Raw genomic sequence first — 262,097 nt, 5'->3', positions numbered from 1 at the left:
TAATTAATTGTATGTGTCAACCTGGCTAGGTTATAGTTACTCAATCAAACACTAATTGAGGTGTTGCCATGAAGGTATTTTATAGATGTGGTTAGCAGTTGTCTGTGACTGTAAGTCTACAGTTGCCTTTCAGTGAAGGAGATTATTCTTGATAATGTTGGTGAGCCTTATCCAATCAACTGGAAGGCCTTCAAAGCAAAACTGAGGTTTCCCTGAGAAAGAAGAAATTCTGCCTCAAGACTGCAGTGTCAGCTCCTGCCTGAGAGTTTCCAGCCTGCAGGCCTGTCCTGGAGATTTCAGACTTGCAGCCTTCACAACTGCCTGAACCAATTCCTTGAAATAAATCTCTTTCTATTCTCATTATTCCTTGTGTTCTGCCTAGAAGGGGCTGAAAGAACCAGGGGAGGCCAGCCTGGCCGAGAACACCATTTATGTCCCTGCACCACCCTGGAGTCCTGCATGCCTCACCTGGCTCCACTCTCGTCTGGAGCCGCGCCTGGCTGGAGCAGAAGATGCCAGTACCCTTCCTTCTTCCCCAATCTTTTTTTTTTTTTTTTTTTTTTTGAGACAGAGTCTTGCCCTGTTGCCCAGGCTGGAGTGCAGTGACATAATCTTGGCTCACTGCAACCTCCTCCTCCCAAGTTCAAGCGATTCTTGCCTCCCCAGTTCAAGTGATTCTCCTGCCTCAGTCTCCTGAGTAGCTGGGATTACAGGTGCCTGCCATTATGCCTGGCTAATTTTTGTATTTTTATTAGAGACAGGATTTTGCCATGTTGGCCAGGGTGCTCTCAGACTCCTGACCTCAGGTGATCTGCCTCCCTCGGCCTCCTAAAGGCTGGGATTACAGGTGTGAGCCACCATGCCCAGCTCCTCACCTGATCTGACCTGGCTTCTAAGCCTTCCTGCTCACTCTTCAGCCTCCCATCCTCTCCCTTCCAGACTCCCAAAGCCTTCTTTGCCTGCGGTTCTGACCCTGCTTCTGGGTGTTCCTCCCTGTAACTGTGCTGTTCTCCCTCCAGGGTTGGTGGCTGAATGGTGTTCCTCTTTCTTGGGAGAGAGATAAGACTCCTTTCAGTGGACCCCCTGGATGCCCCCAGCCCCACGCTTGCTCTCCAGATGTCCATCTCTTGCTAGGATCTGGGCTCTGTTTATCACTGTGGGTGTCAAGGACTTTAGCCTGCCAGAAGAGAGGGGACTGAGGCCATTGACGCCAGGGGACAGCCTCACACCGTACAATACAGGCTGGGTCCCCTCTTCTCTTCCCTCTGCACCACCTGAGAAAATCCCTTATGAGAAAACTGTGGTAATTGCTATGGGGACAAAGGACTGGTCTATGTTGCTCTCCCAGTGTCTCAGAATCTTCTCTTGAGGCCCTGCTATGTGCAAGACACTGGAATTACAAAGGCAAATAAAGTATAGTTCTTTACCCCAAGGAATGTCTAATCAAATGAAATGCTGAATTTCTTACAAAACTGAGGAGGCAGGAGGGCAAGAGTAGAGTAGGAAAAATAATCCCAGTTTTTCTTTTTTTCTTTTTTTTTTGAGATGGAGTATTGCTGCTCTGTTGCCTAGGCTGGAGTGCAGTGGTGTGATCTTGGCTTACTGGCAACCTCTGCTTCCTGGATTCAAGTGATTCTTGTGCCTCAGGCTCCCAAGTAGCTGGGACTACAGGGGTGCGCCACCGTCACGCCTGGGTAATTCTTGCACTTTTTGTAGAGATGGAGTTTCGCTATGTTGGCCATGCTGGTCTTGAGCTCCTGGCCTCAAGTGATCCACCTGCCCCAGCTTCCCAAAGTATTGGGATTACAGGCATGAGCCACTGTGCCTGGCCCCTACTATTATTAATACCTATTATGTACTGGGCAAGATACCATCTTCTAATTGGATCACAACACCTCATATGAGAGGCACTGTTGTCCCCATTAGATAGATGTGGAAACTGAAGCAAACAAGGTGAAATAACTTGCCTAAGGTTATTCAGGTATTAAGGGACAAAGTCAGGATTTGAACCCAGGTCTTTAGACTCCAAATCCAGTGATTTCTGTAGGAGTCTGATGGTTATATCACTCAGCTGTCTTCACCAGATTGAGCCAAGGGAAGAATGAGGGCCTGGCTTCTTGTCCTGCCCTTGCTGCCAGCAGCTGTGTGTCACTAGATGGTCTCATCCCCTCTCTGGGTGGTTTTCTTACATATAAAGTGAAGGAGGTAGGTAGGTCATATTAAAGATCCTTTGCTGGGCGCAGTGGCTCAGCTCATGCCTGTAATCCCAGCACTTCGGGAGGCCGAGGCAGGTGGATCACCTGAGGTCAGGAGTTTGAGACCAGCCTGACTAACATGGTGAAACCCCGTCTCTACTAAATAGAAAAAATTAGCCGGGCCTGGTGGCGCATGCCTGTAATCCCAGCTATTCAGGAGGCTGAGGAAGGAGAATCGCTTGAACCTGGGAGGGGGAGGTTGCGGTGAGCTGAGATTGCGCCATTGCACTCCAGCCTGGGCAACAAGAGCAAAATTCCATCTCAAAACAAAACAAAAACCCACAAAATAAAATAATAAAATAAAATAAAAGATCATTTTCACTTCTCTGACTTTTAAATTTCCATTTCCTTTTCCCAATGAGGTATAAAAGCATTTTGCTTCCATCTTATAAAAGAGGGGTCACTGGAGCTGGGGGTGGGGGTTATGCAGACTATTTCCTGCCAAGCTGGAGCTGGAAACCACGGTCCAGGAGCCTGGTATGTTGTCCATCAGTCGGGACTGGACGTATGCAATGGGACTTCCTAGTAGGGCCACCTTGGGTCTCGGTGGCAGGATTCTAGGAGCAACAGCTGTACCCCTGCAGGAGCCACAGAGGGAAGTCACTCAGTTCACGGAGTCAGGCCACATGGGAGGAGAAGGCAGCCTAGAACTAGTCATGGTGAAGCCTTCCCAGGCAGTTCATGCTTTTGCAAATGGCCCTGAGAGAGATGCTATCAGGAGGCGTACTTAATGGGTTTTGGAAATTGGCTAATTTTGTCGCAACCGTCTGAGTGTTATCCGATGCATGCTAAGCATCTGCGGCCAGCATGCCCAAGGCCTTCCAAGAGATTTGACAGCCGGGAAGGCTGGGCAAAGTAGCTAGTGGTTTCTAGCACTTAAGGGACCCCGGGTGACCTCAGAAAACCAGGTCAGGTTCTGGGTCGATAACCTCTCCTGCTCCACAAAGAATCACCCCACCTGCCTCCTCTATCCCTCTTCCTCCCTCACATTGGTCCTTGCTCCCAGGCCTCCTTTCCTACAGCGCCTGCCTCCCCATTCCCCCAGCCAGCCGTGGGCTGAGCTCCTTCTCCCCTAGCAGCTGCCCTCTCCCATGCTTTGGGTCAATAAGTCATCAATATCCTGCACCGAGGAGAAACAACAGCCTCTTGCACGCCTGATTCACCAAGAACCACTCTCCCGCCCCACTTCCCTGGGCCTCCCGCACCCTCCCTCCATCCTCCGGGGCCACGTTTCCGCCTCCAGAGACGCTGCCATCCATCAGCTCTCTGCCTCGCTGGTCACATTTACTTTTTCTGGCTGTCTTCAGCTTGGTTGTTTATTTTCTTCCTCTCTCTGCTTCCTACTCCCTTTTTCTCCACTTGTTCCTGGATGCAGGATTTCTGTAGGTTGCTTCTCAGGATTGTCCTACAGAAGGGTGGCAGCAAAGAGGCCCGAAGCCATACGCTCCATTTCCCCTTCCCAGGGGACTCTTGCCTCTCTCCAAAGCTTATTAGGATCATTGAAAAGGGGTCCCTGTTTCCCACAGAGGCAGGTGATGCAATTTAAAGGGCTTGAGATTTGGAATTAGAAGCCTTCAGTTTTGGAGCTGCAGTGGTGCAGTCACAACTCACTGCAGCCTCAATCTTCTGAGCTCAAGTGATCCTCCCACCCCAGCCTCCTGAGTAGCTGGGACTACAGCCATACGCCACCATGCCTAGCTAATTTTTAAATTTTTTAATTTTTTTTTTGTAGAGATGAAGTCTCACTATGTTACCCAGGTTGCTCTCGAACTCCTGGGCTCAAGTGATCCTCCCGCCTCAACCTCCCAAAGTGCTGGGATTACAGGAGAGCCACTGCTCCCGGCTTGGAACAATTTCTGAGAGAAACTTGGGTAAGTCTATTAACCCTTTTAAACCTCAGTTTTTTCATTTATAAAATGGAGCTGTGAGGACTGAGTGAGAAAATAATAACTCATTTACTGAGTGTAGTGGGTACATCAGGCTCTATGCTAGGCCCTTTCAAATATGATTGCCCCTAAGCAAGTTTGTGAATGTGCTTTGCAGGTTAGAAAGTGCTGTGCAGGGCAGGCGCTGTGGCTCACACCTATAATCCCAACACTTTGGCCTGTAATCTCAGCACTCTGGGAGGCCGAGGCGGGTAGATCACCTGAGCTCAGGAGTTCAAAACCAGCCTGGCCAACATGGTGGAAACCCTGTCTCTACTGCAAAAATACAAAAATTAGCCAGGCATGGTGGCAGGTGCCTGTAATCCCAGCTACTCGGGAGGCTGAGGCAGGAGAATCACTTGAACCCAGGAGGCAGAGCTTGCAGTGAGCTCACACCACTGCACTCCAGCCTGGGCGACAGAGCGAGACTCCATCTCAAAAAAAAAAAAAAAAAAAAAAAAAAAAAAAAAAAAAAGGTGCTGTGCAAATGCTAGTTATTACAGACAAGTCCAGAGAGCTATTATAGCATCGCCCAGAAAATAGTTTTTTGTACCTAGAAAATAATTAAATGGGCACTTTTGAACAGTTTTGTCAGCAAACATTTTATACACACCTTGACAGGACTGCTGTGAAGGAGTCAGGCAGATGTGATTAACCCCATTCTGTGGGGAAGGAGACCAAGCCCTGGGTCTGCAGAACTCTGTCTGCTGTCTCCACTTTTCCCTGCACCCTCTGGAACTCCCTGCCATCCACCGTCTGCAGTGGACAGGGAAGTGTGCTGTTTCGTGTGATGGTGTTGGGGGCGTGGGCAATGTGTATGAGAGCCTGTGGACCCGTGCAGGATTTTGGAGGTTGGGATGAGACGCCGCGTGGAGAAGTTATCTAGAGCAGGCAGCTTGGAGCTCTGAGAGCAGCAGCATGCACCCAGCAGGCCAGAGGGAGCAAGCAGCACTGTCTCTGTCTCTGGAGGAGAGAGGGCATGGTGGGGAAAGTCCACGGGTCATTGTGTTGGCAAGCTGGCTGTGCCTCAAAAACCAGCAGGAAACGGGGATGCATAACAACAGGTGGCTGGGCGTGGTGGCTCACACCTGTAATCCCAGCACTCTGGGAGGCCAAGGCAGGTGGATTGCTTGGGCCCAGGACTTCGAGTAAAGTGGCAAAATCCCGTCTCTATAAAAAATACAAGATACTAGCTGAACGTGGTGGGGCAAGCCTGCAGTCCCAGCTACTCGGGAGTCTGAGGTGGGAGGATCCCTTGAGATTGGGAGGCGGGGGTTGCAGTGAGCCCAGATTATGCCACTGCACTCCAGCCTGGGCGACAGTGTGAGACCCTGTCTCAAAACAAAATAGAACAGGTCTCGGGAATCATGTGACTGAGGTTCTGAGGACTTGTTCTTACTTGCTGCTAAGCTCAGGCCAAACAGATCACTTTCCAAACCATGCTTGATACCCTGCATCTTCAGGACACAGGGCCAGACTCTGGTCCAGGAGCCTGTGGGGGAATATGCAGCCCCTTCCAGGGCTGTAACATCCAGGCCCTGGCTACCTCTACATCAGTTGGCCAAAGTCCCCCATTACCGCCACCAGCCACCAGAGGCCACTGCTAATTCAAACCCAGGCTGAGTCATGGCACCAGCCTGTGCACGTGGTCCAGGGCTGTTGCTGACTCCTTCAGAGAGGCCCCAATAACTCACTGCCGAGATGGATTTCTTTAAAAATTGCAGCCAGCCAAATCTACTGTCCTCAGGAAATAGTCCCTTCTGCTAGCCAGGCTTCTGTTCTCCTCCCAGATGCTTCTAGGATTCCTTCCCTCCTTCCATGGCTCCCCGTCCATTCAAAATTGCCCCTGGACCTCCGGGGACCCCCAGCTCTTCTTCCCCCTCATCTCTGTGGTCTGATGGCCTGGTTCTCCCCTAAGGACATGGCTTCCCTTTGTGCCTTCTCAAGTGGAAGCTGCCCTTTCCTCTCAGGCTTTAAGCTCAGGAAGCAGATGGCAGCCTCCGGATCAGCAAGCCATTAAGCCCTGCCCTGTCTCACTGTCTCAGCCCTGTTCCAGTGGGGCTGCTGCCACCTACTCTACACTCTGTTCTTCTCGGTGCTGCCACGGATCCGTCTTGTTCACAGAAGACCTCGCTCTCCCTTTTAACAGCTGCAAACATAAATGTCATCATCATCTGGGATGATGTCACATCCCCAGGGACCCCACCCTCCCAATAGCTTGATTGCACGCTCTATTGTAGGCCCCTATTCCACAGCCACCCCCTGAACCTGCTCATTTCGAGCTGCCCCACCTCTGGAATGTTAGATCCAAATTTCCTGCGGGCAGGCTACAACCCCACGCGCTTCCTGCTCTCCCCAGCCTTTCAAACTACAACTGCCTTGTGACAGCGCTGGTCCACTGAGAAACCATTGGCTTTTTCTTTTCTCTTCGTATTGGCCCTTCCTGTTTTCCCTTCCATCCTGGGTCAGCCTGAGTCCGTGTTCCATTTCTTCTAATCACTCTTGCTTTGTCGCCCAGGCTGGAGTGCAGTGGTGTGGTCTTGGCTCACTGCAACCTCTGCCTCCTGGGTTCAAGTGATTCTCCCACCTCAGCCTCCCGTGTATTAATAGCTATAGCTGGGATTACAGGTGCCAGCCAACAATGCCCAGCTAATTTTTGTATTTTTATTAGAGATGGGGTTTTACCATGTTGGCCAGGCTGGTCTTGAACTCCTGAGATCAAAGTGATCTGCCCGCCTCGGTGTCCCAAAGTGCTGGGATTACAGGAGTGAGCCACTGTGACTGACCTTTTTTAATCTCTCTTTTACGAACAGCTTCATCTCCGTGGCCCCCTTGTCTTTTCATGACTCCCCTTTGGCATAAAGGTAATTCAATTATTTGCCTTTTCTGCACACGTATCTAGCATTCTGGGCACCACTGGAGAGAGATCACACAGCTGCAGAGACCGAGGGGACTAGACAATTATGGTCTCTATCACACCAAGTTTTCTTTTCTTTTCTTTTCTTTTTTTTTTGAGACGGAGTCTCGCTCTGTCGCCCAGGTTGGAGTGCAGTGGCGTGATCTCGGCTCACTACAAGCTCCGCCTCCCAGGTTCACGCCATTCTCCTGCCTCAGCCTGAGTAGCTGGGACTACAGGCGCCTGCCACCATGCCCGGCTAACTTTTTGTATTTTTAGTAGAGACAGGGTTTCACCGTGTTAGCCAGGATGGTCTCAATCTCCTGACCTTGTGATCCACCTGCCTCGGCCTCCCTAAGTGCTGGGATTACAGGCATGACCACCGCGCCCGGCCCACACTAAGTTTTCACCATGGCCCAGAATTTTCTCTTTCCTTAGCTCTCTCTCTAGAGCTCACCATTAGCTCTTTCGGACTTCTCCACTTTTTTCAATACAGCACCTTCCCCAACATCTTCCTCCATATTTTCAGTGGATAACATCACGAAAAAATAAGACATTGGGCAGAAATTCCATCAATATCCTGCCGCCAAACAGATTTTGTCCTTTCCTCCTTTGATCTCTGGTCACAATGGGAGAGGATCCAGGTGTCCTTCCTAGAAACTTAGGCTAACGCCTTCAAATACATTAGGCCCTCTCTCTTTCCACCTGCCCGAAAACCTCATTCAATTGATTTTCCATGCCCTTCTCTCTAATTTTCCACTTTCCCCTGTCTACTGACTTCTTCTCATTAGCATTTAAACATGTTTGAGATTCACTCTTTAAAAACAAAACAAAAATCCTTTCCCTTGTCCTCATATCCTCATCTCAGTCCCCCTGCCTTCATTCTCTTTGCTTGTGTAACATATTACCCCAAAATTTAACAGCTTAAAACAACAAACATAAAACAATAAACAAGGCCGGGTGCAGTGGCTCATGTCTGTAATCCCAGCACTTTGGGAGGCTGAAGTGGGCAAGATTGCTTGAGGTCAGGAGTTCGAGGCCAGCCTGGGCACCATGTCGAAACCTTATCTCAACAAAAAATACAAAAAAATTTAGCTGGTCTTGGTGGCACAAGCCTGTAGTCCTAGCTACTTGGAAGACTGAGGCAGGAGGATTGCTTGAGCCTGGAAGATCAAGGCTGCAGTGAGCCATGGTCACACCACTGCACTCCAACCTGGGTGACAGAGTGAGACCATGTCTCAAAAGAAAAAAAAAAATTCTGAGGGTCAGGCATCAGGAAGTAGCTAGGCAAGGTGGCTCAGGTCTCTTTAATGAGGCTGCAGTCGAGAGGGAGCTGCAGTTTCCTGAAGGTTTGACTGGGGCTGGAAGATCTGTTTCCAACATGGTTCACTCATGTGGCTATTGGCAAGAAGCCTCAATTCCTCGCCATGTGGGCCTTATCACATGCAGCAAGCTTCCTGCAGGGGGACTGATCAGACAGAAAGAGGCTAAAATGGAAGCTACAATGTATTTTATACAGATGATCCCTGACTTACAATGGTTCCACTTAAGATTTTCAACTTTACAATGGTGCAAAAATAATATACATTAAGTAGAAACCATACTTCGAATTTTGAATTTTGATCTTTTCCTAGGCTGGCAGTATTCAGTGTGATACTCTTTTGTGATGCTGGATAGTAGTAGTAAGTGCTAGGTCCTAGTCAGCCATGCAATCAAGGGTATACAGCCAATACTTGACCAGACGCAGTGGCTCACACCTGTAATCCCTGAACTTTGGGAGGCCGAGGTGGGTGGATCACTTGAGGCCAGAAGTTTGAGAACAGCCTGAGCAGCATGGAGAACCCTGTCTCTACTAAAAATACAAAAAGCAGCCAGGCATGGTGGCACATGCCTGTAATCCCAGCTGCTCGGGTGGCTGAGGTACTAGAATTGCTTGAACCTGGGGAGGCAGAGGTTGCAGTAAGCCGAGTTCATACTGCTGTATTCCAGCCTGGGTGACAGAGTGAGACTGTATCTCAAAAACAAAACAAAACAAAAAACAATCAATACTCTGTGGTGTGCTGTGTTGCACGATGACTTTGCCTAACTCTAGGTTAACATAAGTGTTCTGAGCACGCTTAATGTAGGCTAGGTTGGCCAGGCGTGATGGCTCACTCCTGTAATCCCGGCACTTTGGGAGGCTGAGGTGGGCAGATCACCTGAGGTCAGGAGTTTGAGACCAGCCTAGCCAACATAGTGAAATGCTGTCTCTACTAAAAATACAAAAATTAGCCAGGCGTGGTGGTGCACGCCTGTAGTCCCAGCTACTTGGGAGGCTGAGGCAGGAGAATCACTTGAACCCGGGAGGTGAAGTTTGCAGTGAGTTGTGATCACACCACTGCACTCCAGCCTGAATGACAGAATGAGACTCCATCTCAAAAAAGAAAAAAAAAAAAAATAGGCTAGGCTAAGCTATGAGTTTAGTAGGTTAGGTGTATTAAATGCCCAGGCTGGAGTGCAGTGGCATGATCATGGCTCACTGCAGCCCTGAACTCCTGGGTTCCAGTGATCTTCCTGCCTCAGCTTCCCAAGTAGATGGGACTATAGGTGTGTGCCACCATGCCTGGCTAATTTTTGTATTTTTTATAGAGACAGGGTTTTACTATGTTGCCCAGACTGGTCTCAAACTCCTGAACTCAAGCAGTCCTCCCACCTCAGCCTCCCAAAGTGCTGGGATTACAGGTATGAGCCATTATTCCTAGCCTAAATGCATTTTTGACTTATGATATTTTCCACTTATGATGGGTTTATTGGAATGTAATTCCCTCATGAGTCAAGGAGCAACAGTACTTGAATCTTGGAAGTGACAGTCCATCCCTTCTGCTGTTTTCTGTTGGGTACGCAGACCAACTCCAATACAATGTGTGAGGGAATTAACAAGGCTGAGGATACCTAGATGTCGGATCACAGGGGGCATTTGGAGGCTGGCAACTACGCTTTCCTTCAAAGCCAGACTTCCTGAGAGAGTCGTGCACGTTGCCTGCCTCCACATTTTGCTGTCTTCATTCAGACTACTCTTTCTGGGTCTCCAGTAACTTCCTTGTTTTGAAATCCAGTGGCCACTTCTCAGTCCTTATTGTATGTGGCTTCCCTGCAACACTCCACATTGGGCACTTCCTCCTTAGCTAAACACTTCTTCCTTGGCTTGTGTGCCCTCACAGGCTCCGGAGTTCCTTTGCCTTTTGCCCCTCCGTGGCTGTAGTCACAAGCTTCTCTTTACTATCTGTCTATCCCTGAAGGGTTGGAGCAGCTCAGGGTTCTGCAGTGTCCCTTCTTTGCCCATGGTGGATGAAGCTGGCATGATCTGGCCTCCGTTAACCTTGTCTTCTGCCACTCCTGCACACCAAACTCTCCATGCCAACCCCATAGACTGTCCCATGGTTCCTGCCCTCTTCCCACTATCATCAGTTCAGATCGGCACTTTGAGGCTACTCTTTGTCCAGTCTTGGATTCCTCAGCTAAAAGACGAGGGGAGGGGTCTTAAGAGGAAGTAAGGATACAGCTGTAATTAATGAAGAGAGCAACTGAGATCCATCAACCTCAGATGGAGAAGGCTAAGGGGCGATTTGATTATGTTTTTCAAGCCTAAGGGGGCCCTTTGCCTTAAGAAATATTAATCTGTCTCCTTTAAAGACAAAATAGAAAAAGGTTAAGTTTTAGTCATGACAGAAATGACAGATCCAGGTTAGGGAAGAGAAGCATTAAATGCCAGGAATTAGCTAGAGCAACGTGCAATCTGATCAGCCTGCCTTAAAAAGTAGGCTAGGTTTCTGCACATCTGAGATGATTGCTGGGTAGACTGAACTAAGGGTAGGCTGGTGAACTGGGCAACTCACCAAGCCTCGGGATGTACACTGCTGCATAAGCAACAAGTTTGAGGTAGAGCTGGGCTCAGAGACCAATTCTTTGTCCATTTCCAGCAGTGGGGTCTGACCGTGGCAACCCTTGGGCTGCAGAATGGGTTTGTTCTGGTCTGTAGGGTCAAAGCAGTCTAGCTACTCCTGCTTGGTTATACCTGCCCTGAAAGAGGCCAGAGGGTAGGGTTGTGGGTAGGGAATGAAAAAGGGTGTAGGTTGGTATTTAGAAGAGTGGCACAATCAGGGGGAATAACCTTGGCTCAGGAGCTGGTTGGTACATCACCTCCTTCAGGAAGCCCTCCCTGATGCGCCCATGCTGGCTTAGGGCCCCTCCTCTGTGCTCCCACACCCCTGTGCTACCTTGGTTCCTAAAGGAATCCTATGGTATTGAGATAATCTAAGGATTTCAGTCTCTCCTCACCAAACCGTGAGCTCTTTGATGGCAAGAACTATGTTTCGTTGATGGCACAGGGTATAGGTTGTGGAAGTGCTGGGTAAATGGGTCTTAACTAATTGACCTAGGGAACAAATGCATTGCTGCATTGCCCTGCGAGACTGTACTACATTGTCCCCAGAGGCAGCTTCAGAATAACCCAGCAGAAAGCTCCGGCTCTCTAGAACCACACATTTCAATGGGACAACCGAAGAGATGACCCCCGGAAATCTGGGCTCCGGTCCCTACTCAGCCACTTATTAGCAGTATGGCCTGGTTAGCACGTAACAATCCCCTCCCTGTGCCTCGGTTTCCTCCTCTACCAAATGGGGGCTGTGGTCCCACAGATTCACAGGATTGTCTTGAAAATGGAATGAGATCATGGGTGTGCAGGCAGTGAAAACATCTTGAAAAAGGTCTTTAAGACTTATACAGAGGTAAGGAGTTATTAATAGCCTCATTATTATTCTTACCCAGAATGCCCATGGCAAAGCAGCATGTGGCAGCCCCAGCCCCCGCACCCCACCCTTCTATACTATTTCTGTACCTGGAAAGCAGGTTCTTGGAGGGATCGTCCCCACATGGGGAAGAGGGTGAATGCCGGGCAGACCTGCTCTCTAGCCTGCTCCTCCCTGGGCACTCTCCCCAAACCCTGTGATTCAGGAAGCATGACTGACTCTGGCCCACCACCCATCTGGAGGGCTTTGGGTAGCGTCTGTCTCTGTCACTTCATTTGGTGGAGTAGTGGTGCTGGTGAGGTGCAGAGGGGAGCCCCTAGAGTGGTCAGGACAAGTCTCATCCCTTGGGTTAAATCCTGGGGCAAGCTGTCTTCCTGGCGACCTCTGATCCACCTTCTTCAGACCCACTTGATTCGGAGTTCACTTAGGCCCAGGCACAAAAGGAAGCAGCTTTAATGCCTATTGCGCATTTCTAAGTAAGCAGCTCAAGTCAGCTCATCCTACCTCTCCTCCCTCTTTTCTTCCAATGACCTCACCATTGCCTGGAGAGTGGAGAGTGTGGGGCAGGAGTAGGGACAGATCCAGGTGTTTCTCCTCTCACTTCCTTGCCATTCGAGTGTGATGCTTGTGAACATCAGTTGGCACACCCCAGGGAGCAGCAGCGAGATAGAAGTATCCCAGAGAAAGGAGGAGAAAATCAGATAGGTGGGTGGGTGATGGGTGACCCCATCTTCCATAAAGTCCTGGATGCAACATCCAGGTTCCGACAGCCAGCAGAATCCCCCAGGGTATAAGCCCCAGGACTCCCAGTGGAGGGCCTGACCTCCCCAACCCTGGGCCTCACCTTTCAGTTCCCCCTGGCCCTCACCCTAACCTGTGAACATCAGCATGAGGGCCGAACAGATTCGTAGAAGTGGGGTCTTCACTGGCTTTGGGAATAATCAAAGCCCTAGGGTCAGCAGAGCAGTGGGTACAGAAGGGAAAAAGCCAGCAGAATCTTAAAAAGCCAGCAGAATCTATCTGCAGGTCAGGGAAGGCTGGTGCCTGGAGTGAGATGTCAGACCAAAGCTCCACCAGCCCGGTCCAAGGATCTCTCCACAGGAGGAAGGCCAGCAGCAGCTACTGCCAGTTTCTTTTTTTTTTTTTTTTTTTTTTGAGACGGAGTCTCGCTGTGTCGCCCAGGCTGGAGTGCAGTGGCCGGATCTCAGCTCATTGCAAGCTCCGCCTCCCGGGTTTTTACGCCATTCTCCTGCCTCAGCCTCCCGAGTAGCTGGGACTACAGGCGCCCACCACCTCGCCTGGCTAGTTTTTTGTATTTTTTAGTAGAGACGGGGTTTCACCGTGTTAGCCAGGATGGTCTCGAACTCCTGACCTCATGATCCGCCCGTCTCGGCCTCCCAAAGTGCTGGGATTACAGGCTTGAGCCACCGCGCCTGGCCTGCCAGTTTCATAGGAATGGTCCATTATCAGAGAAACACAGCCTGACTGCTTTGAGGAAGTCTCCTAACTCGTCTTAGTTCCCGCTTCCCATTTGGCCAGCCAGGTCCGTGCGCTGCTGACTTAAAACGCTGCCCTCAATTCTATCTTTAGCTCTGGCTGCTGGGAGCCTGAGTGACAGGCAGGGTGGGGGCTTGTGCTGGGGGTGGGAACAATTTGCAGCTACCAGGTTTGCTGAGAAGGTGGCATTTATTGCAAGGAGCAGGGCCCATGTCATAATCACAGAATCATCTGTGGTCAGTGCAGTGGAAAGCACAGAACTCCACGGATACTGGTTGGGTGGGTGAATGGATGGATGGATAAATGGATGCAGCCATGCATAGATGGAGCAGAGGCCCCAGGGAAAGGATGAGAATGGGGCCAATTGGTCCATTGACCAAGGCATGGACCCTGAAGGAACTCTGCATATTAGGCAAATGACTTCCCCTCTTGGCCTCAGTTTCTTCATTTGTAAGAGGGGACGAGAGAAGTGGTTTTCAGGCTGCCTCCATGGGCCATCACCACTGCCTCCACCACCACATCTCCTCCCCACCCTCCCCCTTCATGAACAAGGGGCTGCTGCTGGGCTTGAGCTGGGAGGACGGGAAGTGATGGCTCTACAGGGCTCTCCTCCCACTTCCAACACGGCTGCTCGTTGGTATCAATCCTGAACACTGAGCTTCCTGGAAAAAATTCTGTTAGACAAAAGGGCCAGTGGCTAAAGAGTGTGATAATCACTGGGTTAAACAACCTTAAAGGTTTCTTCTGACGTCTGGAGCCCCTTGGAAGCCATTGCTCAATCACACATTGGAAATGTTTGGGTTGCTATGGATGGCTCCAGGGGGACACCAGAATTAACACAAGTTTTCCTGGAGACAGGAATAATGAAGACCCCCGGATTTTACCCCTCTTTCCTCTCCCTCAGAAATCCCTCACACTTCATAAGGGGGAATTCCTGGGGCCATGTTGACTGCAGAATGTTTCCAGGTTACTGGCTTTGGGTGGAGAGGTGGAATTCTGTGTAAATACAGTTTTCTCACACTTTTCTCATTAATGGGTCACCCTGTTGCTTCCTTAAAAAATTTTTTTTTTAATTTAAATTTTTAATAGAGACGGGGTCTTGCCATATTGCCCAGGCTGGTCTTAAACTCCTTGGCTCAAGTGATCCTCCTACCTTGGCCTCCCAAAGTGCTGGGATTACAGGTGTGATCCACTGCGCCCAGCCTGTTATTTCCTTTCAGAAGCTTGAGTGTCGCCCACCCTGTCCTCTCCAGTATAAGGGTCCTGGTTGGGGGTGGAGTGAGGAGTCACGTCCTCAAATGAGGGCTGAGAAGGGGCAATGTCCAAGTCAGCTGTGCTCCCACCTACCTTAGGCAGAAGCTCAGTACATTTTCAGCCCCAGGAGAGGGGGCAGGGGGCTCAGAGTATGAAGTTGTTAATTCCCCTCCACCCCCAGAGCAGCTCAGTTTCCCAAGTGCATTCAGACTTGGTCAAATGAAATTGCCTTTTGCAGGAGGTGGCAAGACTAGTCCATCAATTGCTTCTCATCAGGACTGATACCAAAATCCCTTATCTGAACAATAAAACACTGGCAAACTCCCATCCAGCCAAATAATTTTTCCAAGAAGAGAAAGTGAAGTGCCCAAGAAAGGATGAGGAGGGACTGGGAGGAAGCCCTGGCAGGGCACTAGGAGCATGGATTGAAAGGAGCTGATGGGGGGTGTGACCCAAACGCCCAGCCTGGCCCGGGGGAGAAGTGAGTGGAACTGACGTTGAGCTGGAGAGGAGACTCCGGGCAGACACAGTTCAGAGAAAGGTGCCAGGAGAGGGAACTAGAGTCAGATTCATCCATCCCCTGTCCATCCTAAGGTGGCAAGACCCCACAGCACAGCAGGCCTCTGAGGTTCCAAGGTTGAGGGGGATCTAGTGGCCTAGCATCCTGCAGATCTGGATGCAGCTTAGAGTGCAGATCCATGGAGCCCAGGGAAAGAGGCCATTGGCAAGGCAGGAAGGCACCCTGTGGAGAGGGAAGCTGGGCCCACCAAACTCCTCGTTCTTTCTCTTGGCCTGACCTGTGAAAGGAATGGAGTGTGACTGGACCTTGGGCAAGTTACTTTAGCCCCCTGTGCCTCCATTTCCTCCCTTGTTAGATGGAGACTCTGCCTCCATCACAAAGAGCCAACCCTTGACTTTGCCTCCAACACAAAGATGTTCTATTCCAATCTGATGACAGACGTGAAGGTTTTTCTTTTGAAATAGAACTGCTTCACAGGCATTACTCGTGGCCAGAAGGCTGGGGTCTAGTGGCCAGCTCTCTGCTACTTTTGGGCTCTCTTCTTCCTGCTCTTACGGATTTGCACCTGGGAAGGCCAGGGCCTCTGTCTCTCCCTCATTTGACCTTCCCTTTACCTTCCTACCTTCTATCTCAGGGACATTCTCCTCCCATTCCTTTTTTTCCTCAATCTTTATCCCAGCCACCCTCTGGCAATGAACTCCCAATAAGGCATATGTTCCTGCGTGAACCCTGTGCTCCATCTTAGGCCCAGCTCTTCCCCTACACACACTGCAGTGGGATCACGATCCCCCTGCTTGGAAACCTGCTGCTGTGTGCTCAGGTGTGCATCCCACATTGTGCCTGAGTTACTCATTGAGGACTTGCGTGGGCCCACTCACCTCCCACTGACCCAACCACCCCACGCACCAGCCTTATAGGACATGCCTTTCTGTAGATAGTCAGCTTTCTACCTCCTCCTGCTTCCAAACCATTGCCTCTCCCACCACCCTCAATGTCCTACCCTTTATCTCTGCTCAATCAAGTAAATAGCCTTTGAGAAATTGTCTATCTCCTCCCCTCCAGGAAACCTTCCCCAAATAACCTCACTGTATCTTGTCTTCCCTTCACTTGGACACCTTCTAGCCTATGACAGGATTGGTATCTCTACAGTGTGAAGTGTGTGTCTGTGCATCCTGTCAAGGCCCTTGGGGGTCATCCTTTCCAAAGGGGCCATACCCACTGGCTCCCCATGGTGAGGCTATATGGGCTGCAGACTGACTGCAGCCTCATTGTGTAGGAAGAGGACCAGGTCAGGTTTGGTGTCTAGAAGATGGCAGGACAGTCCCCAGTGCAGAGGCTGTAGTAACCTTTATGACAGTGACACATCCCAGAGCCTTTTCATGTCCTTTGTAGGGACATAGATGAAGCTGGAAACCATAATTCTAAGCAAACTATTGCAAGGACAGAAAACCAAACACCACATGTTCTCACTCATAGGTGGGAACTGAACAATGAGATCACTTGGACACAGGACGGGGAACATCACACACCGGGGCCTGTCGTGGGGTAGGAGGAGCGGGGAGGGATAGCATTAGGAGATATACCTAATGTAAATGATGAGTTAATGGGTGCAGCACACCAACATGGCACATGTATACATATGTAACAAAACGTGCACATTGCGCACATGTACCCTAGAACTCAAAGTATAATAATAAAAAAAAAAAAAAGAAAATGTGGCCGCATGACTTTCTCCTCTAACCCTAGACTGCAGCACGCATCACCTGAAATTGTAGATGAGGTACAGACATCGTCACCTGTCGCCCGAAAGGTGGTTTGGATTGTTTGTGTTCCCTGCTCATTGCTAAGGGATAAAGGCTCAGGGGCTACTTATGCTGTCAGACTGGGCTCAGCACACAGTCCTGACCTATTTCGTGGCTTCAAATTCAGAGATGCCAAGAACACTGTGTTTTTGCTGCTAAGTCTGGCAATTTAACCCACAGTAACCTTTAGGTGCTTTCCAACCCTGGAATTTCTTTGCTTATTGTTCTGGGTGGAAAATGAAAACCCTCTCTGCCAGCAATTAATTTACAGAAATAAACAGGATTTCTGCTTTTCGTGACAAAGACAGTTCCGGAATGCCAATCTTAGGGCTGCCAGATTGCAATTTCAAGTGGGTGCAGCCAACATGGTTACAACCTGCAGGTGATTTATCGAGAAAGTTATGAGAAAAGGAGAAAACGCAGTCAGGAGGAAATGGAGAAAGGCATTGTCTAGGAGTTCTTGCACTCATCTGTAACTTCTCTGGCAACAAGTTTCTGTGCCCTTGGCCTTCTACCTTCCCTGTTTTTTTTTTTTTTTTCTTTAATTGCCAGTGATTCTTGTTTTTTCACCCTGTTCTGTTTGACTTATTTCCAGCCCTTTCCTGACATGGGTGCAGCCTGGCCCCTGCTTCTAAGCCACATCCCTGCCTGATGGCATCTCAAAAGCATTTGTCACCCAGAACACTTGGCTTGCTACATTTTGCCTGTGGGTCTGGTCCCTTCATCTAAGAGCTGCTTCTGGGGTGGTTGACTGGATACACTCTAGAAACAACATCCAAACTGCAGAAGCAGCCTCACTCCTTCTCCTTCCCTGGATGCTGAATGAATAGGGACACGATGCATTGGAAATGAAGGGGGTAGGCATAGAGCTGAGACACAGACTTGCTGAGAACCTGGAAGGATTTGCTCAGGTAGGAAGAGTGGCACAGGTTTGGGGGTGGAGGCTCTGAGTGGCACCAGTCAGGGACCATTAGAGATTATGTTGGGGGAGTTAAAAGCAGTGATTAAGTCTGAGAACATTGTCTCCTCCATCTCAGCCCCTGCTGAAAATCAATCCTTGTAATCACTACTCCTATCACCACTGCTGCTCTTCAAGGCTCAGTGCAATAGCTTGTTAGGTAGATTAGGAGAGAAGAGAAAGGACCCACTAGTCTTCCTCAGACGCCTGCTTTTCCAACATCCTGCTTCTACTGCCTGCCTCTGAGAACTTCACTGTTTAGGGCTTTGCAATTTGGATACTTATCTTTCCCAAGACTTTATCTGCTCTGATCTCAGGGGTTCCCTGGGCCGGACAGTGAGCAAGTATTTGTTGTGCATGGTTTCAAGGTGCCTAGTGTTAAAAACATACACAGCCCCATCTTCAAGGAGCTCACAGTTGCTCCTGGAGTCAAGATAAACACAGATAACAATGGAAACCTGCAGAGAAACTAGATAATAATTTCCTTTACGCAATCACTGGAAGCTAAATGTTCTTGTACTTTCTGCTTTCATCTTACTCTTGGTACCTCCCCATCGCCTCCCTCACGATTCCATCCTGGAGTAGTTTAGACACAACACCCTGCAGTGCTTGATCTTCTTGATCCTCTACAGAGAGACACGGGAGTAACTCCAGCTCTCTCTGGAGGAGTGGCTGGCAGAGGAATCTTGATAATAAAGTCTAATTAACAGGCCAGGCATGGTGGCTCATACCTGTAATCCAACACTTTGGGAGGCTGAAGTGGGTGGATCACTTGAGCCCAGAAGTGCGAGATCAGCCTGAGCAACATAGCAAAACTCCGTTTCTACAAAAAAATACAAAAATTAGCCAGGTGTGGTGGTGCACGCCTGAAGTCTCAGCTACTTGGGGGACTGAGGCTGGAGGATCGCTTGAGCCTGGGAGGTTGAGGCTGCAGTGAGCTGTGTTCGCACCACTGCACTCCAGCCTGAGTGACAACGTGAGACCCTATCTCACGAAAACAAAAACAAAACAAAACAACCCTCACAATTTGCAGACCAAACTAAGCGTGAGTTGTTTGCTATAGATTCAATTTAACATTTAATGTGCAACCATGGTGCACCCAGAACATTGTGCTAAGTCTTAGCAGGAGTGGTGGGTTGCACAAAAATGAGCAAGAGAAGTTCTGTCTCTAAAGAGTGTGTCCTCCATGCATTTCCAATATTATTTGATTTCCAGAACTTTAATTCATACAGGATCCTTTGGAGGTACTCATGGTTCTCTGACTCTCTTCCTGAACTACCACTGAAGTCAGAGCATTAACATCTTTAAAATCTCAGATGGATTTTTGTAATAATATGGAATTTATTATCTACTCTATATTGGTATTGGTTTTGATATAAAATGATCCTCCTTTTCCCCAACCTCATACTCCTCAAGTTCTACTCATAACACTGAAGCAGCAGGAAAATGGACTAATTGTATCCCATCTCTTGTGTCCCTGGCATACTATCTTATACCCAAGGCACACAAGTACCCCTGAGAATCAGAGTTATAGATACTCAATACCTATTTATTGATTTCAAAACCCAGAGAGGTGTAAGACACCAGGGCGCTGGAATTCTCCCTCTCTCCCTCTTCATATTTCCTACCCTTACCCTCTGCTCCTTTAAGCCTTCTTGTCTGGGACACCCCTCCCCTGGCTTACCTTCTTTCTCTACATTTCTTTTTTTTTTTTTTTGAGACGGAGTCTCGCTCTGTCACCCAGGCTGGAGTGCAGTGGCGCAATCTTGGCTCACTGCAAGCTCCGCCTCCTGGGTTCATGCCATTCTCCTGCCTCAGTCTCCCAAGTAGCTGGGACTACAGGTGCCCGCCACCATACCAGGCTAACTTTTTGTATTTTTAGTAGAGACGGGGTTTCACCGTGTTGGCCAGGATGGTCTCGATCTCCTGACCTCGTGATCCGCCCACCTTGGTCTCCCAAAGTGCTGGGATTACAGGCATGAGCCACCGCGCCTGACTCTTTCTGCACGTTTCTCAGAGGGGCTCCCTGTTTGGTTCTGGTCCTTGTTTTTGCATTTGGCATCGTTTTAGTTTGAACACAGAACCATTTAGGCCCAAGGCAAATGGTGACCCAAAAAAGATAATTAATCATTCCATTAATTAATTCTCTCACAAACCACATATAGGTCATCTGCTCCTTGGACTAATAGCTGTGCTGGACAGTGGGAGTACAGTGATGAGCAAAATAGAAATGTTGTCTATCCCAATGAGGCCTTCAAGGGACTGGGAAAGCCAGACATTGATCAAATAATTATACCAGTATATAGTGTTGAATTGTGCCATGAAGAGAAAGAACAGAGTGCTATGAAAATGTATAGCAAAGTGTTTGATCTGATCTGGGGGAGGTGGTCAGGGAAGGCTTCCTGGAGGAAGAGGCATTGCAGGAGAAATGAGGATGAGTAGGAGTTAACTAAATGAAAAGGGGTTATGGGGCAGCATTTCAGGCAACGGAGCAGCATGCATAAGAGTCCTGTGGCTGGAGGAAGGAAGTACAGTCAATTTGAGGAATTGAAAGGAGACTGACGTGGCTAGAGCACAGACAGAGAAAGAAGTGCTGTAACGTGGGTTGGAGAGTCAGAGGAGGGGGGCGGAATTCTAAAATCCAAATAGAACATGATAGCTGGCTATACACTAGGGTCAGGACATCACCAAGTATGCTTACTCAGTTCCAGAGTAAATTAAGTAGGAGGAACTTTAAATAAAACCAAATTAACCAAGACCAGTAATTCAGGAGGAGGTAAATTCACCATAAAAAATACTCCAGGCTGGGCGTGGTGGCTCATGCTTGTAATCTCAGCACTTTGGGAACCCAAAATGGGTGGATCACTTGAGGTCAGGAGTTGGAGACTAGCCTGGCCAATATAGTGATACCCCCGTCTCTACTGAAATGCAAAAATTAGCTGGGCATGGTGGTAGGCGCCTGTAATCCTAGCTACGAGTAAGGCTAAGGCAGGAGAATCACTTGAACTCGGAAGGCTGAGGTTGCAGTGAGCTGAGATCATGCCACTGCACTCTAGCCTGGGCGACAGAGTGAGACTCCGTCTCAAAAATAAATAAACAAATAAATAAATTCTCCAAAAAAATCTCAGAAGATATGTTGGCTGAATGAATGATGGATAAATAAAGACCTAGTACATGATTATGTGTCTCCATTTCCAGCCACCTTCCTAAGTAGAAGCCTGACCTGTCTCTGCCTCTTCTAGAGCAAATCACCTCAGTACTCTCCCTTTTTGTTGCCATGGCACATTTCTGTACATGTGACTGTCATGGCTTTGTCCCACTGGATTGCAGTGATGGTTTGCTGCTAGCTTCTCTCATTAGACTCTAAGCTCCTTGAAGGCAAGGACCATGGCTTACTCATTTTTTCATTCTCAGTGCCCAGCACAGTGCCTGGCACATAATAGGTGCTCAGTAAGCATTGGTTGAAGGAATGCATACTGTCCTGTCTGTATAAATTCCACTAGACTTCATGATGATCAGGATGATAAAAGTGTTCAGCTGCCTAGGCCTCCTATACCCTCAGAACTAGCAGCCAACATTTCAGGAGAGCCAACTGCATTACAGGCCTGTTTTGTAGTCAAAGAAAGGCATTCACTAGGTCAGTCTCAACCTTGTTCTTCTGGTGACCAAATCAGGGACCTTGCTTTCCTTGTGAGGTTTTCTGTGGGTGTGCCCAGACAGCTCATCAAGCCAATGGGATCTAAGTAGGAAAATCCAATGGATTAACTGCTAGTCCTTTGCACTAGCCTATGATGTTAATACTCCCAGTATGAATAGCCTTTGTATTTCCAAGCTACACATGCACATCCATTGTTTCCTTTTGTCTATATAACACCTCTACGAGGTATTTAGCTGAAAGAGGTTAAATGGTTGATCCATGGTCCCATGGCAAGTCAATCAGACCTGGAGGCTTTTTCTCCTACATTCCCCTGCCTTACTCCCTACCCCAGAACTTTCTGTGTTACCCACCTTGAAAGGAGATGGTTCTCAGAGGCCACGGTCTGGGAGATGCTCTGTGTGGCTCTTTGGGCTTGTTCCTGCCGAGCCAGGCCTTGGCACGCTCTGGTGGGAAGCTGAGGGGGTCGGCCAGGGACTGCAGAGATTCAGTGTAGGGGAGAGAGAGTTGCATAAGCCGGGTCTGCTTTCTCTCTTTCTCCCAGAGGCAACCTGATGCAACTTGCAGCTACAGAGCCATCTTCATGGCTTCTTGCTTCGGCCAGAGCAATCAGGAGGGAGAGGCAGGCTGAACTGAAGACAGACAGCAGCCAGGAGGGGAGGAGGAGCCATTTCCGCCTGAGCCCAGGGCCAGGGAGCCTTCAGGCTGGAGACAAGCTGGTGTCAATGAGTCCTAGAGACAGATGACAGCTGGCTTCTAGAAGATGTGAGCCCTGGCCCTGCTCTGGAGCTGCCCACTCAGGATGGGGCAATGCCGTTCCATTCTTCAGGAGAATGAAGCCTAGCCCACTGTTACTCTTTTCTCCGCTTTGGAGACAAGGCTGCTATAGGGTTAAATGGCCTGATCCAAAACCTACAGTAAAAAGACATTCTTCCCTATTAAAAAAAATTCATTAAACAATTGCTGAGTTCTAGGCATTTATTGAAAGATGAAAGGGTAGTCTCTATTCTCAAGATGTTTACAGTCTAGTAGGAAGGTAAGCGGACACACAAAAATCATACATGAAAAAGAATGTGGTTAAGTGTTTTAAAAAGAGAGGGTTAGAATCTGGCTTAATGAAGGCAAACCAGAGGGTGGCATCAGAGAGGCCACCAGTCTTGAAAGGCACCTGGAATTAAATTTGGAAGACAAATGCATGGCAAATGCCTATGATTCTAGGCCACTGAGCAGTTTCCATGGCTGCAACCTTCCTTTTTTTATCTAGGATGATAATAATAATACTAACGACCTTTCTCAGGTACTTATTATGCATCAAGTACCGCACTGAGCACTTTGCATCCCCCACCTCATGTCATCATTAGAACCACCCGAGGTGGGTATATTCTTATCATGCTATTTTACAGCTGAGGAAATTAAGGCCCTAAGAGGTTAAGGAACTCATCCAAAGTCAAGCAGCTGGAAAAAGTTGGAGGTGAGCTATAAACCCAGCTTGTATTTAAAATTTTAAATGTTATAGAAATCTATAAACAACTACTGCTTCCAAAAGTGAAAACCTCCCCACAGATTCTGGGGAAGTGCTCAATTGTCCTGTGGAGCAGTCCAAGTTCTGGTGGCATCTTTCTCTCTCTCTCTCTTTCTCTGGTGCCAGGCTCTTAGACTCTGAGGTTCCTGGGGGTGTCTGAGACTAACAACTCCAGGCAGGAAAAGGGCAAGATTAGGAGAAAAACACAAAATCAGCATCACACATCTCAGAATTCTGGAGAACCAAGTGAAAGTCTCCTGGGCCAAACATATCTGAAATGGTCTCTAAAGTAAAAGTCTTGGCCTTAGTCTCCATCCTAAGACCCTCTGGAGTTCAGAGACCTTCCCCGCCCTCACAATATGAGTAACTAGAAAGCGATTAGTCTGTGTCCATTTGCCAGTGGTTCTTTAACTTCCTTCCAGTGTCTCAATGCATCATAAGCTGTTAGCCCTGACAGAAGCTTTAGCGATTAGTCCAATCCCTTCAATTTGTACATTACACATTAACAGTGGTTAATGGAAGAGCTTCTGGGATGCTTTCTCTTTGTTTTAGTAAAAAAATCATCTTACCACTAATGTGAGAGTTACTTTGATTGCAAAACAGAAAAGAATCTTACAACCATTTTGTGTGTACACTGAGAATCTCCATCAAACCTCATCTTTCCTATGTTGATCCATTTGCAGTACCCCCCTTTGTGGCAGAGGTATATGGGTGGTTGAGGGTCTAGTGAGCAGAGCAATGCATTTCTCCAGCACTGAGAACAGTCTGCTGCTGCTGGCCTGCTCTCTGCTTTTTGATCTGGCACACCCAGCGGCTCTGCCATGTTCAAGGCCAGCAGCCATCCATTTGTCTGCCAGGCTCCTTCTTGGCCTTACCCACTGGCAGTCAGAGTTAAGCTGATCTTTCTGCCTGCTGGCTGCTTATCTGGGACATATGATTTGTGGAGGAGGGCCTGCCAGAAGGGAGCTGTCCTTCTCCAAGCCCCTGCAGGTGAGGGGACTCGCACTGACATGCCACGTCTGCTCCAGAATCTCAGGCTCTTAGTCTCCATTTGGAACTGCAAACACCTGTGCTCTGTGGCTAGCATTGGGCAGCGAGCAGAGAACAGGCAAGGGAACACCTGCAGAAAGTAGAAGAGGTCACTGTTCTTCTGCCCCAGTCGAGAGGAGCTGGCTGGATCCACCACCCATATTGCCACCCTCTTCCAGGACCCTCGAGCCACCTATGCAGGCCATCTCCTGGGCTCCACTCTCCCCTCCACTCCTTTTTAGGAACCAAACCCCTGGTTTGGAGAGCCTGGTAGGTTCCCATAGCAATGGGCCTTTTAGCTGTTTCCATGGCAACCAACACCCAGACCATTTAGTTGCTAGTCAACTGACAGCTGTAAGTGAATCGGATTCAGTTTAGAATCTAGGGATAGGCTGAGGAATTCTCTTCAGAGAAAAAGACACAACCACCCAAAATGACTCAAATCCCTCAAAGACTTTCAGGCAACATCTGTGGAGATCCAGAGCCACTTTCTACTTTGGGTCACTCAACCCTGTCTCCCCACAACCCCATTCCCAACACACACACACCCTCACCTGAGTGTCCCAGGCCTTTAAATAAGGCATACGCCAACCTCTGTTTCCTGTTCTGTCTCTTCCTTGGGAAAAACACTTGTTTAATGTGACTCTCACCTTGGCCACTTTCTTACACAACTCCTTTTTCTGTGCTAATGCTTTTCTTATGTACTGTGACCCTGTCCTTGTACCAACCTATTTAACCATTGCTTTTTGGATTATCTGAAGTGAATGGCTGATCGCAGATCATTTTCTCTTAGTTGACCTCACCTATTTCAAGCCACTCTTCCTATGTCTGGAGGGTGTTCTCAGAGAACAAGCTGTTTTTATCAACCTTTCCAAAGCATAATCAAGATCACTCTGTTTCTTTTCTGAAAGTTTTTGTGTTAAAAAAAAAAAAAAAAAATCACTCTGTTCCTTTTAAAAAAAGTCAACTAAGATTTAAAAACCAAACATGCAGGATTTAAAATTACTCCATGCTTGTTGCTTTTTATTAGTATGAAGATTTGAATACCAGTCTTCACATTTAACCTTCTCCCAAACTGCAGATATGAGGTGTTGGGTTCCCTTTATTCTATAAGCAGGGGTGCCCCTCATTATTATAACAATTAGAATCTGGGATTTATCTGTCCTGGAATTCATGTAAGAGCTGGGTCTGAGCCTCCAAGGCCTGCTCCGTGAACTAGAAAAGCATGAAACTGTCATTGGAAAGAGGATGACCTTTTTGATATACCGCAGATTCAGTGCTTCTCAATGTTTTAATGACTCAGGGGGGCGTCTGTGAACTGTCTGTAGAAGACGACCTTTCAAACTAATCCCCCCACGGGAGCCTTACCTAGCTCACGGCTGCAGGCTTCATGTAGCCTTGCGATGGCTGGCAAACAGTCACAAGCTGTTGTATTCCCCTTTTGCTCTGATGGAAGGGTATAAACTAGCCAAAATACTTTTTAATTTTGATTTCCGAAATATCTACTTATACTCTTTGTCTTTAGTGCTTCCCCACCCTTTTCATTATCACTCCTTACAGGAGCTTTAGTGGACCTTTTAATCCTAATTGAACACCTCATCAAATTTTAATACCACAGATTATAATATGTATCTGTTTATGTATTATCTCTCTATTCCTGCTTTACACATAAAAAGAATAAGATTTTTTTTTTGTCCCTAAGAACAAATTTTCACAAAGAATGCAAGGTATAAACAATGAAAGATATACAGTATTAAAACATTGTTTCAAATTTGAAGAATAAGTGGAGGAAAGAAAAAAATATTTTAGGACTTAGATATGTAAATTATTTCCAAAATAGTTTAACACTCAACTAGTCAGCTGTATCAAAATCAATTCTCCCTGAAGTAGGCACTGTTCCTAGCTAGAGGCAAGTACTCATTTTGCACGCTATTGTGAGTCCTGTCTTCTTTTAACACAAGGGCAGAGGAGTATGCAGGGCAGGTAGTTGTTAGCTTCAAAGGAGCTAAATGGCATAAGAAATCTTCCGGGAATAGGGAGACAGTGGACACATGAGAATTGAGCTTTGCCTCGTCCTTCTGAGGAGACATCATCACATCTCAGACTGAACCTGATTCTCCTGCTATTTCTAGACAAAGAACAAAGTCTGTTTCCTAGAGTGACAGTTAACATTTAGAGAGTATATACTATAGCCAGGGTCACTCTAAGTGTTTTACATGCCTCATCTCATTTAGTCTTCACAGCCCTGTTATTATTAGTCCTATTTAACAAATAAGGAAACTGATACACAGAGTGATGAAGTGATTTCAAGATCACACTGGTAGTCCTGTTAATTGGTGGTACCAGGATTCAACCATAGGCAGTCTGAAGCCAGAGACCCGCACAACAGTTAATGGCCTCAGGAATTCACACAATTCTGATACATCTAGAGTCTGGTATGGGAGACAGGGTGGACTGTTGCTCTAGACTCAATGTGACAGGATACACAAAAGATCTTAGGTAAAAAGTACACTGGTTGACAGGCTCCTGGCATTAACTAGGAAAGCTTGGCTGTTGATAACTGTATTCCTGATCCATCACTGTCCCCTGGTGGTTTTCCTGGGAAACTCACAGGCCAAAGAAATCCAAGGGTCTAGTGAAATTAGTGGGATGAAAAGAACTGGATCAAATCAATTACTTGCCCACAAGCACTTGGTATGAATGTTCCCTCCTTTTGCCCTAACAATGGATGACCTGAGGTCCATGTTACTCAACTCAACTGTGAATGGGGTTGTAATCCCTGTGCCACCTGAGAGCTGACTGCTAGTATACTGACTCAAAATAGGTGGCAGGTGGCAAAATATATGCCCATGATTATACTTGTACTTTAAGAGTAGGAAACTCCAAGATTTAATTAATTTCGCCACTACTTGCTACAACTTCACATTTCATTTTTAAGTTTCTAGGCTTTCTTCACGGCAGAGGGTTCCCAAAAGATCACCATGCCTCATCCTAACCTGTAATCCCTAACCCCTACCTGCCCTCCCCACCAAATTCAGTTCCTTCAACCTTTCAGGCATTATTATTCAACTAGGTGATTTCTACTTTCACTGCTTCTTTCAAGCATGCTTGGTGGTATAAGATTGTGTCAAACAAAGCAAAACAAAGGCATTTTATATAAAATAGATATGGTCTTACTGGACAAAAAGGAGGAAAAAGAGTTTCTGAAAAAGTCATGTCTTCAGCGCACTCTGGGACCATGGAACTGGAGGTCTGCCTGCCATGGTTTTAGCAGAATGTACTCTGAAAGGAGCAGGAGGAGACCACAGCCCACATGCAGAAGACAAGACAAACGAGTTTTTATTTATTCAAGGGTACATTTCCAGGTGTAGAAAGAGGCCACAAGTTAATATTGCTAAAAAAAAATTAAACCTCTGCTAACCAAGTCTGCATTTAATGAAAACCACCTAAGAAAGAAAAAGAGACATGAGACAACCACTGAGAACCAGCCACCCGGAGCTGAGTTTCTGCCACAGAGCACCTCCTCTTCAACGAATCACTGGATACCATTGGAGAGCAAGTCACTGTTGTTGAAGCAGCAGAGCTGGAGGCGCTGTCAAGAGTCAGCAGACTCGTTGGCCAGATGCACCGAACTCAATGAGGCACTTAGAGATGAGAAACCTGTGGATGTAATGTCCCAGCTCAGTGGAAGTGGTTTGGAACCTTTCGTCCACTGTGAGGGCAATAACCCTAGGGCAAGTTATCAGACATTCCTAAGCAACCTCCTTCAGGTCCTGTCTGGCTGGACCTTCCTTATTCCAACAGAAAAAAAAACCAATGAAGACAGTTAAATCAGTCCCTACAGTCTCACTCTCTCTCCTTTCCTTCGACCTTTTTTTTACAAAGGATATTACAAAGGCAACAGTTCTGAGTTCTCAGGAAATAGGTCCTTAGATGCTTTTAGAGGTTGAGAGGCATAAAACAGCAGTCTTGAAATTCCTTTTATCTTATGGCACTGATTTAGTTTCAGTCTGATTTCTCCTCCACTTCTTTCTTCCCTCCACCCATGCCCTCTCACCCCCAAACAGACTTACGATCTGTACTGGGATTTCCCAGCAGAAGAGACTTTGGTTTTTGTCATCTTGAAGTTGCCACTCCACCACCAATTTTATCTGGAGAAAGAGAAAAATAACTGAGAAAAACGAAATAGGACCTGACCTCTATCCATAATTGGCTTAACTATGAATCCTGGAGGTACAGTAGCAAACTTCCTAACTCCTCATACTTTTTTCTTTTTTTTCTTCTTTTATTATACTTTAAGTTCTAGGGTACATGTGCACAACATGCAGGTTTGTTACATATGTATACATGTGCCATGTTGGTGTGCTGCACCCATTAACTCGTCATTTACATTAGGTATATCTCTAATGCTATCCCTCCCCCCGCCCCCTCCCCACAATAGGACCCAGTGTGTGATGCTCCCCTTCTTGTGTCCAAGTGATCTCATTGTTCAATTCCCACCTATGAGTGAGAACATGAGGTATTTGGTTTCCTGTTCTTGCGATAGTTTGCTGAGAATGATGGTTTCCAGCTGCATCCATGTCCCTACAAAGGACTCGAACTCATCCTTTTTTACTTTTTTTCTTAAATCACGAGGGCTGCTTAGCATGTGGGCACAGTTTATGGCCTTAAGAGAGTGAACTAAGTTATACTTGTGATTTGATGCTAGCAGCACCACATACTAACTTGGTTAATTTATCAAATGTAATTTCTAAAGCATTCTTTTCTCTCTTAGATCAATGGCACATAAATGAAGTGATATGGTTTGGTTATTTGTCCCTTTGAAATTTCATGTTGAAATGTGACCTCCAATGTTGGAGGTGGGCCTAGCAGAGGTATTAGATCATGGAGAAAGATCCCTCATGAATGGCTTAGCACCATGCCCTTGGTGATGAGTGAGTTCTCACTGATTTCACACGAGATCTGGCTGTTTAACAGAGTCTGGGACCTCCCCCTTCTCTTTCTTGCTCCTGTGCTGGCCATGTGACACGCTGGCTCCCCTTTGCCTTCTGTCATAACAGTAAGCTTCCTGAAGCCTCATCAGAAGCAGGTGCTGGCACTATGCTTCATGTACAGCTTGCCGAACCGTGAGCTGATCAAACCTCTTTTCAAGTTACCCAGTCTTAGGTATTCCTTTATAACAATGCAAATGGACTAACACATGAAGGCTTACATGAATAATTTCACATTTAAGCAATTTCTCATGTATTTGGCAATCTGATCCAGCTTTTTCTCAATGTAACCATGAAGAGCAGAGAGTAAAAAAAAAATTAGATTCTTAAGTATAAGGAAACATTCTTGTTAGCTAGAAATGGAAATGTCAAAGTGCAAAGGATGGCCCAGAGAAGTCTGTAGCTGTATGAATAATTTCAAGGATGACAACCTTTTGTAGCAATATACTTTCAGTTAACGCCCTTAATCTGCTTTCTAATAATGTACTTCATCAGAAATCCCTGCCTTGACTTGTTACACTCATATCATGTGAGCAGTCCCTTCCAATTCTTAATAACTCACTCACACTTTGCAGGTCCTTTCTTATATGGACATTGGCTTACTTGTCACTTGTTACTACCTCTCTTTTGTACTCTAATGTTTCTTTGCAATGGAACATGTGAGTGGAAATGATATTTAGGTTCTTGAAACTTGCTTTGTGAGTTTTTCCAGACTAGTATACATTAACTACTGCTTCATTTAGTGCTTAAACAGTTTGAGCTATTTTTCAAATTAAATGTAACTCATTTAACAGACAATAACTACCATATATTAAGTACCTACTATGTATCAGGCTCTGACTAGTCACTGCATACGTAACTGAGGTTCAAACATGCCCATGGTTATATGGATACTCTGCAAATTCATCTACTAATCTGTCCCTGACCTCTAGGGTCTCCAATAGCCCTTAAGCACAGACACCCTATATTTGAGTCTCTTTAGAATGTTCTTTAATTACTTACCTTTCCTAGAAAATAAATGGCCAGATATTGCTCCTGAGTTCTACTTGATTTCCTTTCAAGAAATGCGGCTCTTTTTCTTCATGGAAAAAGGCCATCCCTCCATTTCCTCCATTCTTATCAAGATACAGATCTTTAATGCAAGTCCACTGCAGCAGGATCTACCTTACGAGTGCTTGGTAGAAAAAGAGGTAGGTGCAGCAGGGATGGGTCGGAGGTGAAGGGGGGGATTGGAGGGGAGAAAGGAGAGTGGAAAAAGCTACCTCTCTGCTATGAAGCTAACAAACTACTACTCTCTTGTTTTGTTAAGAGATTAATGGATAAAGCAGGATTTTCTCATGACAATGTTAAGACAACTTGGATCTTTAACTATTTGGTACTTGGCTAAAATCTTTTAATATTGCACAGGCTTTGGAGTTATAAGACCCAGCTAGAAACCTGGGCTGTACTACTTCTTAGTGGAGTGAACTCTGTTCATATTGCATAACTTCAGAGGCTCAAATTTCTTCAGCTGTAAAATAGAGATAAGACCACCTCTACATAGGATGGTCATGAGAACCAAGTGAAATATTGTATATAAAAATGGCATCAGCCATTGCCATGTGGAGCTGAAGCAGGAGCCACAGCTGGGAGGAGGGAGGAGGGAGGAGGGAGGAGGGAGGACAAGGTGCTGGACTAGGGGAGTCGTCAGTATTTAAACAGATCACATCATGGGTGAGTACAAGTTAGTGGTCCTTGGTTCAGGAGGTGTTGGGAGGTCTGCTCTGATGGTTCAGTTTGTTCAGGGAATTTTTATTGAAAAATATGACCCAATGATAGAAGATTCCTACAGAAAGCAAGTTGAAGTTGATTGCCAACAGTGTATGCTTAAAATCCTAGATACTGCAGGGATAGGGCAATTTACAGCAATGAGGGATTTGTATATGAAGAATGGCCAAGGTTTTGCACTAGTATATTCAGTCCACGTTTGACTTACAGGACCTGAGGGAACAGATTTTACTGGTTAAGGACACAGAAGATGTTCCAATGATTTTGGTTGGCAATAAATGTGATCTGGAAGATGAGTGAGTAGTTGGCAAAGAACAGGGACAGAATTGAGCATGACAGTGATGGAACTGTGCCATTTTAGAATATTCTGCAAAGTCAAAGGTCAATGTTAATGAAATACTTTATGACCTGGTCAGACAGATAAATAGAAAAACACCATTGGAAAAGAAAAGGCCTAAAAAGAAATCATGCCTGCTACTCTAGGCCCATAGTCAGCAGCAGCTCTTAGCTAGGTTACAAGAATGAAGAACTATTGCCTAATTGGAAAGTGCCAGCATTCCAGACTTCAAAAAATAAATCTGAAGAGGCTTCTCCTGTTTTATACATTATGTGAAGAATTTAGATCTTATATTGGTTTGCACAAGTTCCCTGGAGAAAAAAATTGCTCTGTGTATATCTCTTGGAAAATAAGACATAACAGATGTGAAAATATACTTGACTCCAATATGATTATACAAAAGACCATGGATGCATTTCAAATGTTAGATATTGCTACTATAATCAAATGATTTCATATTGACCTTTTTATCATGATTCCTCCCTATGAAGCACTAAAAAGTTGAACCATCATACTTTGTAATGATATTGATTATGAAATGTCCCATTTACCTCATTGCAGTAGATAACTTTTTGAGTCATTGACTTCATTTTGTATTTTAAAAATTATTGAATATCCTCTGTCATTATATTCTAATTAAAATTGTACATAATGCTTTGGAAAAAAATGGGTCTTTTATAGGAAAAACACTGGGATAACTGATTTCTATGGCTTTCAAAGCTAAAATATACAATGTACTAAACCAACTTTAATATTGCTTCTTGTGTTTTACTGTCAGATTAAATTACAGCTTTTATGTATGATTAAATTTTAGTACATTAAAAAACAAATGGCATCATTAGGTCCAGACTAACCATCAGGTCATAGTGAAAGAATGAAGAGACACAGAGAAAAAGATTTGCCCTACCTCCTGATGCCTAACACTCCCACCTATCTCCTTTCCCTCAGGCTTCCGCTTCTTCATCATAGAGATAAAGGGCCCTTTACCCGCGTCTCTGCTTCTTGCCCGCTGCCCTCAGAACTCTAATCCAGTCTCAAGGCCTCCCATGTCCTCAATAATGGTATCACTTACAGAGGGATATTCGCTTTTCACTGGTAGTTTATTCAGGTAGCTATAGGTCTTGTCTTTTTGGATGGGACAGTTAATTCCACTTTTACAACCATCAGGCTCAGGAATGGGAAAGGGAACTGGGACGCCCATCAGGATGCCATGCACCACGGCCTTGCTGCTTTTAGACTGAATATCTAAGAGGAAAAAAGAGAATCAGATGGTGAAGAAAACAACCTATTTTCAAACTCTAAATCAAAAATTCAGAAATAATCCCAAGTAACAGCATTCCTAGGGTCTATTTCTCTTGGCAGTGGTGCTTGGTACTAGCACGGTGCAAGCATTCACTCCAAACATAATTATGCAAAACAAAAGCAATCAGCAGAAGTTTTCTTTGCTCTTAACCTCGCTCTTCATGGCCCTTCATAGTTTCTTAGGAGAATCAGAGATACCTAGATAAATAACCTTATCTAACGAGGCAACTGATTTTTGGCAGTAAACTTTCTGTTTGCATTTATATCAGCTTCTGTCCAAGTATATTGTGTGTCTTAAATGTCATGGTCTGTAACAACAGTGAAAGAGGTAACCCTTTAGTGGGGTAAGATTAGGCTGGATCACGGTAGCTCACACCTGTAATCCCAGCACTTTGGGAGGCTGAGGCAGGTGGATCATCTGAGGTCAGGAGTTTGAGACCAGCCTGGCCAACATGGAGAAACCCTGTCTCTACTAAAAATACAAAAATTAGCCGGGCGTGGTGGCGCACACCTGTCCTCCCAGCTACTCAGGAGGCTGAGGCAGGAGAATCGCTTGAGCCCAGGAGGCGGAGGTTGCAGTGCGCCAAGATCGCACCACTGCACTCCAGCCTGGGTGACAGAGCAAGACTCTGTCTAAAAAAAAAAAAAGGGAAAGAAATTGGGTAAGATTAGAAAGACATGCATTTTTGATAAACTTTACCCTCCACATCACAAGCTAGCCAGGAGGAATAAAGTTATTACAAAATTAGGGCAATCAGACTTATGAGTTATTACGGTATTTTAGAGACCCAGAAAATTGGTTCTGTTTCTTTCTGTCTGGGTTGGGGACGACTTGTTCAGAAGGCTTTTTTTTTTTAGGTTTGGAGCAATAGAGAGGCCAGGGTATAGTCCAGAGAGGAGACAGGGAGCTAGTACTTAGAGCTGTCTTCAGGCTTATGAACAAAAGATGACAGGAACTTTGAGGTTACTTATTAGACTGTCTAGTCTAGCTTCACAGGATAGAAAATGAGGAAGGGATTCAAGGAACATACCCTGCTTAGCAATAAAAGATTTTAATTTGTCTAGATTCTTAAAAATCTCAATGTGATGTGGTATAAGAAAGCAACAAGTTCCAATGACATTTCTGGAATATTATTGGAGAAGAAAGCTCAGATTTCTTGGCTGTTTCTTGGGTTCCCAGTGGGTTCCCTAAATCTTAAGGAGGCTATTAAGTATTAGTTGCACCTTTATTTTCAGGTGGGATGTAGACTTAATAGCTGAAAGGCATTACTGCTTAAAATAACACTTTGGAGGAGTTCCGAAGCTTGAAGAATTGGGGTCCATACTAATACTCTGCAGTCTGTAGCTAAACACAGCTGACATTCCCATCAAAGCCTGCGATGCAATATGGGCCAAGACAGGACAAGAAAAGTCAAGCTGTCTTCTCTAACCTGTGAACACATGGACATCTCCCTGTTTGCTTAAAGGGAGTCTAGGAGCCATGGACCTTGCATGAGAAGGGTGTCCAAGGGCACAGTGAACCCTAGCTTTGCACAAGGTGCAAAAGGAGTCATAAAATTCATGACTGCCAATTCCCTCCCCTCCATTCCCATGCTCATTCCAACACCTGATATTTACGTTATGCTTTAACATAAATTTGAGGTAAGAGCCACTTTTACGCACTGCTGGTAAAGGTGACATTGACGCTGTAAGACTGTCCTTTGCTCAGTTGGCAGGGCTGGGTGGGGCACGGGCTCACATTCACTTCCTTTATAACTCCATCCACAGAACCTGCAAAAGAAAAATGAATTGGAATAGGAGAAGAGGAGAAATAAGCCAGTTAGGCTGCCCACCACCTAATGGGAAGGTGCTCTGCTCTCCCATTTAGGGTCAACTCATTCTCCTCGGACTGTTTCCCAGGATGGAATCTTTAAGAATAATGCCCAGTTAGAAGTCAGAATCTTGATTCACCTTGCAGATAAAATCATAGCCTCTAATTCAGATGATAAGAAACTAGTTGGTTTTTTGACCAAGAGAAAGTTAATATTTGTCAAACTAAATAATATCAAGACCATATCCATAAATGATCATAGCAAAGGGATTAAACTTCAATCAGCGAAATTCCAAACTTTCCTAGAGTCTTGTCTTGCATTCAGAATGGTAAGGGTCACAGTTTAAACTTAAACCTTGAAGAGGTTTGCTTCAACCTTCCTTTGGATTAAAATATTCTTATTTTCCCTTTCTTTTTCTAGCATATAGATTAGCAAGTACATTTGATGAAAGTTGTTCACTACAGGAAAAACTGCATTTTTTTTCTTTTTTTTGAGATGGAGTCTTGCTCTGTCGCCAGACTGGAATGCAGTGGCACAATCTCAGCTCACTGTACCCTCTGCCCCCCGGGTTCAAACCATTCCCTGCCTCAGCCTCCTGAGCAGCTGGGACTACAGGCATGTGCCACCAGGCCTGGATAATTTTTTGTATTTTAGTAGAGACGGGGGTATCACCATGTTGGCCAGGATGGTCTTGATCTCCTGACCTCGTGATAAGCCTGCCTTGGCCTCCCAAAGTGCTGGGATTACAGGTGTGAGCCACCGTGCTCTGACTATTTTTTTTTTTTTTTTTTTTTTTTTGGTTTGGTTTGTTTTTTTGTTCTTTTTTTGAGACAGGGTCTCACTCTGTCACCCAGGCTGGATGCAATGGCATGATCTCAGCTCACTGCAGCCTCAACCTTCCCAGGCTCAAGTGATCCTCCTACCTCATCCTCCTGAGTAGCTGGAACAATAGGATGCACCACCACACCCGGCTAATTTTTGTGTTTTGTAGAGAAAGGGTTTCACCATGTTGCCCAGGCTGGTCTCAAACTCCTGGGCTCAAGCAATTTGCCCACTTTGGCCTCCCAAAGTCCTGGGATTACAGGCATGAGCCACCGCACACAGCCAAAATGGTACTTTATGCAGAAACAGCTAGAAAGCAAATGTAGAGCCTGAAACTCCAAGGAGGAAGATCAGAAATGAATTACACCATCTTTCTACCCCAAGTTCTACATGAACAAACACTGATTGAGGAAGTCTGTTATTATTGCTTGGAAAGTCTGCCAGATTCCAGAACAGACTGAACCTTTCTTGAATCTGGTTTAAAGAGTTTTTAGTTCCTGAATCATTCATTTTTGGACCCTATGGAAATTGTACCTTGAGTAGCAAGGATGAAGGAAAGCAGAGGCATCTAAAGAAAACATCTCACAACAATGGGATTTATCATCCTTGGTTTAGGGGTTAGAAACCAGAAGAGCAAAGATTACTGAGACTTGTCCAAGGTCACATTGCCTGGAAGGGGCAGATTCAAGACTCAATGGGTGTACGTGACTTGGAAGCCCTTGTCACCGGAACCTGAAGGAAGCTTTAAATATGTAGCCATGGTGACGAATGGAAGGACACCCCAAGGAAATTCGCATCTGATAACTACTTGAGGACTCTGGATGAAGGTCCAGCTCAAACTCAACTTTTCAGGTTTCTTAATTCAGCATCACCTCTTTGCCCCTCACCATGATTCTCTTTCTATCGTAGAGGTTCAACCCCTATATCCTATGTGATTTTCAGTGATGAAGTACCTTCTATCCACATTTTGTACCCTTTCTCCTAAACTCCTGGTAAATCCTTTGCCCAGTATTTTGTCTTCTTGGAATCCCTTCATTCTTTCACCCCAACTTGACTTCCTAGAGAAACAAGCAGTACTAACTATTAAAGGTATAGGTAAAACATTAAAAAGTATCAGAATATCAGTCTTGACTTTTAAAATTAGGCTAATTCAAGGCTGGGCATGGTGGCTCATGCCTGTAATCCCAGCACTTTGGGAGGCCGAGGCAGGAGGATCACAAGGTTAGGAGTTCGAGACCAGCCTGACCAACAGTGAAACCTCATCTCTAATAAAAATACAAAAATTAACCAGGTGTGGTGGTGTGCCCCTGTAGTCCCAGCTACTCAGGAGGCTGAGGCAGGAGAATCGCTTGAACCTGGGAGGCGGAGGTTGCAGTGAGTCGAGATTGTGCCATTGCACTCCAGCCTGGGCGACAGAGCAAGACTCCATCTCAAAAAATAAAATAAAATAAGACTGATTCCAGAAGCCTACTCACTTCCAAGTAAGCTGACTATGGAATTTAAGAGGAACTACTACTTAACACTGAACAGAGGAGTGACCCTAAACAGAAGAACCACCTACCATCTCTGAACTAGGAATGACCCTTAAGAGAGGAACCACCTCCCACTTCTGAATTGGGAACTGTACCATTTTCACTGCACTTCTGCAGTTTCTTCAATGATTTAGTCCTGTTCTTTAAGGCCCACTTATGAGTTATGAAATATTTTGGCTCCAAAAACAACATGAAGTACCTTAAATCTTGACTAAGGTTGTTAAGATCTGGATTTTTTCCAAGAATCAAGGGGATGAAGAGGAGTACAGAGGTTAAGGTCTTTATCGTTTCAATACAAGCTTAGGCACAAGTTAAACTTAACTCCAAATAGCACTGACTCACACAGCCAAGATGGCAGAAGTGCCAGCTGCATTAAAGAAGAATACTGCTACCTGAGTCTGGGTTTCATTTCCTCTGAAATATTAACTTGGCCTAGGTCTATATAGCTGCTGGGAATGATACACTTGCAAATACTGCATATGTTGAAAACATAAGGGTGAGACATAAGAAGGTAATAGAAAGAGTCAGATATAGGATTTATCCCTGGAAATCCTCAAAACAAATAGAAGTTTTTCAAAATTAAAAAGTTTAAAAAAAGAAATAGGATGCATCTGACTTGCCCATGTTGTTTCTAAGTAGTTTCAAAAACTGATTTTAAGCACACATCTGCAATCCACAGATGTATACTCAATTTTGGGAACCTGTGTTCTTAAAATAAGAGTGTATGTGTGTGTGTGTGTGTGTGTATTTTAATCTCAGTCTAACCAAGGACAAAAGTACTTGTATACAATAAATGCTTGACCAAAAAAGATTTAAATAAAGTCTTTAAAAATTGCATTTCCTCCTGCCCCAGAGACTTGGCAGTTGAATGGGAGGGCATGCAAGTGAACTGCCTGGTAATGGTGCCTGTAACAGGGTAAGTTAAGTTCTGCCATTCAGCCATCATTGCTGAGAGGCAGACTCTGATGCCTGGGTTTGAAATCTCACTATCTCTGCTACTCACTGTATAGCCTCAAGGCAAGATACTTAACCTCTCTAGGGATAATAGAGTAGCTAAGCTAACACAAATACAGATCTTAGGTAAGTGTTTGGAACATAGTGATACATATATTTACTATTATCATATCTGGATTTAGTTCATGAGTTTAATCTAGAATAGCTGCTCCTGGGTATGTTAGCAAGTTCCCTTCTGACAGAAAAGCTGGGCCTCTCACCTCAAATATACTTCATGGATAGAAATTATGTTTCTAGCCAATAGGATGGACTCTTTCTGTCTCAAAAGTAGAATGCATGAAGACAGAGGCAAACTGCAGGTTGAGAGTACATTATCTGCTATGCAGTCAGTCACCAGATTAGCTCAAAACTATAAAAGTATGATATGAACTGAGAAATCTAAGTAGATGTTCTTTGCTGCCTGTACCTGCCCTTGGGTGGAACAGTCTCTTTAACTCTATCATCACATTGACCAACACTGCTCCAGTTAGGTTGGTAAATAGTACCTTGCAGTCCTTTACCCCTCAGCTTGCTTCTCCATCATAGCCAAGTTCTCAAACTGCACACATTATTAAGTATCCGAAGCAGTTTGAGAAGCACTCTCTTCCACTCCAACCCATTTTCGGTGAATAGGGGGAAAAAAAATCCTGAACTTCAATCAACAGTCTATTGAAAATCAATGTTAATGTTACGACTTTCAGTGTCCAGCTTCCACCTGCTTCTTTCAAGGCTGAGTCACATAATCTAGTAGGAAGTAAGTAAAGGGTAGTACTTATAGCTCTTTCATCCAGTTTTCTGATGACAAGAGGTTCTCAGACGTCCAGTACCAATAGAAGAAACTCCTCAGTTCTAACCAGCAAACATTACAAAACTAGTTTGCTTGGCCCCCTTTCTCACTTGAGGAAATTCCACGCCAGGCAAGGTGGGTGTAGAGTGGAACACAAACCTTTTGATGTGGGCACTGAAGTCTTTATATGATATTTCCCAATTCAAAAGTAAATTAAAAATCTGTAACTGAAACCCTTCTTCCCTTTAAAAACTTCTTCCCATAGGTGTACTCCTGAAGGGGTGGCCTGCCACTCTACACCTGTGGGCGTTTCTTGTTAGGTGGAAAGAGACTTGAGAAAAGAAATGAGACACGGAGAAGGTCAGCAGTAAGACATGTGAATAAAGATCTCTGTGACATAAGTTTAAGGAAAAGTGCTGTGCCTTGATATGCATATGTAAACATCTCTATAAACCTTTTTAGTGCATAAAGAGCAGCATTGCGCTAGCAAGCCCCACCTTTCGCCCTAAGGCGGTTTTCTCCTTTCTCACTAAACAGAACGTGGATTTTACACTGAGATGTTCCATTGCCCAGGGACGGGCAGGAGACAGATGCTTTTCTCTATCTCAACTGCCAAGAGGCCTTCTTTCCTCTTATACTAGTCCTCCTCAGCACAGACCCTTCACGAGTGTCAGGCTAGGGGACGATCAGGTCTTTCCCTTCCCATGAGGCCATATTTCAGACTATCACATGAGGAGAAACCTTGGACAATACCTAGCTTTCCTAGGCAGAGGTCCCTGCGACCTTTGGCAGTGTACGTGTCCCTGGGTACTTGAGATTAAGAGAATGGTGATAACTTTTAACCAGCAAGCTGCCTTCAGGCACCTTTTTAACAAACCACACCCTGCACAGCCCAAAATTCTTTAAACCTTGAGTCACCACAGCACATGTCTCTTGCAAGGACAAAGTTGGGGGTAGGGTCACAGATTAACAGCATCTCAAATACAAAACAAGATGGAGTCTCTTATGTCTACTTCTTTCTATATAGACACAGTAACGGTCTGATATCTTTCTTTTCCCCACATACTCCTGCTTTTTCAAATGAGTAGAATAATTTCTGGATTTATTTCCCTTCTTTTTTTTGGAAACCCAAAGTGGCTCACAAAGACCCACTGTTTCCTACCACTTACTGGGTGTGAGATCTTGGGCAAGTTACTCTATGTGCTTAACTTTCCTCATCTGTAAGACAGCTTGTGAGGATGGAATGAGTTATTTTATTTTATTTTATTGAGACAGAGTCTCGCTCTGTCGCCAGGCTGGAGTGCAGTGGCATCATCTTGGCTCACTGGAACCTCCACCTCCCGGGTTCAAGCGATTCTCCTGCCTCAGCCTCCCGAGTAGCTGGGACTACAGGTGCACGCTACCACACCCAGCTAATTTTTGTATTTTTAGTAGAGATGGGGTTTCATCATGTTGGCCAGGATGGTCTCGATCTCTTGACCTCATGATCTGTCCGCCTCGGCCTCCCAAAGTGCTGGGATTACAGGCGTGAGCCACCATGCCTGGCTGGAATGAATTATTAAAATTAATAGTGTCTTCATCCAAACGCAGGCTACTAAGTTTAATGGAGGGAAAGGCAGTAATTTGAAGCAATAATAGCTTTCAAGTGCCAGTCTCCTAAATCAATGGAATAGCATTTAAGTGTTAATCAGCCAGCAGTCTAATCCTTAATCAATCCTGTCCCCTAATCCTCAACTTTGCTTTTGTCAACATGAATTTTTATGACATAGGGGAAAAAGTATTCCATCTATGTTTTCAACACATTTCATTGAGCAGTTACTATTACCTGGTCACGGATGTAAAGCAGCACACTTATGAAACCACCCTTGCAAAAATCCTTAGGCAATTACGTCAGTGAAAGAGATGAGAACTCACCTATCCCATCTTCCTTCTAACCTCTAAACTGTTCATTCCTGGGTGTAGGCTGAACTAGTCTTGGAGAGGAATTTACAGTTCTGAAACTCTGAAACGAAATGGATAATAGCCCTTTCCTGAAAAACCCCTTCTTGCCTGGGGAGCAGTCTGCCTTTGTAGGACTAACAAATCAGCTACGAGTTTAGATATCACAGTTTAGGGGCCACGCTGCAAGAGTCTGAACCTCCCCAAATTGCTCATGGTAATAATATCACTATTGTAAAACCTAAGGTCAGTAGCTTGAGATATTCTGCAGATCCTGCATTCCGATGCAGCAAATGACACCACCCAGAGGTCAGCAAGAACTCACTTCGACCCCCTATGATTTTATCTTCAATCTGACCAATCAGCACTCCCCACTTTCCGAGCCCATACCAGCCAAATTATCCTTAAAAACTCTGATCCCCGAGTGCTGGAGACTGATTTGAGTAACAATAAAACCCAGATCTGAATGCTGGGAGACTGATTTGAGTAACAATAAAACCCCGGTCTCCCGCACAGCCAGCTCTGCGTGAAATACTCTTTTCGCCATTGCAAATCCCATCTTGATAAATCCGCTGTCTAGGCAGTGGGCAAGGTGAACCCATTGGGCGGTTACACTTAACTCTAGTTCCCCATTCTGCTGCGTGACTTTAGGTAGGCTACCCAACATCCCTGGAATTCAATGATTGATTATACGATCTCCGTGCTTCCTTTCCACTCACAGATCTTACAAAATCAGTTTCATGCCTCTTTCATTGACAGTTGTAGCCCTCTACCTCCACCTCTGAACAAATTTGCTCGAGTTCTGTTCCGACAATTCTATAGACTCGACTCAATGAAGGCACTCAGAATTTCCACCACCTGTTGTATTTTCCAACAAAAGTTGCAACCACAGCGGCGAGAGGGAGTTATGTGTCACAAGCTGTGGTTAGAGACACAGTGAGATTTATACAAGAAAAAACTGATTAAGAATCACAAGATACCAAAGCCCAAAGGAAGTCCTATTTGTAACAATAAATGATGAAAAAGGGGAATTGACTTTTGACTTGTCAGCAAAAAGGAAATTAAAAGAAAAGCAAAGGGAGCTGGAAGGGGGAGGGCGGGATTCCAAGATACGAAGCATAAAAAAAAACAAGTTCTGTGCTCCACCCCTCCACCAGCGCTGGATACAGCCCTTCTATTGTCAGCCCTACAAACTTTAGGAAACTTCAGTAAAAGGCCCACCTCCTGGAGTTCCCAGGAACCCCAAAACATGCGTTCTAAGAAAAAGACAAAGTTGTGTGCGATCGGGTTTCCTGGAGGCCGGCGCCTTCTCCCCGACCCAGACCACTCCAGTTAGGGTCCAAGGCTCAGCCTGGCCGCCCGAGGGATCCGCCCAGCCCAGCCCCGGGGGTCTCAGCGCGGGGATCCGGCGGGGGCTTCCGCAGAGGGCGCGGGAACCTTGGGCGGGCCTGGGGCTCACCGCAGTCCTTGAACTGCACGGGTTCGGCCTGGGCGGCGGTGCTGAGCGCCAGGAGCAGGAATGTAGCGGCCAGGAAACGCATCGCGGATAACGAAGTTCCAATCTCTGGAAAGAAGCGGCGGCCGCCCGCGGTCACAAGACAAACCTGTGGGGGCGGGCCCGGGGAGGAGCCCAGTCAGGCGACCTGTCACCAGTAACCACGGCCGAGGCCCGCCCGCGCCCCGCCCCCGGCCCCGGGAGCCAACTCCAGCCCTCTCGGGCCCAGAAGCCTGCAGTCTCCGCCCATGCCGTCCCCTCAGAGGCCTGACCCGCCCAGACCCACCTCCGCCCCGCCCCACCTCACTCCTCCTCGCCCCACCTCACTCCTCCTCGCCCCGTTCCTTCCCTTTAGAGCACCTCCCCGGCTTCATGGGTGCGTCCCCGCGGCTGCCGTCGGGAGCATTTCTAGCCAATCAGGCACCTTCTCCTCCCTCACTACCCAATAGGTATGTTGGGGGCGGGGCCTCCGTGAGGGCCCGGCCTCCTGTTCGTTCTCCCCGCCTCCCGAGGCTCCGGGTGAGAAACGGGGGAGACGCGCGGGGCGGAGCTTGTGGAGGAAGATGGCTGCCGCCCGGGGGTTGTCCCTAACGGCCGCGACGCAGAGAGCGGTCACTCCCTGGCCGAGGGGCAGGTATCAAGACTAGAAAGGCACCTGGAAAGGGTGTTTGGTTCTGCGCCTCTAGGACAAATGGGAAACCAAGGCCTGTGGGGGAGGTGAGGGTTTGGTGGGAGGCCGTCCAGGTGGGGGTCACCAGGTTTAGCGTGAGGCGCTCCAGGTCAAGGGTTGTCAGGTGCCCCTTCTGCCCCCGGGCTTACCCTCCCTTGCGCGCAGGCTCCTCGCGGCCTCCCTGGGACTCCAGGCGCGTCGGGAAGCGTCGTCCTCCAGCCCCGAGGCCGGCGAAGGGCAGATCCGCCTCACGGACAGCTGCGTCCAGGTAGAAGGCCGGTCGCGGGGCGGCGGTACCCAGGCGATTGGCGGGAGCAGCGGGAACTGCTCTTCACTCAGCCCTTTAACTCCCGTTGCCCGCTATTCCTGATCCCCTTCCTGCATTTCAGAGGCTTCTGGAAATCACCGAGGGGTCAGAGTTCCTCAGGCTGCAGGTGGAAGGAGGTGGATGCTCCGGATTCCAATACAAATTTTCACTGGATACAGTTATCAACCCCGACGACAGGCAAGGAGGAAGGGATGGGTTCCCAAAGGAGGTACAGGAGGGATAAAAGTGTGTATAGTTTAAGGTGCACTTTTATTCCAAATTTAAAGGGTTTACTTGGGATGGTTAACACCGCCCGTCTCACAGTGAGGATGCCGTGAAGGTTTGTTGTCCTGAATCAAAATAACTAAGTTATAGGAGCAAAATTGGCCTGCCCAGGTCCATTGGGTAGTCGGTAGAAAGTCAGGCCGGATTAGTTTCCAGGCTTAAGTCCCTACACTTTTCGCAGTATTTATTCCATTGAATCATTTTTGCCTAAAAGAAAATCAGCACGTGTTAAAGGTAATCGGGAAGCTCCCTCTGTACTTTAGAAAACAGAGGGTGTGCACCTCTGGGCTCAGGGGGTGTCTTTTTTGTGTTTGTGATACTCGTTAATGCTTTCCTCCTGTCTTTTCAGGGTATTTGAACAGGGTGGGGCAAGAGTGGTGGTTGACTCTGATAGCTTGGCCTTCGTGAAAGGGGCCCAGGTGGACTTCAGCCAAGAACTGATCCGAAGCTCATTTCAAGTGTTGAACAATCCTCAAGCACAGCAAGGCTGCTCCTGTGGGTCTTCCTTCTCTATCAAACTTTGATGCGATGACTGGTGACTCTGAGATTGTCACCAGTTGTACCAATTTGAAGAACCTGGAATTAGTAGAATTCTAGAGGTTTCCTTCTAATCATGTCCCTCTCAATTTTATTTCCCACAGTCCAGGAGTGTTGTGTTTTGCCACTATTATTTTCAGAACGTGAAGATTTTGGCTTAATTTTTCCCTCCAACTCCCCTCAGTGCTAAGGCTGAGCCTCCAGATGCTGTTACCTCAGATTTAATCACTGGTTGAAACTCCGTATGATCTGTAGAGCTTCCATGGCTCTAAAATTTGGAATTAAATTATCTGGCCTTAAGAGCTGCTTGTATATATGTGGATAGCTATGTATAAAAGCTTCATTTTAAAGAAAGTTCTTACTGTGTTGTGGATCAGGATCACAGGTTGGGTAGCTTGGACACCGTTATTAGAGGATGAGAAAAGTAAATGAAATGTTCTCTTTTTCATTTTACCCTGCCAGTATGTGCTATTTTTCTTTATTGTCTATGCAGCCCATTCGCCACTTCCTATTTGATGGGACAGATACATTTTACTCTCATACTCGTGGATCTGCTAGGAGTCATAAAACCAAGAGCCCATTGCCCAGAAAACTTGGACCAAACCCTCACTGATACTGAATTGTTTCAAAAATAGCCTCCCTACTCATAGAGACATTTTAAGATTCTGTGACAATTTAATGACTGAATCTTTTTTAGGATATGTTGCTTCACCTGCCTTCTGTTGTAAAATGGCTCTGGTCTCATGCACAGCAGGAAGTGATCTCTTTATCGTTATAGGTAATAGATTCTTAGGAACCTTTTTTTAGATTGGATTGCCAGATGAAATGTAGGATGCCCAGTTAAATTTGGATTTCAGATAATTAATTTTTTAGAGTGCCTATGTCTCAAATATTGCATATACTAAAAATTACTATTTGAAATTCAAAATTAGGCATCCTATATTTTTATTTGCTGACCTTGGCAACTCTAGGGTCACCAAACAGCTTTTGAAATCACAAATTCTAGTGAATTAAAGTACTTGTGTAGGTGTCGCACTTAAATAGGCTTTGGAACTTGAAATAATCCTATTACAGTGCTGCGGAGCTATGTGGACAGACAGTGAAAGAAAAACCATCCATCACCATCACTGCACCGAATGATTTATTAATACTGATGTTGGAGAAACTACAAGTTGATTCTGGAAGAGTTACTGGTTAAATCCATCTTTTGCTTGGGAGCCTCGAAGTTTGTTACAGCAAAGACTTGCATTTCTGCACTGGATTGGAATTAAGGTCATTTAGTCAGAATTTACTGTTTAAAAAAATGGAAATAGAGTTTAGAAAATATCTGAGACAGAAACTTAGATACATTTCCAACATGGCAAAACCTAGGAGTTAGAGAAAACAAACCTATCATGCAGTTAGAGGAGAGACGGGACACTCAGAAACCTGAGTACGTTTCTTAGAGCTGATGGAAGGAGGCAGAAAGCAGCATACCATAGGAGCATCTGTGTGCACACATGACCAAGACAGTGCTGCCAGTACCTGCCTCTGATAGGGTTTCAGTTCGGACTACCTGTCCTTTCATCCTCCTCAAAAAGATTTTGCTACATTTTAAACATTAGAATCTATTCTTTAAGAATATTTTTGTGGGTTATTTATTGATCTGGTGGTTTTTAAAATTCTTGAGCACAAGCAGAACAGCTTTTGTTTCTAAATCAATCGATTAAGTTACAGTGGTCCACTAGGCAGAAACAGAGTCCCTTAGAATGCAGAAGCTTATATGTGAGTATCTACTGTTAATGGGAGAATTGGAATTTTATGTTTAGAAAAAGGCAGATATGGGGCTGGGCATGGTGGCTCACGCCTGTAATCCCAGCACTTTGGGAGGCCAAGGCAGGCGGATCACCTGAGGTCAGGAGTTTGAGACCAGCCTGGGAAACATGGTGAAACCCCATCTCTACTAAAGATACAAAATTTAACTAGGTGGCAGATACCTGTAATCCCAGCTACTCGGGAGACTGAGGTAGGAGAATCACTTGAACCCGGGAGGCAGAGGTTGCAGTGAGCCAAGATTGCACCACTGGACTCCAGCCTGGACGGCAGAGTGAGACTCCATCTCAAACAAACAAAAAAGGCGGATTTGGGAAAAATCATGTTACTTCACTCTGAGAAAGCTTCATGGGGAAACCAGAAGTGGCAGCAATAAGTCTCCATTGGAGGGTGGTGACTTAAGAACACAGAGCATGGGGGAATGATAGCATCGGGGCCACTGGGCAGTTTGTTGAGAATAAACAGTACACATGGTAAAATGGGTTTAGGATCTTCTGCAGGCCCTTTCTGACCAGATGTGTCTTCTTGGTGGCCCGTAAAAGCCAGTGGTCATTTTCACAAATTTTGCTCACTGCACATTCATTTAGGAAAACTTTGTACTCTTCCAGGTTCAGTTGGAAGATCTTATGCCTTCCCATTCTTTGGAGGGGAGTTGTCAAGGCCTATTTGTTGCAGAATTGGCATTAACTTTTATGCAAGCCAGTGCTGGGGCATCAGGTAAGAACCAAAGTCAAGGGAGCTCTAACTCTGCTTTATATCGTGAATGAACTTAATGTTGTTTTTCAAAGAGAAGGTCTCTTGGTCAATGCCCAGATCTTATTGTGGTACCATATTTCAGTTATGTGATGACAGTGACCAGTGGTATGTAAATTATGTGTCCCATCCACTCTTAGTTTCTTTTTTTTTTTTTTTTTTTTTGAGACGGAGTCTAGCTCTGTTGCCCAGGCTGGAGTGCAGTGGCCGGATCTCAGCTCACTGCAAGCCCCGCCTCCCGGGTTCACGCCATTCTCCTGCCTCAGCCTCCCGAGTAGCTGGGAGTACAGGCGCCCGCCACCTCGCCCAGCTAATTTTTTTTGTATTTTAGTAGAGACGGGGTTTCACCGTGTTAGCCAGGATGGTCTCGATCTCCTGAACTCGTGATCCGCCCGTCTCGGCCTCCCAGAGTGCTGGGATTACAGGCTTGAGCCACCGCGCCCGGCCTTAGTTTCTTTTTTCTTTTTTCTTTTTTTTTTTTTTGAGGCAGGGTCTCAATCTGTCTCCTAGGCTGGAGTGCAGAGGTGCAGCCTTTACCTCCCAGGCTCAAACAATCCTCCCACCTCAGCCCCTGCAAGTAGCTAGGACTACAGGCCATACCACCAAGCCCAGCTACTTTTTGTATTTTTTGTAGAGATGGGGTTTCACCATGTTGCACAGGAGTCTCGAACTCCTGGGCTCAAGCAATCCTCCTGCCTCAGCCTCCCAAAGTGCCAGTATTGCAGGTGCAAGCCACCCTGCCTGGCCCACCCATAGTTTCTTGGTATGAGAATGTTGACTGATTATAAGGAGTAGGAGAAAAGAAGTTGGGAAGTAAAAGATTAGGAAGGACTACTAAAGTAGGTGTTCAGGAAGACTCTTCTTTCTATAACTTCTGAGAATCGAGCTCTGTTCTTTTGTCATTTGTTATAAAGCATTAGAGTGCAGGGGTGGCATTTGGCAGGATCAACCTGGTATAGGGAAGTGGGCAGCGCTGATTATGATGGTACAGAAGCTAATGTTGTGCAGCCGGCTTTGGGCAGGGCCTAACACTGTTCACTGCATGTTTGTCTGAAAGGAAGGAATCTCTTCTATTTTTCTTCATATCTAGCACTGATGTTTATGATTGCTCTTTTAAAATCCATATCTGCCATTCTTCATAAAAATGCCACAGGGCTGCCTAACAGAAATTTGTGTTATGGAATTTTGACATAATTAGCACCTGGCTTTAGTTGTAAATTATAGTCAGATAAATATATAAAGAGAGGGAGCATTTAAGCAATCTGTGGCCAGCAACTGTATTTAAAAATATTTTATTTTTTTTGAATAGGTGATACATATGGTACAAAATTCAAAAGAATACAAAAGGAGATACAGTGAAAAGTCTCCCAATCCTGTACCTATCCACCCTGTCACCCTTCCCACAAACCACCATTGTTTCTAAGAATTTATCCTGCAGATATAATCCCATAAATTAATGTGAAATATGCACAAGAATATTCATTACAGCATTATTTATAGCAAAAGACAGAAAACAATGGAAATGTCTGTCAGTAAGGGACTGATTAAATAAATTAATGGTTTATCCATTCAATGGAATAGTATACAGCTATAAAATGAAATGAGGCAGCTCTACTTGCAAGTATAAAGCAAAAAAAAAAAAAAGCAAAGTGCAGAACAGCATGCATAGTATGCTATTTGTGTTTTAAACAAAGGAAATATGTACATATGCATGCAATATCTCAAGGTTGGGCAGGAAGGCGAAGATTGGAGTGTTGTGGGGGCAGTGGGAACAGCAGTTATGAAGGTGTAGTGCCAGCAGGATATATTTGGGGGATGGTAAGAAGTTCTCTGAATGGTGAGGTATAAGGCGAAGTGGCAAGGATGATGTGAACAGACAACCGCTTCTCTTTCCCCATTCTTTAGACAGACAGTGTTATGTTACACGCTGTTATGCAACCCCCTTTTTCCCTTAATTTGTTTTGGATATCTTTCTTAAGGAATTTACAGCCACCTTTTTTAAGGGTTCCATAGCAATTGTTTCTAATCTTTTGCTATTACAAATGATGCAGTAATAACTTCTTAACATGTCATTATCTGGTGAAAATATATCTGAAGGTTAAGTTCCTAGAAGTGGAAATTATTGGATCAAAGAATTAGTGCTTTTATAATTTTGAAGGGCATTGCCATATTGTCCTCTTCAATATGTACTTCTGGCAGCTATTATGAGAGTGCCTATTTCCCACATGCTTGCCAGCTAGGAGTCTTAACAAGCTTTTTGATATTTGCCAATCTGACAGTTTTAAAAAGGATCTCAGTATGATTTTAAGTTGCATTTCTTTTATTATGAGTGAAAGAATATTTTTACATGCGTAAGAGTGATTTAGTTTTGTCTGCTGAAAACATCTCAATTAGTATAGGGACATAGAGCAAATTATTTAAGCTTTCTGTGTCTCAGTTTCCTCACCTGTAAATTGAGAATAAACAATAGTAAGTAGGATTATTGGATAATTAAATGAAATGTATGTATGGCACTCAGCACAGTGCCTGGCACATGGCAAGCATTCAATAAGTTATGTGATGGCTAATAATCAGAGGAGCAGGTAGGCTAGGGCAGATTAAATTAAGAAAGCAGCATTCACTTCCATGCTCCAGTCACGTGGAGCCTTGTTCATTTACATTGCCATTCATCAGAGAAGTGCAAAGTCAGAGCTTTCCTTGTCTTTTAATAGTAAAGAGTAATTTCCCATTGGAATCTATCATAGGCTATCAGCAGAGCTGGCCAGGGAGTAGGCACAGCCTCATCTCTAATATTTAGACTTAGCCAACATGGTAAAGAAATTTGATTTGATATGAAATAAAAACAAGAACCAGAAGAGACCAGATGTACATTTCTTTATTCCACCATGGTTCTGAACTCCCAGCTAGTTTGGGTTGGTGTGAGTCTCTGCTTGTAAACTCAGAGGATTGCCTGCCATCATTTTCTGAAGGGAAGGGGCAGGGGCTTCTGAGTAGAGGGGAAAAACAATATTGGAAATCTGGCTTCTTCTGAACAAGACCACACTAGAAAATAGACTTTTTACTTTGAGCACATCAAACTGGTTTTCACAAAAGGAGAGCCCAGAAGAGGTTTGTTTCCTGTAAGAAGCAGTGTTTATGTAACAGAGGTCTTTGTAGATGGGTACTCTATCCCGTGGCAGCCCTTGCTGCTGGTGCACAAGGGCTATCACTGGGCGGATTTTGAATGTTTACAGCTACTGAATATTTTCTTTAGACATATAAAGCCTTGGCTCCCCTTTCTTATCAACTCCACATATTTTTCATAATGTCCTCTTGCTGCTTTCGCCAGGTCTTTGTTCTTCATTTGTGTCTCTTACACTCAACAAGCTAATATCAGTCTTGCTTCTCTGAGTGAAGGGATCTTCTGCCACTCCTTGGGGTCAGAGAATGGGCTACAGGTTGGAGGTGTGGCAAAATCAGGGCCCAGAACAGATTGGCTGAGTGGTGGTGATGGTTCTTGGGAGGCGCTGGAGTCAGTCCCCAAGCTTCCCCAAATCCTTTCTTGCTCCACAGATTTTGAAGGACCTCCCTAGGGCAGATGTAGCCTCTGTCCCAGTTGTGGGATCATCAGGATGATGGTGGATTGTGGCTGGAAAGGGGTGTCTGCAGTGTGAGGCCACAGGGCCTTGCATGCTTGCACAGCTTGGGAGGGTGGATGACGGCCACCCTTTGTTAAACATCCAATAGCAAGGCCAGGAAAGGTGGTGGACAAGGCCTCATGCGGTGGCTGAAGCATTAAAGTGATTGGTGGTGCTTGAGCCAAGCAAGGGCATGGAGGCAGTGACCGAAGCTTACAGCCAGAGGCTAAGCTGGGAGAGATGAAAGCAGGCAAGGCTGATTGGGAACCTCTGGCCTGATGTCGCAGTGTCTTCCCAGCTAGGAAATCATCCTCAAGGCCCCTGCCTGTGACTGGAGGCCATTTCCAAGTAGTTGCCACACTGACCACTGACTGCTACTCCTTGGCAGTGCAGTGGGGGGGGCCTGCCTCGGCCACATATCCCGGGGAGCAGTGGCAGCGGTAGGAGCCCTCTGTGTTCTCGCAGTAACCGTGGACACAGAGCACAGCAGGCCCGTTCAAGTCATCACACTCATTCACATCTAAGAGGAAACAAAGGAGAGAGCTGTAGGGAGCCCAAGTGCCTCTGCTGGCTGCCTCCACCCCTCTGGTTACTAAGCCCTGGCCCCTGTCCTGGAGTGAAACCCTAAGTGTGACAGCCAGAGGCTGAAGTCACTTCCCAAAACCAAGCAACTCAAGGACAAAGCAGGGGGCAGCAAGCTCATACCATGCCCAAGACCGTGCTCTCTTGTCTTTGTCTTTTGTCTGGGAACCTGCACGGAAGCGGCTTTCTAAAGCACACAATTAGACCTTCCTTTGGCGCTTTCTTCCCTCCCAGCCTGATGCAGAAAGCCCCACTAGGAGGCAGCAGTGGCTCTTGCAGCCTTCCTGAGTTCAGGCGTCTCTGTGGGCAGTGGGCCAGCCTGACTCCTCCATCAGAATTCTACTCACCTACGCAGGCCATGTGGGCCGCATCCAGCTGGAAGCCCTCAAAACAGTCGCAGGTGTAGCCCTCCCGCACGCGCACACAGCGGCCATTCTCACAGCCGTTCAGGATGCCGCACTCCTCTGCCTGAAGCCCTTCGAAGCCGGCTGGGGCCTCTGGGAGGAGGGAATCAGAGAGAGAAGGAGGCTGAGGCCTGTGTCCAGACTCTCCCTAATGCTGGGACCCTCGCCCTCCTGGACAAAGGATGCCCCTGTGGAACTTTGAGGGTGGGGGCAGAAAGGATAATAAAATCTCATGGAAAGATGCTAGAACAAAAGGCAGTACTCTTGGGAAAAAAAAAAGTGTGTGTCATTTTAGATGGGGAGAGGTGCTCTGGGCTTTAAATGAGGGCTCCAGGGAGGCTGAGACTTGCTGCTTCCACAATGCCTGGCTCCTGCTGGGATTCGGTGGGTGGGGGAGTATGTTGTTACATAGTTTTTGGGTTTGGACGTGGGGATGGGGTGAGGTGTTTTGTTTAAATCTTCACACTGTTTTGGGGAGTGGGGAACCATTGGTAGCAGAGGGGTCTCGCTCAACACAAAGCAAAAAGTCGACCAGATCTCCCTAACCCTCTTCACTCTCTAAGCACCCCTTCACCCCATGGAAAATGCCCCACCCTGCCCAGCGGTGTGGTCTTAGTTTGATGTGATAGCTTTGCCTGTGGTGGATACTGTGTGCATTGCACAGTGCTAGGCCTGACTTCCTCATTAGACTCCAAGGCCTGAGTGTTTGGATCGCACCATTCACAAACCGAGTCATCACAGTAGGCCTTTAAAGTCCTTAGAAAACCTTAATCCACATTTCAGGTCAGGAGTGTGAATGCTGGGTGTCCTTAGAGCAGGTTCTTCTGCAGCCTGTAGGTGGCGTGGAGGGAGAAAAAGACTGCAGCGAACAGCTTTCTCTCGCTGTCAGTCCCCACGGGAAGCTTGTAGGTTGGTTGGGATAGGGGCAGCGTCCTGTACCTTTTTGTGTCCCTGTGATAGTTTATGAGAGTTGTTAGGGTCGGACCTGGGCGTATGTACTTGTCTTGAGCGAGCTGTGAACGGGGACCTCTGGCTTGGTATGTCTTTCCCCTTCCCAGTCCTCACCCTGCTGGCAATATGACTAGCACGTGGAGGAGATGGAAGTGAAACAGCTTTGGCGCCCACCTCTTCCCCATTTTTGCAGCAACACAGACCTGGATGGCTGGCCACGTAGTGGGGCTGGAGTTCTGAGGGCTGCAAAGGAGACTCAAGGATGGGTGTGCGGTCCCCTGGGTGGCCGGCTGTGTTGGGGAAGGCAGGCTCAGGCACGGTGTCTTCAGGGCCCAGGTAGTTGTAGAAGGGGGCCCCGTCTGGGCCATAGATGCTGTAGTGCAGGTCATCAGGCCCGGGGCCATACTCATAGCCTGGCCGGAAGTGGACCCCGGCCTCCCGCTCTGCCTCAATGCGAGCCACGTTGCACAGCTGAGCATAGACCTCTGTCAGGGAGGAGGAAGAGAGGGAGCCGGGTTCCAGCTCCTGCCAGCTAAAGCCTGGTTGGCTTTGTCTCTGGGAGCATGCAAGGACTGGTACCCTCTGGGAGATCCTGGCAGCAATCCTCTCCCCACCTCTCCACTGCCCTACTTTGTCCCCAAACAGCAGGGATGGAAGACAGGGCCTGATTGCTCTGCTACTTCTTTCTAGATCCCCCTTCCAAGGTGAGGGCATCCCCCTCCCTGGAGCCTGGCCCAGCCCTGCAAGGTCTCCCCTTTGCTCCCCCTCACCAGAGCTCCTGGGGGGACACAGAGCACACTGCTGGCTCCAGGCCTCGCCGTCCTGGCAGCAGCATTCCGTGTAGGTGGTGCGGTGCCCACGCAGGGGTTCACTGCATACGTCATTGGTGACTTTTTTCCAGCAGACGTCCATGTGGATGTCGTGATCAGGGAGGTCCTCTGGTGGCACAGGGCACGGAGGCACATGAGCCCCCCAGCCCAGGTCCCCTTCTCCTGCTGCCCCACGCTCAGGCCCACTCACCCGTGCTGCTGGTGCTGTTCATGCAGCGCTGCTGGCTGAGGTCCAGGGTGAGCGGGGGGCTGCAGAAGCAGTGGAAGGAGCCCTCCGTGTTGACGCACTCGCCATTCTCACAGGCCAGGTCCTGGCACTCATCATGATCTGGGGAGGCAGGAAAGGGTGGGGCGATGCCAAAGTGGCCTGTCCACCGGCCACCCTCAGGGAAGGGGGTTTTCCTATCACTGATAATGAAGAGTTAGTGCCCTGCCTCCCTCCCCTCAACCCAGCCCAGCCTGGAAGGCCCCTCCCTGGGGACAATCTCTGACAGCCCAGAGCTCCTTCACCTGGGACCAGCCTGCTGCAGTGGGCAGCCTCCCTAGGAAGGGAGACTCTCAGCAATAATGGGACTGGCTGGCAGGGGCTGGGTGGGCCATTATTCAGCTGTGGGCCTGGGGTGGGGCAGGGATCATGTGTGTCCTCACCCTCACACTTCCTGTGGGAAGCATCGTAGTGGAAGCCGGGATTGCACAGGCAGACATAGCCAGGCACAGTGTTGAGGCACCGGCCGTTCGGGCAGAGGCCAGGCCCGAATATCACACACTCATCCGCATCTGTGGAAGGGCAGAGCTGAGGTGAGAAGAAGGTGAGAGGCAGTATGAGGGGTACCTAGAGCAGGGAATCCAAAGCCAGGCTGGGTTTGAATCCCAGCTCTGCCACTTACTAGCTGGGTGGCTTTGGGCAAGTTGCTTAAGTTTGCCTTGCCTCTGGTTCCTACATGCTCCTTAACCTCTTAGAGTTGTAATAAGGATGAAAAGGTGTTAATATGTGTGAGGTGCTCAAAAAAGTGCATAGCGCGTAGCCAGCACCCAAGGAAGGCGATCTCTGTCTCCATCATTTCCTTCTCAGGACTACTTCAGGACTAGGATGCTGAGGGGCGCAGTACCTGGACCATCCTACTGTGAGTGTGGGTTCCCCAGAGTGTCCGGCCTCATCAGTGCGGCCAGGGAGATGAGCGCAGCCTCTGGCCTCCAGAGCAGTGCTCTCCACTCTGTCCCTGTGCCCACATGTGGCTGGGGGTGACAGTTAGTCAAGATATCATAGTTTGTTTCTGGAGAAACAAACTTGGGAGAGTAGGGAAACTGAGGTGAGGCTCATGTGGACACTCCAAGAGCAGCTTGGGTCAGAACTTCCAGCTAACATTCTGCAGGGAGTCAGCCCTGGGACAGAAAAGGTGGAGGCAACCTGGGAGGCCAGGGTTGGATGCAGAACTTCCCCAGGAACCCTGTGGAGGAGCAGGCTAGGGCCCATTGAGGTGAATGGAGTTTGGGGCAGAGGATGGAGCAGGTTACCTGTGTACATGGTCTGTCCAAACGTCCAGGCTCCTTCCACAGGAATGTAGCCTTTTCCACTCGGGCAGATCTCACTGAATTCAGCTATGTAGAGAGGTGCTTCAGCTCAGAGCGGGGAGGGCCTTGCCCCCTTCCTCTCTGCCCTTCTTTCCGTGTCACCTTGCAGAGCTGACCCTTCGAGGATCTGGAACTCTTGGGCCTTACCTGAGTCCTCAGACGGGCAGAGGTCACAGGCTTCTCCCCAGCTAGCACCCTGGGTGCAGCAGCATTCGGCCTGCGTGGTGTTCTGGCCCAGGACGCTGGAGCAGGGCGCATGGCCATTCTGCCCAGAGTAGCAGTCCATGCGGGTGGGGGCCGGGGCATGGTCCCCCGTTGGGGCCTCAGGGATACTCTGACCTGTGCGTGACAGATGCTTATTACTGTCTGTTCATGACCCTCTGAGGGGTCAATAGTCCTTCACTTTATTTCTTAAATTTAACATTTGTGTAGCACTTTACAGTGGAAAAAATGCTGTTACCTGTATTACCTCACCGATGCTCTCGACAACCCTAAGAAGTGGCCTAATTATCATCTCAAGATATTGAGGCTTAGAGAGGCTTGGGGTCTCACCTCCACTGTGTGATTAAACTATTAAGCAGTGCGGCAGGGATCTGACCCCAGTTCCTCCTCACCGAAGTCCCTGCTCTTTGCAGTACACCACCCCGCCTGTCTCCTGTGATGGGCTGCCCCCAGTCGCTGGCATGCCATATGGGCAGCCCTGTGGTCCATTCTGCTTCACAGGTACCCCAGCCCCTTCCACCCTTCCTTGTCTCCCTCACTTTCCCCCCAAGGCAGTGAAAGCCAGCTGAGTCCTAGTCCAGCCTGGCGTGAGAGGCTGAACCCAGTAGCTCTCGGGTGGGGTGGGAAGTGGGAAGGGGAGAGCCCAGTTTAGCTCAGCTTCAAGTCTTCTCTCATCCAGAAGGTTCCCAGGGATTAGATGGATTCAGGGTCCCTCCAAGGCTTAATCTGTGGTCCCTGGGGTCATCCTAAGTCAGCATCAGGGTTTCCTGAGCCTCCTCTAGGATCGTCCTGGTTTCACTGCCTGTGGCCCTCAGCCTCCTCACCCCTCCATGCACCAGCCCCCACCTGTACCTCCCTATGCTGCCCCAGGCCCTGGCCCAGTGTCCCCCTCAGTGGCTAGAGGCTAGAAGAGGGATGCAGAGGGACACGTTCTCTGTAAACCTCTGAGTCGCCATGGATAATGCATCTCCCAGGCCTCACCTCCAGCCCCCCGCGGGCGGCAGTGCCCCTCCTGGGCATCGTACTCCTCCAGGTCACTGGCGCAGAGGCACAGGAAGGAGCCCTCCACATTCTCACAGAGTGCGGCCCCACACACCGCCAGCATAAGCTCACACTCGTTCACGTCTGCCAGGTGTGAGAACAGGCTCATGGGCAGAAAAGAGGCAGCCCGTGCCCCTTGCCCCCGACTCCGGCCCACTGTCCCCAAAAGAAGCAGGCTAGGCCTTGGGGAAGAAGCAAGAGTGAGTATAGATTTGCGGGGAGGAGGAACTGATGGACAGAGGGCATGGGAAGGAAGAGAGAAGGAGAGGAGCGGCAGCAAACGGTCAGAGAAGTGCGCAAAGAGGAAGGATTACCCCTCAGTGCACATTCTCCAAACCTCCTGCCTCCTGAGGCCCTGAGGCTTGAGGACACCTGCTGTCCTGCTGGCAGAGTGCGGCTGTGCTTCCCCTTACCCGCCCGGCCCACATGCCCCTGGGCGGGGAGTTGAAGTCTCTCTCTTCTTTGAAGCCTCCCTTGCCCATGCTCTGAGGACCCATGATGGAGCCACGTGACCAGGACCAGTTCAGGAGGAGGACCCCAGGGCCTTCCCTTCCCTGGCCCAGACCGTGGGTAGCCCACAGGCTCCTCACCCACACAGTCCCAGCCTGAGGGAGAGATCTCGAAGCCCTGGTCACAGAGGCAGCGGAAGGAGCCGTCAGTGTTGTCACAGAAGCCATGGCTGCCACACATGGTGTCATTGGTGCACTCGTCTATGTCTGCGGGACAGTTGGAACCACGGTAGAGGGTGTGTGCGTGTGCGTGTGCGTGTGCACTCTCTCACACACACGCACACTCTCTCGTTCTCTGCTGAAAATACTTATTCGGCTTATTGGCACCAAGACCTGTGAAAAGCAGCCTCTCAACCCTGTTAGGGATAAGAAAACCCTAACATTCACAGTCCTGTGGCATTTTTCGTAAGCTCTGCTGGATGGAAAATATACAAACTACAATCAGCTGCAAAAAATCGTGTCCTCAGGAGAAAATCATGTCTCGCTCAATATATGAAAAATAGGTTTTCTCAGCCCTCTCTCTTCTCTCTCCTCCCTCCCTACTCACCAATGCAGTCTCCGTTCGGGGCCATGTGGAAGCCAGGCTGGCAGCCCAGAACACAGCGGTAGGAGCCAGGGCTGTTTTCACACTTCCAGGCGCCACACACCGGGTCTCCGTAGTCCTCACACTCGTCGATATCTGTCCCCAGAGCCATGCCATGAGAGAGGACAGAGATGGCCAGGTCATTGCTCTGGTCCCACAGGGTCAAGCCCCACAACCTCCAGGGTTCTTGATCTTTTCCAAATGACTGTGCTCATCCCAACCCCAGCACATCAAGGTCAGGACAATTTCCCCTGCCCCTGCAGGGCTGAGCATCTGGGAAGAGAACCGTATGCTACTTAGGAAGCAGTGAGCTCCTAGCCTTCTGTGACACTCCCTTTCCTCTGCCGCCCCATCTGTCTCCGATCCCTACCAGCACAGCACTGTACTTCTCTTTACACGAAGCCTTCAGCATAGTGTATTACAGAGAGCTGTTTTCATATCTGTCTCCCTTGCTCAATTTCAAGATCGTCCTTAACTGTCTATTTGTCCTAGCAAAAGACATTGAGCATAGCAGGTGTTTAATGTCTATTGAATCAATTTGGCCTTTAAAACTAGATTGTGTGCCGGCACGAAGATGCTGGTTGTCTTCATTTTGTCATGCTTGGACAGCCCCTGAGCCCTGAGTCTCAATACATGCACTATTTGTTGGACACTGCATCTGTGGAAAGTGCTCTGCTCCACGGGAGCTGAGGACCAGGCAGGGTAGAGCTGGGCAGACATGGGCAGAGCCCTGTCCCCTCCCCCCAGAGCCCTTACCCACACACTCTCCACTCTCCGGGGAGGGCTGGAAGCCAGTCTCACACAGACAGTTGAAGGAGCCCTCGGTGTTGACACAGTGCCCTCCCAGACACGGGTCTGTGGCGGCACACTCGTCCACATCTACAGTAGAGATGGCTGTCAGCAGACCCAGCCATGGGTCCCTTCCCTGTTAGGGTCCTGTGTACCTTCCTCTGGGCCCTGAGGAGCCCATAGGAGAGGCAGGGAGTGGCTTATGTAGGAAAGGGCTGGAAGCCAGAGGCCAGGCTGTGGGAGGTGGGTGCCGGGGTGGGGGTGGGGGGTGAGGGGGGGCTCCTGGAACTGAAGCTCTGTAAAGGGGAGAAGTGGCACTCGGAGTTTGGAGTTGCCTGCTGTCAACGTCGTGAGGAGGCCCTGGTGAGAGACTGAGTCCCTCCCTCGCTGAGCACCAGGCTCCCTCACATCACTCCTCGCTCCCATCTTCTCCTCCCTGGGCAGGGCCGTGAGCACTTGCTTTCCGTACTGGTATTAAAAGGGACACTACTCTAGTCTTAGCCTCTAGCGCCCATGCTCCTGGCCGGTAGAGGTAGCTGCGCTGGCTTCTCACCCAGGCAGCTGGTGCCCCCCTCTGCGCTGACGAAGCCGGGTGCGCACAGACAGAAGAAAGACCCGTGGCTGTTGAGGCACTCGCCGTGGGGTGCGCAGTGCTCCTCCCCCATGCATTCGTTCACATCTGCAGGGAAAAGATGGGGAGTGGGTGTCTGCTGGGGATGTGCCTGCCTCCCTACACACTCATGCCCCCCAACCCCAGTAGGGTGACCTGGGTCACTCACCCTCACACAGGGTGCCATTGGCCAGCTGGAAGCCCTGGGGACAGAGGCACTGGTAGGAGCCTGCGGTGTTCTTGCATTCCCCTCCCAGGCAGCTGCCCTGGGGGTCTTCACACTCATCCACATCTGCAGGGCCACACAGGGGAGGAAGACAGCCGATGGCAGCACCTCCCAAGGACAGGAGCCAAGGGGGAGGTTTCCAGAGGACCTGTCACCTGCCTGCAGAGCTGGACCCACAGGGGCACCATCCCCTCGTGAGGCAGCACAGCTGGGAGAAGCTCATGAGCGACTCTTGGGGAGCAGGATGATGGCAGCTCCTCCAGCCCCAGCAGCCCCCCACCTGCTGGGCTTCACCATGGCCCTGACAGAGGGGCATCCCATTTGTGTCCTCTCCCACATGGAGGTTCATACCTTCACAGGAGTCACCCAGGGGGCTGGGCCGGTAGCCCCCATCACAGTCCTTGCAGGAGAAGGAGCCAGCCGTGTTGGTGCAGACTCCCGAGGGGCAGACTCCCGGGAAGGCACACTCATCTAGGTCTGCAGACAGACAGTGCTCACCCAGGGACCTGGGAGGGCTCCCACTCCCCGGGCAATGCAGGAACCTCACCGTGGCCTCCCTTTCTGAGCCCCTGGAACACTCCCGGGACAGCCCTGCCCTCAGCTTCTCTCTTGTCTCTGTGACTGGATTTTCTTCCTGTCCTCACTCTGAACTTGGGGATTATGATAATATAAGCTCTTGTTGGGGCCAAGTCCATGTATGGGGTCCTCTAGCCTAGCCTGGAGCCCCTCAACATCAGCCCCAAACTGGGGACAAATGAAGTGTTCTTCGGGAGGTAAGACTGCCTATATTCTGTCCCCTTCCACCACTGCCTCCCCAGGGTTACCTTCACAGGCAGTGCCGTCTTCATTCACCCAGTACCCACTCTCGCAGGCAGAGCAGGTGAAGGAGCCCTCTGTGTTGAGGCAGAGGCCTGTGGGGCATGAGGCCCGGTTGGCACACTCGTCCACATCTGAAACAGGGCATTGCATTCTGTGTGGGACTCTGCAGAACAGACAGGCCAGGACAGCCAGAGACTGGTGGGTAGGCAGGGGTGGGGGAAGGACAGGTCTGGGCAGGGATGTGTTAGGTCAGTGTGGATAGGGATGCAAGGCGAGGGGTGGATTCAGGGCGCCAAGCGTGGTGTGCAGAGGGGAGGGAGCCACAAGCTGGATTGGCCTGTGGAGAAGGGGTACTTCAGCATCTCTGTACCTTGGCAGCCCTTCTCATCTGAGGTGACCTCATAGCCCTGCTCACAAGAGCATCTGAAGGAGCCTTCTAGGTTGGTGCACTTTCCATGGGCACAGACCCCGGGGGTCAGACACTCATTCACATCTGTGGGAGAGAGGTCCTAGATGGTGGGCTGGCCTCCTCCCCGTGCTGCAGCCCCCGCTGGCAAGCTCCAAGCATCTCAGTTATGAGGCCGGGAAACCAGCCTTCAGAGGGGCTGCAGGCCACCCGGGGGAGGCCATGAGGCCATGTTCCCTCCTCCCACCTAGGCAGGGCAGGGCGTCCTATCCCCCGGGCTCACTTCAGCCCTATCTAGTAACTCAGAGCACTCTGCATGTACCCACGCAGGGGGCCAGGTCCCCCAGCCCTGGGGCTGGTTTGGCTCATCTGAGGATACTTGGAAGGATGTGTCCAAGACCCTTGACTCCCCTCACTGTGTGTGCCAGGAACCCTACATGACCTCCTACCTGCCAACCCAACAACCCACGATCCCAACCCAACAAGCAGCTTCAGAGGGTGGGCGGGCAGTGTGGAGAGAGGCCAGTCATGCCGAGGTGGCTGAGTGGCAGCCTCAAGGGCCTGGGAAACGTCTGCCCTCTCCAGAGCCTCAAAGCGTCTATTCAACACTCCGTCCCTCCCAGCATTCTGAACCCGAGCCTTTCTTCCTGAGGGGGCTGCAGGAAAAGAGCACACGCCTCCTACTGCAGACCTGCTGCCCTTCTGAGGGAGGAGCACCCCGTTGTGCGGTGGGCGGGCTGTTTAGACGCTGCTTTAGAGGTGCAGAAGAACAGGAGACCCCTCCTCCCTGGGAACTGCAGAGGGGCCTGGCCCCATTCTAAGACCCTTAGGCTCCTCGCTCCACCACAGCATCCAGCTACAGAAGCTGCTGGGACTTTGGGCAGTCACTCCAGAATGAATACGGCCAATGAGCAGAAAAGGGCCCCACCCTAGCTGATTCAGAGGGCAGAGCCCTGGTGACTTGTGCCCAGCGTCATCTGGGAACCCAGCTAGATCATGGAGGACAACAGCCTCCAAGCCACCTCCCTCTGCCCACCTCTTTCCCTCTCTGTGTGTGGGCTCAACCAGAGGTCCCAAGGCCGAATGGCCTGCTCAGTGCCTTGGCCAGCAGCCCTCACCTACACAGCTCCCACTCTGGCCCCGGTAGCCCTCCTCACAGGCCAGACAAGTGTAGGAGCCGGGGGAATTGACGCATCTCCCATCAGGGCAGGTACCGGGGTGACGGCATTCGTTGATATCTGCAAAACAGCAGCCCCTCCCTTGGTCATCCCTGGGAACATAGCACATGGGTAGGTCTGTGACACAGCAAATCCTTGTCCCTGCCCTTGGTTGGGGAGAGGGATGGACAGACAAAAACTAGGAAAGAATGACAGCTGCCCTGTGTTCCCAACTCCACCTCTCACCCACTGTCCGGGACAAAAGAGGGAGATGGAATAACTTAAAAATTAGAAAGGGAGACTCCCTGGGTGGGTGCAGTAGGCTGTGGTTACCACCAGCTGTGGGAGGGTCAGAGGATCCACTGTTTGGGATGGGCTTTCATCTATCCCCTGGCGAATTCCTAATCCTTTAGAAGCAGTGACCATTACTGGGACGTGCTTGGCACAGCAGCTCACTGGATTGCCAGAGGCTCCAGAATAGATCATCAGAGGGGCAGCGAAGGCAACTTGGGCTTCCTTGCACCAGGAAACGAGGACCATGGAGGAAGCCCCAATCTTGGATATGGCCAAGACCAGCCCTGAGGCTGAGTGCAGACTGCAGGGTAGAGCTGGCAAAGCTTCTCTGCTGCAGAGTTGTCAGACATTTCTTCCAGCCAGGAATCACGTAGGGATCCTGGCACCCACTCTGGTGAGATCCAGGAAAGTCAGCCAGAAGGGGTAAGCCTGGACACCAACTTGGACACCCAGGGGATGAGGGGACCCAGGAAGGGAGAGTGGCAACAGGAAGGGGAGGGAGCTAGTTCTCCCCGGAGCCGTGGAGAGGGCTCTTCCCCATGTAACCTAGCATATCATGGGCTTCATCATCAAGGCACCCAGGGGACCTGGACTGAGTGAGGGAGGTCCTGTCACAGGGTCTGAACTCTGAGTCAGCACTGCCGGAGGACATTATGCCCCTCTGGCCCGGTATCAAGGCTCTGGCTCACTCTTCACAACAGGTCCATTGGCCAAGAAAAGAGGAGGGGTTCTTCTTCCTGAATGGGTAATTGTCATTACCCATGACATCTCCTAGAGGAAGTATACCAGCTTATGCAGATTTAGAGGTCCTACTGCCCGAGAGGAAGACCTACTCAGCACCCATGGAGGAAGTGTGGGAGGCAGGCCTAGGGTCCGAAAACAGGCTTTCTGCAGAGGGACTAAAGCCAGCAGCTGTCACTGCAGGAGAGGACATGGACCCTAAAGGGGAGGGTGAAAGTGAGTACTCGCCGAGGTTGTTTGGTTTCCAGAAGTCAGGACACATCAAAGCCCTCTGTCCCAGAGGACTGGGACCCTCTCAAGCCTAAAGTTTCTGCCTGAGGGTCCAGAAGACAGGGACATCGCCACAGGACAGGTAGTTTTTCAGGTGGGTCTCTGCATTGAGAGTCCCACAATTCCCATATAATCTTGGGGACACTGAGATAAGGCTCATCTCTGGCAAGAGGGCAGCCACAAGTAGGTGCCCCAGCCCCTATTTGAGTTGTGGTGATATCATCTTAACTATTCTAAGGGCTTCTGTAAAGACAGAGATGGAGAAAATAAAGGATCTAAGATGAGTAACTTTGGCCACCCAAGAGACAGAGGCCAGTGCCATGACCTGCTGGCCTTGGCCGAGGTACTTGAAGGAGGATGGACAAAGCCACTGAGAATAAGCAGCAATCCCTGTTTCAGGGATGCTGGATGACCTCTTCCAGGATGAAGAGAACGAGATTGAGGCAAAGCTCCTCCTAAATCCATGCCAGGAAAAATGAAGTCTTCAGACCTTTCCTGTAGGGATCAGGCAACGTGGGAAGGAGACAAGGTTTGCCAGGAACAAAGGGCCCTGAAGTCTGTCTGCCCCAAACAGGCTGGGCACATCTCTTGGAGGTGGTGTGTGTAGTGTCTTAATGCTGGGCATTTAGGATGCATGTGGCATTCCAGCTCTCCACTTTCTGCACCATGGTAAGCTGGTGCCTCCTAGTCCCTTGTGGTTGGGTGGGGCCATGGGACTAGTGAGGGCCAATGAACTGTGAGTGGGTATGATATGGATATTTTATGGACCAAACCATTTAATTTGTGCAACGCTCCAGAGTGCTCTTTTATTCTTCCACAGAGACTGGCTATTCCTTTAGCCTACATCTCCAATGAGGAAACATGGGGCAGAGCCTCCAGCTGACCCTAATGGACATGTGGCACTGATGAGATAGAAGCTTGGCTGCTGCCGGGTGTGGTGGCTCATGCCTGTAATCCCAGCACTTTGGCAGGCCAAGATGGGCGGATCACCTGAGGTCAGGCATTCAAGACCAGCCTGGCCAAAATGGTGAAACCCCATCTCCACTAAAAATACAAAAATTAGCCGGGTATGGTGGTGGGCACCTGTAGTCCCAGCTACTCAGGAGGCTAAGGCAGGAGAATCGCTTAAACCCAATCGGGGAGGAGGTTGCAGTGAGCCAAGAGACTCTGTCTCAAAACAAACGAACAAAAACAAACAAACAAACAAACAAACAAACTTGGCTGCTATGTCAATAAGATAGGTGCTGTTTGTTAACGCAGCATAACCTTGTCTATCTTGGCAGGCCGCTGCTGGTTCCCTTCCTCAGACCAGAGCCCCAGCCAGTGATGATCACATGTGAACGGGAAGGGGAGGGCAGAAGATGAAAGCAGCCCCTCAGACTCCACCTGAGCCAGGGAAGGGCTCTCCTGGATGGAAGTGAATATAACTGAACCATTAGCCAAGCCAATTCAAAGGAGCCAAAGGAAGATTCTGAATGAAGCAGCTTCTATCACCAGCTACCCTGAGGCTATCCCACCAGCATCTTGGTGCCTGGACTGGAACCAGTCACTGGATGCAGAAATATTCCAGTTTTTCTGCCTGGCCTAGGGTGTGAATGTTAATCTGAGATTATGGTGTGTTTTGGAGGGTTTTAATACTCTGTCTTTGAAGCCTGGAGCCATCTGTCTTCTTCCTGTGTTCCCAGCCCAAGGCCGACACAGCTGGTGCTCAACAAACGTTTGCTGACCAAAGAGTGGGAGAGTACGCCTCAGACCTCACCCTTCGTCTTTTTGGTATAAGGCTGCTGAAGAGACCCCAAAGGGCCCATGGAAACAATCACTCCAGAGACCAGCTTGCCAAGCTGCTGTCGGTTTGCTGGGAGAATCCTGGAGCTTCTCTAACCACAGATCAGCCTTTGGATGAGGAAATGTACAGACATTCACCTCTGCTGCTTGTGAGAGCATGGGGTGGGGGTGGGGAAGGCACTCAGGCAGGGGCCAGAAGCTCAGGTGACCTTAGTTATGGCTGGGCGACATGAAAGGCCCTGGCGGTCTGCAGGGAAGTCTATCCCCTGTCTGTGGGAACCTGGAGTCCCGGTACGACGGAAATGCCATTGAGACTGCTGGACGGGCCTCTGTCCAGACCACTCAGCCTTTCACCAGAGACTTTCAGTTTCAGTGGAGAGAGTGGTTTCTGAGTTGGAGGAAGAAGAAAGAGGGAGAGGAAATTGACTGGGCTCCCAGGGTGATGGGCCGGGTTTGTGGTTACCGATGGAAACCTGGAGAAGTGTGCGAGCTACATCATTCTTTCTTTCAACAGACTCAGAGTGTCTGCCCTGGGCCAGGAACTCTGCCTGACCTCCCAGATGAGGTGTGTGTCTAGAACCTTTCCTTGGGAAGGGAAGGAGAGGGCTGGGGTATGGGGGAGCCTGGACATGAAAAAGAACTACCCTCTGACGGTAACGTTTCCCCTACTTACTCAGGGTCTGTATGTGCCAGACAGTGCCTAGCACTTTGTATACATTAGCTTATCCAGCGCTCACAAACATCTCTGAGATGGGCATTACAGTTCCATTTCCAGACATGCGTCAAAAGCCAAACCCAAGCCTGTCTGCACCAGAGCCTGTGCCCTTAACACAGACTGGTTAATATAAATCTGATTTTGTTTGTTTGTTTGTTTTTTTGAGACAGAGTCTCACTCTATTGCCCAGGTTGGAGTGCAGTGGTGCGATCTCGGCTCACTGCAACCTCCACATCCTGGGTTCAAGTGATTCTCCTGCCTCAGCCTCCCAAGTAGGTAGGATTACAGGCATGTGCCATCACGCCTGGCTAATTTTTGTATTTTTAGTAGAGACGGGGTTTCACCATGTTGGCCAGGCTGGTCTTGAACTCCTGACCTCCAGTGACCCACCTGCCTCGGCCTCCCAAAGTGCTGGGATTAATTACAGGTGTGAGCCACCACACCCAGCCTAAACCTGATGTTTTTAATGTTCTGGTATTCTCTTGGTTCATTTCCTCTCATTTTACTTTTCTTTTTGATAAAGTCTAATGTCAAATTCACAGCATCATTGTGATGCTTAAATGAGGTAATCTATCGAGGACCTAACCCAGCCACCTGGGACACAGGAGGCACCTGTCAGTGGTGGGTGCCATCACTTTCTGTTCTCCTGAAGATGCCAGGCTGTCTTATCTCCATCGTGCTAAGGAGGACAAGGCAGGTGGGTTCTGGCTTTGGTCATGGGTAGGCCTGAGTTTTAAAGCGGGAAGACCAAGAAGGAGTCATTGGGAGGTGACACACTGGGGCTGAAGGCAGAGCTGTCTGTCCTACACCTGCTGCCACCTCTCTCCTTTGCTTCTCTGGACTTTGCTTCCATGGTAGTGGCATTGGGAAGGGAGGCTGCCCTTTCACAAAGTACACAAGCTCTTACTCTGACTTCCAGGCCCTTCTGAAAGCAGGCAAGTCCCAACCAGGGAAACCTAGAGGCTGGGAGGAGTCTCAGCCTAAGCTTGGACCCAGGGCCGTGTTCTTCTTGGACTGTGCCTGAATGGATTTACCCTCATTTCTTCCTGTCCCAGCCAGTCTCGAGAGCATATACCCTGGGTGTCCTACAAGCCTGTGACACCCCAGCCTGACAGGGACGTGGTGGCAGCAGAGCTGCCAGGGGTCTTCAGAGCTGGCATGAGATAGGCGCGGGTCTGTGAGGAGTCCAGTTAGCAGTGTCACAGCACCTTTTGGCTGGGTCTGGGAAAGAGAAGGATCTGGGGTCCCTTCCTCCCTCCCTCCTTTCCTCCCTTTCTTCCTTCCTTCCTCCCTTTAGCATTTGTTGGGTACTTATCAGGTGTCCATGCATGGGCCATCTAAAGATATGGCCCAGCCCTCAGGAGCTCACAATCTAACAAGCTTAACAAGAAGGCTGACACTCCCAGACACACCGACTCTTCCTCTGCCCCATGAGGAGAGCACATTTTTCAAGGCAAGAGGGCAGAGGTTACAGAGATGTTCCTAAGGTGTCATGTGGATAAAGCTGTTCATGCTCCCCTGCTGCAGCTGGCAGACAGGATGCCAGAATATCACTGAGGGGATGGAAGGGCTCAGAAATTCCCATACGTGTCTCTGTCCATAGGCGTGGGCTCAGCATCAAGGGGCCGGGGCAGGGACAAGCTAGAAGGCGTGTTGGTGGTGGGCAGTGTTTGGGGAGGGAGAGGTGGGTAGTGGGGTGGCAGGGCGCCTCCCTCCTTCCCGTTCCTTACCTTGGCAGTGTCCTTTCCTGACCATGATGTAGCCCTGATCACACTCGCAGTGGTATGAGCCCTCGGTGTTGGTGCACTGCCCCCCGCTGCACACCCCTGGCTGCTCACACTCATTGATATCTGTGAACACACAGAAAAGCCCTGAGTCACCGCCAGCCCTGGAGGATGGTGGAGGGGGCGGGGTCCTGGAGCATTCCTTCTAGAGGCCAAGGACAAAGGATGCCATGCTGAGGCCTGGGCAGGGAAGGCATGCTTGCTGCAGCCACAATTGGCTGGAGGGGCTCCTGGGCCCAGTCTGAAATTAACTAGCTCAGGGCCCTCATAACCCTGAGTTCCTTTCTCTCAGGGGAGGCTACTCTGGGGACCCATGGGGATCCTTACAGCTGTTTCCTCACCCTCATGCAAGGGCTGGTCTGGAGGTGGGGTAGCAGTCCATATGGTATACCTTCGGAGGCCAAAAGGACTCCCACCCTGCTCCTGGCCCCACTATATCCCCTTTGGGTATGCTCCTGGAGTCCGTCCTTCCTTCCTTCATCGATTGATTGATTGATTGAGACAGAGTTTCGCTCTTGTTGCCCAGGCTGGAGTGCAATGGCGCAATCTTGACTCTCTGCAACCTCTGGCTCACTGCAACCCCCACCTCACTGGTTCAAGCTATTCTCCTGCCTCAGCCTCCTGAGTAGCTGGGATTACAAGTGCCTGCCACCACACTCAGCTAATTTTTTGTATTTTTAGTAGAGATGAGGTTTCACTATGTTGACCAGGCTGGTCTTGAACTCCTGACCTCAAATGATCCACCCTCCTCAGCGTCCCAAAGTGCTGGGATTATAGGCATGAACCACTGTGCCTGGACTCCTAGAGTCCTTCCTAAGGACCTTCTTAAAGGTTAGGAACCAAGCAGCCAGTGAGGGATTGCATTTTAGGTAACCATGGATCTGTAGGGTGTGGTTTCTGTCATTTTTCCAAAGTATGTTGGTGTCCCACCATGGCTCTAAAGCCCAACCCCACTTACGCCCCTCCCCTGCTTAAACTCCTACCAGAGACCCCTGCTACCTCCAGTTCTGCTTGCAGCCTGGCTCACAAGGCCTTTGCCACCTGGCCCAGCTCTGCTGTATTTGCTAATTCACACAAGTCCCTTGGTATAGCCTCAGCTATTGCGGATTTCAGTGGTCCAACCTCCAAGCCTTTGTTCACACAAATGCTTCCACCTGGAGTCTCTTTCCTCACGATGGCCAGCAAATCCCTGCCCCCATTTCAAGGACTGGTTTAAAGCATCACCTATTGGTCCTCTGGGTCCCCATCCCCTGTCCCCACAGTCAAATTAATCAAGGCCTCACCTTCCCACTCTCCCCCTTAAACTGGGACTGACACAAACACTTTACAGAGTCCTTGTGCAGATTAAATACAATAATCCAGGTGAAGGGTTGAGCACTGCACCCGCCTGGCATAAGGTAAGCACTGCAGAAATGTTAGCTATTATTATCCTAATGTTAAACCCCATAAAATCCCAGCTCCTCAGCCTGGCATGTGAGATCTTGCATGACCGGCCCCAGCCTGCTTCTCATCTGTTTCCTGCTGCCCACACCTCTCCTACCCTTGCCTAACCTCAGGACCTGTTCCTGAGCCTCTGCCCGCACTGTCCCCTTGCCTGGAACAGCTTCCTACACACCAGCGTGACTGCCTCCCAGTCATCTCCAACCCAGCGTCCCCTGAGGGCCCAGCTCTCAGTGTACCTGTTCATTTACTTGCTTCTTCCCTAATGGGAACATGCCTTACTATCTCAGCATCTCCAGTGCCCAGCACAGAACCCCAGTAAGTGCTTACTGAAAGAATCGAATAATAATCATTTGTTCAAGGACAGTGTCTTCATTTGAGCAATACTTCATAAAACTCCAGTGCACAGCAAAGTCTCCGCCAGAAGGTGGGAAATGCACACTCCTAGGTCCACAGCCAGAGATTCTGATCCTACTCTACTGGTGGGCCCAGGAACTAACGTTGTTATAACTCTTCAGGCAATTCTGGAATAAGTGGTGTTCACTGTGAGAAGCCGTAATCCCAATGAAAGAGAGAAGGGAACTTATAGACAGAGTCATGTGTGGGAACCATTATCCCCTGAGGCCAGGACGACCGTCTGATACATGGTGCTGGAAAACTCCCTCGCTCCATGGAGAAAAATGGAGACGTGAATAGAGAAAGACCAGATTCTTAACAGCCATACAAAGATGGACTCCAGATGAATCAAAGCATACCATAAAAGGCAGAACTAGAACTCAATTAAGGTACAGGAGAATATCTTTGTGACTTCAGGATATGGAGGGATTTCTTAAACAAAGCCCCCAAAACACACACAAATAAGGCAAAATGGTGAATTTCAGTACATCAAAATTAAAGATTTCTGTTCCAAGAAATGCGGATAAGCTTAAAGGATAGAGGACAAAATGGGAACGTTGCAATTTCTCAATGCAGCCAAGAATCTAGAATATATAATGGACTCCTAAAGAGCCCCAGGAAAAAGCAGCAACCACTATTGGAAAACTGAGCAAAAATGGGAGCCAGCAGTTTACAGATGAGGAAACCCACAGGCTAATGTATGAAGAGAGCCTTACATGTTTTGGTAAACATTTACTTAGATATTTAATATGTAAACAATTTATCTTATTGATAATATAAATTATAATGACATATTAATTATATACATTATTTAAATAATCCATAAATCAGTATAAGTATCAAATCATTGAAGTAATGAGATATTACTTTATGAGACTGGGAAACTTCAGAAGGTGGGTGTTATTCTGGACAAGGCCTCTTCCAGTGGCAGCCAAGCCCCACTGGGAGAAGCACTTAGAGCCAGCCTTGAGCCCCAACTCCCGCCTCCCAGCTGTTGGGGCTGGCAGAGACATCTGGGACATCCAGGCTGGCACGTAGCAGAAAGCCGTGTCTGCACCAGTCCTGGTGACACCATTCCCTGCAGCAGCTGCTGCTTATCCCAGGCCAGCTCCCCAGGCTGGGTCTGCAAAGAGCAGTGCCTCTGGCCCACAACACCCACCTAGACCACTGGAGCCCAGAGAAGCCCCCTTCCCTTAGCCTCTCTCCTGACTCCCTGTTCTGAGCCCTGCCCCTTGAGTCAGCTCCCCGGAAGGCAGCTGACCCAGTCACCACCGTTCTGCTCACAGACTGCTACTGGCAGCCCCTGCCTGTGAGACAGTGTCCAAATGCTTCAGCCTGGCACTCGAGACATTTCCCACACTGGCCTCTTCCTCCAGGTAGCCCTGCTTCAGTCACACTGCATTCATCATTATTCCCAGAGCATGCCAGGCAATGTTCACTATTTAAGTCTCTGCAAAGACGCTTCCCTCTACCTGGAGTACTCTCTGCTCCCTCCATTCCTATTCATGCTCCATGGTGGTGTCCAACACCCTGTGTGTAAGGGGAGTGTGTCTTTGGAAGCAAACCATGCTTTGGAGCTAGAGTGATTTGATTCTGTTTCTAGCTCTGTCACCACTAGGTATGAGGCCCCTGGGTATTTCAATTCACCTCTGAGCCTCAGTTTGCTAACCTATTAAATGGGGCTAAGGATTTCCACAACATGGATTTGGGATGATGAGCTTCATATAACAAAATGCGTGGGACAGTGCCAGCATATAGTAAGTGCTCATTAAACGGTAGCTATTCTTGGTCAGGTGCGGTGGCTCACACCTGTAATCCCAGCACTTTGGGAGGCCAAGGCAGGTGGCTCACAAGGTCAGGAGTTCGAGACCAGCTTGGCCAATATGGTAAAACCCCGTCTCTACTAAAAATACAAAAATTAGCCTGGTGTGGTGGCGGGCACCCATAGTCCCAGCTACTCAGGAGGCTGAGGCAGGAGAATGGCGTGAACCCAGGAGGCAGAGGTTACAGTGAGCCAACATTGTGCCGCTGCACTCCAGCCTGGGCGACAGAGCAAGACTCTGTCATAAATAAATAAGTAAGTAAGTTAGTTAGTAAGTAACTAAGTAAATAGATGGTAGTTATTTTTATCTGCTCCAGCTCCAGCACCCAAATAATCTCATACAGAACTTGCTTCCTCATCTGAACCCTACAGTGTCACCATTCACACCTCACTCATCTCAGCATCGTCAGAGCTTGGCACACTGCCTGGCACATCGGTGGTGCCAACGCATGAGAGCGCAGTGAACACCGCCCGTGATTCTCCCGCTCCTCCGTTAAGTTAGGAGGTCTGCCCCTTCTACTTCCCTTCCCTCCATAATCAAGTGATTGGACCTGGATGGCTTTGGTTTCTGTAGACTGGACCCTTGGAGGATTAGAACCCGAGGGGATCCTGGCAGCAGGAGGATACACAGCTTCCCTGGCCTCCTTGGGGGTCTGGCCAGAACCAGCCATGTGAGCCCCAAGCACAGGCAGGGCCCCTCTTGAGGTGAAGGATTTACAACTGGATTATGAATCTTAAGGTGTTGCTTAGAAAGTGCTCCTTATATTATTTGTGAACTTAATCATAAAAATGTATGTGGAAAAAAATGTATGTGGGGTGTTTTGCATCATTAAAGGGTTTGAGTTGGAAGCGTATTTATCAAGGGTCCCCTGGCAGTGGGCCACATCTTCCCAGGGAAGTTCAAAGCCCTGCAAGTGTCTCCAAGCTGCTGGGAACCCGTGCTCCTCGTTCAAAGGCACACTACTCCCTGGTCTGCCAATAGTCCCAGCCTGGTGTCCTCATGGGTCTCCCTCCTTCCCTAAAATGAAACCAGCTCCTTGTCACTCGGAGTTTGGGGGCCTGGTATATAGTCCTCATCTCCAGCCATGTCTCCTGACCCTGTGACACTCTTGGTTCCACCCACAATTCCTTAGGGCCTTTGCAGAGATTGCTGGCTTTTGGATTTCTACCCCTCCTTGCCACCGGCATAGGGTCAGCCTCCTCCCAGATCCAGGCCAGAGTTTTGGTCTCTCCTCCCTCAGCTGCTCACTCCCCTTTCTGCAGCACGGTGTATGGGGGTGTGAACCCCTGGTTCCTCTTCCACCCCCTTGAGACTGTGGGGCCTGGCCAAGGGCAAGGGTGGACTTGGCTTACCTTGACACTCCTGTGTGGCCTCCGAGGTGGCCAGCGTGTAGCCAGGGTAGCAGAAGCAGGAGTAGGACCCCACACGGTTGATGCAGCGCCCTTTTCCCCTGCAGGGGTCCCTCAGACACTCATTGTCATCTGACCAGAAGGAGGCAGGGAGGGAGGTCAGGGAGGCCAGCAGTGCTGTTCTTTGGGCAACTACCAGCAACCTGCCCACACTAGGGGCTGGGCAGGGGATGGTGCTCTGTGGCAAGGAAGGGGTGAGGGAGTGGAGGAGACTGCGAAGATGAAAATCTCTAAGGCTGGAAGACATAAAGTCAGCCCAGCGGGCCCACTCAGGCACCAAAAGCCTGGGGTGACTGCCAGCCCCTCCTCTCTGCCACTCGACTCCTTCCCCCAGTAGCCTCATCATTCCTTTCTCCTCTGAAACCACAGTGGATATTTCTCCCTTATTTGAAAATACTGGGGGGAGGAGGAACGAGGTCCACACTTGGTGATTTATCTTAGCCTCAGACCTCCCCCCAGGGATGACCCTGCTGGAGACATTTGCAACTGGGGCAGATCTTGGTCCACCTCCAGGCAACAAAATGGTCAGTTTGATGGGTGGGCTGATCTCAGAGCAGAGGGCTGCCAGGCACAGGTCAAGATGAATGCAGTGGGCTGGCTTCCATGCTCCTGGAGTCCTGGAGACTCATCGGATGGGACTCACCGAGACTAGTCTTCCCCTGAGGGTTAAAGTTAGCTTTGTCCACAGGGACTGCGCTCCTCCTAAACTCATCAACCACCCAGCACTGCTTGGACCTTCTGCTTCTTCCTGGACTCTCAACTCGGCCTCCTAGCCCCTGCTCCCATCTACCCCAGCCGCCAAGTAAGCCCAGGGCACCCAAGTGAATACCCGTGCAGTAGGCCTGGCTGGGGTGCAGCTGGTAGCCGGGGCTACAGACACATCTGTATCCATCTGGGAGGTTCACACAGGTTCCAGGGCCACAGATGTTGGTGGCTCCAGCAGCACATCTATCAATGCCTGTGGGAGCCAGAGCAAAGCAGAGGTTATGGCAGGGTGGGTGCTGGACAAAGGCAGTGGAGCAGGGTGGGGACAATGAGTGGCCAGGGTCTAGGGGCCTCAGAAGGCCAACCTTAGCCAGGCCCTCCCTCCCATACCCATGCACAGCTTGGCCTTGCATAAGACCCTAGGGGGCCTCTGCCCAGCACCCCGAGCCCTACCCAGGATGGAGGTCACAGTAGGGCATCCCCCCCACCAAGATCTAATAGGTCACCCATATTTCCAGCAAATTTGCAGCAAAACTCCTCCATCCAAACCCCACCCTGAAAATGAGCCCGACTCCTACCCAGTGCCCAGTGCCATCCCTCCCTGCAACTCCTGTCCAGTTTTCCCTGGACAGACAGAGAGACCTGGTGAGTAAGGTGCTTGGGGAAAACTGCCAGGGGAAAATGGGAGAGGTGAGCTGGGGTCAACTGAGCAGAGCCTTGAAAGCCACATTGAGACTGGCCTGTAACAGGGAGTTTGTGAAAGGTGGGGGTGGGTCAGAGCAGTCCTGGAAAGGCCACTCGGGCAACGAGATGATGGATGAACTGGTATGGGAGGTATGGTGGGTCCTTAAAACCTGTTGAAATAATGTAAATGAGAGTCTGCCATGGGTGGTGGTGATGGGGTGGAAAGTGGGGAGACAGCTGCAGAACTGAGAAACAGTTTGGAGGCAGACTCACTGGGACTCAGGGCTGAGGCTGTGTAGACAGCACAGACTGTAGCTGTCTGAATGGTATCCCCAATACTAGAAAAGTACCGGGCACTTAGAACATGCCAAATGAATGAACAAATGATGCTTTTGCCGTTGTGTCCACCCTGAAGTCTTTGCCTGGAGCCCACATGCTCAGGGGTCCCTGCCCTGCCCCCATAGCTCGGGAGAAGCTGAAGACCCAAGAGAATGGGTTGGGAAGTGGTCTGTATGTGGGTATACAGTCTGCCAGATTGTACTGAATTGAATGTACACCCAAGGCTACCCTCTCCCTGGGCCTGGCTCCAACTGGGGGTTGTGGGGGCCCTCAGCTGGGTCCTAAATGTCTGCCCAGAGGGGTGAGGTTACAGAAATGGCAGAGAAGGGGGATAGGGCAAAAGGCCGAGGCTGGTGGTGGCAGTGGGGACACTCATGCACATGCCAAGAGCTACTGCTGAGCTTGGCCTGGCCCCTGCCCCCTGCTTCCCATCCCTTCCTCCAGGCTCACTTTCCTCATCAGAAATTCAGCACTCTGCACACTCTGCCTGCGGAGCAGAGGCCAGAGGGGACGCTCCCTGGCGCAGCGCTTTCAGCCAGAAGAGACAGGTCCCGGGAGAGGTCAGTGGGGTGCACCTGGGAAGGCTGGACCCCCTCTACCCACTCTCTGGGCTGTTCCACCAGGCTGCAGGGGCTTTCTCTTTGCTGGAGGAAATCCAGAATCCCACCATCGCCCTCACCCCCAACACAAGGTGACTGGGTCTCTGGACCCAGTGGTGAGGTTAAGAGAGGAGCCCGGGGAGCGGGCACACACGTGTACAGTGGGCAGCGGCTACAACACCCACCTTGCTTCTCCTGCACCAAGTCCCCAGACAATGAGCCTTTAAGGAGGGCACATTCCAGAGCAAGGTGGATTTGCCAGGATCACCCCCACGCCTGCCCCTCGCCCCCATCACTGTAGCTGACCAGAGGGAGAGGAATGCAGACTTGGTTAAACAACCTTGAGAAATAGAACCATGTTCCTTCCCGAAAATCAGCCCTCCCCGTGGGCAGGCAGTTGCTCGCTGCCAGGGCACTCTGCTGACTCAGGGGAGCGGCCTGGAAGAACCAGGACCCCAGCGGCCCTCACTCCCCATGCTCCCCTTCCTTGAGAGGGACCCCCAGATTCTCCTGGAAGACCCCTGGCTTCCCTCTCCCATGGTGTCCCTTCTCTTCCCCGTTCTGGGCTTGGGCAGTGCTCCAGACTGGGCTCTTATTTTCACAAGAGGGACCCTGTGCTCTTTGTAAGATGAGGCCAGGGGTGCAGAGCCCAGCTGGGAGCCTGCTGGAGACTTTACCTAATTGGAAATGCGAGGGGGCATTCCACTCATGCCCCTGCCCTGGAGTTGGCTCTGGACAGACACAGCTCACAGGGCAGGGTGCAAGGAGCCCCAAAGGTCTGGCTGCAGCTACCTGGGGTGCTCAGGGTCACCAGCACATCGGTGGAGGGGGTCACTTGTTCTTCCTGTATCTCTGGAATCCCCTGTTCAGGCATTGGTGGGGTTGTGGCATTCCCTGCGGAGGAGAGAGGGGAAGAGGTGGGGTCACAGTCCTTTGGCCGGCCGTGGCCGCTCCCTTTTCCCTGGTGCTCAGACTTCCAAGAACGAAGGGTGAAGCCTGGGGTGGGTCACTCCCATACCTTCCAGTCTCCTGAAAGTTGATCTGGCCCCACCTAGAGAATCTGAGAGCTCTAACAGGCGTTGGAGCACATCCAGTCTAATGCTCTTTTATTTCAGGGCCAGGAGACTGAGGCTTGTAGAAATGGCCACTTGTCCAAGGCCAGCCAGCTTGTTGGAGGCACAGCTGACACCTGGGTTTCCTAATTCCCACTTCAACATTCTTTCCCTTCTGCTTACAAAGTGTTTCACAGCTTACAGAGCTCTGCCACAAATACCAACATCTTATTTGCCTTGAGAAGCCACAAGACAGGCTTCAGTGTCTTCTACCATTTTATAAGAAGCATGAGCTCAGCCTTCCAATGTCTGAACCCAACACCAGTGACAGGCAATTAGTGGTTTCAGGACAAGGCCTCCTGGGGGAAAGAGTCTAGCGACCCAACCAACCACCTATTTCAGCTAGTGCTGTCTCTTTGTTCTGATTTATGTGCCAAGTGGTGCCATGAACTTTGCAAAGAGTTCTGTGGCTAGAAAACTATCTGTGAAGTGTCATGGGGTCTCTTGCTGACCTCACAGCACCTTAGGTGTATAGAGAGCTCCCAGAAACAGCACTCACAGGCCACGTCCTTCTCACCCTCCTCTGATGTGTGTGAGCGTGGACCAGCTCACACACAGTAACTCCACTCCTGATTAAGGCCTCTTTCCTTCCCTTCTCTTTTGCCTGGGAGCCGCCAGGAAGAGGGACTCACCTGTGACCCAGGCAGGTGTATGGGTGACACTGGTCGTGACCTGCACAGAAACAGGAGAAGGTCGCTTTTGGCTCCTCTGTCGTCCCTGTGATGTGCCACCTTCCATCACACTCACCCCCATCTCCGGGCTTCCTACCAGCTAGCTCATTCACGTTTTCATTCATTCCAGGTATTGATGAGTTCTTACTCTATGCTGGGCATTCTGCCAGACACGTTATACCCACTCACTTCATTAACTTTCTCAACTATCTTATGATGGGAGATTGACATGATTAAATGAGCTGATGTACACACTATGCCAGCTTGGTGTCATGTACATAGTAGAAAATCAGCAAGTTTGGTGTCAGCTATAACCCTCCCATCTCAACACAGTAACCGAAGCTCTGGAGGCTCACTAGAGTGCCTGGAGCCACAGGGCCAGTGTGGGAAAGCCAGACTGCAGGTTACACCTGGTGTCCCTCAACACAGCCAGTGGACAGAGGTTGCTGAGAGGGGGGACATAACAGAAGAGCAGGCAGAGGGTGGAAAAGGCCCTGGAGGCTGGCTGTGTCTATGGGGACTGGAGTTAGAGCTTTGGCCTGGGAGGATGTCATATAGTAGCCCAGGGAGAGAACAAGCCCCCTCGAAGAAACTGTATTTGGGGACAGTCAGGTATGCAGGGTGGAGGGGCAGGGGATAGAGTAGGGACTGAGAGGCTGATGAGGGAAGAAGCAGATCTCCTCTTCTGGAATGTTTTCCTGGGACGACACCCAGTTTTTCCCAGGGGAATCTTGGGCACAGGGAAGGGAGTTGGATGCGCCTTTCTCAGTGAGGTGGTTTGAGGCTGTTCACAGCTGTGCCCGCACTTCCCCGTACACCACTCCCAGAGGATACCTGGAGGTTCAACTAAACCGGCGCAGAAAGTGCCAGACCCAGAATGAACTGCAAGCAGCTCCACACCTCATCTGCAGTGCTTAAAGCTTGAGTGACAGCCGGACCTAACAGGACATGTTCCTACTTCCTTTCTGAAGGGGCCCCGGCCCACCCCAAATGGGAAAATGCTTGCACAATGACTGCTCCGTAAACAGGAGCTGTTGTTATCACTTCCTTTAGGGTAAAACGGTCTTTGGATCAATCCTCGCACTTGGTCATCTCTTCAAGTAAAATCCAACAGATGCTCCATCTTTCTCCCTCTCCTCTGTCATGAGACACTGCCCTGGGGCCTGAGCTGCTACCAGGTCCTGCTCTCTGCCATGCTTGCCCGGCCCCCTAATGGGAGGACGCACTCACCTGGCCAGCCTGAGAGTCACCTGGAAGGGAAAGGTGACAGCGTGAGCTCAGGGAGGAGGGTCCGGCTGCCGTCTTCCCTCACCACCACCTGGGCGCCTTCACAGTCTGCGCCCCAGACCACGTCCCCAGCAGGGCCGGCAGCACAGAAAGCTTGGACTCTTCTTACCTGCCTCTGCCCCTTCACCCCTGTAGGGACTGGCCACCACACAATTCCAGGACCCCAGGTCTGGAGAGCCTGAAGATAGCTCAGTGCAGCCTCTCTCTTGGTAAGTGGAAACCCCTGCTTTCCTGTAAGGCCTCGGGTGACAGGAGTCCCACTGGCTCCCGGGCCTGTCCACCCCATCCATCCTGGAGCCACCTCCTTGCACTGCTACCTCCTCCCTCCCACACCTCCCAGCCAGGCTGGGTCACTCAGCCCCCTGCCCTGGGCTTTGGGCCAGGGGAACAGTTTGAGGAAGGAGTGGAGTTGCTCCAGGCTTGGCCGGTGTCCTGTGTCCACAACTGGGGCTCTGTCCTCACTTCCCTGTCTCTTCCAGATTCCTGGAGCAACCTGACCAATCACATAGCTTGTTGGCCCTATGATGTTCCAGGCCTCCTGCACTCAGTGTTACCAGTCACCTGGGCATGACTTCTCCACGGTTTTCAGGGCACTTGCAAGGAGAGCCTCATACCCAGCCGCCCTCCAGCTCCGTCCCTCTGGGGTCCAAGGCCATTGAGCTGGAGTTAGCACTCTGACTCTAAGGCTGGGCCAGGGGTCTGGCATGCAGGTCCTCAGGACCCGCCTGCCAGCTATTCAAGCCTGTAGCAAGCACCAGCCCCAGAAGCTGCATGGCCAGAGGGCAGGAGATGGAGAGGCCTGATCGCTGGGGTGGGGGCTGTGGCTGACCTTTCCCACCTCCACAAGCTACTCCCTAGGGCGTGGGCACCTCTTGACCCCATATGGAAGAGGAAGTGGGTGGGGCCTTGCTGTTGTAACAGGCCATGAGAGAAGGCTGCCAGGGTTGGGTGCTGCCGCTCCAAGCTCCCTTTTCTAATGCCACAGAGATGGGATGCCCAGGCACCCAGGATGGACACCCACACTTCTCTGAGGTGCTAGAAACTTAGGGGAAAGGGGAATCCCTCAGGCGTCTCCCCCAGCTCAGATACCCTTGTCAGGGACGGTCCCGGCCTCGAGCCAGGTGTCTGTGATGACCCGGAGTGGCTGTCTGTCTGCTGGCCCAGGCAGTGCCCCGCTGCTCCTCTGCCCTTGCTCTCTTGGGGGCCTTGCCAGTTCCTCCTCCTCGGCTTTCCTCATGGACAGGCGAATGTCGGAGCTGGCATAGGTGTAGCCGTGGCCGGCAGGGCAGATCTCTCTGAAGGCCTCTGCAAAGCCAACAGCCGGAGGACAAGCTGAGAGGTGCTGTTCCTGCAGGAAACCAGGGCCCTCCTTTCCCTCCCTTTGGGAGACACGGCAATTATGGCAGCAAGGAGGGAGGGAGCCCCAGGTTGGGATAAACACATGAACAGGCAGGGAAGACTACTTTAGTCTTCCAGATTGAGGGAGATCTACCCAGGCCCGGCAACATGGTCACTAGCCTTGAGGAAGCCCCTGGGCAGTGAAAGCTGGGATGGGAACAGGGGGTTACCTGTGCCAGGCAGAGGGCATTTCTCACACTCGCTGCCCCATGCTTTGCCCACACGGCTGCAGCAGCATATCTGCTTGGTGATTCGCTGGGCCAAAGGCAGGGTGCAGGTGTCAGGCCCAAGCGACCGGTAGCACAGTCCCTGCAGCATGGAGATGGCCTTGTCCGCTGCAACAGACACAGCACGTGGAGGTGGGCAGGTGGCCAGTGGGAGGGGAACACACAGCTGGGAGGGCAGTGGATGGAGGTGTGGCTGGCCACATGCACTCAGACTGGCCTGGCCCATATCTCAGTCGGGAAATTTGGAGCCCTGCAAATGCTCACAAGAACTTTAGAAGGAAGAGGTGTAGTGGAATGTTTCAGCACCTCCCCTTGTCATGTGCCTGATGAGACCCGTGACTCCCCACCTGCATGTGGAGAACCTGAGAGCAGGAACTGAGGACGCAGCTCCTTGTCTCCAGTGCTGAGTTTAGAAGTGTTTGCTGAAGGCCCCACGTGTCCCTAGGGTTGAGCAGGGAGCAGTATGTCCTAAGGACCACGGCCTCTGTGGGAAGATGAGGCAAGCTAAGGCCCGATGGGGAGCTCAGAGGACAGGGACCCTATATTGGGTCATCTCTGTCACCCAGGCACCTTCCATAGTGTCTGGTGCATGCAAATGCTTAGTAATGCTTGTTGAATCTATGCATGGATGGCTAGGCCAATGAGCCAATCAAACATGGAATCAACAAGCCAATCAAAATACTGAGGGTCACTGTGAGTTTGAGCTACACTGGGCTTAGGTCATAGCAATGCCACCACCCTTATCTCCTTTCTTGTACTTTGATAATAAATATTAAAGAACAGTTTCTGTATGTTATCTCAATGGAAGACGAGGAGGCCATGCCAGGTTGGAAGAGTCTGGAATCTGTAGAGGGCTGACTGGATTCTAAGAGGAGGAGAGGTGGGGTGAAGAGGACATCAATCAAAGTTTAGGAATGAATGATTCTGGGGAAGTCCTGGTCAGGCCCAGGACGCAGCAGACCAAGTTTGAATCCCTGCTCCACCATGAAGTACAGGACCTCCTTGGGCCTTAGCTTCTTCACATGTAAAATGAAGATGAGAATGATCATTCCATGGCAGGGGACACCTGTATTTCTGCCTGCCCAGAGTCTGTGTGCCATATTCTGGTATAATCACCCTGTTTCTCCTACGGGAACCACCCCTTTCCCACCCTTGGTCCATGTGACTGGAGTGGAGGCTGGCGCCTTTCTGGCTGAAGGCTTGTGGTCCATACCCCTGGTTCCAGTGACTGGGTCAGGGATGGGCACTTCACCAAGGAGGCCCAGTGATAATCAGCTTCGAGACTATTCCTGGGTGATGGGGGAAAAGGGGCTCATTTTTTATTGAGTTTGCAAGGCTGAGAGGGTGTAGGCCTAGAGCATCTGGTGACCGCCTTCGAAGGAACCATGAAACTGACACAGAGGAAAGAGCAGGACCCCCCCTGCAGACACTGTGGCTGACTGATCAGCCAGCCTGAGGCCACACCACGCCTGCACTTCCTAGTTGTGTGAACCAATGCTTTTGTTTTTTTTTTTTTTTTGAGAAGAGTCTCGCTCTGTTACCCAGGCTGCAGTGCAGTGGCACGATCTCGGCTCACTGCAACCTTTGCCTCTGGGGCTCAAGCCATCCTTCCGCTTCAGCCTCCCTAGTAGCTGGGACTACAGGTGTGCACCACCGTGCCTGGCTAATTTTTAATTTTTTGTAAAGACAGGGTCTCACCATGTTGCCTAGGCTGGTTTTGAACTCCTGAGCTCAAGTGATCCGCCTGCTTCAGCCTCCCAAAGTGCTTGCATTACAGGTGTGAGCTGCTGGGCCCAGCCCCAGCGAATTCTTTTTTGCTTAAGGCAGTTTGAGTTTGGTTTCTGTCACTTGCAATCCAAGGACTCCTGATTAATAAACTTCGTCATGGAGATTAAATAGAGTGAGGTGTGTGAGAGCAGCTTGCCAAAAGTCATGTGCCCGCCACAGGTAAATCACCAGCCCGTCTGTGAGCCCTGGATCTCCAGGTGCAATTTCTGCTTCTAGCAGCCACTTCCCTTGGGACACTGTAAGGAAGGGCTCTGTCTCTTTGAACCCCAGGGTGGAGATGACCCGGGTGGGAATATCAGGAGGCTGGGGCAGCCCTGCCGACTGCTCCACTGGACCTGGTCAGGTGGCAGGGAGGGAGGGAGGCAGAACCCAGAAACAAAGGGAAGAGAAACTTCACACTGCCCATCCCACTTGCAGGGAGGTGAATCGCCGTGGGAGGCTTGGGGGTTGTAACACCAGGGACAGAGGGAAAAGGACACTAGAGGGACATCTCTGCTTCCCTGCATTAAGGATCTTTTTCTGGTACTCATAAATAAGTCACCTTGGATGTCAAACACACCTGTCTGGTAAAGGGATCTTAAGTGATGTGGAGTAGAAGGTAGGGTTGTAAGCCTCTCAAGGCCTTGATCACCTGCCACTGCCACCATGGAAGTTTCTTGAGAGCGGCCTGACATGTTCTCCCCATGCTGGACCCCTCACTCTCTGGGCACCCCCTTCCTATAGCTCTTGCTGTCTTATCTCCCTAGAGCCACTGGGTTCAGTCTCTGGGTGGCACTGGAGTCTTGTTCAACCCCATGGCCCTCCCAAACCCAGTACCAGAAAGTTTGCAGACTGAGGGCTTGGCCGGTTGCAGGGAGCCCTGCTGAGCTGAGAGCGGCCCATCCAACCTGGGCTGCTGCCTCCCAGAGGCCAGTTGGGACTGGTTTTATTTAGCTCTGGTCGGGCCTTCCGGCCCAGGGAAAGCCCCATCTGGGCTGTGGTGTCAGTTCTGCCACTGGGGGTTACTGATAGCCTGGGCCACTCCCCCTGGAAAACACAGAGGTCTCTGGAAACAGGGCTGCCTGGCATACATGCAGGCACATACCTGGACACAATGCTAATGCCCACTATGTGTTCATGGATGAGGAGAAACTTCAGAACCACAGGGGCCACAGGATTGCGGAAAGGCCCTCAGGTCGGGCAGTAGCTCCATGAATGCTATGGATAATCCTTCTGGAAAGGTCACTCAGCAGCCAAGGCTCGGCCAGACATCACAGCAGAGGCCACCCCCACCACCCCCGCCACCAAAGAAAACGAGGCTACGCATGGAACAGAAATGATTAGAAAGGAAAAAAAAAGAGAAATAGAAAAGATGAATTCTAAACTGCAAAGGCCTGGAAGAAATGCCTAGTGTAAAAAGGGAAGTAGTAACCATCTCAGTTCCAGCAGGATGGGCTGATCAGGTTTTCACACTGGGCCCAACTCCAGGTTGAGTAGCAGACACAGGCCCTGAGCATGGCATGATCAGGTCTTGGGAAAATTACTGCCCTGGGCTGGCCTGTGGACCTGAAGGGTCCCATCTTGCCTCCCAGTGTCCTCCCCAACCCCGTCCCTACCAGCACTCACACACGCAGCGGCTCCGCGATGGATCCAGCATGAGGCCAGGTCTGCACGTGCACAGGTAGCTGCCCCTGGTGTTCACACACTCCGCGTCCTTGCACAGGCCCAGGGTCAAGCACTCATTGATATCTGCAGAGTTGGAGGAGATGACCAGCTCATGCCCCTGCCCTGGAGTTGGCTCTGGACAGACACAGCCCACAGGGGGCCTGATGGAGGGGAGGGGCGGGGTGGAGATCCTCAAATACCCTCTCCAGACAAAACAACAACAAAAGAGCTGCTATGTATTCAGTGGGATTCCTCTACCTGGGCCTCAGTTTCCTCACTTGTAAAATGAGGATAATGATAGTAACAACCAGACGGTGTTAGATGGATAAAATAAGATCAAACTGCAAACCACTTAGTTCAGTAACTGGCATGTAACAATGATCATAATATTAAGAGCTAATGTTTGTTTGTTTGTTTGTTTGTTGAGAGACAGTCTCACTCTGTCACCCAGGCTGGAGTGCAGGGGTGTGATTTCAGCTCACTGCAGCCTCCGCCTCCCAGGTTTAAGCAATTCTCATGCCCCAGCCTCCCGAGTAGCTGGAACGACAGGCGCGTACCACCACATCCAGCTAATTTTTGTTTTGTATTTGTTGTAGAGATGTGTTTTCACCGTGTCGCCCATGGCTGGTCTCAAACTCCTGGCCTCAAGCAGTCCAACTGCCTTGGTCTCCCAAAGTGCTGGGATTATAAGCATGAGCCACCTCATCAGGCCTCAAGCACTAGTATTTATTGAGCACCTATTACATGCTACATACTCTGCTGGGTATTAACATACAATACCCCATTTAATTCTCACAAACCATTTTATCAAATAGGCCCACATGTCCTCATTTTACCGGAGAAGAAACTGAGGTCTCAGGAATAACCAGGTCACCCACTGGTTTGGGGAAATTGGCACTGGGCACAGAGTCACTTAGCTGGAGAGTGGCATGTTGACATGCAGACAGGAAACAGATTGAGGGGACTGTTTGGGTTGGAAGGTGGAGAAGGAGCAGCCAAGTCCCTCCTATTCAGCCTTCCTCCAGAGGTCCCTGAGGCACCTCTGTGGGGCTCAAGACCCTGGGAGCATGACTGCAGTGAGCTGGAGGAGGGGGGACCCTGGTAAGGAAAAGGAGGCAGAGGCTGGAGGAAGGCACTGAAGGGGAAGGGGATAGCAAGGGTGCGCAGAGGCTGAGGGTTAGAAGGGCACATCTCCGGGTCCTCCTGAACGCCCTTCCTTGTGCAGGCTGCACATATCCCCCCAAAGACCCGTGGAGGCTAATGCTGTTCTTCAAATAAGGGAGGTGCACTGGTTTCCTCTGTGACCTCAAAGAGGAAACCCCCTTTTCCTGCTGCAAACTTCTCCCTGCCAAGGGGAAGTCTCAGCCCCCGAAATCTGAGCTATGAGGAGTCGGAGGCCATCTTGATGATGGCACTTCTGTTGATGATGGTGATGGCAGCAGAGATGATGTGCATGAATTGCTTGTGAGGGGCACCTACCTCCAGGCCAGGCGATAACATAGGCAGCCCTGTGTCTGCAGAGCCAGGTCACCCACTGGTTTGGGGAAATTGGCACTGGGCACAGGAACGAGGGACTGAAAGGTGACCCAGCCTGAGCACCAAGGGGCACTACTCCTTGATAGGATGCGCCATTGTGACAGGGTGCCAGTAAGAGCTGGGAAGGTGCTACTGAGAAATGGGAAAGGGCAGTGATCCATATGCGTCCAGACTGTGGCCACAGTGGGATGTGGACCTCCAAACCCAAGTCTGACTTGCTTCCCTCTGCTTAAGAAGCTTCTGGGTTCCCCATCACTTCTTAGAGGGAGGCCCTAAACCCTAACATGGTATCCAAGGTCCTCCACCGTGTCCCTAAAGCCTGTGGGTAAACAGGTGGCTCTGATGAGACACTGGCAGACCTGTGGCATCTCCCGTGTGTACACAGGCCATGTACATAGTACTTTCTGGGACACTCCAGACAGTGCAAAATGTTCTTTTGCTGATGGTGTTCACATTGCCTGGAGAGCTTGCATCCTCTTAGTTGGCCAACTTGTACTCATTTTTAAAGTCTTGGCTTGGGTATCACCTCTTCCAGGAAGCCTTCCCTGATCCTCCCAGTCTGGGAAGGGGCCCCCACCATGGGATCCTGTAGCACTCAGTGACCGCTGCTTTCTCTCAAGAACACTCTGCTCATTAGATGTGATTGTTCAGGGGTCTATCTGCACCTGGGGCAGGACTGTGTCTTCTCCATCACTGTGTACTCAACACCTAGCACAGTGTATGTAGCCCATAGTAATCTCCCCTCCAATAGTTTGTGGAAGTAGGAGGGAAGGATGGAGAGAGAGAGGAGAGATGACGTGTGCAGGTGCAGAGGTGAGCAGGTCCCTTCGCAGACACGGAGACCACAGCCACACACGTGGGAAAGGGAGGTTTCAGGGGCAGGGCCTCCTGAGGGAAGGTCCTTTGGTGTCCTGAATCTTGGGGCTCAGTGGAGGGAGGGCAAAGAACCCATTTGAGATCCTGAGAATAACCTTAAAGCTTCAGACTGGGAAACCCACCAGGAGGAAAAGCAACTGGCAACCGTTTAGATATGAACAGCCCCGATTTCCCTCCAAGGGCAAAAATACGTATTTCTCCCTAGAGCCACTGTCTGCTTGGCCCTCAAACCACTGGCTCCTGAGGGAGTCTGACCCTGGACTAGGCTGGGCCAGAGGTCTGCCCCTTTGCTCGGCCCCAGCACCTTTGCTTATCCACAGGCTAGGAATCACTTCTGCAGCCTGGCACCCCCGAGGGAGATAGCCCAGTCACGCAGAGCTTCCCCAGACTCCTCTCTCGGAAGCAACCTCCAGAGGGAGGGTACCGTGGAGGCCACCTGGGTCAATCCCCTGTCTCTGACCCAGCTCCATCCAAAGCAAACCATACAGACAACTATTTGTCCAGTTGTCCAAGCTCCTCACAGGGAGGCCACCTTGTTCCCCACTGGCCTCTGCCAGCCCCAGGAGCCTGTCCCTGGCAGGAAGCCCCCATGCTCCCCGCCCCCCTTCCTGGCTGTGGGTTGAAGCAAGTGGGAGGGAGGCCTGAATAGCTAAGGGTTTTTAGTTGGGAAAGGCCCACAGAGGCCCCAACAACTCAGGCTGACTTGATTTCCCACCCTGGAGCTGAAATTCTTCCCATTCCAGGGAGACCAGCTCAGGAGGAAAGCAGAAGGGCAGGGACTGCGGCGGCCCCTTCGGACACAGCCCCGCATGGCCTAGAGACCCTAGCCTGTGTTCCAGGTGGGGGTGGGTGGAGATGGGGAGGAGGGCAGGTGTCGGCCCCCTTGGCTTCCTCTGTCACTCTCAAGCAAGTCCCTGGATTTCCTTAGGCCCCTGGAATCAGCAGCCTCCCACCACTCCCCCAAGCTGGGGCTTAGAGGGACTCAGTGGAGACCACTCGACCAATGACAGACACTCCTCCTGTCTGGTGCTAGGAGTGTGTCCCAGCATCCCTGAGCCCAGCCCTGGCCCTAGGGGTCCTACCTTGGCAGTGAGTGAGGTTCAGTCTCTTGTATCCCTGAGGACACTCCAGCTGGCCATTCTCAATCACCGGGGAGGCTGAAGAGTAGAGATACAAACAGGTCTCACTGGAGGGCCCCTAGGCTCCTCTGTCACCCATGCTGGGAAGGGGTACAGTCTGGATGTCCAGCCCACCCAGCAGCAGTGAGCCCCAGCCCCTGAAGCCATCGTCCTGGGCAGCTGTGCTTCCTGGTTCTCACCAGACTCCTCTCGGCCTACCTTGCTTTTATTAAAAGCAGTACTAAGTGAAATAAGCCAGGCACAGAAAGACAAATATCACAGATCTCACTGATATATGGGACCTAAGAAAAACAAACAGAGTAGAGTAGAATGGTGGTTACCAGGGCCTGGGGAGAGGGGAGACAGTGATCAAAGGGTACAACATTTCAGTCAGATACAGGAGGAGTAAGTTCAAAAGATCTGTTGTACAACATAGTGACTATGGTTAATAACAGTGTCTCGTATTCTTGAAAATTGCTAAGAGAGTAGATTTTAAGTGTTCTCACCACAAAAAATAAATATGTGAGGTAATACACATATTAATGGGTGCAATTTAGCCACCTTACAATGTATACCTATTTCAGAACAACAGTTGTGCACCGTCCAGGCGCAGTGGCTCACACATATAATCCCAGTGCTTTGGGAAGCCAAGGCAGGTGGATCACCTCAGGTCAGGGGTTCGAGATCAGCCTGGGTAACATGGTGAAACCCCATCTCTATGAAAAATATGAAAATTAGCTGGGCATGGCAGCACATGCCTATAATCCCAGCTACTCAGGAGGCTGAGGCAGGAGACTCGCTTGAAACCAGGAGGGGGAGGTTGCAGTGAGCCAAGGTTGTACCACTGCCCTCCAGCCTGGGTGACAGAGTGAGACTCCATCTCAAATCAAACAAAACAGTGGTGCATCACAAATATATACAATTTTTATTTGTCAATTAAATTTGTAATCCTAAAAATTGTATTATATACTTCACATATATAGTTATTATATATAGTATATACTATACTATGTGCATGTCATATATATAACATGGGTTTTATTGTTATAACTTTTTGCTTTTTATTTTGAAATACTAAAGATACACAGATGTCTGATTGCAGATTGACCAACAAGGAAATGATTCTCAGTATTTTTATGCTGATACACATCCTGCCTTGATATCACAACGTTCCCCCTTACTTTACAGAGAAAAAAAAAAAACCTCAGACAGTTGACATTAAATAAAAACAGGGGAAAAAAATCTCCATTACTTTGGGGGAACAGACTAGTGTGCCAACCCTCTTGAAAAGCTCTAGCAGGGGGCATACTTCTGATCACCACCTGTCTTCACAGGAAAAGGCAGGGGAATACTATGTTTTGTGGAACAAAAAGAGAACTCAGCTATAAGTTTGACAATTCTTTTGCCTATAGCTAGCCAGCAATTCTAAGCAGGCACGAGCAATTGCCACAGACCTTATTCCATACAAATTTCCAGAAAGACACTATGATGTTTCAAAGGTCTTGCTCTATAAAGCTAGCTGCATGGTGGCTTCCTGTAGCAATTTGCCTTCTTCTAGCTTTGACTCCTTTGTGGCAATAGCTTGTCTCTGAATGCTGCACCCTCCATCTCTGTCACCTTATCCCAATTCCTTTTTCTCCCAGTCGTAACATCAGCAGGTACACTTTCAGAGTTGTTTGCTAAAGCTTCTTGTCATCCAGGAAGTCATTTACTGTTGAGAATATATGTTCACTGGTTCATCCTTTAGTGATTTACAAAAAGAGAGGTCTTCACATATATATATATATATATATATATATTTTTTTTTTTTTTCTTCTTCTTCTTTTTTAAGATGGAGTCTTGCTCTGTCACACAGGCTGGAATGCAGTGGTGTGATCTCGGCTCACTGCAACCTCCACCTCCTGGATTCTAGCTATTCTCCTGCTCCAGCCTCCTGAGTAGCTGGGATTACAGGCATGCACCACCATGCCCGGCTAACTTTTGTATGTTTAGTAGAGACAGGGTTTTGCCATGTTGGCCAGGTTGGTTTCGAACTCCTGACCTCAGGTGATCCGCCTGCCTCGGCCTCCCAAAGTGCTGGGATTATAGGCATGAACCACCGCACCCAGCCTTTCATGTATTTTTATTGTTGAAATGAATTATTGCAAATACCAAGAGGCACGTTAGAGATATCTATACTTTTGTCCAACTGTACAGCAAAGTTGAGTGTCTTTGTGGTTTAAAATGTTTTTCTAATCAAGATAGCTTTTATTTCACCATTAGCTGCTCTCTCTGGGCACTTACACACTTAGTGCAAGGTTTGTTATTAGTAATGGCCTATATCAATCTGTATTTCATATGGTCTTCTTGATCATTTGGATCCTGGGGTACTTGGGGGTCACATCTGATAGGTTGTCACGATTTTTACATTGTAATATGGCTGATGACATGGTATAAGACCCCCTGAGAAGGGTCAGCATTGCGTTTTTTAATGACTGCTTATGATTATGGGACTAGTATTATTTTGCATCCACGGTTTCTTTGCAGGAGCTTTTCAGAGCCACCTCTCCATTTGGTGTGGGTTAGTTTAGTTAACACCAGAACACATAACTAAAAAATCCAGTAATCACAGCACTGTGGACTGCACTGCGTTGTAATATGCCAAAGACAAATAGAAGGAGGTGCCACATTTTCTTGGAAGCCCCACTCTTCCCTGAGGACACACTGTGTGCCAAGCATGACATGTGACAGCCTGACATAGGGACAGACCAAGTGAGGACATAAATTAGTAACACTTAACTTTTTTAAGATTAAAAAATGTAAACTGAAGTTCAAAAATGTTTTCCTGCCAGGACTGGCCCGCTCCGGGTTTGCACGTTCCATGTAGGGACCAGGGTCCAGCCTAGAAGGCCGCTCTTGTGGAGACACACAGGGATTCTGAAAACGCTGAGAAGGAGATGGAAAGATGGGAGTGAGGCTGGGAAATATGCATGTCCCTGGCTCGGGGCCTGGTGGTATAAACTGAGGACAGAGAGGAGGGAAGAAAGAGAAGTCATTTGGAGAAACTCAGAAGGCAGGCTGATTAGATGCAGCCCGTGAACACTATGAGGAGCAGAAGGTAGGAAAGAATGATGCAAGGCTGCTGCCAGAGGGCCGAGGAAAGAGACCAAGTGCACATTTGTCTAGTGCTTCAGAGTTGCAAGGCCATGGGTGCACATGGTCCTGTCTGTTTCTCACAACAATTATACCCTAAGGCAGGGACCATCATCCCCAATTTACAGATTAGGAAAGCAAGGCTCAGTGAGGGGTAAGTAACTGACCCAGGTAACAAAGTTGCTGGAGCAGAGGCAGGGTTGAAATCGGGCCTCTAGCTGTGAAGGCCACATCCTTTCTCCTACCTTCTACTGTGCTTCTCTAAGAGAGAGAGAGAGATCAGGAAGAGCTGGGGAGCCAGCAGGCCAGGATGATATCAACTCTCTAGATGTCAAGAGGGAGAAATGATGCTGGGCATGGTGGCTCACACCTGTAATCCCAACATTTTGGGAGGCCAAGGCAGGAGCATCACTTGAGCCCAGGAATTCAAGACCAGCCTGGGCAACATGGAGAAACCCCGTCTCTACAAAAAAAATACAAAGATAAACTGGGCATGGTGGTTCGCGCCTGTGGTCCCAGCTGAGGCAGGAAGATCACTTGAGCCTGGCAGGTCAAGGCTGCAGTGAGCTGTGATAATGCTACTACACTCCAGCCTGGGCAACAGACGGAGATGGAGACAGAGACGGAGAGGGAGAGGGAGCGGGAGAGGGAGGAAGCAGAGGCCCCTGCTTCTTTAGTGATCAGAAGGGGAGCAGCAGAGAGCTTGGATTAGAGCAGGAAGCAAGAGTGGAAACAGCTGCTGGCACCTGTGGAAAACTGTGAGAACCCAAGGAATGGGTGAAGCTGAGAGGAGCTGGGTCCACCCATTAGTCTGGATACATGTATGTGCTTTTTATATAAAGTGGTCTCCTCCTTAATATGGGGAACCTGCCCCCCCTGCCGCTAGCCTGAAGGGAGTGTGTGTCGTGTGCAATTCTTCGTGCAGGCAGGCTTCTAGAGGGAAATAAATGCCAAGCCACTGTCTCTGGGGAAACTCCCATTTTTGCCAACAACCTCCACCCTGAAACCAGGGCCCTCAGCGCCCCTCCTCGCACCTCCCAGAGGCAGTCTATAAGGGGCTAGTTCCTAGCTTCTGTAAGACCAAGTACAGCATGGAATCTGAAAGATCAGTTTAAGGCCAGGCACGGTGGCTCATGCCTGTAATCCTGGCACTTTCAGAGGCTGAGGCAAGTAAATCACCTGAGCTCTGGAACTCAAGACCAGCCTGGGCAACATGGCAAAACCCTGTCTCTACCAAAAATACAAAAAGTCAGCGGGCGTGGTGGCATGAGCCTGTGGTGCTTGCTACTCAGGAGGTTGAGGTGGGAGAATTCTTTGAGCCTGGGAGGTAGAGGTGGCAATGAGTCAAGATCATGCCTCTGTACTCCATGCTGAGCAACAGAGTGAGACTATGTCTTAAAAATAAATAAATAAGGCCGGGCGTGGTGGCTCATGCCTGTAATCCCAGCACTTTGGGAGGCTGAGGCGGGATGATCATGAGGTCAGGAGATTAAGACCATCCTGGCTAACACGGTGAAACCCTGTCTCTACTAAAAATACAAAAAATTAGCCGGGCGTGGTGGCAGGTGCCTGTAGTCCCAGCTACTTGGGAGGCTGAGGCAGGATAATGGCGTGAACCCGGGAGGTGGAGCTTGCAGTGAGCAGAGATTGTGCCATTGCACTCCAGCCTGGGTGACAGAGTGAGACTCTGTCTCACAAAAAAAAAAAAACAAAGGCCGGGTGCAGTGGCTCAAGCCTGTAATCCCAGCACTTTGGGAGGCCGAGATGGGTGGATCACGAGGTCAGGAGATCGAGACCATCCTGACTAACACGGTGAAACCCCGTCTCTACTAAAAAAATACAAAAAAACTAGCCGGGCGCGGTGGCGGCGCCTGTAGTCCCAGCTACTCGGGAGGCTGAGGCAGGAGAATGGCGTGAACCCGGGAGGCGGAGCTTGCAGTGAGCTGAGATCCGGCCACTGCACCCCAGCCTGGGTGGCAGAGCGAGACTCCGCCTCAAAAAAAACAAAAACAAAAACAAAAACAATGTATGTGTGTATATATACATACACACACACACACACACACACATACATATGAATAATTCAGGTTAAATCTCCTTGGGAGAAAGTGGAAGTTTAGGTGGCCAGGTGGCTCAGGGTGAGAATTCGGCAGCCAGTGAGCTTTGTGACAGGTGAAGGCAGGTGACACCTGTCACTGTCCCTGCCACCCACACCAGGTGTCCCTCTTGCATCCTCCCCACACATATAGACTTCCCAAATCACAGCACTAGCTTTTCAGCTGAAAAACTCAGTTCTTGGTGTGCCGTGGCTGCCTGCTCACTCTTCCATCCTTCCACAAAGTATAAGCTACGTGAGGACAAGGATCTTGTCTTCTTCATCACTGTTATGTCTCCAGTGCCATGTCCCAAGCATGACACCTAGAGCTGTGTGGGCACTCAGTCAAAATAGGAACAAATAAGAAGAGCAAACACTCAAATGGCATTTACTATGGGCCAGGCCCTATTATAAAGGCTTCACACTAATTAACTTAGTTAATGCTCATAAGAGGCCTTGGAGAGTCTTACTAACATTATTCCCATTTTATGGATGAGCAAACTGAGGTTCATCCATAAAATGGATGAGGTTATGAAACAAACCAAAGGTCGCCCTGTTGGTGGACAGAGCTGGGATTATGAACTCAGGCAGTCTAGCTCCAGAGGAGAAATTCTGAACCATTCTCCCCACTGCCTCCAAATAAATAAATAGATTCGTAAAAAGCCTTAGGGGTGCCTAGGCAGACAACCCTAGGGCGCAATGGAGGCACCTGCCCAGTAGAAAACCTAGCACCCTTCCTAGGAAACCTCTACCCTGTTTTTAAATGAGGGATCAGGAGAGAGAATAAGAAAAGAAAAAAAAAAAAAAAAAGTAGGGATACTCAGAAGGAGGTCAGAAGAACTGATCAGATGCCTGATAAGGGCTCCACGATGTGCATAACCAAAGTGTCGGGCAGAACTGACAAAGGAAATGGCGTAGAACCCGTCCTACCCCTTGTGGCTCCTCAGTCAGATCAAGGTTATCACAAGGAGTAAGGGGTCAGAGAGTAGAAAGAAGAGAATCTGTGAGACCTGGGGAGAGAGAGTGGCTAAGCTGTGACTTTCACGAATGCCTCAAGGAGGCCTTGCAGGGCTGCAGTGTCCTTGCCTTTGGGACTCTTAGACTTGCGAGAGCCAAAGCAGCTGCCCAGGGTCAGTGGAGACTGACCTGAACTCCAAAGGGTTCACATCACAAATGCCCATGAAGCATGCAGGGTGGATGTGGGGAACCTTCTTGGTAAGGACATCGGGACATATGGTCTTCTGACTCCCTGGCCTCGGCCCTGTCCACCCTCTGCTGTGTCTCGGTTGCTCACAAACTGAAGAAAGAAGCAGAGGGGTCCCTGGCTGCAGCCTGCCCCTGCCCTCCTAACTCTCCCCCTCAGCCGCTGGGACTCCCAGGGAGGCCTCAGTAAAGGCAAACTAATTTCTCAAGACAGTTTTGGCATTGACTGCATGAGTAGAGCTGTGGATGAGAAGGTGAAGACTTATCTGGCCACAGGGCTGTTTACAGGCTGTGCCAATCTCAGACTGCGATGACAGGTGCCTGCAGCAGGGAGACGTGAAAGGTCCCCACCACACAGCCCCTCTGCCCAGGGACAGACACATGCACACCTGGTGAGGCCAAGCTCAGTGCCTCAGGGATGCGTGAGCTGGCTGGCGCCTTGCCCTTTGATTTGCAAACCTCAGATGGGCAAGCTGGAGAGAAAATTCTACTCCCCTAGTAGAAGGAGTGCAGGTACTGGGGCAGCCAGACCCACATCTAACCCCTGGCTCCACTATGACTAGCTATGTGACCTGGGGCACATTTCTTAACCTCTCAGACTGAATTTTTTTGTTTGTTTGTTTTATTTTATTTTATTTTTTTTGAGACTGAGTCTAGCTCTGTCGCCAGGCTGGAGTGCAGGGGCGCAATCTCGGCTCACTGCAACCTCTGCCTCCTGGGTTCAAGCAATTCTCCTGCCTCAGCCTCCCAAGTAAACAGGATTACAGGCATGCGCTGCCACACCCAGCTAATTTTTGTATTTTCAGTAGAGACAGGGTTTCACCATGTTGGCCAGGACAGTCTCAAACTCCTGACCTCGTGATCTGCCCATCTTGGTCTCCCAAAGTGCTGGGATTGCAGGTGTGAGCCACCGTGCCTGGTTGAATTTTTTCATCCGTAGAAGTGGGGACTGGGCTGGGTGCAGTGGCTCACGTCTGTAATCCCAGCACTTTGGGAGGCTGAGGCGGGCAGATCACGAGGTCAGGAGATCGAGACCATCCTGGCTAACACGGTGAAACTCCGTCTCTCCTAAAAATACAAAAAATTAGCCGGGTGTGGTGGCGGGTGCCTGTAGTCCCAGCTACTTGGGAGGTTGAGGCAGGAGAATGTCATGAACCTGGGAGGCGGAGCTTGCAGCGAGCCGAGATCACACCACTGCACTCCAGCCTGGGCGACAGAGCGAGACTCCATCTCAAAAAAAAAAAAAAAAAAGTGGGGACAAAAACTCAGCTTGTGGAGTCATTGTGAGGATTAGCTTTGCTGAAACAATGAATATCAGACTGAACCTCACAGATGCATGGCACAATCCCTATAGAGCCAGCCTGCCTGCCTTCCTGCCTGCCTGCCTTCCTTCCTTCCTTCCTTCCTTCCTGCCTTCCTTCTTTCCTTCTTTCCTTCCTTCCTTCTTTCCTTCCTTCCTTCTTTCCTTCCTTCTTTCTTTCCTTCCTTCCTTCCTTCTTTCCTTCCTTCCTTCCTTCTTTCCTTCCTTCCTTCTTTCCCTCCTTCCTTCCTTCCTTTCTTCCTGCTTTCCCTTTTTCCTTCCTGCCTGCCTGCCTGCCTGCCTTCCTTCCTGCTTTCCTTGCCTTCCTGCCTTCCCACCTTCCCTTTTTCTTTCCTTCCTTCCTCTCCTCCCCTCCCCTCCCCTCCGCTCCCCTTCCTCCTTTCCTCCCTTCCTCCCTTCCTCCCTTCCTTCCTTCCTTCCACACAGTCTCAAAGTTGGCATGCTGGCCCACTGTCCCTCACTATCTGGGTGAATTTGGGCAGGTTACACAACCTCTCTGAGCCTGGGTTTTCTTATCAGTAAACAGGAGATGACAACTCCCTCTTCATGGGGTTATTATGAACACGAAATAAGCATGTACAACTCTGAGCACAATACTTGTCCCATTTTAGGAATTCTTGTAATGTCCATTATTCAGATTTCCCTCCTTGGTGAAAGACCAGTGGGGTCCCCCAGTGATTGTGGACATTCTGCCCAAAGATGGCCTCTGACTGCCTCCTCAGAGCAAGATAGAACCAGTCACCACAAAGAGAGAAATCGAAAAAAGAGTCTGGTCAGACCCCTGGCTCAGGCAGGTGCCACCTAGCCACCCCCGCCCCAGCCCTTCCTCCGCTCTCCAGGCTAGAGGTGCCACATGTCAGTGACACCCACCCTGCTGGGTAGGGAGGGTGCTCACTTAAGCCTGAGGCACAATTCTTTCCCAGCAGGCTTCAAGTCCCTTGGAAGAAGCTCTCGAACATCTCTGAGCCAAAGAGACACTGCCTTTTCAGCTGACAACTGGAATTCTGAAAATCCCATTTCCTTAGAGTAAGGGACTGGGCATCTCATCCAGAATCCCAGACAACAGAAGCCCCACCCCAGCACAGCTGTTCTCCAAGCCAGGGTCCTCTAGTTCAGTAAACGCTTGTGCCCGGTACAAGAAGTGGCGCAGAGGGGCCACTTACAGAGTGGCTGGAAGCAGGTGTCTGGAGTCAGATAGGCCTGGGGTGTCAGGCTCAATTTTCTCTTCTATAAAATTGGGATAATAGCACCCAACATCTAGAAATATTGTTAGGATGCAAGAAAATAAGAAAGCACTTAGCACCGTGCCTGGCACTTACAAGCGCTCTGAATAAATGGTTGCGAATGACGACGAGGGTGATAATAATGGTGCTGCTGCTGTGGCCTGCCCTAAGGCTCTCTGCCCCTCATGCTCCCAGCACCCTCACATACCCACCCTCCCCAGGGGCTGGCATCACAGAGCTACACCTATAACTCTCGTCAGGGGCAAGGGTCAGGACCAAAGCAAAGCCTTCTTTCTGTTGGGGGTTTCAAATACATTTTCAAACATTTCTAAAAACCCCCATTTCCTCAAAAATCAATTTTCTTTGTCATCTCCTCTGAAAAACCTGTTCTTGGTAGGCATTCTCCCGGTGATCTGGAGCCCACTACTTTTAGTTTATTGCTGGGCACCTGCAGTTTTTAATAAGTTGTCCCTTGCGATCAGTTTCAAGTCGAGCTCTGGTTACCAGAAACACCACACATCGGATAGTTCTCTCTAGAACCGCGTGGGGAAAGCCTACACCCTTCTCCCTAGGGCAATTATTTCTCTTGACGCAGGCTGGGGCTACATGTTGATAACCTGCCTGTCTATCCAACCTGAATCTTCTTGACGGATATAGCACAAGGAACTCACAAAACCCGATCTTGATGCGCATCCTCTTGGCTGCAGCATTCCAGTCTAGCATCCTGATCTTTGTTTGCTTCAGGGAGGCTCAGGTCTCCCCAGAATGATTAGGGAGATCTTGCTCAGCTGAGAGTCAGACATACTGTGGTTGGAATCCTGGCTCTACCTGCCCTAGATGTGTGACCTCGGACAAGTTCCTCAGCCTTCTCGGAGCTCTATTTTCCTCATCCATCACATGGGGTTAAAAATCCTGGGCTTGCAGGTGGCTGTACAAATTCAGTGAGACAAAACAGGTAAAGGGCTCGGCATAATGTGAAAGTTCAGGAACCGGCAGCTAGCCTTGGTCTAAGAGAGAAAGGTGCAGAGTTCCTTGAAAGGGCAGAGCAAGAAAATCTGTTCTCCCTGGAGATACAGGGGGCCCTGGGTTCAGAGGTGAACTCAACCCACCCCAGGCAAATGGCAAGACGATCTCATGGCAAACAGCTGGAGCCCACCACTGCAGGCCCCGAGCCATGTGCCAGCCCTGCCTGTCCCAGCAAAGGGGCCTTGGGGTTGACACAGCCAGTGCCAAGCCAGATGGGGCAGTGGCCAACTTTCCAGTCAGCCCAGATGTCTGTCTTTCTCAGATGAAAACTCAAAAATGTGGCCTCAATCAAAGTGGCTTTTGAGAGCCGTGTGTTCTCCAGACTCTGACAGGAGGATTGAAGAGGCCTATGAGTTGGGATCCTTTGATAAATCTCAAGGGGTCAGGAAGACCCGGCTCAGGCTAGGTCCTGGGAGTTCAGCTGAGTACACATTACCTCTACCACTCAGAGTGAAGGGAGCAGAGGCGAACTGTGGGCTGGTCTAGACTGACTCCCGGGCCAGCTCTCCACGCAAGTTCTGTGGCATTCCGGAAAAAAAGGGATTCACCTATGCCATGTAATTAAGACTTCAAGGCAGTCCTTTTCCATGTCAGGAATAGTGGCATTCTGGTGGGACCTTCTTCAACAGTCCAGCACAGAGCCTCAAAGCCAAAATGTGACTGAAGGGAAGCCACTCCCAGGCTGCTCGCCCTATCACTCCCACTGCCACCTGATTTGCTAGAACACCTCACTGGGGATGACAAAGGCTTCCCCCAAAGAAGCATAACCCTATTTTATCAGAGGAGAAATAGGGGCTCAGAGAGGCAAAGCCACCAGGGCCAGGGATGATCTGGGATCCAGAAGTCTTGTCTGTCTTGCCAACCTTCCCCAAACCTGCCCTGACAGCTTGCCTTTTCTTCCTCTGCTTCTTGTACAGAAGCTTGTCATCCCCACTTAAAGAAATGTGCCCACCCCAGCCCCAGGCTCAGGCATGAAGTGAGGTGCCTGGCACTCTGTCAACACAAACAAGGCTCCCCAACATCTTGCCCCTTCTCTATACAATGCCCAGCTGCACTTTCATGTGTTTTTGATGTTTATGTTGCCCTGGTCTTTGTTATTTCTTGCTCAGTGTGCTGGGATGCTTGACATTCCAGGGTCTGTACCCTGGTGCCCAGCATGCTGAGATGTGCTGGACACAGTGGGGGAGGCCACCGTCTGGGATGGGGCGGAGCGAGGGCAAGGGCTGAGCGTTGGGTGTGTTGGGGGAGGGGTACAATTGGCGTTCTGCATGCACCTGATCCACAGAGCTCTGCTCCCATGCCCACCGCCACTGGGCTCCAGCCCTGCCTGAACCGAGCTCACCGGCTGTATTTGGAGCAGGGTTCTTGGGCATCAGGTGGGCTGAGCTCTCAAGGCTGGCACACAGGTGGAACCAGGAGTGGAGCAAGTGGGCGAGCAGGTAGCCACTTCAGTACAGACTCTGGCTTTTTTCTCCTGCTCCCCACCCTTCCAGTGGAGGGCTCCCCCACTCTCAGAAGTGCTTTCAAGATCTGGGGATGTGGTCACTGTGCCTGTCAGCCCTGGTTGAGGGGAACAGGCCTAGAATCCTCCATTGGCAGCAGCCAGCCCTGGCATGGACCTCACAGCCTGCCTCTCTGCATCCCTGATGGGCTCCAGAGCTTGGGACAGGCAGGCCCTGTGCTCCCACTCTCCTCTCCAATCTTACAAGCGGCAGATGTGACATATAAGTGAAGAATCCAGAGTGGCTCTATTTTCATTTTCACTAATGTCACCTGATATGTGGCTACTAACATCACTGTCAGATTGGCTTAGTGAATTAGAGAGGAGGTACTGACCCAAGGACCCTGTGGGGTCCTGACTGCTCACACCCCACCCAGAGGGCTGCATCTCAAGAGCTCAGGATTATGCTTGGTACCCAAATCAAGCACACCTTAAGGCCTGAAGACTTGCCCAGAGGAAGGTTCCGTGAAGGGCACAAACCTCAGCTGGGAGGAGAATCCCAGCAGTGAAGCGGGATTCTGGGGAAGGCCCTTCTGGAAGCCTGTTTCTCAGCTGCACCACTCCACTCCTTTATACCCATGCTGCTGGCAGCTGAGCCCACTCTTCCCCTTCATTATTTCTCAGACTCTAGAGGCAACAGTGTGACAGCTCATGAGCCCTGAGACAAGGAAGGGAAACTTCTAAGTCTGCCCCCGAATTGCCACTTGGATGAAATCTCACTGTTTCCACCACCTAGAAAAGCCAGCTCCCTCCTAGGACAGCCCTACTGGGTCAGGAGGTCCCAGGGTAGGTCAGCACCTTGGTCAGCGCAGCAGGTACTGCACGCCCCTCAGAGGGCTGATGGGGTAAATGGGGAGAGACTCCCACCCACTTGTCTGAATGAGCCAGCTCTTGGGAACCAGAACCTGCCCAGAGCAGGGACATGGGAGCCCTGGCTCCACCTAACCCTTCTGACATGCCTGCCTTTCTACAGGAGAGCCAGGGCTGAGCAGGGCTCAGCAAGAGACACACTGTGCTCCAGAAAATGTTGCTAACTCTCTTGGTCTTACTCGCATATGCAATTTCCTTGGGTTATTAAACTCTTCCCCACTCTTTAACTGTTCTACCCTAGTTATTCTTCAAATCTCATCCTGGAAGTCATCTCCTCTGAGCTTTCCTTGATCCACTGGCTTTAGCCCGTAGGGCCCCCATCCCGTAGTTTACAGATGTGCAGGTTGTGTGCTGCACAAAAACACCATCTCTAAGGGAATCATTGGCATTCTAGATTGGCATATTTATGAAGATGATCCTGAACAAATGGAAGGGCAGGTTTTTCTAATTTGCACAAAGGTGCTACTGGACCTATGAGGGGCCTGGGTTCCACTGCCTCGGCACTTGACCAGACACTGCTCAAACCTCTTCATTTCTGATGCCCACCAGCCACCTATGACTCCCTGCTAAATTGTGAGCTTGGAGAGGAAGGCGCGGTTTTTACCACCTTCTCTACTCTCTGTCCAGGGCCTGCACACTATGGCCTTTTCAAATAGTGGTTTGGTCAATGTAAATATTTGTCAACTGATTAGAATGTGGGATATCGAAGTTTCAAGGGTTTAACACCTGATGGGAAAGAGAAAAGAAAACAAGGAAAGAAGAAAAGTGGCAAAAACATCTCTGGCCTACAGGGGAGACCTGGGCAGTTTGAGGTACATTTCCTAGTAGGGTAGTGGGTCCATTCCTTTCTCGCTTTCTTGAGGGATACTTTCTAATAACAATAATGATAATGACAATAACAGCCAGGTTTATTGACCTAATACTAAGCAGGTGCATCATTTCATTTAATCTCTACAGCAGCCCATGAGGCTGGCACTATTACTCTCTCCATTTTACAGATCAGGAGACTGACGCAGAGAGAGGTGATCAGGAGGAGCTGGGACTGGTACCTAGTATGTGTTAGACGTTTAAGCCTGGGAGCTGAATACTACCTTTTGCTACTTTGCCAAAAATTCTATCACATTGTAAAACCGTCTACACTTATTTTAAGTTTGGAAAATATAGTCACTGCTCCACAGCTGAGTCTGATGTGAGGAACGGCCCTGCCCCTCCCACCTTTGGGCTCCTGTCCAGACTCCTGACAAAGCTGATTGACCAAGCTGACTGCTGACAGGCAAAGGAAATACACACCAGGCTCACGCCCAGGCCCAGGAAGGAGGCCTGAAGGGAGAAGACAGACCAAGTGGGCAGAAGCCACACTCAGGGACAGGCATCTGGTCACCCACCTCCCAACTGTGCAACTAAGACTGGGGAGAGCATCGTGAACAGGCATCTTGCTCACTCCTGAAATCACGGTCCTTGGCACATACAAGACACCCAGTGAGTATTTGCTGAATGAATGAATGAACACATGTTAGGTTTTTCCTATCCTCCAAAAGAAGGCAAGGAATTAGGGTTCCCATACCCCAAGGATGAGGACATCTAGAACAGACATTCAACCCTAATTAAAAGTCAGGGAGGCTGGAACAGGAGGTAAGGAGATAAAAGAGGAGGCCTGGGAGCCCCACCAGTGAGAGAATAAAGAAAACACTGAATCAAATCAAGACCCCTGGACCCCTGGCATCTAGACAGGGGTATACAGGGGAGCACTGAATAAAATCCCTAAAATCTGATCAAGAATCTCTGCAAGAGGGGGCAGGCCCTTGCAGGCAACCAAATGGAGCAGGCAGGCCAGACTGCACCAGCAGAGGGCTGCCAGGAGCCTCAGTGCTGGCCAGAAACACCTTCAAAGCAGGTCTGGGAAGTCTGCAGTTTACCAGCCTGTTCTACCTGCCTGGCCTCTGACACCCTGGAGGGGAAACCCTGGCAGGAGAGGGCAGGCACGGGGAGGGCTTCCCCCGCCACTCTTAACCTTGGACTCCAGCACTCACCGGGTCTGGGTGGGCATGGGGCACACAAAGTCACCCCCCAGAAGGCTCCCACACTGCCACAGCAGTCCTCTTGGGTGGTCAGCTCCAGCAGAGGGTTGGCACACTGGAAGAGAGGTCATGGACACCTGTGACCACCCCTCTTCCCTCCCAGGCTGTGCACAGAGATGTCCCCGGAAAGCCTAGGACACAGAGCTCACTCCCCACATTCTGCCAGAGGAGGTCCCCAGCCAAAGAAGGGGAGAAACAAGTCAGCCCATATCCCAGAAGGCAGCAGAGAAACCTGCTGTGCACTCTCCGAGCCCCTAAACTTGTGTGTGGATGGGACACCGCAGACACAAGATCCGCCCTGTGCGGGGCTGCAAACCACCACCCTCCATGGCCCTAGCCACAGACAAAGGGTCCTAAAGGAAGAGCTTCCTCTGCCTACCTCCAGGGAGCCGCAGGGTCGCCCACAGTGTGGGCCTTCCTTGTGAGCACTGCCCCAGGTTCAGGAATACCCCAAGCTGAGAGGCCAGGGACTATCTGGAAATTCAGGGTGTTTACCCCTTGGCTGTCCCACTTCCTCCAGTTCCCTAACCTCAAATGGGGTTTCTGGAAATACCTTAGTTTCTGGAAACTAAGCGGTTTCCTGGCAACCCCAAGAAAAACCATACTGGGCCTGGTCTAACCCCTATTCTTGGGTGCCTGGCGTCAGAAAAGCTTCCCTGATTTCCCATTATGAGCTGAGGATGGCCCCAGGGGGCAATAGGGTATCTCTCATCTTTGTACCACCAGGGTTTTTGGGTTAACCTCCATTTGTTAATTCCACACCTCTGTGACCCCAACTGTAGCCTCAACTAGATACAAAACTCCTGGCCAGATGCTAACAGCCCTAGTGGTCCATGCGCCAGGGGTCATAGGATCAGCAACTCGAGGCTGCCTTCACCTGAGGATGCTGGTGACAGCTCCTCCAGAGGGGAACTTCCTTGGGTCCTCTTCTGTGTGCCTGGTATTGACAAGCACCAACTAGAGTCCAGGAAGGAGGCCCAGCCTCTCCATACATGGGCAATTTCATGCCTTGGGTTTTCCCATCTGGGAAATGGGAGACTCTGCAGACACTCACATTCCATAAGAACAAAGAGGACAGAGAGGAGGAGAAGGGCAGACTGGGGACAATTGCTGTCCTGGAAGCATCCAGGGCTGAGGCTAGAGCTGTGTTCTCACCTGTCCGTTCACAGTGTTCAGGTAACACCGGCCCAGCAGTCCTCGAGGCCTGGGTGCTGCTGGGGGCAGTGGCCGAGGGGGCTCTCCAGACCGAGCCGGGATGTTGTTGCTGTCCCAGAGGCTGTGGCCAGGGCTGGCAGGCAGCCAGGGCGGGGGTCTGGTCTCCACGCTGTTCTCCTCTAGGGCCTCCTCCACCCCGCCCCGCACCCGGGCCACCTGGTGGATCTGCACTGAGGCCTCGGGCGGGTGGTGAATGTGCACCTTCACCAAGGAGGGGTTCACGGAGGCTGGGCACAGGGGCTGGGGTCAGAGCCAGGGAAGCAGGGCCCCACCCTCATTTTCAACCCTCTGAAGGGTATCCACCACCCCTGGGCCAGGCAGGCCACTGGCTATGTGTCACCCTAAAACTCTCCTTCCATTTCCTTGCTCCCAAGTTAGAATCCCAGAATGATCCCTTGGGACAGGATGAAGTGCAAACTCTGTCACTGAAGGAGCCTCATTATCATGTTCTAAGCTACCTTCCTGATTCCACCTCCCCCATGACCCTGGCCAACCCTGGAGCTCCAGCCCCCTGGCTCCTGCATGGCCCCACCTCCGTGCCTTTGCTCATGCCAGTCCCTCTGCTTAACCAGATGCTACCCATTGTTTCAGGCCTAACTGCAGTCCATCCCCTCCATGCAGCTGTGCCAGAGCACTCTGGGCTTAGGCGCCTCTCCATCCCCTGATCCCCTAAAGCATTCTGCATTTTTTTGGTACCTAATAATGGAAGGCAGGGAAAATGAAATGTTTTATGCTGATATTCTATTTCCCATCCATTCTCCCTCTATTACCCAGGTCCATGGGTTCCTTGAGGGCAGCACCCTGCCCTTATACTGTTTTGTCTTCCCCAAGGTACCCAACACAGGGAAAGGGCAAAAACAAGTGGATGAATTCCGATGGGAGGGGGCCGAGAAGTTGAGGGAATGAAACTCAGCACTGAGGGCCAGGAGAAAGAGGGAGGTTTGATGGTAAAGGAAGGACTAGGCCGGGCGCAGTGGCTCAAGCCTGTAATCCCAGCACTTTGGGAGGCCGAGACGGGCAGATCATGAGGTCAGGAGATCGAGACCATCCTGGCTAACACGGTGAAACCCTGTCTCTACTAAAAAATACAAAAAACTAGCCGGGCGAGGTGGCAGGCGCCTGTAGTCCCAGCTACTCGGGAGGCTGAGGCAGGAGAATGGCGTGAACCCGGGAGGCGGAGCTTGCAGTGAGCTGAGATCTGGCCACTGCACTCCAGCCTGGGCGACAGCAGCTTCCCTGTCCCTGTCACAGCAATGGTGACAGCCTCCACCCAACTGGTACTCCTCCCAGGGTCCCACTGGCCCAGCTGTGCTGGCACTCACCCAGCTGGTTGGAGAGTGGCAGTGTGAAAGTGGAGTGCCTCAGGGGGGCTTCCAGCAGGGCTCTGGAGCGGGACCCCCTCCCTGGAGGCTCCCTGTCCGGCTGCGGGATAGGCAGGTGGCAGAACTTCCCGGTGGAGTTGGCGGGGCACCAGCACTCGTCCCTGCCGATGCAGCGGCCTCCGTTCAGGCAGGGGATCTGGCAGAAATCTGCAACATCAACCGTCAAGGTAAGCAGCGGTGGAAGAACAGTAGCACCTGTTCTGTGGCTGGTGACCACCACAGAGAAACGGGCGGCAGAACCCTGACCCTAGATGGCTCCTGTAGCCTGGAGCCCCCTGAAATGTAGGGACTTTCCACTGCATTCATGTAGAGTGAAGAAGGGTGGATAATAACCAGTCCCTGCCTTCCTAAAAAGCCCGTTTAGGCCTTTCCCTGTACCCCACAATAACCTGGGAGGTGGCATTATCATGAACTGTCTCTTCTCTGTTGAGGAAACTTGGACTCAGAGAGGTTATGTGACTCCTAGAGTCACACAGCTAGGCTGCCAAGTGAGGACTCAGCTCCCCATGTGATTTGGGACACTTGTGGAGCCACAGTTTGGGAGCAGCGGGCTCCCGTCCAAGGCAGACCTGGCTCTCTGGCTATTCACCCTCCGGGGCCAGCTGGGAACCATCTGAACGGGAAAGGGACTCACAGATGCGGAAGCCAGACTTGGGATCGTGCCCATGGCCGCCCTGGCTGTACAGGGTGGTGGTGTCGCCCCTCTCACAGCTGTTGGCACAGTGTCCACGGGCACAGGTCTGCTTGCAGATGGTGGGAGTGAAGACGATCTTGATCTTCTTGATTTTCTCCGTGAGGTTCAGCCCTGCAGAGAGAGGGCTTGGGTCCAGGGGGCAGGGCTGAGAGGCACAGCTGTGACCTCCAGAGTCTGGTTAGAAAGCCCCATGGGACTAGGGCTGCATTCATCTCAGGGGCATTTGCTGAGTACCTACTGGATGCAGGGTCCCATCGTAGGGGCAGGGTGATACCTTTGAGAAGCTCGCAGATGCGCCAGCCACCAAGCTCACACTTCACGCACATCAACCCTCTTGAGTGGGTAGTATGTTAGGTTGAACTATTAGAAATTGCCATTTTTGTAGGTTCCTAATGGCTGAGTGTTGGTATTTTTCATACATCCAACCTACTATGTCCATTTTACAGCTAAGAAAACTGAGGCCCAGAGAAGTTTGGGTGCCCAGGTGATGCAGCTAGCAAGTGATGCAGCTGGGCTTTGAACCCAAGGGCAGGGAACAGAATGCGGCTCAGGCTTGCCAGAAAGGAGAGTTTTCTAAGAGAAGAGAAGAAGATGAAGCCTGAAAGGATTAGAGTCAGGTTTTGGAGGGGACCTGATTACCAGAACAAGGATCAGGCACTTTATTTGGTGGGTGGTGGGGGAAGCCGCAGAAGACTTTTAAGCAAGACACCATGCTGGCTGTGATGCACAGGGGGCTCCAGAGGCGGGGCGAGCACTGGGGAAGTCATGGCAGCAGTGCAAGCTGAGGTTGCTTCATTTACCAAGAGCGGTGGCAATGGAATTGGGGTATTAATTCAGTATGGGCAGCCTGGGGACAGAAGCCAGAGGCAGAAGGTTGAGGGAGAAATGGGAGGGGAGGAAGTTGAAAAAATATGTGTTGATCATGGGTTTGAGAAGCTTGACTGTGAAGGGAAGAGATAGGAAGGAAGCGGAGAAACAAATGTGTGTGTGTGTGTGTGTGTGTGTGTGTGTGTGTGTGTGTGAATGAGCAATTGTACATGCTGAGGGGAAAGGGCTGAGAGGGAGGGACAGGGTGAAGATACAGAAGTCGGGGGACAAGTGATGTCAGCATTCCAGAGGAAATGAGAAAGGGTGCCACAGTGTGCCTTAGATAAGAGGGACACCTCCCTCTCAAGATGGCATGAAAGGAATCATCAACCATGAAAAGGAATGAAGCACTGATACACGCTGCCACATGGATAAACCTCAGAAACGTTATGCTAAGCCAGGCACGGGAACTCGCGCCTGCAATCCCAGTACTTTGGGAAGCCGAGGCAGGAGGATCACTTGAGGCCAGGAGTTCGAGACCAGCCTGGGCAACATGGCAAGACCCCCATCTCTACAAAACATTTAAAAATTAGCTGGGCATGGCGGTGCGTGCCTGTAGTCCCAGCTACTCTGGAGGCTGAGGTGGGAGGATCACTTGAGCTCAGGAGTTCCAGCTTATAGTGAGTTGTGATCATGTCACCACACTCGAGACTGGGCAACAGAGCAAGACTGTCTCTTAAAAAAGAAAAAGAAAAGAAAAGAAAATGTAATGCTAAGTGAAAGAAGTCAGACACAAAACATAGCACATTGTATGACTCCATTCATGTGAAATGTCGAGGGTATGCAAATCTATAGAGACGGGAAGTAGGTGAGTGGTTGCCAGGGACAGGAGGGGAGATAAAGAGTGACTGCTGCTTAATGGGTACAAGGTTTCTATTTGGAGTAATAAAAATGTTGTGGAATGAAATAGTGGTGATGGTTGCACACAATTATAAATATACTAAAAGGCACTGAAGTGTAGCCTTTAAAATGGTTAATTTTATGTTATGTGAATTCCACTTCGATTTTTAAAATGGAAATAAAGGAAGGAGGTGAGCTCAGGCACAGATGTAGACACGGGAGTGGTGTGTGTGACGGGCAGGAAGTTGAGGAGCTCTCTGGGAGGTGGGGGCATGTCCGTGGGCTGACAGATGGGGCCCTGGGAAAGGAGGGGAGGGGAGGGGAGGCCTGGAGTAGCTGCTCTGAGAAATGGAGGGAGAAAATGTCCAGGCACACAGGGAGGGGTCGTCAGGCAACAATAAGAGTGTGCCATGGCGTGAATCCACAGAGATTCTGTTTCCTCCTGTGGGAAGCAGAGGCGCAGCTGTAGGTGCTGAGGAAACAACTGGTTGGGTTGATCCAGGAGGGTTGGGGTTTGCAGGAGGGATGAGGTGGAAGGACCGGGACCAGGGAGTTGAGGATCACAGTGGGATACGAGGGAAGCAAAGGCAGGAGGGGATGATAGATTGGGCAGAAATAGAGCAGTCTAGGTCTAAGGGTTGCAACAGGGGTGAAGTCCAGGTCCACTGGTTTGGGACCCCTGGAGCTCGGCACAAAGCAGGAGATCAAGAAGCGTTTGTTGGTTGGCTGAAAGAATGAGGACAAGGTGACAACTCAGCCCCTCTGTGAGAGCAGAGGGGGAAAGCTGAGGTGGGAGAAGAGAGTTCTAGAGGCCCTGCTCTTCTAGGACCCAAGACAGGGCATCCTTACCCCAGGGGGATGAGGGGTGCTCCAGAGGTACCGCCTGCTGGGTGCCATCTCTCTGCTCAAGGCCTGGTCCCGGGGGCAGGGCGTTGGAAGAGAGCTGGCTACTGACCGTGGCAGTCGGGTGAAGTCGGACGGTGCGGGACAACCCCACGTGCTGCTGGGAAGGGTGGGTCTGGCTGAGGTCACTCAGGGTCCTGTGGAGACAACCGCGGCATGGGGGTTTGCACCCTGGGAACAGTGTGTCTGTGCCACTCCTCATCCAGCCACCCACTCCCTGCCTTTGCACAAGAACAATGCTCTCTGGCTGCCTTCTCACCCATGTATGGCTGACTCCCGGACATGAACGTGCCCCGAGGCAGAAGGACTGATCCAAAGGCCTGCCGGCTAGTTTTGTAGAAATACCAACCCCTATGTGGAATCACCAGGCTTTTGGTGGGTTATTCCAGGCAAATCACTCAGCCCCTCTGGGCCCCAGGACCCTTAACTGCAAAATGGGGGTGTTAGATGTCCTCATGGAGCTCTGACATTCTGGGGGTCTTTGAGAACCCACTACGGACCAGCCCCTGCCCTGAAACCAAGTCCTGTACATACTCCCTACCACTTCTTAATATATCCCTTAATATGAATTACCTGTAGAAGAGGTGCCCAACAAACACACCTTCACAGATTGATTCAGAGCAGAGCCTAGAATCTCCCTCTCATTTATTTTTATTGTAAGAATAATATAACAACAATATTCAAAGAGAAAAACACAAATTCATCATCTCCCATCCTGACCCAGCAAATACTTTTGCATATTTTCTTTCAACCTTCGCTCACATATATGATTTTACACTATTGTCATAACCTAGAGATACAATTTTAAATTCCGTTTTTCACTTAACATTAGATCACAGTTTACACAATTCAATTTGTCATATTTGTCACGTTCATCGCTACATGATAGTCCAGCTAAAGATGAATCACAACTTATTCAGATATTTACCTGTTGCATATTTAGATTTTTTAAGAAGTTTTTTGTTTGTTTTTGTTTTTGAGACCGAGTTTTGCTCTCGTTGCCCAGGCTAGAGTGCAATGGCGCGATCTCAGCTCACTGCAGCCTCTGCCTCCTGGGTTCAAGCAATTCTCCTGCCTCAGCCTCGCCAGTAGCTGGGATTACAGGAGCCCGCCACCACTCCCGGTTAATTTTTTGTATTTTTAGTAGAGACAAGGTTTTGCCATGTTGGCCAGGCTCATCTCGAACTCCTGGCCTCAGGTGATCCACCCACCTTGGCCTCCCAAAGTGTTGGGATTACAGGCGTGAGCCACTGCACCTGGCCTGTTTTTAAGTTTTAAATATGTACATCCTTACCTATATGACTTTGTCTTCTGTTAAAATATTCCTTTAGTACAGGGGGATTTGTTGTACTGTTCTATTTTGTATGTTTGAAAAAATGTTATAGGAAACATTTTGAAGGATTAAAACTTTAGGATGAGGCTGGGCATGGTGGCTCACGCCTGTAATCCCAGCACTTCGGGAGGTCGAGGCAGGTGGATCACTTGAGGCCAGGAGTTCGAGATCAGCCTGGTCAACACGGTGAAACACCATCTCTACTAAAAATACAAAAATTAGCTGGGTGTGGTAGTGCATGCCTGCAGTCCCAGGTACTTGGGAGGCTGAGGCTAAGAATCGTTTGAACCTAGGAAGTGGAGGATGCAGTGAGCCAAGATCGTGCCACCGCACTCCAGCCTGGGCAACAGAGTGAGACTCTGTCTCGAAAAAGCAAAACAAAACGAAAACTTTAGGATGAATTCCTGGGGCTAGAATGACTGTATCAAAGGTTACAAACATTTATGTCTGTAGGCACACAGTGGTGTATTGCTTTCTGAAAGGGTTGCATCCAAATATATAAATGAACCACTTAGAGCACAACCTTGCCAGCACAGCATATTATTAATTTTTAATACTTTGCTAGCTTTGAATATGCACAAAGTGGTACTTCAACGTTCTTTTCACCTCCCCCCTCTTTTAAAAAATTATTTTTGAGGTTGAAATATTTCAGGTATTTATTTACCACTTGTGAAAATCCTCCGCTCACATCCTTTGACATCTTAACTGCTTGAATTGTCTCATACATTTGGACACATTCTCTTGATGTTTATTATTGGGCAGGCTGTTCTAAAAGGCAGCCTCTGTTGTAAATACTCTGTCATTGTCACAATGTCTATGAACCACTGTGTATACGACAGTGTCTGGACTGTGGTGGGTGTAAGTATATTGCAGACTTCAAAGCTGAGAGAGGCTCAGTCCTTGCCCAAGGTTATACAAGAGCTAAATCGGGACACCAGGATGCCAACCCAGGGCCTGATCCACAGCCTGTGTCCTGTGCCACCCGACAACCAGCCCAGACTCCAGGGGGAGCTCAGCCTGGAAGCCTCTGCTCAGGCCTCGGGGGCATCCCTTCCCCCAGTAGGTCCCATGCCAAGCCTCCCCACTGGTTTCCTTGCCCAAGTGGGATAAGGCCCTGGGATTCTCTCCCTCCCCCATCTCCACCCCAGTTCTGTCAGCCCTCGGTGCCCAGGCCATGAGCAAACTCCTTATGCTTTCCTGGCAGAAGGCAAACTAGGACTGGCCTGGCGCAGTGGTTCACACCTATAATCCCAGCACTTTGGGAGGCTGAGACAGGTGGATTACCTGAGGTCAGGAGTTTGAGACCGGCCTGACCAACAGAGAGAAACCCCATCAAAAAATATAAAGATTAGCCGGGCTTGGTGGCACATGCCTGTAGTCCCAGCTACTGGGGAGGCTGAGGCACGAGAATCGCTTGAACCCGGGAGGTGGAGGTTGCAGTGAGCCAAGACCACCCCACTGTACTCCAGCCTGGGCGATAGAGTGAGACTCAATCTCAAAAAAAAAAAAAGAAAAGAAAAGAAAAAACAAAAAACAAAAAAGAAAGCAAACTCCCTCCAAGGGCTTCCAAGAAAGCGCCGGGGAGAGAGAGGTGGCTGAGCTGCTGGCTCACTGGGAGCCTTGTCCTGGGTACCAGGCTGGTGCCATGCTCAGGTTAGTGGCAGTGCCACAGAGCATCCCAGAGAGGTGAAAAGAGTAGCTCATGTTCTACCCAGACCACTGCCACTTTTCTGAACTTGACCCTGACAAAGAGCTCTCCAGTCTGGTCAGGATGGACACTCCAAGTGTTCTTTCTTGGTGGTTTGTTATCATTGTTATGTTATTGCTGCTGTCAGTTTTTTTCTCTAATTGGTGCTCATAGCTCATGGCACCAAGATCCCAGGGTTCAAATCCCGTAAGGGCCAGTGGGGTAGTTTTGCAGAGAAGAAAACCAAATAAACAAACCATGCATTCCCTAATCACAGACAGGACCTGGCTGTACAGAGGAGAGGGGGTGGGACTGGGCCAGACAGATGTCAGTTCTGCCTCTTACTAGCAGCACGGCCTTGAGCAAGTCACTTAGCTCCCCTGAGCCTCAGAATCCTCATCACTGAAACAGAATAGCAATACTCACCTCATAGCGTTGGTGTGAAGATGAAGATAAGTGAGACTGTGCAATTATTTCACAAATACAAGTGAATGGTCAAAGTAGGAACATATGCCAGAATTTTTAAATTGCAGGAACAAGGAAGAAAAAAGGAGTTAGCTACAGTTTGGACTAAACACATCTCCCCAAGCAAATAAGAAAATGTGACTGCACCACTTAAAATTCTTCTTTAAGGGAAATAGACTCCAGAAAAAAATGTGATTGCTGTCCAAGTGTCCTTATAGATAAACAGGGCCAAGTGTCTAACCTGGTGTCAACACATTTTTAACAACCGGAGTCCTGTGAGCCCAATTCATTGTCACCTACTGCTGTTAATGGGGATTGGGGGTTAAATGACAGAAATCAAAAAGTCCTGCATTCTGTGAGGCTCATAGTGGAGTAAAGGAGGATGCTCCCAGTTTTTTTTTTTTTTTTTTATAGGTCCTGCCTCTTATTCCTAAAGCATCCATATAAGGAGGTTGATATCTCCCTTTATAAGTCCCAGCCTAATCCTCAGAGGTGAGAAGCGAGAGAGGCTGTCACTGTGTGGAGGGCTGCAGGTTCTTGGCTCAGCTCTGGCTCCCTGGTGGTCTCCAGCTGGTTGTCACTGCCATCGCCATGTAGAAGGGCACAGGCAGCTAGGATGGAGTGGAGACTGTGAGCTGTGGAGTTTGTAAACCCCATTGTCTAGCCTTATATTATCTTTGCACTCATTTCCTTTAAGCAAATTGCAAGCCTTTAGCCAAATCCTGTTTGCAAGTTCCTTCCTAGTCTCAGGTTGTAGGACATCAAGAGAATGGTGTGGTGCCATGTTTGCCCCAGGCTGGTCCAAAGAAGCAGTATTCCCCCAGTTAAGGACAGTAGAGATTTGATAACAGAACATCGCAAGAGTCTCAATGAGAAGGTGACCACAGCCCCCAGGAGAGGCTCCATCTACTAACAGCCTTGGAAGAACCGCTGCAATTTCATCAAAGGACAGAGGTTTCCAAACTCACCAGCACAAGAATGGAACTTGCTATCTTTCTGGGATTGTTCCAGGGAAGTCCTGGCCAAGCCTCCACAATGGACCAAAATAGTCATCTCTAGACTTCAGGATTTCATGAATCCGTAAAATTTTGGAACAAATTTGGGGGAACAACATAAAGTTGCTAACTTTTTATTTAGGTTGCTAAGACTTTCAGACACACACACACAAAACTGTCAATCATTACCACCATAATTTCATGAAAGAAAAGACATTTCAGAGCCAAAAGAGAAATGTTTGAATAAGCCTAACTTCATGGAAATCTCACCAAATGACTTTATTTTCTTCATTTGTTTGTGGACCATGAAATCCCCATCACAGGCCAGCACAGAGCCAAGAGACAGCCACCAGTTCCACCACAGTCTGCTCTCACCTGTGGACTCTGGGCTTTTCAACCAAGATGAGGAAAAATTATCATCCCAGTGAGTGGGGTTTTCAGGCTCACATGAAAGTTGCCTGGGCAGTTTGTGCCCATAATGATGCCACTTATTTAAATGTGCAAGGTATGCCCACACCCTGCCCGACACACTAAGGTTTCCAAATAGCGATGGGAAGACAAGTGGGCGAGGAGCTCTGTGCCCTCCACCCCATTCACCCTCACCCTAGCCTGGCAGCTCTCCTCTATTTACTTCATAAACTGGGCTTCCAAAAATAGTTGGCCCTTCATATCCATGGGTTCTGCATCTGCAGATTCAACCAACTGTGAATGGAAAATATTTGGCGGATAAAAACCCCAAAAATAGCAATCAACAATGAAAAATAATACAAATAAAAATGATATGACAACTATTTACTTAGCATTTGCACTGTATTAGGTATTACAAGTAATCTAGAGATGATTTAAAGTACATGGGAGCATGTGTGTAGGTTATATGCAAACATTATGTCATTTTATATCAGGGACTTTAACATCCATGAATTTTGGTATTCACGGGGGTCCTGGAACAAATCCCCTGTGGATACTGAGGGATGACTGTATTATTGTTTGGAAAGGGTCTTGCTGCTAAAAGAAAGTTTAAGAGTGTTGTTAAAGATGCAGAGAATATGCCTGTAATCCCAGTACTTTAGGATGCTGAGACAGGCGGATCACTTGAGGTCAGGAGTTCGAGATCAGTCTGGCCAACATGGTGAAACCCCATCTCTACTAAAAATACAAAAATTAGCCAGGCGTGTTGGTGGGCACCTGTAGTCTCAGCTACTCGGGAGGGTAAGGCAGAAGAATCACTTGAACCTGGGAGGCGGAGGTTGCAGTGAGCCGAGATCTTGCCATTGTACTCCAGCCTGGGCGACAGAGCAAGACCCCCTCTCAAAAAAAAAAAAAAAAAAAAAAAAAGATACATAGAATAGTTGTAATTATCATTATGAACATGAAGCCAGGCATTTTATATACATCATCTTATCTATGTTATTTTAGTGAATAAAAAAACTAAGTTGCAGAATATACAGATAGTATGCTTCCAGTTTTGTGTTTTAAGAAACTTTTCTCTCTCTCTTCCCCTACAGATGTTTATGTAAGCATAGGAAAGGACCAGAAGATCTGTAAATAGTGGCTACTCTTTAAGAATGAGAGTGTTGGGGGGATGGGGGAGGGATAGCATTAGGAGATATACCTAATGTAAATGACGAGTTAATGGGTGTAGCACACCAACATGGCACATGTATACTTATGTAACAAACCTGCACGTTGTGCACATGTATCCTAGAACATAAAGTATAATTTAAAAAAAAAAGGAAAAATTTGCTTGCAAATTCTGGGGTTGATACCCGACAACGACAGCTTTACTTTTTATGCATTAAAAAACACACATAATCAGTTTTTCCTAAAGTTTGCAAAAAACCATGAACTTTGGAATCAAATAGATCTAAATTTAATCCTGGCTTTACCATTTATTATTTGGGAATCAATGAGAAAGATACCTTTCAAGTCTGAATTATTATTTATCAAATGATGGAGGAATAAAACTGCTGTTCCTGTTGTGATCATAACCTGAAATAATGTAAATCTTCGATGTGTAAAGTCTGGCACAAAATAGACACAAAGTAAATGTTAATTTCCAACTCTGAAAAAAAAAAAAGGAATGAGAGTGTCTGTGTGCACCTCCCATTTTAAACTTTATAATTTCTATATTTTTGAAATTTTTACAATAAATATGCATCACATGGAATAAATATGTATTTGTTTTGTAATCAAAATAAATCTCTATCCTTCCCACAACATCATTTTATAGATAAGGAAACTGAGGCTCAGAAAAAGCATGGTAAACGTGTCCACATAACTAGGAGCCACGATGGACTGTGTTAGCGAGCAGAGGTACAGGAGTTCAGACAGAATACAGACCAGATCTAGGAGAAGGATCCAGGGAACTTCAGGGATAGGTAGGATTTTAACAGCCCCAAAATGAGGAGGCAGACATTCCAGATTAGAAAAACAACAAAGAGCCAGTCGCGGTGGCTCACGCCTGTAATCTCAGCACTTTGGGAGGCCGAGGCGGGTGGATCACCTGAGGTCAGGAGTTTGAGACCAGCCTGGCCAACATGCTGAAACGCTGTCTCTACTAAAAATACAAAAATTAGCTGGGCACGATGGCGGGGCACCTGTAATCCCAGCTATTTGGGAGGCTGAGGCAGGAGAATTACTTGAACCTGGGAGGTGGAGGTTGCAGTGAACCGAGATCGCACCACTGCACTCCAGCCTGGGCGACAAGAGTGGGACTCCATTTCAAAAAAAAAAAGAAAGAAAGAAAAATAACATAAGAAATGCATGGAGGTGGGAAGCACAAGCCATGTTTGAAGAATAAGGAGCACCATTTGGATAAAGCACAGATTACAGGGGAGAGCGGGGACGGGAAATCATTTCCATTCAATGCCTATCAGGTGGCAGGTATCATGCTAAGTGTTTTAGCTAATATATCATTTACTTGTCCAAACAATTCTATGATCAAAAACCCCTGCTTGGCCAAAACCACCTTACAGTAAAACGACAAATGACATGGTGGGAAAAATATGTGCAACTCGTATCATAGAGAAAAGACGAATCTCCGTACCTAGAAACTAGAAACAGAAATGACAGAGACCAACAGTCTTAAAAGAAAAATCAGCAAAGAATATGAACAGGTCACAGAAAAAAAAGAATACAAACATTTCTTGAACCCAGAAAAATATGCTTAACCTTTCTCCTTGTAAGGGATGTGCAAATGAAAACTATGCTGAGGTAGCATTTTTTAATCCACCAAATTAGAAAAAAAAAACCCAAAAGTTTAATAACATACTCATTTGTGAGACTATGCAGAAACAGACACTCTCAGATGCTGCTGGCAGGAATGTAAACTGATAGGACCCTTCTGGAAAGCAATTTGGCAATGTCTATCCACATCCCATTGCATCCGCACTTTGACCCTGCCACTCCACCTCCAAGACTATCCGGCAGATAAACTTTCTGTGGTAGGTGTTGCTGCCCTGCCCAGGTCCCCTTTCTGGCTCCTGTATCTGCAAGTGTAGTGGCTAAAGGCTTACACCTGTGATTTCTTCTGAGTCATGCTCTTGGCTGATGGGAACCACCTGAGAAGCTCCTCCCACCACCAGGACCACACAGCCAATGACTGCCTGAAAGGGAAGTTCAAAAGCCTGGGCCACCAGGCCTCAAGGAGAAACAACTTTGTAAGCTCTATCCTCAATCAGGCCAAAGCTTGATTTACCTGGGACCACATCTTTACTTGGCTCTCTCCCCTTTCCCACACTGCTTTCTTCTCTCCTTTCTCATCTCCCCCCCTCCCCCACCCGACAAAATCACACACACCCGAATCCCACCTCTAGGGGACCCGACCTAAGACACTTGTAAATGCCCAAAATGATATATGAACAAGACTATTTATAGAAGCACCATTTTGTAATAGCAAAATAGTTTGTACAGAATCAAAACAACTTAAGTGTCCTTCAGTAGGGGACTGGTTAAACAAACAAGGATCTGCCCGCAGAATGGGGTAATAGGCCCTGGAAACACAGCGGCAACTCCTTTACATCAATAAGTTAAGCTTTCCAAGGTATACTGAAAAGTTAAAACACAACAGCCCAATCCCACCACTGACTGTTTTTGTACAGACTATGACCTAACAATGGTTTTCACATGTTTAAATGGCTGAAAAAAATCAAAAGAAGAATAATACCTCAAGACATGAGAAAACGATATGAAATTCAAATTTAAGCATCTGTAAAGTTTTACTGGAACACAGCTGCCCTCCTTGTCTGTGACTGGTTTTGCTCTCCAATGGCACTGCTGAGTAGTTGCAGAAACCATATGTCATAGAAAATCTAAAATATTTACTGTCTGGCCATTTATGGAAGTGTACTGGCTCCTGGTGTAGGGCATGTGAACTTCTGTGTAACATACAGAAAATAAGGATATATGTTGCAGTTATTTGCATATTCATAAAGCAACATTGGAAGGATATCCTGGAATATTAATAACAGTGGTTACCTATGTATGTGGCAGGGTGGAGAGCAGGGAGTGGGAAGTGGGTGGGTAGGGAATAAACTGGTGCTATATATATACATATATATATATATATATATATATATTTTTTTTTTTTTTGAGACGGTTGCCCAGGCTGGAGTTACCCATCTGGAGTTGTCTTGCTCTGTTGCCCAGGCTGGAGTGCAGTGATGCAGTCTCAGCTCACTGCAACCTCTGCCTCCCAGGTTCAAGCAATTCTTCTGCCTCAGCCTCCTGAGTAGCTGGGACTACAGGCACTCAACACCATGCCCAGTTAATTTTTTTTTTTTTTTTTTTTGGTATTTTTAGTAGAGAAGGGTTTCACCATATTGGCCAGGCTGGTCTCGAACTCCTGACCTCGTGATCCGCCCACCTCGGCCTCCCAAAGTGCTGGGATTACAGGTGTAAGCCACCAGGCCCGGCCAACTGGTGCTATAATTTAATGACACTTTCTCTGCCAATAATTGGCACAGAACGTGGCAATAATGCCCATCACGTGCACCCTCTCACATAGGCCTCTCCATAACCCAAGAGTTAGATACTCATTATCCCCATTTTATCGTCAAGAAAACAGAAGCTATGGGGGTTCTATGCCTTGCAGAAAGTGGCTGAACTCCTAAGTGCTGAGGCCAGGTTACCAAACCAAGTAACTTCACTCTAAATCCACCCATCATTAATCGTTTCTTTATCGCCATTTTACAAATGAGGACATTGAGGCTTTGAGGGATTAAAGAATAGGTCTGTGCCCTTATGGTGGAGGTCTTGAAATATTGGGGGAGGTGTCTGGGCTGCACTGAGTGGGTGAAGGGGAGTGCCCTGAGATTTTGAAGCAGGGAAATGACCTGGTCCAAAGAACAGCTACACTTTTTCACTCATTCAAAGGGCAAGTACTGAGTGCCTGTTACAGGCCATGCACTGACCCCCGGGGATGGCAAAGACTCCAACCTTGGGTGAAGTCTTTAGCACCCTAGCAAAAGTGAGGGGGCACAGGAGAAGCCACATGTTAGCCTCAAGTCACTCATGGTCTTCAAGCAGGCCTAGGACATGTTGAGATGGGCATTTTTAAATGATGATTATTGCGGTGAAAGACCACCCGGTAGAGAATGGACTAAAGAGAGGAGGGCTGGAGGCCAGCTGGAAGGCTTTGGCTGTGGTCTAGACTATCAGTGGCCGAGGAAAGAACCAAGAAGAAGGCATGGATGCAAGGGCTATTTCAGATATAGAGACAGATAATTCCCACCTATGGCTTGGACAAATGGGTGGAGGGAGTTCCAAGAGCCAAGATCTCAACATGAGAAATCCAAGAAGTGAATGATGGCCTCTGTTTTGGATATAATGAGTGCTTGGTACCTCGAGATGGATCTCGAGATGGAAACACCCAGGAGGCAGAACTTGGGAGAGAGTTCTGGGGCTGTAGACACAGTTGGGGCTGGGAGGAGGTTGTAAGAGTAGAGGTGGTGGCTGTAGAGTTAAGAGGGAAGGATGATATTCGAGGAAAGCAGGCAGAACAAACCATGCTTCAGAGTGCCACTGCCTGACTGGGGTGTTAGCTCTGCCAACGTTTTCCAATTTAAAAGGGAAAAATGTATTAGTGAACGGAATGGTCTCAGTTCTAAGTCTTGCTCCCATAAATTCTTCTCCAACCTCTGGCGCCTGCTACCACTTGTCTGCTAGCAAACGATTAAACAAACGAACAAGCCGTAAATTAATATTAACGGAAAAATGTGGCAACAGCTTATCATACTTCATCCCACAGTTTGCTCTTTTCACGGACACATGTGTGTGCCTATAGCGGGTTTTTTTTTTTTTTTTCCATACATAGACGATCGTCATAGTTTCTGCTAATAAAACTGTTCCCAGCTCTAATCATGGAATTAAGTGTATTGATATTTCGTGGTATTCCTTATGACTTCCAGGTGTTCTGACACCTAAACAGTTTGAGAAATGTAAGAGGAAAGAGAGAACAAAGAAGGGCAGAGGGAACCTAGGGAACACCAACGCTTTAGGGGCAGATGGAGGGAGAGGCTCTGAAGGCATCTGGAGCAGCCAGAGGAGGAGGAAGGATGGAGGAGAAATCTCCAAGAGAGGAAGGCGTTCCCAGAACTCTCTCTGCTGCCAGCCAAAGCACAGAGGCTGCTCCTTCCTGCGGCTGCAGGTGCAGCTCACTGCAGCTTAACATGTCCTGTGTTTCCCTGGTGGCTCGGTCTCCCCTGAGGATTCGGGTGCTGGCAAGGCAGGGGAAAGACCTTGCAGAGCTCTGCTCCTTTCTCCTCCTGGCTGGCCAGGCAAGCCCTTGGCTGCCGAACCCCCAGGGACCTAAGCTAGAGAGACAAGTAGGGACAGCACGTTCAACAGGCCCAGTGCCTAGATGGGAATCTGTACCTTCCTGTTGCCTGGCACGCTGATAGAGCATCGTCAACATTCCCTGGTGCCTATTCTAAAGGGTCGAGAGCCAGCCCTTTCCCCAGTATCCCCGAGGTGTCTCAAGATCACTCCTGCTGCTGTGTCTGCTGGGCCCACCCACCCAACCTCTTTGCCCTCACCAGTCAGCTTCAGGCACCCCACTCACCCCACCTGGCTGCCATGAGTCACATCCCCACTGCTCTGAGGCTCTGGGCCTCTAGCTCTTCCTACAGCCACACCTAGGTCTGAAAGGACTGGATCCCCCAGCACATAGACTCCAGGGGATGCCCCTGCCAGGCTGTGGATGGAGAGGAGGTAGAGCCCTGGGGCAGTCTCTCCTGCCCAGACTGCACCTTGCCCTGCTTCCCAGCCAGCTCAAGGGAACACAGCATTCCTGTTTCAGGCAGGGAGATGGAGGGAGGTGTGAGCTCTGTGTGTCTGGGGGAATGTCAGGGAGGGGCACCCAGCCCTTGCCTGCGGCCTGTCCCCCCCTCAAGGGCAGCCCTGAAGTAGGTGCCACCTCAGTTTCTAAAGGGTCCAGAGACTCCTGGAGCCACACCCCGCCCTCCACCCTCCAGTCCCTCATGTGTTGGTCCCACTGTGAACCCTTGTCCATGGAGCAGCCAGCCTTTAGGCTGCCAGGCCCCGGCCCCTCGAGATCCTGTGTGGCCTTTGTTCCCTCCTGGCAGGGTAAGGGAGCCGGGCAAGAGAGCCAGAGCAGGCTGCCTGGGCAATGGGCTCACACCCGGGCCACCTCAGGGGCAGAGGTGGGGTGTGGGTGGCCCCGAGGGGTTCTCAGAGCTCCAGGAAATGCCCCTCATTTTGTCTCTAGCTTGCCCATGCGTCCAGCTGCTGGGGCAATAGCCCTCTTCTTCCCACCAGGAAAAAGAGCCCCTCTAAGTGCTTCCCTGCCTCCTTCTGGGCCCAGCTGGGCCACCCAAAGGGTTGCAGCTCGGCGGGGGACACAGACCCCCAGGAGGGAAGGGACTGGGCCTTACCCTCTTCATATCTTCCATGGAGTCACAGCTCTGGGCACACAGCTGCTGCCCTGAAAATATTTGTCACACTCAACTTCAGACTTCTCCATGGCTTCTCCCAGTCCTCCTGCCTCACTGGAACCATCTCCCCAGCCCTAGCTGGGCCCCATTCCTCAGCCAGCCAGGGCCAGCAGGCAGTCTGAGGCCTCTGGCTCCGAGTTCCCTCGGGAAGGCTTGTCAGCACACAGTGAACCTGGATTTCATGAATTCGTCCTTCAACCACTGCCAAGGTGCACAGTCCCATCAGGCACTATGCAAAGGGCATCCTGCCCACCAAGAGCTTATCACCCAGACTGGGAGGCAGGGGGTAGGGAGAGGCCTAGCATACCTGGTGCCTTCGTACAAATCACAAGAGGCCTCTCTGGGCAGCCAGTTTACAGAAGTCGCCCTACTTCCTTCAGGCTGATGTAGCATGGTCCCGGTGCTGGGTGAGCAGAACACAGGCTAGATTTTGGCACCAGGGTCCATCTCCTGGCTGGCACCCTTGTGCAGGACACAGCAGGCACACTATATGCAGTAGCCCCGGGCCAAGCCCCTACACGTGATCATTTCATAACAATCCAAGAGCAGAGAAGGAGGAGATGGGCAGGAGCCACGAGTCTTATGGCCAGGTAAGCTGTCCAGCCAGCATGTTCTAGCACAGCCGTGGGGCTGGCATACTGGGGAAGGCTTTCCAGAGGGCGGGAGACATGAGCCAGAGGAAGGGGTGGGGAGCGCAGAGAGAGCCACAAGCATAAAGGGACATATTCAGGAATGTGCTGGCATGGTGTTTGGGGATAACCAGGCCTGTCTGATTAAAGAGAATAGGAAGAGTCAAGGGTGAGAAGAATAATAGCCAAAGTTACATAGTGCTAATCACATGCCAGGCACTGTGCTAAGCACTTTTATATCTATTAATTCAGTTAACCACCATTACAATTAGGAAGTAGGTATTATTATTATCCCCTTTTTCCGGATGAAGCATAAAGAAGCTAGGTAACTTACCTAAGGTCACATAGTCAATGACTAGGAATCAAACACAGGCATTCTGCAGATATTCTAGTTCCGGAGCCTATATCACAAACCTCTGCACCATATCGCTGCTTGAGTACTGTACTTTGGGACTGAGTATAGAAGTCCAACAGTCTGGGCCTCATCCTATGAACCTCACGCATGAAAAGGAAGCCTTGAAAAAAATGTTTTCACCAGAAAGTAACAAGGTTAAAAATGGTCATCAAAAACTCCCCCTGGAGGCCCCCTACCTATCCCTATTACCTACACTGCCCAGGGATGCTCCCCTCCCTGTCACCTAGAGCACTAGCAAAAGCCTTCCCAGGGGCTGGGTGTGCTTTAGCTGCTTGAGCATGTCAAACCGCTGGATGTGAGCTCTTAGAGGCAAGGCATGGGTCCAAGTCATCTAGTACTCCTTGTGCCTGGAATGAAGATAGAGATAGAGGGAAAGAGAGAAGGAGAGAAGGAGAGAAGGAAGGAAGGAAGGCCAGCTGAGTCCTAACAAAATCCTTGTCAGTTGCTTGACTCAGAGAATATCCCTCTCTTGAGCATCCTTTCTTCCAACTGGCCTGAAAAATCCATCCAGGACACATAGAATGAATGGAAGAACAATTAATAGGGAGTATGAGATTCACACAGGAGAAGGTTATTTATTCCTGACTTACTACTTGGAATGTGTTATGGGATCTAATTGCAGGAGACCCCCTCTTAGCACAGGTTCCTTGGGTGGGCAGACACCGGGAATGTTGAACCAAAAGACTAAAGTTTTGTACAGACATACTGCTGGAGTCCAGATCAAGGCCTGGGTCTCCCCTGGCTATTAGAACAGGGCATCTGCTCATGCCAAAAGGGGGTTACTCCTCCCAGGTCCAACGACAGAAGCCAGCTGTGCTGAGGGGCAGAGATCAGACTGTAATGAGATTTGTCCACTGGTGTCTCCTCCTTTGGGTATCTGCTGGGGGTCAGAGTCCTCCCCACACAATCTGCCTTGATGAAATAATTGCTATACTTACTAAACACGGTCTGAGCACTAGGCACCAAACACACATGACCTTATAAAGGTCCCCTAATGAGAACCTAAGACATAGGTGTCTCTGCCCTATTATTACGTATGAGAAATTTGCGGCATGGAGGAGGAAGGTAGCTGGCCCAATCTCATGTATCTCATGAATGGCAAAACCCACAATCCTAAAGCTCAGGACTGCCAGGTTCTAAAGCTCATCTCACCCCTCCCATCACTGCAGCCAAACTCCCTCCACAAGCTGCCATGGTGATACTGCATGATCTACAAAGAAGTGTATGAAAACCAGAAGTGGCTGGAGAGCTGCCGCCGTGAAAAGGGAATGAAAATGCAAGGCAGGGCCTAAGGACCTGGCAAGTGCTACAGGAGACTGGAGGAGGGGCTGGAGGAAGGGGAGGAGAGACATCTAGACTGAGGGGCTTGAGCTAGGACCCTTTCCCAAAGCCACAGCAAACCTGGTATACAGACATCTCGCCACCACTAACTTGGCTATGAGATGCTCACCTCCCAAACCCTTGAGTTCCCAGCTCATGGCCTTTGGGACCCTTCCACCCTCCATGATGCACCCCCACACATGCACATGCACAAGCTTAGCAGGTCTGGCTTATTAAACAGCAAACACAGGCCTGACTCCAGATGTGTTTACCCCACTCGTGGGCCTGCCCCCACAAGCCCATTGTAGACTAAGGCAGCTGGGGACCTGGGTCAAATATACACTTTCAGGAGCTGGCCGAAGTCCCAGCCTGCCCTTTCCGCTCTCATGGGGCTGGAAATTTACCCCGGGGCCATAAACAAAAGGAGATTTCTATGGGAACTAGGGCCCCAACCTGGGAAGCTTTCCTTCAGCAATCTAGCAGCCCAAACCTGTCAACCTATGATGTGCCAGACCTCTACTAAGGCATTTTATTTTTTTATTTACTTGATTAGTACAGCAACCCTACGATGCAGGAACCAGTGTCCCCATTTTACAGAAGAGAAAACTGAAGCACAGGGAGCCTGGTAACCTGCCCGGGGTCATCCCCAGCAGGGAAGCGCTGGGCCAGGGTATGCAGGCTGAGCTCCGTCTGCCTCTGGGGGATGAGATTCCCTTCCCCACCCTGCTGCTCACCCTTGGCTGTGACCAGAAACCTCGCCAGGTCTGGAAACACCTTCAAGTGCTCTGGGCAAACTCTCAAAGTTTCTGATGACCACTGCTGCGTTTCCGAAAGGCTCAGATAACCCCCGAGGCAGGGGACAAGTAAGAGTAGGTGTCGACTGGGCACAGTGGCTCAGGCCTGTAATCCCAGCACTTTGGGAGGCCGAGGTGGGCGGACCACTTGAGGTCAGGAGTTCAATACCAGCCTGGCCAACATGGCGAAACCTCGTCTCTACTAAAAATACAAAAATTAGCTGGGCATCGTGGTACGCACTTGTAATTCCAGTTACTTGGGAGGCTGAGGCGGGAGAATTGTTTGAACCTGGGAGGCAGAGGTTGCAGTGAGCCGAGGTCATGCCACGGCACTCCAACCTGGATGACAGAGCGAGACTCCATCCCCCTCCCTGCCAAAAGAGTGGTGTCATTTACAGAGGACCAAAAAGGTGCCAGATGCACTTATGTGGATTAGTCAATCCTTCTGACAATTCCATAAGGTGGTGATGATAATCCCCAGCCTACAGATGAGAACACTGAGGCTCACAAGATTAAATCACTCGCTCTAGGCTGCACAGCTAAGTGGTGGAGCTGAGATTCAAACCCAGGTTTATTTAAGACATAAATTATCTCACAATTCTGCCCTCATGCGCTACTGCATTTTGCGGAGCCTCTGACCTTGCCCCAAAAACATTAAAAAGGAAAGAAATGTGGAATTAATGTTCTCCCCTGGAAGGGCGTGGCCTGGCTGGGGTCTTGGGAGGATACCGCCAGCCCCCTGCAGATGCAGACTCCCTGACGCGGCCTCTGCTGCGGGCACTCGAGGGTGGACATGTCACATCGTGGGCAGGGCTGAGGCTCCAGGAGGAAAATGCAGCGTAGGCGACATCTGGAAGCAGAAATGTGGTAGCTCCAGAAGTTTTCATCTGTAATCTTTGTTTTGCAAGGAATGGGGATTTTTTTTTCTCTTCAAAAAGTACTCCACTTCCTTTTAGACCTTTCACAAATATTTTTTTAGGAGAAATAAGGAGAAAAAAAAAACCCACAGAATGCCCGTCGCAGCTACTCACTTCCACCATGAATCACAGACACAAAACCACAGCTATGTGGCTAGCAAAGGAACTATGTGTTTTCACATTTCATTATTGGGAATCATTTAGCAATCTTCCCTGTGTCATCTGCAGACAGATAGACACAGACAGACGGACACACCCCTCTGGGTCCCAAGCAGCCTTGTACAACACAGTCATCAGATGACTTTGCAGTGAATCCATTTTCCCCTTCTAATCCTTTTCTGGGAAATTATCCTGCCAGGTTTAAATCTTCCCCTTCAGCTCTTCTGCGGAGGTGGGGTGTGTGTGTGTAAGAGTGTGAGAGTGTGTGTTTGTGTGAGTGTGCATGAGAGTGTGTGAGTGTGCATGCGCCATGACAGGGGGAGAAGGAGGAGTGCGGAGACACTGATTCAGTTAATTTCACAAGTGGAAACAAGTGTATGTTTCAGAGTCCCTCCCTTTTTTGAACTGTGATCATACTTTGCTAAAGTTATTTTCACCTGGGAAGCTCACAGTGCCTTTTCTGACAGTGGCAAATTAATTAACTGATGGCAGATTTAAAGATGGAGTAACTGGAAAAACTACTGGACCCATAAATCAGAAACTTCCTTTATATCCTGGACAAGAGGTGAAACCTGATACATATTTGAAAATCTTGAGCTCAAAAGGAGAATTCACGGAGCCTGAAAATATCTCCATTATGACTTTTGAGGCATGTTCTCTCCACAGCTTCCACCCACGCCCCACCACACACACACATATACACACACACACACCCAGAAGGTGACCCTCCCTGAGCGAGCAGCCAGTTCTGTAAAAAGCAGCTGGATGGGGCGAACCTTCCCTGGACCATCTGAAAAACAGCTTTGCCAGTCTTTCCTCTCTTTTCTTGCTTCATTGCTCCCAGCCTCTTCCTTTCAAACAAAAATCCTACAGGATTTAAGACGGCTAGATGCTATGAGCATAGCTACAAGCTTGAAATGTTTATTCTCGCTACTTTTTTAAGTCGGGGTTGGAAACTGCATACATTAGCATTTTAATGAGGCTGAATGCTGCTCCAGGCTCTCACCGACTTCTGTAGTTTTCTGAAAAGACACTGGATACCTTGCCTAACCCAGTACTCTGCAGTTTCCAAGCCAAGCTGGATGTTACCACACTTGCCTATGCTCACATGCCCTGGAGACTGGTTCACACAGCGACTATAATCACAAGTTCTAAAGTCGAGCAGAGCTAGGCTGGAATCCCCCTTACCCTCGGTGTCCTCATTGCAAAGTGGGAGTCATGGGAATACCCTCCTCACAGGGTCATGGCAAGGACTGGCAAATGTGCTGAAGATCTTCCACTCGCCCCTGGATCCCTCTCTATCCCACTCTGGGTCCTGGGAGGTTCCTTTGCCCTCTTGCCTTCTGGTCCAATTCAGTCAGTGGGGAACTCTGGCAGGAGGTCAGAGGGCAGGAGAAGGGTGAGTGGAGGTGCAGATCCTCCCAACTCCCTCGTGACAGGTACTGCAGGTGAGCAGTGGCTACATTCCTACACCAAAGGCCACAGCCCTGTCCACGGCCCTCTCCTATAGCCTGAGCTACCCTGGGTTCTTATGACTGCTGGTCCCTTGCCCCTTTAGGCCTGGAGGGTAAGGGCTTGCCTACGTAGCTACCCTGGGATACTCCACCACTCTTCCTTGTTTTCTCTCGACCCTGCCGATGTTTTTGTAAATACATCGAGTGTGCCATCTCTTTCCTGCTGGAACTCTAACTGACCCAGACAAGACAAAGTATTTGCTATCGAGTACTGAGTTCTTACCTACTGACCTGGCACTTTATCCACTTTCCCTTGTGTTATTCTGACCACAGCCTTGCGTAGCCAGTGTTGGTATCATCAGCCTTTCACACTGAGACTCCGGGAAGTGAAAGAACACACTTGATAGCACGGCTGGGGAGTAACCGAGTCAAGTGGAACCGGGGTCTGTCTGACTCATGGCCCATGCTCTTAGCCACTGTGCCGAGCTGTCCCCAGTATTAAATTAGGTGGTGCCTGCAAACTGCCAGCTTATTCAATAAGGCTCCATCAATGGTGGGTTAGAACAATAACCACACATACAATCGAAAACACCCACAGTCCTAAATGTTACTCTAGCATAACCCTAACCCAACCCTGACCACAACCCTAAGATTAAAACCGCACCCTAATGCTGCACTACTAAAGTTATTCCTCTAATCTTACCCTAACCACCACCGTACTGTTAAATAGAATGTCACCCTAACCACAACCTTAGTGCTAGTCAATCTTAACCCAAACTTCCACCATGGTAACCATAATTCTAAGCACACCACTAAGGCCATGATGAGCTCTGGGGACCCTCTGCGCCCCTCTGCTCCTGGGTGCTGGTCCCTGTGCTATGCCATTTATACTCCACTATTTGGACACAACACAATTGACCAAAAGACATTTGTGCAACATCCATGTCCTGCATGTCACTGAGCTGGTGACTCTAAAGTGGGGACAGCAAGGAGGAAAAGAAAAGGGTAGGAATCTAGCACAATGCCTGAAACATAACAGGGTGCACTAAATCCTACTGATGATGAAGATGGTGATGATGAAGATGATGATGATGAACTGGAAGAGGCAGCTTTTCCCATCACCGAGCTGCAGGCTCTGGGAGGACAGAAGGTGAATAGCTCATATCTCAGAGATTTGTTAAGGGCTGGACCTGGGGCTGGGCTGGGAGGAGTCCTCTCCTGAAACCAAACCCAGGATGCAGTCCATATATTCCTCAGCTCTGGGAGAATACTAAAAAAGGGAGTCATTAGGTTGTCATCAGAGAGTTTGAGATTTCTTGGGCCAGATGTCTGCCTTCAGGCTCAAATGGGAGAAGGGGGAAGGTAGGAGGAAGTGTGTAGAAAGCAGACACCATTTCCCTTGAATCTGCCCAGTGCCCCATGAAGGGAGCGGGAGGGGCCTCCTCCCCTGAGCACTCAGAGGCCTGAGCTGGGCATCCTCACCAACCCAGAGATGTCTGCTCTATGCCCAGCATGAGAAAAGGAAGAGGTTACTGACTTTACCACTCAGAATAAGGAAGGCACACTGGCCCCCACCTTCCTCACAACCTCTCCTGGGACTTCTAGGCTCTGGATCAAAGCATAGCAAGACCGTGTGCCCTGGGCTACATCCGCCCAGAACCAGAGTCTTTTTATCATGAAATAGAAATGTGACCAGCCATGGCCTGCTCAGGGCCTGACCTCCATGGGTCTCAGGTATTTGCGTGGGTTGAAGAGATGCATGTTAACACTACAAAGCCCCAGAGATCCATCTCCCTTTCAGGGGAACCTAGAAGGGACCTCAACAGCCAAACCCAGCTGGAAAGGACTGCCTTGAAGCAACACGCTTTGTAAGGGAAATAGGAGACATCTCTCTCCTTCCCAGAAAGAAGCCAGGTCTAGTATCACCACATATAGCTGCACAGGCTGTGCACTGCACAACTCTTGGGTTACCTGTCACAGAGACTGTAATGTGAAGGACAACCCTTGGTGTTGTGTCCAACAGCTGAAAGGTCCAATGCAGAACAGCAGGCCTCCCTCGTCTGCCTGGCTGGAACACAGTGCTTCAGACCCATCTGGCCACTCCAAGTAGTCTCTGCTGGGCAGGGATGCACTGGGGCTGGCAGAGGTTGAGTACCAAGGGACCCTCCACAAACCTTAGTGTGGCCCATCCACATTTCTAGAACTTACCCTCTGCAACAGCAGGGAGACAGGGCGTGGGTGGTGAAGGAAGTTCTTGGCTGAGACAAAGGTCTCTTCCCATTCTCCTCAAAAAGCACAAGCAGGGCTTCCACACCCTCAGACTTGGGAAAATAAAATCTCTTCCATTGGATCTGGTTGGAGGCCTACAGTGAGCATTCCTTTCTTCCTAGCCCCTCTGAGCCCTCCTTCTTCCAAACCCACAGTCCCAGGGAAGGGGAGTCCTGGGGGCTCTTCTAAGGCCCAAGAGATGGAAGAAACCAGGAGAAGACTCTTTTACAGCTGCCCACAACCCCCTGTCCAGACTCTCAGCACTCCTGAGGGTCTGTCAAGCCCACTCTCGCTGCCCTTGGGGGAGAGGCATTGCCCTCAGTTTGCCTGGCTTCAGACTCCCAGGGCCAAGGGGCACAGGGTGAGGAAGCACCACCCGTTGGGAGGGCTAGGAGAGCCCCTCCATGTTGGTGACATGCTAGGGGATGGCCTGAGCATCAGATCAGAAGGAAATGGCCCTGAGACCATCTCTTTGCTCTAGGAAGCAATAGAAGACGCATTAGGACAGGGATGTCCATTCAGTGGATATTTAGTTAGTGAGGGCCTGCTATATGCTGGGCACCATTCTAGGAGCTTGAGATGTGTCAGTGAACAAAACAAAGATCTCTGCTCTTGAGGAACAGAATAACTGGGAAAAATGGATTATACACAAATGTACTAAATAAGTAAATTTTATGCTATGTTAGAAAGTGGAAAATAGAAAGTACTGTGGAAATAAAAAGTGAGCCAGATGAAAGGACTCTCAAGTTGAGGGCTGAAAATATTAAATGTTGGAAAAATGGGAGACATCTCCCTCTTGGGAAGAAGCCAGGTCTGGGGTCACCACACGCAGCTGCACAGGCTGTACACTGTACAACTCTTGGGGTACCTGTCACAGAGAGTATGATAGGATGGAAGGACATTCCCTGTTGTGTTAAGCTGGACACAACAGGGGATGTCCTTCCCTAAGCTTAAAATTAAAAGATTTCCTTTAATATATTTCCTCAAGGGCCTCATTGAGGAGCTTCTTCCTAAAAGTGGCTTCTGTACATGTAACCGGGCATGAGCGAAGGCCCAGCCCAGTGTCAGGACAGCTAAGAAGTAATAACAAGCATTTGCGAGGCACGTTAGAACCCACAAAGCAATCTTTCCCGCACGCCTTAGTTAATTTTCTCAACATCCCAGTGAGGGGAGAATTAACCCTCTCGCTTTACAGATATAGGGACATTAATGCCTAGTGATGCTAAGTGGCTTGCTCAAGGTCACAAGGCCAGTTAGTAACTAAGAGACCAAAACTGGGTTTACTGATTCCGAGTCTATTCAAAATAGTTTTCAAGGTCCTAAGTGTTGGGGGAATTCCAGAAAAACCCAAGGAGCAATTTTGGGAATCAGAGTTATACAAACAGGTCAGGGAAAAGAAAGAGAAAAGGCTAAAAAAAAAAAAAAAAAAAAAAGAAAGAGAGAGAAGGGCTCAACCCTCAGAGGCCACCAAAAATTTGTAGGGTTGAGTTAACCCCGCAGAGAACAGCACTCAGTGGCCATGAGGAAGTGGGTGACACAGCACAGAAGATGCAGGCTGCTCAGCCCTCTGCAAGCTTGCCAAGGTGTCAGGGACAGCAAAGGTCTGCCCTGGTGAAAGGCTCACATGTTCTTGTCACAACCTTGGAAACAGGCAAAGGGGAGAATGAGCACATTTCACCATCAGGGATGGAAAATGGCCAGGCTGGCTGGAATCCTAGACCATTAGTTTTTTTGTTTTTTTTTTTTCTTGAAACAGAGTCTCACTCTGTTGCCCATGCTGGAGTACGGTGGCGTGATCTCAGCTCACTGCAACCTCTACCTCCTAGGTTCAAGTCATTCTCTTGCCTCAGCCTCCCAAGTAGCTGGGATTACAGATGCGCACCACCAAGCCCAGCTAATTTCTGTATCTTTAGTAGAAACGGGGTTTCCATGTTGGTCAGGCTGGTCTTGCACTCCTGACCTCCAGTGATCCGCCTGCCTCAGCCTCCCAAAGTGCTGGGATTCCAGGCATGAGCCACCACACCCGGCCGACCATTAGCTCTGGAGCTTAGAGGAGATCCACGCTAGCCCTCTGATTTACAAATGCGGGAACAAGCCCAGGAAGGGCAGAGGATTTTCCCAAGGTCTCCGAGCACCCGTTGGTCTCCTGGCATGTCCCAGCTGAATCAGAGAACCACCTTGGGTCCAAGGGTCTTGAATGAGAAGGAAAAAAGACAAACGGGGCCGCGTAGCCCAAAGGAACAAGCAGAAGGCCCGCAGCAGCACACACAAGCCCAGAGGGGAGGGTGGCAGCAGTGGGAGGGGCTGGAGCAGGAGGCAGGCTCAGAAGGCCAGGGCAGGCCTTCAGGCCGGCCCACAACCTAGTGGCCAACCTGCATCCTCCCTCAGTTTCCCCAGCTATAAGCCCAGACAGTGGGGTGCAGAAAAACTCATCCTGGCAAATGAGGTGTTCCACACTGATTTTTCATAAGCACATGGAGTAGGCAGGTAGGCCAAGAGATTTCAGGTTTATTGGACTGACTGTGTGGCAGATACCCCGCGAATCATGCTACATTATTTCAGTAAATTCTCCCAACCATCCTAGGAGATGGGCATTCATTTTCCCACATCAAGGTCAAAGGAACTGAGTTTCAGGGAAGTAAAGGAGCTTGCAAAGTTTGTGAGGGCATCAGGATTTACATTCTGCCTAACATCAAATTTAACCCCCTTGCCCCGGGCTCCCCTGACACACACACTGGGCCACCAGGCACCCTCCTCATGTCCCCTCCTCCAGCCACCAGACTCTAATCCTCAGGGCACCCAGCGCTGCCCCAGCCAGGAACCACTCTGCACTCCCCCATCACAGTGCCACACGGCCTCCTTCCTGCCAGCCAAGCCTGAACTCGCCTCTAAGTTCATGAGACCCTAGTTCATGAGATGGGTCATCAGGAGGTCCATCCACAGCAGCCCTGCAGAGAGCCTTGTCCTGTGTCCTCCCTGACCCCCAGCCCTTTGCTGCTGCCACTGGGGGAAGGGGACACAATTTACAAGCTGCCACACTGAGGTCCCCATGCTGGGTGTCTGTTCCCAGCCGCCCTGTTCCCAGCACCTAGGTTTTGTGTGTGTGTGTGTGTGTGTGTGTGTTGAGACAGAGTTTCGTTCTTGTTGCCAGGCTGGAGTACAACGTCGTGATCTCAGCTCACTGCAACCTCCGCCTCCCAGGTTCAAACGATTCTCCTGCCTCAGCCTCCCAAGTAGCTGGGATTACAGGCGCCCGCCACCACGCCTGGCTAATTTTTTGTTTTTTTAGTAGAGACGGGGTTTCACCATGTTGGCCAGGCTGGTCTCGAACTCCTGATCTCAGGTGATCCACCCACCTCTGCCTCCCAAAGTGCTGGGATTACAGGCATGAGCCACTGCACCTGGCCCCAGCACCTAGTTTCTGATTCTGCCTCGTCCCAGGGAAAACCCCTTGCCATTCTGTCAACCAGGGGGTGCTACCTTCCCCGCACCTTTGCCCCCAGGAACGGATGCCTGGGTCTCCCCGGAAGTGGCTCTGGGGCAGCAATCTTTTGATAGTTCCCTCCATTCCCTCAGACTTAGAGAGACCACCCACTTGGAAGCAGAGTCCCTGTGCTCCCAACAGGAAAGTTAGTCAAGGTCTTGGGTGGAGGCGGGCAGCACTGCCACGGTAAACCTGCGGGCTCACTCTCAGCAGTAATAGGTTAAAGATCATGCCAAAAAGTGCCAACAGGGACCCTGTGGAGTCGTGGAGGCTGAGGCAAGGCGGGGTTCTGCTCTGAGGTAGGGAGCCTCTGCCTGGGTGACCAACCCACATGCAGGCACATACTGCCACACGTGCCCAGCAGTCCTGGCACTCACCACCTGAGGTTGGACCTCCAACAAGAACTGCCCTGGTGCTCTGGCCCTTCCCTGTCTCCCGACAGACAAAAACTCAGAGATTAGTGCAGGCAGAGGACAGGTGCTGGAGATACCAGGCTGGGAAAGGGTAGGGACAGCCTCCCTCCCCTCTATGAGCCTCTCCTCACCAACAGAATGGCAACACTGGCCACCTGTTGCAGGGAGTTGTGAGATGTAAAACAAAATGAGTGTAGACAGCCAATTGTAGACGTTAAGTAAAATGGGTGTAGATAGCCAATTGTAGACGTAAAGCAAAATAGGTGTAGACAGTCAATTGTAGACGTAAAACCAAATGGGTGTAGACAGCTAATTGATTCAACCCTACTCTGGGCATGTATTTACTCAATGCTACAATGGGTGAGTCATGCTCCAGGTGCTGGAGAGAGATCAACCAAGAAAAGGGAGAAAAATCCCTGTCCTCCCACATCTGACACTTTCTTGGGGTAAGAAGAAGAATAATTAAAATAAATAGGTAAAATACCAAAGACATTAGTGTTGCCGAGAAAAATAGCCAGGTGGGAGGTGGGGAGGGTGTGGAGGGCGTGGTTTTAGATGTGGTGGACAGAGAGGGCTCCACCACAAAGGAAAGGGGAGAAGCAGCCGCAGGAGTGTAGGGGGAAGAGTGTTTTGATGCGGGTTGAATTGTGTCCTCGCGGAAAGACATGAGTCCTAACCCCGGACCTATGAATGTGACCTTATTTGGAAATAGAGTCTTTGTAGATGTAATTAGTTAGGTTTAGATGAGGTCACACTGGATTAGGGAGGACCCTAAATCCAATGACTGCACCCTTATGAGAAGAAGACAACACAGAGACACACAGACACACACAAGGAAGAAGGCCATGTGATGACTGAGGCGGGGTCAAGGTCATGCAGCTACAAGCCAAGGAAGGCCAAGGATTGCACCAGATATGCTAGCAGAGAGGCATAGAACCTTCTCCCTCAGAGTCTCAGAGGGAACCAATCCTGCCACCTTGATTTTTGGATTTCCAGCTCCTGAGCTGTAAGAGCATAAATTTCTGCTGTTTTAAACCACTCAGTTTGTTATGGAAGCCTTAGAAAACTAACACAGGGGCCAGGTGCAGTGGCTCATGCCTGTAATCCCAGCACTTAGGCCAAGCCAGGAGGATCGCTTGAACCCAGGAGTTAGAGACCAGCCTGGGCAACATGGTGAAACCACATCTATAAAAAAATATAAAAATTAGCCGGGTGTGGCGGTGCACACCTGTAGCCTCAGCTATTTGGGAGGCTGAGATGGGAGGATCGCTTGAGCCCAGGAGGTCGAGGTTGCAGTAAGCTGTGACATTACACTCCAGCCTGGGTGACAGCATGATACCCTGTCTCAAAAAAAAAAAAAAAAAAAAAAAAAATTCCAGGGCTCCAGGGAGGGGGATAGCAAGCGCCAAGGCCCTGAGGTGGGAGCATCTCCAGCATGTTTGAGGAAGATACAGTCAGCTGGCAGAGCAGAAGCAGGATGAACACGGGCTGTGAGTGGTGAGTGTCAGAAAGACCGTGGGGCCAGATCATGTAGGGCCACCCTTGTGGCAAGCCCTTGATAAGAGGGAGCTTTTCCACTTTGGACAAGGGTCCCAGCTGGAATGTGCTGTAGTGAGTGGGTGTGGTTGGCCCCCATGATCTCCGTCCCTGGGGTTATACCTTTGAATATGTTATGTTAAATGGCAAAAGGAAATTAGGGTTTCCGATGGAATTAAGGTTGCCAATCAGTTGATCTTAAAATAGAGAGATGGTACTGGATTACCTGGTGGGCCCAGGGTCATGACATGGGCCCCTAAAAGTAGAGGGAGGCAAGGGAGTGAATCATGGAGAGAGACAGCCAAAGAGGCAGGCAGAGGGGAGACCCAAACACAGAGTCCACCTGCTGCTGCTGGCTTTGAAGATGGAGGAAGGTGGCCTCAAGCCAAGGAATGAGGGCAGCTCCTGATATGGCCCTCGAGTGACAGCCAGCAAGGAAATGGGGCCTCAGTCCTACAACTGCAAGGGACTGAATTCTGCAGATAACCTGAATGAGCAAGAAAACTGAGCCCCCTTAGAGCCCCAGGAGCCTGTTGACACCTCGATTTCAGCCTGGTGAGACCCGTTTCAGATGTGTGACCTCTACAGCTGTAGAGAAATAAATGTGTGTCGTTTGAACCTGCTAATTTTGTGATTGTGTGTCACGGCAGCCATAGAAAATGAACACAGTGGATAAAGAGGTGGGGTGTGCAGAGAGAAGGCGATCCAGAGGAGAGGGAGCGACCAGGCAGGAGCAGCCTGCTGGGAGCCACCATCACGGGGTCACAGCTCCCCAGACACACCCCAGCCACCCTACTCAGGGCTCAGCACTGCCCTTCAGGCCCCTTGTTGCCCATATTGTGACCAAGCCTGCTTAGGCTTTCTTTTTTTTTTTGAGACAGAGTTTCACTCTTGTCACCCTGGCTGGAGTGCAATGGTGCGATCTCAGCTCACTGCAACCTCCATCTCCGAGGTTCAAGTGATTCTCCTCGAGCCTGTGTAGGATGTCTCCAGGGCTCAGCCTCTAGGTACTCAGGTCTGCACAAGGAGCAAACCCAGCGGAGGTCCTTCCCATTCTTGACACCTCCCCTTAACCTCCTCTCCCCTAGGGCTGGTGACAATGGTCCTGGTGGAATGACTGTATCCCAAGCCAGCCAAAGCCATTACTGGACCTGCTGACCCCTGAGGCTGAGTCTGAACTCTGATTTCTTCCCATAACAGGTCTACACTTGTTCTGTGTACATTGCATACACACACACACACGCACACACACACACACACACACACACTCCAGTTTCCTCTGCTCTTTGCCATCTCCTCCCATCCAACCAAGTCCTCACAGCAAAGAGATCCTGCCCACTGACAGGAATCATGTATTGAACACTAACTCATATCAGGTACCACGCTAAGTGTTCTACTCACATGGTCTCATTTAATCTTTCCTGTCATCCTATCAGGTGGACACTATTGGCTCAGAGAGGTTAGGGTGAGTGCCTATTGACACACAGCTGGTGAGTGGTAAATCCAGAATTAGAACACACCAAAGTCTGGGCTCTAACCCTCATTACTCAAAATATGGTCCAGTAGCATCAGCATCCCGTGGGACCACATTAGAGTTGCTTATCCCAGACCTGCCGAATCAGAACCTGCATGTTGACAAGTTCCCAGGTGACTCACCTACTGGTTTCATTTTGAGAAGCGCTGGTCTAAACCACTGCTTTCCAAAGCCTGCTGGTTGTAGATTCTGGTAACCAGCCCTCTCCCCATCTCTCAAGGCCCTTCCCAGCGCCTGGCTTTTGCTCTCCAGGTAAGGCAGGCACTCTGCCCAGCCTTGGGAAAGAAGCCAGGACATGAGGCTCAAGGGAGTCTCCAGACCCCTCCAGCCAGCCCAGACAACAGCTGGACAGCATCAGTCCACGTCTGGCCCTCTGTAGGGCACCCTGCCTGCTGCCTGAGACACTCCTGGCTTCTCCCTCTGGTCTTCCTCCGGGACACAAGTCGCTCGGTCTCTGCCTGCCTCCTAAAGGGGGCCTCTGGCCATCACCAATTCCTGCAGTGTTCTCCTGCCCAGACATTTGCCTCCCCAACTCCTAGAATGCCCCCTGCATCATGTCACCACCTCTATCTGGACACACAGGGCCTGTCCAAGTTGCTATCAGGAGAGAGGCCAGCGACTGCTTGGGAAACCTGGCCAAGGTCACAGGAAATGTCTGACACCACCAGGCAAGCAGGATTTGGCCTCCTAAAGCAAAACACAGCTGGGCCAGCAGCTGGGCCAATAGCAGGGCGCTCCCAGATTTCATGGCATTGAGGCCCCAGGGCACAGAGAGACTAGGCTGGCTTGGAGGCTGCAGCTCATTAAGAACATCACGGTAGCCCCTGGCCAGGGAGCCTGTGAAAATCAAAGAGGACAGCCCTGCTGTGGGCCAGAGACGTCACCCAGGACCTCTGCCCTCCACTGCCTGTCACACACAGGAAACCTTCACTGGGGGATGGAAGGCTCACATTGCCCATCCTCCTGGCCTCGCAGCCTCCCCTCTCCCCATCACCTAGCCTCATTCATTTATCCATTTAACTTACACTGATTGAGCACAGAAGTGTACCAGGCATGGTGTTAGGTACCAGGGACACATTGGTGAATGAGCAGGACACAGTCCCTGTGAGTTCCCAGGCAGCTCCCGGTCCAGTGAGCAAATGGACAGACCATCTAAAGGCAGGGTGAAAAGTGCTGCGCTAGGGAAAGATGGAGCACCCACCGTGGGAACTGGCAGGGGCCTCACCTCCTCCTGCCCTCTGAGCAACACATGGGGTGGTGCCCTTGGCTGCAGGTACGGGCTGAGGGTCCAGTGCCAAGTGGGCCCTTTTGTTAGGCTAACTCTGTAGTTTGGACCCAGTGTCAGAGCAAATATGGACTGAGCAGTTTTGATGGGCCAGGCACTGTTGGGGGAGCTGTAGAGAAATCCAAAGCACAGGCCACTGGGTCGACAAGCGGCTGCAGGTGCAGGGCACAGATGCACAGGATGTGTGCCAGAGAGTAAGTGCTGCGGGGGCCAGAGAGCCTAGTGAATGTGATTCACCTTGAAGAATGGGGAGGAGTCAGACGGGCAGCAAGATGTGACGGGGGACTTCAAATGACTCCGACTCAAGAGTGTGAGAGACAGAGTGACGTGCCCAGCAACCCCTGCTCCCAGCACACACCCTGCCCAGCAATCCCCGCTCCCAGGACACACCCTGCCCAGCAACCCCCGCTCCCAGCACACACCCTCATGGGATCAGTGCATCGTAAATAAATGAATCCCACAAGCCAACAGAGATGGGCGAAGCTCCGCTGGAAGGACTTCGTGCCCACCCTGGCCCTGGCTGGCCCTTGAGTTGGCACCTCTAGTATTCCTCCAGGTGCCTTACACCAGGCTTACCACCTGGGACCCTCAGCCGGGACCGATCAGAACAAGGTACCCGCACTGCCCACCTGCTCACTGCCAATCCCAGGCCCTCATTGTTATCCACCTGGGGCCCCTTAGCTCTGCTCCTTGTTTCTGCCACAGGACCTTTGGGCCTTGGCTGCAGGGTTTGGCTCTTTTGCTCTTGACCTTGGAGTTCCCTAGGCCCTTGACCTGAGTCCATCCTTTCTTTCTTCCTCCTCCTAGCTGCCCTTGGAAAACATCTACTTGGGTGCCCAGGGCCCCGGAACCCAGCTCACCAAGAGACTGGTCTGCCTGACCTCACCTGCTCTCAGAGTCCCTGGACACCTTTAACCTCCTTTCTTTGCTCCTCCTGCAACTCAGCCACTCTCTCCAGACCTTTCCTGCTGGAACCTAACCTCAAGGTCAGCCTCCTCTGCCTGGTTCTCCTGGGCTCTGAAAGGGCAAATCCTCTTTCCCTTTAGTTCAGCAAGGCAGGGTTGCAACATTTCAGAAAGAACTTCTTAAGTAGGAAGCGAATGGAAAAACTAACCTGAAAAACTAAAAGGAAAACACAGTCCCCTAGAAATGGACTCGTTTATAAAGTTCAGATTTCCTGTCCTGAGCTAGAAAAAGTCTAGCCAGATTGGCTGGCAAGCAGGCCAGGGAATCCTGCCCATGAACACTCTCCTTGTTCACTTTCCTTTCTACTCCCTTCTCCCACATGCTGCTTCTTCTCCCCTCTAAGGAGAGAGGCTGAAGCTGGGTGCTGAGGAAACTGAAGGGACACAGGGACCACAGGCAGAGGAGGAGGAGGTCGGGATGGGGTGTGGGAGAACGTGTATAAAGAACTTCCATGTGTGCCAGTCACTGTTCTAAGCACTTCCCTCATGTTGACTAATTTAATCTTTATGACAATTCATAACACAGGTATTATCATTGTCCCACCTTACTGATACAGAATCTGAGGCACAGAGAGGTAAGTGACTTACCTGGGGTTGCCCACCTGGGAAATGGCAAAGCCAGACTGTGAACCAGGAGGCCGTGGTCCCAGGTACATGCCCTCCTCAGCTTTATTTCAGGCACCCGAGGGCAAAGACTTCACTTCCCTCCTCTTTCCACCCCAGTCTGGCAAAGCCCAAGTCAGCCCCAACACCTACTCTCCTGCTCATATCTCTGGCCATGCCAGGGAAAGCCAAGGAGGGTGGGGAGGAGGGAAGGGAAGACTGTGGTCTTCTCCACCAGCCTTCACCAAATGGTCCGAAGGAAGAAGCCCCTCCAGAAAGAGACTGAGCCCCAGATCCCGAGCCCCATGGAGAAGGGGACTTACCCAGCTGGCGGCGACTGTGGTACGGGCGGCGATTGTGGGGCGGACGGCAACTGTGGTGCTGGCGGTTGTGCTCTGGCCAAGGTGCCGTCTCCGGCCGCACTGCTCCTGCGCAGGTTGGGTGAACGCTCGGCCCAGCGTCGAGGTGCCACCCGGGAGTTCTGGGGGTCAAACTCCTCATCGGGAATGACCTCCTCGCAGCGGGCTCCACGGAAACCGGAGCGGCAGACGCAGAGCTGAGGGCGGCTGCAGGAGCCCCGGTTCTGGCACGGCGGCTGGCACACGGCTGAGGACACAGGGAGAGAGGTGACAGCAGTGGCCATGGGGCGCTGAGACCACAGCTGCCCACTCCCTCCTGTCAGAAGTACCCTCCTGAGTGCTGCCAACCCCATCGCTCAAGCAGGAAGCCACCCTCCTGGCCTCAGAGGGCTCCCTGACCCATGCTTCTCCCACCTCTATCCACAGACCCCCAGGACGCGTTCACCTCTGATCTTTGGACAACCAAAGACTGTGTGGCCAGCTGCAGAGTGGCTCACACCACCACGTCCCACAGAGCACCCTGAAGAGGAAGTGCACTGCCTGACACTGTGTCTATACTGAAATGTTCACTCCCACCAGACTGGAAGTCCCCTGAGGACAGACAGTGGCCCTGGAACTTAGAATAGGGACTGCCACAGAGTAGATTCTCAGTAAATATGGAGCAAATGAATGAATGAATGAGTCTCTTTGGTGGGAAAGGGCCCAACACTGGCCTGAAATTCAAGCGGTTTGAGTTGCTGGGATTTTCCTGTCACTCATGAGCTGTGTGGTCTTGAATTCACTGAGCCTCTGTTTGCTCCTAAATCACGGGAGGGGTGAACTAAGGAGGTTAGAGGACCCTATGCGTCCTTCAAAGGCATATTCAGCTTGACAGTCTCTCCTCTCCTTCCCGTTGTTCTCCATCTCCTTAGCAAGGCAGAACTCCCGACTGCACCAGAGAAAGCACGGTGGCCAGAACACAGCTGCCGGCATCACAGCCACTGCCGTCCAGGTAAGTCCCCTCCTCTGTGGGGCCTCCGTTCAGGGCTCAGGCTGTCTCTGGATTCTGCCTCCTGGGCTGTGGGTCCAGCCAGGGGCAAGGTGGAGCTGAAACCAGGCCTTTCTCCCGGTTAGCCCTGTGCAGCATTAGCCACCAGCTCCCCAGGCTGACTCCTCTCTTCACTATCCTTCATCCCCTTGCAAATTCCAGAGTCACATCCAGTGATTACTGGCCAAGGGAACATCCCATGCAGAGGCACACACTGGGATACGGAGTCCTGCCCCTCCCCCACCAGGACTTCCACTGGGGAACATGTGTGAGCCCGGGAAGCATGGTCTGGCTCACACTGCACCCTCGAAACCCAACGCCTCATTCATTCATTCATTCATTCATTCATTCATTCATTCATTCAACAAATAGCTGCTGAGCCCTAGTGAGTGCCAGGCACTGGGACAAAGTTCTTGTCTGCCTGGGGCTTGTGGTAAAGGACACTAACAGGAAGCAAGAAAACAATAGCATGATGTGGCCTCAGGCAGTTTCAAGGGCTGTGAAGACAATTAACCCAGGTGATGCAGGGGTTCAGGCCCAACTAGGAGACTCAGATGTGGCGGCCAGGGCACCTCTCTGAAGAGAGAGATGGGAGCGTGCAAAGGAAGTGAACCCCCAAAGACCCGGGCAGTCTCCCAGGCAGAGGGCGAGGCAAAGACCGGGCTCTGGAGGCTGGAAGGAACGTGGCGTACTCGAGGAGTCGCCAGAGACCCAGGGAGACCAGGGTCTGCTGGCGGAAGGGGCGTAGGCAAGATCAGTGAGGAAGAGGAGGCAGATACACAGACCTTGTCATCTCAGGAATCCTAAGTGCAACTGTGAAACTAGCAGGCATGGCTACCCAGACCAGATGCCTGGGTTTTGTGAGCTGAACTCTCCTTTCTGAGAAGAGCACCAGAATCCAAACCGAGGGCTGGCCAGGATAAACATCTCCAAACTTCCACCTGGCCCATGTCACAGAGACCTTCAATGGTTCCCTGGTGTCTTCAGGATTCAAGTCCATAGACGAGCACTGAAGACCGTCCTGGTCTCATCCACTCTAACATTCCTCTAAGCCAACCTGCTGCAGTCGAGCTGGCCTGCTGGCTGTGGCCCCAGGTAGCCTCTGCTCTGTCTTCTCTCTGTCTTTGCATGTGCTATGTCCTCTCTTGTTTCCCACTTGCTCTCCATTTACCTGGCTCCTACTGTTCCCCCAAGACCGACTTCCCCATGCTGGACACCCACCTCTCAGCAGCTGCTGCCTCCTTTGATTAACAGGAAAAATACTTGTGTTCGCCATTCACTGGGCATGTCCCGCATAGTGCCATTAGTTTTTGTTGTTGTTACTGTTTTTGTTGTTTGGTTTTTGTTTTTTGGTTTTTGTTTTTGAGACGGAGTTTCACTCTTGTTGCCCACGCTGGCGTGCAATGGCGCCATCTCAGCTCACTGCAACCTCCGCCTCCCGGGTTCAGGATGATTCTCCTGCCTCAGTCTCCCGAGTAGCTGGGATTACAGGCATGTGCCACCACACCCCGCTAATTTTGTATTTTTAGTAGAGACGGGGTTTCTCCATGTTGGTCAGGCTGGTCTCAAACTCTCAACCTCAGGTGATCTGCCTGCCTTGGCCTCCCAAAGTGCTGGGATTACAGGCATGAGCCACTGCGCGAGGCCACTGCCATTAGCTTTTTTTATGCACATGTCTCAATTTCCTGACTCATACAGTCAGCTCCTTGAAGTGTAGTGACTATCTCTTACACCTCGTTGTATCTTTAGCTCCTAACATATGCCTAACAATAACACCATTATTATTATTTTTATTATGGTGGCTACTCTCTGATGAGTGCTGACAATAGCCTTGGCACCGTGCTCTGCATACACGCTCTCACTGAAGCTTCTCAACAATCCTATGCAGCAGGTGTGACTATGATTCCTATTTTACAGATAATGCTGCTGAAGCTCAGAGAGGTTAAGAGACTTGCCTGAGGTCACCCAGCTAGTTAATAGTGGAGCCAGGATTCAAATCCAGTTCTGTGTGACTGAGAAGCCCAGGCTCTTTCCACCCCACTGACTCCCTGAAGGGTGGGCATGGTTCTTCCTCTTCCTCTCTACTATCTCTGAGCCTTGGCCCAGAGCTGATAAGGAAACAAAGGGGATCTGTTGGCTTCAAGTCAGCCACCAAATGCACCCTTGGGAATTCTGCCCTGAGAAACTGCACATCCCAGTTGGCCCTGACAGTGGAGACCCCAGGACCCCACACCCTTCCAAAGCCCACACAGAATTTTTAAATAATGATGGAGGATGTATGTCAGCTCATGGGTTTATCCAGTGAGCATTCGTAGAGCACTCACTGGGTGTGAAGCTTGTGATACTGTCTCTAGTACACTGTCTGACATGGAAAGTAGAACACATAGGTTATAGGACAAGTGCTACGCCAGCTGGACCCTCTAACCCAGGCTGAGGCAGGCAGTAGGGAAAGTCAGGGAAGGCTTCTTGGAGGAGGTGATGCTGACCAGAGACACAAAGGATGAAAAATTGGACATTGTGCACCAAGGGCACTCAAGACCAGTCTATCAGCAGAGAGTGTGGGAAATACCAGGTTTTAATAGCATTCCAACCACAAGTTGGCCTGGGAGGCCAGAGCATTTTTCCTCGTGCCCAGGCATCTCTTCCTGGCAGGCTCCAGGCCTCTAGGTAGAACCATGTCAGAATTGCAACCCAGAGCACTTCCCCAAACACAAACTGCCACCATGGCAGGATTTTGGCCTGGCCACCCCTCTATCTGCCCAAGCACACTTTGTCCTCACCTGACCACCTGCCAGGCCCCTGTCACCACCACCACCACAGGAAACATGGTCAGCTGGGGCCAGCCCAGCAGCCACGTCAGTGCTAGTGAACGTGGAGGAAGCAGATGTGCCCAGGGCAGGTCTCGGCCTTGGGGATTTTTTAGGGAGGGAATAGAATGGGAAGGCCTGAGTGATTTCCCACATAGACCCACACCTCTCTGCCACAGAGACCCAAAGGCTGGCATGGGTGAGAGGAAGGTCATGCAGCTTCCACCTCTGAGTGTGTGGTCCTTGCCCGGAGGATGGCCTTTGGAAAACAGTCTAGCTTCCACCCTTCCCCTCCTGAGCCCTGAGAACAGCCCATCCTTCACATTAACAATAAGATCCTTCATACAAATGGCCAACAAATATACGAAAAAATGTTCAACATTACTCATCATCAGGGAAATGCAAATTAAAACCACAGTGAGATACCATCTTATCCCAGCCAGAATGCTCTTTACTAAAAAGTCACAAAACAATTGATGTTGGCACAGACATGGGGAAAAGGGAACACTTATACACTGCTGGTGGGAATGTAAATTAGTGCCACCCCTATGGAAAACAGTATGGAGATTTCTCAAAGAACCAAATAGGTCAACTATTCAATCCAGCAATCCCACTACTGAGTAAAGGTGAAGAAGTCATACTATCAAAAAGACACCTGCGGGTGTATGTTTATTGCAGCACAATTCACGATTGCAAAGATATGGTACCAACTAAAGTGCCCATCAACCAATGAGTGAATAAAGAAAATGTGGTGAAACCCTGTCTCTACTGAAAATGCAAAAAATTAACCAGGTGTGGTGGTGGGCACCTGTAATCCCAGCTACTCAGGAGACTGAGGCAGAGAATCACCCGAACCCAGGAGTGAGCCAAGATTGTGCTACTGCACTCCAGCCTGGGCGACAGAGTGAGACTCCACCTCAAAATAAATAAATAAATAAATAAATAAATAAATAAATAAATAAATAAAAGAAAATGTGATATATATTCACCATGGAATATTACTCAGCCATTGAAAAGAATGAAATAATGACTTTTTGCCGCAACTTGGATGGAGCTGGAGGCCATTATTCTAAGTGAAGTAGCTCAGGAATGGAAAACCAAATACATGTCATCATTTACAAGTGGGAGCTAAGCTATGGGTATGAAAAGGCATACAGAGTGATATAATGGACTTTGGAGACTCAGAAGGGAAAGAGTGGGAAGGGGTGTGGAATTAAAAACTACATATTGGGTAAAATGTACACTACTCAGGTGATGGGTGCACTAAAATCTTAGACTTCACCACTAAACAATTTATCCATGTAACCAAAAACCATTTGTTCTCCAAAAGCTATTGAAATATATATATATATATACACACACACACACACACATATATATATATAAAATACCTTTCACTGTCTAGAAATCCAAGACCCCAAACCCTGTGAGCCAAGCCCCTGTGGCTCGCCATGACTCACTTAGCTCTGGTTCTGCCTCACTTGCTAATAATGCATTCCGAAAACATTTAGTGAGCACCTGATTTTGATCAGACTGGGTGCCGAAGGCAGAAAGGTGAACAAGACTGAGCCCTGCATAGGGGGAAGCCCTGGCTAGTGGGGGTTCCCACACTCCTAGAATCCATTTTCCAAGCAGGGAATTAGGTCCTCAGTGAGGGTTAGGGCTGGCAAACTTTGGTTGGTACAATGAACAAACAACTCATGGGAAATGAGTGGTTAGGGGGGAACTGCGGAAATGGCATTTAATATACAATAGCCTAGTAAATCAAGTTCTAAAAGGCTTCCAAACCAGCCAGACGTGTTGGTGGGAAAAACCCCCTCAGGAAGGTAACCCTTTTGAATCAACCATGTAGGATGCTGTGCAGAGGCCCAATCTGCTGAGGCAGAGCCTCCAACAAGTTTCAGGTTTTTGGAGGTTTAGAACCAGCTCTCGCCGGCTTCACTCGCATCCCCTCTTGTTTTCACAAGTCTCAGCAAGATGCCGACCGGGCTTCCTCACGGAAATGTAAGCATTGTGTTTTGAGCTGAGTGTTTGCGTTACGGAACTGGAGTATGTAGACTCCTGTCCTCTCTCTCCACTCCCCCGAAAGTCACCCCTAAATGGTCCATGATGGTGGCTTCCAGTGCCTGTCTATGAATGGGACTGTTCTGACAGTTTTTACTGGTCTGCCATAAAGTCAGGAAAAGAAACCCTTTCCTGGGTTGTTTCTTTTTCATAGGCTGTATTTTTCCCATCTAAAGAGTGTCTTTTGCGATGATGTCTTTTCTATATTTTTGGAGTTAAAATGTTCTTTTTAATTAAAGGTGATGGCAAGTGGTAATTAGCTTTGTTTCTTGTTTTTTTCCTAATGGCTTCACTTGGAAAAATGAAAAGCTGGCCACTGTAGGTTGGTACTTAAGATATTTTTGGAAACATTACTGGTGCATGAAGTCCAGTGACCCTTTGGGAGGGAGGGGCAATCGTGGTCATGTGTCCTTTTGTTTAAAGGAGGCTGAAGTGAAACATTCCTATTCCAAATGAGCATGATTTCAAAACTTAAATATCCAAAAGGAAATCAGCCATCTCAGAACCTCCAGTGGCAGAGGCTATTGCTTAAAACAAAAAAAGGAAATGCTGAGGTCCCAGGAGAGGCAGTTCCATGCAGTGCTGTGGGAATTTTAAGAGAGAAAACCTCCATCCATGGTGGGCCAGCGAGTTTCATGCCTCCAATTTTTCCTCAACAGTAGAGATCCTAGAGGTGGGTGCAATGGCTCATGCCTGTAATCCCAGCACTTTAGGAGGCTGAGGCTGGAGGACTGCCTCAGTCCAAGAGTTGCCCAGCCTGGGCAACATAGTGGGATCCCAACTCTACAGAAAAAATCTTAAAACTTAGCTGGGTATGATGGTGCCCACCTCTAGTCTTAGCTACTTGTGAGGCTAAGGTGGGAGGAATCATTTGGGCTCAGGAGTTTGAGGCTGCAGTGAGCCATGATGGCACCAGTGCACTCCAGCCTGGGCAACAGAGCAAGACCCTGTCTCTAAAAATATATATAAATAAGTGAAAATTTAAATGAGTAAAGATCATGCCTTATACTTGAGAAATCAACCCAGTATGGGTTATGTGGCTCTAATGAATCTCCACTTGATTATTGGTCTGTTTATCGAGCATGATACCGTGATGTCCACATTTAGCCTCCGGGAGTTGATCTGCAGAAGACGGAATACCCCCCAGCCCCTGGGACAGTACCCTCGGACAACCGGAAGACTACACTGTCACGTAGCCTCCTCACGCTCGCTTGCCAATGTCGGTCTTTAGCCATTCATAATTTGGGTTCCTCCGGGATCCTTTCTTTTCTGTACCCCCTCACCCGCTCTTCACTGAGCATTAGAGGGGTGGAAAGTCCCAGCTTTGGGTGTTCGGCTCTGTGGAGGCAGCAGGACGCCAAAAGGCGAGGGGAATAAAAGAAAACTCCTGAAATTGCTTTAAAAGCAAGAAATAAAAGGCATTGTTCCCCTAATCCCCCCATGTTCCTAGTTGAGCCCCTTCTCCCCTCACTCTACCCCAGAACAGTCAACAAAGGTTTGCTCAGATTTTCCACACAAAACCCCTACTTTTGGGAAGGGACCAAACTCAGAATGGGCAGGCCTGGGAGAGATTCTAGAAACAGCCCTCCCGACCACCCCATGCAGGCTGCTCCTACCATTTGCTCGGAGCCCCTGTTGATTAGCTACTGGGTAGTAGCAAGAACACGGGTTGGGGGGCAGGAGGATTGGTTTGGTTTGACCCCAGCTCTGCTACATCTCAGCTGCATGACCCTGGACACATGTCATCTCACTGAGATGTCTCCACCAGTGTGTCAGTGGCCTCGTCCACGATATGGGGCTGATAATTACTGCTTCAAAGAGCTGTTGTGAGTCTCAGCTGAGCACCTGGATGTGGGCGTACTTTGTTCTCTCTAAAGCTGTGCTGTTCAAGAGAGTCTCACACTGTAGCCAGGAACTGTATGTGGTTATTTAAATTTAAATGGATACAGATTAAATAAAATTTAAAATTCAGTTCTTTCAGTCTCACAAGCCATATTTCAAGTGCTTGACACCCACATGTGGCTCACGGCTACCACAATGGACAGCAAGATACAGAACATTTCCATCATCACAGGAAGTTCCACTGGCCAGCACAGCAAAGCTTAAAACAACAGCAAAACAAATCACTCCCCCAGAAGCAAGAGGGCCTCTGAGCTTCTCAGCTATGACCCTTTCCCCAGGAAAGGGCAATGTCAACTCAGGCCCTCAGGATAAAAATCTAATCTAGTTTATAGGGTTGTTGTGAGGATTAAAAATTAACAATATGAAGTGCTTAGAATCGTACCTGGCACACAGTAAGAGCTACCGAGTTCATATCATTCATCCCCAAAACCAACTCTATATAGATTGTTATACCCATTTTATGGATGAGGCCCTGTGGCTAGAAAAGGTCCAGTCACTTGCCCCAGGACACAGAGCTGGGACTCAAACATGTCTCCAGGGATCAGGCCCTGGTTACAGAGATGAACAACCAAGGGCTGTGGGGCTGGGTGGGGACTGCTTTCCAGGTGTCAAATATAGCCAGGCCCCTCCCCACCCCCACCCTACCCCCAGGCAAGGCGTTTGTCATCAGCTCTCTTTCCTGGGCCCCAGAGACACCTTCTCATCTATGACCGTTAGATAGAGGAGGCAGAGAATTCAGGGTGGGCCCCTCCAGCCTCTCCCTCTTCAGTGGCTTCCAGTGCCACCCACTCTGGTCTGGGGGAGGAACTTCAACTCCAGACTCTGGGCCCAGCTCTCCCACTCCTGAAGCTCAGCTGCTTCCCAGGTTAAACCTCCATTTTCCCTAAAATCTGTGCCAGTGGGATGCTAAGACCCTATCCGCTGAGCCACCCGATCCCCTCCTCAGGTCGGCGCCCTGCCCCCTTTCACAGCTAGAGGCCTTCGCAGACGGAACAGTTTGCACCTCATCCATAGGATTTACCTCAGACCTCCCTGGGCACCCGACTTGGACCCCCACCTGGAGACCTCAGTTTGCTCCTGGAATCTGCTTACTGGGGGGTCCACCTGTGGCCCTGAGCTGTTTCTCCACAACCTTGACTTTTGGTTTCCAGGGGAGGGACCCTGATGTCAGAGATCCCCTAGCCCAGGGAATCCCTGTCTGGCTCACACGCACCCTCGGAATCCACCCTCGGAATCCACCTCAGAATCGCTCTCTCCACTCTCAAGCTCTGCCCAGGGGCTGTGTCTCCCAGGCCCTGACTGAGGGCCCAAGCCCCCAGGCTGTGGGAGAAGTCAGGGCCTCAGGGGCTCCCCAGCTCCCATACAGCTGTGCCGGGGCCACGGCTCAGGACGGCTGGAAACCGCACTGGGGCTCCGGGGCCGGCCAAGTGCCCAGCTCCAAAATAGCAGTTGTGTTCACATAAAAGCTCCTAATGAGAGAAAGATGCCGTTCTTGGCCCCTCGCTTGCTCTCTGCAGACGCTGTCTGGCAGGCCAAGCGGGCCTCTACCGTTTGGCGGCTGGAGGGGAGGAAGGGGAGGTGTGAGTCAGACCTTGGCCCCCAGCCCTTCAGCATGGACCGCCCTGTTAATTGCATTAACAAATGCTGCAAGGCTGGGCCAGGTGGGGGCCGGGGCGCCGCGGGGCCAGGGGCTGGGGCAGAGAGCAGCCCCAATCCCACTGGCTCCAGCAGGCATGAGGAGGAAGACTCTGGGCCCAGTTCAGGGCTGAGAGGCCTAGGCTCCACTCCAGCTGCTGCCCCAAAGCAGAGAAGAGTTGCCTAACCATCCCCACAGTCCCAAGGCTTGTCTGGGAGGAAGCCTCAGTGCCAGAGGGGCCCCAGAGGTGAGACCGGCTGGGAGGGGTCCCTGGGGATGAGTCTTTTCTAGAGAAGCGGCTTCCAGGGGAGACAGTTCTAGGCTGGAGTGGATCCAGCCACCCTCCCACGGCAGCACCAGCCCCACACCCAGGCCCGGGATGGTCGGGAAGGATGAGCACACCACTCCAAATACTGACAACTCAGAGAGGCCAGGGCAGGGGCATGAAGGACAGTGTGGCCCTGCAGTCAGAGACCCGTGTTTGAGTTCTGACTGTGGGACCTCACCTGGGGCCAGTTTCCTCGCCTCTGTGGGCCTCAGTGTTGTTCTCTGGAAAATAGTAAGGCATTCAAATGCATGACTTGCCAGGATGGCAAACAAGAGAGACTGTCCTTTGGGGGCTTCCAATTTAGTCAGAGGGACTGTCACTCAATAGCTAAACAAAGAAGTGGAGCACGACGGACGTGATGGCTCATGCCTATAATCCCGGCACTTTGGGAGGCCGATGCGGGTGGATCACCTGAGGTCAGGAGTTCAAGACCAGTCTGGCCAACATGATGACACCTCTCTACAAAAATACAAACATTGGTCGAAACATCTCTACAAAAATAAAAAAATTAGTTAGGCATGATAGCCCACACCTGTAATCCCAGCTACTTGAGAGGCTGAGGGAGAACTGCTTGAAGCTGGGAGGCGGAGGTTACAGTGAGCCAAGATGGCGCCATTGCACTCCAGCCTGGGTAACAGAGCCGGACTCTGTTTCAAAAATAAATAAATAAATAAAAATAAAAACAAAGAAGTGGAGCAGAACTTGGTATGTGAGGGATGGAAGAGACAGTCGAGGGCCCAAGATCCAGAAGAACAAGGCCAGTGGGGGCCACTCAAGCCAGAGTGGCCAGGGCAGCCCTTCTGAGGAGGATACCTCAAAACAGAGACTGGGTAGATGACAAGGGCCAGCTGCACAGAGAGATGACGGGGAGCAGAAACAGAGGCAGCAGCGTGTCCACCGGCCTGGAGACCAGTGGCCCGGGCTGCACTCGGGGAGCTGGGTGAGTGCAGAGACACCGCGGCAGGAAGGTTCAGGTGGGATGTGCTGAGGACGGCAGGGAGAGCGGGCAGCAGGCTGCAGTGTCACCCAGGAGAGCTGTGACAGGGCCCTGGCCCAGAGAGGCAGCAGGGAAGCAGGCAGGTCCATGAGGGACTGAGGAAGTAAAACAAACAGGGCTTGATAATGGGTTGATGTCAAAGCCTGAGTGAGAGGAAGGTGTCCCAGTAGCCCCTGGGTGTCTCGCTCGAGCAGTCAGGTCAATGGCGGTGCCAGTTAACAGAGTGGGTAAGACCTGCACGGGGGAGTTAGCTCAGAGGAAGGGAAGTCACGAGTTCATTTTAGACAAGTTGGGATGAGGATGTCTGGGAGGCATCAAGCGCAGATGTTGAGCAGGCAGCAGACGCGGAAGACTGGTCAGACGAGAGGCCTGGCAGAGGATTCATGTGAATCTGGGCGTCATTGGCCCAGAGACGATGTTTACATCCCCGAGGAGGCAGCAGATCGTTCCGGGAGCGATGCAAAGACAAAGAAAAGAAGAAGACCCCAGACTAAGTCCTGGGAAACCCACAGTTTAGTAGTGAGCAGAGGAGAAGCAGCAGCCAGGGACACAGGAGGGGACCAGGACAGAGAACACCATGAGGGTTTGAAGGAAGATGACAGCGTTTGGCACATCCAGGCAGAGTGAGCCCCGGGCATTACTGTAAGTATTGCATGTCAATTGTCAGGCACAGTGCCTGCCAGCACTCAATACCCAGGGGCGGTTCATGCTCCGCTTGGCTCCTATGGCCCCCCTCTTTGGGGTGAGGGACTTGGAAGGTCTGGGGAAAGTCCTGGGTAAGCCCACCATTAAGACGTCAGGTAGAGAGGGAGAAGCTAGCAAAGGAGACTGAGAAGAGGCAGCTGGGGATGGAGGGAGGAAGCTCAGTCACCCATGCCATCATTTGCCCACTCGGCTCTTTGATCAACAGGCCCCAAGCACGTACAAAGGACACAGGTGTGGAGAGAGGGCCAGGCACTCCACTAGTGTCAGCAGGACACAGCACCTGGCTTCAGGAAGCTCCCAGTCAAGGACATCTCCTAATCACCTCGTTGGACAAAGAGCCTCAGGGTAACCTGCTCCCCAGGAAGATGTCCCCAAGAAGGGTACCCCATGCAGGCGTAAGAAATGCACAGGATCTCTTGATGAGACTGCACCCTACATATCAGCTGCGTTCCACTGAGGTCATATAATTATTCCCCTTCGCCATCTCCCACCTTCCTCTCCACCACTCCCTGCCAACTTCGGAGTCCCCACTGGATGGTTCATCTGGAGATGAGACTTTCCTGGCTTCTGGAAGGTGCTAACCAGTTAGTGAAGATGAAAATCCCTCCTTTGCCCTGACCCCTTTTCCTAAGGCTTGTTAAGCATTTCCCATAGCAAAGTGCTGGGCTCACCGCTTTACACGTATTATTACCTCACGTAAACATCTCATTCTTATAACTACACTAGGTACTACTCTTGTCCCCATCTGACATATGGGGAAACTGAGGCAGAACCATCAACAACTTGCCCAAGATCACCGTGCTAGTAAGTTATGGAGCAAGGGTTTGAACTCAGGGAGTCTGACTCTGAAGCTGGGGCTCTTAGCCACCTTGCCACAGTCTTCCACTTTGGGATGTGGTTGGCATGAACGGGGCAAACAGGCTCTCTCAGGGAAGCCAAGGAGGAGCTCAGATCAGGAGAGACAGGGTTCTTGTAGGACTGAGATGGGGACTTGGGGAAATGCCATTCCATTGCCCATGTGATACACGCAGAAAAATCCTCAGACCCACTCCAGCGTCCATCCCCAGGATCCCCTGAACACTGTGGGGAGTTTCTGGAAAGGTCGATAGAACTTGGGCAGCAGAAAGGGCTGTCTCAGCACAGGGCCGGGGGAGGCCATGTATTATTCAGTATACACTTATGGACCCTTCACCTTGTACCCAGCATGCTGCCTGCTGGGGGTGGTGAGACACAGTCCCTGCCTTCAAAATCAAGGCCAAACATGTATAGAGTGCATCACACATGCCGGGCCTTGAACTAAACATCTGACCTAAGTGACCTCATTTGTTCCTTACAACTCTGGCAGACAGGGCCCAGTGTTGATCTTGGTTTACGGAAGAGGAAACCAAGACACAAAGACTTTAAGCAGCCTGCCCATAGCCCCTCAGCCACGTGGTGGAGCCGAGAGCTGACATTTAAATCCAGGCAGTCCAGCATGGTCTCCTGATCTAGCATTAAAATACCAGCTAAACTTAGCTTGCGCCAGGCTGTCTACACACATTTACTCATTTATCAGAAAGCACAGAGCTAAGCCCTTGCGCTCTGGAGCCAGGCTACCTGGATTCATGTCTGGGCTCTGCTGAGTCTCAGTAGCATAACTCGGACAGAAAGCCAACCTCATTTGTAAATGGGGATAAAAATCCAATGTAGCTTATAGGGTTGTTGTGAGGATTAAAAATTAACAATATGAAGTGCTTAGAATCGTACCTGGCACACAGTAAGAGCTATCAAGTTCATATCATTCATCCCCAAAACCAATTCTATATAGATTGTTATACCCATTTTATGGATGAGGCCCTGTGGCTAGAAAAGGGCCAGTCACTTGCCCCAGGACACAGAGCTGGGACTCAAACATGTCTCCAGGGATCTGGTGCCAGAATCCAAAGTACATGCTCTTAATATCGAGCCTTGCTGCTGGGGGCAGGCGTGAGAGAGTAACTTGCCTGCCCCCTCCTCGACAGCTGCAGGGATTCTCTTCTGTCCTCCCCAAAGCAGCCCCAGCCCCTGTGCGTCCAGGCTGAGATAAAATGAGAAGTCTAGGGAGTATTCAAATCCCCTTCCCCAGTTGGGGTGGGGTTGGGCAGGAGCCAGTCTGGGAAGAACGGACAGTCTTCCAAAAGCTGCAACTATAAACAGGACACTGTCACTCCACACCCTCCAGTTCTTCCCCTCTGCTGGGCAGGGCCCGGCAGGCCGCAGTCAGCTGCCTCCACAAATACATAAACACATAAATCCCAAGAGAGAGAGCTGGCAAAGCCACAGAAGGAAAGGCAGATACCAAGACTGGAGGAGGATTCGGCAGCCCAGCTCTAGCCCCCGCCAAGGTGGAAGGATGGGCTGGGCTTCCAGCAATGGGCACCTGCAGAACAGGGCGGAAGGAGGGCAGGCCTGGGAGACGGACTGGTGTGTGACAGTGACCTGGGATGGATTCTGCTAGAGGGAAGAGAGGGCAACTGAGCAGGAGCCAGCACTCCCTGCACATGGGCAGTGGGTTGGGCCCGCAGATATCCGGGAGAGACTGAGTCTCCCCGTGGTTCTGGCACTAGACTTTACCCTTGGCAGTGGCGGATGTCGGCCCCCATCTCTCACCGGCCCAGGAAAGCATCCCTTCATGTGTGAAACTGCTAGGACAGAATCATGAACATTCCCCGACATTGGCAGTCTCTGCCCCAGCCAGGAGGGCAGCTGTTGGGAGAGGAGAGGGAGGTGCAGAGCCACAGGGGTGGGGGAGAGCCAGCTGACGGGGTGTGGAGCCAAGAGCCCCCCCTTCTGCGGAGCTCTGGACGAAGCCATCCAGTGCCAACATCCCACCGCCCGCCTGCGTGGTTCTCATTAGGCTTATTAGCAGCCAAATAGCAACAAGCAAACAGCACAGGGACCAGTTAATAAGCACACAGCCCTGCTGCGGGTGAGCCAACTTCAAGCAGGAGAAGCTGTTACCCACTGGCAACCCCCTCCAGGAGAGCTGCTGGCCTCTGTGCCTGGGTCAGGGTGGGTGACCAGGGGGCAGCAGGGTGAGAGGGACAGGGAGAGAAATACCATGGGAGAAGGTACTGGCAGCATCCTGCCTCAGCATCCTGGCGCAGCACCCGCTGGGGCACGAGGATACCCTCACACACATGCGCTGGTACTGTAACAGTATGCAAACTCACTCAACCTTGAGTTTCTAGGGTTGAAACTCCAGTTTGGCAGAGAATAACGCTGGAACATCACTAGCAAGTTAGGAAACCGAGAACTTCCAGGGTTGGAGGGCCCAAGTGAGACCTATGCCCAGACCCCTCAGGCAGCTGGGGAGAAGCCCACCCCCATGAAGCCACCCGCTGCAGCTTCAGCTCAAACCTCAGCAACACTCTCCATCAGCCAATGCTGCCTCCCAGCAAAGGCTACGCTCTCTGGAACATACCAACCCTCTTCCCCACCTCCAAGTCCCAATCTTTCCTGCCCAGGCCTCCTGAGTCCTGAAAGGCCCTGCTACTCAAAGTGTGGTCCCTGGGCCAGCAGCATCAGCGTTCCTGGGAGCTGATTAGAAACACAGAATGTCTGCCCCCCACCCAGATCTGCTGAACCAGAATCTTCTCTTCGATGTGATTCCCAGAGGACTGGGGGAACATTCAAGTTTGAGGAGCGCCCCCAAGGCAGATCTCCCTATGACTGACCCCCAACTCTCCTCAGTGATTTTTAGCCACACCTAGAATCACCTGGGATGCTGTTTAAAAAATAACAGTGCCAGACCCCAGCCCCAGCGCTTCTGCTTAGCATAAAGCCACCCGGCCACCCACATCCCTGGCTTCCCTACCCAGAGGAGTTGCTCAGAGCTGATTTTGAGTCTCAGGTTCTTTTCCAATGAGCTGTGTGGCCTTGAGCAAGTCACCACCTCTCTGAGGCTCACTTTCTTCTTCTTTAAAATTATGAGGGGCTGGGCGTGGTGGCTCACACCTGTAAGCCCAGCACTTTGGGAGGCTGAGGTGGGAGGATCACTTGAGGCCAGGAATCTGAGACCAGCAGAGCCAACGTGGTAAAACCTTGTCTTTACAAACAAAACAAAACAAAAAACAAAACCCACAAAAATTAGCCAGGCATGGTGGTAGGTGCCTGTAATACGAGCTACTTAGGAGGCTGAGGCAGGAGAATCACTTGAACCTGGGAGGCGGAGGTTGCAGTGAGCCGAGATTGTGCCACTCCACTCCAGCCTGGGCAACAGAGTGAGACTCTGTTTCAAAAAATAAATTTAAAAATTTAAAAGTAAAAATAAAATGGTGAGGGACAAGGGTTTCTCCCCCACCGGTGCCCCTGGCCACAGAGGGCCTGACCTCTGAGAGCCCCCACGCGTCCAGGTTCCTGGAAAAGGAAAGGGTGTTCAAGCAGATCTGCTTTGTTGTTCGTTTTTGAGTTTTTGGCTCTGGTTCTGTTATCTGGAGGTCCTAGAAGGGACCGAAGATTCTGCCTGAGCTGCATCTTCAGACAGGCAGAGAGGGTCAGGGCCATGAGGCCTGAGGCAGAAGCCAAGAGCTTGGTAAACCCGCATGTCCAGCCTCGTGGAAATGGGAGCAACCCCATTGCATCCTGCATCCTGTCAAGTAGGGTGTCAGGATAACCACGTTATCCTACGTCATAGAACCAAATATGATGTTCCCAGACGAGGGCATCCATCGTGCTGGGAACATCATATGTTTTGTCACACACCTGGACTATTAACTGTGAAGCCCTCCTACTGAGAAGGGCCTGGGGCTGGTCCTTGAAGGAAGGGAGCTGTTGAGACTGAGGCTTTGCAGCCAGGCTTGGGACCGGCAGAGGCAGGGGCAGCCACCTGAAGGATAGTCAGGCAGAGTTCCTGGGGAGCTGATGTGGACCCAAGAGGGGCCTGTGGGAGGAAGGAGATAGATCCAAGGGGATCCCTCAAACTCCCATATCTGCTATGGTCTGTGGGGATTCCACACTCTGGAATGCCCAGCCCCCTCTGGTGTTGGGAGGGAATGAAGCCCAGGAGATGGGAGCCCGGAGTTCTGGAGTCAGTCTGCCAAGGTCCAGCCCAAGCTCAGCACTTGCAGCAGCGGAGCTTGGCCGTCTTTCCCAAGCAACCCGAGCCTCAGCTTCCTCATCTGTAAGCCACGATGATAAGCATACACCTACTTCATAAGATGACTGACAGGTCAAACTAAGATAACGCATGTGAAGAGCTTAGCGCAGTGTTGGGCAGTAGTACGTACTCAGTTGTTAGCTAATAGTAGTAGTAGCAGTAGCAGTGACAGCAATAGTACCATCACCTCCAGTTCACAGATGCAGAAAGTGAGGCCCAGAAATGAAGGTGAGATACCTGGCAGCAGGGTACAGGTATTAAGAAGAAGGACCCTGGAGTCAGGTTGTCTGGATTCAAATCCTAGCTCTGCACTTCCTGACCATGTGACCTTGGACAAGTTACCCAACTGTGCTTCGCGTTCCTCATCCACCCGCCACAGAGGATGTTTAAAGTGCACCCTGCACCAAGTGAGTGCTGTGAAGGTACTGGCTCCTGTTGTTGTTAATGCCCTTGATACCATCAGTGGAAGAGGCTCGGGCATGGAGGCTCTGGCTCTTCCCAACTCACTCCTCCGTTTCCACAAAATAAGATGGCTTTTCTCTGCTTCGAGCCAGACTGCCAGACATCAGAGCAGTCCAAGGGGAGACGGCTCCAGGCATGGGTCAGAGAGTGTCATCTGACCGTCCTGAGAGTACTGATCAGAGCCAGGGTCATCGGGCCAGGGGCCAGGGCAGAGGTGGATTCTCATCCCATGAATGGTGCCCTTGGAAATGTGGGATGCAGAGGCTCTGGGCCAAGCATGTTCTGCAGAACACAGGTGCGGACGGGCTCCTGAGACCCTGCCGGCAGCGTGAGTGGGGCCAACACAGTAGGGCAGCAGGAGGGAATGCAGGAAGCTTTGAAAATATAAGTGATTTCATTTGAGAAGCTGTGTCCAGCCAGAGGCATTTTTTTTTTTTTTTTTCTTTTTGGAAAGGAGACTCACTGTGTCACCCAGACTGGAGTGCAGTGGCACGATCTTGGCTCACCACAACCTCTGCCTCCCAGGTTCAAGCGATTCTCCTGCATCAGCCTCCCAAGTAGTTGGGATTACAGGCGCCCAACACCATGCACGGCTAATTTTGTATTTTCAGAAGAGACAGGGTTTCACCATCTTGACCAGGCTGGTCTTCAACTCTCAACCTCAAGTGATCCACCCACCTCGGCCTCCCACACTGGGATTACAGGCGTGAGCCACCACTCCCAGTCCCAGCTGGAGGCATTTTTAAACCTCCTCCCTTCCACTGGATATTGCCTCCACTTTATTTTATTTTTTTTTTATTTTTTATTTTTTTGAGACAGAGTCTCGCTATGTCGCCCAGGCTGGAGTGCAGTGGCCGGATCTCAGTTCACTGCAAGCTCGGCCTCCCGGGTTTACGCCATTCTCCTGCCTCAGCCTCCCGAGTAGCTGGGACTACAGGCGCCCGCCACCTCGCCCGGCTAGTTTTTTGTATTTTTTAGTAGAGACGGGGTTTCACCGGGTTAGCCAGGATGGTCTCGATCTGCTGACCTCGTGATCCGCCCGTCTCAGCCTCCCAAAGTGCTGGGATTACAGGCTTGAGCCACCAGGGGCTGCATCTCCAGGACGCAGACTAGGAAAGACGCTTCTGCTCCAGGTTCTGGAGTCCCTAAGCTTGACCTGCCCCGGGAGTAGCATGGGGAATGGCACTCCACATCTGATACAGTGGAGTGTCTGCTACTGGTGGAGGCACTCACGTTTGATACAGTGGTTGGTGCTGTTTGCTGTTGTCCATCCTGGGCAGCACTGTCCCCCGCAGACGTTCCTCCTGTGGGGTCACCAAAACAGAGTCAACAAAAGGATGCTCAGAGCTGGGGACTATTCACAGCCCTTCCCACAGTTCCACCTTCTACAGGAAAGGCCTTAGGGAACACGGAGAGGCTGGGAAGGCTGTCCCCATTCTACGTGCAAATCTAAGATTGAATCCTGACTCTGCCATTCTCTGCATGTCCCTGGGAAACCTCACTCTCTCCATCTGTACAATGGAGATAACAATAGCTGCTTAATTGGGTTGTTACGATGGTTAAATGACGTGAGAATGTTTAACATCTGACAGAAAGAAGGCAGTCCACTGGGGCAACAATGACAGTGATCCTAAAGCTAATAAACAAGCCAGTTCAGAGAGGTTCAGTGACTTGCCAATTCCACACAGCAGGTAAGTGCCCGAGCCTGATTCAAACCTGGGTTGGCCCAACTCTAAGCCATGCTCCAACTCTACATTGCCTCTCACAAAACAAACAAACAAACAAAACACCAAGGTCCCTGCCCTACAAATGCTGACGATCCAAGGGAAGCTGGAAGACACACATAAAACAGTCTCAAGGTCATATGAGGTGTCACCTGCCAACAAATGCACACTGAGGAGTCTCAGCCCCCAGCAGTCTGGTGCATGGAAAGGCTGAGCCCTGAGTGGACACTGAAGGAAGGGGGCTCTAGAATTCCTGCTTAAGAGGGGCTTACGAGGTGGGAAGCTGGCAGGAGGATGGGGCTGGGGATGTGGGTTAAGCTGCCTCTGCATAATTTTTATTTCAGAGGCAAACAGGAATTACTCTATAGGGAAATAGAGTTCTTCCCTTAGCTACTCCTTTTTTTTTTTTTTTTTTTTTTTTTTTGAGTCTCTCTATATGGCCCAGGCTGGAGTGCAATGTCACAATCTCGGTTCATGGCAACCTTGGTCCTGCCACCATGCTAATTTTAAAATTACGTTTAATAGAGACAGAGTTTCACCATGTCGGCCAGGGTGGTCTCAAACTCCGACCTCAGGTGATCCACCCACCTCAGCCTCCCAAAGTGCTGGGATTATAGGTGTGAGCTACTGTGCCCAGCCCTTCAGCTACTCCTTGATGTTGGCTCTGAGGGACCCACATGAGACACTGATATACAGTGCTGGGGCACTCACTCAGTTCCCCAAACTTTGCTTCCAGGTGTTTGGTGCACTCCAGCAGCACCAGCAGTTTCCACCCGGCCCTGACTCTGCAGCTAAAGACCCACATGCCTAGACCAGGGCGACTCCCTAGAAGGGCTTCTCCTGAAGACCTCTAGGGAGCGACTCCTTGGCAGGCTGGGCCTGGCTCTGGCTTCCATCCTTATCACCAGAAATTGTCACTGGGCGCTGGAACTGGAGGGTGAGAGGGGAGGGAGAAGTACAGAGGCTGGACAGGCAAAGGACAGAGCAGGGCGGCCGCTCCTGTGATCTCTGCGGCCAGCATGGCGACATCTGGTCCCACTTAGGAGTTTGTTTGACATTTGAGTGGACCCCAAAGCTTATGTGGTTTTTGGAGTCTTATGAAGAATTCAAAATAAATTCCTGCAGCTTGAAAAAGCAGAGGCCCATTCCCGGCCCTTTGGCCCAAAGTTGTGGGGCACTGCCTCCCTCCCAGGGAGCTCCCAGAATGTCCCACCAGCCAAGAGTTGTGCCACTCGGGCCACCTCAAAGCCTCTCTGGGCGACCACCTTTAGCAGCTTCCTGGCTGTATCAGGGCCTATGTCACTGGGGTCAGGGAAAGGGCTGCTTGTCAGACCCAGAGTTTCTGGGGGTGTGCCCCAGTGGAAGGGGAAGCTACATACCCACTTGTATGTCACTACCCCTTGTGGTGTTGACAAGACCTCTCGTGGGGCTAGGAGGGCTCTGAGAGGAAACAGACACTGTGCTCTGGGAATTTTTTAAGAACTAGGGCCTGGCCGGGCGCAGTGGCTCAAGCCTGTAATCCCAGCACTTTGGGAGGCCGAGACGGGCGGATCACGAGGTCGGGAGATCGAGACCATCCTGGCTAACACGGTGAAACCCCGTCTCTACTAAAAAAATACAAAAACTAGCCGGGCGAGGTGGCGGGCACCTGTAGTACCAGCTACTCTGGAGGTTGAGGCAGGAGAATGGCGTGAACCCGGGAGGCGGAGCTTGCAGTGAGCTGAGATCCGGCCACTGCACTCCAGCCTGGGCGACAGAGTGAGACTCCGTCTCAAAAAAAAAAAAAAAAAAAGAACTAGGGCCTGTGGGAACCCAGACAGCACGGACGCAGGAGCCTGCCTGGCTGGGAGGTCATGGCATGGAGCCCAGCCCAAGGAGGCCCGCTGAGCCAGCCGTCACCCCAGCTGCCCTCAGGATGGCTTTGCAGCTGACTGTGGGAGTGCAGGGACCAGCCCTGCTTTGCCTGCAGAGTAGGCTCTAAGGGATATACGGCCACAGGGAGGATTGGCCAGAATCAAAGGCTGCCAGGCAGAGAAGCCAGGCTGGGGCTGGAAGGGCACTCAGGAGAGATTCAGGTCCCCAAGGAGAGACTCTGAGGATCCCTACAGGCCAATATTAAAGTCTTGGGTGCAGGCCCAGGGAGGTGACCAGCTGGGAATTGTCAGTTCAGTGGGCTCTGGCTAGCAGAGAGAGCAAATGAGCCTGAACAGCTGGGATATACAATTCAATCGCTCTGGCTCCCTAGAAGGTACCTCTCAGAGATCATCTGAGTTCAGTCTTCCATTTGACACCACTCAGCACACATTAGTCCAGTATCCAGCATCACTGTAGAGGACACATCTGGCTAGCAGTCTGGGAGAGCTGCTATTCCACCTGGGCCAAATCTGATCACACTAGCCCTTTGTTAAAAACCTCCCACAGCTCTCCACCAGCCTCTACAAGGTCACCTGGCACCCATGTGCCTACTTGCCTGTGCAGTCTAATTGCCCCCATCACCCCCACCTTGTATCCACAACCATCCACAGCCAAGGCTTTGCTCTTCCAAGGATGCAAGGTTTGTTGCTCCCCAGTTGCCTGACGGATTTCACTTTCATGCCTTTGCCTGGGCTGCTCTCTCTGCCTAGAATGCCTTCCCTCTCTGATCTACTGATGGAAATCCTTTGCATACTCCAAGACTTCCAGATCAGATACTACCTTCTTTGTATAAAACCTCCCCTGGGCCAGGCAAGGTGGCTCACACCTGTAATCCCAGCACTTTAGGAGTCTGAGGCGGGTGGACCATGAGGTCAGGAAATCGAGACCATCCTGGCCAACATGGTGAAACCCTGTCTCTACCAAAAATTAGCTGGGTGTGATGGCGCGTACCTGTAGTCCCAGCTACTCAGGAGGCTGAGGCAGAAGAATCGCTTGAACCCAGGAGGAGGAGGTTGCAGTGAGCTGAGATTGTGCCACTGCACTACAGTTTGGCCACAGAGCAAGACTCTGTCTCAAAAAACTCACAAAACAAACAAACAAACAAACAAAAAAACCCACCTCCTCTGACATCATGTACCCAGCCTTCCCTCATTCTCCATCTGCACCTGCTAGGATCATTTAGTACTGACTGTTTCAGGTCATTGGTTGTATCTCCGTCTTGGGTATCTCCAGGTTTCTTTCTTATTTCTCCTAGTGCCTCTAGAGTCTAACACAGTACCCAACACGTGGTATACAATTGATACTTCTTTGCTTCATTTAATCTGGAGTTTTACAAAAAGTGGGATGAGCCACACTGAGGGTAGGAAAGGCATTTTAGGTTTACAGATCACAACATTCGACAATGAGTTACATGGTGAGAAAGTGATTCTCTTTTCAGTGATCCTTCTAACCTAATTATGTCAGTGAAAAAGGCCAGGTCCTCCCCTCAACACATGCTAGTCCCCCTTTCCAACAGAGAGAACTTGCCACAGAGTTGAGCTTCCTAAGATAATGAATGATGTCTGACTAGAACTTAAGAACATTTTGTTTTCATTTCAATTTTCCTACAATTACCTTCTCTTTATAACAAGTGGTACTGCTTTCAACTTATGATGATAATGATACAAAGTTTCCTTTCAGTTATGAATTTATTTACGGAGAAAAATGAGTCAAGCACTGTCTGTAATAGCAAAAAAATGTAATTCAACTAAATGTCCAAAAACAGGAGGATGAATAAACTGTGGTAATATTCAGACAAAGGAATAATATACAGCAGTAAAAATGAATAAACTTGGGCTAATTATATTAATATGGTTACGTCTCAAAAATCTAATGAGGAGGGGAAAACAAATTGCAGAAGAATAATGAAATATGGTATCATTTATCTAAGTTTAAAATATGCAAAACAACATTGTATATTTTGTGGATACATGTATCTATAGTAATATTGTAGAAACATCTATTGGAATTAATTAAATTCAGGGTAGTGGTTAACTCTGGGGAGGGAAGGAGGCAAATTTATAGAGGAAATTTCAACTAAAAAACTGGAATCAAAATATGCCAAAATATTAAGGTTTGATAAAACTAGACTATAAGTTATATTATTTTCAATACCTTTTAGTGCATTTGTAAAACTTCATAATATACTTTAAAATAGATAAAACACAAAATCCTGTCATTTAACAGAATATAAAGTTAAAGAAAAATAATAACAGAACAAGAGGGAAAGGTAGAGAAAAATATTATACAGGTGGTATACTGTGAGGTTGGTTCAAGAAACCCTGTAGAGGCCGGGGTGGTGGCTCACACCTGTAATCCCAGCACTTTGGGAGGCCAAGGTGGATGTAGTGCTTAAGGTCAGGAGTTTGAGACTAGCCTGGCCAACATGGCGAAACCCCATCTCTACTAAAAATACAAAAAAAATTAGCCAGGTGAGGTGGCACGCGCCCATAATCCCAGTTACTCGGGAAGGTGAGGCACGAGAATCGCTTGAGCCTCGGGCATGGAGGTTGCAGTGAACCAAAATCATGCCATTGCACTCCAGCCTGGGTGACAGGGCAAGAGACTCTATCTCAAAAAAAAAAAAAAAAAGAAAAGAAAAGAAAAGAAAAAGAAACCCTGTAGACTGTAAATTTCATTAGTGTAGGGATGGTGTCCACTCTGGTCACTGCTGTATCCTAGATACCTAGCATCAAGCCTGGCACAAACTTAATAAATCTTTATTATGTGCAATAAATCCTCACTACATTGAAAGTTCCATGAGGACAGAGTCTGCCTGTCTTGGTCACTGCTATATCCTCAGGACCCAGTATAGGGCCTGGCTATAGATGTCCTTCCAAAATATTTGTTGAATAAATGAAGAAGCTCCAGTAGTAGTTGTGCAGTTCCAAGATTCACCAGCAGGTGGCACTTGGTCCCTGGCTGTCTGCAGCTCACAAGGCAATGAATGGCCAGCCTGATCAGCCTGACTAGAAGCCGTTAACCAGAATGGACCAGGGTGGAGGAAGAGAATAAACAAGATGACCACTCAGGTCCTCCCCAGCTGACATGGAGTGGCTGACTGGAGTGTCAGGGAACCCACTCTCTATTAAGGCTGAAGAAGACAATCTGGGGGAGGAGCCTGATCAGTGTGTCATGTGATGTGTGCACCCGTGTACAGCAGGTGGCACCCAGCCCACGTCTTCACATGCCTGTTCACATGCACCAGGCTTGTTGTGGTGACAATTTGCTTTGCTCATCACCACATCATTTCATGACTTCTAATAGTGCACCCTCCAGTACCCACGCTCCACTTCCCCACCTTCCCCCACACCTCACCTGCACCTGAATGCCTGCAGTACAAGCTCCTCCCTGCTCCAGCCCAAGCTATGTCTCTGGGTTCCCGTACACCAGAGCTGCAGTGCTACCCCTGGGCCAGTGCCAACAGTAAAAAGCCCTTGTCCTTGGGCAGTGCTACACCTGCATGCCACCCTCACCTTCAGGCCTCCCTCCTGCCACCTCTCCTCTGCTTCCCCACATGCTGCCCACAGAGTCCCAGGGACCCCAGGTCACAGGTCCCATCTACTCAGTTCTTCAGCTACAGCTGCCCCACTCCTTTGCACTTAACAGGAACCTTCCAGTACTAGAAAGCATCTGTTCATTTCTTCAATGTGATATTAAGTAATTGGGTTGCTCTCTCAGCAGGAACAATGCCTTGGACTCTGGACCTCCATCCCCTTTCCCATGCTCTACATGCAGGATCCTTAGAAGCATGCATTCACTTGCACAGATCAGGAAAGGAAAACGCTGAAACACAGCAGGTGCTTTCCACTAATACTTGTTGAATGATCCTATGCGTAAGCGACTTGGCAATGCATGGATCTACTCTCCGCCTGCTTGAAGCTGGGCCTTCCACGGGCGGCAGGGAGTTCATCCACTCATTCAACAGATACCTAGAGAATACCAACTAGTGCAGGCACTATTCTGGGCACAAGAGACACAGAAATGGACACAATGGAGTCCCTGTTTGCATAGAGCTTGCATTAGCGTGGGCTGGGAGGCCAGGCCATAAACACATAAATAGGAACAGAATATATCAGATAGAGTAAGTACTATGAAAAAACATAAAGCAGGGTGAAGGGAGAAAGAGGATGGGGCAAGCGTGGCCAAAGGCCACTCTGAGCATAAATCTGAAAGAGACAGAGCATGAATCCTGCTGAAATATGAGAAGAGCGCTCCAGCCAAGGAAAACAGCGCCAAGGGTGTGAAGCGCAAGGTCCTTGGAATAGGACTCGGGGTACAAGCATCTTTCATGCTGTTCCCCAGGGCTAAACCCAACTGGCAAATCGGGCCCAGGCAAAGAGAGGCTGCCAAAGCCCTTCCCATACTTCTCGATGGTGGCCCCGCCCAGCCCCTCACTGTCCAGGGCTCAGTGCCCTCCATTCCAGAGGCACCTGTCATACCCCCAGCAAGGTGGAGAGCGCCCGCAGCCATGATAATCCGATTGGGGATGGGGATTGCTGGGGCATCTTCTCACTCTACGACGGCGCCCGCAGTGGGCCGGGGGTGGTGCCCAGGGGGAGCAAAAAAGTAAATTGCAGTGTTGTGGGGTAGCTCAGCCCTGCAACGCGCGCAAATTGTGCTTACACCTAGAGGCACGAGAGCACACTGATCCAATTCTCCACGCGCCCACTGTGTCGCAGCCTCATCGGGACACGCTTCCCGCCCAAAGTGCCCAGAGCTCACGCCCACGCCCGCATCCAGCTCTCAGCCTGCGCGGGCCGACCCACGCCCCAATCCACACACTTGTCCCGACGCACCAGCTTCGCTGCCAGCTCCCTTCCCGGAGACGCATCTACCTTCTCGCCACGGGGCCCCCGACACCTCCGCCCACCCGCGCCCTGAGCCGGCTCAACCTCCCCTGGGCCTCAAGAGCCTGGAGCGCCCACCCCACTGCCCTCTCCCCGCTGCCTCTCGGATCCCAGCAGCGCTGCAAGCGTCTACAAGAGCTCGTTAGTTGCAGGCAGGAGGAGCGCGGGCGAGTGGAGAGGCGCCTTGCGAAAGGATTTAACGTCGGGGCTCCGAGCGCGTTGCTAAGAAAGGATTAGGATGAGGATCTATCTTTGCCTTAAACTCTTGGAAAGCGGATCAAATCTTCCAGTCCCGACTTTGGAACCTCGGGGCTGTTTCCCGAAGTACTAAAGACAGAGGGACGAGGGCATGAGTCCGGCGCCCTCTCCTCTCGCCTGCACGCCCCTCCACAAATGAGCCCTGGCTCCCCTCTGCACCCTCCAAACTTCCCTCTCCCGTGCTCACCCCGTGAGCCGCCCTCGCGGCGGGGTTGGGGGCGCAGCCCCGGACCGCCGTGGGATCCCCAGGCGTGGGAGAGCCGGCGCGGCCCGGGCCCGGGGTGCCGGCTGCTGCTGGCCCAGGGGAGTGCTTCTCCGGGTCTGCGCAGGTGGTTGGACACGCCGCGACTGCTGCGCGCGGGACGGCCTCCTGGCCTCCGTCTCGGTGGGCCTCCTGGGGATTCCCCAGCCCAGCTGGGCCCTCTCCACCGGCGGCAAGTCCGCGACAGACGCGTCCTGCTCCCGGAACAGACTGTACACTTTGGCTGCAGCCGCTGCCGGGTAGCTGCCCCCAGGACGCCGCAGTCGATTCGCGTCTCCGCCAGCCGGCTCGTATCTCCCTACGGGGTCCCTTTGGGCATGACCCGCGCCCACGAAGAAAGCCAGGGTGAGCGGCAAGAAGCCTCTCCAGGGGTTCCACGGGGCGCGCCCCGGGCTGCGGGCTTTGGTCCGCGGCCTCATGGCGCGGGGGCGGCTGGAGAGTGGAGCGCGCGGGCACCGCGAAGAGCTTTGTGGTCGGCGCGCTGGACGCCCGCGGGCTGTTCTCCGGGCCCCGCCCGGCGGCCGGCTTCTCTGAGTCTAGGGGGCCCTGAAGCGGCCGACTGGGGGCCCGGTTCTCCGCGGAGCTAGGGCTGCGCGCCCCAAGCCTCGAGTCAGCGCTCCTACTCCAGCTGGGCTCTCACTGCTGCCGCACCTTCGCGCCTCCTCCCCGTGCCTGCAGCCGTCTGAAGGGGACCCGGACGGTTTTATTTTTGGAAACCTCCCCCGGCTTTTTCGTCTCTTTTATCCACACCAGGCCCCCTCCTCGGAGGGACAGCTCAGCCCCCTCATTACGGGAGAGGGAGCGAGGAATTCCAGCAACACCCACTTTGGCACCGGGAAGCGAGCGGGCGGCGAGCGGGCGGCGAGCGGGCGGCGAAGGGGATTAACCCGTGCGGAGCAGGGGGCGGCGCGGGGCTGACCCGGGCGCTGGTCGGGCAGATGGCGCCTGCCACGACCGGGACACCGGGCCGCCTTTCTCCAGCCCTGGGCAAGTTCGAACTGCCGGTCTGCCCCGAATCGTTCTCCCGCGCCTCGCCTCAGGGACCGTCTTTGGATCGGGTGACCCAGGCTGCAGCCTCGCAGATCTGAAGAAGGCCGGGAGGGGCGCCGAGGTCCGCGTAATGGAACAGGGCCGCCGGCCCCTCCGCTTGCGCCCTGGCCGCTGGGGGCGCCCTCCGCAGGGCCGGACAGAGCGGGGGTGGCGCGGGGCGCGGCCCTCGGGGCGCAGGGAGGTCCCAGGCGCGCCCCCTGGCGGAGCTGGCGGCCCCGGCGCTCCGTGGCTGCAGAGCCCTGGCGCCGCCGCCGCCGCCGCCTTCGCTCTGGATCTCAATCCCCTCCAGTGGCACGAGGGTCACGCCTAGGCCTGGCGTGGTGATGGCTGCCGCTAGAAGAGGGGTCCGCTTTTTCTTTTTCTTTTCTTTCTTTCTTTTTTTTTGAGATGGAGTTTCGCTCTTGTTGCCCAGGCTGGAGTGCAATGGTGCGATCGCGGCTCCCCACAACCTCTGCCTCCCGGATTCAAGCGATTCTCCTGCCTCAGCCTCCCAAGTAGCTGGGATTACAGGCATGCGCCACCAAGCCCGACTAATTTTGTATTATTATTATTTTTTAAGTACAGACGGGGTTTCCCCATCTTGGTCAGGTGGGTCTCGAACTTCCGACCAACCTCAGGTGATCCGCCCACCTCCGCCTCCCAAAGTGCTGGGATTACAGGCGTGAGTCACTTCGCCCGGCCAAGGGGTCCTCTTTTTCACAGAGGCAAAGACAAGGAGCCTCTTGAGTAAGCCACTCAAGGAGACAGCGCGTGTGAAAGAGGGGAGTGGAATCCAGGCCTCCCGCCTCTGGTTGAGTCCATTCCTGGAATCCCACCCCAGCCCCTCACTCAGAAATTACTCAGAGGGGAATTCGGTGATCCCTGATTGACCCAGTATGTGCACTCACATCTTCTTGTGTTGGCAGTGAGGTGGGCAGGGGTGTGGAAATGCTGATTGCCACCGTTTTCGTGTCCCCAGTAATCAGCACACCATTCTCACTCATGCCCCCTCCCTATAGCTTAAAGGCTTGGATCAACAGGGCTGCCCCTGGCACATTTGTACAGCCTATTTCCCAGAGAGGCAGAGTGAAGGAGCTGGCAGGCAGGCACCAGTTCACAACCTCCCACACTACACAAAGGACGGGCCCAGGTAATACCTACTGTTGGAATAAAGCCTCGACCCCTGATATTGGCCTACAAAGCCCTAACTGGCTGCCCCCGCTCTGATCTCATCTGACCTCTTGCTCTCCCTTACCCACCACACTCCACTGCCTTGGCCCTCTCTCTCTCCTTGAACAAGCCAAGTGAATGCCCCCTTCCCTCTACTGGAAGGTTCCTCTCCAAGATGTTAGAGGATAGTTCCTCATCACTGCTCCTCTCAGATTAAATATCGGCTCCTGGAGTAGCCATCTCTGACCCCCATCTAGAGCAGCCCAGTCATCACTCTCTAACACACTACCCTGTTTCATCTTCATAAAACAGTTGACATCATCTTGTTATTGATTTGTTTGCTCATGTAACTGAGTTTTTTAATGGGCTGAACCTAAAGAGGACTAACTGGAAACTATTCCACTACTACCTCCAACCATATTATGGTAAATTTCCCTTTCCCACCCTTAATGACATCTCAGGCAGAGTCCTTGGCTTGAGAGGTCATCCCTACCAGACATGAGAACTGTTCTATTTCTATAATTAAGACCCATTTTCAGGCACAAAAAGTCTGCTCCTGTCCAGATCAAAACCTCATCCAAGTTAATCAATATCACATCTTATTTAATAGTCCTCCTCTCCCCTGTCCCTTTGCTAGAGATCCTGCAGTGGCAAGAGTGGGGTGTGGTCTGTTTTCCTGACCTTCCTTTTCTGCTATGGCTCCTCTTTGTCAAGGTTTGGGGAGAGGTGTTAGAGGAAAAGTAGCAAAGCCTTATGTGACAGGTACCCTTGGTTGGCAGGTGCCAAGCACTGGCTTTTTCATGGGCACATATGTGGGTTCTTGGGAGATTCTCTACAGGACCTCCACCCTGAGTTGCCATAGCAAAGCACTCTCTGGTCAACCTCTCGCAGACTCTTGCATCCTCTGTCTCTCATAGGACTGTCCCACCTATGCCAGGCAAAACAATGGTGGGTTGGTTGGCTGCTCCTCACCCTGCCCCCTTCTTACCTTGCCACACAGGCCACTCCAGCCAGGCTCCAAGATCAGGATTCTCCAGACAGGAAATGCACACAAGTCTCTTCATTTATGTACGTCCTCAATTCCTAAAGACATATGTTGGGTTCTCCCATGAACTATCTTGCTGTAGTTTAATGCACCAAGGTGCCTGCAACATCCAGCAACATAGTCAGCATCAGTTGGGGGACAGTTATAGGGACACAGCCTCCTCTTCTTGCAGATGACTGGTTCTCTCTGGGATCTCCCTTCATTTGGTTTGCGACGGGGAATGCCCTCAGGTGAAATCTCAGCCCTGCCCACAAATGCAACAGTGTTATGCTTCAGTGACTTTCTTCATCCCTTTCATTTGTAGACTGGAATTGAGGGATGTGGTTTGATTGTTGTTGAACCTGTTCTGCCTTTAGTAAGGTGCCTAGTACTTCTCTTCAGAATGCAAGAATATTTAGCCCTCATTGTTCTTTGTGGCTTCAGCAGATATTCCAAGAGCAGAGGAAAAGTCCTGTTCAACAACCTATAAAATCATTTCTTGTCTGACTTCCCAAACCACAATGATAGCTCTAAAGCAATAGATATCTTGTCTGCATTGCTCACCACTGTTTCTACAGAACCTAGAACAGCCAAGAAACATGTGTGAAATGGATGGCTAACTGAAGGACACAGTAATCCCATCAAATGGGGAGGGCTGGTATCATTAGACCCATTTTAAGAGAGAGGAACTGAGTACTGGGTGGCAGCTTCTGATCCAGGTTCATGTACTTACTGCCTTTGGGGCTGGCTCTAAAGGTCTCCTGGAACCCTACCCCTTGCATTTGACCAGGAATGCCCCTTAGTTCCCAGAATGCTGAGTTCTGTTCTTGGGACGCTGCTCCTTCACAGCTGTGGAAGCCCCAGGTCCACACTCACCTCTCCTTGCCCAGATATCCACCCACCTCTGTAGTTCTGGGCCCCCTTCCTCTCCCCGGAACCCACCCAGTTCCTTCAGGAGCTCCCCTGTAGATCCCTCAAGACCCACCTCAGTTCCCCGTGAGCCTCCCAAAGCCAGAAACCTTGGCGTCATCTTCGTCCCTGAGCTATTTTTTCCTCCTGTGTGTCCAAGTCATTATTACTGCTCCATCTCCTCCGTCTGCATTTCTGGAAGTCTGCCGCCCATTCATCCCTCACCCTTCGCCTCCGCCAAAACTCTCATGCAGACACATTCTCTCACCATCAGGCGTCCCTTCCACTCCTCAGTAAGTACAAGTGGTCCTTGGACATTCCCACCCTGTTTGCCGGAGGGACCACAACCCGGTTCATCTACTCCAAAGACTGGCATCTTCTACCCCATCCCAGCGCCACACTCTGTCCAGCCACCTACTTACTGCCCAAATCTCCCTTACCCTCTAATTGCTGGGACTGGTTGCAGCTCTTCAGAATCTCCAATCCCACAAACACTTGAGTTTGGCTTTTTTTTTTTTTTTTTTAACCTGCCAGAACTGATAGAGCCTACTGTAGCCCAAACACCATGCTAAACATGTTACATCAATTGGTGGATTTAACCCACCAAAGGAGGCATTATGATTTCCACACATACAAAGGAGGAAACTGAGGCTGACAATGGCTACTGGTTTGCCCAAGATGGCACAGCTGATAAACAGCAGAGGCAGGATTCAAACCTGGATCATGTTCCACCCATGCCCAAGCTTTTAAGGTTACACTGCCTTGCCTCCACCCCGGGCTTGTATGCCTGGAGCCCTCTTCACAATTGAATCATGACCTTTCCAACCACCCCACCACTATCACCACCAAAGGAGCTCTAGGGCATATCCCCAAATGCCCTCTTCCCTGCCTGCCAGCCCACTGTGTAATTCCCTGGAGATGTGGGGTTATCAGAACTTTCTGCCCCCCTCAATCCTCTTGGCCCAGTGAAAGAAGGGAAGCTGTTTTCAGCACGGCCCCGACTCGCCGTGTGTCACTTTCCCACCCCCTGATCAAAGCTTTCTCCCTCATGAGAATGCTGCTAAGCCTACTCACCCATCTCTTGGGTCTGGGGAGGAAAATCATCTCTGGAAAACTCTGCAGAGGGAGTGTAAAGGGTTGATAAAAAGACTCCAGCAGGGAGAAGGTTTGCCCAGACACATACCCCATGCAAGGGACAGCAGTCTCCTGGACTCCCAGGGAAAACTCACTGCTTTTCCATGTCTCACTGGAATAATGTTGGCAGCCAGAGGTCTATCAGAACCTGAACTAATTTGGTAAATAAGGGCCGCATTTCGGCCCCCGTTGCTGAGACCCAGACTCCTGACAGAATTCCAGGGATTTTTCTTCCTTGGAAGTAACTGGACCTCCAGCCCCGAATTCCTCTCCCTAGGAGAGCTCGTTCCCCTGCTCAGAACAAATAACACATTTCCTGGTTAATCAGAGGGAAGAATCACTGAAGGAAGGTTTGATTGGGCCCCCAGCCTTCCAGATGGGAGCCGCTCATGGGCTTGGATGTTCTGCTGCAGACACTGGGCAGCTGGGACCCCTGCACTGTGCAGCCTCGGCCTCCAGTTTGGAAGGTGGAGGCCGTACAGAGAGGCGCCGACTCCCTCCTGTGTGAGGTTGTTAAGGCCCGCAAAGGCTGCCAGAACTATTCCACCTTAGATGCCATGACCTGGCATCCCTTCCAGAATTCACAACCACCCTGCCCTCGTCTGCCGGTGCCTGTCTCCTCCGAGTGGGCATGACATGCTGGCTGGTGGTGGTGGCCATGGTCTGGATGCTCCTGCAAAGGTAAGGTGAGCTGGCCTGTATTTCACAGCGTGCTGGAAAGGGCCTCCCACAACCATGTGGGAACATTTCTGTCTTCTGTGAATGGAGCACAGTACTGAGCTTCACTTGGCTTCTACTTTCTTATCTGAAAGTTGAGATAATGATGCTCTTGTCTTGCCATTTCCTCTTCAGGACAAACTAGCTAGCCAGCCCTATTTACCCTGTCATGGGGCTAGGGGCAGGTGTCAATTACTACTACTCCATTTACCAACTGATATTTCATTGTTTGCTTGTTTGTTTGCTTGTTTGTTTGTTTGAGACAGGGTCTCACTCTGTCACGCAGGCTGGAGTACAGTGGCACAATCTCGGCTCCACCGCCTGGGTTCAAGCAATCCTCCGGCTTCAGCCCGCCAAGTAGCTGGGACTACAGGTGCACGCCACAACGCCTGGCTAATTTGTACTTTTTGTAGAGACGGGGTTTCGCCATGTTGTCCAGGCTGGTCTTGAACTCCTGGACTCAAGTGATCTGCCCATCTCGGCCTCCTAAAGTGCTGGGATTACAGGCAACAGCCACCACGTCCAGCCTGGATATTTCTTGATCACTCAAAAGGTACCAGGCACTGTGCGAAGTCATCTTATAGTCACTTTCTCATTTAATGAGAAGCGCTATTGATGAAGAAGTGCTATTATTTCTCCACATAGCAGATGAGGAAATGAAGGCTCGGGGAGGTGAATGACTCATCCACAGTCACAAGCAAGTAGGTGGGTGTGCTGGGATTCACTCCTGGTTTGTCTGGTCCCAGATGCTAAACCAATGCCAGGTTCCAGGGGAGGGGAGACCACCTACAGCTGCATTTTTCTCAGAGCTGGAAGCATGCACAGCTGTTTGTGGTGTGGTGGGGGTGATAATGGCTGCATGGGACTGCGGTCACAGGTCAGCCCCCACTAAGCATCCCCCATTCTCCTCAGGCCTGTTTACCAGCTAGGGGTCCCCTCTGAGTCAGGGCGGTGAATCTGACTCGCACCCACAAAGGAGAAGGAAGGAAGTCACAGCCACGCTCACCCGACCTCCATCAAGTAGTCTGCAATTGCTGAATAGAGCTCATCTCAACTCGTGGCTTTTCTCTTTGGGAAAGAAAAATGACATACATATAATGTCTACGCTGTGTGGTAGAGGTGTTGCCATTCCCATTTCATAAGCCCAGAGGGGTAAAGTTGCTTGCTCAAGGTCACACAGCTAGGAGTTGAGCCAGGATGCAACTAAAAAGTCAGAACAATTTCAAAGTCCATGCAGTTTTCCCTGCAGCCCACTGCAGTCACGCGAGGGTGTCCTGCAATGATGGGAAATGGGCAGCTCTTCCAAATCATTTAGTTCACTTCGCTTCCCTTCCTTTCCAGTCTCTGGTGCACGGGTGAGCTGATCTGAAAGCTCTGTGCCTTTCACTGTAAGCTGAGACATCATTTCCTATTTACCTGCATAAATTCCTTCAGTCCCGGGCTGGGGGTGGAAAGGTGGAGGAATCTTCTAAACCCCCGGGGGGGCCTGAAGCATAACTTCTCCTCAAGCAGAGTCTCTGAAGACCTGAGCAGGACAACAGCATGAGCAGCTGGAAGACCTCCTCCCTGTAATTCCTCCCAGTGAGACCAAGGGGACTTCATATGCTCTGCTGGAGGTGGAGAGAGTTACCCAGATGGGCAGAGCTCATGTACCTGGATTATTCTTTCCAAATTCCCAGGAAGAAAATCCTGTGGGCTGGGGGATTGTGCAGGCCTATCTAGGCTTCTAGAATGGCTGTGCAGGAATTGGAGGACAAAAAAGGACAAGAAGCAGCTTCCCTTGGCTGTCGCTGGGGTCTTCCAACCTGTGCCCACCTTGGCTTTGAGCTGGGTCATAGTAACAGTCCTCACACCCTGAGGGATGAGGGTTGCAGGGGCAGAGAGGAAGGTCTCCAGTAGGGTCTTTCCTAAAACAAGCTCTCCTCAGGGAGGCCTGCAAGCCAGCTCCCTCTCACTCTCCATTGTCAAGGCAAAGAGAGGAAGACGATGCCTTCTGCCATCATCCCCTGAGTCCATTTTCCCTGGATCATCCGTGGAGAGTGGGGGCTCCATGAGGTTTGCCCTGGTGCCCCCAATACCCTCTCTAGGGCCCCAGTCCCTCAGGAACAGACCCAGACCTGGCAAATCCCCAGGAAAGGGCACAGACACCAGGCTGGAAGGGCAGGCGAGGTGCGGCAGATCCCAGTGGGCCCCGGCTAGTCCTAGTCTGAATGACTCAATCCTTGTTTCCGTCCACTGTGGACTGAGTGCCTTGGCCCAGGGGCCCCCAGGAGGTTGTAACACAGGCTGGCCTCTCGCCCATCGGGGCTCAGCAGACAAAAATTAAAGATCTCACTCCTCAGGAACTCACACAGACAGCGCAGGCATGCTCTGTACTCTGCCTCACCAGACCAGACCTCAGGCCAGAGAAGGCTGATGGCCAAGGGAGGAAGGAAAGTCGTCTCCAGCTCCTCCTCCTCCTCTTCACCCACCACGACCCGCCGTGAAGGCCTGGCCCTGCCCACTCTCTTCTTACTCCCACTCTAGTCCTCCACCTAACGGTGGTGGTGCCAGCAGTATCTCCTCAGCTCTGCTCCGTTCCTCCCCATCTCTGACTGAAGACAGCAGCAAAGGTGAAACAGCCTGTGCCTCCCAGGAGGAACAGATTTTCAGGGAACTAACCATATACTTTCTGGCAGCCCAATTCTGATCAAGTCACTCACCTGCTCAACAACCTTCAATGGATCTCCACTACTTCACAAATCAATCCCAAACTTCTTATTGGGTTTGATACACAAGCTTGTCTCATAACCCTCCCAGCCATGTATGCTGACGCTCCACACAGTCTCACCCTCTCAGAATCCCGCCCAGTTTCCTCTCACCCATCCCCTCACCCAAACATCTTGGCTAACATTATTTCCTTGATCTGGAATGTTCTTCACCAGCCCTGCCTGTTTGTTTAAACTCCCATTTTAAAGGCCGCCTCTTCCATGAAGACTTCCTGGGCACCTCCCTCCATCTGGAAAGTTTGCTGCTTCCACCAAATCCCCATAGCATGACTAGTCCATAGCTATGGGTCCTAGAGTAGTGGGAAGAACACGGGGATTTGTGGTTCTAACCTCAGCACCATCATTTACCAGTTTTGTGGCCTGGGCTAAGTGACTCATTGAGCCAGTTTCCTCACCAAGAAAACAGAGATCCAATAGATAACTTTCTAAACAATGCCTAGAAAAAGCAACTGTACTTATCAGTGACATAACACTCCAGGCCACAATGGACTGAACCAAAGATGAGCACCTGGCCCACGGGCAGCCCTTTCACTGGCCAGTCAGTGACCTAAGACTTCTGCAGGCTGATTAAATACAGACATCATTGGCTGCTGCACAAATGAGATTCTCTCTGAAATTTCAACTAAGAAGCTTTACTTTGAAAGCCAAGTCCCGGGATTAAAATAGAACAGGCAAATCCATGTTCCCTAGAGCTTAGAGCCCAATGGGGCTCATATAACCACAAAGCAATAAAGCCAGAGAGGTGGAGTGACTTGCCCAGGGTCACACAGCTAGTCAGTTACACAGAGAAGGCCAGAGCTCAGGTCTCCCCACCAGGACTTGGTCTAGGTTGGCTCCTGCTACAGGATGGAAAGGTATGGACCCTGAACTGATTGCCCACAGAAGGCTGAAGAGGCACCAGCCATACCCTATGTGAACCTATGCTAGGCACATGGGTAGCTTTGACGCAAAGAATTCTTCCATTCAAAGCAGTCGTTAAAACCAAAGTCAGATCATGTCTGGGAGCACAGACTCTGGCTGGAATTCTGCATCTGCCCTTAGTACATCTTCCTGATCACACCCCTTCCCCTCCCTGGGCCTCAGATTCCTCATCTATATGAAGAAGATTTTTACAAATTCCCTGTCAACCCTAAGATTTTGATTTGAGGAACAGACAGATAAGGAGAGCATGTGGATCCAAGGAACTGCAGGGTCCACAGAATGAGCATGCGGAGGGGACTCCCCAAGACCAGCCATCCCATTTCTTCAACTTATAGCTGGGGAAACTGAGGCCCAAAGAGGGAGAGATGCTGGCCCAAGGTCACATGACTGGTTATTGGCCCGCACTTGAACCAGGGCCTCCTGACTCCCAGGCCTTTCAACTCTTTCAGCTGCTGCAAGAAACTGGGAGCTATCTGGCCGTCTGGCCCAGGGAAGCTGAGAGTCTCGATGCATGTCAGGGCAGGGCCTCGGGGCTTGGGAACATCTCTGATGGTGAGTGCAAGTGCCAAAGTCACTGGTGGAGAGGGGTGGCTCGAGGGTCCTGGAGGGCATATTGGAGATGAGCTGTCAGCAGCTTCCCTCCTCTGGCTGACAAGAAGAAACAGGGAAGGGTCCATGATGGTTGAAGGGAAACAGTCCCCATTTCTGATGAAGCCACTGCTCCACAGAGTGCCCCCCGCAACTCACACACCACACACACTGTCCACCCCTGCCTAGCTGCTGAGACCTCCTACCTGCACCCTCCGTCTCAGGATGTGTGTCAGTGTCCTCAGCCACATTATTTTGTGGAGCCTGGAATTCCTTTCACTACCTGAGATGCTTCCAAGCACCTGCTTCTCAAGTTCAGCCTGTTTGGCTGAGATCATGATGCCCTTCCATTCCACAGACATTTTTTTGAGCACCTAATATGTGTCAGGCACTGTGCTAGGCACAGGGACAACTTCACTCCCTTCGTGATGTCAAGTGTTTCCACAGGGGAATTGACACAGTCTTTTGGACTCACTGAAAAACTGCTAATTGTGCGAGGAGGGGCTTGGTTGGGGAACATTTCTCAGAAAACTTTGACTCTGACTTAAATCTTTTTAGAGACAGGGTTTTGCTGTGTCATCCGGACTGCAGTGCAGTGGCACAATCATAGTTCACTGCAGCCTCAAACTCCAAGGCTCAAGAGATCCTTCCATCTCAGCCTCCCAAGTAGCTGGGACTACTGGCGTGCACCAGCACACTCAGCTAAATTTTGTACTTTTTGTAGAGACAGCGTTTTGCCATGTTGCCCGGGCTGATTCTGAACTCTTGAGCTCAAGTAATTCACTGTCCTCGGCCTCCCAAAGTGCTAGGATTACAGGCATGAGCCACCACGCCTGGTCTCTGACTTGTATCTTTTTTTTTCTTTTTTGGAGACAGGGTCTTATTTTCACCCAGGCTGGAGTGCACAATCTCTGCTCACTGCAACCTCTGCCTCCCGGGCGCAAGTGATCCTCCCACCTCAGCCTCCCAAGTAGCTGGAACCACAGGCACCACACCACCATGCCCGGCTACTTTTTGTCTTTTATGTAGAGATGGGGTTTCACCATGTTACCCAGGCTTGTCTCGAACTCCTGAGCTCAAGTGATCCACCCGCCTCGGCATCCCAACTGCTGGGAATACAAATGTGAGTCATTGTGCCTGGCCTCTGACTTAAATCTTAAAGTCTAAGAAGCAATTCAGCATATGGGGAAGGGCGGGGCGTGCCAAGGCGAAGACAGCGCACATGCAAAGCCTGAGTGACTGGAAGGATTGCAAGAAGCTGTATGGCTGAAGTTTCCATAGAAATAAGGTTATGGAAAGGGAGGAGGTTGGAGGGGAAGGCTGGGGTCAATGCATGTGGAGCTTAGCTCTAATGAGCTCCTTCACTCAGAAAAAAGAATCTGGCCAGGCATGGTGGCTCACGCCTGTAATCCCAGCACTTTAAGAGGCCAGGGCGGGTGGATCACCTGAATCAGAAGTTTGAGACCAGCCTGGCCAACATGGCGAAACACCATCTCTACTAAAAATACAAAAAATTAGCTGAGCATGGTGGCACGCACCTGTAATCCCAGCTACTCGGGAGGCTGAGGCAGGAGAATCGCTTGAACCCAGGAGGCGGAGGTTGTAGTGAGCCGAGATCATGCCACTGCACTCCAGCCTGGGCAAAACAAGAGCAAAACTCACTCTCAGAAAAAAAAAAAAAAAAAAAAAAGTTAAAAAAAAAAAAAAAAAGAATCTTTTTACCATATCCAAGCCACCAGCTGGCCCCAGAGAGGGCAGACAATTACCTGGAATTCTGAAACTGATGTCTGTTGGTCAACAGGGAGAAGTCACTTGGGTGAGGAGGAAGCAGCATGATCTTAATCTCATCAACTCCCCCTAAAGTCACCCCAAAATAAACATCTTTTTTTTTTTTTTTTTTTTTTTTTTGAGACAGAGTCTCGCTCTGTCGCCCAGGCTGGAGTGCAGTGGCCGGATCTCAGCTCACTGCAAGCTCCGCCTCCCGGGTTCACGCCATTCTCCTGCCTCAGCCTCCCGAGTAGCTGGGACTACAGGCGCCCGCCACCTCACCCGGCTAGTTTTTTGTATTTTTTTAGTAGAGACGGGGTTTCACCGTATTAGCCAGGCTGGTCTCGATCTCCTGACCTTGTGATCCGCCCGTCTCGGCCTCCCAAAGTGCTGGGATTACAGGCTTGAGCCACCGCGCCCAGCCAAAATAAACATCTAAACATAAAGCCAGATACGTGCCAGACAGGTGTTTGACACACTTAAAACAATGCCCATCCTGCTTCCCAGCACTGCATCCCCCCGTGGTTCCTCTTTTCTAGAAAGTGAGGAGCTGCCAGTGCAGCAGGTCTGGCCTGGCCCCTGGGCTCCTGCCGCCATGATCCACCAGCCGGACTGCATCTCTTCCTTGCTCCAGCTACCTCTACTTTTCTAAACCCTGTCTGAATTCCCTACTCCCTTTGGACCCCCCCGGTTCCTCTGGGGACTCAGCCTCAGTCAGGATCTTGTCCCCAGTCACTCATTCTTGCTGGGCCTCAGGTTCTGCTCTGATCCCACAAACTCATGTTGAAGTTATATCATCCCAGGTGTCACAATATACATCTCCAAGCCCGCCTGCTCCTCAGCCTCCCTCATAGCTTTGCTCCATAGATAGAGAAGCCTTATGTGCTTGACATCAAACAGATAGTTGAGGAGTGCCTGGTACATTTCAGCCATTATTTCTTGAGTATCCCTTTGTCAGGCATCAGGGTTGCTAAGAAGAATAAGGCTAAGGACGGTCCCTACCCTCAAGCAGCTTCCAGTATACTAGGAAAGGCAGATAGTACACATCATGGAAAGTGCTGTGAGTGAGATAAGATCAGGGTGCAATGTGAATACAAGGACAGGGCACCTAATCCAGGCTGGGAGCATAGGATGATTGGTCAGGGAAGGTGCTAGAGAAGATGCTGTCTGAGTTGGGGCTAGAAGGCTGGGCATGTCTCAGTCAGGAGAAGGTGGAGAGACTGAGGAAGAGAAGGCAAAGCTGTGATTACCAGAGCCAGGCTCACACAAACTAAGCCACATCCCGTTCAACCCTGTTTCTTTTTTCTTTTTGAGACAGTCTTGCTCTACTAGAATGATGTGGCCTGATCTCGGTTCATTGCAACCTCTGTCTCCTGGGCTCAAGCGATGCTCCCACCTCAGCCTCCCAAGCAGCTGGGACTACAGGCACACGCCACCAAGCTCGGCTAATTATTGTATTTTTTTTGTAAAGACAGGGTCTTGCCATGTTACCCAGGGCTGGTCTCAAACTCCAGGTCTCAATCAATCCTCCCGCCTTGGCCTCCCAAAGTGCTAGGATTACAGGCGTGAGCCACCACACCTGGCCCCAGTTCATTTTTCAAGGGGTTCCTGACCAGAGAAATGTTGTCCTATTTTTAATGATATTCAAATGAAATGGAAATGATATTCAATGTGGATGAGAAAATATGGTGCCCATGGTAATGAAATTAGACATATGTGGAGATGTTTAAACAACCATTCCCCATATTGATGAATGAATGGAGGTCATTGAGATCTATAAACATGCATGAGACAGGGATATAACCTCTCACAATTTGAGATCAGAAAAATAATTTTTAGGCCAGGCACAGTGGCTCACGCCTGTAATCCCAGCACTTTGGGAGGCTGAGGTAGGCGGATCACCTGAAGTTGGGAGTTCCAGACCAGCCTGACCAACATGGAGAAACCCCATCTCTACTACAAATACAAAAAAAAAATTAGCCAGGCGTGGTGGTGTATGCTTGTAATCCCAGCTACTTGGGAGGCTGAGGCAGGAGAATCACTTGAACCCAGGAGGCAGAGGTTTCGGTGAGCCGAGATTGTGCCATTGCACTCCAGCCTGGGCAAAAAGAGCAAAACTCCATCTCAAAAAAAAAAAAAAAAAAAAAAAAGAAAGGAAAAGAAAAATAATTTTTATCAAAATTTCACATGATGTAGAACTGGAAGAATAAATTATAAAACTGGACAATAGAAGCAAAATATAAGCTGATCTTATCTAGAGATTTAATAGAGATAAGTAAAAAAGTCTTACATCTTGGTCCAGAGAAATTAATAAATAACTTAAGGATAAGAGATACTTACTTTGGGCCGGGCTTGGTGGCTCAAGTCTATAATCCCAGCACTGTGGGAGGCTGAGGCAGGCGGTTCACGTGAGGTCAGGAGTTTGAGACCAGCCTGGCCAACATGGTGAAACTCTCTCTACTAAAAATACAAAAATTAGCCAGGCACAGTGGCGTGTGCCTGTAATCCCAGCTACTTGGGAGGCGAGGCAGGAGAATTGCTTGAACCGGGAGGTGGAGGTTCCAGTGAGCCAAAATCAGGCCACTGCACTCCAGCCTGGGCGACAGAGAGAGACTCCATCTCAAAAAAGGAAAAAAAAAAAAAAAAAAAAAAAAAAAAGAGATACTTGCTTTGATAGCAGCTCAGGTGAAATGGCCCAAATTTGGGGGAGACAGTGGTGCAAACTATTCAGCAGTGAATAGGGAGAGCCTAGGTAGCTACTGGTTCAAATAAACTAATACAACCTCCTTAAAGGTCTAGTGCCATCTTGGATAGAATCCAGGGCTCAGGAGCCAGGCGCAGTGGCTCATGTCTGTAATATCAGCACTTTGGGAGACTGAGCTGGGAGGATCACTTGAGGCCCGGAGTTCAAGACCAGCCTGGGCAACATAGCAAGACTCTGTCTCTACAAAAAGACTCTATTTCTACAAAAAAATTTTAAAAATTATCTGGGTGTAGTGCACACCTGTAGTCTCAGCTATTCAGGAAGCCGAGGCAGGAGGATCATTTGAGCCCAGGAGTTCAAATCCAGCCTGAGCAACATAGAGAGACTCTGTCTCCAAAAAAGAGAGAGAGAGACAAAAAGTGTATTTTAGGGAGAGTTCGGGGAGGGGGTTAACAGTAAATGGGCATCACATCTTATTGGGATGACAAAATGTTCTAATATTGATTTACAGTGATGGTTGTACAACTTGGTAAATTTACTAAAAATTGAATTATGCACTTGAAAATGGTGGATTATATGATACACAACATATGCCTCTATAATATTTTTTTAAGAGTTAAGAGTTTTGGCCAGGCAAGGTGGCTCATGCCTGTAATCTCAGCACTTTGGGAGGCTGAGGCAGGTGGATCACCTGAGGTCAAGAGTTCCAGACCAGCCTGGCCACCATGGTGAAACCCCATCTCTACTAAATAAATAAATAAATAAATAAATAAATATTAGCCAGGTTTGGTGGTGCACACCTGTAATCCCAGCTACTCGGGAGGCTGAAGCAGGAGAATTGCTTGAACCTGGGGGACGGAGGTTGCAGTGAGTTGAGATGACGCCATTACGCTCCAGCCTGGGCAACAAGAGCGAAACTTCATCTCAAAAAAAAAAAAAAAAAAAAGAGTTAATTCATACTTCAAGGTTGGGGAAAGGAGAATATCCTGCAAAGGAGATAGTGAAGAAAAATCCAAAGTGGAAAGGGGAAGTGCCATAGAACCCAATGAAAGAGACGTTTTATAGAAGGAAACCATGGTCAACTCTAGTCAAAGCTACCGAGGTGTCACATAAAATGGAAACTTAATAGTACTGTATCAGGCCAGGCGCAGTGGCTCAGCCCTATAATCCCAGCACTTTGGGAGGTGGAGGCAGGCTGATGCTTGACTCCAGGAGTTCGAGACCAGCCTGGGCAACAAGGCACAACCCCGTCTCTTCTAAAATTACAAAAATTAGCCAGGCATGGTTGTGTACACCTATAATCCCAGCTACTTGGAAGGCTGAGGCACAAGAATCACTTGAACCTGGGAAGTGGAGGTTGCAGCGAACCGAGATCGTGTCACTGTACTCCAGCCTGGGCAACAGAGCAAGAATCTATCTCAAAAAAAAAAAGTACTTTACCTATCACAGTGGGGTTCACAATGGAGTTTCAGATTCAGGACTAGGAACAGCAAAAAACATGGAAATACAGATTTCCGCTCTAGTAAATGCAGCACCTGGAGCTCTCCAACAGTAGGACAGATCCCACTGCTGAGTAATGAATGAGCTCTCTAACACTGGTAGTATTCAAAGAGAGCCTGGATGAGGCATTGTAGAAGGGATTTCTACATGGAAGGAAGATCTTTAAGGAGTATGAGTCTGTGAAAGGCCCAGGGTTTTCCTAAGATTTCATGACCTCTCTTTGCCCAAGACCTCTTCTCCACCCTTGGCCTTGGGCTCCTCATCTCGGGCATTGAGAGCTTGACCTGTGGGAAGGCAGAATGGCCCAGCCTCCTGAAGCCCCAGGGACCTCGCTGCTGTTGGCTAGGGGTCCTTCAACCTCTGATGGCTCCCTTGAGTAATGAGCTAGCTCAGGGGTTGCTGATCACACAACAGCAGGTTTTCCCAAAGTCAGTGGAGAGAACTGAGTAATCCTGGGAGACCAGGAGAAAGAGACTGAAGGGCCAGGGAGATGGCATGGGAGGACTGGTCCTCATTTTTAAATATGTGGGACCAACTGTCTTTGTATCTCTACCTCACCCTCACACAACATTTCCCCAGGGATAAGACGTGGGAAGGAAAGGCTACAAGATGAAGTTCATGGTAACTGTGTGGAGGGTTCCTGAGATAGGAAGAGGAGGAGGATATAAAGCACAAATATGTAGCCAGGCATGGTGGTGCACACCTGTAGTCCCAGCTACTCAGGAAGCTGAGGCGAAATGATTGCTTGAGCCCAGGAGTTTGAGAACTGGTCAACGTAGCAAGACCCTGTTGTTAAAAAACAAAAAGTTGGAAAGCCATGTGGAGCTTCTGCACTGCTTGAGCTGCTGATGGTCAGGACTATGTCCACTGGATTTGTTCCGACATGAACTCTCAACCCATGGCAAAGGGGAAGGAATTCTTGACAACTCCCAGAGTGGGCCTGACAAGCTACGGTGCTGCCTGGTCACCAAAAAGGACACACAAGAGGCAACCCATTCTCCCAGCCGACATTTCTTGGGCATCTTCTACGTGCCAGGCCCCTTCACAGAGTTTGCAGTCTGTTCATTCTGTTCATTCATTCAATACGAGGGAACTGCCCCAAAACTGCAAGGAAAATGCCAACCGGGCTAGGTAACAGCTGAAGGAAGAAGAGCCAAGTGCATGCTTTGAGGCTGCCTCATGAAGTCAAGTCAAACATCTTTCTTTCTTGTCTCTGGACAAGAAATCCACCTGGGGAAGAAGGAGGAGGTGACAGCAACAGTACATGCTTCCCATTGTATAGATGGCAATCTTGATCTCTGAACTGCTGCATGCCCAGTCACAGGGGGCATCCCACGTGACAAGGAATTAGAACTACACTGCTTCCTAATACTATACTTCATGGCAGGAGGAGTCGGAACCAAAGGACCTGGGGTTACTCTCCCAGCATGTGGGAGGGGAAAGGTAAAGGTAGTGTGAAGTGGGCCTCAGCAGAACCTCAGAGCCAAAAGGAACTCTGGGGACCATCTGACCTGCAGCCCTTCCACCCCCACCCTCCATTACCCCAACAACCATCCCATAGCCCATACTGCTCCCCTGGGTTCCAGGAGACAGAGTGTCCCAGGTTTTGCCTTCTCTGGTCTTTTCTTCTACATGCCCCGAATCTAAGGAAACAATGGGGCCCATCAGGCTGACAGATGACTGTGTCCCCACTTCCACACCAAATGGTACCAGCAGCACATGTCAGCTGGGAGCAGTGGCTTTCAAACCTTTTAACCACAACTCATGCTAATTACTTTTTTTTTTTTTTTTTTTTTTTTTTGGGAGACAGAGTTCCGCTCTTGTTGCCCAGGCTAGAGTACAATGGCACCATCTCAGCTTGCTGCAACTTCTGCCTCCCAGGTTCAAGCAATTCTCCTGCTTCAGCCTCCTTAGTAGCTGGGATTACAGGCACCCGCCACCACGCCCAGCTTATTTTTGTATTTTTAGTAGAGACGGGGTTTCACCATGTTGGCCAGGCTGGTCTTGAACTTCTGACCTCAGGTGATCCACCTGCCTCGGCCTCCCAAAATACTAGGATTACAGGCGTGAGCCACCACACCCGGCCCTGTTTGGTTTTTAATGCTGGTTGTGACTCACTATGGTGATTTCACAACCCACATGTGCTTTTCAATGCCTACCTGGGCTAGAAGTACAGGCTCAGCTGCTGGAGTCCTTAACAGAGATGGCAATAACTCAGGGCAAAGCAAGAGGGCAAGGCATGAAGGAGCAGCAGGATGGGCAGTTTATACGTCCCCAGAAGAACGGCCTTGAAACCCCTCAGCCTGGAGAAAAAGGAGGCCAAGGGCAGGCTCTGTCAGATCTTCACCTATACCAAGGCATTTTCTTCGTTTGCTTGTTTGTCCTGTATAGAGGACAGTGAGCAGTATTCTTCACATTCACTGAGCACAAGTAAAGGGGAGTTGACAAAAACTGCAGTGGAAAATAAGTCGGTGCAACACAGGCTGGGTGGGTGAGTATGTGCAGGGAGTGAGGGCAGCAAGAGATTCTATACATTAAAAAAGGTTCGTGGCCAGGTACGGTGACTCACACCTATAATCCCAGCACTTTGGGAGGCTGAGGCAGGTGGATTACTTGATCTCAGGAGTTTAAGACCAGCCTTTGCAACATAGCAAGACCCTGTCTCCACCAAAAATACAAAAAATTAGCCAAGCATGGTGGCGCATGCCCTGTAGTCCCAGCTATTTGGAAGGCTGAGGTGGGAGGATCGCTTGAGCACGGGAGGTGGAGATTGCAGTGAACTGAGATCGCACCGCTGCACTCCAGCCTGGGCGACAGAGTGAGACCATGTCTCAAAAAAAAAAAAAAAAAAGGTTCATAGGGGAAGTTGGGAAGTCAGTTGTCCTATAAAACTGGTTAAATGCTCAGCAATCTGGGATGGTTGTAATGTTTCCCAGAAGACAGTGAAAGGGCTAAGATGATTTGAGGGGGTCCTGTCCAGCCCTGGGGGTTCATTACCTCTTCAGCTCACCCCAACAAAACATGCCAGTGGACTTTCACCCTGGCTTGGGGTTGGCTGAGGAAGGTTTGGCTAGATCCACAGGTTGCCCAGGCAGAAAGGCCTCCCCATTTCCAGACCCTGAAAGGGAACCAGGCCAGGGAAAATCTTCCAAAGAGAGAGAGAGAGAGAGAGAGAGAACCTGTGGAGGGGCCAGGTGTAGGGAGGAGGCTGCACACTGTGTGCTGTATCCAAGTGTTCCAGACTGGGTGGGAAGCACCGGGAGCTGGGGCGGGGCGCAGGAAGGGGTCGCTGAGCAGGAGCCGTGAGGTCAGTGTTGGGCAAGAGGCAAGTCTGGCTCCCATCATACCTGCACTAATGAGCTGGAAGCAGACGGAAACGGCACAGCGTGTGAAGGCCAGCAAGGGAAGATCCTCCCCATGCCAGCTGGATGGGAAAAGACCGAGCATGGTGGAAACAGGGCCTGTCCCCTCCCCATCCCCTGGGATCTCAAGCTAGAGGCTGGAACAGCCAGGAGAAGGGAGGTGAGGGCTGATCAGATGAGGCTAAAACAAGACCTCCTGGGGGAAAGGGGATTAGAAAGATGCCAAGGGACTGTGGCATGGGGGAGAGAAAGCCAAGGGGCTACAGAGGCATCCTGCCAACCCTGGGGAGGGAGGAGTCCCCAGGGGGGTTGTCAGCTGCAGGCACCGGCCCTGAGGAGAACAGCTGGACTGAGCCAAAGGCTGGACAGTTGACTGACTTAAAAGGGCAGGCAGAATGGGCGAGTCCACCCTGCTCCGTCAGGGCAGCAGAAATGGCCACAAGTATTCGCAGACTGTAAACACTAAGGCAGGGCTTGTCTGGGACTGGGAAGATCTGGCTAGGCCTGGCAGGGAAGAGCCAGGGGCTGGAAGGAGGCCTGAGCCTGGTGACTTCTGCAGTGGACTGTCCTGAGACACAGGAGAAGGGTCACTTTGGGAGCCCCAAGGATCACTCAGAGAGCCTCACTAGAGCCGGGAGCTAGACACAGCTCTAGACAGACAGCAGGGGCTGTGTTGTGTGTGTGTAGGGGGCAGATCACCCCAGCAGGTAGTTTTTCTTCTCCAGGGTCCAGCATCCAGGGACTCGAGAGTGGCCTTTCTGTCTGCATCCTGGGCACGGTATTAGAAGTGGCGGGGTGCTGACTCTGCCTCCCAGCTCCAGTGGGCCCAGTGCAGGTGGATAAATATTTATAGAGCGTCTGCATTAACCTTTCACAGGCAGGGTGGCTCCTCCCAGTGGCTTCCATATGGACCCTCACCCCCACCCTGTCTCTGGTACAGAAAATTCCTACCAGAAGCAGAGCCTGTGGATTCAGTTCGACTCTGTGCACTCCTGGTTCAGCATCAACACGGGCTGCAGGTGAAAACCTAAGGCTGTGACCACAGACAAGTGGCCTCCCCTCTTGGGGCCTCGGTTTATCCACCTATAACACAAGAGGACTGAGCCCTCTCTGCACCCAGTGATTTTCATTGGTTCCAGCCTTTTGCTCGACCTATGGTTGCTATGGGAACAGCACAAGGGAATAGTGCACCCAGAAGGCAGGGTGGCACCCTCCAGCCTGTGACTATCACGGGCTCTGTCTGCCCAGCATCCTTCATCTCTTATTCTCCTACCAGCATCCATTTTCCTTTAGGGAACTGCTCTTCCCTTTTCTAGGTTGTCTGATGGAACAGCCAGTTGAATATTTGCAATGGGGCAAACAACCCAAACTGGCCCAATCAGATTCTCTCTCATTATTTGACCCTGATACAGAGACACAGTTATAACTAAACCATCCAATTGCAGCTCCCCAAAAAGACACAGCCCAAGGATTTCCTGGGGCTGGGAGCCCCATCACTGACTAGATTCCTGGCTTTCTTCCTATCTACTTGTTCAGTTCTTATTTCTATTCTGTTTGCTCCTAAAATCTTTGTGGTAACCTTACTCTTTTTTAATGTACAAATGAGAGTCCTCGCCAGGCACAGTGGCTCACACCTATAATCCCAGCACTTTGGGAGGCCAAGGTGGGGGGATCACTGGGCCCAGGAGTTTGAGACCAGCCTTGGCAAGATGGTGAGATCCCATCTCTACAAAAAAAATAAAAAATTAGCCAGGCGTGGTAGCACACACCTGTGGTCTCAGCTACTTGGGAAACTGAGGCTGGAGAATTGCGGGAGGTGATATCTGCCATGAGCCATGATCTCAGCACATACTCCAGCCTGGGTGACAGAGCAAGACCCTGCCTCAAAAAATAAATTAATAAATAACAAAAAATAAAAATTAGAGTCCTTGTTGCTTGTAAGAAAAGAACTCTAGCCGGGCACAGTGGCTCCCACCTGTAATCTCAGCACTTTGGGAGGCCAAGGCAGGCAATCAACTGAGATCAGGAGTTTGAGACCAGCTTGGCCAACATGGTGAAATCCCATCTTTATTAAAAATACAAAAAAAAAAATTAGCCGGGCATGGTGGCGGGGACCTGTAGTCCCAGCTACTCAGGAGGCTGAGGCAGGAGAATCACTTGAACCTGGGAGGCAGAGGTTGCAGTGAGCTAAGATTGTGCCACTGCACTCCAGCCTGGGCGACAGAGTGAGACTCTGTCTCAGAAAAAAAAAAAAGAACTCCAATTTATACACCAGCTGAGACAGACAGGCTAGGTGGACTCCAGCCCTCCCTGCTTTGCAATCCTAGGGCCATGGGCTCAGCTTTCCCACAGCGTTCATGTAGTCAGCGTCATGTAGTCCGCGTGGTGGGTTTGGCTCTGTTTGCTCAACAAGACTGCAAACATCAACGGCTGTATCTCAGACACCTAACTCAGAACCTTACACACACTGGAGGTGCTTAGTTGCACGGAATCATGATCTTACAGCTTGAGACAGGTAACTCCAGTGGGAACAAAACGTAACGAGTATCAGGGGATAATTCCCAGAGAACCGATAGAAACAGCTGCCCAACAGACCAGGTCTGGGACAAGGCAATTCCCACTGCATCCAAGTGATGGATAAGTGCAGGGGAGAACGGGTCAGGGTTCATGGCAGGGCGTTTTAGGGAAAGCCTACTCTGTCCCCTGAAGTCTCTCTCCCACCTCTTCATGAATACTTCTGATTTCTGAAACAAGATGCTAAGGCACTTGGTCAGCACTTAGAAATGCATCTACCCCAGAGAAGAGCAAAGAGAATGTTTTCACTTACTCTGAAGTATAAAGAAAAGTATAGACCCAGCGCGGTGGCTCACACCTGTAATCCCAGCACTTTGGGAGGCCGAGGCAGGGGAATCATGAGGTCAGGAGATCAAGACCATCCTGGCCAACATGGTGAAACCCCGTCTCTACTAAAAATACAAAAATTAGCTGGGCGTGGTGGTGTGCGCCTGTAATCCCAGCTACTCGGGAGGCTGAGGCAGGAGAATTGCTTGAACCCGGGAGTCAGAGATTGCAGTGAGCCAAGATCATGCCACTGCACTCCAGCCTGGCGACAGAGCCAGACTCCCTCTCAAAAAAAAAAAAAAAAAAGAATGGGTATAGACTCTTTCCTAAGAGGTCCTGACAGGGGAAAAAGGTTAGGGGGCATCAAGGTTTTCAGGGTGTGGAAAGTAAACATGGATTTTCAGGTAGAACATGAGAAAGAGAAAGGGCTGGAAAAGAAGGCTGGGATACAAGCATATGGGATACACATCAGCTTTGGCTGCAAGTTACAGACGCTGGCTCTGGCAAACACAAGTGGTGAAAGAGAATTTGTTGGAAAGATACATGGTACTGAAGGAGGCCCTCAACACTCAGGCCTGAGAAGGCTGGGACCAGGGCAGCTTTGGGGGTCTGGGTGGCAGGAACTCATGAGCTGTCTGACTTTGGATGATTCTAAGGCAACTGCCTTCCATTATGGGTAGTGACTCCAACTCAGATTCAAATTCCCCCAGGAAAGAGTCTGACAGACCTTGGGTCTACACTCACCCTTTGAGAATGGAGGGTTGGGAGAGTCCCTTGGCTGGCAGCCCTACTAGGAATGCATGGAATTGGGGAGTTTGAGTTTCCCAAAGGAAAACTGAGTTTCTGTTACTCAAGGAAGGGAAGAAGTGCTGGGCATATGCACACAGCAGATGTTCTCTACACGTGGGATGTCAATTGAGAGGTGGGGGATGGATGGGTGGGGGATGGGAATTTCCAGGACACTGCAGAACCTGCCACAGGGGCCAAGACTCCTGCCGCAGCCCTGGATTACATCTCCCTCTCCCACTATAAAAGCAAGCTCAGGAAAAGAACGTTGTTTCTGTTCTTGACAGCTCCATAGAATTGTCTCCTTAGCTTCCAGTCACGCTCAGCTCCTGCTAGAATAATTACCACCCACCTGTTCTCCATACAGGAATTCACAGCCAGTGGACACACATCTGGCCTGTAAAAGACATGCTTGGAAGTCTCCCAGGCTGCTTGGAACAGGCAGGGGACAAGACAGGGTCAGCCACTAATTCAAAGGCAAGGAAACAGCTGGCCTGAGAGCTATGGTCACTGGAGCCTAAGTGGCAGCTCACTCCTCCCCTGCCAGGCATCTCAATAGATGTGGGGCAGGTGTGCCCTGAGACAAACAAACCCCTGAGACTCAGAGGAGGTCTGAGTGCTGGGCCCTGCCCTCTTCTTCCAGCAGATGGCTGTCCTCCCCACCCCCATCTGCTTCTCTACTGGGTGGAGGGGGCTATTACCCTGCCTTTCTTGGAGTTCCTTTATTTTTCTTCCCATTACTGTTTACATCACTCCCTTCTAAACACCCTAGAAATTAAGAAAAGGCCAGGTAAGGTTTTAATGAGGAGGGCCAGAAATATTTTGGTGGTGAAGGTCATTGCATCCAAGTTTTAAGGATGTGGATGCAGAACTGGAAGGGGGCCGGGCGCCATGGCTCACGCCTGTAATCCCCACACTTTGGGAGGTCAAGGCAGGTAGATGTCTTGAGGCCAGAAGTTCAAGACCAGCCTGGCCAACATGGTGAAACCCCACCTCTACTAAAAACAAAAATTAACTGGCCATGGTGGCACATGCATGTAAACCCAGCTACTCGGGAGGCTGAGGCAGGAGAATCGCATGAACTCGTGAGGCAGAGGTTGCAGTGAGCCAAGATCGTACCACGCACCACTGCACTCCAGCCTGGGCAACAGAGCAAGACTCTGTCTCAAAGAAAAAAAAATGGAATTGGAAGGGGACTGAGAGAGCCTCTAGGCCAGTGGTTTTCGAGTTTTTTTGTTTTTTGGGGTTTTTTCCCAGCAAAACCTTCGTGCAGTGTTTCAGCACTTAGCAAATATTTACTGAATGCCAACTCTGCCCCAGGTGCTGTGCTAGGGGATACAGCAGCATGCAATCCAGACCTGATTCCAGCCCTCGTGAGCATACAGTACAGTGGAGGAGACAGACACTGCGAAAATAATTAGATAAGCAGATCAACAGTGAGTTGCAATTGAAGTAGAGTTAAGAAAGGGATGTATGCAACTAGATGACCTAATACAGACATGGGAGGGGATTTGGGGAAGGTATCCCTAAAGGAATGACGTTGGAGCTGAGAACTGAAGGGCGCACAGAACTCAGAAAGGAGGTATGGAGGAGGATGGTCAGGAGGAGATGTCATAAGAATCCTGGAGGTAGGAAGGCTCTTGTGCTGGAGGAACTCACAGGCAAGGCAAGCAGAGAAGTGCGGGATGCAGTGACCAGACTGCCAGGGGTTCAGGAGTCAGATCCAACATTTGAACAGGAAACCGGGGAGCTGCTGTGGCTGGAAAAAGGCCCATCCCTGACCTCTCCCCAAACACCCCAACACACATACTTCCCTTTGCCTTATAGCCTCTGAGGCATCTTGGAGGAACGTTGGGGCTTGTCCGAACACAGCTTGAAAATCACGAATCCAGCCCTATTGCCATTTTCAGATTTGAAGACTGAGAATCAACAATCGCCCCCTCCCAGTACCCTCTCTGTTAACTCTGGGCAGCTAACTTGGCCTCCCTGGAGACAGTAGGATGCTGTGACAGACTCTGAGGACACTGCGCACAGCTCAGTGTTTCAGGAAGGATGGGACAGCCTCGAGAGCCAGCCCAGGGCTCTGGCATGGGGAATGGATGCCAAAAATGAGAGGATGGCCCAGTCTGGGGCCCTCAATCTTTTCTGCCTGTGCTGGGAGAGTCTCTGACCCTCTTAGCCCATCCCCATCATTCATCCAGAGGCGCAGGCAGTCTGCCTGCCAGGACAGCAGATCCCACTCAGCTCTGGCCTCAACGTTCCTCTTCCCGCCGGGGGGAAAGGTCAAGTGTAGGATATTTTCCCAAGCCCTGGAGAACAGCAGCACCCCCTGATATCTACAGCTACTACCCAGCTTGAAGGGCAACTATCAGGGCAGACAGGCCGGGCAGGAGAGCAGTCAGTTGGCCCTCTAAGCAGGGCTGCAGGGGGAAGGGTCTGGGGAGGCAGGGTCTGAAATATATCAACAACTTCAGCCCCAAGAAGTAGAATAGAGAGTGGGTGATGGGAGGAGGGCTTGCATGGCAGGGGTCTGAGGCTGAGGCTCCGTCTGCCTCAGGAAGGCTAAAACGTTCCTGCTTCAACCCAGCTGGTCCTCATTTAACTAACTCCAGGGTCTGGCCTCTCTGGAGACCCCCTGCTGGCCTGTCTGCAGCTTCTGGAGCAGAAGCCAAAAGCAGTCACCAGCTTAGAGACAGCAGCTGAACCCAGAGCCCCCCAGCAGGAGACAGGCAGTGCAGGCATTGCAGGCCCCTTTGCAACCCTGCAAGGAGTCAAAGGCCAAGTAGGTAGGGCTGGGGGGAAGGCTTCAGAGATAAAGGAGAAGGCAGAGGCAATTGTCTCTAGGCCAGATCAGGAGCAGCTATGGAGAGAGAAATCTCTTGGAGCCTGGAAGGTGGTTTCATCAGTCAAGGCTGTCCTAAGGCAAACTGTGCAACAGCAGCCTCCCTTCTTCCCCCGTCTCCCTTCTGCCCCTCATCCAGCACACTGCTCTGTGAGCACTGGGCACCTGCCATCCTGCCATCCTCCCCCAAGGGAAGGCGGGTACAGAGGAACAAGGCAGCAGGTGCCAGAAGGCCTGAATTCAAGTCTAGCTGCTCCCCATTCTAGCCGTGTGACCTTTGGCAAAGATCTGAACCTCTGAGACTCTGCTCCTGCTTCTGTATAAATGGGATGGATAAGAGCTACGTCATAGGACTGTAGAAATGATTGAATGAGAAAATGAAGGTAAAGATCTCAGTTCTTACTGAGTTTGCATGGATACTCCTCATGGGACAAGGGAGAGAGAAGAGGGAAGTGGGGAAGTACTGGGGACCGTTGAATGATTCAAATGGGATGCTTGATTAATGGGGCAGGTCCCAAATGTTTCAACCCTGTTTCCAAGGTAGAGGCTGGGCCAGGGAGTGGGTGGTGAGGGCCTGAGGTAGGGAAAGTTATTCTCTATTGAAAAGAAAACAGAGAGAGGAAGTCAGATCTCAGGACGCGCGTCAGCCAAGAGCCTGGGCAGACAGTGTCTCCTCCAGAGGAAGGGTTGGTGCTCTGGCGCTGTTGCCCTCTGGCAGCCACTAAGCTCCTGTTTTCCTCATTAAGCTGTCTGTAACCTGGCCCCCTTTACACTGCTGATAAGGGCCAGAAACAATTCAGAATCTCCAACAGACGGCATCTGCGGCTTTCAATGTCACCGCCCGATGGAATCAACAAGGTGGGGCGGAACTCAGGTGGACTACAGGGAGTCAGCGCAGAAGAGCACCATCTCCCAGGGGTGGTGTTCAGGATTCGGGGAACCTCACTGTGTGCCCAGCAATGTCAGGCATCGTGGACACGTAAAATGGTAAAAGCTAGTATTTGTTGGGCACACTATTTGCCAAGCTTTGGTGCTAAGCATATATGTTTATTATCTCATTTAATCCCCATAACAACCCTACAAAGTTGATAGCATTATTATTCCTATTTTATAGGCAGAGGAACTGAGGCAGAGTGCCTCAGCGGCTTATAATTTGTTGGGGAGTCAAGAACATAGGTTAATACCCCCATGTGAGAAGAGAACAAAATCTGAGCTGTTTCTCACCATCCCAAGTGGCCCTGTTCTCAGTTTTGCATCACTTTCCGCCTCAGTTTCCCTAGATTTCCAGCTACCAGCATGGTGGCTGAGCTCAAAGGGCAGCCTCCACTCACCGTTCTAGGGATGGACATGCTCATTTTCCCAAAGTTCAGCCAAGGCAGAATTTGTCAAAAGAAGCTTATTTAGGAAACTAAGAAGAGGATGGAACAAAATAATATAAAAAGCAAAGACTCTGGGAAGAGAGCAGCTTATGAGGTCGTTTTCATGTCCCAAGATGAGGAAAATAATAATAGCTATTGGTGTGCCAAGTATCAGATACTGTGCTATGCTTTTGATATATGTTATTTTGTTTAATTCTCAAGGGGACTCAAGTATTAGACAAGCATTATTGTCCTCGTTTCACAAATAAGCCAACAGATGTTCAGAGAGGTTAAGCAACTTGTCCAGGTCACATAGCTTGTAAGGAATAGAGCTAGGAGTCAAGCTTGCTTTGCTTTTAACAGTTTAAATAAAGGAGACAGGCATGGTGAGTACAACCAGCTGACAACCAGACAGGCCTCTTGCTTCCAGGCCCCATTTAGGTCTAATGGAGAGATTTGACTAAACAACCTAGATCCTAAATGGAAGGTTTTCAGGATGGCCCTGCTGATCTTCCATCTGATAGATTTTCAGATCTTGCTCAGGAAGTAATCAGAACACTTTTCCTCCTGGACAAGTCTGGAAAACACCTTGGCAAATCTGTACCTTCCAGTTCTCCTAGTCCCCATTTACACAGGCCAAAATAAAACAAAGAGAACCCAAAACACCCCGATAAATTAAAACCCTGTATTTGCACTTGCGCTTCATTTCAAATGAAGTACACGCCTCATGGCCGAGCGCGGTGGCTCATGCCTGTAATCCCAGCACTTTGGGAGGCCGACGCGTGTGGATCACGAGGTCAAGAGTCCAAGACTAGCCTGGCCAAGATGGTGAAACCCCGTCTCTACTAAAAATACAAAAAAAAATTTAGCCAGGTCTGGTGACAGGCACCTGTAACCCCAGCTACCCAGGAGGCTGAGGCAGAGAATTGCTTGAACCCAGGAGGCAGAGGTTGCAGTGAGCTGAGATCACACCACTGCACTCCAGCCTTGGCAATAAAGTGAGACTTTGTCTCAAAAAAAAAAAAAAAAAAAGCCAGAAGAAACACCAAACTACCCTCATTGCCCTCATAACATGCTACAATTTCCATACTATTTCATTGGTTGACTGACGGTTCTTAAAGCCCAGAGATAATGTGAGTGAAGCCCGTAACCCAGCGCCCTGGCATGTGATGCGCTGTTGCTGCAGTTATCATCGAGAGACCTCTTCCTGTGTTCACATCAGCAAGTCGTCCCTGATACCTTGGAGTAAAGCAGTATGAAATTAAGTACTAATTGAATGGTTGATATCAATAGCTATTGATGAGTAATATTTATTGAGCAGCTACTACATGCCAGGTTTCAGTCTATATAGCTTTACATGCATTATCTCTTTTAATCTTTATAACAACCCCATGAGATAGGAATTATTCTTATTATCTCTTTTAAAGACAATGAAACTAAGGCCTGGAGGTACTAAATAATTTGCTTACGGTCACTCAACATCCAGATGGCAGGAGTGGGATTTGAACCCAGACAGCTATGTTCAGAACTTGCACCAGTAACCTCTTTCCTCTCCTGCCTCCCGTGATGGGTTTGACAATAGGATATAGGGGTCAAAGAAGGAAGATGGCCTTGTGTGCTGGGGGAGTTAGGGAAAGCTTCCTGGAGGGAATGGGCTCTATTGGACACTGAAAGAAGGACAAGATAAATGAAGCAAAACGGAGATAAATTTTAGGCTGGAAGATGATCCTGAAGTCTCATGGGACCCAAAAATGGGACACCAGGAGAGCTCTCATCTTTGGAACATGAGGGATTGCTTCCCCTCTGAAGCAGTGTCATTTGGCCAACTTGTCAGTCCAAGAAAGAACTCAGAGCTTATCAGGAACCTGGGGGGTCTGCACTGGGTCTCTAGCATCAGAATAGAGAAGGAGGATAGCAATAGATCTCCTGGGAGGCCCTGGGGATAGGGCCAGGGTTAGATCAATCCCCGGCCATCTCCATACTGACCACAAGATTTGCTTAGAGGAAGTTGTGTTTGGTTTGCTGTGACCATGGCAGGGGTGCCCCAGCAGGTAGGGATGCAGAGGGGCTCAAGGACCCACAAGTCTGTAGGAGTTCACAGAAATCTTAGAAGCTTCAACTTCACTTAAGCCACAAAAATGTTGGGGGTTGGGGAATAATTAAATTCCAGGCTAGGCAGGCTCCCAGCTGACAGCCATGTTAGAGTCTTCCCACCCACCACTTGCCAAAGACACGTGTGGGAGGGCCAAATGAGACATGCCTGGCACGTGGCAAATGCCCTTAAAGGTTCAACAACCGGCTGGGCACGGTGTGGCTCACACCTGTGATCCCAGCACTTTGGGAGGCCGAGGCAGGTGAATCACCTGAAGTCACCTGAGTTTGAGACCAGCCTGGCCAACATAGTGAAACCCCATCTTTACTAAAAATACAAAATTTAGCTGGGTGTGGTGGTGCATGCCTGTAATACCAGTCGCTTGGGAGGCTGAGGTGGGAGAATCGCTTGAATTTGGGAGGTGGAGGTTGCAGTGAGCCGAGATTACACCACTGCACTCCAGCCTGGGCGACAGAGCAAGACTCTGCCTCAAAAAAAAAAAAAAAAAAAAAAGCTCAGCACCCTTCTCCAGAACCCATCTTTCAGAGCTCACTTGCTTGGCTGTGGATTACAAATCTCTCAACCAGACTCCCAGATGCCACCTGCTACCTGTTTGTGAACACACACATCTTCCTGCACAGTCCCCTGTGTGAATATGTGTTACAAACCTCTCCATGAAGCAGAGTTAAACTGAGAAGATTCTATCTGTTCAGGTCCCAGCGGCCCACAGTGTGGCCTCCCTGGACTTAAAGTCTGGAATGACTTTGCGTGGACTGAGATGCTATGAGGGTAGGATGTTATGAGAGCTTGCCAAGCTGAGACCGGCTGCGGAAGGGATGTCACAGGCACACTTAGGAGGCCTGAGAATCCAAACAAAACGGTATCACTAGGCAGAATGTAGCTGAAGCTACTAGTTGGGTGCTGAGCATAGTTCAGCAATTTTGTGAGCATATTTGTAAGAACATATATGTTTATCAGTAGAAATAATGCACTGTCTGGGTTGACTGGCTCTGTTTGTGTACATTCTTGGATCCCAGAGAGCCCTGGGGAGCAATACATCACACAAGCATTTCTTGCCTGAGAGCTGGTCAGAGGGATTGTTCCAGGGAAAGCTGGGCTGGTGTTGACCAGCTGAGGTCTGAGAGAGAACATGTGTGCACCCCAAGCCCAGGCCTGGCTCTCACAAGCACTGGTGGAATTTCTGAGTGCGTCAGTTACTCCGCACCTGTCCCTTTACACTTAGCCCCAGCCTGGCCTGGCCCATCAAGTCTGCAGCCAGAGGTAGCGTGGAAAGAACTGGCCAACACTTCCGAGAACCAGGCTGAGGCCAGAAGGCATGCAAAGCCTGAAGGATTCCTCTCTGCTCAGGATCCCATGTGAGAAGCCTGGGGCTCCTGTCACGTATGTTCTCAGCTGTCACCACACAGCTCACTTTCTTTTATCGGGGCCCCATGTGTGCATGTTTGGCTCTCCTACTGTACTTCAAGCCATTGTTACTTAAAGTGTGGTCTGTGGGCCCAGAGCATCAGTGTCAACCAGGACCTTGTCAGAAACACAGAATCTCAGGGCCCATCACAGGCCTATCAGATCACAATCTGTATATTAACAAGAACCCCAGTGATTCGAATGCACATTAAAATTTGAGAAACACTGCTACTTGAAAGCAGGAGTGAACCTTGTCAGGGTGATCTTTGTACAACTAAGCTTTTGTATCCCAGATACTTGGTGGTAATTAGGTGCTCAATAAATACATGTTTTAACATTTCATTTTGAAATAATTATAGACTTAGAGGAAAGTTGCAAAAATAGTACAGTGATATATGTGAACCACTAATACTAACAGCTTACATAACCAGACTACAATTACCAAATTAACATGGAAATTAACATAGGTATCATTAACCAAACTACAGGGCGTTTTCTAATTTCCTCTATTTTTCCCACGTCCCTTTTCTGCTCTCAGATCGCTCAGGATATTTAGTTGTTGGTTCTCCTTAATCTCCTCTAATCTATGGCAGCTCTCTAGTCTATCCTTGTCTTTCATGACCTTGATTCTTTTAATGAGTACCCCTCAATTATTTTGTAGTCTATCTTTCAACTTGGGTATGTCTGCTGTCTTCTTGTGATTAGATTGAGGTTATACATAGAATAGAGGTGATGCTGTGACCTCAATGCATCATCTCAGGGGATACGTAATGTCAATGTATCTTATTCCTGGTGATGTTAATCTTGATCTCTTAGTTAAGCTCATATCTGCCGGATTTCTCCACTGTTTCTCCACTCTAAAATTACTACTATACTTCCCTCTTTAGTTAATAAGTATACTGGGGAAGATAATTTGGGACTGTGCAAATATCCTGATTCTCCCACTGATTTTAGTGGCCATCACTGGTGGATCTTACCAACAACTTTTGTTTGTTTGTTTTTGGTTTTTGTTCCTGGCCGTCAATTATCACTATTGTGTCTGCCTGGTGGTGATTTTGTATTTCCCTCCTTTCTTCTATATTTATTAATTGAAATTCTTCTGCCAAGAAGAGTTGTTACTTCTTCCCCATTTTTTTAAATTCAATTGCTTATTTCCGTAGGGGTTCTAATTCAATGTTATCATTATTTTATGTTCTTGCTTAAACTGTTCCAGCCACTGGGAGCTCCTACAAGTTGGCTGTTGTGTCCTTTCAACATGCCCATCCTTTTATGAGTACCTCCTTATTCTCTGGTACCACAAGATGTTTCCGACTCATCTTGTTCCATATGGTTTGAACAAATGAATGGGAGAATGAATAAGTAGGTGGTATGTATAAACTCAGCCTTCCTGTGATTCTCCAACTAAGAAGCTATGTTTAATTCAGTTCTCAGCTGGGAGGAAGAACGCATGTTCAGATGCCCCATAGAATCACTCACCTCCAGCCGGGCATGGTGGCTCATGCCTGTAATCCCAGCACTTTGAGAGGCCGAGGTGGGCGGATCACCTGAGGTCAGGAGTTCAAGACCAGCCTTGCCAACATGATGAAACCCCATCTCTACTAAAAATACAAATAAATAAATAAATAGCCGGGCGTGGTGGTGCGCACCTGTAGTCCCAGCTACACAGGAGGCTGAGGCAGGAGAATCGCTTGAGCCCAGGAGGCGGAGGTTGCAGTGAGCCAAGATCATGCCATTGTACTCCAGCCTGGGCAACACAGCAAGACTCCATATTTTAAAAACAATAATAATAAACAAACAAAAAACAACAGAATCACTCACCTCCACTGTTCTGTGAGCCTCAAGGAAAGCTGGAGAAACTTTTAACCTAAAGACAAAGGAAACCATATCCGTGGAAACTGTAGGCTGGAAAATTGGCTTGCCCTAAAAGTCCGACTCATGGACTTGGCACATCTACCAAGCAGTATGAGATAGTGCTTAAGAGTGGGTGTGCTGGAGCCAGATGCCTTGGTCTAAATCCTTATAGCTACTTACTGTGTAACCACCTTGTGCCTCAGTTTCCCCATCAGTAATATGCAGGTGATGACAGTCCTTGCCATGGATTTGTGTAACGACTGAGTTTACATATATAGATTGCTTAGAGCAGCCCGTGGTACATGTAAACATTTAATAACCATTAGTTAGGAGTCTGACATTTCCAGCAATTAGCTCATCCTGCTAAATTCATTCAGCAATTGCTTATTGAGCATCTACGTTATAGTCCACTCTGCTGTGGGTCCTGGGATCTCAGCAGTGAACAAAAGTGTCATCACTGCTCTCACAGAGCATACGTTCTTCTGGAATAAAAATAATTTAACCATATAACAGACTGCACTATTTCTTTTTTTTTTTTGAGACGGAATCTCACTCTGTTGCCCAGGCTGAAGTGCAATGGCACCATCTCGGCTCACTGCAAGCAACGCCTCCCAGGTTCACACCATTCTCCTGCCTCAGCCTCCCAAGTAGCTGGGACTACAGGCGCCTGCCACCTTGCCCAGCTAATATTTTTTGTATTTTTAATAGAGATGGGGTTTCACCATGTTACCCAGGATGGTCTCAATCTCCTGACCTCATGATCCACCCGCCTCGGCCTCCCAAAGTGCTGGGATTACAGGCGTGAGCCACCGCGCCCAGCCACAGACTAGACTACTTTTTAAGATAGTAGAGGGGATGGGAACAGCTGCATTTTTGTCATCTAGCAAAACCATTCACCTTCTCTTGGTATAAGTGTCCATTTTCCTCTGTAGAACCATACCCTGGTATCATGTGATTCATGCGTTGGTCAATCAAATAACTGTATTGCCCTAGCCGTAGTGATTGGTCAGGCAAGGACACATGACCTAATCAGCACCAGAAAGAATTTTGCAGCTGAGGCTCTTCACGGTAAAAACCAGTGAGCTAAGAGCTGCAAGGAACTGGGGCATGTGGCTTGAGAATAAAGCCAACACCCCTGAAGGCAGAGCCAGGAGTGGAGGGGAAAGTCCTGATGGGTTGTACAAGCCCCTGAATCAAGAATGGGCCTGAAGTTCATCCCAGGCTTGACTTCTCAGTTACATGAGACAGTCAATTCCCTTCTACTACTTGTTACTGAGAGAGTTCTGAGCTTACTTCAATCTCTCAGAAAGCTGACACCTGAGCAGGAAGCAGGAGCCTGTCCTGAGTCCCCCACTGTGCCTGTGTCCTGAGCCCCTGGTCTCACTCTAGCACTTCTGTTTCCTGCCTTGCCCTAACACACACACCACCACCACCCCACTGCCCATCTCAGCCACCTCCTTACTTCCTCTCAAGGAGATTCCTGCCCCATCCTCCACAGAGCTGGAGCCTCTCCCTTCTGCTCACCTGGCTTCCCTCCCATAGTCTTCTGCCCAAGCCTCTTCTTTCCAGGCAAGTCTGGATGAATCCCCAGCTCTCAGTTTTGCCTCTTGTGGTCTGGCCTCCTCGTCTCCAGAGGCCTGAGGGGCTCATGTGTGGTTTCAGATGGCCAGCAGAATGCTATCCCCAACCTCAGGAGTCCCACCAAAGTTCACATCTCGGAAGGTCCCCTTTTTATTACCTAATCTCCTGCCTCTCATGCCTTCCTGTAACTCTAGGCCTGAGCGGCTTCAGGGCAGACTCAAGGATGTTCGAGTTCTCCCACCTCTGTGTTCTGTTAGAGAGCCATGTCCTCAGAGCAGACGGGGAGAAACCAAACTCCCACTTCCTTTGGGAAGATTTCCATTTCCCTTTTCCTAAATCCTAGGGAATGTACTGTGTAAGCCCCTTAATTATACACTGACTCACGACATTGCTTGTGCTGTTCCCTCCCCTCAAGCTATCTTTCATTCACTAGAAGATTTGCCTCTTATGTGCCGTAAGCCTAGCACAGTGCTCAATAAACACTGAATGAAGAAATGAGTGGTTGAATAAATGAATTATTGAATGGGTGGTGAAAAGAGTAAGTGAATGAATAAATAAATGAATAGACTAATGAGGAGAGGTAGTAATAGGCCTAGGATGGAGTGGCAGAAGGGTCAAAAAAACCCTGGAGGGGATAGATCCTGAGCCCAGGGAAGGGAGGATGGGGCAGCCACCACGGCAGAATGGCAGGAGGGAGACAGATGTCGTCAAGTCTCTCAGCCTTGTGTTTACATAAAAAACTGGAGTTTGGGCCTGGGTTGTTTTATCAAACCCATTTACTAGCTTTTTAAAACTTTTTTTAAAAACACATAGCCGGGTGCAGTGGCTTACACCTGTAATCCTAGCACTTTGGGAGGTGAGGGGGGTGGCTCACTTGAGGTCAGGAGTTTGAGACCAGCTTGGCCAACGTGGTAGAACCCCATCTCTACCAAAAATATAAAAAATTACCCGATTATGGTGGCATGTGCCTGTAATCCCGGCTGAGGCAGAAGAATTACTTGAACCCAGGAGGTGGAGGTTGCAGTGAGCCAAGATCATGCCGCTGCACTCCAGCCTGGGTGACAGAGCGAGACTCAATCTAAAAAAAAACCATAAAAATAAATTTTTTTTTTTTTTTTTTTTTTTGAGACGGAGTCTCACTCTGTCGCCCAGGCTGGAGTGCAGTGGCCGGATCTCAGCTCACTGCAAGCTCCGCCTCCCGGGTTTACGCCATTCTCCTGACTCAGTCTCCAGAGTAGCTGGGACTACAGGCGCCCGCCACCTTGCCCGGCTAGTTTTTTTGTACTTTTTAGTAGAGACGGGGTTTCACCGTGTTCGCCAGGATGGTCTCGATCTCCTGATCTCGTGATCCGCCCATCTCGGCCTCCCAAAGTGCTGGGATTACAGGCTTGAGCCACCGCGCCCAGCCTAAAAATAAAAATTTTTTAAAAAACCATACAAATGCCATTTTCAAGGCCATTGCACATATTGCAATGATGTGGCCGGCTGTGGAAGTGCTGCCTCAGCACCCCACTTCCCAGATCCAGGAAGGACAAACTGGCCATGCCGACAGCACGCCAGGTGCAGCCACGGGGGAAGGGCCTGGGAGATCCAGTGGACTTGGGATGCCTCCCAAAGCCCTTCAGCAAGGACTCAAGTTCTCTGGAGGTCAGAGCCAGGGGGCCTCCTTTCTTCCCCTCCAGACTCCCTTCTCCTTCCTCTGCCATTGACTCTCCATCCTGATTCCACACTGGCACTGCCGGGAGCCTTGTGGGGCCTCAGGCAACCCAAGAAAGCTGCAGATGACTCCATGGATTTGCAGCTACAAATGAAAAACCACGGTTTGTTTTGAATGGATTGTGGCTCTGGCGAGAAAGTCTTGGGATGTAAATCCGCCATGAGTGGGGATGCAGATGGGAAGCAGATGTGGGGATGTTGAAAGCCCCTGCTCCAGTGCCTAAGGCCCACCTTGGAGAACACATGCCTTCCACTGAAAAATGCGGATGGGCAAGGCAGCTCAGACACTGTGGGAGCCCCAGCTAAGAGCCCAGTCTGCTCAGCTGTCGCCTTCTCCTTCTTCCCCTCCCTCTAGGCAATGAAGCACTCCTTCTCTTGCATTCTTGGAGGATATGCCTCTTCTCCCTGCCTCCCTCTCCCTCTGTCTTCATATCACTGCCTGTCTTACTGGCTCTTGCTCTCAGGCGTTCTCTGACTCCATGTCTGTCCTTGGTCTGTGCCTCTCCCTCCCTCCCTCTTCCTGGCTGCTGCCCAAGGCCAGTGCCCCTACCCTTCATGCTTGGATAAGTCTGCCAATCAGCTTGAACCCCTGGGGTGAAGAACAGGAAGAACAGTCCAAGGGCAGACGGCAGCCCCAGTTCCATGAAGGAAGGCGATTTCAAGCCAGAGAGGCCTGGGCAGGATGAGGCCAAGAATTTCTCACTTACCCGCAGGGCTGGATATTTAGTCTGAGTTGGGGAGGGCAGGTGGCAACCAGCCTGGAGCTCCCAAGCCTGCAAGAGCAGCTCTGCCCCAGCCTCTACCCAGCTTTAGGTTTCATTCAGTGTGACTTTCTCTCCTTCCCGGCCTGGACCCAGCCCTCTCCAGCACCAGGAAAGAGGCACCAGGAAGAGGCAGCACAGCTGGGTGCCATGGTCACAATTACCCGCAAGGACACAGGCCCAGGTGAAGGCTAGGCAGGACAGAACGGAGCATGTTTTGTATCCTCCACTGCTCTCCAGAGAGCTAGGAGCAGCCCTTCCCTTTCAACCCCTGCAGGGCCCCAGACAGCCTCCAAAGGCAAATGTGCTTTTTCTTTGGCTTGTATACAGTCTAAATACTTTATCCAATTGATACGGGCTCTATATCCAGTTGTCTTATTTTCCTTTTTGGGTCTGTCCACAGCTCTCTGAGCTCTCAGGCAGGATTTCAGGACCATTTGTGGCACATTCCAGAGGCCACTAGCAATCTCACAAATTAATTCTAAACTTGTACACAGGCTGTGAATGCTACACAACTTTTGGGGGGGACTTGAGGGACACACCAAAACCCATCCAAAAATAGAATGTTGCCATTCCCAGGAGACTGGAATCATTTAGAGGACAATTTCACAAATGCTCCTGCAGATGTGAAGGAGGCTGCTGTCGGAATGCAGCTGGGACCCATCTCCCTGGCACTCTCGAGTCTCTGCTCAGGGACTGTTTTCTCTTCCCAGAAGGCACTCATTCCAGGATCCACAGGCACCTTGTGGTCCCCAGCACTGTGGCACCATACCGTAAGGCATGGTCCCAGAGGGCTTGGCATTTAGTGTGGAAGCTAAGATCTTGGTTCTAGGTTTCTTTATGCATTGCGCATCTTTTTTGTACGTGCCTGACGCTGTGTTAGGCAGTGGGTATGAATGCCGAACAAACCAGACAGGGAGCCTCTGCTCGTGCAAGAAACAAACAGGGTGCTGGGACCTGGAATAACGTTCAAGAAGACCGAAGAGAGCAGCTTGCAACTGAGGGAGATCTCAGGCAGGTCAAAGCATCTGCCTCTGGGCTTCAGTTTCTTCACCCATAAAATGGGGGTGCTAACAGCGCTACTTTGAGGATTCAATGAGATAATTAATACAGGATAACTCCTAGTCATAACAAGCCACTAATGAGGACCATACAACCAAAACAGTTAGCAGCAGACAGGGCAGGAGGATAGCAGACGCAGTCAGCACTCTGCCCCCATGTCCTCACGATCCCCGTGAACCATGGTTCACTCCCAACAGCCCACACCTGTCTCTGTTTGTCAGCGGGCTGCCCTCAGGCCGTTAGAACCTGCTCTGGCCACCTGTATGGAGGGCAGGCCAGTGCCTGGGAGGTTTCATCCCTGAGCCCTTACAGGCGGCCCCTGACCAGTAACTCTGAGTGTGGAGATAGAAATATCTCCTCCATCTCCAGAGCTCCTGCAGACTGAGCCACTTACCCTTCATAGCCTTTTGCTTGACATTATATCCTTGCTTGGCCTCCTCTTTCCAGCCCCCTTCCCCTACTCCTGGGAAGATTTGGGAACAAATCACCGCTTTCACACAAATCCTTGTTTGCCGGGTCTGCTTTTGGGGAAAACATCTTAAGACACTGGGAAATGCTAAACATTAGGAGGTGTCCCCTAAGCTGTGTGACCCTGTCTTCCCGCAGAGCTGCCCTCGGGCCAAGGCAAGTCCTCCCAAGTTTCTAAGGAATTAGTCACAACAAGATAGCCTTCTAACTCAGGAAATCTGTGCTCCTTGTATTTGAACACGGCAAAGGCCAGCACCATGGGAACCCTGGATGGCTCCTGGCATGTAGTTCTCGGCTCTCAACTCAGGAAACTGTCTGAGCTGCTGCCTTTGGGACTGTGTCCTCCCTCCAAGAACCTGCACGGGGAGGCCAAAATAAGGGCATAAAATTCATATTTCATTATTGTTATCCTTCTCTATTCCTGGAAACCCCAGTGGTCATTCTGAAACGGATTCTTTAGCGTCTCTCTTCCCATGAAATGGTGGACTGGTGAGGCAGACACACAGGCAGCCAACAGGGAACATCCAAGATGCAGGTCTGGATTATTTGTCTAGACTTTATGATGTTTGTGGTATTTGCCAGCTTTTTAAGTTTTAGGATTTGTTGTGATTTTTTTCTTATTTCAAATAAAATTTTCCTTCATACCTAATTTTGTATTCTTTTTTTTTTTTTAAGGGATCCCAAAATTATGTAAGCTTTAGGCAACAGAAGACCTCAGTAGGCTTTGAGCACCTGAGGACTGAGAGACTTTTTCACAGACTAGCTTCTGGCTCCATACTTTTTTTTTTTTTTTTTTGAGACAGGGCCTCACTCTGTCACCCAGGCTGGAGTGTAGTGGCACAAGCATGGCTCACTGCAGCCTTGACCTCCCAAGCTCAGGTGATCCTCCCACCTCAGCCTCATAAGTAGCTGGGATTACAGGTGCCTGCCACCACACCCGTCTAATTTTTGTATTTTTAGTAAAGACAGGGTTTCACAATGTTGCCCAGGCTGGTCTCGAACTCCTGGGCTCCAGAGATCTGCCCACCTCAGCCTCCCAAAGTGCTGGGATTGCAGGCATGAGCCACCACGCCCCACCTGGCTCTATATATTTCAACTCTTGTTTTTCCTCTCCTGTCTTCATACTTCTGGTCCCGATGTGACAGCTGCTGATCCTGCATCTGCCACCGTGTCAGGTGAATCAGCACAGTGTGTGGTGGAATTATTTCTGCATGCCATTTATAATCAGGACAGTCAGCAATAAATTTATTACATGACATAGACATATTACAGACAACCCAACGGAGTGTTTTCCCAACATAACCAAATGAATATATTACAGAAGGCCCAACTGATTATATTCCCAACTCAAATTCCTTTAGTCATACTCCCAAATGCCACAGCCACCTCACCACAGCCTGACACGAGGGGAGGTGTGACAGAGAAGAAATCAGGGTGGAGACCGACTACAGTTAAATTTTTTTGGGAGGAGACAGGGTCTTGCTATGTTGCCCTGGCTGGAGTATGGTAGCTATTCACAGGTGTGATCATAGTGCACTACTGCCTCAAACTCCTGGGCTCAATTGATCCACCTGCCTCAGCCTCCCAAGTGCTGAGACTATAGGTGCATACCATCACACCTACCTATAGTTATTATTATTATTATTTTACCTTAGCAAATACTATGACTTTGAAAAAGAAATATGATCTTTGAAGGAACTCATGTAGGTGAAGGACCCCCAGTGTAAGCCTCATTAGCTTCTCAGGAAACTGGCCTTTTGTAGCTGGACTTGCTGTGAGACTTGGCACACAATATTTTAAGGTCTGTAAGTTTTAGCCAAATCCTGGGTGTGTGTGTAAGGGAGGAGGGTGGCTCAGAATTGTTCTGGGCTCTTCATTTCCTTGGTGCCCCTCAACCCTGAATCCATGTCAGGAAGACCCTGGCAAGACTGAGGAGGGAGAGCAAATGGTAACTGTGACCATAACTGACAGTGAGTTTGGCCCCTGAGGTTGGACTTAATAGCAGGAGACATCAGTATTTCGAAAGCCCAATCGCTCCTCTTCTTTTGCATTTTCCTTTAGTTTAGCCCTTTTTTTAAACCAAAGTTTCTTCTGAAAAAATTCTTGGTTTGTCTTTGCTGAATGGAAAAGCAAAGGAATTTAGCTATACCCAGGTCAGGCCAAGGTCAGTACCAGTGGACGTGGGAGAGGCAATGTCAGAATTGAGAGGATGTTTTGTGATTTACAAAACAGTATTCACATCCATTGTCTCATTTGAGCTTTACATGCCCTCTGTGGGGTACGCTTTTGTACGTTGTTAGAATCACTATTTCCCAGTTAAAGTTAAGAGCGACTAGGCAGTTTATGCAGAGTATACACCTAGCCAGTGGCAAGTCAGAAATTTGGACCCAGATCTTCCAAATTCAAATCCACCACATAACCAAAGACAACTGTGGATAGTGGTTTACTATTGCTAACTACGAATCTTTTTTTACACTTAATGTGTGTCAGAAACAGTACTGGCACTTTTCATGAGTTCTCTTATTTAATCCTCACATCCTCTGGCATGAGCCAGGTTTGAAGGATGGGGAGGTAGCAGGGAGGAAGGACGGGATGGACCTCATTCCTTGCAGAGTGCACAGAACAAGTAAAGGAACAAAGGCAGGCATGAGCTGAGATGGTTCAGACCACGTTCACCAAGAGCTGGTGGTGCTTCACAGCTGCTGTCTTTGGGCCTCTGGCCCAGTCAGGTAAGCCTCCTAGAACCTTTCATAGTAAAAATGGGCTGTGCCCACAGAAAGTGGCCTCTGGCTCAGCCCTGGAAGCAACAGCTGGAAGAGGCCTGTGGCCTGTCACTATCCACATGGTTGCTTCTCTGCAAGACAGAGGCCCGCCATGGTGAGCTGGTCTGTCCAACCAGCTCCCGGGTTACCAGTCAAATGATGGGCTCTGTCTCAGCACTCAGCTTTGAAGTTTGATGGGACTCCTGGTAGCCCACAGGTCTTGGCCAGATCTTACCCTTTAGTAAGTGTCTTCTTTCACTTCCCATCAGGGGCCTGGAGCCTGGCCAACTCCCTGAGGCATCTCCCCCAGCTTATTTGGATTGAGGGATGGAGAGTGCCTGGAGAGGGAGGTGGAAAATGACCCCGTATCCTGATTGGGCAACAGAAACCTCAGGAGGCACCAGGCGGTAGGACTGGAAAAAAAGTGCTGGCCAGACTGGCTCCCTGGGGCCCCAGAAGTCACAGACCCACACAATGTCTCCCTGGGTTGGAGGATGAACAGAACACTAGCAACTCTCTTACCAGTGTTCTCTGGACTTGTCTGTCCAGACCCTAACACCACTTCCTTTGAGCTTGTGTGAGAAAACGTGTCAGAGCCAATTTGACACCTATATTCATCCACTGGACATGTAATCCTGGGCGACTTACTTCTCCGTGCTTTGGTTTCCTTATCTGTAAAATGGGAATAGTGATTGTCTTTAGCTTATAGAATGATGTGAATATTAAATGAATTAACATAGACCAAGTGCTTAGAACAGGGCCTGGCACAGAGTAAGCATGCATTAGATGTTGGCTGCTATTATTATTATTATCATTACAAGAGTTCTGAGATTACTCCCTTAGGCCCCAGTATTTTCCTCTGGGATGTTTTCTGTCACTTAAAATGGATTGAGATTTTAGGGCAAACACTGGAGAGGCTTCTCAATTCCACCTAGTGGGCCTGCTGAGGGTGCCATGGCTAACTGTGGGAACCGCCTTGCTGCTCCTCTCCTGGCCGCCTCCAGTTCCAGGCTGCTTTTGCTGCTCTGACTCACTGGTCTGTTCAGAGGATCCACAGCTGCTAGCTGGAGAAGCGGTGTTAATACCTCATTAGCACCTCCGGCTGCTCCTTGTGGGCACTGATCACTTCGGCTTGCTCCCTCTGGAGTGACTCTGTGCTGCCTTTGAAAAGCAGGCCATGTGATGGCCCAGAGGCTTCTCCTCCAGCTGGTCCCAATTCCCTCCCTCAGATTGTTACTTTTACCCAGGAAGTGAAACAACTTACTGTTTACATTTTGTACACACACACACACACACACACACAACTTACTGTTTACATTTTGTACATACACACACACACAAAAAAAAAAATATATAAAATTTTTTAATAGGTCAAATCCTTACTCCTTCATCAGGACCTGAAACCAAACCTGTAAGCAGCTTCTTTCAGAGCCTTCCTCTTCTTCCCCAGGCCACACCTGCAGACCTGCCCCTCACCCGTGCCACCTGTGGTTTGTACAGGAATCAGACAAGAAGGCAAGGGCCCGAATTGGAAGCAGATGTTTGGGACAATGAGTAAGGTTGGGGTGGAGACAATAGGAAGGATGTAGACCCTGTTAGAGCTGCTTGTTGCTCTGACCTACTGCCAAGGCTCAGAAAAATAAAGTGACTGTTCCTGGTTAAATACCCAGCTGTTACTCATGCCAAACTTCCCTGGGCCTCAATCCTCAGAGTCTCTGGCTCTGCTTCCAAAGTTCTCCATATCCTCGTGCCAACCACTATCTTGGCCCCTTCTTCCCACCATGCCAAGCCCCCAAGACCAGGCATACCCCCAAAAGTCAGGGACTGGAGTTTTAGTTACCCCGCCCCGCAAAGCTAACCCACAATGCCATTTTTTTGAAGCCTAAACTCAAGACATGGTCTGACAAAAGAGGTTTTGCTGATTCTGGGTGTGAGAGTCTACTGGAAGACATGGCTTGGATGCCAAGACGACAGAGTTTTCAAGGGTTAGAGGGATAATGGGTCAGAATTGTTAAATCAGAGCACTGTGGAGTATGCAGATGGGTGGCTGTCGACTGCACCCACTTTGGAACATCTCCAGAGCTGCACACAAGCCTGCCAGGACCCAACAGCATGTTTGTCTACCCTGACTGTGACATAAAACGCTAGACCTATAGAACACCCAAGTTTAATTCCATTGATTAATTAATTCCATTGTGATTTTTCAAGGAGACACAAGTTGGCATCATCATGAACAAGGTTTCAGAGAAATCCCATAGGAAAGAGAGCCTAAAGAACTGGTTTTCTAAAGGCAATGGCCTGACCCAACCCCTATCCAGCTGTGATCCCAGTCAGAAGCTTAGGCGATCAACTTTAAGATCTGCCCAATCCCCAGGGAGGAATAGATGTCAGCTGCTGTATATGACAGAGAGATAACCAGGGACTGTAGTTTCCTGGTTTAATATTAAGGGAAATTCCACTGAAGCTCAGTGTCTCCACCCATAGTGGTCACAACCAACCAACTTCATGGCTGTTCATAAAATTGATTTGCCTTTTCACGCCTCTGAGTTTACTGGAAATGGTATTCCCTTGACTTTCCTCTGCCATACTGATTATAACCATAGCACAAACCCTTTGATTGCCATTAGTGTTGGAGATACCTCCCACTCCCCATCCACTCAAGATTCTAATTTCATTCACTGAGCTGTAGGCTACTGGCCAGTCCCCCATTGCCAAAGTCAACACTTCAGGTCTGCTTTGTCTGGGAGAGCAGATTAAAGGAAGAGTGGGCCCTTAGATCACCAAGTCCCCTTTCTCAGCCTGTCCCAGGACCTGCCCAGGTGACGGCCTATTTATGGCACAATAATGGGCTTGCTCCTTGGGTCTCTTGGTTTGGAATCTATCTTTACAAGGGTTCTTTCTTCTCTGAAAATCAACAGGGAGAGTAACTTCCCTCTCTTTCTGTGGGAAACTAGACTAATTTCACTTGTAGCAACAGCAACTCTGTATTAGAGAAAGTCTCCAAATATATAAAAAGAAATGCTCCCCACCAAGCAAACAGGAGAAACTATTGGGTGGGGGTGGGGGCAGTGGTGATGGGTTTGGGTGCCCAAGCTTCATGAGAAGGAAACTCTAAGGAAAATAGATTGTTTATGTCTGTCTCCCAAGATTGTAAGCTGCTCAGAGGCCAGGATCACATTCTATCTTGTGTGTCCCTAGCTCCCCGCACAGTGCCTGATGCATAGGAAATGTCTGCTGAAATGCAGAGCTGCACAGAACTCAAGAAAAAAAAAGGGAGGCTACAAACTCAGGGATGGAACAGAAATACCCGACTGGGGAGAGGAGGAGGTTAGGAAACGAAATGACAACTTAGAGCAGGATTGGACGTAGGAGACCAAGCACAAAACGATGACACACACATAATCTTCCTCTTGCACAATAACACAACATTTTGTTTTCAACATAACATAAAAGCCATCAAAGGCTCTCTAGCTGGCTTGCAAATACTCTGATATCCCTGACTCTGCTAATGGGCAAACAGAGGAATGTCTTGGCAACTCCTTCAAGTGGGAGTTCTGAGGAGAGAGGGAACATTGTTGGTCTGTAGAAGACGGGAAGATTCAGAAAAATTCCTTTATGTGCAAATCCATAATGCAGGTGAAGTGGGGGTCTGCAGAAAGAGCGACTTCACTCAAGAGAGGTACAGAAACCCCTCACCCTGGAGAAGATACTATGCTTCTAGTTTCAAGAGAATAATTTTACAGTATCTTCACAGTCTTGTTTAGGGTGTGTGTAATCTCCCTTTAACTCTGGCATTCTTGAAAATGTTTGCTTCCTCAGTGAGATACCCACCAGGAATTTGGCCTTTGCCAAATGGTGCTATTTCATATAAGCAGAGTTTAGAGACAAAAGATTTATTCAAATAAGTCTTTTTCTGCAGACTTAATTACCAGAGATAAACATCAGGGTATTGTGTAACATATCTGACCTCATTCTTTCATTTGATACCTATTGATTTTCCACCAAAGCAGGGATATTAAAATTTCAGGGCCTTTTTCCTCAGTTACGTCCTCAAGGGTGTCTTGTATTCTTTATATAGAATTCACTTAAACTTGGAAGTCACTTCGCTCATTAGTTGGTAGTCTAAGGAACTTTCTACATGCAAAAGATTCTAAAGCCATTATTAATAGCTGTATCTCTTAAAATCTCTCTATCCTGCATGAGTAGGACCTTTTCCCATGAATCCCAAATCCCCAAGTGACTGATAGGTAAGCCAAGGTATAAAGTGTTAATCTGTCATACACAGCATCACCAAGTGAACGAGGCAGAGTCAGCGAGCACAGTGGCCCAGTGCCTGGGCTGTTTCTTAGTCTAAACTAATCTGCTAGAGACAAACCAGAAATGTGGAGTTTGGGCTTTGCCACAAAACAGACCCATGTTCAAATACAGCTCTATCACTTGCCAGCTAAGAAACCTTGGCAATTACTTATCCTCTGTGTGCCTCAACTGTGTCTTGTGTAAAATAGAGAAAACAAGACATACCTTGCAGGGTTGTTGTGAATGAGACAATAAATACTAGAGCTCCTAGCATATGGGAAGAGCTAAAAAAAAATGGTAGCTATTATCATGATTAAGTAATCAGGTGAATTAAAGGAAGTCAAGGTTCCTACCACATGACATAGGCTTGAGATACAGCTCCCTCAAATACCTCTTCCGTCCTTACAGGATCATGCAAAGGAGGAAGAAGTCTCTTCTGACTTGGGGTCTTCTTCATGAATGTTTGGGCTAGGTGTCTTCAGTACTCATTCTCTCTGGCCCGCCTGGACATGGCAAGGTGAAAAACAGAGTCACTGCCCCCTGGGAATTTCCACACCAGTCATCTACTCTAGCACTCTCAACTGCCCCCAGACCCATACAGCCTCCTGCTACAGAAATTACCAGGGCCCTAAGTCATAGTCAGTATGGTAACACATATGCTATACATAGGAAAAATTTTTTTCCCCAAGAACTCCATGTTATTAGTCAATTTTCTTAATTGGTTAATAGCATCATTTTGCAGGTCAGGCAACTGATACTGAAAGAAGGTTGTCTTGCCCAAAGTTGAACCACGGGAGTTAAAAATATGAACATCTGGCTGAGCCCAGCGGCTCATGCTTGTAATCCCAGCACTTTGGGAGGCTGACGTAGGCGGAATACCTGAGGTCAGGAGTTCAAGACCAGCCTAGTCAACATGGTGAGACCCCGTCTCTACTAAAAATACAAAAATTAGCCAGACATGGTGGCACACACCTGTTACTCGGGACGCTGAGGCAGGAGAATAGCATGAACCTGGGAGGTGAAGGTTGCAGTGAGCTGAGATCACACCACTGCACTCCAGCCTAGGTGACAAAGTGAGACTCTGTCTCAAAAAAAAAAAAAAAAAAAAAAAAATCAAGCCCATCAGTTCATGGTTTTCTATCCTTTGAGGGTCCCATGTTGCACACGTGATGCAAATGTGTCCAGGGGTATCCTCTTTGAGAAAACACTCAGTGAAATGAGATGCCTATCCTGCAAGGAGTGCTGGAGGCCCAGGGCCCCTAGAGTCAGAAACACAGGCTACAAGTAAATTCCTGTCAACAGAATGGTCACCTGGTAGAGGACATAATGAGGTTTACAAAGAAGCCTCCTCTCCTACCTCCTTATGTAGTCCAAGGCTGACTTCTTCCTAGTCATACCTAAGAGATAACTCCTAAAACCTCACTTGGAAATTTGCCTTGTTTGCCAGATGAACCTGGTCTCAGGCATTCACAGCCATCACAGACTACAAAAGCCATGGTGGCCTGCTTATTATTGGGTATTCCAGGGAAATAGCAACACAGGCCTCATCTGGATAAACTATTCATCATCTCCCTGAAGGGAGGCTACAAGGGGAACTAGATGGGGAGTCCCACTCTGTTCTTGCAAGGTGACTGGATGCTATGATTCTGTGCTGGTGTGTCTGATCCTTGTCCCTAGAGGTACCAACATTGTCACTATCCCATGTTTAAGAAGCTGCTACTGCTGGCTAGTATTGACAAGCCAGGACTATATCGATAGCCTGAACAACTTTGCTAAAGCCACCTCCGATACTATATTGAAAAACCTACAGGTATCATTCCTTGACTTCTGGAAAGAGACTGTGTTCTCCACATCTCCTTCCAGGAATTAACTGCCCATCTTGTAGAGACCACACATGAATTCACTCCAGAGAACCAGGTCCCTGCTGTGGCTATCACAAAAATGTCCTTATATAAGCAAAATTAAAGCAAATTGAATTTAATTTGGGAGGGGAAAAAAGGGATATTTATAACAAGGTATATCTGAACTCTAGGCAGCACCACTCTATTGGATACAAACCAAGGTCAACATGACCTGCAGATCTCTAAATCCATCCTCTAGTACTCCAAATAAAAGCTAAAAAACAAAAACACAAAAAACTAAGCTCACCAATAACTTTGGGATAGCTTTCTGTTAGGTGGTGTGCAGAGTCAGTATTCTGAGTCAGAAATACTGGCCTATTCCACAATTTTTGAGACATGTTAGTGCTGAGTCATTTTTAATACTACTACACATATACGATACTCAACAATTTCCTGCTGCCCAGCCTACAAAACCTGCTGAGGGTATAAAAGCAAAGGAGTATCCAATTTGGAGTACCTGGAGGAAAAATCTTTACAGAAATAAGAGACCTTATAGTCTTGGAATAATTAATCAGATTCAGCATCAGGAATCCAGACTAGATTCTCACAGGGCAATGATGGTCTCAGAAGACTTTTCAAACCAATTATGAGGTCTAGAAATTACCATGGAGAAATGGACGTTAGTTAGCTTCTTATCATGACACACGTGGGCTGTTTTTGCCCCTCCCCCTACCCTTTTTTTTTTGAGATGGAGTCTCGCTCTGTTGCCCAGGCTGGAGTGCAGTGGCACCATCTTGGCTCATGGCAAGTTCCGCCTCCCAGGTTCATGCCATTCTCGCGCCTCAGCCTCTCGAGTAGCTGGGACTACAGGCGCCCGCCACCATGACCAACTAATTTTTTTGTATTTTTAGTAGAGACGGGGTTTCACCATGTTAGCCAGGATGGTCTCGATCTCCTGACCTTGTGATCCACCTACCTCAGCCTCCCAAAGTGCTGGTATTACAGGCTTGAGCCACTGCACCTGGCCGCCCCTCCCCACCATTAACGTGAGGACAGGCTGTTTGAAAAGGGGCCTGGTAAATAATGATCATAAGTCAGGAGAGTAGTTACCTTTAGTGGGATGGTATGACAGTGTGCTGTGCAGTGCTGCAATGTTTTATTTCTTGACCTGGATGGTGGCTATTTGTGCAATTCCTATAATTACTCATAACTTAAACGTGTTAATACCTTTTTTATACATATTGCATCTCTAAATAAAAGAAAAAAGGAATTTTAGTACCCTGTAATACTTTTACTATTTCACATTATCTGGAACTGGTTTACTATGCTCGAAGGTCTATGTGAAGCCAGAGTAGAGGGAAGGAGCCCTTAGGGTTCAAGCTACTTGCTGGAGAACCTTGCTGTGGTCCTGAGAGAAGTGGAGCTGGAGAGAGGTTTCAAAGCTCTATCTACAATGGCTCAGAGGCAACAGTGTACAAGAAGCTGAAGCTAGTATTTATGGAGTCATAAGAATGACTTGATGGGCTAAAATCACTCAATGGTCAATGTTCACAGTGACCTATTCAAAGCCACGACAGCAAGTATATAAGATTCAGGACTGTACATAACCTTAAAATACACAGTTAGAAGGACTGAATTTTAAGACTTTTTTTTTTTTTTTAAGAGAGAGTGTCTTAGCCAGGCACGGTGGCTTATGCTAATCCCAGCACTTTGGAGGTGGGTGGATCACTTGAGCCCAGGAGTTCAAGACCAGCCTGGGAAACATGCCAAAACCCCATCTTTTCAAAAAAAAGAGAGAGACAGTGTCTCGCTCTGTCACCCAGGTTAGAGCACAGTGACACAGGCATAGCTGACTGCAGCCTCGAACTCCTGGGCTCAAGTGACTCTCCTGCCTTGCAGCCTGGGATTATACGTGTGAGCCACTGTGCCTGGCCCTTTAAGACATCTCATATCACTCAGGAGCTTGGTGAGGTAAGAGGAGAATGCATGTTTGGGGTGGAGGCAAGAATCTGTTTTGTTTTTAAATTCAGAAGGGAATTTTTTTTTTTTTAATTTTCCAGATTGGGAAGACATCATAATTATTTTCCCAAGAAAGTCAGGGTCCTTAATACTTTTCCTTCTAGGCCCAAATCAGAGGTCTGTTTTTTTTTCTTCTCTTCCAAGCTTACCTTTGTAAACCCCTTGTGGGTTAGGGAGATGTTGGGAGACAAATGTGTGCTTAAATATGAAAATCAAAAGGCTATTTATCGAAGTGTTAACAGTGATTGCCTCTGGATAGCAACTTGCCTATTTCCCTTGTTCTTTTTCTTATTTCCAAATTTTCTATATTGAATTTCTAGGTAGTAAAACAACAATGAATTGATGTTTAAAGACTGATTAACTGGTTCCTTCTTCAGAAGCTGAGCATAAACACTTGTCCTCATCTCCCCATGGCTGAGACAGTGGCCCTGCCTGGCACCATGGACAGCAATCAGGGAAGGGTGAAAGGGCAAGAGTGGAGCAGGCCTGGGCTTCAGGCGTACACTCTACCCCAAGCCAACCACTTCAGGAGGAATTACTGGGGAAATGCAAAATCATTTCCAAATCTTTTCCTTCCCCACCTTCCAGTCAAGCCATGAATCTCCATTTAAAGCAGCCACTCACTTCTTAGTTCTTTTAAACATTTATTTATTTACTGTACAAAATATTTACATCATCAGCTGCAACTGCCTGGCCCTTTCACCTGGCCTGAGCAATCTGCAGCGGGGCTTGGTCTCTGCCAATTTTCCAGAAACATGCTGACACTCTCCTAGGTATTCACTCATGTCTGGTCTCCTTCAAAGACGCTAAAGGCCAGAAGGGTAGCTGGCCCCCCAAGTACCTGGGTCACAAGGACATAAATAAAATAACTGTCCAAAATAAGAAACACTAATAGAAAATTGCCCAACAAATAACACACTCTCATCTCTTTGACATATTGTACCTTTTCCCCACACTGGCTAGTATGAAAGCAGGATTAGAAAAAAACAAAACAAAACAAAAAAAACGGTAAAAGAAAAGGCCCAAGAGAGCAAAGATACTTTTGAATAAAGTTAGGACAGAGAGAGTAAACTGGAAGAATAGAAAACCACAACAGTACCAAAGGGTTTTGTTTAACAAAGACTGGTGCCTAAGGACCACCACAGGGATGCAGCTGCCCTGGTTGGGTTGCAATGGTGCCTAAGATGCTCTGAAAAAGTGCTATGACTAGAGCTTAAAATGACAGATCTAGCCAAGACAATCAACTCAGTCTCCAGGATCAGTCTCTGGAAGGCTGCCGGAGGGGAGAATTCAGAAAAGCAACTGCCAAAAACAGCAGAACCAGTCCACGTGCCCCCAGCTGGAAACCCCTTTCTGGGCCCAAGGGGGCAGCATCATGTTTCCCAGGGTGATGATAAACCTTCCTGTACATATCCCATGGGAAAACATTTGGGCAAGCAGCAGCACCTTGTCCTGGTCCCTGAGGAGAGCAGTGACCATGTGGCATGGAGGATCCTGGGGTACAGAGACCCTGATGCTGGATCCCGGACCCCAAGGATGAGTGAGGTCAGCACCCATGTGCCAAGAAAGGACAAATGATGACTGCGAAAGAGTGAGGTCAGGCAGGAACTGTAGCAGCTCAGGAGGGCTTGTTCCTCATGATCCCTGGGAACAGGAGGGCTCAGACATGCTTCCAGGAGGCCAAGGCATTGCCAAAGTCCTGCCTTGTCTCAGGACTCTGTGTACTTGCTGGTTTTGGCAATAAGGATGGCTTGTAATATTCTGAGTTGACTGCCCCATTGGGAATGGTAGCTTGCAGCAAAGCCTTCTTAAAAACACAAATTTGGGAAGTCAATGAGATTTTGAATCTTGAAATTGTTCTCAAATAGTAATGAAAAAGGATGTTGTCATCTTCCAAGAGACAGCAGCAGGTACTCTTCAATCATCATTCAACAGTGAACCTAATAAGCTTCCTCCCTCCTTAGTTCTCCTTCCTTGTAACTGATGGAGCAAAGGGGAGTATAGGGGTTGGCAGGTGTTTACTGTGTAACATATCACCTCCATGTTCGTCCCTAGTGTCCTGACCCCAAGGACCTGTGATAAGCACGTAAACTCCTAATCCCTGGTCCTTTGTCTTAGTGCTGCCAGAGAACACCAAGCAGACAGAGAATCAGGGATTGCTGGCATACTATTCTTACTGTTCTAATCTTTTGCTACAAAATTTTCTTCAGTAGAACGCTAAAGAATCCCCAGCTTTTAGCAGACTACATAATAGGGAAGTCAGTGGCCCAAGCCGGCCATACTTCAGTGCCAATAACCAACTCAGGGAAAAGCATCAGTAGTCTCCAAGCCAGCCACACGCCTAGGCATGCCCCACTCTGGAGGCTACAGCTCAGCTATCCTTCATATTCTTCAGTCTATCTGCTTTTCTCACTGGCTACAATTCAAGAAAAAGCTTAGAGAGTTCTTCTTTGTGGATTAATAATCGTTTCCAGAAATGCCTGAAGGGAAAGTGCTTTTTCCAGTTCTGACACCACAAAAAGAGATTCTTTTTATCAGTCCTCATTAGAGGCAGTCCAGTGCCATGGCCTATGCCTACCACTGTGCAGAGGGACTGCTCCTATGGGCCACCTCCTATCTGTCCCTCTCTCCTGGCTCCTGATGAGAAGAGGCAATCACCCCACCCATGAGAAGGACTCAAGTACCAGTCTGGTCAAGTAGTGAGGGCCAAAGAGGGTGTCTCCAAGGAGTATCAGCAGAGGGAGTTTTGGAGCAGTGTAGATTTAAGGGTCTCCACACTAGTTTCCCAACAGGGCTGAGCCCCGTGTGCCATCTCCCTCAGCTACTGAGATCTTCAAAGGACCAAATAAATGACAGCAGCATGGTCCTCTTCTCATGACAGAATGAAGAGCTCAGCTTACATACCATGCCAAAGTGGCCTGTGGTAGATATGGGCAGAGAGCAGGTGAGGTAAAGACAAGGCTTGTAGGTGACACAATCCTCCAGACACAGGGGAGCATGCGGCATCTTCTGGCTGATGGTTATGTGTGTTAGGATCAGTGGTTATGATGTCTGTAACTTGTGCCCAGAAGCTCCAGAGAGCATGGGAGCCAAGTGGATGACAGGAGAGCGGTCAGAGCATGCCAAAGCCCTCGCAACCCTCGCTGATGGCCAGCTGCAGCATCCTGTGCACCTCTTCATAGGAGTCATATGTAGGGAGGCACAGCTGGTTAAAACTGGAAGGGCAAGGGAGAAGTGATTAACTCATACCACCAAACACTGGACATGCATCAGGCGGGCAGATACCTACCATGTGTGTGCAGTAGGCAGCGTGCTATGGGTCGGAGCGGCAATAATCTGAAATGAGGGACAGAGGGCGGCAAAGCCTCCAGGTGGTAGCTGAGAGGAGCCTGTTGTGAACTGAAGAAGCCGAGCCAGCTCCTCCTGGGTCAGACTGGAAACCACAGTCCAAAACCACCTCATGACCTGGCAGGGAGAGCACAGGGCTGGGATCACACATGGTAAACAGCCTAGGGTTAGAACCCTGTGGAAGGAACAAGATACACTGAAGTGGGGCTGTGCCCCAGTTACCATTCTATGAGGACACAGGATAGGAACAGTTTGACAAGCACTTCAAGAATTTACATTGTCACACCATTAGGAGGGTAGTCACTGACTGTTGGTTCTCTTTCTTTGCCATCTCCAATTTACTACTCCTGTGGCAGTCAGCATGATAGCCCCTAGGGATCAGGGCTCCCTTCTGCCTGGACAATCACCTGTCTTTCCCCATATATCATTTTCTTTTCCCCAGAAAACATGTCAACTGCTTTGACTCCTCTACTTTTTTTTCTTTTTTCTTTTTCTTTTGAGACAGAGTCTCGCTCTGTCGCCCAGGCTGCAATGCAGTGGCGTGATCTCAGCTCACTCCACCTCCTGGGTTCAAGCGATTCTCCTGCCTCAGCCTTCCAAGTAGCTGGGACTACAGGCATGTGCCACTATGCCCAGCTAATTTTTTTTTTTTTTTTTTTGTATTTTTAGTAGAGTTGGGCTTTCACCATGCTGGCTGGCTGGTCTCAAACTCCTGACCTTGTGATCCGCCTGCCTCAGCCTCCCAAAGTGCTGGGATTACAGGCATGAGCCACTGCACCCGGCTTCCTCTACTTTTTCCTTCTGAAACTTTTTCCTTATAACATGGCACAAATCCAACCGAAGAAGTTTGGTCCATTTACCTTTTCTCTGAAATGCCATGAGCCACCAACAACTACTGCATGAGCTTTGAAGTCAGACACACTGATGTCTCCAGTCCCACACATCAGAAGCTGGAAAAAGATGGTAAGGTGTTACTATGACAGTCAGAGAGACAAAGACCCAATATAAGGTCAAAATTACCTAAGTTAACAGGCAAAATGTAGAATAAAGAAAACATTACTAGGAAAAAGACTGAAGGTGAGATCATAATGCCAGAATACTGCTTTAGGAAAATCAGTTACATACAATAGGGCAATAGTTGCTAACCAGTGGGTAAAAAAAGAATCACATGGCTTTTAAAATATATATTTGTGCAAGTGTTGGTGGCCCTACCTTGGACCTCTAAATCTGACTCTCTTGGAACAGGTTATGAGCTTATGCAGGAAGCAAAAAAATTGCCCAGGTATTTCTTTCTTCAGAGTGAGACTCTGTCTCACTCTGTCTCGGCTCACTGCAACCTCTACCTCTCCACCTTGCATGTTCAAGAGATTCTCCTGCCTCAGCAGTACTCCTCTCCTTGAGTAGCTGGGATTACAGGCGAGGTATTTCTGATGAATACCCTAATTAAGAACTGCTGCTATGGATTATTTTTAATTGAAACAAAGGACAACAAAACCACACAAACAAAAACTAAGTGTTTCCTGAGAGTCTGGTCTAAACTTAACCTGTGAATAACAAGGAGAAAAGGCAAGCTGTTTCCCCAAAATCCCCAGTCCCATTTATGAATTTGTTGGATGGCCTTTCCTTTTTCTTAGGATGCATTCTTTTGTGGATTGAACTTTTACTACCTTCCCTTCGGCTCTGCCTCTACTTGATCAGATAAATTTAAAAGTATGCCAAAAAATGAGAACATTAATGACATCAGAGCCCTAAACATCTTGTTGATGTCCTAATTTGGTTCAGGATCCAGCATGTTACTTAGCAGACTGCAAGTACTCATCCAATAGCTATAAAGAATACATCCTAACCAAGAGACAAGAAAAACCCAAACTAAGCCTGAGAAGCCTTGGCTCCTTCAAAGAGAACTTGCTAAGCTGATGAGGAACTAAGAGCAGGATGTGGAACAACTGTAAGACACCACGTCCTTCCTTTCTACTCACTTCTACAAATTGTTACAAATGCTTTGCTTCAAAATAAAACAAAATTTGCCCGTAGCTACTCCTCAGCCCAAAAACTAACAGTGCCAGGTAACAGGTTTATCAGAAACTTTAGGCTGAGCCGTGGAGAGTTCATTTTGTTTGGATTTCACATCTGAAGATATAAAACATGAAAATTACAGATTTTGATTCTTGTTCTCAAATCCATTTCAGTTAATAAAGAATCGGGCAAGACCACCTAAAACTACTTTTTCCCCCCATTTTAAAAGAAAACCTTCCTCCCTAAAGAAACAGTTTGTAGAAAGACACTCCTCACAGAAACTATGGGAATTTAGAACTAATAACTTGCATCGCACCATCTTGTACAGAGGTCTCATCTGTGAGCAACAGGCCACAACAGACTCATGTTATTCTTTGCCCACACCTGATACGGACTTCAATTCTGCTAATTATACAATAGTATTTACCATCTTAGAGCCATCATTTTAGTTGTTACAGGATCTGAAATAGGAATGAATTTACTATATAAATAAAAATATATACTATATACTGTTGCAGTCTAATGCTTTTGAAATATGATCACATCTTTTGGTTTGTTTCCTTCACTTCATTAGAATGTAGCCCCTGAGGGCTGGAACTTTGTCTTATTCGTTACTCTTTCCGCAGTAGGGTCAATGAATGGAGGAGCGACAAAAGTGGAACCACCTCTTGCATAAATGGCTTTCCAGCTGCATCTCATAAGAGAAGGTACACCAAGCTGGTTCCTGTAAGGTACAAAAATGCCAAGTTAAGAATGGGAGTCTGAATTGCAAGCACTTACCTCAAGCTCATTCTCATCAAAAATAGCCAAAAGGTTCTCAGGGACCAATTCATTCAGGCCTGAAACAAAGTAGACAAGTTAATGTCATACATAACCACACTATGGATACAGGTGTTTTAACTTCAAAGCCAAGAACATACAGGAGCTCACCTTTTAGGAAATGTTCCACCTCCTCTTTCACTTGACTGGCCAGCCGATATTGGGCCAGCAAATTTAAATAGAAGATTTTATTCGCATTGGTGACTGGAGTTTGAGCTCCACCTGTCATGAGTTCTACAACCTGTAACAGGCGGCAAAAGACAGACAAGAAGCTGTGGATGGAAATTTTTAAGATGACATCTGCCTGTATGTTTTACAGACACAGAATTACTGACCTCCATCACTAACAGTCACAAGTTTCTGCCGTGCATTTAACTTTCCAACACACTTGGTTTAATTTAGTTCCTAAGCTTCCGGGTTCCTACCACTATTGCTGTATACTAGCTACTATTTCAGAAATGGGTGTCTGGGTAAGGTCTTCTCTGACTCAGTCAAGTAGTAGTGATGCAATAGAAGATATTATGGCTCCTTGTTAGCAGTGTTTTAATCTATGATCCAAAATGAAACCACTACTGACCTTTTCTCTAAGCAACTAAGAGTAAAGTCGGATAAGCAGTAAAGGAGTCTTTTTATGTCTCAGAAATTCCCAGATGGGAACAATTGTTCCCACACATTCTTTTATCTCTGAGTCAACAGAACGAGCCAAGTTTGATACTTGAAGATCCTGGATTCTAATCTCAGCCCTTATGCTAGCTTGCTATAGACCTTTGGTTAATTGCCCCTCCAGACCTTAGGGGCAATTATTTGGCCCTAATTTTCCTATCTGCAAAGAAAACACTGAACAAACTGTATGACTCTCAAATAGAATTGGTAACCCCCAATAAACTACTAAGGGAACCTTGAAAGAGCCCTGAAGCACAGCTTAAAACCATCATCCAGGAATATTTGTGTAGCGTGACCAAGGCTGTCTCCACAGGTGAATGAAGTTATAAGATCAGCTTTTAAGACAACAGCATGGTAGCAATAGCATGCTACTCCACAGCAGGGATTCTCAATGGATCTAAAAATTTAAAATGTTTTTTCTGTTGGTATGTACAATCCCGGATCTTTTTTTTTTTATTTCTATCTAGGAGCCTAAGAAATAAATTATTAAGATTTAGTATTCATATTAAACACAATTAAAATGAGCAATACCTTGGGTCTGAGGACCCTAATTCAGTGTCCTATTGACTCTAGCTGCCTTATCATGCCAGCTCAGGAAGTCAGGTCTAATCCCATGTGTACAAAGGCAGACAGCTGGGAATCCCATAATTTTCAGGAAGGATATTTGATTATCAGTATAGTGGTAACAATGGTCATAATTTTTCAATCATTCCTATTCTGCTTTTAACTTTATATTTACTGCAACTTTAGCCTCATCATTATCATTTGATGCTGTTTAACACCACAATGTAAATAGAAGCACATGCATCAAAAATATCTCTGGCTCATCGTTTTCTAATAAAAAGTTTTGGTTTTATTATTTTGAGACACGGTTTTGCTGTGTCACCCAGGCTGGAGTGCAGTGGTGCAATCATAGCTCACTGTAGCCTTAACCTCCTGGGCTCAAGCGATGTTCCACCTTCAGCGCCCACTTCCTTCCACACTCCCCCGGTAGCTAGGACCACAGGCACATGCCACCATACCCAGCTAGATTTTTTAAAGTTTTTGTAAAGACAGGGTCTTGCCAAAGTTGCCCAGGCTGGTCTTGAACTCCTGGTCTCAAGCGATCCTCCTGCCTCAGCCTCCCAAAGTGTTGAAATTACAGGCCATGAGCCACTGCGCCCAGCCAAAAAGTTTAAAAATATACAGGCATTGTGTTAAAATAGAAATCACCTACATCACTACTGCGAATGTTGACACAGACACTGCCATCTCTTCCAAATATGCTTGCACAGTGACACTTCATCATCATTCAGTTATTTTTCAATTAGAAATAGGACTCGGTGGGACAGATGGGAGATATGTGTCTTTTGCTTCACTCAAATGTAATAGACAACACAAATATGGAACATTTCCACCACTGCAGAAAGTCATCTTAGATAGTCCTGCTCTATAGGAAACTGGAGAACATGGGACCCAGAGGCTTTGGTCCTCTTTCTCACCTTATCCAATTGACCTGATTTATTATATTTCTCTTCTGCAAAGACCAGCTCCATCTCACTCATGTCATTGTTGAGGATAAAACAAACTTTAGATTTGTAGAATTCTGGGTCATCTGTTTCAAAGTACTGAGGAGGCGGAAAGACACAGAACAGAACATGAATACTCTTGCCCTGAAAGGAAAGTTTTAACTGCTTAAAACCACTTATCCCCTCAACCTTAAAAATTATTATTTACAACCCCAGGAGGAGAGATTTCAGGGTTAATGGCCAGGGGCCTTAGTAGAAAATGCACACCCAAGACGTTACCTTGTAATGCATACGCAGTCCTATGATTTGGGCCAGGAAAGAGCGGGTGAAGCGAGCTCGAACCAACTGCTTGTAGGCTCCTCCTAGAGAGGACTCGTAGAGACACTTGCCCACGAGCCGTCCAGCAAACTCATACATTTTCAGGCGCAGATGAGCGGGGCGATTAGGGTTGGGATGCACCTGTTCAAGAAAGAGGCTGAAAGGCCCTGAGCCATTTTTCTTCAAGCCCAGTTCTGGAAAGACCCTTCTTCCCCAACCCCATGCCAAAGGAACAAGAACTTCACTCTGAGGATCAGAGCCCATCCAAATGTTAGTTTTTTGGTAGCCACCATTGAGTAATTCCAAGTGACTGGAAGATAAAGGGCAAAGGTGGACTTAATTAAGAATCTTATATTAAGTTTGTGGTTAATCAGCAGATGATGTGATGCCTTTTCCCTAAACCAGAACTTCTTTCAGCCAAAGCGTACTTCTCTACTGACACCTTTGTCTAGTCAAAGATCTAGTACAGGAATCATTTGCTTCAGATATGTTTTGAGAAAGAGGCTTAATTATTATAACTAGCAGAGTAGACATTGTACTATAATGTTTTTTAGTCAAATATTCAGCTGTCTGCATTTTTGCTTATCTTACAGATGAAATAATAAAGGCAAAGAGGAGGAAGACAATCTGATTAGCTCATATTTTAAGCAGCAAAATAAAGAATAGGACACAGGTTCTCAGGTTCCCAGATCAGTTTCATAATTTCAAATCCCGGTTAGTCTACCCATGATAACACAATCCACATCTTCCACCCACCCGTCACCGACTCACTAGTGCTTGGTTGTTGTCACTGAACCGGGTGAAGAGCTGATTGGTGGTATCAAACAGCGCTTTGCAGATGAGCTCAAACCATTCCCGGCGAGGCCCTCCCCAGTCCAGAGCTGAAAAGCATAATGAAAATAAAAAATGACTCTGCCCTACCTCCTCTTACCACTTTTGTTTATTGAGTAATTTTATATTCTCCACATTCCCTCTATTGTACTATCCTGGTGTTTCTCCATTGCAACTCATCTAAACTGTGGTCCTTTTGAAATCCCACCTCTTTTTGTAGGATTAATGGTATTCTGATCACTAAGGAAATGCCCCCTAGTATGGAAATGCCAGAGGTTGGAGATCCCAGGAAACGGACATTTCTCTCAAGGTAACCAAGGTTCAGGCTCTTAGAACCCTCCCTCCAAGTCCCTGTATGTGTGTGTTCCACAAGCTTCTCCATGCTATCCTGCCCAGTAAATACTACCCTTTTTCTCTTGACTCATGGTTCTCTTTCCCTGGGGGTGGGGGGTGGGGGGAACAAACCAAAAAAAAACCCTAGGGTGTTTTTTTTTTGTTTTTTTTTTTTATGGAGAGGGAGTAAGAGAAGGTGGGAGTGGGGAGAAGGGTTCAAAAAGATGAATATAAAATTTCAAAACTGACCTTCTTCATCCTGGAAAACAACCTCAAAGTTCTTGCTCCAATCTGAGATGGAGAAATTCCGAGTGGCTTTCAGAGACTGAAAAGCAGTGAAAGGAAGGGAATTGTCAGAACACTGGCTGGTATCCTCTGGATGTTAAAGACAACAACACAAGAGCACTGCCATTGTCTGTTGGACTAACTACAACTACCTGAAGGAGACATGTTACTCATAAACAAGCTTTAATGATACCACCTGACATTTATGCACATAACTTCAAATTTAAAGTTTTTAAAAATAATCTGATTTGTCTTTACATCATCACTTTGTTGGAAAGCTGAAGTTGTTTTTTTCTTTTTCTTTTGTTTTAAACAATCCTTGTTTTAGTAATGAAAACATTCTTGCATAAAGAAGTAAAAAATGACTCAAGTCAGTAAGCTGTAAGCAAAACAACCAAGGAATCCTGGTTTTCAGCAAAGCATGGTCTATCCTCTAGACATCTTTATCCACAAGGCTAGGTTCAGACAGTGAGCCATGCCACACGGAGAATATGGCTGAGAAAAGGGGTTTCCAGTCACACCTACCAGAGCCAAACATCACAAACACTTTCTGGACAGGAACCAAGCCTTCTCATTCCTGGGGAATGTAAGAACTATGCCAGTGTCTGTGCAGTGGAGACAGACACACATCAGGTGTTCCTTTTCCATCAGACCAAAGTGACAACAAAAATCATTTCCTTTTAATTCAACAAGAGCTCTTCTATTCCAGGGATTCAATAACAAGAAGTTTCTTCTGTAATCACTATTTACACCTGCCCTACATAGGAGTTCCATGGGACTGTTCAGGAACCCATTCAGTAGATTTGAAGGCCAGTAAGTAAACTCCTCTCCCCTCAATAACATACCTCCAACAAATCTGCCCCAAATTTGGTAGGATCAAGTAGAAGAACAGACATAAGTAAAGAGAAAAATGTAGGTTTCAGAATTTAGTATATTTGTCTTTTACAGATATACTTAAAAAAGAGAAATTCAAGTTTCATGAAAAAGATAACCAGATCAGGCATGGTAGCTCATGCCTGTAATCCCAACACTTTGGGAGGCTGAGGCAGGTGTATCACTTGAGTCCAGGAGTTAGGGACCAGCCTGAGCAACATGGCAAAATCCCATCTCTACAAAAAAATACAAAAATTAGCCAGGCATGGTGACACACACCTATAGTCCCAGCTACTTGGGAGGCTGAATTGGGAGTATCACAGCCTGGGGAGATCAAGGCTGCAGTGAGTCATGATCGCACCACTGCAACCCAGCCTGGGCAACAGAGTGAGACCCTGTCTCCAAAAACAAAACAAAAAACAAAACAAAAAACAAAAAGGTAACCTGCAGAATATAGATGTTCAATTGGAAAACTTTGGCATCTGCTGACAGAGATGAAATTTTACCTACCGATTCCAATAAGGCATGCCTGCTGACCTTCAGGGTGACTTTGGAATGTGGTCTTTTCATGTGGACCTGCCGAAGCTCTCGCTGGAAAAAGTTCACCTTGTCCTGAAAGGTCTCAGAGCCTCCTGGGGAGCAGCAAGATCCATCATTAGAGCCTCATTACAAGCCATCTGTGCAGTCCTGCCTCTCCACCCTCATGGATGTGGCTGGGCTCACTACCCTCCCTATAGAACCCCTGTGTAACCTCACCTATGTTCTTATGCAGGGAGCGGATAAAAGTGGCAGCCAGAATGTTCCTCTCCTTACAGCTGAGCTCCACAGGAGGTTGAATGCCATCATCCACCACCAGTGTGAGGAGCTTATGGACAGGGTCAGGACCAAGGTATGAAAACTGGTAAAGAAAAAGAAAGAAATTAATCTGTAAAACCCTCAAGCCCAGTAAAAATCCTCCACAGCTCTACCCTCTGTACCAACCAATAATAAGAAGTTAGGCTTGTTTTCTTCAAATGAGGACCTATCAGGAATACATTTCATTATTTTTCCCTTCAGTGATTTACATTTCAACATTTTAAATTATTTTAGTCACAGAGACTGCCTTTAGTCAGGACCACTGGCAAAACTACAGACCTTCCAACATAAAATATAGGAAGGGTGATATATTAAATAGCAATAAATGGTAATAGGGTGATATATTAAATAGCAATAGTAAGGATACATTAAATAGCAATAAATGACTACTCCAAACTGATCAGATGAAAATTATTTTTATAAAATGGCATATTCTAGCCTTTGGGCAAAAGTTTAGATTCTAGAAGCCCAGAAAAGTTAAAAACAAACAAACAATGTATTTTAATATATGAGAGAGCTGCTTCTAAAGGAATTAGCTTCAGCACACTGGGAGACCAAGCTTGGGCCAGAGTTACAAACATCTTCTCTATTAACTTAAGTCTTGAAGGCAAAGGATCACTGTTGAAGTATTCTGAGTTGCTGCTAATAACTGTTTCTGTAGGTATGTGTCCTTCCAGATTTTATATATTCTTCATGCCATTTAGTGAGGAGATAATGATGCTTTATTTGGCAATGAATCCTGTGTACACTGTGAGATTTTGCAGAAACATTAAAAGTGCTTCTGAGAAAAAATAAAAGGTTGACAGTCCAGAGATGAAGCATGCTTGATGTGGCCAGACATAAGGTTCAGCTTACTTTTGTTCCTGGACACACTCGGAAGGTATAAAGGCGCCAGGGGATGATCTTCAGGTAGAACTCCTTTACTGAGAATTGCTGGAGGACCAAGAGACAGGAAATGAAGTGAATGATAGATAAAAAAGCTCTATTTGGGTATTCTTATTCAAATATCATAGTCCCTATTTACATTTCTCATAACCTTTCCTCTCCATGGACAAAAATAATAATAATTTAGTGAGCACTAAAGTCAAATAAATACATTAACTCTCTATTTAAAAAGGCAAATTAAAAATATTACTCTGATGACCAAGTGTGAATGGCTCACACCTGAAATCCCAGCACTTTGGGAGGCCGAGGGAGGCAGATCACTTGAGGCCAGGAGTTCAAGACCAGCCTGGCCAACATGGCAAAACTCGGTCTCTACTAAAAATACAAAAAAATTAGCTGGGTGCGGTAGCTCATGCCTATAATCCCAAGTACTTGGGAGGCTGAGGCACGAGAATCGCTTGAACCCGGGAGGCAGAGGGTGCAGTGAGATTTGACCATGGCACTCTAGCATGGGTGACAAAGTGAGACCCTGTCTCAAAAAATAAAATAAACAAATAAACAAAAAAAAAAAATCACTCTGACAATGCAGTTTCACAAAGAGATATTTCATAATTATAATACTCAAGTCTTTCTAAATATCTGGGATCAGGTCCTCACTTCATGAGAACAGAGTATTTCACCTAGAAACAATCAAAATCTCCTTCTGCTCAGCGCCATGCTGCTCAGAATGACTTCCTCCAAGTTACTGGACAGCAAACACCAGCAACCCACATACACTGCTTTATCCCTATTTGAATGGTGCCAAGGATCTGTCAGGGAAGGGAGACAGGAAGATGGGGTGGGCTGGAGTGGAATATGTTGGTGGTATAAGGGAAGGTCCTCACACAAAAAAGTTCATACAAAAGAGGAAAAGATGATGCAATAATTTTTTAATCTTAAAAAAACCCTTTTATCTGAATATGCAGGTCAGTTGTTTTCTTGATAAAAAAAAAAAAGTTTAAAGAAAATTTCAAACACATACTAAAGAAGACAAAGCAGTATAATGAAACTATCAGCTGCTTCAACAATTATCAATTCATAGCCAATCTTGTTTCATTTATTCACTTACCCATTTCCTTCATTACCATCACCCCTAGTCCAAATTAAGGCTAGATTTTTAAATGAAGAATGGTACACAGCAAAGTGTTCTGAAGTAGAACAGAATTATAACTCAGTTTTGGTTATGAGATTAAAGAGATGTAATGGGATGTTGCACAGAGTCTCATTTTTATGAGGACTGAATGAGAAACTAACACAAAGTGCTTCTTAGCTCAGGGGCTTGGGAAATTCACCTTCTTTCCTCTGCCAAAATGTATTTACTCCAATCCTGTAGCCTGATAGTGACATCCATTTACTGTGGTTTCATGAATCACAGAATAAAAGATCAAATTGTTTTGACACAGCACAAGCAGCCAACAGTAATTTTTATGCTAGCAAGAAATTTTTAACGGTTGAAAATAGCTTTCTATACAACTAGTTAACAATCTTGCCCTGATTCTCAGACTGTTACTTTGTGTTTTCTGCTACCAAATACCAATTACACACAGGTTCAAGCAGGGGGATTTTATGTCAAGAATGGAAGTTCCAACCTTTGGTGACACATAGCAGTACACCTTCTTCGGTTTCTTCACCTTCTCAGGGGTGTGGCACTCAGAGGGCGAGTCTTCATCTTCCTCGTCAACAGCAGTGGACGGCCGGCGCTGGGAAGAGGTCATGTGCATGGGTGGCAGGTGCCATGGAGTGCTGCTACAGTTGGTAGCATTATAAAGATAAGCCTCAAAGTAAATGCTCACACCTGAAGTGGACACATTGCGTTCAACGATGTTCTTCTCATCCTCTGAAGTATAATAGGGAGTAGAAGTCAGGGGAGAAAAATATTACCTATCACTAGGCTTTCACTCCACAGGACAAGCCAAATATGGCCCAAATATCAAATGTTTGTGAGGTCAGACAAAAGAGTGCAGACAGGCAAAGAAGTGGCTGAAGAACATCACTAAATCATACTTTTCTTTCAACTTACCACTTAGGACAATAATGTCAAATTCGCCATTATTGATTGGCTGATTTTGGTATGAAATGCAGGCATGGAAGCAGCCTCGAGAATGCAGGGTGAGTCGCAAGAACACCTGGAAAGTCTGCCTGTTGGATGTCACTGACTTCTCAAATGAGACACCAGTACTCTCTTCTTCTTGAGGGCCGAGCTATAGGAAGACAACAGAGCATCACTTAACATATAGTATCTTCCCCGTTTACAAGGCACTTTACTCTTTACAAAGAGCTTTCCTATCTACGATCTAATCTAAATCACAAAATTACTAATGAGACAGGTATTGTCAGATGAAGATACAGACGGCACAGAAGTCAGGGAGAAGGAAACAGAGATGGAAGTGAATTAGAAGGTGTGAGAATGACAGAGAAAGCAGCCAGCTCTCTCTAGCACACAGATAAAGAAGGGAGGCTGCTTACCTCATGAATGGACAAGGTGTAATTGTGCTCATCTCTCAAGGACATGGAATTGTTGGTGGGATTATCATACTCATCTCGGGGTACTATTTGAAGAGTGTGCGGCTGCCCACAGGTCAATACAAGAGTAGAAAAGTGGCACACAATTTTGGTCTTAGAAGGAACCACCATTCCTGGAACAAAGATAATGGAATCTAACATTTAAAGGTGCTCTTCAGGGCACAAAGATCTGCTCAGTGGGTCCTAGAAAGCTAGGTTTCCTCCCAATTCCTAGGGATAAATAACACTACCAAGAGGAAGAGAGGCCAGGTGCAGTGGCTCACACCTGCAATCCCAGCACTTTGGGAGGCCAAAGCCAGAGAATCCCTTAAGGATCCCTTAAGAAGTTCAAGACCAGCCTGAGCAACATAGCGAGACTGTCTCTACAAAAAATAAAAATTAGCCGGGCGTTCATGTAGTAGCTGGTTCATGCCTGTGTCCCAGCTACTCAGGAGGCTAAGGCAAGAGGATCACTTTAGCCCAGGAGGTAAAGGCTACAGTGAGCTGTGACCACACCATTGCATTCTAGCCCCTGTGTGACAAAGGAAGACCCTGTCTCTTTTTTTTTTTTTTGAGACGGAGTCATGCTCTGTTGCCCAAGCTGTAATGCAGTGGCATGATCTCGGCTCACTGCAACCTCCGCCTATCAGGTTCAAGCGATTCTCCTGCCTTGGCTGAATAGCTGGGACTACAGGCACCTGCCACCACACCCAGCTAATTTTTGTATGTTTTAGTAGAGACAGGGTTTCGGCATATTGGCCAGGCTGGTCTCAGACTCCTGACCTTGTAATCTGCCTGACTCAGCCTCCCAAAGTGCTGGGACTACAGGCGTGAGCCACTGTGCCAGGCAACCCTGTCTCCTTATAAAAAAAAAAAAAAAAAAAAAAAAGAAAAGAGGAAAAAACAGAACTAGAGAAATTCAAATGAATTTGGCGGCTCATTTTTACAAATTCTTAACCACTGCAAACCCTAAGCAAAATGAAAAAAAACTTGGAAGAAATAAAACAAAACAAAAAAACCAACAAACAACTAAACAAATGGAGACATGTTTATGGAAGATCCAACACAGTACAGATGTCAATTTTCCCCAAATTGATACATAGTTTTAACACAATTCTTATTAAAATTCTAGCAAGATTATTTATAGATTTAGTTAAGATTATTCTAAAATTTAAATGGAAAGGCAAAGGAACTAGAATAGCTAAAACAATTTTGAAAAAGAAGAATAAAGTGGAATCAGCTTACCAATTTCAAGACTTATTATAAGAGCTACAGTAATCAGGCTGTGCGACTTGGCTCACACCTGTAATCCCAACACTTTGGAAGGCCAAAGCAGGGAGATCACTTGCGTCCAGGAGTTCGAGACCACCCTGGGCAACATAGTGAGACCCTATCTCTACAAAAAAGATAAAAAATTAGCTAAGCGTGGTGGTACATGCCTGCAGTTCCAGCTACTCAGGAGGCTGAGGTGGGAGGATCGCTTGAACCCAGGAGGCCAAGGCTGCAGTGAATCATGATCGCACCACTGCACTCAGCCTGGGTGACAGAGTGAGACCCTGTCTCAAAAAAAAAAAAAAAGGGCCGGGTGCGGTGGCTCAAGCCTGTAATCCCAGCACTTTGGGAGGCCGAGACGGGTGGATCACGAGGTCAGGAGATCGAGACCATCCTGGATAACACGGTGAAACCCCGTCTCTACTAAGAAATACAAAAAACTAGCCGGGCGAGGTGGCGGGCGCCTGTAGTCCCAGCTACTCGGGAGGCTGAGGCCGGAGAATGGCGTGAACCCGGGAGGCGGAGCTTGCAGTGAGCTGAGATCCGGCCACTGCACTCCAGCCTGGGCGACAGAGCGAGACTCCGTCTCAAAAAAAAAAAAAAAAAAGAAGAGAGAGCTACAGTAATCACGATTCTGTGGTACTGGCGGAGGGATAGGTACATAGATTAATGAAATAAGCCCCCACAAATATGTCCAACTGCTTTTTGATAAAGGTACGAAAGCAATGTAAATAGAAGAAAGATCACCTTTTCAACAAATGATGCTGGAGTAAATAGACATGCATAAGCAAAAAAATAAAAAATAAAAAAAGGACCTTGACCCAAGTCTCACATATTAACATTAACTAAAAATAGATCATGACCCTAAATACAAAATTTCAAACTGTAAAAACTTTTGGGGGAAAAAAAAAAGAGAGAGAGAGAGGATCTGGGACCAAAGATTTCTTAGATGCTAACAGTTTGACCATAAAAGAAAAAAAATGGATACACTGGATTTCTTTCTTTCTTTTTTGAGATAGGGTCTCACTTTGTTAACCAGGCTGGAGTGTAGTGGCACAATCACAGCTCACTGCAGCCTCAATCTCCTGGGCTTAAGCTATCCTCCCATCTCCCTGCTCCAACCTACTCCCCAGTAGCTGGGACTACAGGTGCACGCCACCACTCCCAGCTAATTTATAAATTGTTTATAGAGATGAGGTCTCACTATGTTGCCCAGGCCGGTCTTGAACTCCTGGGCTCAAGTGATTCTCCTACCTTAGAAAGTGGATTTCATCAAAATTGAAAACATGTGCTCTGTGAATGACTCTGTTAAGGGAATAAGAAGAAAAGCTCAGCCTGGGCAACATGGCGAAGCCCCATCTCTACAAAAAAATACAAAAATGACCCAGGTGTGGTGGCACGTGCCATAGTCCCAGCAACTTGGGACGCTGAGGTGGGAGATCACCTAAGCCCGGAGAGGTCAAGGCTGCAGTGAGCCGTGACTGTGCTACTGCACTCCAGCATGGGTTACAGAGTGATACCCCGTCTCCAAAAAGAAAGAAAGAAAAGCTACAAATGGGGAGAAAATATTTGCAGACCATATATTTAACAAAGGACTAGCATATAGAATATATACAGAACTCTCAAAAGTCAACAGTAAAAAACCAAAATGGGCCAGGCACAGTGGCTCATGCCTGTAATCCCAGCACTGCGGGAGGCCAAGGCGGATGGATCACCTGAGGTCAGGAGTTTGAGACCAGCCTGGCCAACAGGGCAAAACCCCATCTCTAATAAAAATAGAAAAAATTAGCCGGGCATGATAGCAGATGCCTGTAATCCCAGCTACTTGGGAGGCTGAGGCAGGAGAATTGCTTGAACCTGGGAGGCAGAGGTTGCAGTGAGCTCAGATTGTGCCATTGCACTCCAGCTTGGGTGTCAGAACGAGACTCCATCTCAAAAAAAAAAAAAAGAAAAATAAATAAATAATAATAATAATCCCATTAGATAATGGGCAAAAGGACCAGTGTGGTGGCTCACGCCTGTAATCCCAGCACTTTGCAGGGCCAAGGGGGTGGATCGCTTGAGCTCAGGAGTTCGAGACCCACCTGGCCAACATGGCAAAACCCTGTCTCTACAAAATATACAAAACTTAGCCGGGAGTGGTGGTGTGTGCCTGTAATCCCAGCTACCCAGGAGGTTGACAAAGGAGAATTGCCTGAACCCAGGAAGAGGAGGCTGCAGTGAGCCAAGGTAGCACCACTGCACTCCAGCCTGGGCAACAGAGCAAGGCTGTCTTAAAAAAAAAAAAAAAGAAGGAAATGAAATGAAATGAAATGAAAGGGAAGGGGAGGTGAGGGGAGGGGAGGAGAGGAAAAGAAAATGGACAAAAGACATGAAGAGACGTTTCACCAAAGAGGATACACAGATGACAGGCACACGAAAAGATGTTCAACAGCATTAACTATTTAAGAAATGCAAATTAAAAGCACAATGAGATACCACTACACACTTATCACAATGGCTAAAATAAAAAATGATGACAGCATTAAATGTTAGCAAGGATGTGAAAAAAACTGGATCATTCATACATTGCTAGTGGAAATGTAAAATGCTACAGCCACTCTGGAAAAGAATGTGGCAATTTAAAAGAAACTAAGCATACAACTGCAATACATCTCAGCTACTGCATACTAGAGAAATGAAAACTTACGTTCACATGAAACCTGTAGATGAATATTTATAGCAGCTTTATTCATAATAGCCCCCAAATGGAAACAACCCAGATATCCTTTAACAGGTGAATAGTTAAACAAAGGGGTACATTCAGACCACAGACTATAGGTAGAGTATCCCTAATCCAAAAACCAGAAATCCAAAATGCTCCAAAATCCAAAACATTTTGCATACCCACACAATACTCAAAGGAAATGCTCACTGAAGCATTTAGGGTTTCAGATTTTTGGACTAGGGATGCTGAAGGGGTAAATAAGTATACTGCCAATATTCCAAAACCCCCAAAAATCTGAAATCCAAGACACTTCTAGGCAGGCACAGTGGCTCATGCCTGTAATCCCAGCACCGTGGGAGGCCGAGGCAGGAGGATCGCTTGAGGCCAGGAGTTAGGAAACCAGCTTGGTTAACATAATGAGACTCTCTCTTTACAGAACAAAAAATCAAAAAATTAACCGAGCGCGGTGGTGCACACTCATAGTCCCAGCTACTTGGGAGGCTGAGGTGGAAGGAGCCCAGCAGGTCAAGGCTACAGTGAGCCATGATCCTGCCACTGCATTCCAGCCTGGGTGACAGAGCAAGGCCCTGTCTCAAAAACTACAAAACATTCCTATACCATGTTTGGAGAGAAAAAACCATAAAACCACACTTCTGGTCCCAAGCATTTTGGATGAAGAATACTCAACCTGTACTACTCAGCAGTAAAAAGGAACCAACTGGCCGGGCGCAGTGGCTCAAGCCTGTAATCCCAGCACTTTGGAAGGCTGAGACAGGCAAATCACGAGGTCAGGAGATCGAGACCATCCTGGCTAACACGGTAAAACCCCGCCTCTACTAAAAAATACAAAAAACTAGCCGGGCGAGGTGGCGGGCGCCTGTAGTCCCAGCTACTCAGGAGGCTGAGGCAGGAGAATGGCGTAAAACCCAGGAGGCGGAGCTTGCAGTGAGCTGAGATCCGGCCAGTGTACTCTAGCCTGGGCGACACAGCGAGACTCCATCTCAAAAAAAAAAAAAAGGAACCAACTACTGATACACTCAGTAACCTGGATGAATCTCCGGAAAATTATGCTGAGTGAGGAAAAGTCAACTCCAACAGGTTATATACTATATGATTTTAGTTATATAATATTCTTCAAATGACAAAATTATAGAAATGGGGAATAGATTCATGGGTTGCCAGAGGTTAAGAAACAGGTTGGCAGCGGGTGGGGCAGAGGGGCAGGCACGGTGGCTCATGCTTGTAATTCCAGCACTATGGGAGGCCAAGGCGAGCGGTACATGAGGTCAGGAGATCGAGACCATCCTGGCCAACATGGTAAAATCCTGTCTCTACTAAAAATACAAAAATTAGCTGGGCGTGGTGGCACGTGCATGTAATCCCAGCTACTCAGGGTGAGGCAGGAGAATCCGTTGAACCAGGGAATCAGAGGTTGCAGTGAGCCAAGACTGCGCCACTGCACTCCAGCCTGGTGACACAGCAAGACTTCGTCAAAAAAAAAAAAAAAAAAAAAAAAAAAGACACAAACAAACAGGTTGGGAGGGGATGGGTGTGGCTGTAAAAGGGCAACATGAGGGATCCCTTTGACGATGGAAATGTTCTGTACCTTGGCTGTATCAATGTCAATACCCTGGCTGTTATATTGTACTAGTAGTTTTGGAAGATGTTACCATTGCAGGAAACTGGGAAAATGGTATACCAGATCTCTGAGTTATTTCTTACAAATGCATATGAATATACAATTATCAAAATATAAAAAGTGTAATTTTTAAAAAAGGGCTGGTACATATAAGGATATGAGCTGTTCTCCACTCGTGGCAAGGAGGTGGGTGATGATAATTCATGTGAACAGGAGTCTCTGAGTGAGGCACTTAAGCAAAGGAGAGCATACACGCAGAGAGAGATGGCTTGGGAGCCATCTTGCCCAGAGCCTTACTCTGCTCTCAGAGAAAGAAAACTGAGGACTAGTTAAGCAAAGATACACAAATCTTAAGGCCCCACTCAGTAAGGTTTCACTTCAAAAGTTACCTAGGGACCCCAGGTCCTATTATTTCTGTGGATACCACAGCCCTTAGCCCTTAAGAACTAACCAAACTAATGACTCAGCAATTTTACTCCAGAGTAATAAAAACATGTCAACACAAAAACACAACACAAATGTTCACAGCAGCATTGCCTACAGTACCCAAAAGTAGAAACAACTCGACCACCAACCGATGAAAAGATAAATAAAATGCAGCATATACACACAACGGATATTATTTGTCAATAAAAAGAAATGAAGTACAGATTCACGCTACAGCATGACTGAAACTGGTTTAGATATTTGTACCCTCCAAATTGCATGCTGAAATGTGATTCCCAATGTTGGAGGTGGGGCCTGGTGGGAGGTGATGGGGTCATAGGGGAGGATCCCTCATGAATGGCTTGGTCTCCTCCTCATGGTAATGAATAAGCTCTTGTTCTGAGTTCATGCAAAATCTGTTTGTTTAGAAAAGCCCAGCACCTCCTCCCTCTCTCTCTTGCTCCCTCTCTCACCATGTGACACTCCTGCTCCCGCTTCGCCTTCCACCATGAGTAGACACTTCGCAAGGCCTCACCAGAAGCAGATGCTGGTGCTACGCTTTTTGTACAGCTTGCAGAACCATGAGCCAAATAAACCTCTTTTCTTTATAAATTACCCAGTCTCAGGTATTTCTTTACAGCAAGACAAAAGCAGCCAAACACAGTAGGCAAATCGACAGAGACAGTAGATGAGTGGCTGCCTAGGTCTGGGGGATTTGGGGAGAAAGTGACTACTAATATGTATGGGGTTTCTTTCTGAGGTTATGAAAATACTCTAAAATCAACTGTGAAGATGGCTCCATTTAAAGAACCATTAAACTGTATACTTTAAAAGGATGAATTTTATGGCATGTTAATTAAATCTCAATAAAGGTATTATTTTTAAAAAGGAAAGATGGGATGGAAGGAGTGAGAGAGAGGGAAGGAGACAAAGGGAAAAAGAAAGGAAAAAAGAACCTACCAGGTTGAAAAATTTTGTAGTAGGGACTGTATGCCACATTTAATCCGCCAAGCTTCACTGTGATTTCATAACGCCCAGCCTTGCGCACAGTGAAGGCCACTTTTACCACATTGGAATTGGGCTCCTGAAGGACTTCCTGGGTCACTGGAATTTCCACTGCTAGCTCGACATGAGAGATGTGAACTCTTAGTCCCACAGGCCGATGTGCAGGGAAAGGCTGCCCGTTCTTATAGAATAACTGCCATGGAAAGAAGGACACCCATTAGCAAGCAGAGGAAAAAAACATTTCCTGTGTAGAGTGAGTGGGGAGAGAGGAAGTAGCTGGCAGAGATCACACTGGTAAATCCCAATACCTACCCTGTTCCTCACAGTCCTGCTCACAAAAACACAGAGAGAAATAAATCCCATCAATACTCCAAAGAAAACCATTAAGTCATGAGCAAATTCTTAACCTGTTCAGAGGACAAGGGTAGAATTTACCATGAAATCAAGAAAATGTGCATTTTAACTTGCCACTTCTGAACCACCAATGCTGCCTCCTTGGTCTTACCATCCCTTTATATTATCAATGCTAACCCAAATTTAAAGGTAAGTTAGCCGGCAGCACTGGCAATGAGTGAACTAAAGCGTTACCAGACAAAGGTAGGAGGGGTTCAGGCTCTCAAGCCAAGCTTAATGCTACAGTGAAGAAGTCAATGCAAGAGTTGGGAAATTTTTTCTGTAAAGTGCCAGAGAATAAATCTTTTGGCTTTGTGGGCTGTACACAACTACTCAACTGTCATAACTACTCAGGTGTGAAAACAGCCATAGTCAATACATGATGAATGGGTGTGGCTGTGTTCCAAGACAAATGTATTTAAAGAAACTGAAGGTGGGCCTGATTTGCTAACCCAAAGAGTAAGTACTATTACTTACTCTTTTCTGAAATATTTTTATTTTGAAAAGGTAACATTAAGGCTTATACTTCTTCAAAGCTAAGGACCTATTAAATCAAAATGACAGAGAAATTTGTGACTCTTCCGATAGCAGCAATTCACTAGTTCCTGGAAGGGGTTGAAAGATAAGAGAAAATGTTAACATTCCAGGCCAGCACCTGGTAGTGTTGAACTGGGCTCTGGAAAGCAAGTTACTCAGAAACCCCAATGGGTATGGAGACAGAAACATTCCCTTACATGCACTCGGAAGGCCATGCTGTGGCCCACCTCATAGGGGTCCTTCCAATCCCAGGAGACTTTGCAAGACCGGGGATCCAGGTAATTTCCTCGCACGTAGTCATAAATAGTCCGGTCTCCTCTGCGCTCGCGGTCCTCATTCTGGAGGAAGCTGACTACACGTGCGGCAAGCTCAAAGAGGAACTTAATTGTGAAGAAGAATGCAACCACAGACACTGTGATTCCACCTATGCAAAAGAGAGAACACACAAACCGCCTGCCAGTTACACATTACAGCTTTTCATTAAGGAACAGGCCAACCATTTCTCAAAAATTAAAGGAAGTCAGGATGAGACTGTAAGGCTGCCAAAGAAACACTGCACTGGGTACTACCTCTGTGGATAAGAAAGGAACTTCTGGCCGGGCGCGGTGGCTCAAGCCTGTAATCCCAGCACTTTGGGAGGCCGAGACGGGCGGATCACGAGTTCAGGAGATCGAGACCATCCTGGCTAACATGGTGAAACCCCGTCTCTACTAAAATACAAAAAAAAAATTAGCCGGGCGAGGTGGCGGGCGCCTGTACTCCCAGCTACTCGGGAGGCTGAGGCAGGAGAATGGCGTGAACCCGGGAGGCGGGGCTTGCAGTGAGCTGAGATCCGGCCACTGCACTCCAGCCTGGGCAACAGAGCTAGACTCCGTCTCAAAAAAAAAAAAAAAAAAAAAAGAAAGGAACTTCTACACCAGGGGTCAGCAACTACAGTCCTCAGGCCAAAGTCCACCCACTGCTTATTTCGGTAAATAAAGTTCCATTGGGATATAGCCACACCCATCATTTATAAGTTGTCTATGGCTACTTTTGCCCCACACTGGCAGAGTTGAGTTATTGAAATGAGCCTTTGGAACCAAAAATATTTACTCTCTGGCCTTTTATAGAAAAAGTTTGCAAACTCTTGCTCTATACGAGCTGCATATAATGTCCGCCCTGCTCCCCACTTTCCTGCACTTGCTGGGCCCCCCACAGAAGCAGTAAAAAGGATGTGCCTTTGGTTCCCACCATTTCTTTCTTAAAATAATGCATTATTTGGGAGCCCTCCCCTCCCTTGTGTGCTTGGCAAAAGTGTTCCCCAATCCCCAACAGAGTTAGCAGTTCCCTTTTCTGGGCTCCTTTAAACTCCTGCACATTCATCTGGTATAACTTTCCTCCTCCTTGACCATTTCTCTTTATGTTATGAATGAGTACTCCTTGAAGGCAGATTTTCATCTTATTCAACTTTAGACTCCACAGTAAACAGTGTCTGGCATTGACTATAATTGCTCAATAAACCCAAATGAATGAATTCCAATGCCAACTCTGTGAAGGTACATTCTGGCATGACTAGAAATATTTCCAGCTCCATTTTCAAAGGGAAAGGAATAGGCAGAAAAGGAAAAAGAACCCAAGCAACCTTAACAAAAATATAATAGAGAGAGTTCTTTCCATAACGTACCAATAACGTAAAACATCAGGTCCCTTCAATGCCAACAGACAGCCGAGGATCACAGCTGCAGCTGTTAAAAGAAAACTTGTTTAGTTTTTTTTCTCCAACTCTGCCTTGTAGCTATCTCACAGTAAGACAGAGTGTATGGCGTGAGCCAGACAACTCTCTCGAGTCTAGAGCCTTACTATTCCTGTCCTCTTTCTAGCTTGACAGGTGCCCTATATTTCAGAGAAACAAACAGAGACTGCATCATTCCCCTTGGAGACTTCCAATCTACTGGCCACTCTAGGAATACCACAAACAGCCACTTGCTTTATTGCTAATTTCAAAATGCAGTAACATGGCCTTCATCTTCTTAGATCCATAGTTCCCAAGACAGTTTCCCTCCCTCATGCAAAGTGGGGCTAATTAACCCATGCAAAGAGGAGAATGGAGTCACTTTCCCCTTATGTTTGCCTTCTGGAAGTAATTCAGCTATGTAGAAATAGCTACATAAAATGTAGAATTTTTTTTTTAAAGCAAGTATCATTATCATCATGTTGGCATTATGTAATTAAAATGAACTCTGGGTCATCCCAATAATAAACAGTGGGTCTGAAAGGGAAGTCATTTATGCTGTTACCAATCAGGCAAACTAATGGGCCCTCTGGAAGATGAGCTCAGCAGAAAGACCAAGGAGAGGAACAAAAGGAGACTGTACTTCTCATCCTTAGTCATGCCTGTCAAGGTAGGAGTTTGAGGGAAGACTTTCACTGTTGTTAAACTTGTTTCCAGAATAACACTTCAATCTTAATTACTCATTTGATCATTTGAACCAATGAAAGTACTGCCAAGGAAAAACGCAATGTATGCTAACGTTCGTATCTTATCACTGAGTCTGACCTTAGCACAGGTTGTATATTCTATTTTACAACGCACTGAATTCACTCTTTCTTTTCAAGTCAGTATACACTAAGGCTGTCAATGTTTCTTCACCTAGCACCTTTTATCAGCACTAGAATATTACGTAGAGACAAGACAGCTAAAAATTTCTAGGTTCAGATCTGGGAGGGACCAAAACAATTTTTTTTTCAGGGTATGTTTTTACATCTGATTGTGTTCGCTTAGTTCCTCTGATAACAATATATCCAGTGGAACCCACAGAGAATAGGTAATTTGAGGAATGACTGTCAAAAGTTTCATAGAAATCCTACTTAGAGTGATTATCTAAAGTCCTACTAGAAAAGAAATCCACACAGGAACATTAGAATTGTCACATGGATTAAGGTGCTCCCAAAAGGGTCTATTACAGACAATATAAAGAGCCAAAATTTGGGATCATAACTACTGAACCTCCTTCCCAAACAAGTATCTCATCTCTTGGGACCCTATGGTGAATTAGCTGGGGACCCAACAGCTATCATCTCAAAAAGCTGCTACCATCTCTCAAAAAGCATCTGTCTGCATCTTACAGGATGCACTAGATGACTTGGTGGGACCAAAACTGGCAGTTTAACTGCCTTAAATACTTCCTCAGCAGGATGCCATTCAATCAGACCCTAGATGTGAAACTTCTGGTCCTCAGGGAAGTTACAGCACTCAGCAAAGAAATGATGTATATATATGTGGCTGGTGTTACAGATTTGTGGTCTTCTTAGAAGAATAAAAGCAGTGCTAAATGTATGGCTTGAGTCATGAGGGCTGGAAAAATTCCCCCCTACTATCTCTGACAACTATAACAACCCTTTCTGTGAAAGACAGCTGACATGCAGTAATTTAGAAGCCTAGAGAACAATCCCAGGATGGCAAACTGTGTGACCTATCTAGGCTTCAGAATCTCACTGCTGTAAAAAGAGTTGACATTTAATAATTTATATGGTATCATCCCCTTTAGTATGATATGATTTCAATGCAACTCCCCACAGCAATCAAAGATCTAGTCAAACAGCATAACAAATAGTATAAGATAGAGGATAAGGGGACAGACTCTAGAGTTAGGTTACCTGGCTTCAAATCTATGCCCCACCATTCATAATGTGACCCTGGACAAGTCATTCAATCTTTGTAAAGGGGTGCCAGTTTCCTTATATATACCTCATAGGGTGCTGTGAGGATTAAATGAGTTAACACATACAAGCAGCCTATAGTAGTGCCTGGCACACAGTGAGTTCTCAAAGTTTTAATGATTATTACAATTATTATCAATAGTAGCACCAGTATCACTACTCCTTTACTTCAAAGCTGATAGGAAACTCCTCTCTACTGGCCCACACTTTCTTCAAAGAGAAATGCATCTGAACTCCAAAAGGCATGGCTTCTATTACTGTCCCTAAACAGTCTGCATGGGAGTTCTTTATACTATTCTAATTATAAGACTAAAAAATTTTACAATAAAAGGTTAAAAACTCATCCTAAAATAATTCGTCCAACAAATACTGAGTACTTAATATGTGTGGTATAGGGGGAACAAAGTAGAACACGAGAGCCACAGTCCAGTTATCATGAAGCTGGCAGTAATGAGCTTTACCTTGTGGAGTCCTCGGCCATTTTTCCCTTGTCACTTATTTCTCAATCAAATCATCACTATTGATTTTCAAGATCACCTAAACCTTCTCCAATAAGTCAACTCTACATTTCTGCCCCACCTCTCATCATCATTTAAAATTCAACACACCAATTACTACTTTTTCCCCAAACAACTTTCTTCTTGAAACCTCCTCATGACCAGGGAGTTAGCTCTATCAATTCCTCACTCACTGATATTAACTTTACAAATGTCCCACTGCTCTACAACGGCTCTCAAACCACTCCCCACCCCCACAGTATTTACCCACCTCCCAGTTTCACCCATGGTCACATTCTGAATTTGCCTTCGTTCTACATTTTCCCCCTTTCTGGTTCTTCCTGAATTCTCTCGAAAGCCCTTCTATTTTTTTCTTTTTTTTTTTTGAGACAGAGTCTTGCTCTGTTGCCCAGGCTGGAGTGCAGTGTAACAATCTCGGCTCTCCGCAACCTCCACCTCTCGGGTTCAAGCAATTCTCCTGCCTCAGCCTCCCGAGTAGCTGGGATTACAGGTGCTTGCCACCATGCTCGGCTAATTTTTTGTAAATTTTTTTTTTTTTTTAGTAGAGACGGGGTTTCAACATGTCAGCCAGGCTGGTCTTGAACTCCTGACCTCAAGTGATCTACCTGCCTTGGCTTCCCAAAGTGCTGGGATTACAAGCGTGAGTCATCACGTCCAGCCAGGCTTCTCCACTTTTGTCACTTAAATCACTTTTATTCCAGATTTTACCTCTGTTCTGAAGCATTTTCTGGAAGCATGTTCTCCTGTCGGGGGCTCTCTCTGCCCTGTATCTACTGCTATCCCTACCCCACACTATTCTCTTTGGCCTCAGTTGCTACAATACCTCGTTATTCATCCTATGATCTATCCAAATTAGATCCTTTACACTTTTACATACAGCTCTGAAATGTCTCCTCTCCATTCCTTTTGAAAACTCATCTCCTCTGCCTAGAATATCCTCTTCCCTTTTATTCCCTACACATGGAACATCTCCTGATCCTAAGGTCTAAGAAAAATCCACTTTCTCCAAAATCTTCCCTAATACTAAATTTAGAAATTCCTTTCCTCTTGTGAATTTCCATAGAACATTGTTTTTATTTATCTTATAGCACTTTTATTCTTTTTTTTTTTTTTTTTGGGACAGAGTTTCACTCTTGTTGCCCAGGCTGGAGTGCAATGGCACCATCTCGGCTCACTGCAACCTCTGCCTCCAAGGTTCAAGCGATTCTCCTGCCTCAGCCTCCCAAGTACCTGGGATTACAGGCATGCACTACCACACCCAGCTAATTTTGTATTTTTAGTAGAGATGGGGTTTGGTCAGGCTGGTCTCAAACTCCTGACCTCAGGTGATCCGCCCACCTTAGCCTCCCAAAGTGCTGAGATTACAGGTGTGAGCCATCATGCTCGGCCTAGCACTTTTATTCTTTTAGTCTCGTTTTTTCATTTTAGAGTGGTTATGAGTAGTCTTAAAAATCCTCCAGGCCGGGCGCGGTGGCTCAAGCCTGTAATCCCAGCACTTTGGGAGGCCGAGACGGGCGGATCACAAGGTCATGAGATCAAGACCATCCTGGCTAACACGGTGAAACCCCGTCTCTACTAAAAAGTACAAAAAACTAGCCGGGCGAGGTGGCGAGCGCCTGTAGTCCCAGCTACTCGGGAGGCTGAGCCAGGAGAATGGCGTAAACCCGGCAGGCGGAGCTTGCAGTGAGCAGAGATCCGGCCACCGCACTCCAGCCTGGGTGACAGAGCGAGACTCCGTCTCAAAAAAAAAAAAAAAAAAAAATCCTCCAGGCTGGGCATGGTGGCTCATGTCTGTAATCCCAGCACTTTGGGAGGCTAAGGCGGGAAGATCACTTGAGCTCAGGAGTTTGAGACCAGTGGGACCTCATCTCTACTAAAATTTGAAAACAAATTAGCTGGGCATACTAGTGCACACCTATATCCAGCTACTGGAGGCAGGGAGGGGGCTTGAGGCAGGAGGATTTCTTGAGCCCAGGAGGTTGAGGCTGCAGTGAGCCCTGGTGGCACCACTGCACTCCAACCTGGGCAACAGAGTGAGACCCTGTCTCCAAAAAAAATGCTCCAAAGAAACCAACATAATTGCATATAGTAACTTCAATAAATATGAATAAGATCAAATGTCTGTCCTTTTCTTTGTCCAGAATGCCTAAGGATCAGGAATTTTCCAGATGGGATCTTCCTTGTAGACAGAGCTTGAAAGGATTTCTCTAATTAACAGTGTACTCACTTGAGCCGTTTATAAGTTCCTCAACCTAAAAGTTGCCAATTTAATTCAGTTCAATGAGCAGGTATCAAATGCCCACCACTGGGGTTGCAGATTCCCATGCATGGTATTTTTCTACAGCAGTTTCTACGGCACCCTTTACTTTTTGCTATTCATATTTTTCTGTATGAAATTATTTTGGAACTTTCCCAAGTCTAATTCCAGCACAAACAAGTATATAAGGCTCTACTGTACTATTTCATCCAATTGTTATGAGTATTTTGTGTGTTTTCAAGTTCCTCTCTTTAGTGTCCTTGACCTGTATAAACATGGCATATTGTGATACTTTAAGCTAGAAGAAAAATGTGACAGTAGTAAATTAACAACTTTCTATCTGTTTATCGAGTCACTTATCATAGGCCGAACATTGCCTTCAGTGCTTTACATATGTTAGCCTAAGTAACTGTCACCACAACAACTTGGTAAGATGAATACTATCATTCTCGTTTTATGGATTTTTTTTTTTTAAGCTGGGCTTAAAGTTGCTGAATATCTCACATTGGGATAAGTGACAGAGTTGAGATTCAAGCCTGGCTGGGAAAGCCTAACAGGGCATGGTGGCTCATACCTGTAATCCCAGCACTTTGGGAAGCCAAGGCAGAAGGATCACTTGAGCTCAAGAGTTCGGAACCAGCCTGAGCAACATGGCAAAACCCCGTCTCTACAAAAAATACAAATAAAAAATTAGTCAGGATGTCATAGTGCACGCCTGTAGTCCCAGCTACTTGGGAGGCTGAGGCGGGAGGACTGCTTGAGCCCAGGAGGTCAAGGCTGCAGTGAGCCATGACTGTGCTACAGAACTCCAGCCTGGAGACAGAGAAAGACCCAGTCTCCAAAAAAAAAAAAAAAAAAAAAAAAAAGCAAAAGCCTGTGTCTAACTCTGAAGCTCAATGCTCTTAACCTCTACAGTGAATCATGAAAAAGAATAAAGTCATAAGGATAGTGAAGTATTTGGGGAAAAAAAGATTTACGAAAACAGGTAAAACAAAGTATGAGAAACACTATCCAATCTTACTGTGAGGAATCTCAAAGCAAAGCTAAAATTAGAAAGATAAACTCTTATGGCTCTTTTTTTAATCTTTTGAAATATAAATAAAGCATGACAAAGAAAAGTGGAATGCAATGCCAATTCTCTAGTGCAGAAATATCACTTGCTTACGAAGGATCCTGGTCTGGTTGCTTAATACTATAGCATTTTGGCTCACATTACCTACAAAAGGGGAAAAAGACTTGAAAATATCTGTCTCAAGGGACTGTTAGAAAGTTGATTAACATACATATTTTAAAATCCTCTGCTTTTTCGGAGCATAAAGATTTTTAATTACAATAGCAACTAAATTTTAGCCCTAACATTGAATATCAGTTGTGAAAAAGTCGTTTCCCAAAAATGGAGAACTGGTTTCTTCATATTTAAAAATGCTCTGTTGGGGACAAAGTCAATTCTCACTGCAACTGTATACTTCAACAGCTATCCCTTGCTGAAAAGGCTTAGGAACTGCTCACTGGATCCATGTTCTACATCCCAATAACTAAAGCTCAACTCAGTCTATTACCTTACCTTTAAACGAGGGCCCATGTTCTGAGAACCAAGTAGAGCACTCCTATTCACCAAGGCAGGTCACTTTTGGCCCCTTTCACCTTGTCTTCCAACTTCCACATGAAAGAAAAACGCCGCAAGGTCAACAGAAAGGGTCTATCCATCAGACTTTGTCACAGTAACCAGGTCAGTGTTTCTGGGATGAACTGGATGAATTCCAGGGTAGAGAAATACAGCCCAAGAATATATCATTCCTGGACTTCTCTCTAGTGCAGGGTACAATCGGCTGCCAAAGGATGCCCCAGGATCCTGTCCAAAAAAGAAAATAGGGTTAGTTGGAACAGGTTTTTATTTGCGAAAAAGATTCCCCAGAAAAAAAACAAAGAGAAGGTACGACAGGCAGTGGAAATCGAGACACTAAAAATAACCAAGAATTAGTAAACTCTGACCAAGCATTCTCAATTAAAACTCCACACAGTTTCCTTGAGGCCTCTGACTCCACAAGAAAAGTCAACTGGCAACCTCACTGTCTATAACTATTTCTTCAGCTGAGAAGTGCCAGAGCTTCTTTCAGTTCAGTGTCCCCAAATACTTCCCTATCCTTATGACTTTATTCTTTTCCATGATTCAGCATAGAGGTTAAGAGCACTGAGCTTCAGAATTAGACACAGGTTTTGGTTTTTTTGACAGGGTCTTTCTCCGTCACCCAGGTTGGAGTGCAGTGGCATGATTACAGCTCACTACAGCCTTGACCTCCTGGGCTCAAGTGATCCTCCCACCTCAGCCTCCCAAGTAGCTGGGACTACAGGCATGCACTACCACACCTGGCTAATTTTTTATTTGTATTTTTTGTAGAGACGGGGTTTTGCCATGTTGCTCAGGCTGGTCTCTAACTCCTGAGCTCAAGAGATCCTCCTGCCTTGGCCTCCCAAAGTGCTGGGATTACAGGTGTAAGTCTATTCTTCAGTAGAAGCAAACTAGGCCACAGACTTAAAGAGTAACCTTCAGCACAACCACATACCCAGTTTGAATATAATGGGACTGCAGCACAGGGTCTGGAGCAACCACAAAGACAAGTGAGATGAAAGCACAGACAGAACTGGGTTACGGAGGGCCTTATATGCCATGATAAGGAATTGAGACAATATTCAGCTGGAAAGGAGAAACCTCCAAAGAGCTTTAAAGCCCAATCTATCAGCCTATGCAGTCTGCTCCCTTCGTGCCCACATATGCATTTCCAAGACTTGCTTAAATAAAGTTGATTTTATATTTAAAACAGTAAAACCTGCTACTACGAGTCAGGGGAAAATCTGTGAACTTTCAAAATAAAGTCACTAAATAAAGTGCAGTGAAGTCAGTTTATAACTCTCAAAGATATTCATGAACCAAAAATGTAGCAGAAAGGGGGTTTATGGCAATGCATACACAAACAGCCACCATAAGACAAATGAGAAGAGACTACTAATTAGTAAATGCAGAGACAGTCTTACCATATGGCAGGAACTGTTCTCAGTACTTCATACATACAAACTCACAGATACAATTATCCTTATTTTAACACAGATACAATTATCCCTATTTTACAGATGAGGAAACTGGGACACAAAAAGGTTAAAGTCCTTTTCCAGGAAAACACACAGTGAGTAGTAGAGCTGAGTCAAACTCAGACAACCCGGACCCAGGATCCATGCTTTTAATGACTACCCTACTGCCTCTCTACTATGGGAAACTAAGGAAGAAAGCACAAAATGCTAAAAGAACAGAATGAGTGAAGACTAGCAAATGAAATTAAGTTGGCAAACTTTTATCATTAAAAATAAATAAGTATATGTATCTAGTTTAAAATACGGCAACATGGCCGGGCACGGTAGTTCACGCCTGTAATCCCAGCACTTTGGGAGGCCAAGGCAGGTGGATCACTTGAGCCCAAGAGTTCAAGACCAGCCTGGGCAACATAACAAAACCCCATCTCTACAAAAAATACAAAAATTAGCCAGGCATGGTGGCAGGCACCTGTGGTCCCAGCTACTTGCAGGCTGAGGTCGGGGTTGGCTTGAGCCCAGGAGGCAGAGGTTGTAGTGAGCCGAGATCATGCCACTGCACTCCAGCCTGGGCAACAGAGCCAGACCCAGTCTCAAAATAAATAAATAAATAAATAAATAAATAAATAAATAAATAACGCCAACAGACTTGCCAAGTACAAGAGCCAAAACCTGGGTCAACTGGCAACTGGAACCAGCTTAAAGGATCCACAAACAACAGACTATATACATAAGCTGTAAGAGATCCCTATGTAGAATACTATATGAGGAATTTTTAAATGACACTTTTAGGGAATAAACAACATAGGGAAATGCTCACAAACAAAATGTTAAATAAAAAAGCAGGCACAAAACTGTTTATGTAGCATAAGCCCACATTTAGAAATATAACATTACATAAAGAAGACTGAAAGGAAAAATAGAAAAATATTAATAGTGATCATTTCTTGGTATATGGAATTATAAATAATTTTTATTTTCTACCTGTATTGTACCTTTCAGTGTTTTTCAAATTCTTAATGTTGCAAGGACATGTAAAAAGTTTCTATTTCTGGAGAACACATTTTTGAGGGGGACTGATTTTCTTTAAATAAGCAAGAGAATGGGCAAGTTATCCTTTTTGAAATAAGAAAATGGTACAAAGAAATTAAGATAACAGATTGTCCATCCTGGCTAACACAGTGAAACCCTGTCTCTACTAAAAAATACAAAAAAAAAACTAGCCGGGCGAGGTGGCGGGCGCCTGTACTCCCAGCTACTCGGGAGGCTGAGGCAGGAGAATGGCGTAAACCCGGGAGGCGGAGCTTGCAGTGAGCTGAGATCCGGTCACTGCACTCCAGCCTGGGCGACAGAGCAAGACTCCGTCTCAAAAAAAAAAAAAAAAAAAAGGTAACAGATTGTACTGAACTTTTCTTTGTTTTTTTTTTTTTTTTTGAGATAGAGTCTCGTTCTGTTGCCCAGGCTGCAGTGCAGTGGCATGATCTTGGCTCACCGCCTCACTACAACCTCCACCTCCTGGGTTCAAGCTACTCTCCTGCCTCAGCCTCCCTAGTAGCTGGGACTACAGGTGCGCACTACTATGTCCGGCTAGTTTTGTATTTTTGGTAGAGACAGGGTTTCACCATGTTGGCCAGGCTGGTCTTGAACTCCTGACCACAGGTGATTTGCCCACCTCAGCTTCCCAAAGTGCTAGGATTACAGGCATGAGCCACCACACCCGGCCTGAACTTTTATTTCTATTCACTATGATCTTAGTAGGTTTCCAACCCTGTAATCAGCTATTTGATTATTAAATCAAATAACTCCTAGTTCTAATGTAAGCTTTACTGTCCCTACCATGAGCTACCATGCTCACCCCAATGATTCAGCATCTCTACTGAGCTTCAAAACTCAACTCAAGCACTCCCCCTTCTCTGGTCCTGCTCCAAGGCCTCTCTGAGGACTCTACCCACACCAGATAGAATCAACCACTTCCTCCTTTGTGGTACTTCTCTGCTGAAGATACTTCTGTAATAGCATTTATTAGTCTGTATTGAAATTATTTGTTTATATAGCAGTCCTCCTAATAGATTGTGGACTCCCCAAGGAACACTGACCAGGTCATATCATTGCCTCCCCATGGCTAGTATGGTGTTCAGCCCTGCTATTTCAGAGTCTACTTTCACAAGATCCCCAGGTGAGTCCTATGCATGCTGAAGTTTGAGAAACATGGTTTAGACTCTAGAGCAGTCAGTATGAGAAGGGGCTCAACATTCTGTATCTCTAACAGGTTCACAGGTAATGCTGATGCTGCTGGTCTCCTAGACCACACTTTCACACACGCCCCTGTTGTCCTAGCTACTCGGAAGCTAAGGCAGAAGGATCTCCTAAGCCCAGAAGTTTGAGGCTGCCACGAGCTGTGATCACACACACACAGAGAGAGAGAAAGTGAGCCATGAAAAACATGATATAAAAGTCCATTTCAAAATTTTGGTGCATACAGAGCTAGTGGCAGCACACAGAAGTTCTGATATCACCTACTGATGTCCACCAAATGACGAGACAAAAGAAAGATGTTTGCTTTGTAAGATGCAATCTCCAGCATTCTCCACAGAGAAGTACCAGCTATGAGTCCAGGGACATGAACTTAAAAAAACAAATCATCCAATTATCAAAAAGCGCATAGGTTAGGGTGGTCTAACTAAGCAGGTTCCAAGAATATATCAGACACTTTGGATTATTAGTTTACATTTACTATGGCTTAATTCCACTCTTGGTTTATACTCCCCAACCCTAAATCCCACCATAAAAGATTACCCTCCTCCATCAAGTTTATACTCTTGAGATATTTATACAGTTGTCTATTTCTGCTATCGTGGTTTAGACAAGTTATACGGTTTTCATTTATACTTTCTTCATCCGTCAGCCCCTCTAGTCTCTTAATCATCCTGTGGGTCTTCTGTGAACTCTCTCCAGCTGGTCCCCAACAATCCAGTAATGAGGTGCCTCCAAATGACTGCGGCCTTCCAGGGACAGCCTCATTAGTCAGAACAGGATGAACTCACTCTCCTCAGTTCTATGACATAATACTCCTGAGTAGGCAATCCCCCAAATCACAGAAATCTAATGTGCCACCATATTAGACTGTACCCCATTCTATAACTCCCAGATGTGGACATTGGGGCATGCTAGAATGTGCTAGAAGCCAGAGGATAAATGACACATGTTCCCACGGCATCTATTTCACTAGAGGATGAGTGACTGGGGAGAGAAAAAAAAGTTCACGCTAAATTAAACTCATAGATAATAAAATAGAATGCAATATTTGCATGAATTTCTAAAGATAAAACATGGGTATGTTGAATATATTAATGGATATTCTGAACTTGAAGCAGAAAGGCTGCTTGGGGCTCTGCTCCTAGCACCAAGGAGTTAACATGTCCTTTACCACTAGAGGTAATTGAGCCAAAACCCTCACTCAACTTCTGATCTACTGTGCATTACCACTCATCCCATATACTTACATTTTAAATGATATTTTTCTGCTATGTTTCCCCATCCTGGATATCTATATTTTCTCTTTGCCTAAAATCATTTGCTGCAGGAACACATGTCATTTATCGTCTGGCTTCTAGAACATTCTTGCATGCCCTGATGCCCAAATCTGGGAGGCATGAAATGGGGTTACAGTCTAATTGACTCTATAATTCACAGACTACCAACATCTATAGGTTCCTCTGCATCGTTCATTCTTCATTCATTTCACAATTCTTGAGCATTTGCTGTATGTTGGGCTGTGTGCTAAAAGCTAAAGTCACAAGGATAAATAAGACAGGGTGCTTTCTTAACCTCAATGAACTTGGTTCACCACGGGAGAAGGACAATGCAATGTTGCAAGTGCCATAAAAGAGGAATAAGCAAAGTATGGAGGGCAGAGGAAGGAGAGGTAACTGCATGTGCAAGTGGAAAAGCAGAGACAACAGAGCTGATTACTTAAGGATGAGTAAGCAGGCTGGGCATGGTGGTTCATACCTGTAATCCCAGCACTTTGGAGGCTGAGGTGGGAGGATGGCTTGCGCCCAGGAGTTCAAGACTAATCTGGGTAACATAGTGAGATCCCATCTCTAAAAAAAAAAAAAAAAAGGCTGTGTGTAGTGGTATGCACCTATGGTCCCAGCTACTCAGGAGACTGAGGTGGGAGGATCATTTGAGCCCAGGAGGCTGAGGCTGCAGTGAGCCCTGATTGCTCCACTACACTTCCGCCCAGGTGAAGAGCAAGACCCTGTCTCCAAAGAAAAGCAAAGTGTTTAGAAAGACCACCTGGGGCTAAACTAGGATGACTACCATGTAGTGGTTAAGAGCATGAATCTTACTACTGAATGATCTTAGACAAGTTACAGCAGGTCCTCAAACAACATCAGTTTCATTCAACACTGTTTTCTTATAATTTTGAGGAGTAAAAAAATTGACTCCTGGCAGGCACTAATGTGTGGAGTTCACACATTCTCTGTGTGGGTTTTCTCTGGATACTTGGATTTCCTCCCACATCCCAAAGATGTGCACTTCAAAGTTAACTGGCATGTCTACAGTGTCCCAGTCTAAGTGAGGGTGAGGGGTGTGTGTGTGTGTGTGTGTGTGTGTGTGTGTGAGAGAGAGAGAGAGAGAGAACACGAGCAAGAGAGAGCGAGAGAGCGAGCGAGCGAGCGAGCGCACGAGCGAGAGAGCCAGAGCCCTGCAATAGAATGGCGTCCCATCCAGCGTTGGTTCCCAACTTGCACCCTAAGCCCTGGCCACCCTCAACCATGGACTGGAATAATTGGGTAAATGTTACAATTATCTAACTTGATTTTATCAATCTTTCTTATACATACTGCTCTCATTTATTTCAATATGTATATTATGTTCTGCTCTTTATTTAAAATAGTTTGGTGATATTTTTGTGACCAGAAATATGCCATAGGAACTTAATTCTTGTTTATATCAATTAGCCTATGGTAAGACTGGTTTCAATATACATCATTTTGTTTGAAGTAGAAGTTTCCAAGAACCTATCGACATCAAGTGAGGACTTGCTGTACTTAAACTTCTCTTCAGTTGCCTCATATGTAAAATGGAGATGCACCGAGAAAAGGAAGGAATCCAGCTGCTCTTGGAGAACAAGACTTGGAGAATAAGGACAAGGAGAATTGGTTGAGACTGAAACTTTACACCCAGGTGACATGGAGTGCCTTGGGGGACAAGGCTCTATGCACAGACCAGGCTGCTGGGTTGCCAGGTTATGAGGGTGGTTTGTGCCAGGCCACAACAGCCCAACCCACAGTAAGTGAAGAAGATGGCTTGAATCTACCTGAAGGACTCACTGGTTTTCCAGAGAGATTCCATGTGGAAATAACCATGGAAACAATCCAAAATAATGGATTTTCCAGTGTTCTCTCAAAGATGACGATAACAAGAATCAACCTTTATTGAGAACTTACTATGTGCCAAGCACTGAAGTGCTTCATCTATATTATCTCATTTAACCCTCACATCAACCATATGAGGAAAGCATACTTTATCCATATTTTACAGATTAGGAAACAGAGGCACAGGAAGCTAAAATAACTTGCCTATAGCCATCCAGTTTATAAGTGAAGGAGTCAAGCAATGTGATTCCAGAGCTTACACTCTCTCTTTACTCTTAACTGGGAATACTGATGTATCAAAAAGAACTTCCAGAAGGGCAGAAAAAATATATTATTCTTGGGATAGGAAGAATTAAGCTCAGAAATATTTAATTTGAAATTTTAGCCGGGTGTGGTGGCTCACACCTGTAATTCCAGCACTTTGGGAGGCCGAGGGGGGCGGATCACGAGCTCAGGAAATCAAGACCATCCTGGCTAACACGGCGAAACCCTGTCTCGACTAAAAAAAAAAATTAGCCAGGCGTGGTGGCGGGCACCTGTATTCCCAGCTACTAGGGAGGCTAAGGCAGGAGAATTGGTTGAAACCAGGAGGCAGAGGTTGCAGTGAGCCGAGATCATGCCATTGCACTCCAGCCTGGGCAACAGAGCGAGGGTCCTTCTCAGAAAAAAAAAAAAAAAGGAATATGACTTCATTTTGACTTTAAGCAACAAAAAACAAAAGACGTTTTTTAACCAAGAGAGAAAAAGGATCACACATTTTAAATGAAGAAACTCTGGGGACAATGTGAAAGGGGGACAGGCCCATTAATGAACTACTGGTTCAATGGAGTAGCTACACACTGGCCACAATACAGACAGGGTCCAACGTAGACCCTCATTAGTCACATTGGTTGAGGGTGGCCAGGGCCTAGGGTGCAAGTTGGGAACCAACCCTGGATGGGTTGCTCTCCTGCTTTATGCTCTCAGAAGCAACAGGATCAAAGACCTGTGAGGTCAAATGGATAAAGGAGAGGAAGAAGCCAAGGACAAAGGCAAATTTTCTATTGTTGGGAGCCTGGATAAATGAAGGAGAATTAAGAAGGCAAAGCAAACATGAAAGAAAAGATGTATTAGTCCATTTTCATGCTGCTGATAAAGACATACCAGAGACTAGGTAATTTATAAAGAAAAAGAGGTTTAATGGACCCACAGCTCCATGTGGCTGGGGAGGCCTCACAATCACGGTGGAAGGTGAAAGGCATGTCTTACATGGTGGCAGGCAAGAGAGAATGAGAGCCAAGCAAAACGAGAAACCCCTTATAAAATCATCAGATCTTGTGAGACTTATTCACTACCACAAGAACAGTATGGGGGAAACTGTCTCTGTGATTCAATTATCTCCCACTGGATCCCTCCCATAACACATGAGAATTATGGGAACTATAATTCAAGATGAGATTTGGATGGGGACACAGCTAAACCATATCATCCCACCCCGGCCCCTCCCAAATCTCATGTCCTCACATTTCAAAACCAATCATGCCTTCCCAACAGTCCTCCAACTCATTTCAGTATTAACTCAAAGTTCACAATCCAAAGTCTCATCTGAGACAAGGTAAGTCCCTTCCACCTATGACCCAGTAAAATCAAAATCAAGTTAGTTACTTTCTAGATACAATGGGACTACAGGCAATGGGTAAATATACCTGTTCCAAATGGGAGAAACTGGCCAAAACAAAGGGGCTACAGGGCCCATGCAAGTCCAAAATACAGCAGCGCAGTCAAATCTCAAAGCTCCAAAATGATCTCCTTTGACTCCATGTCTCACATCCAGGTCACGCTGATGCAAGAGGTGGGGTCCCATGGTCTGGGGCAGCTCCACCCCTGTGGCTTTGCAGGGTACAGCCTCCTCTGCAGCCGCTTTCACGGGCTAGTATTGAGTGTCTGAGGCTTTTCCAGGCACATGGTGCAAGCTGTCAGTGAATCTACCACTCTGGGGTCTGGAAGACGGTGGCCCTCTTCTTACAGCTCCACAAGACAGTGCCGCAGGGACTCTGTGTGGGAGCTTCAACCCCACATTGCCCTCCCACATTGCCCTCGCAGAGGTTCTCCATGAGGGTCCTGCCCCATAGCTGACTTCTGCCCGAACATTCAGGAGTTTCCATACATCCTCTGAAATCCAGGTGGAGGTTCTCAAACCTCAATTCTTGACTTCTGTGCACCCACAGGCTCAACATCATGTGTAAGCTGCCAAGGCTTAGGGATTGCACCTTCTGAAGCGACGGCCCAAGCTGTACCTTGGCTCCTTTTAGCCACAGCTGGAGCAACTGGGGCACAGGGCACCAAGTCCCCTACACTGCACACAGCAGGGGGGACCTGGGCCCAGCCTTCGAAACCATTTTTTCCTCCTGGGCCTCCAGGTCTGTGATGGGAGTGGCTGCTGTGAAAACCTCTGACATGCCCTGGTGACATTTTCCCCATTGTCTTGGTTCCTCTTTACTTATGCAAATTTCTGTAGCCAGCTTGAATTTCTCCTCAAAAAATGGGTTTATCTTTTCTATCGCCACTGTCAGGCTGCAAATTTTCCAAACCTTTACACTCTTAAACGTAAGTTCCAATTTCAGATCATTTCTCTCAAGTCCAAAGTTCCAGAGTTCTAGGCAGGAGCAAAATGCTTCCAGTCTCTTTGCTAAAGCATAACAAGAGTGACCTTTGCTCCAGTCCCCAACAAGTTGCTCATCTCCATCTGAGACCACCTCAGCCTGGATTTCATTGTCCATATCATTATCACCATTTTGTTCAAAGTCATTCAACAAGTCTCCAGAAGTTTCAAACTTTCCCATATTTTCCTGTCTTCCTCTGAGCCCTCCAAACTATTCTAATCTCTGCCTGTTACCCAGTTCCAAAGTTGCTTCCACATTTTCAGGTATCTTTACAGCACCGCCTCACTTCCAGTACCAATTTACTGTATTAGTCCATTTTCACACTGCTGATAAAGACATACCAGAGACTGGGTAATTTATAAAGAAAAAAAGGTTGAATGGACTCATAGTTCCACATGGCTGGGAGGCCTCACAATCATGTCAGAAGGCAAAAGTCATGTCTTACATGGCAGCAGGCAAGAGAGGATGAGAGCCAAGTGAAAAGGGAAACTCCTTATAAGATCATCAGATATTGTGAGACTTATTCACTACTGTGAGAACAGTATGGGGGAAACTACCCCATGATTCAATTATCTCCCACCAGGTCCCTCCCACAACAATGGGAATTATGGGAGCTAAAATTCAAGGTGAGATTTGGGTGGGGACACCCAAACCATATCAAAAGATAATGAGTAGAGAGAATTAAACATGTTAAGTTTGGAGTGTCTACAGGATATCCAGGTGAATATATTCAAAAGGTACATAGAAATAAGCACATGAAGCTAGAGAGATGCCAATATCCTGAAGACACGGAAAATGGCAAAGACCACCATAAAAAGCAGAGACCAACCAACCAACCAACAAACAAAAAACCAATCATAGAACCCTGAGGGGATCAACCTTGAAAAAAAAAAAAAAAAAGGAGCCAACAAATGAGAAGGAAAAAGAGGACAGGAGGAGAAAAATTGTAAAAGTAGTTTATCAGAGGCAAAAGAAAGTGATTATTTCTAGAAATTGGTCATAAACAATATCAGATCCAGTAAAGATTTCTGCCAAAGGGGGGACACAAAATCAGCCCCCAAGTTTTCTTCCTGAATTATCTGTGACACTCATTTTCTGATCTAGTAACTTCTTCAATACATTTATGTCTTATTTCTATCTCATTAATAAGAGAATATTAAACTAAACTTGACCTGACGCTGATAATTAGTAAACTCTTTGCAACTCAATTCAGTAATACTAATTATTATTTCAAAATCATTTTAATGCCTATAACAAATTCAGATCTAAACTAATCTGAATCCACTGTCAATCTCAGCAGTCGGCAACCTTTTTGGTACCAGGGACCAGTTTTGTGGCAGACAATTTTTGCATGGACAGCAGATGGGAGGGTGATATCAGGATGAAATTGTTCCACCTCAGATCATCAGACATTACATTCTCATAAGGAGCACACAACCTAGATCCCTCACACCCACAGTTCACAATAAGGTTCATGCTCCTATGAGAATCTAATGCCGCTGCTGATCTGACAGGAGGTGGAGCTCAGGTGGTAACGCAAGTGATGGGGAGGGGCTGTAAATACAGAAAAAGCTTTGCTTGCTCACCCGCCATCACCTCCTGCTGTGCAGTCCTGTTCCTAACAGGCCATGGACTGCTGAAGGTCTGTGGCCCAGGGATTAGGGACCCCCGCCTATCCTGTATAAATCACTGGCCAAAAAATCTCCTAAGTTTTTAGCACCGCCAGTAAAATCAGTTTTACTGAGGTATAAATAAACATCAATTTGAAATGTACAATTACTTTTGACAACTGTGTAAGGTTATTATATAAAGTGTAGTCATGACACAAAACACTTCATCATCCCCAAAAGTTCCCTTATGCTCTTTGCAGTCAGTCCTCCTCCCACAAGCCCCTGCACAACCACCGATACGCTATCACTGTAGTTTTGCCTTTTACACAATGCCTTATACATTTGCATCACATGCAAAATGTAGTCCTTCGTGTGTACCATTTTTTCACTTAGCATAGGTTCTTAGATTCATACATGCTGTTACATGTTTCAGTAGTTCACTCCTTTTTCCTGCAGAGTAGTACTCCATTAAATGGACATACAGCAAATTGTTTATTCACCAGATGAAGGACATTTGGGTTATATCCAGTTTGGTGGTATCATGGACAAAGCTGCTATGAACATTAAGCTACAAATCGGTAGACACATGCTTTCATTTCTCTTGGGTAAACATATAAGAATGGGACTGCTGGGTCATATGGTAAGTATATATTTAACTTACAAGAAACTGCCAAACTGTTTACCAAAGCGGCTGGACCACTTTGCATTTCCACCAGCAATGCACAAGAGGCGGGTTGCTCTACATCCACCAACACTTGGTACCGTCTTTTAAGTTTACTCATTCTAACTGGTGTGAAGTGATAGTTCATTGTGGTTTTAATTTGCATTTCCCTAAGAACAATATTGAGTATTTTTTCATGTGTTTATTGGTTATTTGTATTAGTTTCTTTGAAGTATCTATTCAAATCTGTCTTTTTTAAAAATCGAGCTGTTTGTCTTCTTACTATTGAGTTGTAAGAGTTCTTTATACATTCTAAATGCGAACCCCGAATATCTGAGACAGGTCTCAGTTAATTTAGAAAGTTTATTTTGCCAAGGTTGAAGACGCGCACCCAGGACACGGCCTCATGAGGTCCTGACGACATGTGCCCAAGGTGGTCGGGGCACAGCTTGCTTTTATACATTTTAGGGAGACATGAGACATCAATCAAGATGTTTATTGGCTCAGTCCAGAAAGGCAGGACAACTTGAAGTAGGGAGGGGGGCTTCCAGGTGAGAAAAATGATTACATTATTTTGAGTTTCTGATTAGCCCTTCCAAAGGAGGCAATCAGATATGCATCTATCTCAGTAAGCAGAGGGACAACTTTCAATAGAATGGGAGGCAGATTTGCCCTAAGCAGTTCCCAGCTTCACTTTTCCCTTTAGCTTAGTGATTCTGGGGCCCCAAGACTTATTTTCCTTTCACATAAATACAAGTCCTTTATTAGATAAACATTTTGCAAATATTTTCTGTGGTTTGCCTCTTCATTTTCTTAACAGAAAATACACTTTTTAAAGAGTAAAAGTTTCTAACTTTGATGAAAGCCAACATAAATTTTTTGTTCATAGTTTGTGGTTTTTGTGTTCTATTTTTTAAAACTCCGCCTAGCTCAAGGTCACAAAGATTTTCTCCTGGTTTTTTTCTAGAGGTTTATCTAAAAGTTTCACAAGAGAAAATTCTCTCATCAAATTTTTTAACAAGACTTTTTAAAACTCCTGCATTCCATTTATCTCAGAGTTATTAAGTTTTATTCCCTCTGTTTCTTTCAAATTCAATGCCACACATTACCATACACTATTTAAGCTATAGTCTGTTTCTTTCTTTTTTTTTTTTTTTTTGAGACGGAGTTTGGCTCTTATTGCCCAGGCTGAAGTGCAATGGCACGATCTCGGCTCACTGCAACCTCCGCCTCCCAGGTTCAAGCGATTCTCCTGCCTCAGTCTCCCGAGTAGTTGGGATTACAGGCATGCACCACCATGCCTGGCTAATTTTGTATTTTTAGTAGAGACAGGGTTTCTCCATGCCCATCAGGCTGGTCTCGAACTCCTGACCTCAGGTGATCTGCCCACCTCAGCCTTCCTAAGTGCTGGGATTACAGGCGTGAGCAACCACGCCCGGCCCCAGTTATAGTCTATTTCTGAATTTGGAAAGATTTTAATATTTTAACAGATTTTTCTTCTCTTCAATCTAGTAAATGGAATGCTTAAATTTAGCCAAGGTTTTAGTCCTTCACTTCTCTCCAAATCCACGTAAGACCTCTGCACCCCTGATACTGGTTCTTAAAACAACAACTAAATTCCACAACCCAGAACATGCACCTTGAGGTTAAGCCAGGGGCAATAAACTAGTTACCCTTCTGGCTTTAAAGAGAGTCTTTTATGAGATCATTCCCACCTTACTGAGTCACTCTAACCTGTGATGAGACTGGAAAAAGTTGTCCTATAAATCACTCACTGGTTAAATTAAAATTTTGGCTTATTAAGATTAAGCTAACCAAGATAAAAGTCATTCTGCAACTCTTTTTTTTTTTTTTTTTTTTCTGAGATGGCGTCTCGCTGTGTTGCCCAGGCTGGAGTGCAGTGGCCGGATCTCAGCTCACTGCAAGCTCCGCCTCCCAGGTTTACGCCATTCTCCTGCCTCAGCCTCCCGAGTAGCTGGGACTACAGGCGCCCACCACCTCGCCCGGCTAGTTTTTTGTATTTTTTAGTAGAGATGGGGTTTCACTGTGTTAGCCAGGATGGTCTCCATCTCCTGATCTCGTGATCCGCCCGTCTCAGCCTCCCAAAGTGCTGGGATTACAGGCTTGAGCCACCGCACCCGGCCAATTCTGCATTTCTTATATCAGTTTGGATTCTCTCTATCGCACCATTCTCTCTAAAATAAGCCAGAGTTCTTCAGACCCTTATTTCTTTTTGTATAGTATATACAAAGGCATAGCTTAGATTCAGCTGTCCCTGGAGTTGTTTCCCATTCGTTCTCAGCACAGTTTAGAGAAAGCAGGAAAAAGGGATTCAAAGCTAATGTGAGTGTAACAGGGAAAACAAGAAGTGAGAATTTCTCATTGCTCATTTTGTATCCTCATGGGGAGAAAAACAAGAGAGAAAACTGGCTCATCTATGTCACTGTCCCATTCTTAACCCTAAATCTGGAAAATACTAGCTTCAGTTTCCTACTCCATCCTATCCTGATGTGTTTTCTATATACAAAACCGACTCTACTATGCCTGAGCCACAGAGGACAGGCCCCCATGTTCCCATCTCATGGCAGCTTTTATGCTTAGGTGACCTTGGACCACTGAATCTTGGCTATAACAGGAAGATTTTAAAAGTAATTCTCTGAATCTGACAAGCCGTCTCCCTCAATAAGTCTAGGAAGCTATTATTCCATTAACTGTGCCTGAAGTGGCAGGCACACAGCCAGATCTGCAGCCCAGTCGGGTGGAACTGGAATGGTCACATGTATACTTAAAAGCTAACTCTGCCTCTACTACCATCCACTACTTTCAACTCTGTGCTTATTTTTAAGAAAAATAAATTATTTATATAATTGAAAGGAAAAACAATGTTATTTAAATGAGCATTTTACAGTTAAGATTCTAAGAAGAAAAACTCAACTAGCCACAGATATGGTACCCTAAGATAGCTTGATTTGAAGGAGAAACTCAACACTTACCTATTCAAAACAAAATTTCTGTTGACCTAATAATTAATTTTACCAAAGAAAGGTCTATTAATTTCTTCAAATGCATATTAAGAAGCGACTACATGCCAAGCAATATGTTGGACCCTAAGGATTCCAGAATGAGTAAAATATCCTCAACCCCTTAGATATACAAAAGCTTAGTAAAGAAGACAGACAAGTAAATAATTACGTAGTTATACTTCCATGTAGTAAAATCTATGAGGTGAGCATGGAGTGTATGGATGGATACCTTAATCAAGATCAGCTCTTAGCGTTTCAGGAACGTTCACATCACGCTCCTGGAAGCAAAGTCAACTCTTTCATAGAGTTAACAATGCGTTGGGGGTCAAGGAATACAAAACACTACCTATGAAGTATTACTTATTCTCAGGGTCAATGACTCTGGTCAGAGGGGCTTCTTGGACCACATACATAGCATAGAAAAAGCACTCACTGGAAATACCAACTTATTTATCAAAATGACACACAATCTGATGGGGCACAGTGGCTCACACCTGTAATCCCAGCACTTTGGGAGGCCGAGGCGAGCAGATCACCTGAGGTCAGGATTTCGACACCAGCCTGGCCAACATGGTGAAATTCCATCTCTATTAAAAATACAAAATTTAGCCAGGCTTGGTAGCGGGCACCTGTAATCCCAGCTATTCGGGAGGCTGAGGCAGGAGAATTGTTTGAACCCAGGAGGCAGAAGTGGCAGTGAGCCAAAATGGCACCACTGCTCTCCAGCCTTGTCTGGGTGACAAGAGCAAAACTCCATTAAAAAAAAAAAGAGGACAGGCACAGTGGCTCACGCCTGTAATCCCAGCACTTTGGGAGGCTGAGGTAGGTGGATCACGAGGTCAGGAGATCGAGACCATCCTGGCCAACAGGGTGAAATCCTATCTCTACTAAAAATACAAACAATTAGCCAGGCGTGGTGGCGGGTGCCTGTAATCGCAGCTACTTGGGAGGCTGAGGCAGGAGAATTGTGTGAACCTGGGAGGCGGAGCTTGCAGTGAGCCGAGATCGCGCCACTGCACTCCAGCCTGGGTGACAGAGTGGGACTCCATCTCAAAAAAAAAAGAAATTACACATGATCTAACTGGAATGTGGTATTTTGGATTCAGTTTGGGGACAGAAAAAGGAAATCAGTGGAGAAACTTGTGAAACCCAAATAAAGTCTATAGTTTAGTAATAGTATTGTACCAATGTTAATTTCTTAAATGTGACAGTATGTGCCATGGTTATATAAGAAGTTAACATTAGGAGAAGCTGGGTGAAAGGTATACAGGAATACTCTGTACTATCTTTGCAACTTTTTTATAAATTTAAAATTATTCCACAATTTTAAAATATTTAATTACATATGGTGCTCCCCTTTACATTCTCACTCCCCCTTAGGATTCTAATCATGTCTCCCTAATCATTGCCCCAATTCAGGTAATGCTGGCCTAAAACTTTTTAAGTATCTTTTTTAACCCCTTTCTATGAACTGTTTGCACAGCCCACCTGGGATTTCTTCTTTACCAAGACATGAAAAACTAGATCACACTTGGGAAGTTTTAACTGTTTTCCGTTCCTAATATGTTTACCATATATGTTTACCATATATACCGGGAGTACCTTGAATTTGAACTTCCCAAACTGGACAAGAGAGGGGTTAAAATAACATGCTCTGGGTCTCTGGATAAAAGCAAGGGGACATTACAGAAAATATGTTGTATATTAATAGATTATCTAATCTCTGGCCAAAAAGTACAATATACAGAACATCAATTAACAGATGTTAACTATTAGCATCTCAACAGTAACAAGCTGCACCGAAATAAATGCCTTTGCTCTGAAAAACATGATGCAAATTGCTCAACTGTTCAAGGTAACAAAAACTCATAAAATCATATGGAACCGTTCAATGAGACTAAATGACAAAACATGTATCTACCATGACTATTTAGTTTCTAAAAGCTAAGTGAATACCCATCTTTATAAACTCTATCTTGTAGAACAGTTTTCAAAAAAGCCATCAGGAAAACATCATTATGGTGCTGTAACACCATATCAACGGCTCCGGCATGCATGTGTGTACACACACATACACATACACAAACTGCAACAAGGTTAAACAACCTCCAAAGTTTGAAAACTACTATATGAAAGAACACTAGTGAAGGCTAAGCATTCAGAACGCTTCAGAAGCGACTACATGCCAAGCAATATGTTGGACCCCAAGGATTCCAGAATGAGTAAAATATCCTCAACCCCTTAGATATACAAAAGCTTAGTAAAGAAGACAGACAAGTAAATAATTACGTAGTTATACTTCCATGTAGTACATGGAAGTATACTTAAAAGCTAACTCTGCCTCTACTACCATCCACTACTTCAAAGAAAAAGAAACCAAATAAAAATAACTGAAATTTAAACCCAAGTTAGTTAATAGCTAAAGTCATTTAAAAGGTAAAACGGTAAGGCACAGTGGCTCATGCCTCTTGTCCCAGCTACTCAGGAAGCTGAGGTGGGAGGATGGCTTGAGGCCAAGAGTTCAAGATCAGCCTGGGCAACACAGCAAGACCTAATAAATAATAAATAAAAGGTAAAATGATACACTAGAGTCCATTAAGGTAATAAAATCTGATCTATTACATGGTACTAATATGTTGATAGTAGTAAATAAACATTACACAACAGTACTCTGACCTGGACCACTTCCAGAAAGATGAACAGGTAGAGTAATTCCTCTAAAATATTTCAACTCCCACATCTCTATTCAGCCACCAACCATACTTTATCTGTTTACAAGTCTCTCTCTAACACAGGACTGTGGTGAGATTGCCCAGGACAGAATGGGCCCTCAATAAATGCTTTCTGAATGAATGAGCAAGCGGCAGTAATCTATCTCTGAGGTATTCTTACAAAACCAATTCAATATCAAGACCTCAGAAGCAGAACATGCTGTATGCCATGCTACCATATTTAGAGGCCGGCAAGTTAATTGAAAAATAATTAACAGTGACTAATGTTCGTTGGGAGAAAAAAAGTCCTATCATGCAGGTCAGAAAAATAAATGTAAAAACTATAGCTTGAAAATGGACAAAAAAGTGAATCTACTTATAACTTTCCAACATTGAAATACAAGATATTCTTTAAGGAGTCTTTCATTATCCAGAATAATTTTATAAAGAAATTTGATACCAACTTAAATTAGTAAGTTAGACCAATTAGTGAATGGAATGAAGTCCAAGCCCAATTATGTGTTCAAACTGTGTGTCCAATGCCTTGGGCAATTTTTTCTCTTCAAGACTGCAGAAAAATGCAAAACAACCCTCTTGACTGCTGAGAAGGACTAAAATCATTTCTTTTCCTCACAAGTATGTGCCCAAAAGCAATTACTTTCTGCTCCCATCCATCACAAATCAACACCACCTCCTGGCTTCCCATCCCCCACTTTCCATCCCCATCAAAGAATGCTGTAGAGTATCTGACCACTTTCATTTCAATAAGCTATAAGAACCTCAGATTGCAATAAAATTACAACACAACAAAAACAAATTTTTCTAAGCATGTTCTTATCCCCCATGGTGTTCCTACACTAATTTAGCTCCCTGTTAGGTATTAACAATCAAGGAAATCAGAACACTCTCAATAGAGGTTACAATAGAAATTACAAATGGCCTTTTTTTAAGTTGTTATTGTTCATGGATTCCAAAATTCAAAGTACACATTACCAGAAGACTGTTTTTCTGTCAGTGCCTGAATTTAAGTGCAAATTACTATTTAATGATATGTAATTTTCCCTCAGAACCTATATATAATACTAATCAGTCAAATGTTTAAGAAGAATAACTGACCATGTTATTTTAGCTTTTAGACAATAAAAAGCTTATTGTCTAACCACCAAGAGATACATAAAAAAACTGGTTGCTATTAGCTCTACACATGAATGACAGCTTGACAGAGACAACCTGCTCCAGAAAGATTAGGAACTTCTAGTAACCACAAATAGGGTAAAGCAGAAGGCACATACAGTATCTGTAGCTACTATTTCTACATCAAAAATTCCGAGCCCACAGATATGTAAACTATCAAGCTATCTAAATGAATGTGTGTCTGAAAGAGAAAGGAGAAGCAGAAAAACAGTTTACGCCCAAATCAAGAGAAGAAATCACCATGCGATTGAGCATCCCAGGACCTGAAAACTTAATAAGGTTTTTGAGGTTTATGAACACATTCAAGTTCCAGTGCAACTATGTTAAAATAAAATGGGGCTGGTGCCGGGTGCAGTGGCTCAAGCCTGTAATCCCAGCACTTTGGGAGTCCAAGGTGGACGGATCACCTGAGGTCGGGAGTTTGAGACCAGCCTGACTAACATGGAGAAACCCCATCTCTACTAAAAATACAAAATAAGCCGGGTGTGTTGGCACACATCTGTAATCCCAGCTACTCGGGAGGCTGAGGCAGGAGAATCACTTAAACCCGGAAGGTGGAG

The 262,097-nt window shown here is 48.4% G+C and overlaps 4 protein-coding genes and 1 pseudogene across 16 annotated transcripts; 2 read left to right on the top strand and 3 right to left on the bottom strand.

Moving 5' to 3' along the window:
* Positions 1 to 27,414: 27,414 nt before the first annotated feature.
* On the bottom strand, positions 27,415 to 42,711 carry LOC105495796 (NPC intracellular cholesterol transporter 2). Of its 6 annotated transcripts, XM_011765584.2 has the most exons (6): positions 42,198 to 42,321; positions 41,840 to 41,984; positions 34,160 to 34,267; positions 32,268 to 32,440; positions 28,174 to 28,251; positions 27,415 to 27,760 (listed from the first exon to the last, which is right to left on the bottom strand). In XM_011765584.2, exons 2-6 carry the CDS (start codon positions 41,919 to 41,921, stop codon positions 27,746 to 27,748), a joined length of 456 nt encoding a protein of 151 aa, XP_011763886.1. In that variant the 5' UTR covers positions 41,922 to 41,984; positions 42,198 to 42,321; the 3' UTR covers positions 27,415 to 27,745. The 6 variants fall into 6 exon arrangements, with proteins under 6 accessions (XP_011763886.1, XP_070955950.1, XP_070955949.1 ...); XM_071099849.1 differs by lacking the exons at positions 27,415 to 27,760; positions 42,198 to 42,321 and adding an exon at positions 42,695 to 42,711 and having other exon boundaries at positions 28,072 to 28,251; XM_071099848.1 differs by lacking the exons at positions 27,415 to 27,760; positions 42,198 to 42,321 and adding an exon at positions 42,531 to 42,547 and having other exon boundaries at positions 28,072 to 28,251.
* On the top strand, positions 30,801 to 31,341 carry LOC105495795 (ras-related protein Rap-1A pseudogene; annotated as a pseudogene).
* LOC105495794 (iron-sulfur cluster assembly 2) lies at positions 42,356 to 44,127 on the top strand. Its single transcript, XM_011765582.2, has 4 exons — positions 42,356 to 42,509; positions 42,711 to 42,813; positions 42,935 to 43,050; positions 43,487 to 44,127. The coding sequence occupies exons 1-4, from the start codon at positions 42,439 to 42,441 to the stop codon at positions 43,659 to 43,661; spliced, it is 465 nt and encodes a 154-aa protein (XP_011763884.1). The 5' UTR covers positions 42,356 to 42,438; the 3' UTR covers positions 43,662 to 44,127.
* Positions 44,128 to 49,098: 4,971 nt separating this feature from the next.
* Positions 49,099 to 208,069, bottom strand: LOC105495791 (latent transforming growth factor beta binding protein 2). 4 transcript variants are annotated; one of them, XM_071099844.1, is made up of 36 exons: positions 208,047 to 208,069; positions 154,393 to 154,463; positions 136,080 to 136,362; positions 105,495 to 105,685; positions 102,879 to 103,049; positions 102,185 to 102,391; positions 100,803 to 101,089; positions 99,600 to 99,702; positions 85,163 to 85,237; positions 81,630 to 81,752; positions 78,180 to 78,344; positions 77,701 to 77,916; positions 76,555 to 76,574; positions 75,286 to 75,325; positions 74,334 to 74,435; positions 72,044 to 72,172; positions 71,158 to 71,286; positions 66,093 to 66,212; positions 60,519 to 60,638; positions 59,365 to 59,487; positions 59,000 to 59,125; positions 58,527 to 58,652; positions 58,119 to 58,241; positions 57,893 to 58,018; positions 57,307 to 57,429; positions 56,515 to 56,646; positions 56,049 to 56,174; positions 55,399 to 55,542; positions 54,343 to 54,534; positions 54,139 to 54,222; positions 53,272 to 53,400; positions 52,814 to 52,951; positions 52,564 to 52,731; positions 51,997 to 52,278; positions 50,786 to 50,935; positions 49,099 to 50,376 (listed from the first exon to the last, which is right to left on the bottom strand). In XM_071099844.1, the coding sequence occupies exons 1-36, from the start codon at positions 208,052 to 208,054 to the stop codon at positions 50,231 to 50,233; spliced, it is 4,998 nt and encodes a 1,665-aa protein (XP_070955945.1). In that variant the 5' UTR covers positions 208,055 to 208,069; the 3' UTR covers positions 49,099 to 50,230. The 4 variants fall into 4 exon arrangements, with proteins under 4 accessions (XP_070955945.1, XP_011763873.2, XP_011763874.2 ...); XM_011765571.2 differs by lacking the exon at positions 208,047 to 208,069 and adding an exon at positions 162,132 to 163,331; XM_011765572.2 differs by lacking the exons at positions 57,307 to 57,429; positions 208,047 to 208,069 and adding an exon at positions 162,132 to 162,670.
* A 4,055-nt stretch (positions 208,070 to 212,124) lies between these two features.
* Positions 212,125 to 243,080, bottom strand: LOC105495792 (apoptosis resistant E3 ubiquitin protein ligase 1). 5 transcript variants are annotated; one of them, XR_011625729.1, is made up of 20 exons: positions 242,793 to 242,928; positions 236,418 to 236,478; positions 234,952 to 235,178; positions 233,780 to 234,017; positions 226,740 to 226,909; positions 226,294 to 226,474; positions 225,863 to 226,110; positions 224,205 to 224,282; positions 223,251 to 223,392; positions 223,005 to 223,126; positions 221,586 to 221,661; positions 220,944 to 221,053; positions 220,134 to 220,313; positions 219,828 to 219,953; positions 217,795 to 217,924; positions 217,645 to 217,703; positions 215,709 to 215,798; positions 214,790 to 214,965; positions 214,405 to 214,715; positions 212,125 to 212,341 (listed from the first exon to the last, which is right to left on the bottom strand). XR_011625729.1 is itself a non-coding variant. In XM_011765577.3 (20 exons), exons 3-20 carry the CDS (start codon positions 236,431 to 236,433, stop codon positions 214,613 to 214,615), a joined length of 2,472 nt encoding a protein of 823 aa, XP_011763879.1. In that variant the 5' UTR covers positions 236,434 to 236,478; positions 241,803 to 241,895; positions 242,793 to 242,928; the 3' UTR covers positions 213,055 to 214,612. The 5 variants fall into 5 exon arrangements, 4 of the variants coding, with proteins under 4 accessions (XP_011763880.1, XP_011763879.1, XP_011763881.1 ...); XM_011765577.3 differs by lacking the exon at positions 212,125 to 212,341 and adding an exon at positions 241,803 to 241,895 and having other exon boundaries at positions 213,055 to 214,715; XM_011765578.2 differs by having other exon boundaries at positions 212,125 to 214,715; positions 234,982 to 235,178; positions 242,793 to 243,080.
* Positions 243,081 to 262,097: the final 19,017 nt, after the last annotated feature.

The sequence above is a fragment of the Macaca nemestrina genome, chromosome 7 (assembly GCF_043159975.1).
Source record: "Macaca nemestrina isolate mMacNem1 chromosome 7, mMacNem.hap1, whole genome shotgun sequence".
Classification (NCBI taxonomy): domain Eukaryota; kingdom Metazoa; phylum Chordata; class Mammalia; order Primates; family Cercopithecidae; genus Macaca; species Macaca nemestrina.
Note: the sequence above shows the minus strand (reverse complement) of the source record. Positions and strands in the feature narration are given on the sequence as shown.

Bases quoted from the DNA above. Each gene is read 5' to 3' on its own strand.
- LOC105495794 (XM_011765582.2), top strand. From the start codon at position 42,439: ATGGCTGCCGCCCGGGGGTTGTCCCTAACGGCCGCGACGCAGAGAGCG. The intron at 42,510-42,710 runs GTATCAAGACTA...CCTTGCGCGCAG, and splicing joins ACTCCCTGGCCGAGGGGCAG to GCTCCTCGCGGCCTCCCTGG. The intron at 42,814-42,934 runs GTAGAAGGCCGG...CCTGCATTTCAG, and splicing joins TCACGGACAGCTGCGTCCAG to AGGCTTCTGGAAATCACCGA.
- LOC105495796 (XM_071099849.1), bottom strand. From the start codon at position 41,921: ATGCGTTTCCTGGCCGCTACATTCCTGCTCCTGGCGCTCAGCACCGCC. The intron at 34,268-41,839 runs GTGAGCCCCAGG...TTTCTTTTGCAG, and splicing joins CGTGCAGTTCAAGGACTGCG to GTTCTGTGGATGGAGTTATA. The intron at 32,441-34,159 runs GTGCGTAAAAGT...TTTTCCTCTTAG, and splicing joins CAATGTCACCTTTACCAGCA to ATATTCAGTCTAAAAGCAGC.
- LOC105495791 (XM_011765571.2), bottom strand. From the start codon at position 162,625: ATGAGGCCGCGGACCAAAGCCCGCAGCCCGGGGCGCGCCCCGTGGAAC. The intron at 72,173-74,333 runs GTAGCTGCAGCC...TGGCTCCCACAG, and splicing joins GGTGACCCTGAGCACCCCAG to GCATTGATAGATGTGCTGCT. The intron at 54,535-55,398 runs GTGAGGCCTGGG...TGTCACGCACAG, and splicing joins CCGCCCGCGGGGGGCTGGAG to GTCAGAGTATCCCTGAGGCC.
- LOC105495792 (XM_011765577.3), bottom strand. The intron at 226,111-226,293 runs GTAAGTTGAAAG...ATTATACTTCAG, and splicing joins TGACATTATTGTCCTAAGTG to AGGATGAGAAGAACATCGTT. The intron at 223,127-223,250 runs GTGAGGTTACAC...GCTGCTCCCCAG, and splicing joins CTCCCTGCATAAGAACATAG to GAGGCTCTGAGACCTTTCAG.